The sequence below is a fragment of the Schistocerca gregaria genome, chromosome 7 (assembly GCF_023897955.1).
Source record: "Schistocerca gregaria isolate iqSchGreg1 chromosome 7, iqSchGreg1.2, whole genome shotgun sequence".
Taxonomy (NCBI): Eukaryota; Metazoa; Arthropoda; class Insecta; order Orthoptera; family Acrididae; genus Schistocerca; species Schistocerca gregaria.
Window position 1 is genome coordinate 149,988,186 of NC_064926.1, and position 288,358 is coordinate 150,276,543.

Consider the following 288,358-nt stretch of genomic DNA (forward strand, 5'->3'; position numbering starts at 1 on the left):
AGCCAATGCCGCCCGCTTTCCATTACGAATTCCATAACGCTGACTGAATGACACAGCGGCCTCACATTGGGGCAACACTTTTGCATGGCGTTGGCATAGAAACGTTAACAAAATCGCATTACATGGTTGGTTGTGGTAGATACGCCAAACAATTGCTTAACATATTATGTAGCTGTAAAGGATTGTTTCTTTCGCTGCGTCTACAGAAACTATCCAACTAGTGTAAATCACCAAGAAAACCATGCTAATATATGGTGCCTCTTGAACTCTAAATGTGTTAACCACTATTTGGCATGCCAGTCTCATACCAGCAGACTGACGAGAGCTCGCTTAGGCAACTGTTCAAATATGCAGACGTGGTTGTGGCAGAGTATAAATATTGCCTTCCATCTGTGAATGTGAATTAATTATGAGCAGGCAGCAGTCAGATGGAGAGGTTAGCGACGTTTTTTGAATGGACGTTGCTAAGCAACAGATATAGGCCTATGTCTGTGCTCTTTGGACGCTATAGATCTGTTAAGAAACGAATTTGCCAATGACTTTCATGAGAATGTGAACAGACTCACAAGAAATCGCGAAAGACTGTCGTGGAAAAGGCTGACATCAGTCACTGTTGTGAGTATATCTAAATCTGAGCTTCTTGCGCTGCGTGGTTTTACTAAGCGAAGGCAACATCAGTTCCTCGTTAAGCTGGCAGTATATTGTGTATTGGCTATCTGAGGCGCATAGCGAGCAATGATGTAACCATTTAACCTTTATATTCGTTAATACACAAAATGTGTTTTTCTGCTGTGATAGCGCTATTTTTCACAAGCAAATTTCGCATTTTGTATGAAAGGTGTCAGTATTGCGTGTTCTGCAGCTGTACGTTATTTTGGTTTTACATATATTACTCATAGTTTTGGAACGATGCATGTCATAATTGTTTTACCCATGTTAATTAGTATTTGCAGCTAGTTTTTGCCAGTCGTGACGATTTCTGGGCTCTTGTGTGGTGACTAACTAAAAGACGCATTTCCTCTGCACTATAACAATTCGATAGACATTCGTGCCGAAGTTTTCCGTTTCGTTTATCTTCCAGATGATCTGACAATCGATTAGGATCTTTAAGATAAGAAATGTGGCAGTTTAAATGAAAAACTTTTTATTTAACCAGCACCATTTATCTTCTTAGTCAGTAGAAGTGATGTCATCACTGCCGTTTTGTTCTATTTCTTCCTTCCTGTTTGTGTGTTTAGTGAGAGTGTAAGCGTATAGCGTACATTGTGAGTATGTGTTTTTGTTTGTGTGCCTTAAACTGTAGAATGGATATAAGAAACTACAAACCAAAAGTAATAGTGGAAATGTTACAGGAGAAAGGCTTTATCCTGTTCAGGAATCACAATGTCCCTGCACATATTTCCTACGATGACAAAAGCACAATAGACCTCATATTCATAAGAAGAGCAATTGTGAACAATGTAACACCTCTCTGGACAGTAAAACAAACTCCACTTCGAGAACATATCCCATTGGATATAAGCTTCGAGGAGAAAGGCAAAAAAAGCAAGAAAAAGAGGTACAAGTACTGTCAAGAAAGATATACATCGGGAAAATTGTAGCAAAATCAGTCGAGATAAAACTAATTGAAACGCTAATATACAATGCACAGTTAGAGGGAGCAAGTGTGAGATTGTAACCGAACCATCGACATACCTCTATGGAAGTCACAAAGATATATATCAGATGACCTTACCGATAAACAGATCACTACCCATAGGATCACAAGAATTTATTTACAGTTGCTGCACATCGGATAACTTAATTACAGTTGCTGCACATCGGATAACTTAATTAATTTAATTTTTTTTAAAAAACAGGTGTGACCATAGAATAGTAAAATCTTTTCCTTGGTCCCTCGTCGTACACTCGCCTTTAATTGGTATGTTCTCACCTACATTGTCTCCTCTTCCTTCTCAGGTGCGTTCAATAGCACAGCAACAAATTCTCTCAAATCAAAAGTATGAAACGCAGGACTGATATTGTCTACTACACTGCATCCAACTTGTTCCATCTGTCTATCCTCAGATTCGCTGTCTTCCCATTGTTCGCCATCCTCACGTTCTTCTTCATTATCCATCTCACTTGTCTCTGTCGCTGAATATGGAATTAGATTCGTAGCTGTATCGTGTTCTTGCACAATTACTCCTTTTCCTGACTGCCCCCTCGCCACATTAGTCCCTTATGTGTTCTGGGTTGGTTCCTACTGATGATTCTTTCTTCTCGTCATCGGTGGCAGTAAGATGTAGTGTATCAAACCTTCCTTCTCGTGACTCTTCCACATCATCCTTTAACTTTGTTTCTCATCGTTCAGACGCACCATACCAAACCTTTCCCTCAAGTGCAAATTGACTCCGTAATAAAGTGCTGATATCAGTTTTACTATTACAGTGTGTATGACTGCAAAGTTGGCACTGAACGCGTGTGTTGGCAGCCAGACTGTGCTCTTACTTTTTTTTATGTCTGTGAACTTGCCGTTTACCAGGTCATGTAATTTCATGCCATGAATTTTGAATATTGGCCATTTCTTCTCTCTGTCCTACGTTTCATACGTTTGTTTATCTACAGTATCATTAACACCTGACTCCCTAAGGTCAGTGCTCATGGTATCACGTTACTGATCACTCTTACTTGTATGAAGGGCATTCACTAAGTAAGGTAACACTTTTTTTCTGAAAGCAGACAGGTTGGTTTAGGATTCCAGTAAGCCATATTACTCCCCACTGTTTTGGCTACGAAACCCAATTTTCCAACATAATTTCCATTCAATTGGCAGTCTTTTGTCACCTTACTAGGAGGGCTTGTATGCCTGCACGTTAACTTTCCACTCGTCGATGTCAGAGTCAACATCTTCCTGCATCATAAACTCCCCGTCATCCATGTACTGATTCCTGCAGAACTTCGTTCGAGCAAACAGGTGGAAGCCAGGTGCTGGAAGGTGGCTGAGGAAGAACAGTCCAATGAAATGTTTTGAGCTCCACTCCTGTGCGCAACTTGTGTGATGCCCAGAGTTGTCATGTAGAAGAAGAAGTTCGTTTGAATTTAAGTGGTGCCGAACATGCTGATGTCATTTCTTCAGATTTCTGAAGGTATCACAGCACACTTCACATCTTCTGGTCCAGACTGTATACCGATTAGGTTTCTTTCGGAGTATGCTGATGCATTAGCTCCATACTTAACAATCATACACAACCATTCGCTCGACGAAATATCCATATACAAAGACTGGAAAGTTGCACAGGTCACACCAATATTCAAGAAAGGTAGTAGGAGTAATACACTAAATTACAAGCTCACGTCGTCGATGTGCAGCACGATTTTCAAACATATATTGTGTTCGAACATTATGAATTACCTCGAAGAAAACGGTCAACATGGGTTTAGAAAACATCTTTCCTATGAAACACAACTAGCTATTTATTCAGATGAAGTATTTCTATTGACAAGGGATTTCAGATCTATTCCGTATTTATGGACTTCCGGAAGGCTTTTGACACTGTACCACACAAGCGGCTCGTAGTGAAATTTTGTGCTTATGGAATATCGTCTCAGTTTTGTGACTGGATTTGTTATTTCCTGTCAGAGAGGTCACAGTTCGTAGTAACTGACGGAAAGTCATCGAGTAAAACTGAAGTGATTTCTGCTGTTTCTCAAGGTAGTATTATAGGCCGTTTGCTGTTCTTATCTATATAAACGATTTGGGAGACAATCTGAGCAGCCGTCTCGGGTGTTTGTAGATGACGCTGTCGTTTATCGAGTAATAAAGTCATCATAAGATCAAAACAAACTGCAATACCATTTAGAAAAGAAATCTGAATGGTCCTAAAAGTGGCAGTTGACCCTAAATAACGAAAAGTGTGAGGTCATACACATGAGTACTAAAAGGAACTGGTTAAACTTCTGTTACACTATAAATCAGTCTAAGCTGAAAGCCGTAAATTCAACTAAATACTTAAGGTATGGTCAAAGCCGTAAATTCAACTAAATACTTAAGGTATGGTCCGCAGCTCGTGGTCTCGCGGTAGCGTTCTCGCTTCCCGAGCACGGGGTCCCGGGTTCGATTCCCGGCGGGGTCAGGGATTTTTCACCTGCCTCGTGATGACTGGGTGTTTGTGTCGTCTTCATCATCATCATCAATCATCCCCATTACGGTCGGAGGAAGGCAATGGCAAACCACCTCCACTAGGACCTTGCCTAGTATGGCGGCGCGGGTCTCCCGCGTCGCTCCCCTACGCTCGGTAAACGGAGTATGGGACTCATCATCATCATCACTTAAGGTATTACAATTACGAACAACTTAAATTGGAAGGAACCCATGGAAAATGTTGTGGAGAAGGCTAAACAATGACTGCGTTTTATTGGCAGGACACTTAGAAAATGTAACAGACCTACACTACGCTTGTCCGTCCTCTTTTAGAATACTGCTGCGCAGTGTGGGATCCTTACCAAATAGGACTGACGGAGTACATCGAATAGTTCAAAGAAAGGCAGGGCGTTTTGTTTTATCGCAAAATATGGGAAAGAGTGTCACAGAAATGAGACAGCATTTGGGATGGAAATCATTAAAAAAAAGGCGTTTCTCGTTGCTACGGAATCTTCTCACGAAGTAACAATCACCAACTATCTCCTCCGAATGGGAAAATATTTTGATGGCACCTACATAGGGAGCCGCCCCCCATGAACCATGGACCTTGCCGTTGGTGGGGAGGCTTGCGTGCCTCAGCGATACAGATGGCCGTACCGTAGGTGCTACCACAACGGAGGGGTATCTGTTGAGAGGCCAAACAAACGTGTGGTTCCTGAAGAGGGGCAGCAGCCTTTTCAGTAGTTGCAGGGGCAACAGTCTGGATGATTGACTGATCTGGCCTTGCAACATTAACCAAAACGGCCTTGCTGTGCTGGTACTGCGAACGGCTGAAAGCAAGGGGAAACTACAGCCGTAATTTTTCCCGAGGGCATGCAGCTTTACTGTATGATTAAATGATGATGGCATCCTCTTGGGTAAAATATTCCGGAGGTAAAATAGTCCCCCATTCGGATCTCCGGGTGGGGACTACTCAGGAGGCTGTCGTTATCAGGAGAAAGAAAACTGGCGTTCTACGGATCGGAGCGTGGAATGTCAGATCCCTTAATCGGGCAGGTAGGTTAGAAAATTTAAAAAGGGAAATGGATAGGTTAAAGTGAGATATAGTGGGAATTAGTGAAGTTCGGTGGCAGGAGGAACAAGACTTCTGGTCAGGTGACTACAGGGTTATAAACACAAAATCAAATAGGGGTAATGCAGGAGTAGGTTTAATAATGAATAGGAAAATAGGAATGCGGGTAAGCTACTACAAACAGCATAGTGAACGCATTATTGTGGCCAAGATAGATAGGAAAATAGGAATGCGGGTAAGCAACTACAAACAGCATAGTGAACGCATTATTGTGGCCAAGATAGATACGAAGCCCACACCTACTACAGTAGTACAAGTTTATATGCCAACTAGCTCTGCAGATGATGAAGAAATTGAAGAAATGTACGATGAAATAAAAGAAATTATTCAGATAGTGAAGGGAGACGAAAATTTAATAGTAATGGGTGACTGGAATTCGAGTGTAGGAAAAGGGAGAGAAGGAATATGGATTGGGGCTAAGAAATGCAAGAGAAAGCTGCCTGGTAGAATTTTGCACAGAGCACAACTTAATCATAGCTAACACTTGGTTTAAGAATCATGAAAGAAGGTTGTATACGTGGAAGAACCCTGGAGATACTAAAAGGTATCAGATAGATTATATAATGGTAAGACAGAGATTTAGGAACCAGGTTTTAAGTTGTAAGACATTTCCAGGGGCAGATGTGGACTCTGACCACAATCTATTGGTTATGACCTGTAGATTAAAACTGAAAAAACTGCAAAAATGTGGGAAATTAAGGAGATGGGACCTGGATAAACGGAAAGAACCAGAGGTTGTACAGAGTTTCAGGGAGAGCATAAGGGAACAATTGACAGGAATAGGGGAAAAAAATACAGTAGAAGAAGAATGGGTAGCTCTGAGGGATGTAGTAGTGAAGGCAGCAGAGGATAAAGTAGGTACAAAGACGAGGGCTGCTAGAAATCCTTGGGTAACAGAAGAAATATTGAATTTAATTGATGAAAGGAAAAATATAAAAATGCAGTAAATGAAGCAGGCAAAAAGGAATACAAACGTCTCAAAAATGAGATCGACAGGAAGTGCAAAATGGCTAAACAGGGATGGCTAGAGGACAAATGTAAAGATGTAGAAGCTTATCTCACTAGGGGTAAGATAGATACTGCCTACAGGAAAATTAAAGAGACCTTTGGAGAGAAGAGAACCACGTGTATGAATATCAAGAGCTCAGATGGCAGCCCAGTTCTAAGCAAAGAAGGGAAGGCAGAAAGGTGGAAGGAGTATATAGAAGGTTTATACAAGGGCGATGTACTTGAGGACAATATTATGGAAATGGAAGAGGATGTAGATGAAGACGAAATGGGAGATACGATACTGCGTGAAGAGTTTGACAGAGCACTGAAAGACCTGAGTCGAAACAAGGCCCCCGGAGTAGACAACATTCCATTAGAACTACTGACAGTCATGACAAAACTCTACCAGCTGGTGAGAAAGATGTATGAGACATGCGAAATACCCTCAGACTTCAAGAAGAATATAATAATTCCAATCCCAAAGAAAGCAGGTGCTGACAGATGTGAAAATTACCGAACTATCAGTTTAATAAGTCACAGCTGCAAAATACTAACGCGAATTCTTTACAGACGAATGGAAAAACTGGTAGATGCGGACCTCGGGGAGGATCAGTTTGGATTCCGTAGAAATGTTGGAACACGTGAGGCAATACTGACCTTACGACTTATCTTAGAAGAAAGATTAAGAAAAGGCAAACCTACGTTTCTAGCATTTGTAGACTTAGAGAAAGCTTTTGACAATGTTGACTGGAATACTCTTTTTCAAATTCTAAAGGTGGCAGGGGTAAAATACAGGGAGCGAAAGGCTATTTATAATTTGTACAGAAACCAGATGGCAGTCATAAGAGTCGAGGGGCATGAAAGGGAAGCAGTGGTTGGGAAAGGAGTGAGACAGGGTTGTAGCCTCTCCCCGATGTTATTCAATCTGTATATTGAGCAAGCAGTAAAGGAAACAAAAGAAAAATTTGGAGTAGGTATTAAAATTCATGGAGACGAAGTAAAAACTTTGAGGTTCGCCGATGACATTGTAATTCTGTCAGAGACGGCAAAGGACTTGGAAGAGCAGTTGAACGGAATGGACAGTGTCTTGAAAGGAGGATATAAGATGAACATTAAGAAAAGCAAAACGAGGATAATGGAATGTAGTCAAATTAAATCGGGTGATGCTGAGGAAATTAGATTAGGAAATGAGACACTTAAAGTAGTAAAGGAGTTTTGCTATTTAGGAAGTAAAATAACTGATGATGGTCGAAGTAGAGAGGATATAAAATGTAGACTGGCAATGGCAAGGAAAGCGTTTCTGAAGAAGAGAAATTTGTTAACATCGAATATAGATTTATGTATCAGGAAGTCGTTTCTGAAAGTATTTGTTTGGAGTGTAGCCATGTATGGAAGTGAAACATGGACGATAACTAGTTTGGACAAGAAGAGAATAGAAGCTTTCGAAATGTGGTGCTACAGAAGAATACTGAAGATAAGGTGGATAGAGCACGTAACTAATGAGGAGGTATTGAATAGGATTGGGGAGAAGAGAAGTTTGTGGCACAACTTGACTAGAAGAAGGGATCGGTTGGTAGGACATGTTTTGAGGCATCAAGGGATCACAAATTTAGCATTGGAGGGCAGCGTGGAGGGTAAAAATCGTAGAGGGAGACCGAGAGATGAGTACACTAAGCAGATTCAGAAGGATGTAGGTTGCAGTAGGTACTGGGAGATGAAGCAGCTTGCACAGGATAGAGTAGCATGGAGAGCTGCATCAAACCAGTCTCAGGACTGAAGACAACAACAACAACATACATAAGGAGGAACGATCACCACGATAAAATAAGGGAAATCGGAGATCGTACGGAAAGATATAGGTGTTCATTCTTTCCGGGTGCTATACGAGATTGGAATAACAGAGTATTGTGTAGGTGGTTCGATGAACCCCCTGCCAGGCACTTGAATGTGATTTGCAGAGTATCCATTTAGATGTAGATGTAACAGAGTAAACCCTTCAGAGTTCCAGAAGATCGTCTCCATGAGTGTACAGGCCGAGGTTGCGGCTTTCAACGGCTTCTTCGGGGGAGAGGCAGTGTGGCGCCACTCTGCGGGTTGCTGTTTTGTTTTCGGTTCGAAGTGATGAACCCAAGTGTCACTGTGTGTAACGATGTTCGACAATTAGGTGTCACTGTCAGCCTTGTAACGCGCAAGCAGGCCCGCGCAGATAGTCCTTCGTTGCTCTTTACGGTGTTCTGCTAGGAGGCGAGGAACGCAGCAGACACCCATCTTTGAGTACCCCAACTGGTGTATGAGTATGTCAACACTGCCAACGGAAGCGTCAAGTCGTGCAACGAGGTATTGTGATCGTTCTGTCACCTCCAATGAGTGTCTACTCACTTTCCAGCATTGAAGAAGTCAGAGCTGTGTGAGGACGGCAGGCACAGAGGATATCGGATAGGTTTGCACGACCTTGTTACGATGATGACAGGCACTTCGCACAATGACTCACAGTGCTTTTATTCACTGCCAGATCTCCATACACATTCTGCAAGCGCTTATGAATATTTTCAATGCTCTGGTTTTCTTCCAAAACAAACCCATAGACAGCTCTCTGCTTGGAACGCATCTCCATTGCATACGCCATTTTCAAAGCTATGTGTAGTGCCGCTACCTATCTGAAACTATAAGAGCTGAAGCGGGAATTTTTCACGATGTCATACAACAAAGTCTGCATTCTTTCAACTGAAACTGAGCGAGAAGAAAATTCGTTGCATTATTTATTGAACGCCCCTCGTATTATCGAGTATACAGTATCCTTCGTCCTGTTGGCGAATTTATTAACTCCTCGTGAAAATGTTTCCTTTACGTCCTCATAGTTCGCAACGAAGCTCCTAGTAAACATACACTATTGGCCATTAAAATTGCTACACCAAGGAGAAATGCAGATGATAAACGGGCATTAATTGAAGACATATATAGTACTGGAACTGCCATGTGGTTAGATTTTCACGCAATTTGGGTGCATAGATCATGAGAAATCAGTATCCAGAACAACCACCTCTGCCCCTAATAACGGCCTTGATACGCCTGGGCATTGAATCAAACAGAGCTTGGATGGCGCGTACAGGTACAGCTGCCCATGCAGCTTCAACACGATAACACAGTTCATAAATAGTAGTGACTGGCGTATTGTGACGCCCACCATTGACCAGACGTTTTCAGTTGGTGAGAGATCTGGAGAATGTGCTGGCCATGGTAGCAGTCGAACATTTTCTGTATCCAGACAGGCACGTACAGGACCTGCAACATGCGGTCGGGCATTATCTGGCTGAAATGTAGGGTTTCGCGGGGATCGAATGAAGAGTTGAGCCACGGGTCGTAAGATATCTGAAATGTAACTTCCTCTGTTCAAAGTGCCGTCAAGGCGAACAAGAGGTGACCGAGACGTGTAACCAATGCCACCCCATACCATCAAGCCGGGTGATACGCCAATGTGGCGATGACGAATACACGCTTCCAATGTGCGTTCACCTCGATGTCGCCAAAAATGGATGCGACCATCATGATGCTGTAAACAGAACCTGGATTCATCCGAAAAAAATGACGTTTTCCCATTCTGCACCTAGGTTCGTCGCTGAGTACACAATCGCAGGCGATCCTGTCTGTGATGCAGAGTCTGGGGTAACCGCAGCCATGGTCTCCAAGCTGATAGTCCATGCTGCTGCAAACGTCGTCGAACTGTTTGTGCAGTGGTTGTTGTCTCGCAAACGTCCATATCTGTTGACTCAGGGATCGAGACGTGGCTGCACGATCCGTTGCAGCCATGCGGATAAGATGCCTGTCATCTCGACTGCTAGAGATACGAGGCCGTTGGGATCCAGAACGGCGTTCCGTATTACCCTCCTGAACCGACGGATTCCATATTCATTGGATCTATACCAACGCGAGCAGCAATGTCGCGTTACGATAAACCGCAATCGCGATAGGCTACAATCCGAGCTTCATCAAAGTGGGAAACGTGATAGTACGCCTTTCCCCTCCTTACACGAGGCATTACAACAACGTTTCACCAGGCAACGCCGGTCAGCTGCTGTTTGTGTATGAGAAATCGGTTGGAAACTCTCCTCATGTCAGCACGTTGTAGGTGTCGCCACCGGCGCCAACCTTGTGTGAATGCTCTGAAAAGCTAATCATTTGCATATCACAGCATCTTCTTCCTGTGGGTTAAATTTCGCGTCTGTAGCACGTTATCTTCGTGGTGTAACAATTTTAATGGCCAGTAGTGTATTTCTAACGGCGGACTCGGAGCCTCAGCCATCAGTCAAATTCTTTGAAAATTTCTTTGTTCGACATTCCGCTGATTGATTCCAGAGTTTGGATTGCGAATATCTACTATTTCAGCTCTCTCTGTATGGTGTTCGTCTCTTCTCCCTCCAATTACTTCGTCGTTTATCCAGCCTATATTGTAGTCACCACTGTCCATGATGGTTCTGACGGTTCCACCGATTTCCGTTTCTTCAAGGTGGAAGTCTCGCTCTTCAACTTTGATGATCTTGTAAATATCTCTTTGGTTCGAAGTGAGTCTGTACAAGGTTCACTAGCTTCTTCGCACCTGCACCATGGTCTTATGCAAGCGCCTGAAGTAAGTCCTGGAATGGTCTCACGTCTTGTGTATTTACGCCTAATTTCACAACCTCTCTTTATAGTCAACAGCGAAACTTCGTGAAACAGATCATAGTCAGCTCTGTCGACTCTTAAGGTGCTTCTAGAAATTGATGGCGGCTAATCATTTTTTTTTTAAATATTGGATCCGATCTTGTCATCTGGAATCTACGATTGCTTCTAGCATAATAATACTTAAGTTTAGATCTTGGTTTTCAATCAGTGTTCGGTCAAGAATGCATCCTTGAAACATTCATAAGTTTTAGATTCGCACACGATTACTCACTCCTCGACGAAAACAGGTACAAATAAAATTTATTCTTAATGCATACGACCGTGACATCAGCAGTCACTTCTGAAACTAATTTATCCAAAATTTGGGATGGAAGCTGTTTGAAGGATCTCGGAACAAGGGGTATTTTTGTACTGAAATGAATGGTTTCGAATTTCATTCTGGTCAGCATCCTGATATACTGTTTCTAGCGTTGCAGCTGGAGGCGTATGTGTGGGAATGCCTGTAACACGACAATGTCTCTCTGCGTTACGTCTCGTAGTTCTTCCTCTTCTCGCCCCTTCTTTGCTTCGCTCATGCTATCATTGTCCTTTCCAATGTTTTGAGTTGCTGCTCCTATCCTTTTCCTTTTGTAATGCAACCAACGCTTCGCACTTCCACTGATTAACATGTGCCTGTGGTTTTATAAATGGCTGGAAGTTGTTCTCGAAGGTTCTATCATACAACAGACCACTACGCAAAGACATCTCTCCCACGGCTGTGGTCAAAACTTCGACTCGTTCATTTGCTTCCTTTATTGCCGCTTTCTGTGACTTGATACTTTCTTTAACTACCTTTACTTCTTCCACGACTTATCCTTTCCACGCACTGATTGTTTCAATATTCTTCCCATTAACAACACAATCTTTTCTTAAATTTTTGGTGGTTTCTTTCATATTTAGTGTTAGTGTCTCTAATGTATTATCAGTCCCGCACAAATGTTCGTTACATTCTGCGTTAACTGATCTTGCATCTGCTTCACTTGATCCTGAAGACTCTTATTTCACTTATGATTCCTCTTTGATCCTTCTTTGCTCTTCCTCTCTCTCTTTGAAAGTGTTCGTAACCATTCTTTTATATTTCGAACTGTGGTATCAGAAAGATTTGCCACAGTCTGTGCCACGGTTTCATAACCGGTGGCTTCGGATGCTTCCGTCGCCTGTAAAATTATCACATTATTCTCGCCCATGAATTATATATATAAGGCGTCCCCCTATTCTGTGTAATAATGTGATCACATTGTGAACTCAACCGGATGAATGCTTTCGTGTTCAATCTCCATGTCCAGGCCACTACCTACTGATCTTAATTACTGGTCGTCTCTCTCGCGACCTTGCTCATTTTTGCGAGACTTCTCGCTCGGCATGCATTTATTTCGCCATACTCCGATAAAACAAATCTTTTATGTTCCTAAACACTTTAACACACCTCACAAGATCTCGACCAAACACGATAAACCTGCGTACACAATACAATACAACCCTCTAAAATACACAAAATCCGTCCAGATGTTCAATGATGTTTTTCAAACTGTTAAACGACTGAGTGCTACAAACCACCTCTTCTTGCTGAAATAAATACTTTGATTAACAGTGCACCAGAAACTTAATAATATTTTAGATTCATTAGTTTAATAATTCTTAAGACTGCAGCAGTGATTCTTTCTTCTTACTACTGACTGTTAAGCAATAGGCAAAGTTTTAATAGCTGAAACAGGATATCGCAAGTAATTGAAATACTGCGCAGGCGTCGCCAATTATATCACGTTATGACTGAGCCATCAACCTACCTCTATCAAAGTTAAAGATCTGAACGGGATGACCTTCTTGGTAAATAGATCACTACCCATACGACCACGTGAATTTAAATACACAGGTTACACAACAGATAACTTAAAAATTGAATTTATTTACAGGGACCCCTAGCCTTCATGAATCATGGGCGCTGTAGCTCACAAGATGATAAATATGAGTTTGTCAAAAAACTGAATGAAAATATAGTCACTATTCTTAGAGTTCATTGTAAACGTCAAGTGAAACCCAAGTACACAATGACAGGAAACTGCTACGTTCATTAAGTCTTAATACAGGTTACAACTAGATTAATACACTATGGGCCATTAAAATTGCTACACCAAAAAGAAATGCAGATGATAAACGGATATTCATTGGACAAATATATTATACTACAACTAACATGTGATTACATTTTCAAGCAATTTGGGTGCATAGATCCTGAGAAATCAGTACCCAGAACAACCACCTCTGGCTGTAATAACGGCCTTGACACGCCTGGTCATTGAGTCAAACAGAGCTTGGATGGCGTGTACAGGTACAGCTGCCAATGCAGTTTCAACACGATACCACAGTTCTTCAAGAGTAGAGACTGGCGTATTGTGACGAGCCAGTTGCTCGGCCACCACTGACCCGACGTTTTCAATTGGGGAGAGATCTGGAGAATGTGCTGGTCAGGGCAGCAGTCGAACATTTTCTGTATCTAGAAAGACCTGTACGGGAACTGCATCATGCGGTCGTGCATTATCCTGCTGAAATGTAGGGTTTCGCAGGGATCGAATGAAGGGTAGCGCCACGGGTCGTCCACTGTTCAAAGTGCCGTCAATGCGAACAAGAGGTGACCGAGACATGTAATCAATGGCACCCCCTACCACCACGCCGGGTCATACGCCAGTATGGCGATGACGAATACACACTTCCAATGTGCGTTCAAGCGGTGTCGCCAAACATGGATCCGACCATAATGTGCTGTAAACAGAACCTGGATTCATCCGAAAAAATAACCTTTGCCATTCGTGCACCCAAGTTCGTCGATGAGTACACCATCGCAGGTGCTCCTGTCTGTGATGCACCGTCGAGGGTAACCTCAGCCATGGTATCCGAGCTGATAGTCCACGCTGCTGCAAACGTCGTCGAACTGTTCGTGCAGATGGTTGTTGTCTTGCGAACGTCTCCATCTGTTGACTCAGGGATCGAGACGTGGCTGCACGATCCGCCATGCGGATAAGATGCCTGTCATCTCGACTGCTAGTGATACTAGGCCGTTGGGATACAGCATGGCGTTCCGTATCACCGACCTGAACCCACCGATTCCATATTCTGCTAATCGTCATTGGATCTCGACCAACGCGAGCAGCAATGTCACGATACTGGAAACCGCAATCGCGATAGGCTACAATCCGACCTTTACCGAAGTCGGAAACGTGATGGTACGCATTTCTCCTCCTTAGACGAGGCATCATAACAACGTTTCACCAGGCAGCGCCAGTCAACTGCTGTTTGTGTATGAGAAATCGGTTGGAAACTTTCCTCATTTCAGCTTGTTGTAGGTGTCGCCACCAGCGCCACCCATGTGTGAATGCTCTGAAAAGCTAATCATTTGCATATCACAGCATCTTCTTCTTGTGGGTTAAATTTCGCGTCTGTAGTACGTCATCTTCGTGGTGTAACAATTTTAATGGCCAGTACTGTATATCAGCACATTGACAGAGATCGGATATTGAGCTTGAAGCGAATACGGTAAAGTCAACACAACTTTTGGGGAAATAACTAAGTTCGCTAGTGACAGTAATCGCCGAATGTTAATCAGAAGGGAAAGAAAGAATTACTTAAAGAGTCATACGGGCATCCCCTATCTTGATGAAACAGATGTTCAGCTCGGGATCACTGCTGTACGCACTTGAATCAGAACTTTGAAAATACTAATGTCAATGTGAAGTCTTCACTTACAGACTGTAACTTCGTTTGTGAATACTGCAGTTGGTCACGGTAGTCGACGTTACCGCTGCGCACGAACGGCAACGGTGGTGGCTGAAGATTCTTTCATCTGACGTGGACCAGACTAAGCTCTTCCTCATAACTGGAAAGCAAAGACCGACCGTCTCTCGGATGAAGCGTCCCCTGGCGAATCTCATGTGGAAGTAAGTTCTCGGAGCACTCTCAGTAAGAGGCAGGAATTTTACTCTGCCTTTTTGAGAGTGTGGCTTGAGTCTGTTCTTGATCACCAATGACAGTGATTTTTCAGGTACCAACCAAACCGTTCCGTTCTAACAATCCAAACAATTTGCCTCCGATACTCAATTTCAGTATACGCATAATTAACCAACAGTGGAAGTTTTTAGTGCTGGAGTTCAGAAACAGGCAATTTCTGACTCCCACAATATGTCATATTTCGCGTTTCACCCGTCCAAGCCTTTTCCGTGTACACACTAGCTAGTTCGATTCCCCACACCAGAATTTATGTATATTGTCCTCGGTAGCTGCTTTACTTATACGCACTTAGCACATTCAACAAAAAATCTGTTAACTGTGCATTTAGCATAAAAAAATGTCTCTTCTCTCATTCCACTTGACATATCCTTGCACCGTCCTGGGCCTAGCAGTCCCCACAATACAGACTTCCTACATGGCACAGGGCATCACAATACTGTGCTCTACGTCTTTGTTAGCTCGGGATGCGGCTCCTTGGCGATAGCAGACTCCCCACGTTAAAAAAAAAAACACACAAAACAGCTCTATGTCGCTTAGGACGCAAAAACGGATGGCACCTCTCCAGCGGAATTGCGTCCTCACGCAATGTACTGGTCCCAGATCTTACGTGGCTTCTCCTTCCCGTTTCGTAAGGGTGGTGAAAGAGAACTGCGGCCCCTCTTAATGGCCGTATGGGGACTCGTTCGCCTCTGTTGCGTTGGCTGATGTTCGGCGTGTCGTCAGTAGGATTCCTAATTACACATTCAAACAATCTCCCAGAATAAGAAATTACTATAGAAATTTGATAGTTAAGTTTGGCAATCACAGGCGTTAAGCTTAACGATGCTTATAGTCACACTTTTAGCTGAGAATTAATTTAGATTGGTTGGGTTTATGCTTTTAATGGAGATTCATTATGTTATGTGGCAATTATGGCAAAAAGGTCGGTAACACGAGACAAGTATGGAGAGGTGTCCTAAGATGAGCCGCCAACTCCAGGAACAGAAGAAAAGCAACGCAATGATTCCACATGGAGTGCTACAGACTGAGAGAAGAGGTATAATAAAGCCTACGCCAACTAAGACCGTGTGTAGAAAAGCTACACTTCCCACAGATTAACGCAGAAAATGACATAACTGCAATAAAAAAACTAAAAGGAGAGCAGAGAACATTCTGGATAGAAGAAGAAAAGAGACAAGCAGGAGGAGCCACAAAAAACCCATACGTCGTGCTACCTGCCATCAAACAAGACTAAACACATTACGTCGACATCAAATAATGGGAAATAATGGGAAACAGACAAACTGGAGACAGTGCCGCAAAAAATTTGGGAGTTATGGGCCCTATTGACCTTACAGGGGTAAAAGATGTCATTAACAGGATAAAATGGTTCAAATGGCTCTAGCATTATGGGACGTAACATCTGAGGTCATAAGTCCCCTAGATATAAAACTACTTAAACCTAACTTGCCTAAGGACATCACACACAACCATGCCCGAGGCAGGACTCAAACTTGCGACCGTAGCGGTAGCGCGGTTCCGGACTGAAGCCATTAACAGCACCAAGAAACAAAAATCCGAAAGGTCTGACACACTGTACAACGAATATGTAAGACAGATACCTCAAATGCTAACATCAGTGTGGACACAACTTCACAATAAGTCCATAGAAACAACCTCCATTCCCGAACAGTGGAGACAATCAACACTAAAAATACTACATAAATGGAAAGGATAACATACGGGCTACAGCAACTACAGAGGCATAGCATCAGGAAACTTAACTTCCAAAATTATTACAAAAATAATAACGGAAAGAACAAAAGAGACACTCCATGATCGGTTTCCTGAAAACCAAATAGCATTCAATAGAAGATCAGATCTGAATGCAATGACACTCCCGATAAAGAACACATGGGAAGGCGCTGAAGGGAAGAAAAATTTTACATAGTATTTACAGACTTCATAAAACCCTTTTACCTTGTGCTGTGGCAACGCGGTAGTTTTCACAGCCTTCAGAGATTCCTTTTAGTGGAATGTCGCACTGGAGCGGCGATAGGAGGGACACTTGAGCGCTACGAGTGCTGCAGTGGCCGAGGTAATCGCAAGCGTGGGCGGTGGTAGGGTCAGTCAGCTGTGATAAGTCGGACCAGCAGCGTCTTCCGGGATGAAGATGTTTGGTTTGTGGGATGCTCAACTGCGCGGTCATCAGCACCCGTACGACGTCGCAATCTTTAGACATTCCAGTTTTAGCCACGTTTACAAATGATAACGATGAAATGCTAGGAATAGCACAAACAACCAGACCCCCGGTAAAGAAAATCCTCAACTCGGCCAGAATCGAACCCGAGACCCTGTGATTCAGAGGCAGCAACGCTAGCCACTAGACCACGAGCTGCCCACAGGATCTTCCGGGAACCTGAGCCTTCACTGCGGTGGACAACCCTACAGTGTGTCACTGGCGTGGCGGCCACGGTGTGTATAACGGTAGGCTGGGCCTGAAGGTGTTGCAGGCAGTCACTGCCCGGAGACCATCAAGCGGCTTCTGGGCACAGCCGTGGGCGAGGGGCTCGAGAATCTGGTGTGCTGCGCTTCTGTAAACCAGACGCCACTACTGTCCAGGATGCGGCCGTCGTGTGGGCACAGTAGCCTGGTGGAGCGGTGTATTTCTTCCCCGCCGGAAAGACAGCGATCCCAATGGAGGCAGGGAAAAGGACTCCTGCTTATCAAGAGGTGCACTACTTGAGCGAATTTGCTCTGGTGGTTATATAGTTGATGCTGTTTGTAGTGTGGTATTCGAATGGTGGTCTCAGAGTGTTTGCTAGGGAGAAATTCTGCGTGGGAATCTGTAGTTGTTATGTGACACGTTGTGTTGTTTATTGATGTCACACAGAAAGGCGGGTGTGTGCACTGTGATCGAGAGAAGTTCAGTTCGTTAAAACACACTGTAAGAACGGTTAACAGTATTCATCCTAAAGCGTTTTGTTTCAACTGCACCATGAGTGTGACTCAGTTATTGACAACAGTCTGCTGAGAATTCATCTTGTTACATGTTCATCGTGAGTGATCAGTTGTTTGTGTTATAGTATAAGAATTTATTGAGATGTATGTGTAGGTAGTTTGGTACAGGGTTGTGTGTAGTTTGTTGTGGTAGCTATCTGGCGACAGTAGTAGTTATAGTAGACCAACAGTTGTGTTATAAGCCTAGTTAAATCTAAAACTCGTTTTGCCTTCTTACATTTTACCGCCGAAGTTTTCTCAGATATGAAGATTGGTTATGGCCGAGGGCCATGCATTTTAAATTTTTAGTGTTGTTGAACGATTATGTATAATAGGACAGAGGTTGAATTTCATTCTTTTATTTAATCGAAAAAATTTTTTAAGTTGATTCGGTTGAGCCCTTTGATTAGGTTACAACAGAGACATCTGGCAAATTTCAGGCTTATTTCTATTTCTCTCCATCTGAGTCAACCGATATACTGCTTCCTCCTGTGTACATATTGTGAAATGACCGTAAAGCTAAAAATGATAGAGAACAGGGCTCACACGAAAGGTTACCAACAATCGTTCTTATCTCAAATCATTCGCAGCTAAAATTTGCAGCTAACAGAAAAACAGACAAGAAGTCTACCTAATAAAACTATTGGCAATGTATTTCTGTTATGTTAATGTTAAATAAAATACCTGTTAAATTGCGCCCCATTTCCACATAACCCCCAATCCGAACACTACTCCACCTAAATTCTACGCTAAACCTTATAAACATAACGCTAGTGACATAAAAACTATAGAGAATCCTAACCATAAACAACATGAACCGTCAATGAAACACCGCGATGGAACGAAAAAGAATCTCAGGCAGCCTCTTCCTATCAGAGCTGGTACTCCAATAAAGACGGAGTACTTCAGAGATACCTACTAGGTTTATTGCCTATCCTAGCAGCGAAAGAAATCATAATAATACACGAAAGGGAATGTGCTCCAATACGCATATGCGGACGACACCGTAATAGTCTCAAAAGACATTACAAAGATATGAGAAACAATAAACGATATGAAAGATCGATGCGTCAAGCACGACTTCGAAATAAATGCGGCAAAAACAGAAATGAAGGTTCACACAAAGTAGGATTGTCCGCAGATGTCTTCACAGGACGGAGAAAACTAAATATCATATTTCTGTTACCCGGGCGTCACGATACAAACACGTGCAAAATATATCACAAAAAGTAGTACAGAGAAAGTAATGCAAGCAAAGTAGCTATTCATGAAACAGAACACATCAGATTCCTCAGCTTAGAGACGGCAGTGGGACTGTTCAGAGCCAGGATCTCATCACTGCTCTTGTATGCCATAGAAATCTTCGGACAACATCTCACAGTGAAAAAAGTAGCGAGAGCAGGAAGAGTAAAAGCGAGGTACGAAAAGAAAGCGGTGGGGGTATCTGAAACTACGTGATCCGTACTTGAACACGTCCTGGCGAGGGAATCCTTCCTCACCGAGACCTACAACTAAGCCTGATGCTACCCAAAAACAGCGCTTTGGGAAGACAATTACAAACATGACGGGAAGAAAAGGGAAGACATTCCTCTATAATTTTATGGCACAGAGGTCATAAATCACCGAACACGGACGAATGAAGACTTCGAAATGATACAGATGATTATGGGAACGGCAGTCTATGGTTCCTACCACCTAATCTGCAACAACACATCATGAACCAAACGCATCCACCATTATCAACTGTGCAACCACAAATGCGAATGTTACCTTACAGAACTCCACACTGAAAGGTTCAGACGGCTCTAAGCACTATGCGACTTAACTTCTGAGGTCATCAGTCGCCTAGAACTTAGAACTAATTAAACCTAACTAACCTAAGGAAATCACACACATCCATGCCCGAGGCAGGATTCGAACCTGCGACAGTAAAGGTCGTTCGGTTCCAGACTGTAGTGCCCAGAACCGCACGGCCACGCCGGCCGGCACACTGAAAGGACTTGTTCATTTAGCGTCTTTGTAAATCACTATGTGTAAAATTTCTCGTGCCTAAACTTTAATGGCTATTTGACTGTACTAAATGTATTATTATATTAGTGTATCGTACTGGTTTAGGCAACGGCCTTGCCGCAGTTGATACACCGGTTCACGTGAGATCACCGAAGTTACGCGCTGTTGGGGGTGGTCGGCACTTGTATGGATGACCATCCAGGCCACCATGCGCCGTTGCCATTTTTTGGGGTGCACTCAGCCTCGTGATGTCAATTGAGGAGCTACTCGACCGAATAGTAGCGGCTTCGGTCAAGAATACCATCTTATGACCGGGAGAGCGGTGTATGACCCCACGCCCCTCCTAACCGCATCTTCCACCGAGGATGACACGGCGGTCGGATGGTCCCGATACACCACTCGTGGTCTGAAGACGGAGTTCTATGGTACTGGTACAAAGTACTACTGACGTACCGCCCTGATAGATCTGTGTTACTGGGTGACTGAGTCTTGTATTCGTACCTCGTCGACTCTATAGCTGTTCTGCGTGTCAGACCTCGCTCATGTCGTTGGAGAGAATCAAACGACATTGATCAAGGTTCAATTAAAGGTGTTCGCCTTCCGACTTTCGATCACCACAGTGCTGGGGATTATATGCTGCGGTTCGCTATCGATGCCTAGAAGTCAAACTGATCGACTGGATACTATTTTTGACCGTCTACATCGATATATCGTTTCTGCCTCCAAAAACGCAATGCACAGATCCGTTGCATTTGTTTTGGGTACGTACGAGTCATTATTTATAGATATCGGTAATTAGGTCGTGTTACTGATCCCAGCCCAGTACTATGAGGAAAATCTTTAATACACTGTGTTTCACGACGGCACTTGAATTTTCCAAATCCTTTATGCCGTAAAGTGACAATGCGGTCATGGTGTTTAACATCATCCTTCGAGACCTGTTGATAGACTGAACAGCTTTCGTAAGCCGAACTGTTTCATTCATGATTATAGACACAGCGCTATCGATTGGTTTACGTTGAAAATTCAGTTTAGTTTTAAGCTCCATTACACAGCTGACTTTTTTTTTTTTAGCGATTATGTGTGATCAAAATAGTATCGAGGAAGATATTTCTCAAAAAAAGGAGAAAAGGAGTGATTTATAAAATTAGAAGCCGAGACTGGTTAATGTGAAATTGTACTCGTCAAGCCCCCAATATTATAAACTACAACATTAGATATCCCCAACAACATGTGCAAAAGGAGACTGTTTTAGACGTACTGGAAGTCTTCAGGGTTTCACTGTACTTGCGGTGTCGACGCTGTGCTGACCGATGTACGCGGCAGGTCGCGTGCCGCTCACGTTTCCGCAGGTGTTCACGGTGAGCCGCTATTACTGGGGGCTCGCTCTAAGCATCCTGGTGGTGAAACTTCCTGGCAGATTAAAACTGTGTGCCGGACCGAGACTCGAACTCGGGACCTTTGCCTTTCGCGGGCAAGTGCTCTACCATCCTGGTGGTACCAGGTACCACCAGAGGATCCAGAATTCGCATCACCTCACTACATGGTGTTGTGATTGGACCGCACGTCTTTTTAAAGCCGCCCGTCTCAGAGCTCCACCTCGGATTATCCTCAGATTATTCTCAGATCAAGCCGAGCTTACCGAAGACGTGCAGTGAGACCCTTACGAACCAAGCACGATGCTGTTGCTACTCCAACTTCTTGTTTGCACTAGTGGAAACAAGAGAGAGACTGCAGAGAGACTCAATGCTCCTAACTTACATACTCTTATTAATACAGTATTTATTGTACCGAAGTACATTCACGTTTTAATTATTCTATAGTGTTTTGTGTATTCTGCAGGGTTCATTCCCCTCGTTACGCTGACAGGCAGAACAGTATTCATCCTGACTTCCTTATCCACGCAGGACCTGAAGCAGAAAAAGTCTGGCTCAGTTCTAGACAAGCTTGCTGTTAACGGAAAATCGTCAAACGTTAATGTTATCCTGAAAACCGGCAAATCAAGTGACCATCAAGATAGCTGTACATCTAATGAGACCGACATCTCTTAAGCTTTTTTGGAGATTTAATCATAACAGAAAATACAGTTTCATCCGTGAGCAGGTGCCAATAATCAGCCTTTAGTTACTATCGCAGCTGCAGTGGTCAAGTACCGTCTCTCACAAAACCAACACAGAGCGCCAGGGAAGATTGAATGTAAGATGATGATGATGATGATGATAATGATGATGATGTTTGGTTTGTGGGGCGCTCATCTGCGCGATTATCAGCGCCCGTACAAATTCCCAACCTTTTGTCAGTCGGATCTCGTCACGTGCATGAATGATGACGAAATGATGAGGAAAACACGAACACCCAGTCATCTCGAGGCAGTTGCAAATCCCTGACCCCGCCGGGTATCAAACCCGGAACCCCGTGCAAGGGAGGCGAGAACGCGATTGCGAAACCACGAGCTGCGGACCTTGAATGAAATAGAAACTCTACTAAATCTCGTTGTGTTTTAGGCACAGTTTGGAGCGAAGACGTGTTTCATAAACTCCTAAAAGTGAATCCGAAACAAAACTCAGAGAAGTCACAAATCTCAAATGCTAAAGCTATTCGCAAAATTAAAAAACTAGTTACCGGCAACTCTGCTGTTTAACCTTACATATCCAAGGTACCAGAGATATAATGGAAACATTTTATTGAGCTAATGACATAGCCATAGAGAGTCTCGTTAAATAATGTTTGGTGAAACTGTCAAGGGAAATTCCCCATCGCACCCCATCAAAAACTGAATGCAGATAAAGCATGAAAACGGGAATAAGGTGTACAGAACTGTGGAAAAAAAAATGGTTCAAATGGCTCTGAGCACTATGGGACTTAACATCTGAGGTCATCAGTCCCCTAGAACTTAGAACTACTTAAACCTATCTAACCTAAGGACATCACACACGTCCATTCCCGCGGCAGGATTCGAACCTGCGACGGTGGCGATTGCGCGGTTCCAGACTGAAGCGCCTAGAACCACTTGGCCACAGCGGCCGGCTGCAGAAAAAAGAAGCAAAATAGAAACAGTGAACGGCCCAGGTTCAACATATGCAACAGCAAGTGGCTGTTACTGACAATGGTGTCGTGGTTATGTGGTTATGGTGTTGGACTGCGAAGGGGGAGAACCGGGTTCAGATCTCCCTTATGCACCACTTTTCTTTTTTGTTTCACAAATTTATGAACTGTCAGTACGGTTATTGACGTGTCTGCTCTCTCTATTCAAATTTGTGTCTGTATTGTAGTGTAATATCCACCTGTTAGGTTAGCCGAGAGCGCTAATGCTGTGCTTCCCGGGCACGGGTAGGCGCGCTGGCCCAATGATCGAATCCGCCTAGCGGATTAACGACGAGGGCCAGTGTACCAACCATCCTGGATGTGGTTTTTAGGCGGTTTTCCACACCCTCCTAGGTGAATAATGGGCTGGTCCCAACGTTCCGCCTCAGTTACACGACGCGCGAGCATTTGAAACACACTCGCACTATTCCATGCTTTACACTACTCATTCCGTCCTGGGGGGTATGGGATGGCGGCTGGAAGGGCATCCAACCACCCCTTATCATTACCCTTGCCAAATTCGTACTTAACACTGCCGACCCTGCGCGTGATGCGGGATAACGACAGTAGCGAAAGAGGAAGAAGAAGATCGTGCTGTAACATCCATTTGCAACAGCGACGTATAACGAAGGGCCCTCCAGACATAGGTATATCCTACTTGTTCTGCACAATTACCACATGCTATCCTTTTTTCAGTCCATTTTCAGAGTATTGACTCTTGAATTCCTTCTTTGTAGTATAATTTACCCCCGTTTATTTGTTGTTTTCCTTTCAACTCGGCAATTGGCTCTACAGTTGACGGTCAGCATTGGAATGCGCCTGCGATGATCTGGACTCTCGGATATTCAAAGAGGTGCTCAGGATGGGTTCCACGAATGCTCATAGAGGACCACAAGATTTAAAGAAAGGCCATTTAATCTGAATAGTTGGAGCGTTTGAGACTGACGGAGAGCCATTTCTGTCATGGATCGATACGGGGGACAAAATCAATGTGCGCCACGTTGCGCCGGAAGCAAAAAGGCAGTCCATGGATTGGCATCATCCTCATTAAACACAAAAGAAGAAATTCCAGACAACCCCCTCTGCTGGGAACGTCATGGTGACAGTCTTCTAGGACTGTGATGGCATCATTCTCGTGGATGTGATGGCATCATTCTCATGGATGTGATGCCAACCGTCAATTCAGAGGAATACGTGAAGACTCTGAAACCGTGTTCGATCGGACAAGAATTCAGCAAAAATCTTGATCCAACACGATAATGCACGCCCACACACAAGTCTGAGAACCAGGGAACACATCGCCAAATTGGGCTGGACATGATTGCCTCATTCATCCTGCAGTCCAGACCTCTCATCCTCGAACTTCCATCTCTTTGACCACTAAGATTCTCTACGGTAACACATTTCGAAGATGACGAGAGTATCAGTCATGTAGTGAAAACATGGCTACGACTACAGGACAAAAGCTTTTACCAGCAGGGAATACATGCTCTTCCACAACTTTGGCGTACGGCCATATAACGTGAAGGAGACTGCGTAGAAAAATAGGACATGGACAAGATGTATATTGTCACCAAATTCTAACTCTTAACAATGAGTATGTTCTGAGAAAAAAAATTGGAGCAATAACTATTGAACGACCCTCATACACCAGGTACTTACAAAGATAGCGAGCTTCAAAGAACGGCAAATTACTTAAAGCATCAAAAAGCTGCAAAAAGTGCCATTTTCAGCACATGAAACCTACTGAAAACTTCATAACAGCTAAGAGGGTGTAGGAATGGAACCTGCACGTCGAATATACACTCCTGGAAATGGAAAAAAAGAACACATTGACACCGGTGTGTCAGACCCACCATACTTGCTCCAGACACTGCGAGAGGGCTGTACAAGCAATGATCACACGCACGGCACAGCGGACACACCAGGAACCGCGGTGTTGGCCGTCGAATGGCGCTAGCTGCGCAGCATTTGTGCACCGCCGCCGTCAGTGTCAGCCAGTTTGCCGTGGCATACGGAGCTCCATCGCAGTCTTTAACACTGGTAGCATGCCGCGACAGCGTGGACGTGAACCGTATGTGCAGTTGACGGACTTTGAGCGAGGGCGTATAGTGGGCATGCGGGAGGCCGGGTGGACGTACCGCCGAATTGCTCAACACGTGGGGCGTGAGGTCTCCACAGTACATCGATGTTGTCGCCAGTGGTCGGCGGAAGGTGCACGTGCCCGTCGACCTGGGACCGGACCGCAGCGACGCACGGATGCACGCCAAGACCGTAGGATCCTACGCAGTGCCGTAGGGGACCGCACCGCCACTTCCCAGCAAATTAGGGACACTGTTGCTCCTGGGGTATCGGCGAGGACCATTCGCAACCGTCTCCATGAAGCTGGACTACGGTCCCGCACACCGTTATGCCGTCTTCCGCTCACGCCCCAACATCGTGCAGCCCGCCTCCAGTGGTGTCGCGACAGGCGTGAATGGAGGGACGAATGGAGACGTGTCGTCTTCAGCGATGAGAGTCGCTTCTGCCTTGGTGCCAATGATGGTCGTATGCGTGTTTGGCGCCGTGCAGGTGAGCGGCACAATCAGGACTGCATACGACCGAGGCACACAGGGCCAACACCCGGCATTCCTAGACCGGCAAGGGAACTTGCTGTTCCAACAGGACAATGCACGTCCGCATGTATCCCGTGCCACCCAACGTGCTCTAGAAGGTGTAAGGCAACTACCCTGGCCAGCAAGATCTCCGCATCTGTCCCCCATTGAGCATGTTTGGGACTGGATGAAGCGTCGTCTCACGCGGTCTGCACGTCCAGCACGAACGCTGGTCCAACTGAGGCGCCAGGTGGAAATGGCATGGCAAGCCGTTCCAGAGGACTATATCCAGCATCTCCACGATCGTCTCCATGGGAGAATAGCAGCCTGCATTGCTGCGAAAGGTGGATATATACTGTACTAGTGCCGACATTGTGCATGCTCTGTTGCCTGTGTCTATGTGCCTGTGGTTCTGTCAGTGTGATCATGTGATGTATCTGACCCCAGGAATGTGTCAATAAAGTTTCCCCTTTCCGGGACAATGAATTCACGGTGTTCTTATTTCAATTTCCAGGAGTGTATAAAAGAAATGATTCCCTGCTTCCGTGCAGCAGGTTATATGACCTAAACAAAGATTGCACGTCTCCTTTACTATTCGTGGTATTAAAATTTCTGGTCAAGCATCTGGTCAGACATGACCACAGAGCAGGTCCTAAAGGCGACGATGAAGAGCTATGGAGGGGCATCTTCTGATCGCTGAATAACAGCTAGCCTGCTGCCTCAGTTGTCGTTAGCATCACACATGAAGATGTAGGTACCCTGGTTCTGATGATAATGTTAATCTCATCTCAAAATAACATCCGTTTATAGAGGAGTTGGAGGGACAGTTCCCTCAAAGTCCTGTGCTCATCAACATCATGCATATTCAACCCACAGGATATTCTTTCCCATCATGCAGAAAGCGGATATGACACTGTTTCCCCTGTGGACAAAGGTAGAAGAAAGTCAGCACCACTTACGGACACAACCCTTCCCTGCCAGACGCAACAGCACGTAAAATTTCTGAAGCAGGGAGAACATTTCCTTTGGTATTGTGCTATGGAGACATGAACAGAGACACACTATACGACCTTAACCATTGACAGTTTTCTAAATCTGCGAAAAAACAAATTGCAACTCATGAGACTATTGCCTGAGCGTAAGTAGCATCCTTTCCGTACCTGCCTACAACTATAGACATGGCTGGGTGGCGAAGTCATTCCATCAGTTTGGGGCTGGACGCTGTGATACCTGTCTTAAACCCTCCAAGGCGTCTCTTCGCTGAGATACAACACGGATGAATTCTCGCTTCCATGACCGCAACAATATTTTTTATGCATGAAGAGGGTTGATTCCCATAATAACGAAAAAATCAGCTCCAGACTCCTATCTGAAAGATATTTCTTGGAAATGTGAGAAAGATATAACACATGGACCTGCGACTTCAAAGAAGCAAGGCGTCCGCAGTCGGTTTTTGGAAAACTTTGTTGCGGTCATGCAAGCGAGAATTCACCCGTGTTGGATCTCAGCGAACAGATTTCTCGGAAGGATTACGACGATGGAGAGACCAGAACCTACGACATCATTGCTGAGGAGAAAGAAGAAGCTGATGCCCAATTTGTCTCGCCATATGGACCAAAGTGGTCAAGGCGCCAACTTTTTTGTGTGATCATGTATTCTGTAACATTTTTTTCGTACTAATTTACATTTTTCTGAATTTACATTTAGCTGGTAAGAAATGGCATTGTATTAGGAAGGTAAGGGTGTCCTTGATCTTGCTGAACTTTGACAAATAGAAGCACCTACCTTGAAATACTCGTTTTTTGCCATTTTTCCTTAGGGTTAGCAGAAATGAGCATCAGATTGCGGGTAAGGGGCGAGAGAACGCAATTCATGATGTTTTCTAGGTGCTAAGCGTTGATAATTAGAGGCACGTACCAATATCCTTTTAAAGTGTGGTGCAACATTGTAACAGTGTTTTTACAGAAGTGTAACGCTAAAAACTGCCTTTTTTGCAAGTTTTTGTTAGTTTGAGAATCTGGCCGTTCATTCAATCTCTGTACCTTAGCATGATGCAAAAGTACGTTTAACCAGTGCAAATCGAGGATAAATATAGACTCGAGGGGAAAGGGCTGGATGTTTTCTGTCATAAGCTGTGAGGTACAAAATAGTTATTTCCGGCAGTTTCAAAAAGATTCATCAGCTTTCAGAAGAACAAAGCTTCTAAATAAAAATTGAGATAAATCTGGGACTACAAATCTTTTATTTCTAGAAGAACAATTGAATTTTAGAATGTTACGTCTTTTACACGTATGAACAAACAAGTTTTAGGTATTTCTTTCCGTTTATGGTCAGAGTTTTCGTGTAGGCTAAATCCGGGAGAGTTGGACCACTTTTTCTTCTTCAGCATAAACTTTGTGTATTTTCCAATTTCGGGCAACATGGTTTTATAGAACGTCATACAAGCTCAACTACATTATATTATTCAGGCAATGTCCCTTAAAATACAAGAGATATGATAAAATGAAAATATACGTCTGTGGGCCATCTCGCCCATACATGTATGCGTTAGGTGGACTGAGAGAGATGGACCATATAAAATGGCTATACACGAAGAAAAGAGTCAACTCAAATCATATATATTAATTTCGAATATATTTTATTGAACAGCATAAATTATTTTAGTCCAAAAGAATATCAGCTTATTAGTCTCAACGTAGGTTCGAGTCCTCCCTCGGGCATGTGTGTGTGTGTTTGTCCTTAGGATAATTTAGGTTATGTAGTGTGTGAGTTTAGAGACTGATGACTTTAGCAGTTAAGTCCCATAAGATTTCACACACATGTGAACAATATCAGTTTATTATAAATCTTGAGTGAACATTGGTTTTTCTAATGAGTTGTTGGTTTCTTTAAGCAGTAGCCTGTATTTCTCTCACCACAGCAGTTACACTTATTACCAAATGTTGAACAACGTTCATCTGACCATCGCGATTAGGAGACACGCTGACTCCAATCGCGAATTTTATTACTTTCGTAATACACTGGTGTCCAAAATTAAAACAACAAACGAAATTTTGCTAGATTACGTTTATTTTCCCACAAAACAGTATAAACAGGTGACTGCAAAGTACAAACAATGTAAAGAAAACAGATTGTAAACAACTGTAACACGCAGAAGAGTGGACGAAAATGTTTTTCGTTTTTTCCAACTTAACAGATTTGCACACACGTTACGACAATTGGTTAATGTGCTCACTATGGAGTGTGAACGCCTCCGGCAGCAATACAAACCTGACAACGACGGGGAATGCTCTGACTAACGTTATCAAAATCATGTCGAGGCAATAACGCCCATTTTTCCTGCGGAGCTCCTCGCATGTCTTGGAAAGTGGTTGGTGGATGCTGACGTGATGCAAGCCTTCTCCCACGTGCATCCCAAACATACTCAATGGGATTCAAATCGAGAGAGCGTGCAGTATCTTCCGTTTCCAAGGAAACATCAACCACTCGTGCTTTACGAGGTCGAGCTTTATCGTCAATCAATACGAAGTCTGGACGCACAGCACCTCGCAACAACAATACATGAGACCTCGTCACTCTAACTGACAGCAGTTAAACCTTTCCGATTCACCTGCACAATTTCATAACGAAGTGTTGGAGTGGTCAAACCCTGACCACACCATTAGCGATCCATCTTGATATCGGTCTCTTTTCACAATGTTGGGGTCTCGAAATCGTGTTCCACATTCCTTTCAGATAGGAATCCGCCGAGACTCACTCTCCAGACCAAATCGGGACTCATCTGTGAAAAGAACATTGGCCCACTGTTCGACCGTCCAGGTGCCATGTTGACGACTCCACTCTAGACGTTTCCTCTGTGAAGACGGATCTGAGGCACACATAAAGCAGGTCTCCGACAATAAAGGCCACTCTGTAGAAGCCTTATCTCCACCGTTTGCCTCCATACAACACGTCCAGTGGATCCTGTGACGTTCGATACCAGCTGCTACGCTGTACTAGGCGGTACCATTGTGCCTTTAAAGACAAATAATGGCCCTCTCTTTCTGATGTCACACGTGTTCGGCCCTGCTCTGGTATCCGTGATACAGTTTCACTCCCTATAAACAGTCGCCGGATCCGAGAAACAGCAGAACAAATAACGTTAAGCCATCAGACCACACGAGTTTGTGACTGTCCTGCTTCCATTCTTCCTATGGCCCTCCAACGCAAAGAGTCTGGTAGGAGTCTTCTTTGTGCCATACTGTACCGTCTCTGACTGTGTCCTCAGCGATTGTGGAGGTGGGACTACCCGACAAACACTACTCCATTTGATAGACGCGAGGACGGCAGCGTTGGTATGGTTTTCCGTTGAGCGAAATGTCGTCTTCCGTGCAGAACACTATCGCAAGGACATCTGCACAGTTGGCATGATTATATCGTGCATTAAACGCAGGACGTGGAACAGTGGTTTGTTTCTTTAATTTTGAACACTAGTGTAGATTCCAGAATACATGCCAGGGTAGCCGAGAGCGCTAATGAGCTGCTCCATGGATATGGGTAGTTGCCTGGATCGAATCAGTCTGGCGGATTAACGACGAGGGCCGATCTGCGGCGAGCCTGGATGTGGTTTTTAGGCGGTTTTCCACGTACTGCTAAGTGATACTGGGCTGGTCCCCGCGTTCCGCTTCAGTTACACGATTCGCAGACATTTGACAAAACTTTCGTACTATTCCATGGCTTACAGTAGATGCAGGCAGCTGGGGTACACTAATTCCGTCCTGGGGGGTTTGGGGTGGCTGCAGCAAGAGCATCCGGTCACCCTCTGCAACCAACACTGCCAAATCAAACCAACACGGCCGACCGCGCGTTGATGTGGGACAAAGGCCCCAAGAAAGAAAGTGTAGATTCTAGGAAACACCCAATACATTCATCTTCATCCACTCATCAAAGTTATTTTCGCAATCTTCTACAATGTCTACCTCTAAAGAACAATGTGAGCTATATGCTGTACGTTTTGTTTTTAGCTTTTTCAGTCCGTTTTTATCTCTACTAGTAGTTCCCTTTGATGATCTTCTTTTGCCTTTTTAGATTTCCTTTGCTTTCTTATCCACCTTTTTCTTTATAGTTTCAATGTTTTGAGTAGGTTTTAGCCATCTGAACACAGTTGCTGCCTTCATCTTAAAATTCGTGGTTTTACCAATAGAAGGAAGATGTTATATTGTTGGGTTAGGAGTAGTCAGTTTCCAAGTGGTAATTTTGAAAGTTTAAGTTTGATAGGGGTGGAGTCCGAAGCAGTATCAGTGAAGGAACTCTGCTTGTGCAGATAACTCTTTTGATGTGCTTGGGAACATAAGGATTTTTTTTTGAGCTTTGAGTTGGTTCGATGGCCTGTGCGTGACACTTTACACTTCCATTTGTTGGTAGAGACATGTGTTCCGACAAATAAGTGTAGTCTGGTATTGTGACCATATTCAGTGGGATTATAGGCCATGCTTTGAAGCTAAATTTAATTGCGCTCCATCTCGGCCACATTACACAAGCGGACCATCACTCGCAATAACACTGGTCCATCTCTCCCGATTGCCTGGGGGAGAATGGTTCAAATGGCTCTGAGCACTATGGGACTTAACTGCTGTGGTTATCAGTTTCCAAGAACTTAGAACTACTTCAACCTAACTAACCTAAGGACGTCATACGCATCCATGCCCAAGGCAGGATTCGAACCTGCGACCGCAGCGGTCGCGCGGTTCCAGACTGAAGCGCCTAGAACAGCTCTGCCACTCCGGCTGGCCTGGGGGAGAAGACCCAAGACCCACCGCGACTTCTATCTGTAAGTAGCGAACTCGATGGTCATAGTTTCATGTCCACACATCTGTCAAGCTAGCTGTAAAGAAACTGCATCAACATTGTACAAACTAAGCCTAACTACCAAGATTGTGTAACCAAACGAAAAAACTTCCCGGCATATCACAACAATTTTTGTTCAGAACTAACATGAAAATAAGAGCAACATTTTGTCACCGTCCAGCCGTTGTGGCCGAGTGGGTCTAGGCGCTTCAGTCCGGAACAACGCGACCGCTACGGTCGCAGGTTCGAATCCTTCCCTGGACATGGATGTGTGTGATGCCCTTAGGTTAGTTCGGTTTAAGTAGTTCTAAGTTCTGATGACCGCAGATGTTAAGTCCCATAGTGCTCAGAGCCATTTGGAACATTTAACCATTTGAAACATTTTTGGCACCATGTTTGTTCACGAAAGAGCTACCTCACAAGTAGCAGAAGCTGCTATTTAGCTGCCCGTTTCTGAACGACGCCACTGATCACTTTCACCTAGTGGTCCAACTCTCTCGAACATAACATACCTTTCACAAATGTTCAGTGTGCCCTCAATCGGACACACGACAACTAGAGATCCCGAGAGGTCTTTTATGGTGTATACGACATTATGGTAGCTGATAGTGAAGAAACACTCTGACCTCCATGTTCTCCCAACTGTGGGAGAATCGAGATATACGATACATCTAGCCAGTTACATGAATCCCATTACCGAGCGGCCGAGTGAGGTGCGGCCCTACTGGCAACCACATGAACCGGGAACCCGGAGCTGGCGCCAACGTGCGGCTTTGAGGTGTAAATTAAAATTCACTCTCGCTTCTATCTTCATTCATGTACACTACCTGATCATTAGTATCAGAACACCCACTAGTGGACATTAATAGGGGTGTGTCCACCATTAGCGTTTATTGCGGCTTGAACTCTCCTGGAGACGTTTTCAGTATGCTGTCTGAATGTCTGTGTAGGAATGACACTCTTTTCTTCTTCAAGAGCCGAAACAAGAAATGCTTGTGGTACTGAGCGCTGTCTGGTCTGGAGGAGTCGACAATCTAACTTATTCATAAGGTGTTCAATTGGGTTCATGTAGGGGTTTTTGCGAAGGCTAGCACATTTCATAAGTGCTACTGCCCACAGTCCGTTATCTCACAGATGTTGCATTGTGACAGGGTGCATTGCCATGCTGATTTGCCTCCGAAACGATTCTCTATTGTATACAGAACACAATTCTGCAAAAGTCTTCATATCCTTCCGCACTTAGCGTTTTCTAAAGCGCAATAGGGAGTCCAAGTCCTGTCCAGGCATTCACCAAACCCAAACACTTCCATCGGATTGCCATAGAGTATAGAACGACTCATCACTCAAAATCATTCGTTTCCAATCATCCACTGTCCAGTGACGTTCCTCTTTACACCAACCCAAGCGTCGCTTTTCATTGACCACACAGATATGAAAAGTGTGACTTATGAGTAGCTGCTCGATCACTGTACACCATTCCTTTGAACTCTGCACGCAAATTCATTGTTCTAATTGGTCTGCTGGTAGCACGTCGGAACTCACGAGTCACTCCTTCTGCTGATTTTATACACGTTTTACAACCACACTCCACGATGTTCCATGGTCCCTGTCAGTCAGAACATAAGATCTTGGTTTAGTTGTGATTGTTCACATTTCCACTTCATAATAACATTACTGATATTCGACCCGGGTAGCTTTAGAAGGGTCGAAATGTTCCTGATGGATTTCTTACCGAGGTGACACCCAATATCTAGTCCACGTTCCAAGTCACTGAGGTCTCCTGGCCGACCCATTCTATACTTGCTGCTTCCCTACTGACAACACAATACTCTCCGCCACGTTTTATTCTGGCGGGTCCCCCTCTCGTGACTTCAAGTAACCAATACCTCATTACATAGGGGTGTCCAGATTCTTCTGTTAACATAGAATAAAACATACAGTCCAGTTAAGGGGGTCAATGTTTCTGAAACAACATGTACGTTGTTTGGGATCAAATGTTTCAAGTGGCTCTGAGCACTATGGGACTTAACATCTGAGGTCATCACTCCCCTAGAACATGACCTAGTTAAACCTAACTAACCTAAGGACATCACACCCATCCATGCCCGAGGGAGGATTCGAAACTGCGACCGTTGCAGTCGCGCGGTCCCGGATGGAAGCGCCTACAACCGCTCGGCCACCGCGGCCGGCTGTTTAGGATTTCGCTCCTTCTATATCATTATGAACACCCTTCATACACGGTGATATTCCTTCTGCGTTTTCATTTGTTGGGAGCCGAAATTCCCGCGTCTATCTTTTTGTATTCTTTCAAGGAAAAGCTAGAGGCAGCTCAGCGCATAGCATTGTATATTCCCCGCGCTACGAAGTTTGAAGTGATGCTAATTGTGACAGACTTTTGGAGACGTGGAAGATGGAAGGGAGCAGGAGAACATCTGTGGTGTGACGGGCGTCCATTAGGGAGGGTAGCGAATAGCAGGGAGCGTATCGCTGTAGCCCCAGCAGGCTGTCTGCTTTGGCCAACCTCTGTATTTTGTGTGCCGAGTCCGTTATTTCTGGAGTTGCAGAAAGAATTACAGGCTAACTGTTTTTCCTAGCTGGATGAAATTACATTCTGCATTATAATATCTATGGTACCTCTAACTTTCTTGAGTGCACCAGTAATCGCATTCATTGCAGATGTGAAATTCATTCCTGACATTACATCCTGTCATTTATTCGGGTATTTTTGAACTATTTATCTGTACTATTGAACTCATATTGTGGTTACCCAGTCATCTAATCCCAATTGCAGGTTGCCTGTCTAAGCTTCCAGAGACAACAAAATTTTTAGTTTCCAGTATTTCGTATAATCATTGACAGAAGTGAAATATCTTCAATCCTGTCACAATCCTATCATAAAGAGGTGTTATCTTACGATATAGGTCTAACACAATAATGTAACTATTACAGATTCAAACTGGGTACAGTAGTGGAAATCAGTATAAAGTATTTTAAGAAAATCAACGTTGTCGGCTGGAATAGGAGTCGTTGTGTGCAGTGTATATGGAATAGTAAGAGATCCAGTACACCGACAAACGCAGTCTAATGGTATCGCAGTTGACGGCAGTAGTACAATGTATAATAACACGATTCATGTGTTAAGGGTGGAACTCAATATAAAGGCTCTGATTGTGATACTGTCGTGCAGAAAACAATTATCACGTGATCAAAAAGCTAAAATTCGTGCATACGAGGAAATGGGACTGTTTCAACGTTAAATCATCAGGACGTTGAACAGTTCAACAGCGGTTACTGAATATTTCGTTAGATTGGGCGCACGGTATGCTCAGAAAAGAAAATATGGACAAAGTGCAAAATTATCTGACGCATCAGAGAGTTTCCTTTTGCGCAAAACAAGATCCGCAAAAGGTTATTCTTCCCAACCTGCTGATTTGCAGTTGCCAGTAGCCGTCAGACGCGTACGGCAAATTATGTCTCATAAGAAATATCTTGCATTCAGGAAACGACTGCAGAAACCAAACAGAAACAGGCTGGATTGGAGTTTGCTGGAAAACGTATGTCATGGACTTCAGTACGGGATAAAGTGATCTTCAGCGATGATATTGGCATGATCTAAGAAGACAGCAGCAGGTAAGAATGAGCAGAAACTTCTGCAATAAAGATAAAAAAACGTAATGCTTGGCTCAACACTAGGATGAACTCTAACATGTACACTGAGGCGCTAGAGACGGACTTGATTAGAATGTATGAAGTCCAAGGGGACGTGAGTCTAATGTTGCAACAAGATAATGCAACTGTGGATGTTTCTGCTACAAGCAAAAAGTCGCTTGAAGAAAAACATATCGATGTCTAGCCTTGGTCTGCCCGTAGCCAGGATATGAACCCAATGGAAGACCTTTGGGGAATACTCGCAAGGCGCGTTTATCGCAATGGAAAACAATTTGAGGCCGCATGTTAGCTGGAAAGAGCGATACGAGAACAGTGAGCGACAATTTCACTGGAAGAATTACAAAACTTAACTACATCAGTGCTGAAGGGAATTTTTAAGATAATTAGAAAGAACGGAGGTTGTACAAAGTACTAAAAGTGCAATAACGCAACAGGACCTGAGTGCCTTTACACCAATAAATCCAGCAAAGGCAAACGCCTTAATTTGTTACTCGTATTATGAAAGAAACTATTAATTTCGTCATGATTGTTTGTCACTTATATGTGTCTATTATTTTTATAATAATTCCATACATGTATCCTTTAGACATCACACTTTTACTTTCGTAGGAACCCTGCTTTTATACCAGTTTTCACTACTGTTATGAATTGAGGTTTCGTAATTCACGGTGCACAAATTATTTTGACTATATTGATACAGTATCTGAGAATGGGAGCATTTAGCCACTTCCAAAAATCCTTACACATAATTTCAGACGAAATTTTTTCTCGCTGACGCCCCCCCCCCCCCCCCGCACACACACACACACATAATACCGAAAGATATGTTAATGGCTTTCGCTGTCCATGCTGTAAAACGTCAGCATCAGTAATCACGTTTTAAATTATTCCATCTTTACGCAGTTTGTGGTGTCTAATTCTACTACGGACTGTACGTACCTGCAAAATTATACCGTTGTATGACACTTACTTCACGAGATATGGTTTCATAAACACTGAGAATAGTGAAAAATTAGCTTTTCTTAAAACGGGGCACAGATTACTCATGCTACACTCATCCAGTTTTAGTTTTGACATTTTCATTAGTGTGTGGCTGAATAATCCGAAATTAATAAAACCAACATAATTATGGTTTTGCGTCTTCAACCATACAGATTTACCATGTGTAACGTCAAATATTTAACACACTGACTGATTAATAAAGTGATAAGACATTTGAAGCTGCATTATACGCGCGAGTTCGATTCTTCAAACAATCGAGGTTGGAAAGAGGAGGCTGTCACTGGTGTGTCTCTGACTCATAAAACAAAGCTTTGCTACCTGGCTGCTAGAAGTGGCAACTGAATCTGAAGTGGAGGTTTGTAACGAAGCAGCTACATTCATAATGTAGAATCTATTTTTCTAATGATTGCGGTTTCTCTGTAATTAAGTTACATACAATAGTGCATTTCTTCTTCTTCTTCTTGAGGCTTCACAACCGCACGTGGGGTTTCCCATTCTGCGTTCTCGTTTACTTTTATTCTCCAACTTCTGATTCCTAGGGCGCTCATGGTTTCTTTCACGTCGTCCATCCATCGCTTACGTGCTCTTCCTTTTAATCTCCTTCCTGTCGATATCCATTGGAAGACCTCCTTTGTAATTCTTGTGTCCTCCGTCCTTAGGACATCTCCCAGCCAGACTATTCTTTTACTTTCATTAACGTTACAATATCAGCTCCATGTATGAGATAATCGAACTCATAACTAATCCTTGCTCTCCAGGTATCACCATTGCTTCGGATCCCTTCATAAATTTTCCGAAGTATTTTCCTTTCACATAGACTACTCTGGGTTGTTGTTTGTCAGTGCTGCTAAGCGTCCATGCTTCACATGACCTCAGATATAGTCATTACGAACTGTCGGTTTACCATCCTAGATGTCATTAGCGTTTTAAATCTATTACCACATAAGATGCGGGCTCTTATTTCAGTGGTTAAGGAATTTTCTATATTAATATTAGCTCATAGGCATTCAAATTCCTCTAAATACTGAAAATTAAATCCGATGCTGACAGGTTATGCATGTTATTGTCCTCTGTTGAATGGAATTTCGTATATTTAGTTTTGGATTCGCTAATTTCTAGTACCCTATGCAGTGCAGCTTCTGTCAGTTCTACTACTGCTCTCTCCAGCGACATCCTTCGGCTGCTAATAGCTGAAATGTCCTCCGCATTACGCAGCCAACTGTGCGGTTCTTATACCTATGTACCCTCATATTTGCAGTCTCCGTATAATTGCTTCTAAGGTCAAATTGAACTGCAGAAAGGGCATCACCTTGTCTGACTGCTTTATTGATCTTAACACAGTTGGTTAGTTCCTCATTTACTGTCACCACTGTTTTGAAACCTAGGAATGTTGTCTTAATAACCGAAATACATTTGGATGATATGCCAAGCAGTTTTGTATATTCTAACATCTCTTCCCTAAGTAGACAGCCAAAGGACTACTCGAAGCCACGGAGATAGTGCTGAGTTCTGTATAATATTCATATCCTTTTTCCAGTATTTGTCTCTGGATAAATGCGTGGTCCACACTTGATCTATTAGACCTAAAGCCACAATTTATATCTTCCACAATTGGAATAATCTATTGGATAGGATTCCGGATAAAACCTTATATGCCGCATTCAGCAGAGTGATACGTCAGTAATTAGAGCAATATGTCTTTTCATCTTTCTTTCAATTGTACATTTATTTGTATAAAAGTGAACTATAGTTTTTTAGCAATAGATAACAAACAGAATGCCGTATCTATCGAATTTAAATCGTTATTCTGCAGATGTTTGGAAGAGGAACCAAGTCAGTTACGTAACCTTATAAAGGACGCAAACAAATCCATACCAGACACAGCCAGGAAAATAATCAAGCAGGCTGACAATTGATTCACAGCAAAAGGTTTATCCTTGATTCAGCAAAGACTCATATTACGCAACTGAAATCGAGTAAACATGACTGACAGTTATCAGAAGCTAAAGTTAATGTTCACGTACTGCATGAGGCTACATGTCTAATTTCGTAGGCATCCACATAGACAATACATTCAGCTGTCACCAACACATGGATATGTTAACTAGAGTGATTACTTCTGCCTGCTTTGCAAGTAGACATATATCCCACTGCATTGACCTATAGATGGGATTGTATACTTGCAGTCAATAGCGATCTGTGGCATAATAATTTGTGTGGCTGAGGCTGAGGTAAAGAAGAATTTATTCTACAGACACGTTCAGTGAGTATATGATGTTAAGTCTATAACCAAACGTCTTTCTGGAGACTCTTCAGGGACCTTGTAATTCTTGTAATCACATTCATACACATCCATCATCTATAGACAATTGTCGTTTATAATAATAGTGTACTTACGGTGTGCTGTGGAATTTACTTTGCACAACTAAAAGCTAGAATAATTTCTATATAGACGGCTAATCGTTGTCTAGGAGAGATAATGAAAATTTTTATTCTAGTACAAAAGTCCACAACAGGTGGTTGGCAGATACCAGAACGGAAATTCCTCTTCTATAATCTAGCAGAATATTTTTTAAATTAGGTTAATAATAATACTTGCGTTAAAAAGGTTTTTGATGCTTCCAACATACTGTATGTAAGTAGGAGGTAATAAGACGACTAACTAGTGTAGGAGAAGCAGCAGTGGCTTTCTCAAAGTAAGATAGTTGATTGGGAAGCTATCGGCCTGATACTGAAAATGAGGATTAGTGTGCTCGTCATAACCTCTTGAACATTTCTAAATTTCATTCGTTGCTGTTCCACTGACATTATTTCACCTCTCTGGAGTTTCTGTGGTAGTGCAGTACAACACTTGTCTACAGCTGAAAATGTTTTTTAGTTGTACGAAAATTGCTGACCTCTCAGGAGGACCTATGGTTTTGGGTGGAGTTGTATGTTTGAGGAAGCCAAAGCTGGCTAATACATGGTTGTTCCAATGCAACATAGCGCACATCCATGGTTTTCCTATTGCCTAGACACCTGATCAAAATGACTTTTTTCTGCAAGTCAGGTCTCTTTTCTCCAATGTTTGTATCAGATACGTTAGAAAGATAGAATAATTTTTCCCAGTTCTTGTACTACATTCTAGAAGGTAGTTGGTGGTCGTAATTGTTTCCGAGAGCAAAAACACCGAAGCCATGACTTTCCCTAGTAATGACAATGTCTTCGCCTTCTTTAGAGATAAAGAACTGATATCTGCATATGTGTAATGCTGAATCTATGTTTCAACCATTGTCCCATACCGGTGCAGAAAATCAGTCTGTGTTTTTACGGAAACATGTCAAACATTGCACCGTCCACTGGGAGAAAACCACGCACCTATTGCTGCGATCCATGGGTGAAATCAGGATCTTTCCGGAACACCCTCCTAAACTGCTTTTCTTCTAATTCACATATGCACTTAGAATCCAGAACTGTACCTACTGAAAGGTGTCTGGTCCTCCTTCGGAAAGTACTACAGCAGGGATTATCTGTGGTATGGCTTCCACAAGCGGTTGGTAAGTTCCAGAAGGAAAGTAACACCAGATGTGTACGCACAGGTCGTGCAGTTCCTGTAAATCACGGACCGGTCGTTCCAAGCATGAAGAAATGCAGGTGGTTCGAAAAAAATTTCACGTAATCCACAGCTGTCATATTTATTACTCAGGTCTCTTGTAAGTCCAAATAAATGTTTGGCATTACATTATACTACCCTCATCAACTCGCGATTCTGGCCTGGTGCATATTTCGAGGACTCTTACGGCTGGATGTTGAAATATCCGGACACGACCTTCAACTTGTTGTATCAGTAAACGTGACTCGTCTGACCATGCCATACGTTTCAGTCGATCCACAGTCCAACCTCCGTGACCTCGAGCGCACTGCACTGCTAACTGACTACCCTGTTGAACCAAAATGGGTACACACAGCGGACGACTGCTACGCAGGCCCTTGCTCGACCAAGTGCGCCAAAGGATGCGCTCTCTTGTGCATGCACCAGCATTCTATTCTGTCTCCAGATCTGAGCAGATCGTGCAACCATCCTACACCAGGTCCTGTGATGAGCAGTGGACTTCCATCCCTTTATCACCTATTCGTGGCTTCAGCATTCTTCTACTGTTTGTTGCCGCTGAGCAGCGCACGCTCGTGGCCACACTTACAGAAGCGACATATCTCTCAGGTAGATCCTCGCCAATGAGCAGAACCTTAGATTTGGAAATTTGAGGGAACTGCCCGATGCCTCCTCATATGCTGCCACCCAAGTCAGAGCCGCGCGAACTTCGACTTCATTGCAGAGGTAGAGGACTAGATCGTCAGCATAGGCTGTACAACAGAAGCGGTGTCCATGCAATGTCAAGCCCTCCAGACCCTGGAGTAGGGGCGCAAAATGGTTCCAATTACTCTGAGTACTATGGGACTTAACTTCTATGGTCATCAGTCCCCTAGAACTTAGAACTAATTAAACCTAACTAACCTAAGGACATGACACATATCCATTCCCGAGGCAGGATTCGAACCTGCGACCGTAGCGGTCGCGCGGTTAGAGACTGTAGCTCTAATTCCAAAGGATACAGTATCGTGGAAAGTGGGCAACTCTGTCGGACAAAACACTGGACCGCTAGAGGTGCGGTGAGGCGACCATTACAGAGTATTCTTGAAGTCACGCCACTTAAGAGCCTCATTACCACTGTTCCTATACGAGCCGGAAAACCCATGTGTTGGACAGATTTCAGAAAGGTATGGTCGACACGGTCGAATTCCTTAGTCAAGCGATGCTAATGCGCCAGATAATGCTGTGACCGCGCGAGCGCGATCATTTCCCCTGTGAAGGCAAAGGGCCGTATGGATGTAGTTGTCACTGCACAGCGAAGTCTGATCTTGCTGCCTTCTCGAGTCGGGAGGCCAACAAACGGGTAAAAATTTTCATGTCACTGTTGAGTAGAGCGATGGACCAGTAACCACAGATCCGTGATCGCCCATGTGGCTTAGGGACCAGGTTGCTGACCCCATCAAGGAAGGTGGTTGGGATCGTCACTGTGGGTGACATCAGTTCAGGACACATGGAAATCCAAGTAGGTACCAAAAGATAGCTAAAACATTTGAAAAATTCGAGAGGGAGGCCGTCAGGTCCACAGAACTTGTTAGGAGCTCCCACTTTGTTAGATTCTAGGACTGCATTGGGGGGTCACTTATTCCTGAAGTTCTTGAGCCACGTCCTCAGACACGGTGTTGACAGTCAATTATCAATGGCGCACTGCATAGTGTATCGTCGTCCTTCTTTTTCGGTGAGGTCATCGATGTGAGCTCGACGACGACTTCGGCGTTCAGTGAGGAGGTGGTACATCGGTGACGTTTCGTGAGGCATATGGTCAAGAGTGCAGGTTTTGAAAAGGGTCCCTTCCAAGCATCGTCGCATGACTGAAGTTATCTGCGCTTTAGCACGATGCTCTATCGTCTGACCGACAGCAGAGACTGCCATTGAAGTGAACTCACGAAGCACTGCATAATAAAAGTCCCTGGTGCTCGCTTGCCAAGCTTTGAAGTCTTTGCCATATGCCATCAATGCCCTGCGTAGAGCTGGTTCCTCGCAGTATAGGCACTAGGGTAAGATGAATGTGTATGCGGGGCGACGTTGGCAACAGAGGGCCCATGCATCCTCAAAAACCCGTGGGCAGCGAGGGATAGCCAGGTGAGAAACGTTTTATTTCCACAGGCCGCGACTGTGCCACGCCTGTTGGCGGGCGAGGAAAACATTACAGATGAAGGCTTCGTGGTCAGAGAAAGCCAGACGCATGTCGAGTGTCGGCAGCAAGGCAACGTGTAAGATACACTCCTGGAAATGGAAAAAAGAACACATTGACACCGGTGTGTCAGACCCACCATACTTGCTCCGGACACTGCGAGAGGGCTGTACAAGCAATGATCACACGCACGGCACAGCGGACACACCAGGAACCGCGGTCTTGGCCGTCGAATGGCGCTAGCTGCGCAGCATTTGTGCACCGCCGCCGTCAGTGTCAGCCAGTTTGCCGTGGCATACGGAGCTCCATCGCAGTCTTTAACAGTGGTAGCATGCCGCGACAGCGAGGACGTGAACCGTATGTGCAGTTGACGGACTTTGAGCGAGGGCGTATAGTGGCCATGCGGGAGGCCGGGTGGACGTACAGCCGAATTGCTCAACACGTGGGGCGTGAGGTCTCCACAGTACATCGATGTTGTCGCCAGTGGTCGGCGGAAGGTGCACGTGCCCGTCGACCTGGGACCGGACCACATCGACGCACGGATGCACGCCAAGACCGTAGGATCCTACGCAGTGCCGTAGGGGACCGCACCGCCACTTCCCAGCAAATTAGGGACACTGTTGCTCCTGGGGTATCGGCGGAGACCATTTGCAACCGTCTCCATGAAGCTGGGCTACGGTCCCGCACACCGTTAGGCCGTCTTCCGCTCACGCCCCAACATCGTGCAGCCCGCCTCCAGTGGTGTCGCGACAGGCGTGAATGGAGGGACGAATGGAGACGTGTCGTCTTCAGCGATGAGAGTCGCTTCTGCCTTGGTGCCAATGATGGTCGTATGCGTGTTTGGCGCCGTGCAGGTGAGCGCCACAATCAGGACTGCATACGACCGAGGCACACAGGGCCAACACCCGGCATCATGGTGTGGGGAGCGGTCTCCTGCACTGGCCGTACACCTCTGGTGATCGTCGAGGGGACACTGAATAGTGCACGGTACATCCAAACCGTCATCGAACCCATCGTTCTACCATTCCTAGACCGGCAAGGGAACTTGCTGTTCCAACAGGACAATGCACGCCCGCATGTATCCCGTGCCACCCAACGTGCTCTAGAAGGTGTAAGTCAACTACCCTGGCCAGCAAGATCTCCGGATCTGTCCCCCATTGAGCATGTTTGGGACTGGATGGAGCGTCGTCTCACGCGGTCTGCACGTCCAGCACGAACTTGGTCCAACTGAGGCGCCATGTGGAAATGGCATGGCAAGCCGTTCCACAGGACTACATCCAGCATCTCTACGATCGTCTCCATGGGAGAATAGCAGCCTGAATTGCTGCGAAAGGTGGATATACACTGTACTAGTGCCGACATTGTGCATGCTCTATTGCCTGTGTCTATGTGCCTGTGGTTCTGTCAGTGTGATCATGTGATGTATCTGACCCCAGGAATGTGTCAATAAAGTTTCCCCTTCCTGGGACAATGAATTCACGGTGTTCTTATTTCAATTTCCAGGGGTGTATATAAGGACAAGGCAACTGGACCAATGGGCCGTATAGTAACTGAAACCTGCGCAAGTGCCATGAACCTTAGGCCACGTGTCAACAAGCTGACGTCTGTCTATGATGACGAAGAGGGCTGCACACGGAGAATGACAGGCCCTCGTGTGGTGCTGAAATCGCCACCTAGGACCATTTCATCCAGGGGACCCTCTAAAAGCGGCGTTATCTCGTCAGCAAAGAAGATGTGTGGGCCTAGACGATGACTGGAGCCAGACAGCCCATGTAAATTGAGGATGCAGACGCCTAACAGGGTGAGAGTCATACCTGTAGCATTAGGAAGGTACACTATATCTTCATCAGGGAGTCCAGAGCGGAGGAGGATGGCGACTCCACTCCCCATTGGTCAGAAGCATAGGAGTTGTGTGCCGTGTAGCCATTGGAAGTGCAGAAATCATCGACTATCACTTCTTGGAGGAGGTCTATGTCGACATCAGCAGCATAAACGGCCTCTCGGAACATTGCCAGTTTGTGTGAAGCACGAGTGGTGGCCAGATTCATAGTCGCGATGCGAAAGTGTTGTCGGCGTGATCCCACCATTGGCACAGATGTTCTGGCAGAGATGTGCGGCTGGCACGTAAGATCTGGCGCAGTCATGTCAGCCGCAATCACGGGGTGGAAGGTGGGTCAGGCACCTCCAGGGGCACTGTCTTTAAGGAGAGCCATCATGTCGATCTGATCCATCTTCGACATCATCAGCCCAGGAGACTGGAACAGGTGGCAAGCGACTGTCGCACTCATGCGGGCGAGGTGTTGTGACGCTGCTGTGGCGGGATTTAGGGAATCTCCCTCTGTGGGACACATCCTTGTCGGGTGTGATCGTTCCTCAGATGGGACATCAGGTCCGACCACTCCTGTCGTCAGGGCGCTCGAAGGGAGATCACTGTCTTGTATCCACTACAATGCCTGTGATGCCACATAAAGCAGTATGTCGTCGGATGGCGTTTGACTTCTCTTCTTCCGTTCTGGGGGCGACTGCTGCTTTGGAGATGCTGTTCTGTGTCATAATGTGGACGTTCAATGTCCGAGGTCGCTCCCGTCTGAAGAAAAGCAGAGGTAGGCACCACATTCGCATCGAAGTCCATCGCAGTGGGCGGGGTGGTCATCAAGCCCACTCATTTCTAGTGGGGAGGGGGGGGGGGGGGAGAACAGGCGCTTCCTGAAGTGACGCATCAGGGCATCGTACAGCTATGGCATAGCTGTCTGGTAAAAAGGTGATCGTCGCTTTGAGAACTGAGTCACTGGTCGGGACCTGGAGCATACATCGACGGAGAAAACCTGACCGAACATGGTCCTTTTGTCCGCAACCGGCAACGTCTGCGTCTAGCCATCGTCCATAACGATGGCTCGCACTCCACCTATCAGCAGATAGGATGGTACATGGTATGGAGAGTTTGATCTTGGTTTGGCGGACACCATTAAACACGTGGTATGCCGTAAATGTCTGCCATTTTTCCGCGATATGGCCCACAATATTGCCGTAGGGGCGGCCACTTCTTGGGGCATTTAGAAAGGAAGCTCAAAGACCCGAATCAGCGTGATCTACAGTTATCTCACCAATATGCCCTTCAGAATGCTTAAACTTGTGTCCGTGTGCGTGTTGTTGGACTACCTTATCACATGCTTCCTCCGTAGTTATTTTAATACAGACGATACTGCCAGTAACAGAGAAGTGAATACCTATCACTTCCAGGGGGTCCAGACGTAGCTCTTCACGAGTGAACTTTTCAATTTCACAAGCACGTGGTCGTGAATGTTCGACTTGGACTGTTACTTTAAGTGTCGTTCGGCGGTAACAGTGCGATACGAGGTGCAGTAGTAACAGACGCTACAACATACGAGATACCGCGACGCGGAAGTAAACAACTGTGGTGTGATGTACAGCGCCCGGAGCCGGTCCTCACGCTACCACGGTCCAAAGCCGACTGAATCTTCTTGGCAGATTAAAACTGTATACTGGACCGAGACTCGAACTCGGTACCCTTGCCTCTCGCGGGCAAGTGCTCCACCAACTGAGTTACCCAAGCACGACTCAGGACCCGTCCCCAGAGCTTCAATTATGCTAGTACCTAGCCTTCTACCTCAGAAACTTCACAGTAGCTCTCCTGCGAAACTTGCAGAACAAGCGTTCCTGGAAGGAATGACATCGCGGGACATGACTTTGCTGCAGCCTGGGGAATGTTTCCAGAGCGAAATTTTCACTCTGCAGGGGAGTGTGCGCTGATTTGGAAAAGTCTGGAAAGTGAGAGGCGAGCTACTGTGGGGGCGGTCCGTGAGTCGTTCTTGGGCAGCTCAGTTCGCCTTCAGCAGCGGTGGGGCGAGGACGTACCCTGCGCCCCGCCGTGCGCGACTGTGAGCGCTTGCTTGTGTTTACCTTCTCACGGCGCGAGTTGTATTAGTTCCAAGTTCAGTGCGACTATGGCACACACGTGGCGCCACGATACGATCAAAATTACTTTCCAACCAGACTCACGCGCGTGCTCGAGCCTATAGAACAGCTCATACGCGATGATCTACGTTTAGATCTGGCGACTGTCATCGGAAAACAATTTTCTATAACGGCGAGCGTGGTTTATGTTAAAATGACCAGTGCAGAGGTCTGCGTGACAGTGTGTCTAAATATGCTAACTCCCCCAGATTTAAACATTGTGGCGTGCATATCGGTGCAGTGACAGTGGATCATGAAGGCATGGGCCTAAGGACTTTAAGGGATTTTGAGCTCCCCTTCGTGGTCCCAGAGGAAGTTGTCAAGGACGTCTTCCGACCATATGGCAAAGTCATCAGCCAAGTTGTACAAAATTGACAATCTTTTTCTACGGATAAAGTCTACAATGGTGTGCGCCAAATTAAACTTGACCTCAAGAAACGTGTGCCGTCCTATTTGAACATCGGTGGCTGTCGTGCAATCATAATGTACGACGGTCAACCGCATATCTGTTCCGGATGTGGGCAGAAAGGATATGTTCGTTCGGGCTGCTTACAACGTAGACTTACGCAGACACCAGTGGGAGACTCAGTTTCTCCGACGGGGACGACAATCCTGCCCCTCACGTACACTCAGACGACGACGCGCACCATAGATGAGGAAGAAACGGGCGGTCGGGCACATCCGTCGACGTCAGAAGGACCAAGGGAGGAAGAGGAAGGACCCACAAGGCCCACCCAGATGTCGCTGCTTCCACAGCAACAACAGCAGCAACAGTCCCGGGAGGAATCCATACGCAACGTAACATTCAGAACGTGCCAAGCACTTAAATGTGAATTGCAGAGTAGTCATGTAGATGTAGATGGACGTGGACGCGAACATTGTCCCGACCGCGGCATTCCTAGCTGAAGGTGATACGGCGCTGGTTTGCCTCCCATATTCGGTTATCGATGTCCACGTTCGAAAGCAACGTTCGCCTCGACGACGCAAGCTACGTCGGCGGACTCTTTCTGACGATTGCCTCCTACACACGGCCGGTCAAGAAGGTGACACCTCGTCAGACGGCATGGATGCTGCGCCTGCTGAAGTTCTAAGTGGTGTAGACGGTTCGCTTGCCCATACCACACGTGCCCAGTTACTTCTTGCACCACAGATGCAGCAGGTCGCGTCGATGGATGGCGCTCCGTCCACCTCTTCCAAAGACGACGTGGGTGAAAGAAATTTAAGTGCCGATCAGCTACAGAGCATCGTGTTGCACCTACAGTGTCGGACGTTGTTGAGGAACTTTCTGGAGTCGGCACGGGCGACAGGGAAGTGGTTGGCCACTCCAAGCGTGAAAGACGGTAACGGTGTAACGGGTTCGGTGGGTCCGGCATCTCTTGCAGTTATCTTCGACTGCCATGGCGTCTACCCTAGGTGAAGAGGCTGGGCAGCACACCTTTCACCTTGCTACAATCAATGTCAATGCGATAAGGGTGCAACACAAACTGACAATGCTACAACGCATGCTCGACTTAGCGGACATCGACGTGTCACTATTGCAGTAAGTATGCGTCGCTAGTTTCCCAGACTTCTACGGATATACCGCCCACATCGCCCACGCCTCTTCTACCGATTGTGATGTGCCTGTCCTGCTACGGGAAGGCTTGGTGGCTACGGACGTACTGTACCTACAGAGTGCAAGAGCCATGGCCGGAACTGTCAACGGTGAACGACTCATCAATGTATATGCCCCTTCAGGATCAGGGAGACGGAGAGATCGAGCACGCTTTTTTTCGGAAGATATTACGCGTCTCTGTATGAGCCGCATAGACGATATGGTGATCGGAGGCGATTTTAACTGTACTTTATCTCCGTCTGATCAGCAGCCACATCACGTCCCGTGTGCGGAATTGGAAATGCTAGTACGTGACCTCCACCTGGTCGACACGTGGCGCCACATCCATGGCCCAGCTCCTGCGTACACCCATTATACAATTCATTCGTCAAGTCGGCTAGACAAGATTTACGGCACAAGCACCCTTTCGACGGCGACGGGAGGAGCAGAGCTCTGGCCTACTGCATTCACCGACCACACAGCCTATATTTGCACCATTTCCCACCAACCTGCACGTGTGTGGCGCAGTAGGCCCCCTTCGAAACTGAACGTCACCCATCTGGATGAGCCGGCATGAAACGGTGCTATCGAAGAGTCGTGGAACGCGTCCTTACAGCTTCGTGATCGTCACACATCGACCCTCAGTTGGTGGATTGAATGTGTGCATCTTCATGATTTACGGCTGGGAAGCGGCGGCATGGAGGAGGAACACGTAAAACTTTTATTACACCATCCTAAGGGAATGTCTTGCTATGGAGCCCTCACCTGACAGGCAGATCATTGTCAATCGCGCGAAAGCGGAGCTCGTCTCCTTAGCACGCCATCATTTACAGGGCATTGTTATACGGTCGCGTGCTCCAGACATGACACAATCAGAAAGAACATCTATGCACCACGTGCTTTTAGGGTGCAACTGGTAGCGTAGGGCGGTGATTACCGACATGGTAACGGACGACGGTAGACACATGGTAAAATAAGCAGATATAGCAGAAGCCTTCTATGGGCATTACGCTCACCTTTATCCAGCAGTGCTCCCTGATTTGGCGACGGTGGACACCGTTTCTACACGTGTCTACAGTACATTTCCAGACATGGTACCGACTTCACTAAGAGAAATGACAGAAGAGGAAGTGCTTGACGCCATTCATGAAGGTGCTCCCCATAAATCACCAGGAATCGACGTACTACGATTAGAGTTGTACATAGAGTTCTATAGAGCCTTTAAACAACTGTTGGTACCGTGTTGGGTTGAAATGTGTCAGGAATTGATGTCCCCAGGTATACCGTTGTCTGCACCCTTCTTGGAAAGACTGATAGCACCCATCCATAAGCCGAAGGGGCGGAATTATGTCCGCGGTTATTGAACAGCGACTTCAAGATCTTTTCGAGGCACACTATTGCACGTCCTGTCCAGAAATCATACGTCCTTGGGGGGGGGGGGGGAGGAGCAACAATATCAGAACTGCGTTATGTCGTTACAGAGATCTAATCTCACTTGCACAGGTGAGACGTTTGCCGGCAGCCCTGGCGTCTACCGACTTTAGCCAGGCTTTTGACAGTGTGGGCCACACTTTCCTCACGGCCGTTCTACACGGCATGCAACACCCCGACCCCTTTATCACAGTGTTGATCCGCCTTCTGCATGGTGGTAATTCTCGAGTTCTTGTTAATGGAAGAATGACAGCATCCATGCCTATCAGTACGACAGGGATGTCCATTACCTATTTGCATTGGCCTTTGAACCTTTGTTGTGTGGTCTCCGAGACAGGCTCACTGTGATACAGTTTGGCGGCTCCATCTATCGCTGCACCGCATATGCAAATGATTTGATGATCGTCATACGTGGAACTGCCGATATGGCTGTGGCTTTGGACTGCATTGCAACCTACGGTACAGCTTCTGGTAGCCAAACCAACGTTGACAAGTCCGTCGCCTTGAGCATCGTGATCGGGCTACCGCCGGAACACATTTCCCCCTTATGCTTCAGTGATACTGTCTGCTGCTTGGGCTTAGATTTCATGAAAGACATGCGAGGCTAGACGACGCTTTATTATCGACGCCTTCTTAACCAAATTCGGGCCGGAATTGCAAATCAGCGCTTGCTGTCCCTCAACATCTTTCAGAGGGCGCATTATGCCAATGTATACCTTGCGTCCCGCATACCGCATGTCGCCCAAACGCTACCCATTCCGAACCCCTTGGTGCGTAGCATTATGGCAGTGCTGGGATACTTCTTCAGCGCTGGTATGTAACTGAAGATCAGGTACGTATCTCTCACCCTCCCCAAGGAAAACGGTGGTCTCGGCCTAGTTAATGTATATGACAGGGATGTTGACCTCTATTTCTGCTGCGCCGTTGTCCTGCAAGCCTCACGAGTTTGCTTCTGACGGCGCTGTGACCTGCTTCACTAACAGCGCCGGTGCCGCTACAGGACATCCCAGCACCCCTCTGTTACATAGGACGTTTCTCTTTAGAACAAAGTTATTCCAGCTCAGCGCTCACGACACCATGAATGGCCACTCGACGCCTATATCACGACATACTGCAACGCCACCCCTTAATGTGGTCGAACTGAAATATCCTGATGTACGGTGGCGCGTGGTGTGGAAGACTGTACACGATGCCATGCTTGATTCCGATGGTGTTTCCCAATGGTACGAAGTCGCTAATGGGAAGCTGGTGGCACAAGAAAGTCTCTACAATATCCACATGGCAGAATCTCCCAATTGTGTGGGTTGTACTACAGTAGATTCTGACGAGCACCGCCTTAGATGTGTTTGGCACCTAGTGCGGCAGATGCTGGCTAATCTCTTGCGAGTTACGCCGGAGTATTTATCTGCACGCACGTTATTGCTTCCGGATGAGACAATTTAGCCCACGTCTCGGACCAACTCCGTCACATGTAAACGTGGACATGCGGTCCATTACCTCTATCGTGACGGACACAAGAATTTTCTTGACATCTGGATCTATTTGCAAGAAAGACATCATGCTATTGCCGGGCATACCGGATATCGACGATGTTTCGCAAACTATCTATTGAGTGCCTTTCACAGCCCGCCGTGTAGTTGGAATGTTCCAAGCAGTGGTAGATCAGGTCAGAACGAACTGCAAACGATGATATATTGAACAATCTTTATCAGTGGGCGCAATTGCTGGGAAGCCTGACTACGAAGTGGTAGCTTTATTTTCATGTTATTTATGTTTACTGTCTTCGATGGTCTCTTTATTCTGTTTTAGTTTACTAGGCTTGACTCTCCATGACTGTTCGCACATTGATATCTATATGTCCGTACTGTACGTAACCAAAAAATGTTGATAGGTCACTTTCGTGCGAAAAGCAAAAGTCCCGAGTTCGAGTCTCGGTCCGGCATACAGTTTTAATCTACCAGGAAGTTTCAAATAAGCGCACACTCCGCTGCAGAGTGAAAATTTCATACTGAAAACAGCCCTGAATTTGGCAGAAGATAACACCAAGACCGGCACCAGATTACAAAGGAACTGGAAAAAGAAAACACAGAGGTTGACCACAAAAAAAAGTTTTGTCCTGTCCCTATCAATGAGTGACTCCAGCTGGTTCTGGCGTAACTGAAGAACCTTGTAATCTCTCTTCCTCGCCTTATCGAGACCATTTAATTAGAGTTATAGACAGTGTTACGCCGTATTAGCCTGATTCATCACAGGAGGGGAGAATAAAATTTTTGGCCGGTGTGCTTATAATATTAATCATTCTACAGCTTGTAGCTGTTTTCCATAAAGACACAAAATAAATTACTACATACAGCATAGATGTGTTCATATTCATGTCGCAATATTTATTGCATCTGTTGCTAAAAATTAAAATTTGCGATTTTTATTCAATCGTTGGCGCACAGCATTAGTTTCAATGCGGAAAACCCAATTATCTTTGCTCTGGAATATGCTATGATGCGTACTAATGAAGAAAATCACCTGTAATTGCCGGGCTATCAAATATATTACAAAAATTAATGTTTTAATGCATCCCATGCATAGCTGCTGTTCGTCGTTGAAGTTATAAGACTCGTGTACTCATATCCAATATAATTTATACGCACAATCATTGAAAACAAAATTAAAATGTAGCAAGTTATGCGTATGCCACTACTGCGGTTTCCTGCTAAAGACATAAAGAAATCGCTTCAAGGGAAAATTGGGTAAAAATGTATTCTTTAATTCTGCATCATTGTATTGCCCCTTCTTCCAAAGGAATGATCAAATATGATTGGTTTGCACTGAAGTTGATCGAAGACAGATCTTTTTAAATTGAACCGAACTGTGTTTACCGATATCGCTTCTGGGAAATCAGTGTGCCTGCAACGCAGAAGCTTTCATTAGGTGTGCTTGGTACTCTACAAGTTTGTGTGTCCGTTGCTTCTTATTCAAGAATCATCTGGAATTCTGTTATAGCACAGCAAGGGATGCAAGTGATATCGAATAAATGATTCTATAATCTAATCTGTAACAAACGAAGTAAAGATTTGAAGAAGTGCACTGTAATTATTGATTTATTAATGGAATTACCACGGTGAAACTCAGTATTTTTTAATTATTTTGCATGACCTATGCTAATTAACGATATTCAGTAAATAAATGTCGTGTGACTAGGACCTCCCGGCGGTTACATCGATCGCCGGGTGCAAGTCTTTCGATTTGACGCCACTTCGGCGACTTCCGTGTCGATGGCGATGAAACGACGATTATTAGGACAACACAACACCCAGTCCATAAGCGGAGAAAATCTTCGACCCAGCCAGGAATCGAACCCGAGCCCTTATGATTGACATACTGTCGCACTGACAACTCAGCTACCGACTGGTCATAAAAATTGCTACACGACGAAGATGACGTACTACAGACGCGAAATTAAACGACATGAAGAAGATGCTGTGATATGCAAAAGATTAGCTTTTCAAAGCATTCACACAAAATTGGCGCCGGTGGCAACACCTACAACGTTCTGACACGAGGAAAGTTTCCAACCGATTTCTCATACACAAACAGCAGTTGACCGGCGTTGTCAGGTGAAACGTTGTTGTAATTCCTCGTGTAAGGAGGAGACATGCCTACTATCACGTTTCCGACTTTGATAAAGATCGGATTGTAGCCTATCGCGATTGCGGTTTATCGTATCGCGACATTGCTGCTCGCGTTGGTCGAGATCCAATGCAGAATATGGAATCGGTGGGTAATACGGAACGCCGTACTGGATCCCAAAGGCCTCGTATCACTAACAGTCGAGATGACAGGCATCTTATCCGCATGGCAGTAACGGATCGTGTAGCCACGTCTCAATCCCTGAGTCAACAGATGGGGACGGTTGAAAGACAAAAACCATCTGCACGGACAGTTGGACGAAGATTGCAGCAGCATGGAGTAACAGCTCGGAGACCATGGCTGTGGTTAACCTTCACGCTGCATTACAGAGCGCCTGCGATGTTGTACTCAACGACGATCCTGGGTGCACGAATGGCAAAACTTCATAGTTTCGGATGAATTCAGGTTTTCTTTACAGCATCATGATGGTCGCATCCGTGTTTGGTGACATCGCGGTGAACGCACATTGGAAGCATGTATTCGTCATCTCCAAACTGGCGTATCACCCGGCGTGATGGGATGGGGTGCCATTGGTTCACGTCTCGGTCACCTCTTGTTCGCATTGACGGCACTTTGAACAGTGGATGTTACATATCAGATGTTTTAAGACCCGTGGCTCTGCCCTTCATTTGATCCCCGCGAAACCTTATATTTCAGCAGGATAATGCATATGTAAGGTGTCAGGCAAATCCAACACCTTCCATGAAAACCCTGACGTGATAAGCAAATCCAGTAGTATGTCACATAGCTCCGAATAAATCGTGACATTAAATTAACCGAAGTAATACAAGTAACGAGTGAGCAAATGGATTACCACAGACTAACACAAGAATGCCTAAATGCATGTCGTACCTTCCCACCGTGAGACCGACGCAGTTCCGAGGGGAGAAACGAAAAACAGAAGCAGAGAGCAGAACCGTGTTAAGCTAGAAGGCCCTACGATAAGGGACGGACTGGACACCCACGTCGCCGGCTACCCCACTAGGGCACACCACCCGCAGTTATAGCGTGAGACTTTTTCGCGTCTCTGTTACATCAAGGACCACCCCCCAGCCCATGTTAAAAGCTAGAGCCCTCCAGAAAAACAGTATAGATCTTACGATACCACAAAAAGGGCCACTACCACCCGCAAGTTTTAGCGTGAGGCCTTTTCGCGTGTCTGTTACATTAGGACCACTCCCAGCCCATGTTAAAAGATAGACCCCTCCAGAAGAACAGTATAGATCTTACAATAACGCTGAAAGGACCACACCAGCTGCAGGTTTTAGCGTGAGACTTTTTCGCGTCTCTGTTACGTTGCAAACTTTAAAAACATTGCCCCACCACGAAAAGTATAACTTTTCTCATTGGATAGACAGAATTTTTGTAGGCGGAGCTTAAGGTTAACATTGAGACCCTGATTGGTCAGATTAAAACACAGCCAGATAGTTTTTTTTAAAACCAACTTCGGTAAATTGTAGTAAGGAGAAGTCAGAGAGAGTTGCTTCCGAGATGGCGAGGTGAGTGGAGCTGTGCTGCCCGCGGTTGCCCTGACGCTGCCTAAACACCGACAAGGTAATGATCGCACGCGATGCCGCATTTTTGAGCGCATAAGGCTTCACTCAGAACTGTAGAAGTCTCATCTGTTACACCACCTTTTTTTGCGTAATACTAGTGTCGATCGTTAATTAAAACTCATGGTGTTCACATTTGCCACTTGAAGAACAGATCTGAAACGCGATGATTTTTCTTTTATATAGTTATTGAGAAGCCACATCAGCCACTGTAATTTACGACAAGTTAGATAAGTAATTAAAGATAATTGAGGGTCACTGCAGATCATTTTGATAGTTTTCTCTTTTGTGAAACTTAAATTAAACCTAAATTATAGATGTGATATGGCAAAGGTCATCCTTCGATCCATTGTAGAACTTGGAAACCCATTCAGGGAATATACGTTCACATTTATGTTGAACGCAGTTCGTTTTTACCATCCTCTATTAAAACATTTCCTTTTATCAATATTGCAATTTATAAACAATGTTTTGTGAGTAGAATAAAATTTCCAGTGGTAAACTTAACTGCTTTTTCGACGTAATTTTAAAAAATAGGAAAGCCTTGAACCCCTTCCTCTAAATTTAGTTAGTATTAAGGTTCTTTTACAGGGAGTGCAGTGGAGCTGACGCTGAGATCATTAAGTATTTGGTTATATCATGTCTAGTCTCACTGAACTTTTCTGAATTCTACATGTCATGTGTGGTCTGGCGTCTCCTTACCAGCAACAGGTCCCAGGTTCAAACTAGTCAATTCCCGAAAAAACACGATCAGAGTGTCGTTGCGTGAAAGTGGTAGGGAGACACGATATAGAACAAACAGACACCACCATGAATGTTTAGAAGTGGATGTTACATATCAGATGTGTTAAGACGCGTGGCTCTGCCCTTCATTCGATCCCCGCGAAACCTTATATTTCAGCAGGATAATGCACGACCGCATCTTGCAGGTCCTTTACGGGCCTTTCAGGATACAGAAAATGCTCGGCTGCTGCCCTGGCAAGCACATTCTCCACATATCTCACCAATTGAAAATGTCTGGTCAATGGTGGCCGAACAACCGGCTCTTCACAATACGCTAGTCACTACTCTTGATGAACTGTAGTATCGTGTTGAAGCTTCATGGGTAGCTGTACCTGTACACACCATCCAAGCTCTGTCTTAGTCAATACCCAGGCGTATCAAGGACGTCATTACGGCCAGAGGTGGTTGTTCTGGGTACTGATTTCTCAGGATCTATGCACCCAAATTGCGTGAAAATGTAATCACATGTCAGTTCTAGTATTATATATTTGTCCAATGAATACCCGTTTATCACCTGCATGTCTTCTTGATGTATCAATTTTAATGGGCAATAGTGTATTTAACGTTAAAGAGGATACATTAGTTACGAATAACACGTCAACGTCGATTTTCTCTGATGCTTGGGGCCGTCACATGAGCAGCCACTAGCCAGTTATTCACGGGAAGTTCCTCTAGAACGTACCTAAAATTCATCAAAATCCATCATCAACAGGTTAGTCATAAACATATAAATTCGTATAATGTTGCGGTAACGTCCAATATTTTCTGGGTTTTTTTTCGGATGGCACTAATGCTGAGCACATCGCATACGAGTTCAATGTGATTGAGGTCGTGGCTTTTAGAACATTTTTCTCGAAGCGTCATTCTTCCGACGAGTGACAAGATAATAGGTTAACCAAAAGTATCACAGACTATGTTATCTCGATAGAGCGTTTCACTTAACTGAGAAACATTAAGTGCAGACGGATTAACTTCAGAATTCACTTAATTCGACAGTCACGCAAATTTTCATTGCTTAATTATGCAGTCACGCGAAGTGTGGGAATTATCAGGTAGAAAATCTGTTCAGCTTGCGTTCGACAGCACATGCAGGGGCGGTGAAATGCCACCTTGCGGCAGGGCGGGTTTGCTCTCTCACTATCTTTTAAACAATCAGTCTACCTACCTGGATAGGTTTCAGGTTGTCTGCTCTTCACTATGCGATGGTAGATACTTGTTTTTCCGATAAAAGCAACCTTAACGAAAAATCAGCTAAATACCTACCACCGAAAGGCCATGAAACTCCAGTCCATGGGTAGCCTCTGAAAGTTAGTTGAACTATCGGGCGTTCGAGACCCTTGCATGAAAATCTCTAACATTTCCTGTAAGCTGGTTTATTGTCTTTGAAACACAGACAATGGCTAACAAGTCCTTATTTAATATTCCGACACTAATTATGCAATGTTAGTGACTGTTTCTGTAACAAGCTGACACCCAAAAGCAGACAGATGATATATAGTCCGACCCGATATTTTAAACGTCCTAAACAGTCTCTGACTGACGACAGCTTGCGAGTTAACACAATCAGTCGTTCAATAGTCCTCTTCCACAGACGTTCTCGGCGCAGTCTTTCGTAATTTCAACAAAACACGCTATGTGCAGTTTACTTTTGACTTTACGTCTCCTAAAATAAATCACTAATAAAGCTCAAACTTTCTCAAAATCCTCAGCACTGTACTCCCTTTTGATCAGTTACACAGAAACCAATCAACGCGCGGAGTTCTTCATTTTGCTGCAAATTTGATCACACCGATACAAAATAAATGTTAGGCTAGGCGGAAATTGAGACGCGTATAGCGCATGTGCCGCGACGCAGCGTAGCGCAGCGTGCGTTTTTGTAACATCACAGGTTCAAATGGGACCGCGTAAATTGCGACGCGACGCGACTGGGACGCGACACGCGCCTGCGCCAGGTCCCGCGGCGTTGTGGTTGAGGCACAGTTTCTCCCGCCACGCGTCGCGCTTGCCTCTGTAGTACCGTGGGAAATTTGAGGCGGGGAGCGGAAAAGTAGCCCGGCCATATGCTCACATCGGAACGGCGCATATCAGCAGTGGTAGTATTGCCAATACGAAAAATTTTGCCTTACTGTGCACCGAATTTTATTGCCTTTGGGTAGTGTTTCGTTTTTCGCCATTTAAACGCTCCAGCTTTCTCCATTAGCACGTTATACTTTTCTGTTATTTATATCTGCATAGTTTTGTTTTGTTTTTCTTCTGTCAAGAAAAATGTATACTTCAGTAACTGATGAGCCATTGGCCGCTGGAATTGCACCACGTGCGTCCGCCATGTTTTCAGATCGCAAGAAGGGACAGAGTGTAGTGAAAGAGGGAGCAAGGGATGTTATAAAATCATGTGATTAAGAATCAAGGCAGCAAAGTAAAGCAAGGTTATATTCTCGCTGGCTAGTAAGCTAGCGTATCTGTACGATCTGTTACAAAAATTTAGAAAGGGATAATCTGCAGAGGTGTGATCGCTTTGTGCTTGTGGTAAAAAGCGCCCAAGGTCCGAAGTCTAGAAGTTTCACTGTGGTTTCTCTGATATGGATGTAATAATGTAATACGACACACTGTACAACATGCATGTGAACGTCACATTTCCACTACAAGCTAGAAACAGTCGAAAAGCAGTCGCAAATAACAATGATTTGATTGGTTCGCCTTGATGAGAAAAAGCATTTCAATTGTTGCATGGACATTATCAGCATCAATAAACTAATTATACAACAACAGGCTACACAAATGAAGAAAATGGTCGGTATTATTACGAAAGTAGGAGTATCCTAAAAGAGTGTTATGATTAGATATATTTAATTTGTTGAAATGTGCTGCTGACAAAGGCAGATCTACTTTCATGACAATGTTTTTCGAACTCCATCTCACAAGGCACACATGGCTAGCTTATGCATTCCTGTCGCGCGCATTATCCTTCGCTGCTGACAATACACTGACCATTGTTTTGCGCGAATGATCAAGTGTTTATTTTTCTCAATAACAACTATTTTATTCGCGATCACGCATTGTCAGTTTGGCAAGCCCTCGGTGAGTGAACAGTATCTGTCATGTGCCTATCATTCTGCCTGAAGTAACGCTCTTCATTATTTTAATACTGCTCAGATCAAGAGAAGGAATAAAATCGTTTGGTAAATTTCAATTCCAGTCGCTCAGTGTTAAAAATACGATGGGTTACGGGGATTCCACCAAAATTCCAACAGAATTGCCAATCTGTTTTTGTGTGAGTTGTTAATCTTTTCTCATTCGAAGAAGCATCACCATTTATGAGTAAAGGCCACATTTCTCTTGGTGACTGGTTTAATTGTACTTCCTTTGTCACAGTGTAATTTGCCAAACTCATCTCAGAGGGCCTCGTTAAACAAGTAATTGGCAATCACAGGGCTCAATAGCTTACGAGAAACCTAATAGTATCGGTTTGCAGTAACATAAAATAAGAAATTTCATGTTTATTTTCATACTAGGAAGCTCTTGTTTCACTAGCTGTCGATAACTCTAAAAAAAATTACGGTCACTGGAGTGAAATAAATAAAAAAAGAAGTATAAGTAGTGATATATCGCCATAGATAAGAAAGTTACGTGTGTTTGATAATTGGCAAAACACTCGCCTCCTTGTGTGCTATCATTCGCCAAACTTTCGTTTCTCTGTCTCGAGCGGTTTAGGAGTTACGAGAGATGTTGCGAGTATTTCATTTTCGCGGGCGTGAGATCGGAAGTGAGCGCGCTACATGGGATCCATGTTCTCGAGATCGGAGGCAAATAGAGATCTCCTCCCAAGTCTAAACAAAAATTCAGCATATTAGCTAAATTTCGTACGCAGCAACATATGGTGTAATACGCACCAAACGCAAAATCATAGCGACCACTAATTTTCGTTGCAAACTTCTGAAGTTTTCCGTAGGGTCTTACTAAAATGTGTACATCACAATAAGAATGGTCATTAGCGAGGTGATGGGCACTTCGTCACGAAGTTGACATATAACGCTATAAGTAAGACAAAAATCATATATTTTCAGAGAATAGTTTCTGTAAAATCGTTTGAGAAACATAAGAGGTTGCGCGCGCTTCGGTTCAGTCAGCGCAGAGCGTCGCCAGTCGCCGCGTGCGAAGTATGGTGTACGCGTCGCAATATGCGCTGCACCCGCGCGATCCGTGCGGCACGTGCGTGTCGCGCTGTAGTGTCGTGTCACGTCACACGTGCTATACGCTTCTCAATTTGCGCCTCGCCTTAACAAGTGACGGCTCCCGAGCGACCACTCATAGTGGTTTTCTAAGCTTACCTTATGATTTTTAGTTTCCCCGATTTTGAGTTTCGCTCCCACTGCTACTGATTTCCAGTTTTTTTTTTTTTTTACCTTTCCCTAAGCCACAGACAGAGTGCTAATGGCCGTAGCAGTTTTGCGCACTAAAACCATAACAATAAAAAATCCCTATTCAAACGTGCGGTAAACGCTGAACTCCTATTGCTTAGTATGTTAAGCAGCCAATAAAATCATCTCGAGCACTAGTGTACTCGAGGTATTTCTAATGTCGGCCAATCAGATTGCCACATCTCAATTAGACTAGAAATCTCGTAATTCTGAAACCAGATAAAATTTAGGGAAAACAAAGTACTATACCTTTCCAGAAAATAAATTACTAATAAATTTAATACCCAACGCTCCTTCTAGCTGCCTCTTACGATATCAATCTCACTCGGACGTACGTCACATATTCCTCTATTACACAACACCTTTCTCTCGCTTACATTTATATTTGTAATTAAATCTCATAGCCGTCCGCGGTGGTCTCGCGGTTCTAGGCGCGTAGTCCGGAACCGTGCGACTGCTACTGCCGCAGGTTCGAATCCTGCCTCGGGCATGGATGTGTGTGATGGCCTTAGGTTAGTTAGGTTTAAGTAGTTCTAAGTTCTAGGGGACTAATGACCACAGCAGTTGAGTCCCATAGTGCTCAGAACCATTTGAACCAACTATTTTAAATCTCACATTCTCACTCTACGTATGTTCTCCATTCACTCTTTCAGCCTATCCGAAACACTCATACAACCAAAAAAGAATGAAATAATAATTTTATAATGCACTATTAATTATGTCAAGAAGCTGTGGCAATGAAACTAAAGTAAATTGCAAAAAATTGGATTATATAAGCCTACCCTCGTGGTTGTAGTTTCAGTTAATACTATAGATGAATACATTACTGTAACTAACGCGATTTCGCAATGCCAGAACGGTTATTGTGTGTTTTAGGTAAAGCTTTTTATCTCCGAAAGTAGTGAAGTTAGTGATTTGAAATTTTTACGCTTTGGTTATGTTATCCATAGAATTTGGAATATAAAGTATGAAAAAGATCGATTAATATTTAATAGTACTTCTTCAGATTGACAGAGAGTGTGTGTAACGTATTGAAAGCAGCATTAGTCATTTACACCTCTCGCCCGGCGTAGTAGCCGGCGTCAGGTGTGCGAGAGTGAGAACCAACGCCTCTTCTCCTCCCGACTCCATGGCAAGCTGTTTTCAACGCAAGGTGACAACTAGTAATAATTTTCTACGTTACAACCTATCGACGAAACAAATGTAAGAAATCAGTTATTTAAAATTTTTCATAACCATTGTAAGGCCATTATGTTATCTTGATATAATAGTGAGACAGATCATAGGAGAAAAGAGCGATAATTTATTTGCTCATTCTAAGAACGATAGCCATAAATTATCCGCAGTTTCGTTCAGAGGAATCTTATCAGAACACGTTATCAATTGCAACTGTCTCCTCTGCAATTCAATTCTCACCTGAACATAAATTTCTCGCCCTTCCCTAATTCTTTCCCTGCGTAAAGCCACACCCCCCTCCCCCCCTCCCCCCTCCCGCCCAAATCCTCCACCGCCCACCAACCTCCACTTCAGTCGTCAAGGGAGTGAATCTCGAGATCATGGCGGAAATAAATTCTACCCATATCTACACTGCCATCCGTGTCTGCAATATTTACTGCGCTTTTTACTTTGTCCACCTGTTTATGGAATTCCGATTCATCATCAACCACTTCATCAATAATGGAGCACCATAAAGCTGAATCCTCTAAATGCGAGATCCAAGTCATCCCATGGCTCCGCTACATCCGACTGACTGAACTCAAAATTCACCGACCTATCCTGACTGCAAGTCTCTCCATAAAACAACACACATCATCATCATCTAATCAAGCATTTCACATTTATCTACCAAAAGTTTTGCATACACTGCTAAAAAGCGGCACGTTGGAACAGTTCATGCCATTGTAAGACATCGTGGTCTCCTGACCTTCATTGCTTACATATTCCGCCCTCACAATCATATTCCGCACGTCAAGATGCTTCATTTGAACCCAAACTCGATAAGATAAAGTCACTGTTGTATGAATTCATGTAAACGATGTGCAAATAACAAAGAAATCTCTAGTGCGCACAGAGAGTGAAATACTCGAGGCTGGCGTACACACACACACATTCAAGACACGACAGTCACAAAAGCTTTTACTTCAGGAGAGGCAAACTGCACGCCAGGAGGCCGGTCCCTTCAGACGATGAGTCAACCTATCTACATCGGCCGGCGACCGCCCATAGATCAGACAGCGTTTCTCCGAGTGAAAGGGAGAACGACTCCGTGTTCGGCTTAGAAGCAAATTCCGCTACATTGTGTGGGAGTGCCCAGCCTACTCATTCTTTACAAACATAGCACGCAGTTTCAGAGGTTTTTACAGGGAGACAGCAAACGCCGAACGCCAATGCTACAGATTTCTGGATTGGTCGCCTTAAAGGAAACGTCATTCTCCCATTTTAGAAGAGCAATGCTGATTGGCAGACGATATTCCTGACGCCTTGAGCTGAAGGAGTAATGGAAGAGACCGAAAGATATAGCCCTTCACGTCTGGCGTGGAGAGGGGCTGTTCCGTTGTCGTTCTTGGAGCAATAACACGTAACGAAGGCGTGTGCTCTCGTACGTATACTCAAAGAGCGAGGAACAAGTCTCATCACTAGGAGAGCACTTCTGCCGAGTGCGAATCGGAGTACGGCTCTATATTGAGTCCTTGCAATTAAGTGTTGTTCACTGTGTTGGCCACCGCACTTATTGTGTGGTGTGAACGGACGGACAGAGTTATAGTTAAACGCCTGCGAGCAAATTTTTGAGTGGCATCGCCGAGGACTGGTTATCTGACTGGTGTACCACACCAATAGTTAGACTAGGGGCGAATAGGAGTCCTTGACTTCATCAAGGTGTAGGGAGAGTTTGATTGGTGAAGGTCAATCCAGATAGAACGAGAGTTATCTTATTTGTGAGCATCGAGCGGGGCAAACAACAGTTATCGCAGCTTACACTATTGTGCGCTACAGCTCTTGCGAGCCCCATATTTCCTCCACAACAGTACACTTCACTGCATTTCACACGCGACAGCCTCGACCGTTCCTAGCAACATTCTAACGGATAATTATTCAAGTTGAGTAGGCGTGGTTCAAATGGTTCAAATGGCTCTGAGCACTATGGGACTCAACTTCTGTGGTCATTAGTCCCCTAGAACTTAGAACTACTTAAACCTAACTAACCTAAGGACATCACACACATCCATGCCCGAGGCAGGATTCGAACCTGCGACCGTAGCAGTCGCACGGTTCCGGACTGCGCGCCTAGAACCGCGAGACCACCGCGGCCGGCGAGTAGGCGTGGCTCTCAGCCATTCTGTCAAGTCAATAACAATCTTAAATTTGTATAGAAATTTCATTAGCGAATGCTATCCTTAAGAGGTAACTTCACATTCCGAAAAGAACCCGGAAATAACGTGTTCAGTTCATAACTAAAAGTGCCATTATGATTTCTCAGAATTTTTGCAAAAAATAATATTTTTCGTTAGTTTAATGTTTTTCTTACACTAACACTACTCCAGTAACCACGTATCCCACTAGTTACATAACAAATTTTGTGAATTTTTGTGTCATTTCCTTACAGCGGATGATTCCAGAAGATATTTATTGCTGAAAGTATTTCAGGCATTTCTCTTCAGAACGTTAGGAGCGTCTGTCTGACATCTGTAGTAGCGCGGGGGTGGAAATTGCATCTTGCAGGGGCCACAGGGTAAAGAGTACATCTCAGATTAATCCGTTGCGCAGAATGACAGAATAGCGCCCACACACTCACACCAAACATGGCAGAGAGGGACGACGGTATTGAATAACAATCAAGAGAAAAAACAGTTGTTCCGTCCAAAAATCAGCACGGATTTAGACAATACCACTTGTGCGAAACTCATCTGCCCTTCTCTCACAGAATATCCTGCGAACCGCCGTTAGAGGCCAACAGGCAGATCCCATATTCCTAGTTTTGCGGGAAGCGTTTGACAGGGTGCCGCAATTCAGACTGTTAATTAAGGCCCGAGTGTACGGAATACGTTCTCAGATATGTGAGTGGCTCGAACACTTCTTAAGTATTATGACTCAGTACGTTGTCCTGGAGGGCGAGTGTTGATAAGTGACAAGGTTGGATGGTTGGTCTGTGGGGGTTGAAAGGACTAGACTACAAAGGCCATCGGTGCCTAAGAAAGAACGCTACGGTAGGAGTGTCCCTCGGAAGTGTAATAGAATCACTCTTGTTCTCTGTATTCACAAATGATCTCACCGAAAGTGTGAGAAGAAACCTGCGACTGTTCGCTGATGACACTGTAGTTTACTGGAAAGGGTCATCGTTGAGTGACTGCAGGAATGTACACGGTGTCTTAGAATTTCTATTTAGCGAGAAGAATGTTAGGTTAAATGTAAGCAAAGGCCTCTGCGTCCGATGTCACAGTCAATAAACTTCTTCTTGGTTTGTGACCGCATTGTCAACGTGTAAAATTCTCCGGCGTTTCGGGCACTTTTGAAAGTGGCCTTCATCAGAGTTTTTTCATCAAAAACACACTAAGGAAGGCAGTCTGCAACAGTGGGAAAAACCACGGAGAATTTTACACGTTGACAATGTGCTCACATACTCTGAAGAATTTTATTGAGAATAATAGATTGCCCCAGCCATAGAAAAATGTAAGTTTATGCAGATGATTAGGAAAAAGAATCTCGTAATGATCGAATACAGCATTAGCGGTGTGCTGTCTGACACAGCCACGAAGATTAATTATCTATGTTTAGCATGTTGGGGAAATCTATATTCTCAATAAAATTCTTCAGAGTATGTGAGCGCACTGTCAACGTGTAAAATTCTCCGACGTTTCTCCCCTGTTGCTGATGGCTTTCCTCAGGGCGTTTTTGCGGAAAAGAAACCCTGATGAAGGCCACTTTCAACAGTGCACGACACGTCGGAGAATTTTACACGTTGACGCGTGCTGCTAGATTTGTTACTTGTAGATTCGATCGACACGCGGGTATTACGTAGGTGCTTCGTGAACCCAAATGGCAATCCCTTGAAAGAAGACGACGTTCTTTTCTCCAAATTCTGTTGAGAAAATTGAAAACAAAAGAGCTGACAGAAATTCCAGAAAGATTCATCTGACCCATTTCCCTTAAGGATGGCGAAGTAAAGATAAGACAAATTAGGGCTCGTATAGTGACATATAGATATCGTTTTTCCCTCGCTACATTTGCGAGTGGAAAAGGAAAGAGACTGACGAATAATGGTACGAGATACCCTCCGCCAGGCGTCATATGTTGTCTTGTGGCCTTTGTATGTAGGTTAAATCAGGTACTCAGACTACGGAAATTGAATGTACGACACTCACGAACAGTTACACAAACATACATAACACAAACATACATTACACATATTAGGCCTTATTGTTTTTGGCTGGGATATGTTGTCCCAGAAATACAGGGTTATTCTAAATGATTGATCCATTTAAAAACTTCGTATTTATTTAAGCACAAATCCAAAAGGAACAAGTTTTATACCGTTGAAAAGAGGAAATTTCAAAGTTTTTTTGATAATGTTTGATATCAATTTAATAAATGCAATAATTTGTAATTAATTACTTTTAAATAATTATTTAATAATTAGAAATGTGATAAATGTTACAAATGTTCAATGTGGCCACCGATGGCTGCACGGCAAACATCGAGGCGGTAGTCAAACTCGTCCCACACAAGCTAAAGTGTGGTTCTACTGATCGTTCAGGCGGGACGTAAACTGCTTTCTTCACATTACCCCATAAGAAATATTCGCAGGGTGTGACATCAGGAGATCTAAGTGGCCATCAGTGCAGAGCCAGGCCCTCAAGTCACCTGTGACCGACCCAGTGGTGAGGTAGTGAGTCATTCAAAACGTCTCATACATCACGGTGCCAATGGGGTTGAGCTCCATCCTGCTGGAAAATGATATCCTGGAAGTCTTACATAATTTGAGGGAACAGGCATTGTTCCAACATGTCCTGGTACGCGATTCCCGTTACAGTTCTTTCCGCAAAGAAAAATGGTCCATAAACCTTTGTACGGGATACGGCACAGAACGCGTTGATCTTCGGTGAGTCTCTTTCGTGTGCAGTGGTGAATGTGGATTTTCCAAACCCCATTTGCGGACATTGTGTCTGTTGACTTTTCCACTATGGCGGAACGTGGCTTTATCGCTATAAATTACACGCTGTAGAAATGCGTCATCATCCATCTTTGCCGACACATAACGACAAAATGCGACATGCTTCTCTTTGTCATTGAGGTTGAGAGCCTGCACAAGTTGTAATCGGTATGGCTTGTACAGCAAACGCCGTCTCAGAACTTTCAATATAGTTTGTTGGGGTACTCCGAGTTCCCAACTGTCTCTATTGGTAGACTTACTGAGACTGCGAACAAAACTTTCTTGAATTCGTCGGGCATCATCCTCTGACACACACGGTCGCCCTGTGGTTTTTCCTTTGCACACACTTCCAATCTGTTTAAATTGCTTACACCAACGGCTAATGCTTTTGCAAGTTGGTGGCTGAACACTGAATTTGGTACGAAAAGCCCGCTGTACTGCAATTTGCGACTCACTTTTCGCGAACTCAATAACGCAGAAAACCTTGTGCTTCACAGTCGCCATCTCACTCACAACTGACAGTGAAACGGAATTACGGCCCTATTGCCGCGCGAACTCTACCGGCCTCTTCTGAAACAATCACCACCCGGCCACCGTTGCCCGCCAAAAACTTTGAAACTTCCTCTTTTATTGGTATAAAGTTTGTTCATTTTGGATTTGCACTTGAATACATACGAATTTTTGAAAATGGGTCCATCGTTTAGAATAGCCCTGTATATTAAAATCAATTTCAACCTCTCGGTGTGACCACAGTTACGGGAGGTTTCCCATGGTCCTGAAGAACACGCCCTAACAGAAAACCTCCTCCTAAATGTTGTAGATTGATACCTCGTCTTCCCCACGACCAGCTCGCGTGATCTTTGGTTGAAAATATTTGGGCTCTAGAATGGATCGAACCGTGAACAACGCACTCTGACCTGCTTGGTGGGAAAAAGAAAAATGACACATCCTTTACAAGGTAGAAATTAATCAGTTATGGAGATTGTTGATCGGTGTTTGTTTTATAACCGATGGATGTGGCTAATGCGCTCAATAAAGAATTTTCCGTGCCGCAGGCCTTACAACGAACTTGAGTTGGCAACATGAGGTCACTTACATTACACCGTCTGTCCAGAAAGTCCGGAACCTGATTTTATTTTTGGCGTGTAAGCGACGTCAGCCCAGGAACTGCTGTGCATCTTCAGTTAACAACTATAAACAACAGATGTGCTTTCGACCAGTCAGTTGTGAGCAGGTAATGTTAAGTAGTGGGCATGCGGCCGTAATAGTCAAAGATGTTGAGTCACAAATCGAAATGGTGCAACATCTCTAAATCAGGTGAGAAGAGAAAAGTGCGTCCAAAGTTTGCCGCGCACGTACCTTGACGGTCAGTCAAAACCAACTACGCGTTGACGCCCACCGCGATTTAATTATAAAAAAATCATCACGGTTGACGAGACTTGGTGTTATCAGTACGAACCTATCACAAAACGACGAATTGCAGAAAGTAATGTGAAGGGTCAGCACTTTGACGGCATAAACGACTTTCGAGCCAATATGATTCGCAAGTTGAACAACGTTTCACATGATCTGAGCATTTTTCTCAAGTGTGGGGTGGAGGTGGTGGGGGAGGGGGAGAAGGGCCCTGACCTCAAGCATTAAAACCATCTCTTACGTTTTCTCTATTTTTTAATAATTCAGTATCGAAGTATTTCGAACAGATTGAATTATGAGAGGACGAGTACTCCTGCCGGTCAAAGTCAAAGTTATTAATGCTACTAACGTTAGCTAGGGTAGTTTCATGAGGATATGTACACTGATTAATACATGAATAACTGCAAGGAAAGGTAGTACTCAGTGTAAAATAGTATCCAGTGTAAAACTGTACTGAATTTACAACTGGAAGGAAGGTAGATTACAGTTTAACTTTCCGTCGATAGCGAAGTGAATTAGGAGCGGTTTATAGCTGGCAACGTAAACATATTCGTTCGATTTCCTAGTTATTTCAGTTTGCACACGGTGTACAAAATGGTTTTCATGTTGGCTGCACTTACCACTTAAGAGATTCTGTCTTTGTTTTGTTTGCATTACAATGCTCAAATCCAATGAAAAAATACTGGAAAAAAGAAAGTTAAATCAGAATTAATTATGTACATAGGGAGTTGAAACCGGGAAAAGTGCAACAACAGAGGAAAGAAGGAATATTGGGGTTTAATATTCCGTTGATGTCTACATCATTAGAGAAGGAATACATATTCTGATTTTGAGGAGTATGGGGAATGCAATTAGCTGTATAATGTCCAAAGGAATCACTCCATATTTCACGTTACGCAATTCAGGCAAACTATGGAAAACCTAGATCGAAGGTAAGTGCAGACAAAACCTCCTGATATACCACGACCCACAGCAGAGTTGTGATGTCATCGTCAGAAGGCAACGGGATATGTGGCAGTGGTAATTTTATTTCCCCGCCCACACTCATTATCGGCTCTATACTACGAAATTAAGGAAGTTTAAAGACGAAATTATGTAACGGACTTGAAAATATGCTGCGGAACATCTCCGCTTCATTGATACAGTCAGCATAGATATCAGCAATGCAATTTGATTGAAGGGCTACCCCTGGGATCTGGAATAATAGACTCGTCCACGACCTTGAAGTTGCAGGAGACACAAAATTGTATGTCACTGTATTCTGTGGGCTGGCCGGGCTGGCTGAGCGGTTCTAGGCGCTTCAGTCCGGAACCGCGCGACTGCTACGGTCGCCGATTCGAATCCTGCCGCAGGCATGGATGTGTGTGATGTCCTTAAGTCAACTAGGTTTAAGTAGTTCTAAGTTCTAGGGGACTGATGACCTCTGATGTTAAGTCCCGTAGGGCTCAGAGCCATTCGAACCATTTTGTATTATGTGGAAGAGAATAGTAAAATTCCCGTAATAATTGATGCGAGTGAAAATAAGGATTTATCGCAGTCTGTACTCACAAATACATTTAGATTATGTTAACTAAGAAAATTGGCTTACCTGACAAGGCCGACAGGAAAGTTGGTGATGGCAGATGAACGAGAGCAGTTTACATCACCGGTGACGCTCGAACAGCAGAGTAACAAACTGAATTAGTACTTCAATTGATATTGCCAAGTGAAACATACAAAACCGCAATGTACGTGACATTGAATGGTGAACAAATGCTTTATATTTAATAGTGACAATAACTACAGACAATGATGAACGAAGCTTACACCGCGCCACTGCGTCATAGCTCGATACTGCAACTGCAAGTAGTGATATGTAGCCATCATGCTGCATGATATTGTGTATGTTGTTCGGATAACCACGGACGGCCTTACGGTCGCGACTGACAAGGGAATGGTCCCTTCCGTCATTTCCAAACATAACATAAAATTTTTCACAAAGGAAGAATAGACCGAAAGAAGTGCACTGTCAAAATTTTAGCTGCTATCATGCACTGCAAGTATTTTAAAATGTAAAAGTTACTCGTTTTAGCTGCACAAAGAACAGCTTGTAATAGCAGTTTCTACGGTACTTCCTGCCTGGCGATCGAATCGTCTAATTATGAGATGCAGGTGGTTGTGGTTAGTGTTTAACGTCCGTCGACAACGAGGTCATTAGAGACGGAGCGCAAGCTCGGGTTAGGGAAGAATTGGGAAGGAAATCGGCCGTGCCCTTTCAAAGGAACCATCCCGGCATTTCCCTGAAACGATTTAGGGAAATCACGGAAAACCTAAATCAGGATGGCTGGAGACGGGATTGAACCGTCGTCCTTCCGAATGCGAGTCCAGTGTGCTAACCACTGCGCCACCTCGCTCGGTAAATTATGAGATTCAGCCGTGACAAGAGGTAATAGCGACGCGTAACGCGAAATGTGAAGTGCAAACACGCGAATTTCAAACCATATCGAAAATGTCTCAGATCTTAATTTTTGAATAAATTTCAGTTGATGACAGTTAGACTTGAGAGTCCGCCCAGGATACGATGACCGATGCACAGTGACCAATTTTAGTCCACAGAGCTGGGCGAGTTCATTTGTGTGTTCAGAAGTGAACGCCGCCAGCGTTTGCCACCTTTTCGCCCGTCAGCGACGACAGAATCGAGCAGTCTTTCTCAAACAATTTTATGGAAAGCGACCGGGAAAAAATGTCATTTCTGCGTTACTTATAACTTTATACGTCGGGTTCATAACGATGTGACCATCCACTCGTTAATGGTCATAGTTACTGTGATAGTTACATGGAAGTAAGACACTGCGAGAAGCCGGCCTGGGTGGCAGAGCGGTTCTAGGCGCTACAGTCTGGAACCGAGCTACCACTACGGTCGCAGGTACGAATCCTGCCTCTGGAATGGATGTGTGTTATGTCCTTAGTCCCATAGTGCTCAGAGCCATTTGAACCACACTGTGAGAAATTCGAGAAAGTTTGCAGTGAAAAATAGGGGTCGCTATGATTTTCCGTTTGGTGCATAATACATAATATGTCGCTGCCTATGAATTGTATCTGTTGTTGTTGTGGTCCTCAGTATAGCTGGTTTGATTCAGCTCTCCATGCTACCCTATCCTGTGCAAGTTTCTTCATCTCCAAGTCCCTACTGCAACCTACATCCTTCTGAATCTGCTTGGTGTATTCATCTCTTGGTCTCCCTCTACGATTTTTACCCTCCACGCTGTCCTCCAATACTAAACTGGTGATCCCTTCATGCCTCAGAATGCGCCCTACCAACCGATCTCTTCTTCTAGTCTGGTTGTGTCACAAATTTCTCTTCTCTCCAATTCTATTCAGTACCTCCTCATTAGTTACGTGATCTACCCATCTAATCTTCAGCATTCTTCTGTAGCACCACATTTCGAAAGCTTTTATTCTCTTCTTATCCAAACTATTTATCGTCCATGTTTCACTTCCACACATAGCTACACTTCATACAAATACTTTCAGAAACGACATCCTGACACTTAAATCAATACTCGATGTTAACAAATTTCTCTTCTTCACAAACGCTTTCCTTGTCGTTGCCAGTTTACATTTTATATCCTCTCTACTTCGACCATCATCAGTTATTTTGCTCCCCAAATAGCAAAACTCCTTTACTACTTTAAGTGTCTCATTTCCTAATCTCATTCTCTCTGCATCACCCGACTTAATTCGACTACATTCCATTATCCTCGTTTTGCTTTTGTTGATGTCCATCTTATACCCTCCGTTCAAGACTCTGTCCATTCCGTTCAACTGCTCTTCCAAGTCCTGACAGAATTACAATGTTATCGGCGAACCTCAAAGTTTTTATTTCTTCTCCATGGATTTTAATGCCTAATCCAAACTTTTCGTTTGTTTCCTTTACTGCTTGCTCAATATACAGATTGAATAGCATCGGGGAGAAGCTACAACCATGTCTCACTCCATTCCCAACCACTGCTTCCCTTACGCGTCCCTCGACTCTTATAACTGCCATCTGGTTTCTGTAGAAATTGTAAATAGCGTTTCGCTCCCTGTATTTTACCCCTGCCACCTTCAGAATTTGAAAGAGAGTATTCCAGTCAACATTGTCAAAAGCTTTCTCTAAGTCTACAAATGCTAGAAACGTAGATTTGCCTTTCTTTAATCTTTCTTCTAAGATAAGTCGTGGGGTCAGTATTGCCTCACGTGTTCCAACATTTCTCCGGAATCCAAACTGATCTCCTCAGAGGTCGGCTTCCACCAGTTTTTTCCATTCGTCTGAAAAGAATTCGTGTCAGTATTTTGCAGCCATGGCTTATTAAACTTACAGTTCGGTAATTTTCACATCTGTCAACACCTGCTTTCTTTGGGATTGGAATTATTATATTCTTGTTGAAGTCGGAGGGTATTTCGTCTGTCTCAGACATCTTGCTCACCAGATGATAGAGTTTTGTTAGGCCTGGCTCTCCCAAGGCGGTCAATATAGTGGAATGTTGTCAACTCCAGGGGCCTTGTTTCGACTTAGGTCTTTCGGTGCTCTGTCAAACTCTTCCCGCAGTATCATATCTCCTATTTCATCTTCATCTACATTCTCTTCCATTTCTGAAGAACATCGCCCTTTTATAGACCCTCTATATACTCCTTCCACCTTTCTGCTTTCTCTTCTTTGCTTAGAACTGGGTTTCCATCTGATTTCTTGATATTCATACAAGTGGTTCTCTTTTCTCCGCAGGTCTGTTTAATTTTCCTGTAGGCAGTATCTATCTTACTCCTAGTGGTGTGTGCCTCTACATTCTTACATTTGTTCTGTAGCAATCCCTGCTTAGCCATTTTGCACTTCCCGTCGATCTCATTTTTGAGACGTTTGTATTCCTTTTTACCTCCCTCTATCGTATCGAATTATTTTCCAGACTTGGGTGGAGGTCTCAGTCTATCACCAATCTCGAGAAATTTGATCTGAGGTAGCACACTCACTTGCGGTCGCTCCGCGCCAACGATAAAGCAAGAGCGAAATATCCACAACATTCTTCATATTTCATAAAAGATTTGAGATATCGAAAGGAGATTTTGGCAAATAACAGCACGCAAAGAGTATTTTGCCATATGTTTATTATTCATAGCTTTGTTGTCTACAGTGTTATTCCACCGACTATGGGCTTTTTTAATGAAAGAATTTAATTCTTAAGGGCCATCGATAGCTGGTGAAACAACAGATGTAGTGGGTTTGGGAATAACATAACCGAAGATATTACACGTTTATTTTGTATCCAGGAAGTGCTTTTCATAAGGTACTGACCTTACTTTTCCTCAGTTCCTCATTTAATGAACTAATAAAACAGTGTTTCAGAATTCTCTCGCAGTTATGTCTGCAGAACATGTTAGTGAGACGACATTTTGCAAACTCCGCTGTGTTTTGTTAAAAGAATCAAATTTAAACATGGCAACAAGAGGAACGTGTTGGTTGTACTCAAAATTTGCCACTCACGACGCTTCTCTGAATATTAGTAATGGTTAATAAGCCAAGAGAGAATAAATCGCTGCGTTCTCAGCAGAATTCGTTTTAGTTACTAACCAAAGCAAAGGTGATAGATCTTTTTAAATGATCACTGAACAAGTTGTAAGAGGTCTATGACTATGGAATTTATTGCTAGCGCACTCGGGCAGATCTCATTTCGATGGAATGCTCACGCTCTGCCTGCGGTATGTAAACTACAGTAGAATCGCAGACCAGAGAGCTGTGTCAGTAATTGCAGTAGTAATAGACCGCTGTCGGGCGGTTGGGTCGGATCGCTCGTGGAGAGCAGCAGTCGAGTTGTATAGCTCAGTACTTGTGTCCTGTTACTGGGGCCGGTAGTGGAGAGCGATGGCGGTGCCTCAGCGATGGGGTATAAGGTAAAAGCAAAGAAAGATTTTTTTAAATATTTATTGCCGCACGAATATGTGATTTGTAGCAACTGATTTTGTACTAGTGTTATTTCAAGTCCCAAGTAAAAGTTTTTTAGTAAACCTTTTAATAATAACCTTTCATATATAAATAACTTTTGAAAATCATTCATCTGAATTTAAAGATTTTACTAATTTCTCCTATCCATGGTCATACCGATTATCGTAAAAAAATCAGTTTATTCTTTTTATACATGACAAATCTAGCGGCCAGCATTGCAGTGTGATGTGCCAGAAAAATTTCTTATAGGATCAGATATATACGCCTTATCCGGCGACTTCATTGAGGTAAGAATTTGCAATTTATCCAGAATGATTTTTCTGGGCCATGACGCAGCATTGCTGACGTCCAGATTTACCAGTTTAGGTTCACAGCCAGTTAATTATTGAAAGGTTATACTTGAGTCACAATTTTATTGAGGGGTTAGTCACCGATTTATTCCAAAGTTGCGGAAATAAAAGACTGTTCAGAAGTTACAAAGTGTGGGCATAGAATGGTTCCACTTAATGTTTACAAAAACTGTGAGCTTCAGTTTGGAACACCACTTCCCCTCCAGCACTCGGCATTTCCCCTACAGCAACTGCCTGTAACACCCACCACTACCGTGCCCATATGCGCCCTGCCGACTGCGTATCTACCGGCCACGATATACACTACTCGCCACTAAAATTGCTACACCAAGAAGAAATGCAGATGATAAACGGGTATTCACTGGACAAATATATTATACTAGAACTGACATTTCATTACATTTTCATGCAATTTGGGTGCATAGATCCTGAGAAATCAGTACCGAGAACAACCACCTCTGGCCGTAATAACGGCCTTGATACGCCTGGGCATTGAGTCAAACAGAGCTTGGATGGCGTGTACAGGTACAGCTGCCCATGCAGCTTCAACACGGTACCACAGTTCATCAAGTGTAATGACTGGCGTATAGTGACGAGCCAGTTGCTCGGCCACCATTGACCAGACGTTTTCAATTGGTGAAAGATCTGGAGAATGCGCTGGCCAGGGCAGCAGTCGAACTTTTTCTGTATACAGAAAGGCCCGTACACCACTTGCAACATGCGGTCGTGCATTATCCTGCTGAAATGTAGGGTTCCGCAAGGATCGAGTGATGGGTATAGCCACGGGTCGTAACACATCTGAAATGTAACGTCCACTGTTCAAAGTGCCGTCAGTGCGAACAAGAGGTGACCGAGACGTGTAACAAATTGCACCCCATACCACCACGCCGGGTGATACGCCAGTACGGCGATGACGAATACACGCTTCCAATGTGCGTTCACCGTGATGTCGCCAAACACGGATGCGACCATCACAATGCTGTAAACATAACCAGGATTCATCCGAAAAAATTACGTTTTGCCATTCGTGCACCCAGATTCGTCGTTGAGTACACCATCACAAGCGTTCCTGTCTCTGATACAGCGTCGAGGGTAACCACAGCCATGGTCTCCGAACTAATAGTCCATGCTGCTCCAAACGAACTGTTCGTCCAGATGGTTGTTGTCTTGCAAACATCCTCATCTGTTGACTCAGGGATCGAGAAGTGGCTGCACGATCCGTTACAACCATGCTGATAAAATGCCTGTCATCTCGACTGCTAGTGATATGAGGCCTTTGGGATCCAGCACGGCGTTCCGTATTACCCTCCTGAACCCACCGATTCCATATACTGCTAACAGTCATTGGATCTCGACCAACGCGAGCAGCAATGTCGCGATACGAGAAATCGCAATGGCGATAGCCTGCAATCCAACTTTTATCAAAGTCGGAAACGTTATGGTACGCATTTCTCCTCCTTACACGAGGCATCACAACAACGTTTCACCAGGCAATGCTGGTCAACTGTTGTTTGTGTATGAGAAATCAGTTGGGAACTTTCCTCATGTCAGCACGTTGTAGGTGTCGCCACCGGCGACAACCTTTTGGGAATGCCCTGAAAAGCTAATAATTTTCATGTCACAGCACCTTCTTTCTATCGGTTAAATTTCGCGTCTGTAGCACGTCATCTTCTTGGTGTAGCAATTTTAATGGCCAGTAATGTATTTTACGTGGACTCTACTCAAGCGACTAGCAGGGGAATGAAAATCGATGTAGCGTAGAATGTTACATTGCTGGCAACATTCATAAATCAGGACATTAATTTTTAACGAAATGTCGACATCATTGGATTTAACGACCAAGAAATTAATTAATAAATAACAGATATATAGATCTTTAGGCGAACTATTTGATTTCGATTGCTTGTAACGTTCTTCGTATTCTTCTTTGCAAGACTGAACACACTGACTGGATTCAACTTTACTGTCAAACTCCAAAAATGTGTGTGAATTTCTAATGGACCAAACTGCATAGGTCATCGGTCCCTAGACTTACACACTACTTAAACTAAGCTAAACTAACGTATGCTAAGAACAACACACACACACATCCATGCCCGAGGGAGGACTCGAACCTCCGCCGGGAGTGGCTGCGCAGCCCGTGACAGGACGCCTCAAACCGCACGGCCACTCCGTGCGGCTGTCAAACTCCGGAACTTGAACAAAGATGGTGCTATTAGCGAGCATACACCTTGAAATAACAAAGAAAATTAATTTCATTTTATCTCTCTAATTAACACTTAGCGATACCGCAAAGGCAACTGCTAATTATTGTGGATATTAAATAAATTACAAATTTGAGCGAATGGAAATTGTGAACGATTGTGTTATAGAAGCTACCGATGGAAAATGGAATTGGCTTTACAGACTATGGTCATGTTTCGCCTTGTTATTTTTTTTACCGCCATGCCGTCGAGCATGGATGTGTGCCTTATGTGTTGCGCATGCACTCTCTGCTACAGCTATAACAGGGACGTACATATCTCTATCTGCCTGGCGAGCTCAGAATTTGGCAATTTTCAGCATTTTTAAAAATACTTGCAGTATGACTTACCAGCCAAAGTATTGACATTGTGTTCCTTTCGGTGTACTCTTCTGGATAAAAATTTCATGGTAGGTTGCAAGTTGTCGGGCTGGACCATTCCTTTGTGAATGAGTGAATGTGGTAATCCCAGTGGGGAACCGTTGTTGAATTGGTGCGAAATAGTATTTCAACATACGGGCGATTAGTGAAGTTCCACGCGGCAGGCTATTATAACAGGCGTCGTTAACACTGCCTGATTAGCGCTCGCTTGTGTGTTTATTTCCCATGGGTGTTACAAATTGGTAGAGCGAACGCTGTGAAGACAATTACGGTCAATTAGAGGCCTCCGTGAAGGCTATTTGAATTCCGGTGTTACACGCATACCGATATGATTCGAAATACCACACATACACCAACTTAACTGGGGGACACATGTCCTCAACAATATAATTTATTGTCATCAGACGAGTATAGTATTTATTTTTTGGCCAGTCAATTCCTACGCGGCTTATTCTTTTGTTCAGAGAACACGTAAATGTGTCACCAGAGCGTGTGCAAAGCCGGAAAGCCGGGGGAACTCGTGCAGGAGCATTTTTCAGCTTACTGTTTCGATAGCTCAGATGCATAGGCAAAGAAGCATTGCTCTCACGTTTTGCAGTGAACATGCTGATCGACAGCGAGAATATACAGTTATGTCCTGAGAGTCTAAATGAGTGACACTCATTCACAACAGTCCTCGCAAACGTGACGTCATTTTACGTCACGCGCAACATCGACAACCACAGGAACTGCTGTCGACTTTCGTTGGCGTTCGATGCAGGTGTATCAAAAGAGTTCACGCATAGGTAACGGAGATTTATAAAAACCCGTCATCCCTGGAATAATCTGTTATAATTATTTTTATAATTAAATATCACATAATGATTTATCAACGATTAATGTCCTCATATAAGATCTCTCTCTCAGGAGTGAGTTGTTTACGTCATTAATTTATAAGTTAAGGATGAAACACTCTTGTATTATGATTTTCAGTATTCCGTTTCAAGGCAACGGAGCACTGAAAATTTATCAGAAACACGTCACCATAGTCATTAAATGTCACATGATAACGCATCGACGATACAAGCCTTCAAGAGATAATATGATAACCAAGACAGTAGACAAATACCATATGACTAAATGTCAGTCTGCTTCAGCTACGACTTGGCGAGGACGCTTGCTGCGTCCCACCTGGAGGGCTGTGCGCGAGTACTTTCTGTTTACTTCCTCGTCGCTAATGGGATAGTTTTGTTCTTATGTTCAGCGCGCTATGGCACATTCCTACAGGCAGGTCACGATAGAAATCACTTTTCTCTCAGACCACAACCTACCACGTGCTTGTGAAGTTGAGCAGTTCTTCAATTCAGACTGGATTTAGCACTCATGGTGAGAATGTATTTTTTTTCAATAACTGCCAGAATTTTTACGTAAAGATATTTGCAGCCACGTGCACTGATGTGTTCAATAAGTATTCAGACGCCCCTGCGTTAGAACACTCCAGTTTACACATTGGAGCAGTCACGGGAGACCACGCAGGACTTGGCCAGCGGATGCTTCCGTTAGAGGTGCCGGAAGATGTTATCAAGTCACCATCGTACGAGGTGCATTCAAGTTCTAAGGCCTCCGATTTTTTTTCTCCGGACTGGAAAGAGATAGAAACATGCGCATTGTTTTAAAATGAGGCCGCGTTCATTGTCAATACATCCCAGAGATGGCAGCACCGTACGGCAGATAGAATTTTACCGCCAGCGGCCAGAATGAGAACTGTTTTAAATACTTAAAAAAGCGACGTTTTCCTTACTTGAAAAGCGTGCAATCATTCGTTTGCTGAATTTTCGTGGTGTGAAACCAATTGAAATTCATCGACAGTTGAAGGAGACATGTGGTGATGGAGTTATGGATGTGTCGAAAGTGCATTCGTGGGTGTGACAGTTTAATGAAGGCAGAACATCGTGTGACAACAAACCGAAACAACCTCGGGCTCGCACAATCCGGTCTGACGACATGATCGAGAAAGTGGAGAGAATTGTTTTGGGGGATCGCCGAATGACTGTTGAACAGATCGGCTCCAGGGTTTGCATTTCTGTGGGTTCTGTGCACACAATCCAGCATGACGACCTGAAAATGCGAAAAGTGTCAACCAGGTGGGTGCCACGAATGCTGGCGGACGGCCACATGGCTGGACTTTCTTTTTGTCGGTTGTGACAATGGATGAGACGTGGATGCCGCTTTTCAATCCATAAACAAAGCGTCAGTCAGCTCAATGGAAGCACACAGATTCACCGCCACCAAAAAAATTTCGGGTAACCGCCAGTGCTGAATAAAAGATGGTGTCCATGTTCTGGGACAGCGAGGGCGTAATCCTTACCCATTGCGTTCCAAAGGGCACTACGGTAACAGGTGCATCCTACGAAAATGTTTTGAAGAACAAATTCCTTCCTGCACTGCAACAAAAACGTCCGGGAAGGGCTGCGCGTGTGCTGTTTCACCAAGACAACGCACCCGCACATCGAGCTAACGTTACGCAACAGTTTCTTCGTGATAACAACTTTGAAGTGATTCCTCATGCTCCCTACTCACCTGACATGGCTCCTAGTGACTTTTGGCTTTTTCCAACAATGAAAGACACTCTCCTTGGCCGCACATTCACCAGCCGTGCTGCTATGGCCTCAGCGATTTTGCAGTGGTCAAAACAGACTCCTAAAAAAGCCTTCGCCGCTGCCATGGAATCATGGCGTCAGCGTTGTGAAAAATGTGTGCGTCTGCAGGGCGATTACGTCGAGAAGTAAAGCCAGTTTCATCGATTTCGGGCGAGTAGTTAATTAGAAAAAAAAATCGGAGGCCTTAGAACTTGAAAGCACCTCGTATATGATACCGGTTCGCCAGGCGTAGACTGATGGAGACTTTCCATCTGCTCATATTGTGACTGGCAAACTGTAGAGTAGCGCCGATTTTGGGATGGTCACGCAGAGACAATTTACGCCCTTGTTGCCGCGAATCCACAAGACTGCATTCGTCCGAGACCTGAGGTAGAACGTTTCATCTGGTAGAAGAGTGATGTGTGCGCCGATATGGTGCGGCGTTACATGTAGGATATACACTAAAATCTGGCGTATAAGATACCACACCTCTCCTGCGAACCCACACCTGATACCCTTTTTGTCGGTGTCCGCCTCGTGGCACGTAGGGCAAGTGGGTGAAGTGGTCAAGTGGAGGCATTCGTGTGTAATGTTGACAGCTACATGCCACACAGCTTGGGCGAGAGAGTCAAGTAAGGATTGGTGTACCGTTCTTCACACCACTCTCGACCGTGTGTTTGGATATTTGAATTCGATCACATTAGGCTGGCAACACCGCTGTAGTTCAGCGTTGAGCCGTTTCTCCGTCTCCAAAAGTGTGGACTGGATCGCTTAGCGGAGACCATTGTGGTCCAAACAGAAACGCCTTAGATGACTGAAGGGAGCCGGGAGGTCTCGTAACATAATCGAAGGACCGAGAGAAGCCGGTTCAATAGCGATCAGTAACGAGCTCGTAAGGCTCAACGTGCATCAACGCCGCAGCTTTAGGTGGGCTCTGATAAAGAGGGCCACCACCGTATCATAGACGTTGATGAGCCCGCGCCTCCCCCCCCCCCCCCCCCCCCCCCCCGTCTTTGTCCTCGGGCAGGATGAAGGAGACATATCTAAACGGCCATAATGCTACGAGCCGATGAGTGCGTGATGGGTAGAGTTTGTGCGACATGTGGACGCCGAGATGCTACGCACACAATGACAATGTGCCCGTTGTACAATATCGAGGAGCTGTAAACGCTGATCCACACGCAGGCCCCTTTCTGCTGCAATAAGCGCATGTTTTTCAATGTTATCCAGCGCCAGTTGTCGGCTCTGAAGTCCAGTCCGAAGCATCGTAGCGTCTCAATAAGCCGAAAAGGAGCAACGTACTCTCGAGACAATCCTTACCATATAGGCTGTTCGAGCTGCTTGTTGATGTTGAGTTTACTACCTGATGCGCTCCGTATGTTGCAGTCCAGTACATGGCCTCAGTCATGTCATCGGTTCCGCTGACGACGATCATCACATCATCGGCGTACATCGTGCCTTCGTAAGCTCGACCGACGAATTGGAGTCCAGTTAATAGATGACGCTAGCCACGCAGCATAGGTTCCAAGGTCAAAGCATAAAGCACTGTAGATAAAGTACAACCCTGGTGCAGTGAATGGTTGGTGTCGAGGGCTCCTTCCAAGGGGCCATTGACTAGTGTCCTTGGCGGCTCCCCATGTAGGAGGCGCATGATCGCATCATTAAAGGTATGCGGGTATGTTGAATGTAGTCAATTACCGTAATTGGAAAAGGAATGGACAAGGTACAGGGACACAGTACTAGAAGTGGCTAAAGAATGTCTTGGAACAGTAGTGTGTAAAAGTAGGATGAAGCGAACAGCTTGGTGGAATGACACAGTCAAGGCGGCCTGTAAAAGGAAAAAGAATGCGTATCAAAAATGGCTACATACTAGAACTCAGGTAGACAGAGAAAGTTATGTTGAAGAAAGAAGCAAAGCCAAACAGATAATTACAGCATCCAAGAAGAATTCTTGGGAAGACTTTGGAAACCGGATGGAGACTATGGGTCAAGGTGCTGGAAAAACAATCTGGAGTGTAATTAGCAGTCTTCGAAAGGGAGGTAAGAAGGAAATGACAAGTATTTTGGACAGGTCAGGAAAACTGCTGGTGAATCCTGTGGATGCATTGGGCAGATGGAGGGAATATTTTGAAGAGTTGCTCAATGTAGGTGAAAATACGATCAGTAATGTTTCAGATTTCGAGGTAGAATGGGATAGGAATGGTGATGGAAATAGGATCACATTTGAGGAAGTGGAGAAAATGGTCAGTAGATAGAAGTGCAATAAAGCAGCTGGGGTGGATGAAATTAAGTCGGAACTCATCAAATACAGTGGAATGTCAGGTCTTAAATGGCTACACAGGATAACTGAAATGGTGTGGGAGTCGGGACAGGTTCCATCAAACTCGACAAAAGCAGTAATCACACCAATCTTTAAACATGGAAACAGAAGAGATTGTAACAACTACAGAGGTATCCCTCTAATTAGCGTTGTGGGTAAAATCTTCTCAGGTATTGCTGAAAGGAAAGTGCGAGTATTAGTTGAGGACCAATTGGATGAAAAGCAGTGTGGGTTTAGGCCTCTTAGAGGTTGTCAGGACCAGATCTTTAGCTTACGGCAAATATGGAGAAGTGTTATGAGTGGAACAGGGAATTGTATGTATGCTTTATAGATCTAGAAAAGGCATACGCCCGGGTTCCTAGGAGAAAGTTGTTGTCAGTTCTACGAGATTATGGAATAGGAGGCAAACTTTTGCAAGCAATTAAAGGTCTTTACATGGATAGTCATGCAGCAGTTTGAGTTGACGGTAAATTGAGTTCATGGTTCAGAGTAGTTTCAGGGGTAAGACAAGGCTGCAACCTGTCTCCACTGTTGTTCATATTATTTATGGATCATATGTTGAAAACAACAGACTGGCTGGGTGAAATTAAGATAGGTGAACACAATATAAGCAGTCTCGCATATGCGGATGACTTAGTTGTGATGGCAGATTCGATTGAAAGTTTGCAAAGTAGTATTTCAGAGCTAGATCAGAAATGTAAGGACTATGGTACGACGATTAGCATCTCCAAAACGAAAGTAATGTCAGTGGGAAAGAAATATAAACGGATTGAGTGCCAAATAGGAGGAACAAAGTTAGAACAGGTGGACGGTTTCAAGTACTTATGATGCATATTCTCACAGGATGGCAGCATAGTGAAAGAACTGGAAGGGAGGCGTAGCAAAGCTAATGCAGTGAGCGCTCAGCTACGATCTACTCTCTTCTGCAAGAAGGAAGTCAGTACCAAGACTAAGTTATCTGTGCACCGTTCAATCTTTCGACCAACTTTGTTGTATGGGGGCGAAAGTCGGGTGGATTCAGGTTACATTATGAACAAGGTTGAAGTTACGGATATGAAAGTAGCTAGGATGATTGCAGGTACTAGTAGATGGGAACAATGGCAGGAGGGTGTCCACAATGAGGAAATCAAAGAAAAACTGGGAATGAACTCTGTAGATGTAGCAGTCAGGGAGAACAGGCTTAGATGGTGAGGTCATGTTACACACATCGGAGAAGCATGGTTACCCAAGAGACTCATGGGTTCAGCAGTAGAGCGTAGGTGGAGTCGGGGCAGACCAAGCAGAAGGTACCTAGATTCGAATAAGAATGATTTTGAAGTAATTGGTTTAACATCAGAAGAGGCACCAATGTTAGCACTGAATAGGGGATCATGGAGGAATTTTATAAGGGGGGCTATGCTCTAGACTGAACGCTGAAAGGCATAATCTGTCTTAAATGATGATGATGGGTATCGCCTATTGTGAAGCACTCCAGTGAGATAGGAGTGGTCGATACCACTGAATGCCTGACTAAAATTCACCGCATGGGAGGCACTGGATCCAAGATGGGGAGATTTGTATTGGTACAGTGCAAACCTCATATTGTATGGACCTCCTAGCGGAGTTTGGTACTTGAAGATGATGTGACGGATTGAACATCGAATAAGGTTTTCCAGCAGCCGTGTGAAAATTTTTAGTGACTATTAGTCATTGTCAAAGGTCAGTAGTTCACCATTCGGTACCCACCTTTAGATTGGTGTGTATTGGCACTATCAGGGCTTCCACGGACAGTAAATCTCCACAAATCTCAGTCTTACACATATCAACAGCCGCTGGAAACTCCTGTAAAACTGTAATGGAAGCCCATCGCATCCTGGCGATTTGTCAGCCGTAGCTTTACAGGTAACGTCATGAATTCCATCTTTCATCACGTGCTGCAAAAGTATGTTCCAATGTCCGGTGGAACTGTACCATGGACTAATCCAGAAACTGTCTACCGTCACAGGAATTATGCGCTCGGACGCGTAGAGGAGCGAGTAAAGTGCTTGGAAGTCTCCAACAATGTCCCGTTGCACCACTACAAGTTGGCCGTCAGTAGCAACTAAGTTATGCACCAGTGCTCTCGTGTGCTTTTTAGGCTCCAAATTAACGTGGTACGTCTAAGATCCCTTCATGTGCTCGCGCCCTTACAGCTGAAACCATGTATCTGAAAGCACACCAGAGCGGTAATCTTAGCTTTAGCGCGATTGATCAGTCTCTAGCGATGCAGTTAGGGTGGCGTAGTAGGATATCCTCGTAGGATAGTATAATAAAAGTCGACTGTGTGTCGTCTCCATTTTGCTGCTTCCTTGCCATACGCCTTCAGTGTCCGCCAGATAACAGGGTTCGAACATTTGATCCACCAAGTTAAAGCCGATCCGAATAGAGCGCGACAGCCGACGGATTGATGCCTCGTGGTCTCCACTGCGTGACGCGAGATGGCCGATTTTCATCTTCCAAGAGGGTCGACTCCTCCACACGCCGAGGAGACTAGAACAGATCGTTAAAAACTGTCCAAAAGCCAAGACCACACAAATGGTTCTTCTATCTCAAGCACAATATGTAAAGTGGATAAAACTCCACTTGACATCTTGTGCAGTAGGCCAGCATAAAATGAACACGTTTAACTGCAAAGAAAAATGTTTCAGACCTGAAGATGACAGCGAAGACAGTTGAAACGGCTTGTCTTGAATGAAAAATAATTTGGGCGGTGTTGGCTTTTGAATGTTTTTCAACAATTGAAACGTATCCCCTTCAATATTCTCATAACGAGAAAGTTCAATCAATAGCACAGATATATGCCATGTGGTCGTTGAAGGCGTAGGCCACACTTCCATACAACTTATCGCCTCCATTAGCGTACGTGTAACGTAAAACCAATCTATCCTGCTCAACAAGGTATAGCTATGACCAATGAATCATTGGACGTCATCATCAGTATGCCGCCATGTGTTGTTCAGATGAAGATCCCATATTATCGAGTTCCGGACGAGGTGAATGGTGTGGCAGATGGTCGGTAGTCGCCTATCACCACGTTGCCTCCAAGAAGAAACACGAGCGTTATCTGTTCTCTCCATAGTTCGGAGCCAGAAGGAGTGTAGATGTTAACAAACTACATAGTGTTGACCATAGCGTCCATGCCCTTTGCATTCAGGAAGTACTGCACATCAGTGACTGTCAAACCTTCACTGCGAAGGATGGCAACCCCACCGTTTAGGGGTATGCATGGGAGATACAAGTCACATATCCAGAGGAGTGGGCGAAGCGTGCTGCACGTACTTCTTGCAAGAAAAAGACGTCAGCATCTCCTACAGTGAACATTTGTGATAACAGGGATAGATTACGTCACGTCCGTATTGTATTGATGCTAGTAGTGGCTAGATGGAAAGTCTGTTGTCTAAGCCCACCGGCTGGAGGTGATGTCGAAGGAGGCAATTGAGAGAGAGAAAATCCCTGAAAGTTAGAGCCCACAACCACGGTTAATGGGGCTGGTGGTTAGAGGTGGCACGTAATATGCCACGTTCCTCCACCTCCCCCATCGCCACATCATCGGCACCCTCAAAGTCATCAGCCCACAGGGCAGGAGCTGCTCTTAGTCTGAGGAATGACTCATCATTCCCTTCATAGCAGACTGCTGTGTCATTGGGCAGTGCTGCAATATCGTCGTCCTGACGGTCCGATGCTGGTGTCTGGCTGAGGAGTGAATTGACACCAATATCGTGACTGAGGTGGGAACCAATCGTCTAGTATCATCATCACACATATCTTCCAAATCACCATCAGTAGTCTAGTCCTCTTCCAGACCAGCTGTACAGAGCAGGCGTTCGTCAGAAGAAGCCCACCGCCGTTTCTTGCGACATCGAAGTTGTTAACAGACGTGGACGCCCGTATTGGTGTGCGGTGGATGTTCTATTGGCACGCCAAGGTTATAACCACTGGTGGCTGGTGGTCTATGGTAGCAGTAGATGTCATGCCGATTGTCGAAAGCTCTGGCGCTGTAGCGTCCCGCCCTCTTACGGCTACTGTTTCCTACAGCACATCTCCACTTTAGTTGCCCAATAAGAACAGTGTGGGAGGCATGAAATAGTGGAGGGGGAGATGCAGTCTCCTTGGGTACAACAACACCCTGTATTGGAGACTGCGTAAGATCACGCTCAACACCCACCTATCTGACAAGGCATTCCTGTCCGCAGGCGGAACACTTACGAGGTCGGTCATCATACATGGTGATGGCACATCATTCACCTATGCTCATGTATGATAGGACACGTTATGAGAGTTCGAGGGTCACATTTTCCCTCATACGGTGCGTCACTTCCACCGTGAGTGTTACTACTTTGTCTTTCATTTTTCTTCTCAGTGTCCATCACACGCTAGAAGCATCATTTACTTCTCCTCCTCCGACTTAGCACAGCGTATCATAGGTCTTCCTCTTCGCTTCTATGACTGTAGATTACGATATTTGTCTTTTTTGTTTGTTTGTTTGTTTGTTTGTTTGTCGCATACCTCCCTTCTCTTCTTTTCCTCAAGGCGTGACGGGGAAACCGTGGGCAGGCCTCGGGTATGTGACCCCTACGCATTCTGTCCCCTGCACACACCCCCTTTCATACACAAGTTTTCTGCAATATACGATGGTATTTATATTTCCGTCTAATTAGAGGTCAAAGGATGAAACAAGTGTGAGCGATTTCAGAGTCTGTGGTTAGGCTGGAACCTAAGTGGACAGCTTAAATTGCTGCAACTGAAACGAGCAACAATGAAATTCATATCGTTCCACTTCGCAAATACTTTGATTCTAGTTTCCGAATATGTGGCGATTTCTGAGTGTATGGTTATGCAGGAACCTAAAAGCACTCCGTCTTCAGGCCACAAGTGACCCATCGGGACCATCCGATCCCCGTATCATCCTCAACTGAGGACGCAGATAGGGGGGGGGGGGGGGGTCAACACACCGTTCTCCCATTCGTTATGATGGTGTTCTTTGTCCGGAGCCGCTACTATTCGGTCGAGTAGCTCCTCAATTGGCATCACGAGGCTGAGTGCACCCCAAAAAATGGCAAAGTGCATGGCGGGCCGGGTGGTCACCCATCCAAGTGCCGCCCACGCCCGACAGCACTAAACGTCGGTGATCTGACGGGAACCGGCGTAACCATTACGGCAAGGCCATTGCCCGGGAACCTAAGAGGGCAGCTTAAATTGCTGTGAATGAGTCGAGGAGTAATAACATTCACATTCTTCTTTTTTTGCAAAAACAGACATAATGTCTTATGCGACAACAGCAATCAGTGAAATTATAATGTTGCTTAAAAACCGTCTTGATTGCAAATATTTTTATTCATATGACCGGTTTCGGTTCATTCAGAACCATCTTCCGATCTGATATTTCAGTTACAGGAGTAACCCGTCCAAATCCAGCAGTTTTCACATGCTACGTCACATAAAAAACAAGTGACGTAGCATGTGAAAATTGCTGGATTTGGAAGGGTTACTCCTGTAAGTGAAATATCAGATCTGAAGATGGTTCTGAATGAACCGAAACCGGTCATATGAATAAAAATATTTGCAATCAAGACGGTTTTTAAGCAACATTATTCTTCTTTGTCACAAATATTTCGCTGTTTATTTACGAATGTGTGGCGATTACCGAGTGTGCGGTTAGGCCAGGACCTATAAGGACAGCTATAATTGCTGCGTATAAGAGAGCAACCTTTAATTCCTATTCTTCCTTCTCACAAACATTTGGCTCTTAATTTCCCAATATGTGGTGATTTCCGAGTGTGCGGTTAGGCAGCTTAAATTGCTGTGAGTAAATAGAGGAGCAATAACATTCATATTCTTCCTTCTCATAAATTCGATAGCAGATAATGCGGTCGTCGATATTGCATGAGACGTCAAAATGACGTAACTGTTGCAGTGGTATGAAAGTTATCCAATCTAAGGCCTTCCTCACACGGGACGAGGCAGCTAACGTTGACGCGAACACAGTCGGGAAGTCCAACGTCACGATACAGCTCCCGCGACACAAGGAACTTGGACGTGCAGGTAAATGTGTTTCGTGAATGCATCGCTCCCCAGCGGCAGCTGTCGGCTGCATCTGGCTCGCAAACCTCACAGTTTGTTAACGAAAATGGACTCGCGTAAAGTTCCTACGTTAGTTATGCTAAAACGCACAATTGCTGGCTGGTCTACAAGCTAGTCATGTCGTCCTACTGGTGGCCGAACAGCACAATAACCCTGGGTTCGGTGTGGGGCGGCGGCGGGGTGGGTGGTCTGCCGTGGCCTGTTGTGGGGTTGTCAGCCACTGAAGACTACGGCGGGACGAAGCCTCTCCGTCGTTCATAGGTCCCCAGTTCAATACACATCACACCAATGACGTACAATTCATTACGCTGCGAGAAAGGAAAACTAGAAGTTCCCAATTCAGAGTTCATATTTCGCATATTTCGTCTTGAGGAAAACATTATTACGAAATGTTTTTAATTCTCGTGTTATTGCGCCTTTGCATTAGCTTGCTCTCCCTACCGACGTTCTACTCAGGTTGCATTTTCCTTTAATAGTTTGTTCAGAAAATGGCTCTGAGCACTATGGGACTCAACTGCTGTGGTCATTAGTCCCCTAGAACTTGGAACTACTTAAACCTAACTAACCTAAGGACATCACACACATCCATGCCCGAGGCAGGATTCGAACCTGCGACCGTAGCAGTCGCACGGTTCCGGACTGCGCGCCTAGAACCGCGAGACCACCGCGGCCGGCAATAGTTTGTCTAGAGATTTCAGGCCACTAATAATTGTTTTAAACTTGTATCAATACGCTAAGTCTAGATGTAAAACAAAAATAGGTTGCACCTTACATTGCATGTATGAATTTAAAACTGATATCTTTCAGAAAGAACTCGTGCTGTTCTTCTAGGCTACACTACACTTTTTAGCTTGTACATTTTCTGCTGTTTCATAAGCCGTCTGCATTTCTTGATAAGTAATTAACACGTAGGCGATCACTGCAGCCTAAATTTACCTCATACCTTACTACATTTTTAACGACGTCTCTGTGAAGCAACGATAAATTTGGTAATATAACACGACAAACCGCTAAGGATTTATCGCACAAATGTTTAATTTTCCTGTCAAAATAGAAAGATCCTTATCTTCACTTAACAATAGATCATAAAATAGGAAAAATGCATATTTTATAAACGTTTCATTACAAAATGTGTAACGGAACTGAGAAAGAGGGAGCATATCTCGTGGCAATCACAGTCCTACAAGTAACACTTTTGACAGCGCTGAAATTTGACTTATCTCGTTACTTTTCGATCACCCGGTAGCGCTGCTCGTGGGTCGTGGAAAAGACGGCGGCGACCCCCGGTGTGCTAAATAAGGCACGAGGCCGCAATCGCGCAGAAAGTGCATTCCGCGGTAGGTGCGGCTTTCGATCGATACCGCTGGCGGATACGGCGCTCCTAGGCAGCTGCGGCCGGTGTTCCCTCATAGCACGAGCAAGGGACAAGGGCGGCTCAGAGCCTTTTGCTTTATATCTCTGTGAGCAGATTTTCTCTCTTGTCCTCTTCAACGTCCACTGAAAAAAAGCCACCTCTCTCTCTCTCTCTCTCTGACACACACACACACACACACACACACACACACACACACAAACATACACACACACACAAACACACACACTGCACTGTGTGTGTGTGTGTGTGTGTCTGTGTGTGTGAAAGAGAGAGAGAGAGAGAGAGAGAGAGAGAGAGAGAGAGAGAGAGAGAGTAATGGATGAGAGAAAAAGAAAGAGAGAGAGAGGAAGAGAGTACTGAAACTGGATGACAGGTGTAGGATAATGAGTCCCCGTCTTACGCAAAAGGCAAAAGGCGTTTGACAATTAAAGCAGGAAGTTGGTCCGGATTACAAAGCGCCCGCTAAACAAACATCGTTTCTGTCCTTTTGTCTGTCAAGTCTTTCTTTTGCCGTTTTCTTTTGTCTAAAAACATTAGACACCTGCAGCTCCTCCTGCAAAATTACTTAATTTGTCTATAGTAGCGAACGGAACGGATCACAGCATCTTAGCTGCCAGCTTGTAGGATTCCACTGGCATCCTAATTCGACAGTAAATTCATGTCAATCAACAACAAACACTGCTCCGCCTACTCGAAACATTTTGACATTAGACGTATATTCCCCTAGGGAGTTAACTTTTGAAAGGAAGATTGAGTGTCTCGTACTCTACTGGACCGAAATATCAGAAGGAATACAAAACAAAAATAGTATTTTACAATGAGCACAGTAATCACAACTGGACCGAAATACCAAAAGGAATTTTTAAAAAAAATGTCTTAAAACGAGCTCTGAGATTACAACAATCTTAATGGAGACACCTGTTAATAAATTGTATAAATAGAGTAAAAATTTCTGATAATGAAAATTCAATACCTGCAATCCAAATAACAAAATTAAATTACAGGTCAAACCCATATTACAAAATCTCTGGGGTAATAGTTTCTCAAAACCCTCACATAAGTGTACAGAACGGAAGCAATAACACTAGAGGATTTAAATTATACAAAACAATCTAAGTCTCAGGGGCAGGTTGTAATGGCACTTGAATTACGCAACCATTACGGCACCTCACCTGAACCTCTCGATACCAGTAATATTCTACTGTGTTTCTGCAAAGTAGTTGACATATTTCTGAGACAACATCCAGATTTAATTTCATTTGTGATACATCGATATGTTTATATTGCAATGATATTATTCTTATGTGTATTCTTTCTTTTGTCACTATGATCTTTGACGTACCTGTAACTCTGATTTTTGGGCGCGTAAGCGACAGTTAGTTGTTAACTTGATAGAGTCGGACCTTCAGAAAGTCAAGTCTGGGACGTCATGTAGGAAAGACGCGTATTGTAGTCCGCTTATAAAATGTGAACTTTAATAGTGACTGTGAGAGAGATGTTTTCAAGTACGTTTTGTATTGTGAAGTGATGTTTTGTGTTTACGTGATATTGCAATTAAAAGGAAGTGTAACTTAAATTCGGAGTGCTGATTGCATTTTTAACATCACCATTGTCCTGCAAAAGTGTAATCTTCAAGAATGGTTTGAGAAGCGCATCTACAAAACTTTTGAATATAGCAGAATAGAACCTAGACCTCTTTGTATCCGAGCTTGGAATCATAATCACCTAGATTTTCAACGATTGAGCCAGGATAATACGAGAGCAGCGTGGGTAACACATAAAGATGATGGCCTAGTTTTTTGATTATTACATGAAATGACTTTATTAACTGTGCTCTAATAACACCTGCCATATAATATGACTGTTGTTGCCCTATAATGCAGTATTTAGGAGCGTGAGCAACACCACAATCGTTATTAAAATTTTGACATTTGTTGTGGTAGGGTTGTTAGAAGATGCATAACAAAGCACAGACGCACTAATTGCTGGACCAAAATCTCTTTCAAGAAATTCATGAAATTATGCTAGGCAAGAGGTTCATAATAAAAGTCCTACTCACAAAATCAGTCAAGGGTATGGTAATCCTTCTTGTTAGCAGTCGGCCATATAGATGGGAAACCTATAAACAAACTCGCACTGGTCCCTTGGGAGCGCTGTGCACAGGGCACACAGTACAAGAAGCCACTAATCTTCATGAAATCAAGTAACAGACTTCTCGGATACCGAGACATTACCAGTCGGCTCGTCGTCTTCCCATTCGGCATCGCAATTGATGTGTTGTCAGCCATCAGCCAACAATTGTCTCCAAAGCGCACGTCCAAATCTATGGAACTACGACCACAACCATAGATGGAAACGTAGCAGAGCCAAAGACATACTTGCAAGGACCTAACATCTATGGCCAAGTATACGCAAACACAACGGTACAGGTGAGTCCCTGTTGGTCAGCCACCTCACTGGATATCCAGTTGGAACACACGTGCGGAAAAACTGGCACCACGCAGGGAAGCCGTACCGTAAACTACATGCAGACAAGCTATACACCCCCCCCCCCTCCAAATACAGTGAGATGATCTATGGCCGATCTCCCACTAATATATAACGATCCTGATTGTTCCAGGAATGCAGCGGCTGCAGAAAACCGGGATACATCGCCATCGCCTACCACGGTAATGATGCATGATACCCACACTAGCAAACCCAACCTTGTATGAACTATCGCAGCTAGTAAGCGACTACTGCTCTTACTACCCATCCCACTGTCGCAGAGGTTTTTTTCCCTCGACACGAGCCTTGGTACTTTTTTTTCCCCTCTGCTCTTCAAATGGCTACCCTCATTCGCGTTTCGTCCACTATCTATCACCTGATGGACCGTGTTAATGCGTATTCTTACCCAGACGCACGGATAACATCACAGCCCAGCATCCTGTGATCCACCTACTAGATAACTAACATGGTGACTGAGGTGACAGTAGAACTTTTGATTTGGTCACCATGCTGGTGCGGGCGTGGAGGGGCGCCATCTAAATAAAAAAAAGCGCACCCACTCCGCACATGCCTGACAGATAGTCCAGGGTTGCTGTGGTCGCTTGTATGTTGACATGGCTGGCGCCGGCTTGAGCACCTTCGTTGATCCTCGGCTTGAGACATCCGTTGATCCTCGGCTTGAGCACCGCCGTTGATCTTCACGCCCTCTAGCCCTTGGCGCCACCTCCTGACCGGGGACAGACTGTGAGGTGTCACCGCCAGGCACCACACTTGCTAGGTGGTAGCCTTTAAATCGGCCGCGGTCCGTTAGTATACGTCGGACCCGCGTGTCGCCACTATCAGTGATTGCAGACCACACGGCAGGTCAAGTCTAGAGAGACTCCCTAGCACTCGCCCCAGTTGTACACCCGACTTTGCTAGCGATGGTTCACTGACTACATACATTCTCATTAGCAGAGACGACAGTATAGCATAGTCTTCAGCTACGTCATTTGCTACTACCTAGCAAGGCGCCATATTCAGTTTGATATTGATATTGTGAATCATGTACCTTCAAGAGCGACGTTGATCATTAATGGATTAAAGTTAAGTATCAAACCAGCTACTTCCACTTTCTGAATTCTAATTCCTTGTCATGTTCCAGACCTCACGTCAGTATAGTTCTTCCCTCCTCGCGCCGGCCTGCGTGAGCTAAAACGTGTGCATTTCGGTCTCCCCTAGTAACACGGTGTTGGCTCTTCTGCCAACACAACAGACTGTATCACCGAATCACAGCACAATGAATATTGTGGAAAACCTAAATGATGATGGCCTGGCGGGTATCTGAGCCAGAGTATTCTATGCCGTAATCAGCATAAGATTATGGCCAACATTACTTGATAGCCAGCCGGAAAATCCTGAAAAAAAAGCTTAAAGCACCAACTAAGGTAAGTGTTTCACTTATGTAGGTTAACAAATCTTGTTGTTCTTGTACTCTTATTTTTCCCTCAATATACTTCAGAAGAGTTAAGAACAATTTGGGGTTTTTACATGAAAAAAGAAAGAAATATTTCTTTTTAACGTCTCGTCAGCGACTAAAGCATCGAAGATGTAGATGTAGAACAAGCGTAGACTGTGCAGTTAACAGGATGTAAATTATCCGTCTTTAATGGTACCGTCAAGACATTAGTTTAGATTTTTGGTAACATGACAAACATAAACAAGGACGTCAGGGTTGGGTCTTCTAAAGAGCTGCACCCAAATGGGCCTAGTGCTTCCAGAAATCGTTTTATTGTCTGGCATCAGCCCATGGGAGAAATCGTTTTATTGATTTAAGAATTAACTGACTGTTATTACATGTGTTCCATTACTTACTGGTTCAAATGGCTCTGAGCACTATGGGACTCAACATCTATCGTCATAAGTCCCCTAGAACTTAGAACTACTTAAACCTAACTAACCTAAGGACATTACACAACACCCAGTCATCACGAGGTCCATTACTTACTTTTGATGTACATATTGTATACAGGATAGAATGGAAAGTATTATACTATAAACTCATTGACAAAGAATCAAACTGTGGGATATGTTGACTAAAATTTCATCCTTTTGTGGCCTTATTTTGAGCACCAAAAACAGGTGAAGAATGAGGGTCTTCATAATTGCTGTTGGGTTTGTATAACGATAATAGAACTTCTAATTTGAAGAACACAATTCAACAAGCCCAGAGGGCCCACGTATACAGCTTATCACCATACTGTCTTTTTTGCGAAAGTTCGAATCATGACAGCATCCTATCGCCAGAGTGTGTAGTAGTGCTGTTGTATTCAACAAATATACTCCATACTTGTCATCGAACATATGCACCGAATGTAATTGCTGATGTCAGATAACTTTCTTGCACACAATAGCTGTACAGTCTTGCTACTATGACAGAGAAGATGGGGCAGCAGCTATAGCAGAATTGTGGCAATACAGATTAGCAACAACTTACAATAATTTTCTAACATAAACCAAACGAATACCTAACTGTATTGTGAAGATGGTGCATGTCACTAGATTAGTGTTCATTTACACTGATCTGTCTTTAACTCAGACCTAATACTGAATCCAGTGAATGGTTAGAATATCCATCTCAGCTCTCCTAGGCATCACATCCGTGATGCTGTCTTGAGGTTCTCTTTATAGTCTGCTGATATTGCTGGAACTGGCTGATGAGTGGAGCTATGTACCTGCTTAGATCTGCATTTGGTGGATGAATGCCCAATTGAGCGTTTTGAGTAACGTAAGGCAGCAAATAAAAGCAAGTCTTTAGTAGTACATTTTTAGCCACTTCAATGGCGTTGAAAACTGCCATTGGGCTGATTCCCTATAGCTCTGCTACCCATGAGATAAAAAAACCACCTATTCCTAATTAATGACATCATCATTACATGAGAAGCAGACAGGAAATTCAAAAATTCAGGATGATGGCAAGTTAAAAAATTTAAAAAAATCAAAAATTCAAAAACGTGCTGGAGAGTAAAAGATTAATTCTGGAAACATCCCCCACGCCTGAAGCCATGTCTCCGCTGTGTCCTTTCTTCCAGGAGTGTTCGTCACCCAATGTTTGGAGGAGAACTTCTGTGAAGATTGCAAGGCAGGAGATGTAATGGCAGAAGTAGGGCTGTGAAACAGGTGGCGAGTCGTGCTTGGGTTTGCTCTGTTAGTAGAGCACTTGCCAGCGAAAGACAAAGGTCTTATCTTCCAGGAAGTTTCTTAGCCTTGTTGTGCTTTATACAGTCTATACATAATGAGTGTTGATATTTTAATCTGAGGTTATGTTATTCGTGATTCAAAAGAACAAAAATTCGTCACCTACCAGTACAAGTGTAGTAGGATCGTTACACTCCATCTTAATACCAAGCATTAAAATAATCAAAAGACATAAAAATTGATTCTGTAACATCGAAAAACACACATGACTACTGCTGATCTAAGCTAGGACTAAGTAATGTTTTCTCAAAACGTTGACGTTGACATCATCTTGTGCTCGCTAGAAGCGGTTTCAAAAAGTTCACTATTCATTAATTGATCTTCGCAAGCTCGGAATAAAGTTAATCAGAATGACTACTACCATCAAATGCTTTTTCTTCATCGTCAAAAGGCAATTGTCCATATCATTAACGAAAGCCTGTGGGAAGGTAGAAATGTTGAAACATGTTTCCTCCGGTATCAATATGTCTTGGCTCAATTCGTAACATAGAAAGAATCTTGTTCAGGTGAGTAGGTTCATCATTATTTATCTAAGCACTTCTTTCTCTAGATAATATTTAAGTGAAACAGCATGTTGGACAGTAGTAAGAAAAATTCGTATATGTGTGAAACAAGGGTTTCTGTGCTTTCAGAGACACTAAAACCTAATAGCAACTGCAACCTAGTGTATTAACTTTATCTTGCAGTACAAAATGTTTGCTATCTTCTGTTGATAATGCTGACATTTGTTGTCACACAGTAGAGACTATGTGACCCTTCTTGAGCATCGTAAAATTAAACCGACTCTAATGACCTTGATGCTAATGGCATGTTGAATTCTAGTCAAGGTCATGATGGCTACAGAGCGGTGCAGCAATTGTCGTGGTAGGGAAGCTAGACAGGAGCAGAAATGATTAGCGAACAAGTAAATGCAGTGAACAGAAGATTTCCTTAACTTGTATTTCTCCAAGCATACGAAGATTCATTGCAAACACTGTAGCAAGAAACATAGTCCAACTATTACAATAGCAACAAGGACAATGGTCTTTGGACTAAGCATGAATGACAGAGTAGCAGTCGCGACTAGGCGGTGCCTGCATGGGATCATGGAGCCTCAGTGGGCTTTTTGACTGCCAGTGGCTGTCCTATGTGTATACTGCGGCGGCAGAGGGCATTCGTAGTCCACAGCTGTAAGGTGTCAGGCAAATCCAACACCTTCCATGAAAACTCTGACATGATAAGCAAATCCACTAGTATGTCACATAGCTCCGAATAAATCGTGACATTAAATTAACCAAAGTAATACGAGCAACGAGTGAGTAAATGGAATACCACAGACTAACACAAGAATGCCTAAATGCATACCTTCCCACCGTGAGGCAGACGCAGTTCCGAGGGAAGAAACGAGAACAGAAGCCGAGAGCAGAACAGTGTTAAGCTAGAAGGCCCTACGATAAGGGACGGACTGGACACCCACGTCGCCAGCTAACCACTAGGACAACGCCAGCTGCAAGTTTTAGCGTGAGACTTTTTTGTGTCTCTGTTACGTCAAGGACCACCCCCCAGCCCATGTTAAAAGCTACAGCCCTCCAGAAAAACAGTATAGACCTTACGATAACACAAAAAGGACCACACCAGCTGCAAGTTTTAGCGTGAGACTTTTTCGCGTCTCTGTTACTTTGCAAACTTTAAAAACATTGCCCCACCACGAAAACTATAACGTTTCTCATTGGATAGACAGAATTTGTGTAGGCGAAGCTTAAGGTTAACATTGAGACCCTGATTGGTCAGATGAAAACACAGCCAGATAGTTTTTTTTAAACCAACTTCGGTAAATGGTAGTAAGGAGAAGTTAGGAGGAGTTAGTTAGTTCCGAGACGACGAGCTGGATGGCTGCTGCGCCGGCCGCTGCCCCCCTGAAGCTGCCTAACCAACGACAAGGTAATGAACACACGCGATGCCGCATAACAGCGCATAAAGCTTCACTCAGAACCGCAGAAGTCTCATCTGTTACACACCCTTTTTGCGTAATACTAGTGTCGATCGTCAATTAAAGCTCATGGTGTTCACATTGGTGATAGTTTTCTCTTTTGTGAAACTTAATTTAAACCTTGGTTATAGATGTGATATTGCATAGGTTATCTTTCGATCCATTGTAGAACTTGGAAACCCATTCAGGGAATATTCGTTCACATTCTTTGTTGAACGCAGTTGCTTTTTACCATCATGTATTAAAATATTTCCTTTTATCAATAGTGCAATTTATAAACAATGTTTTGTGAGTAGAATATAATTTCCAATGGTAAACTTTACTCCTTTTTTTGACGTTATTTTTACCAGCTAACTAAAAATAGGAAAGCGTTGGACCCCGTCCAGTAAATTTAGTTAGTATTAAGATTCTTTTACAGGGAGTGCAGTGGAGCTGTCGCTGAAATCATTAAGTATTTGGTTATATCATCACTATCACTGAACTATTCTGAATTCTACATGTCATGTGTGGTCTGGCGTCTCCTTACCAGCAACAGGTCCCAGATTCAAACTAGTCAATTCCCTAAAAAACACGCTCAGAGCGTCGTTGCGCGAAAGTGGTAGGGAGACACGATATAGAACAAACAGACACCACCCAGAATGTTAGACAGCCACTGAAGGCTTGGCTCTGCTGGGTCTGCTGCATCCGGCATGAGTGCTATCAGTGTCTGATGAAAACTTGCAGTTCCATTACCGACTGTATGATGCCCATGGGGTGGTATTGATGTATAATACCACAGACCCCTCCAAAGCTTTCTCACCATCGTGGCGTAGTGTAGACGAGCGAACAAGGATGGAGGGGGGGGGGGGGGGAGGGAGAGCTGGGTGCAGTTGGCAATGAGGAGACGTGAGCCAAAACTGAGGCCGGTGCCGAGCTCCTGCCCGCATCCCAGCATACAGCCTGAGACTGCCCTCTAACACCAACCAAAAAACTGGACAGTGGGTGTTATACAGGAGTGAAGGTAGCTCCTGAGGGCCGGCAACCCACATTACATCACAGAGGACGTGGTTGTCTATGCCCAAGGCGTATCAAAAAAACTATGGTAAATGCCGGCTATTTACATACGAGATAATGGAAACAGTCATTCCGAGCACTACTTCCGGCAGGGGGAGCCCAACACACGGCCTGCAGGAAGTGTCACTACACCAAAACCTGAGTGGCTGGAGACAGCTATTTATGGGCTAGAACCAGCCCCAAAGTTTAGTTCATGACGGATGCCGACCTCGTGAACTGCGACCGTTGAAGATTACGTCTTCGTCTCTGAATTGGACCGTTACTAGTGTGTGTGTGTGTGTGTGAGTTACCACGAACCTTTGTGGAAAATTAGAAGTGAACTTTTCTTTGCCTAAATTAGAAGACTTGTGTCATTGTTACCTTTCGGCTGTCGGGGTTGCAGAGCGGTTCTAGGCGCTTCAGTCTGGAACCGCGTGACCACTACGGTCGCAGGTTCGAATACTGTCTCGCGCATGGATGTGTGTGATGTCCTTTGGTTAGTTAGGTTTAAGTAGTTCTAAGTTCTAGAGGAATGATGACCTCAGAAGTTAAGTCCCATACGTTCAGAGCCATTTGAACCACTTCGTTACCTTTCGTTTGTTGTTCAGCCATCAACCTTGTGAACTTACATCGATAAATGTTGTATTTGTCAAAAATTTCGAACTGTCAGTCACAACAGTGGGCATCCACCCGGTCCGAGAGGCAGAGCAGCAAACGAAGATGGAGACATCTCAAAGACTGCAGAGGGACTGAAGCCACATGTGGGACAGCCACCAAAAAGAGGGGCCCATCCCAGACGATAGTGGCTGTTGAGACGGTGATGACAGTGAAAGAGCGTCGACTTCCATCTGCTGTGGGGCCGGTGCAGACATCACGGTTTCTGCAAGAGCTGGATGCATCAAAGTCTGCTCTGTCCAAGTAGGCATGGAATCTGAACCACAAAGCCCGCAGCAGGATCATGCAGTTCACATGCTCGAATTTTATTCTAGTAGCGACTCTGCAATGCTCTCAGTAACTGCAGAAGAAACATCGAATGTCCACCATACAATCTCTAAAAGAGCAAATCGTTACTGTGATACTTTGTCTGTCTGGGCGGAGTGTGTAACAACACCACCAGCGATGGTCCGTTGCGTGGCTGGGAGCAATAGGAAGACAAAAAGAGCGCCAGAACTTGCTTCCAAGTGTGGGAGGCATGAAACCTCTCCATCTGTTTTTTAAATGTTCGTACAAAGCTTTCAGTTTCGCCGTTGAACTGTGGGTGGAACGGTGCACTTGTGCTGAGGTTGATGGTGGAGGCAGTTCAAAACTACTGTAACTCGGCGGCAGTAAATTGAGATCTGCTACCAGCCACATTCTGTTGAGGCAATTCCTCTACACAAAAGATCGACGACCAAGCCTCGATTGTGGAACGAGCCATAGTAGAGTGCACAGGAACCAAGAAGTGAAACTTACCGAAAGTGTCAACAATGACGGGCTATGTGTATCCCAGCAAGGACCCACGAAATCCAAGAGTAAAAGTTGCCAAGCTGTTTGAGGTTTGGGCCAAGCAAGGAACCGGTGAGATGGGGTTGGCTGATGTTCAGCACAGGCTTGGCACTGACAAGTCAAATATTCCATTTGTGCATCCAGACGGTGCCAAGTGCAATTACATCACACCAACAGCTTTGCGTGAACGATGTCCCAGTGACCTTGGTGTAGTGAACGAAGCACATGTGGCTGGAGAGCCTGGGGAATCACAATATATGACTGGTCATCACTGGTGAGAAGCAGAATGACACCGCAGTGAACCGCAAGGGAGTGCGTACGGGAAAAATATTGGTCAACAACAGCGTTACGAATCTGTATGGCTGAACGTGGCCAACCAGAGCAGATGTAGTGCAACCGAATCAATGAATTATGATCCGCTGCTGTGGCCTGGGCAATTTTCCGGTGATTAAACTGAGAGCTATGCAAAGTATCTATATCTTGTGCATCAAGGTAGCAACAAGAAGCAGAGCACATGTCGAATGCGGAATCTGGAGCGACAGGGAGGTGTGACAGGGCATTTGTGTTGGCTTGCTTAGAAATGGGCAAGACACAATCTCATGGTAGTAATTTGATAAAATAAAAGCCCAACATTACAGCTTCTGCACTGTGTGAGTTAGAACTGACTGAGAAACGCTAAACAAAGAGATTCGTTGTGAGGCACCAAGCAAATTTACTGCAAAAAAAATAAATACTGGTGAAACTTTGTGACACCACAGGGAATGGCTACAGCAAAAAATGGTTCAAATGGCTTTACGCACCACGGTACTTAATATCTGAGTCATCAGTCCCCTGGACTTAGAACTACTTAAAACTAATTAACCTAAGGACAGCACACACATCCATGCCCCAGGCAAGATTCGAACCTGCTACGGTAGCAGAACCATGAACCATGGACCTTGCCGTTGGTGGGGAGGCTTGCGTGCCTCAGAGATACAGATAGCCGTACCGTAAGTGCAACCACAACGGAGGGGTATCTGTTGAGAGGCCAGACAAACGTGTGGTTCTTGAAGAGGGGCAGCAGCCTTTTCAGTAGTTGCAAGGGCAACAGTCTGGATGACTGACTGATCTGGCCTTGTAACAATAACCAAAACGGCCTTGCTGTGCTGGTACTGCGAACGGCTGAAAGCAAGGGGAAACTACGGCCGTGATTTTCCCAGAGGGCATGCATCTTCACTGTATGATTAAATGATGATGGCGTCCTCTTGGGTAAAATATTCCGGAGGTAAAATAGTCCCCCATTCGGATCTGCGGGCGGGGACCACTCAAAAGGATGTCGTTATCAGGAGAAAGAAAACTGGCGTTCTACGGAAAGGAGCGTGGAATGTCAGATCCCTTAATCGGGCAGATAGGTTAGAAAATTTAAAAAGGGAAATGGACAGATTAAAGTTAGATATAGTGTGAATTAGTGAAGTGCGGTGGCAGGAGGAATAAGACTTCTGGTCAGGTGACTCCAGGGTTATAAACACAAAAATCAAATAGGGATAATGCAGGAGTAGGTTTAATAATGAATAAAAAAAAGTAGGAATGCGGGTAAGCTACTACAAACAGCATAGTGAACGCGTTATTGTGGCCAAGATAGATACGAAGCCCACACCTTCTACAGTAGTACAAGTTTATATGCCAACTAGCTCTGCAGATGACGAAGAAATTGAAGAAATGTATGGTGACATAAAAGAAATTACTCAGATAGTGAAGGCTGATGAAAATTTAATAGTCATAAGTGACTGGAATTCGGTAGTAGGAAAGGGAGAGAAGGAAACGTAGTAGTTGAATATGGATTGGGGCTAAGAAATGCAAGAGAAAGCTGCCTGGTAGAATTTTGCACAGAACAAAACTTAATCATAGCTAACACATGGTTTAAGAATCAGGAAGGAAGGTTGTATGCATGGAACAACCCTGGAGATATTAAAAGGTGTCAGATAGATTATATAATGGTAAGACAGAGATTTAGGAACCAGGGTTTAAATTGTAAGACATTTCCAGGGGCAGATGTGGACTCTGACCACAATCTGTTGGTTATGGCCTGTAGATTAAAACTGAAGAAACTGCAAAAAGGTGGGAATTTAAGGAGATGGGACCTGGATAAACTGAAAGAACCAGAGGTTGTACTGAGTTTCAGGGAGAGCATAAGGGAACAATTGACAGGAATGGGGGAAAGAAATACAGTAGAAGAAGAATGGGTAGCTTTGAGGGATGAAGTAGTGAAGGCAGCAGAGGATCAAGTAGGTAAAAAGACGAGGGCTAGTATAAATCCTTGGGTAGCAGAAGAAATATTGAATTTAATTGATGAAAGGAGAAAATATAAAAATGCAGTAAATGCAGCAGGCAAAAAGGAATGCAAACGTCTCAGAAATGAGATCGACAGGTAGTGCATAAGGGTTAAGCAGGGATGGCTAGAGGATAAATGTAAGGATATAGAGGCTTATCTCACTAGGGGTAAGATAGACACTGCCTATAGGAAAATTAAAGAGACCTTTGGAGATAGGAGAACCACTTGCATGAACATCAAGAGCTCAGATGGAAACCCAGTTCTAAGCAAAGAAAGGAAAGCAGAAAGGTGGAAGGAGTATATAGTCTATACAAGGGCGATGTATTTGAGGACAATATTATGGAAATGGAAGAGGTTGTAGATGAAGATGAAATGAGAGATACGATACTGCGTGAAGAGTTTGACAGAGCACTAAAGACCTGAGTCGAAACAAGGCCCCGGAGTAGACAACATTCCATTGGAACTACTAACGGCCTTGGGAGAGCCAGTCCTGACAAAACTCTACCATCTGGTGAGCAAGATGTATGAAACTGGGGAAATTCCCTCAGACTTCAAAGAAGAATATAATAATTCCAATTCGGAAGAAAGCAGGCGTTGACAGATGTGAAAATTACCGAACAATCAGTTTAATAAGCCACAGCTGCAAAACACTAACACGAATTCTTTACAGACGAATGGAAAAACTAGTAGAAGCCGACCTCGGGGAAGATCAGTTTGGATTCCGTAGAAATACTGGAACACGTGAGGCAATACTGACCATACGACTTATCTTACAAGAAAGATTAAGGAAAGGCAAACCTACGTTTCTAACATTTGTAGACTTAGAGAAAGCTTTTGACAATGTTGACTGGAATACTCCCTTTCAAATTCTAAAGGTGGCAGGGATAAAATACAGGGAGCGAAAGGCTATTTACAATTTGTACAGAAACGAGATGGCAGTTATAAAAGTCGAGGGGCGTGAAAGGGAAGCAGTGGTTGGGAAAGGAGTAAGACAGGGTTGTAGCCTCTCCCCGATGTTATTCAATCTGTATATTGAGCAAGCAGTAAAGGAAACAAAAGAAAAATTCGGAGTAGGAGTTAAAATCCATGGAGAAGAAATAAAAACTTTGAGGTTCGCCGATGACATAGTAATTCTGTCAGAGACAGCAAAGGACCTAGAAGAGCAGTTGAACGGAATAGACAGTGTCTTGAAAGTAGGATATAAGATGAACATCAACAAAATCAAAACGACGGTAATGGAATGTAGTCGAATTAAGTCGCGTGATGCTGAGGGAATTAGATTAGGAAATGAGATATTTAAAGTAGTAAAGGAGTTTTGCTATTTGGGGAGCAAAATAACTGATGATGGTCGAAGTACAGACGATATAAAATGTCGACTGACAATGGCAAGGAAAGCGTTTCTGAAGAAGAGAAATTTTTTAACATTTAGTATAGATTTAAGCGTCAGGAAGTCATTTCTGAAAGTATTTGTATGGAGTGTAGCCATGTATGGAAGTGAATCGTGGACGATAAATAGTTTAAGCAACAAGAGAATAGAAGCTTTCGAAATGTGGTGCTACAGAAGAACGCTAAAGATTAGATGGGTAGATCACATAACTAATGAGGAAGTATTGAATAGGATTGGGGAGAAAATAAGTTTGTGGCACAACTTGACCAGATGAAGGGATCGGTTGGTAGTACATGTTCGGAGGCATCAAGGGATCACCAATTTAGTATTGGAGGGCAGCGTGGAGGGTAAAAATCATAGAGGGAGATCAAGAGATGAATTCATTAAGCAGATTCAGAAGGATGTAGTTTGCAGTAGGTACTGGGAGATGAAGAAGCTTGCACAGGATAGAGTAGAATGGAGAGCTGCATCAAACCAGTCTCAGGACTGTAGACCACATCAACAAAAACCGTAGCAGAAGCGCGGTTCCGGACTGAAGCGCGTAGAACCGCTCGGCCACAGTGGCCGGCAATGGCTAAAGCCTTCTTTTAAATTTGTGAATAATTACATTGAGCTTTGTTCAAAAACTTCGAATCAAAGGCAATCGGCCTTTCAAAAGAACCAAAATCATGTGAGAAAACTGCATCGATGCCGTTAGGGGAATCATCCACAGGTTTGGCTGGATCAAAATGAACAAGCATCGATCACTAAGCAACGCATCTTTCAACTTCTGGAAAAACAGACTGATACTCTTGCGAGCAAACAAAAGAAATATTTCCCCTGCACAAGCGACGCAAGGGAGCTGTGATCTGAATGGCCTTAGGAATAAATGGGATTTATTATGTAAGTTTCCCTAACACAGACTGCAATTCTCGCACATCGTGTGGGAGTGGAAGGTCACGGATAGCAATCAAATGTGACAGCAACGGTTGAAGACTATGGGTATTAATGACGTTTCCTAAGTACTCAAGTTCAGTCTGAAAAAACACACATTTGCCTCTCTTCTATTTGAGACGAGCTGCGGACGACACTTGAAACAAAGTACGAACATTGCTAATGAGTTCTTCAATAGTGTGACCTGAGATGACAATGTCATATAAATAATCCCAGAAAATAGGAACTTTTGCAGTCAGCTGCTCCAAAAAGTGCCGAAGTATGATAGGTGCAGAAGCACTACCAGACACCAGACTCAGAAATTTGAAGAGACGCAAATTAATGGCAAATTAATGTTAATGACAAAGACTTGCTTCGACTGCTCATCCAGAGGGATTTGCAAGTAAGCGTCAAGCACAACAACTTTTGAAAAGTAACGACGAGCACACAATTTATACAACAGTTCTTCCAGGTACAGCAAAAGATAATTGTCAATAACTATTTGAGGATTCACATTTTTCTTAAGATCGGTGAACAGTGGGAACCTGCGGGATGGCTTCTTTAGAATAACAACAGGAGATGCCCACTGACCGGCAATATTGTGTGCTACGATTCCATTGTCTTGCGAAAGCTGTAAGTTCCTGAGCCACCTGTTGTCGACGAGCATCAGGAACAGGACGAGCTGCGCATTGTCCCTCATTATGACAAGGTCAACGAAATTATTGGCTTCTCCTAAACCCTCAGAAAACAAATCCTGAAATTCTACACATAACTTAACAATAGTGTCCCAAGGATGAAAGGAAGAAACAAAAAGTGCATTATCGTGAATGCTTAACCCAAAGAAATCAAAAGAGTCGAGACCAAAATTATTAGCACTGTCTCGGGAAGAAACGATTGTAAATGACACAGCCTTCGTCAAATTTTAAAAATTTGAAAGAAGGCTGCAAGTAGCGAAGACAGGAATGTATACCATCAGTGTAAGGTGCGATGTGCACAACTTAGGTTTGCTAAGCAGTTAGTAAGTTCTACGGCTGAGCAAATTCACTGAAGCCCCAGTGACAAGTTGCAAACGGACTGATTGTCCAGAAACAGCAAGAGACACAAAAAATTTGTTGTCCTCATGTAGCATTGCAGATGAGTTGGGAGCCTAGCCGGAAACCGCTGTGGCCGAGCGGCTCTAGACGCTTCAGTCTGGAACCGCGCTGCTGCTCCTGTCGCAGATTCGAATCCGGCCTCGGGCATGGATGTGTGTGCTGTCGTTAGGTTAGTTAGGTTTAAGTATTTCTAAGTTGTAGGGGACTGATGACCTCAGATGATAAGTCCCATAGGGCTCAGAGCCATTTGAACCATTTTGATCGTATGTCTGTCCTTGTTGGTTACGCAACCGAAAGAATTTGTAAATGGTATCCGCCACTTTTACCCTATCCTCATAATACTTTGTAAGTGCCTGCAATAGGTCCACATATTGTACTAGATTAGGGCAGGGCGTGGAAAATAACTTGCCACAGAGCCATAAATAGTAGCTCCCATACGAATGCTTCTTAGTACGTTGTATGTGATGCACTGCGATGTGCACATTGAACTGTCCAGTCTTCCTTCGCCTCGTCAAACTCACGAAATACCGGCACGTACGCAGGCGCTGCAGATGATGTCGCTGCCGTTGGATTCGTTGTCTTGCGTGAAGTCATCTGCCCCATCAAGAAGTGATTGGTCACTTGAAGCAGTTGCGCGATTTTTTGACTCTGAAACTGAATTAACTAAGCTGGATCAACTGAAGGCGGCGCACCAGGTGATTACGCCTTAGCGGCCGTAGTAACTAAGCAATGCACAAAATAAAATAAAAAATAAGCGAAGAAAAAGCAAAAGTGGGTGCAAAAGCAGCAACTGTGGAACCTAGAACATAAAGAGTAAGAGCAAGGAAACACTGGGGACACAGAAATAAGCAAGAGCAATAAAAATTAGTCAAAAGACGACAGAATACGAAGGAGTGACCTTGAAGACTTGAAGGTGGCCACACATAGGTATATTGTGTACATCCTTGTACACAATGGTAAGGAGCTGTGGGCTACAGTGTCGTGTGGCGACTAGAGTCGTAGCAAAATATTTACAGGAGCAGAAAAGATTAGCAAACAGGTTAATACAGTAAACAGAAAATTTCCTTAACTTGCATTTCTCAAAGAGTACGATGACTCATTACAAATAAATGCTCAAGAAACAGAGTCTAGCTATTATAATAACAACCACGATGAGGTTCTTTGGACTAAACATGAACGATGGTGTCAGGGTCACAACTAGCATAGCATCACATAGCGAAGTGGCTCCATGCACGAGTGGACTATACGTCTGCCGCCAGCCATCCTATATTGTGGCGGCAGAGAGCTCTCGTAGTCAGGAGCCAAGCACGAGTGGACTATGTGTCTGCCGCCAGCGGTCCTACACTACTGGCCATTAAAATTGCTACAACACGAAGATGACGTGCTACAGAAGCGAAATTTAACCGACAGGAAGAAGATGCTGTGATATGCACATGATTAGCTTTTCAGAGCATTCACACAAGTTTGGCGCCGGTGGCGACATCTACAACGTGCTGCCGCGAGGAAAGTTTCCAACCGATTTCTCATACACAAACAGCAGTTGACCGGCATTGCCAGGTGAAACGTGGTTGTGATTCCTCGTGTAAGGAGGAGAAATGCGTACCATCACGTTTCCGACTTTGATAAAGGTCGGATTGTAGCCTATTGCGATAGTGGTTTATCGTATCGCGACATTGTGCTCACTTTGGTCGAGATCCAATGACTGTTAGCAGAATATGGACCGGTTGGTTAAGGAGGGTAATACTGAATGCCGTGCTGGATCCCAACGGCCTCGTATCACTAGCCGGATGAATCCAGGTTCTGTTTACAACAACATGATGGTCTCATCGGTGTTTGGCGACATCGCGGTGAACGCACATTGGAAGCGTGTATTCGCCATCGCCATACTGGCGTATCACCCGGCGTGATGGTCTGGGGTGCCATTGGTTACAGGTCTCGGTCACTTCTTGACGGAACTTCGAACAGTGGACGCTACATTTCCGATGTGTTACGACCTGTGGCTCTACCCTTCATTGGATCCCTGCGAAACCTGACATTTCAGCAGGATAATGGACGGCCGCATGTTGCAGGTCCTGTAGGGGCCTTTCTGGAAATAGAAAATGTTCGACTGGTGCCCTGGCCAGCACATTCTCCAGATCTCTCACCAACTGAATACCTCTGGTCAATGGTGGCCGAGCAACTGGGTCGTCACAAGACGCCAGTCACTCTTGATGAACTGTGGTACCATGCTGAAGCTGCATGGGCAGCTGTACCTGTACACGCCATCCAAGCTCTGTTTGAGTCAATGCCCAGACGTATCAAGGCCGTTATTACGGTCAGAGGTGGTTGTTCTGGCTACTGATTTCTCAGGATCTATGCACCCAAATTGCGTGAAAATGTAATCACATGTCAGTTCTAGTATAATATATTTTTCCAATGAATACCTGTTCATCATCTTCCTTTCTTCTTGGTGTAGGAATTTTAATGGCCAGTAGTGTATATTGTAGCGGCAGAGAACGCTCGCAGTCCGTGTGGTCAGCAGGTGTACAGCATTGAATCTGCCGTATTCCAGACGACCACTGTCGACGTCTGATGGAAACTTGGTATTCCTTTGCCACGTTATTATACCCTTGCGCGATATTGATACATGGTACCAAAATTACAGAATCATGTGTTTTACTATCAACCACTTTGAAGTTAAGAAGAAAACTAAATGCTTCATCAGTTACTTGGTTGATTCTAGTGGAAACATTCGTTACCTCCTGGAGATTGGTCGGACACTGTCTGCCAATAGGGAATGTGTGACTGACTTTGGAAGTGGGTAGCTGAAAGCATAACAACTATCACTTCTTGCGTATATGTTTGTGTATTATTACTGTTCAGTATGCTGTTTCACTAAAGTATTCCTTAGGGAAATGATCTTCTTAAATAAATAATGATGAGCTTACTCAACCAACACTGTGTGAGATGATGATATTGGGGGAAACATGTTTCAACAGTTCCACCATCTCAGAGGCTTTTGTTATTGTTAAGGACAAACCCATTCGACATATCAACAAAAAGTTTTTGATGGTGGTAGGGATTCTGATTACATTCTTATGATAACTGCAATTCAAGCATGGAAAAACATATGGAGGCATTGTGATCTATCTGAAATTATTTCTGGGGAGCATAGGAGTTTGACATTGCCTATGCCATAACACTGTTTACTTTGGTAACATCTGTCAACAAGTGCATTTCGAGCCGCACATCAGACCAGCAGCAGTGCCCATGTGTGCTTTGCAATTTAATGTAACAATTGTTTGTGTATTTGTGGATTTAATTCGAGATATTGACATATGGTACAAAAAGAGTGTGTTACTATTATCAACAGTAAATGAGAAACGTTTTGTAATGCAACATACTGTTAATACTACAGCATGCAGTTGCTTCAGTACATGGCAGAATTTGAAAGTATGTGAAATCTTGGTTCTTAGATATACATGCGTGTATTACTGCTGGTCAGTACACTGTTTAATGAAAGTGTCCGGTAGTTTCCATTGTGTGACAGTATGAGATGACAACCATGGTATAGAGTCACTATAATGTGTGGATTACTTTGATATTTGTTTTAGAGATAAGACTGTGATGAATTTAGATGTAGGAATGATATTGTTTACTTCAGTAATTCTCAGCGATAATTGTTATTCAAGCTATAAGTTAGAACTGCAGCAGTACTCATGTGTGTTTTACCATATTACAGAAACAGTTATTTTTATTTTTATTATTTTTGTACGTGGTATTTATGCTTGGTGTAAAGATCCAACTACACTGTCTACAAAGCAATAATTTTGAAAATGGCAGGTGATGACATGCTCTGTGAACCACCAATAGCAGATCCTCAGGTTGAAATGCCAACACGTTTTACGTACTGTAAACGTAGAGATACCATTGTAACACTCGACAATCACGATAGAATAATTTAGACATGGAAATATTTAATTTTAAGCTTCATTCCCTCTCAAAAGTGTAATTAATTGCATTCTCCCATTATATGGCAGTACTTAATGCTGCCTAGTTGTTCATGTACATGATTGTTTAGGGCAGTATTGTAGCCAACGGGTATAGGCTAGCTGAAGTTAGTTTTGCTACATCATATCTTTAAACCCTGACTTGAAGCAGCTGTCTATTAAGCATGTTATTATTTAACCAGTTGTGTTTAAGCATGGAGTAACATTGTAACACTTAATTACACAGTTCACAATCATGTTTTAGGCAACAGTTTGACATATACATACGAGAATGTGTGTGGAAATAACATTGTGACAGAAACTTCCTGGCAGATTAAAACTGTGTGCCGGACAGAAACTCGAACTCAGGACCTTTGCCTTTCGCGGGCAAGTGCTCTGCCAACTGAGCTACCCAAGCACGACTCACGCCCCGTCCTCACAGCTTTACTTCCGCCAGTACCTCGCCTCTTGGGAACATTGTGACACTTCATATAAACACTGCATTTTTGTATTGAGGGAGTATTTGCAAAGATATACTGTCCACCAAAATTAAAGTAACCAGTGAAGCAGAAACAAAGTAAGGAACACAGAACGTAAACAACTACAAATTGCATAATGGTAGACAAAAATGTTCTTCGTTTTCTTCCAATTTAACTGTTTTGCGCAGACATTCCGGCAACTTGGTTAATGTGCTCAGCATGAGGTGTGACAACCTCTGGCAGCAATACAGGCCTGGTAACTTCGGGACATGCTGTATGTGATGTCATCAGTCTCTTGTTGAGGCAATAACGCTCATTCTTCCTGCAGAGTTGCTCTCAAGTCTTGGAGAGTGGTTGGTGGATGCTGACGTGATGCAGACTACCTCCCTAGTGCATTACAAACATGCTCTAGGGGATTAAGATCTGGAGAGCGAGCAGGCCACGCCATGCATGCAGTATCTTCAATTGCCAAAAAATATCAACCATCCATGCTCTATGAGGTCTAGCATTATTGTCCATCAATACGAAGTCTGGGTCCATACCACCTCGCAATAACAGAACCTGAGGTCCGAAGATTTCGTCGTGATACATGACAGCAGCTAAACCTTGCCGATTCACACGAACAATTTCATGAAGAGGAGTTAGAATGGTCGACATGGTCTCTGCTCGCGCTGTTTAGGATTCTCTTCGATATCGATCTGTTTTCACAATGTCTGGATTCCGAAACTCTGTTCCACGTTTCCTCCAGATGCGAATGCGTCGAGAGTTACTCGCCAGACCTTATCGGGACTCAGCTGAAAGAATAACATTGGCCCGCTGATCGACCGTCCGTGTAGTATTTTGACGACTCCACTCTAGACGTTCCCTTTTGTGAACGCGCATAAGAGGTACACATATAGAAGGTTTCCGATAATGATGGCCCCTCTGACGATGCCTTCTGTACACCGTTTGTGTCAATATAACGCGTCCAGTGGATGCTGCGAGGTCAGATCCCATTTGCAGCGCAGTACTAAGGCAGTGTATCCTTACGATCAAATAACGGTCCTTTCTTTTTGATATCACACATGGTCGGCCCTGCTCTGGTTTTCGGGATACTGTTTCGATCTACATAAATTGTTGCCATGCCCGAGAAACAACAGAAAGATTCACATTTATTTTTCGGGCCACATCACTTTGCAACTGTCCTGCTTCCATTGTTCTTATGACCCTCCATTGCAGAGAGTCTGGTAGGCCTCTTCCTTGTACCATACTGTTCCGTCTGTGACTGTATACACAGCGTTGTGGATGTGGGACTACCTGGCAAATACCACTCCGTTTGATAGGTGCCCTGATGTCATCGTTGAAATGGTTGTTCGTTAACTGAAAGCCGTCTTCCGTGCAGAACAGGATTGCACGGACAACCGTTGACATTTTGTATGATTATACCGTGAATTATTCGCAAGGCGGATAAATACCGGTTTGTTGCTTTAATTTTGCACACCAGTGTATTTTAGACTCTGAACTACATCATGACGTTTTACAAGCCTCACAGAGCAATACTGACATGTAAAAGAATTAATTTTAGAGTCTGTTCTGCCTTAAATCTTGAATGGTACAGAGATAGAACTCAGATATTAGGTCCCATAGTGCTCAGAGCCATTTGAACCATTTAGAAGGGGGAAGAAAAAGTGATGTCTCATGAAAACAGCACTAACAGTTGCAAAAATTCAGTGACGTGGCTCATGCGATCGAAGGACGAGGCACGCTTCGGCAGTGAACAGCAGCACATGATGAAAACAGAAGAAAATTATTAGCAAAAAGTGCTTCAGCATGTAGTAGAAGCAATTAAAAATTGGCTATACGGGGACTTGTTTTTCATGGCGATAAAGAAATTTTTGGAGCTCCAAATAATTGTAACTCTTGCGGTTTCCCTCAATTAATTGCTCATTGTACCCATTTTTGAAACATTATTCCAAGAGCGTGGTTCTAAATGTCTTGGTCGTCTTTCATATTTGTCCAATACTATGAGTAAAGAATTTATCGGCCTTACGGGGAAACAATGTACTGGGCAACATAGTTGGCGAAATTCAAACAGAAATATAGTACAGTCTAGATGGTAGGACATTACATGAAAATCCACTACCCGTTGTAGTTAGGTGTTGTTTCGAGAGAAGAGTTCACAAAAGATTTTTGTGTTTTGTTCCCATAGGCAGTCACAGAGGAAAAAGTCTTAGGAAGGTTATTGTGGTGTCACCGCCAGACACCACACTTGCTAGGTGGTAGCCTTTAAATCGGCCGCGGTCCGGTAGTATACGTCGGACCCGCGTGTCGCCACTATCAGTGACTGCAGACCGAGCGCCGCCACACGGCAGGTCTAGTCTAGAGAGACTCCCTAGCACCTGCCCAGTTGTACAGCCGAGTTTGCTAGCGATGGTTCACTGTCTACATACGCTCTTATTTGCAGAGACGACAGTTTTGCATAGCCTTCAGCTACGTCATTTGGTACGACCTAGCAAGGCGCAATATTCAGTTACTATAATTACTTCAAGAATGTATTCTGAACAGATAATATTGTGAATATGTACCGTCAAGATCGACGATTAAAGTTAAGTATCAAACTAATCACGTCCACTTTCTGAATAGTCATTCCTTGCCATGTCCCAGACTCACGTCAGTATAGTTCTTCCCTCCTCACGCCAGCCTGCATGAGCTAAAACGCGTGCATTTCGGCCTCCACTCGTTACAGGGTGTTGGCTCTTCTGCTAACACAAAAGTTGTACTAGAACTCTTGGGAAAATAAAATATTAGGATACAAAACTGTCGTTCGCAATAGTATGACCATGTTAGTAACATGAGTGGGAGATACTAAGGTTTAAGTGCAACGCTAAAGAAATTGAATTCAATAGCTTTTCATGTGTCCTGTGTTGCGCACTAGTTATATCTTGTGGTCCAAAACAGTGTAGAGGAATCGTTAGAATCACTTGGTTTGTTTTTAAGTTTTACAACGACCTTATGATTTTTTTTGTAGTGTCCACTTATCGTTGGTACATTCTTGTGAAGAACAAATAACGACTTAAGACATTTTCCCATACCAGATGGTCGTGTCGTGAGGAAGCAATATCGGCTGTTCTACAGAGTTTCGATGTCGTTTACGTGTCACTCGAAGAAATTATCGAGATCAAAGAAGAAAAGGCAGCGATAAGTAATGAAGCAGAGTCGCTTCGGAAAAAAAAAAAAAAAAAAAAAAAAAAAAAAAAAAAAAAAAAAAAAAAACTATAAAAACTGTAGACAGCAATACTGGCTATTTCCTGCAATGATATGTTGTTTCGAATGGATAAAACTAAGAAATATTTGCAAAATCCTGGACTGGACTGAATTAGCAGGGGTCAAATATAGCGATCATTTATTCCGTTTTTCAGCCGCGTTAGGGAAAACCAGGTTAGAAGCTTAAGTGAGCATGCGTATCAGGAATATAGCGACGCAAGGAAACGCATAAGAAGAAGATTCCATGATGGAGAAAAATCAGAAAAAATGAGTGGATATGATAAATTTCGTGTGCAAGTACTGCAGTTATTGATAAACTACAAGCAGAACAAAAAGCCACAAGAAGAGTATTGCGAATTAGTTAATCATTTCATTCTTTTAACAAACAACGTAGTAAAGCAAAAAGCCGAAGAAATCTTTAACAGAAACGTAAAAACTTTGTCAAAAATACCAAGGTTATCTCTATGAAGAAAATTTTGTTACGAAATTATCCATTTTAGTAAATATTTGAAGTAGTACCTCAAAGAAAAGGCTGATAAAATTTCATTAGTGTAATTATATGAGTTAATGGTTGAAAATGATCTCGGTGATGTTTTTTCAAATGTGGTGATAGCTTACCGAATCTTCCTCTCAATACAAATTGCGAATTGTAAAGCTGAGAGAGGATTCTCCAAACTAAGCCTTACCAAGAAAAAAATACGAGCTACAATGGAAGAAGCACACATTTCCACTCTCATCTTGTTATCAGTTGAGCATGAGGTGACCAGTTCTCTCAACTTCCAGGAGCTTGAGGTGTAGACTGCTGTGAAAGAGCACGCTGCGGTTGGTAAAATTCACGTTAAAGATTCCTAATCCCAATGCTGCGAAATGCTCGGTGTATGCATGTAGCTGTCTAGAAAGTGATGACTACTGTGTTGGCTACTGTCCAGATCCACTTTCGAGCCCCGATCCAAATTGATCTCTCCTCGTTCGCGGCCACCGTCCGAATCTATTCACCAACGCTCCTCTCTCCTTCACGGCCACCGTGTGAAATCAGCCTACTCTTACTCCACCCAATTCCATAAAACACTTCACTTGGAGTATCAGCCAAAATGCTAAAAATCACCAATCAGAAACAGTAGCGTTTTCATGAGTCATTCGACCATACCTCTGCATGCTGTACAGCCTTCCTCCACCAGATGGGCAAAGACCCTTCCCAAAACATCTCATGTAATTGAACAGACATTCACCACCACACTTTCTGACGTAAGAGCTGGTGTCCCAATTAAAATACTGTTATACTGTCCGTATAGGAAGCCGTGCGGCTGAGGGTGTCTACGCGACCCTGAAAAGATGCGACAGGTCACTGTTGACGTAGTGTCAGACGTACTACAGTACTGGCCCGTTTCGGCCACGGAGACAAAATGTTTTCACAAGTCTAATAGATGTGGATCCCACAGGAAGCGTGAGAACACCTGCAGAATCGGAGGAATGCACCTTCCTCAGCTAAGATCTGTTTTCCGGGCACCAGCCCATCACGAGTTGGTGAAAGGAGCTCCCTATGTCCTCTCCTCTGCCTTTTCGTCTTGGACTCCCTGCGGTTCCGGCCTTGTCCTCCCCCTTGCATTCCTTTGCGTGAAAGAGCTAGCCCAAGCCTCACTTGGGTCGGCCGATATACCTACTGCCGTGTCGCTCCTGCTTCTCTGAACTGGCACAAACAAAGTGTCCCAGCAGCAGCTGTGACTGTCCGACAACACATGCACTCTGTTCCTCTCACCTCATGCAACTAGCTGTTATTGAACTCAGTATGACAATCACTTTCAACCCTCTCCAAGGAGCATCATTAAGGACACAGCCTTCCTAATGAAAATGCCCTCATTATGCTTTACCACATGGATAAATAAATAAAGTGGAAGTAGTCCAAAGACTTGCCATTTTCACAACCATCCACTCGCATTACATTTTTATACGAGGCATTATGCACTTAAATCATGATAGTGGGGTATGCATAAGCAAAATTTAGAACTTCATGACTACCTCCACATCAATTAATCAGAAGAAAAGAGGAAGGGGACAACTTTGCCAGCCATAAGGAAAACGAAGCATAATGAACCAATACCCATATGAGACTATATGATCTCTGGAAGCATTTCAGTTATAAACAGTTAATATAAATGGAGCGTATCGAGCCTGACAAAAACCCTAGCTTTTTACTAAGTCCAGAGTAGAAATATCCAAAGCAATTTACAATATAACTAAATAATTTTTGTGCCTTCACAATACATGCCCTCCCTGAGGGATGTGGATGTCCGGGGCTAGAAAAAAATGTATGACTCCTGCTTACTTCATGTTGACCTAATACATTTCTGCGTAAGGGTATTCATGTAATTCGAAGACATCAACCAAGGCATGCATTGGGAGATATTATACTTAACGGAACTTCGCAAAATACAAAGTTACTCTGTTATATAAATACAATAAATAAAAAAGGAGTATCTGGAAAACGTATTTTACATATATGCCTCCTAGTGATAGTTTAACAACTCATGCATCCAAGTTCCTGACAACACTAATATACAAAAGTATGGAAAAGAAAGCTGAGAATCAGTTAAATGAGGATAAATTTAGCTTTAGGAATGGTAAAGACAGTTCTGGCGTTCCCCTTGATAATGGAACCAAGACTGAAGAAAAATAAAGATATTCTTATAAAATTTGTCGACCTAGAAGAAACGCCTGCATCTCGTGGTAGTGCGGTAGCGTTCTCGCTTCCCACGCTCGGGTTCTCGGGTTCGATTCCCGGCGGGGTCAGGGATTTTCTCTGCCTCGTTATGGCTGGGTGTTGTGTGCTGTCCTTAGGGTAGTTAGGTTTAAGTAGTTCTAAGTTCTAGGGGACTGATGACCTAAGATGTTAAGTCCCATAGTGCTCAGAGCCATTTTTTTTAGAAGAAACGTTAGACAATGTAGACAGATTCAGTATGTTAGAAAATATGAGAAAAACATTAGTAAGCAATAGTAAAGGCGGGTAACATGTACAAAACCCGTCTGCCTGCTTAGCTGGGTGGTAATGTGTTTGCCTCCCATGCAAGAGGGCCCAGGTTCGATTCCCGGCCGGATTGGAGATTTCCTCCACTCGTTGGCTGGGTGCTGCGTTGCCCTCATCATCATTTCATCCTCATCCCCGGCAGACAAGTCGCCCAATGTGGCATCGAATGAAATAAGACTTGCACTTGGAGGCCGAACTTCCCCGAATGGAGCCTCCCGGCCAACGATGCCGTATGCGAATTTCCATCTTTTTTGTTGTTGTACAAAAACCTACAACGAGATAAGAAGACCAAGAACGAAGTCCTAGGATTAGAAAGGCCGTAACAGAGGGCCTAGAGACGAAGCCAGCTTTCGCCAGTGATGAGGCAAGCACGCCTTGTATCGCCTGTCGAGCTGCCTCTGAGCGAGCACGCGTTTGTTTACTTCCATACAGCTGCTTGTCTTCGTGTCCGAATTCACAGACCGTCATAGCGTTTCCCTATCGCCAGGCCACAATTAAATTTACGTTTCCTTTAGATCACGAACGACCCAAACCGTATGCAGTTGAACGATTTATACAGGACAAAATGCGTCTCCCACAGTAAGATATTCTCGGGATTCATTTTTCGATGAACTGTTATGTACATAACTCTGCTGAATGAAGAGCTGTGCGCCGACGTTGTGCTGACCATCCTAAGTTACGATACTCTGACCATGTAGGAGTTGTCGTGATTGATCCGTCGGTTTTTGCCGCCGAAGATGCGAGTTTTCGAATAACCGTGTGAGGTGGCGTAGGACGTTGTCGTGGCCGCCTTTAAACCTTACAGCAATATCGTCAGTCACGTTGCTGGAACTGGAATACGTTCGAAACATACCGTGCCCTCATTGATATCGGCAGATAAAAATTGAACTGAGGCAGCACGTGCCTTCCCACCTAGTAATTTAGGCTGCAGTGCTGTCGTCATGTACGATGGTCAGCCGCGCATTTGTTCAGGTTTTGGCCAGGAAGGGCGTTCCTTTCCGTACGAGCTCTGGTTTCCCTTATTTCATCGTGGTGATTGTTCCTCCTATGTAGGTCGGTGTCAATAAAATATGTTCACATCAGGAGGAGAAAGTTGGTGATTGGGATTTCGTGCGAAGATTCCGTCGCAACGAAGAACGCCTTTCTTTTAATGACTTCCAGCCCAAATCCTGTATCATTTCTGTGAAACTCTCTCCCATATTTCGCGATAATACAAAACGTGCTGCCGTTCTCTGTACTCCGTCAGTCCTCTCTGCTAAGGATCCCACACCGCGCAAAAGTATTCCAAAAGAAGACGGACAAGCATAGGCGGCCGGGGTGGCCGTGCGGTTCTAGGCGCTACAGTCTAGAACCGCGCGTCCCCCTATGGTCGCAGGTTCGAATCCTGCCTCGGGAATGGGTGTGTGTGATGTCCTTAGGTTATTTAGGTTTAAGTAGTTCTAAGTTCTAGGGGACTGATGACCTCAGAAGTTAAGTCCCATACTGCTCAGAGCCATTTGAACCGTTTTGAACGGACAAGCATAGTGTAGGCACTCTTCTTAGTGGGTCTGTTACGTTTTCTAAGTGTTCTGCCAATGAAACGCAGCCTTCGGCTAGCCTTCCCCACAAAATTTTCTATGTGTTCTTTCCAATTTAAGTTGTTCGTAATTGCAATACCTAGGTATTTAGTTGAATTTACGGCTTTCAGATTAGACTGATTTATCGTGTAACCGAAGTTTAACGAGTTCCTTTTAGCTCTCATGTGGATTATCTCACACTTTTCGTTATTTAGGTTCAACTGCCATTTTTCGCGCTATCCAGATATTTTCTCTAAATCGTTTAGCAATTTTTTTTAATCTTCTGATGACTTTATTAGTCAATAAACGACAGCGTCATCTGCAAACAACCGAAGACGGCTGCTCAGATTTATCTCCCAAATCGTTTACATAGATAAGGAACAGCAAAGGGCCTATAACAGTACCTTGGGGAACGACATAAATCACTTCTGTTTTACTCGATGACTTTCCGTCAATTACTACGAACTGTGACCTCCCTAACAGGAAATCGTCATCTGCAGACACAAGCTGTCCGTGCCGAACCCATGGCTGCCGATCCTGGAGGCGCACTTACCTCCGCTTTACTGCCGCCTGACCACATGTCAGACGATTGCTGCCTGCCCTGGGACACGGAACAACATGTTAGGAAGCAACGGTCGCCGAGGGAACGGAAGAGATAACGCCGTACCCCTTCTGATGACTGCCTCCATAGGATGTGTGCACAGGGTGGAGACCGTCCTATTGATGATGCACTGGTGCCCTAGCACCTGAAGACGTGCCATGTTTTCCCACTCTGTCTCCAGTCGGTATCCACCTGCGGACACCGACCGTTCCCACCTGGCTTTGATGTGCACGTTGCAATCGTTTGTGCTCCCCGTGGTTTTACGTCTCCCATGCTTCACTTATTGCTAGTGGGGTGACGATCATCCTCCGTGACAGTATCATGATCCCTTTATCCCTGATGACAGACGCGTGGCTCTGACGTCGAGTGGCATCACAGTCATCAACGTCTATGTGCCATCAGGTTCGCGTCGCCGCCGCGAAAGTTCCACTTTCTTCACCGAGACAATCACCCCTCTTTTCCTGGGTTGGCAGGATACATTGATCATGGGAGACGATTTCAACTTCGCCCAGGCACCCAAAAACCAACTACCACGTCACTCACTAGCGGCAATTCTCCAGCACCTAAACTTTGTGAATTCTTGGAAGCATGTTCATGGTTGATACGCCCAGCTTAACCCGCTTGACGGGACAGGTAGTTTAAATTGTGGAAAGCGGCTAAAGTAAGTGGCTGTCAGTTACACTCGAATATACAACTTTATTATCTGATCAAACATTACAAGCCCCCCCCCCCCCCAAAAAAAAAAACATTTTTTCTGTAACACACGGCCTTAATGTTTAGGACTTAATTACCATCTGAAAGCCACATTAATTTAAAAACGGCTGTAGGCTAATAACTTAAAACGCAAGCATAATCAGAAATTTAACAGGAAAGCCTTATCTTACAACAGTTCTTTAATTTACTCTGAAGGCCTTAAGAGCAAAATAACTCAAAATCGCCTAAAGGCCCAACCCTTAAAATTCATCAACATTAAAACCTTTAAAATTGCAAAGGTCTTACATGAAATAGTTATTTAAATTAGGCTGAAAGCCTAAAGAATATTACACCTTTCGCAACCTTAATTTTAAAAAAAGCGGCTAGAAGCCACATAAATACAAACAGCGAGAACGAATTAAAAAAAAAAAATAAGTACACCCAAGGGCACTCAGAAGTTCCGAGGGTCGGCCTCGATTTCAAACACTAACGCTCGCTTAGGGGAAACAGGTAGTCGGGCCAATTATTCACGATCCTGCGACAACACCACCGGCCTACAGTCTACGGGCCTACCTACAAGATAACTTCCACTTCATCCGACCAGGGCACAACAGGGAGTTCAACGGAACAACGTAGATGATATTGGCGCCCACAACCAATCATACATGGAGCTGTCAAACCACACACCATGCTGGACAGCAACAACATGATGAGGAAACTACACTGCCTGAAATTTACGTCAATGGCCAGGGCAGGTAATCGGAACGTTGACGGCCACAAGGCAGAAGATTCCGCTAGTGTACGTCAATTCAAATAACTAAACACAGTGAAAATCCACTGGAGGGTGGCTAGAATTTTCCAACTTGAAAACCACGTTGTTGCTCGCGGGAATATCCCAACAGCCGACAACGAACTCCAAACGACACAATGTGAAGTCTTGACTTGCTGGTAGATTGAATCAAAAGTCAACTTTCGTGTCCAGTGTCGGTGAGCCACGGACCTCGTAGCAATGGGAACAGCCCCACACACTCCGACACTGCGTAGAGACCGCCAGCGGCCCCGGCCAAGCAACGTCTAGCGGAGAATTCCTCGCTGCTCCACGCCAACCGACTGAGTGCCCAGGCCCGGAAATGGTGAAAGGACCAAATATACGTCGGCCGATGAGACGACCAACCAACGGTCGTCCCGCTCCAATCTCCGCCCATCGGACAGTTCACGTGTGTCAGCAGTGGTCGGCGAGCACTGGCTGTCGGCGCCTCACTAGCGCTCCGTCCCCGACTTCACTGCTGCTGCGTCCCGCCTGCACTGCTGGTCCGTCCCAAACTGACTGCCAGACACACGACTACCTGGAAATACTATCGCTCGCTCCAGAGATGGCATGACAGTGCACTTATCGATACGCGCTGCTTCTGCCGCTTACGAGCTAGTAAGGCAGGAAGTTACGCCAATAAATGGAATAAGAAAACCAGTCGGCAGTACCGTAATAGAAATGACAAACAATAAATGGGATAAACGCGAGCCGTTACGGCTCAGTGGTGATTGTCTGGGGTTCACACATTTCAGTAGCCGTTCTTCTAGCCACCTCGATCGTGTCTACATCTCCCTAAATATTGTCAGTAGGGTGCAGGTTGCTGAAGTCTGGCCCATTGCGGTTCTCTGACTATGACACGTACATCTGTACTATGGACATCTGCCACCAGAGGGTATGGCCCGGCCATGGACCATGGAAACTAAAGACGATCCATTTTACTTCATAGAACTGTGACAGCGCATCGATACCACGTGTACAGCTTGTCATCGACGTCACGTTGTGAATCAGTCTGCCCTCTTACGGTGGATGCTCAACGCATAGCCTGCAAGACCTTGATTGGCCGGCCGCGGTGGTCTCGCGGTTCTAGGCGCGCAGTCCGGAACCATGCGACTGCTACGGTCGCAGGTTCGAATCCTGCCTCGGGTATGGATGTGTGTGATGTCCTTAGGTTAGTTAGGTTTAAGTAGTTCTAAGTTCTAGGGGACTAATGACCACAGCAGTTGAGTCCCATAGTGCTCAGAGCCATTTGAACCATTTTTTTTTAACCTTGATTGGTTACAGAAGGGAAGTCGCAGCATGGTGGCGACGGACCCATGGTTTCTGTTTCACCTTTCCCCGGGAATGAACTATGATGCAGTATTCGCCAGGGCCGCAGTTTGTAGGGAATCGTGCCAAGTCACAGCTCACACCCCTCTCTCGCTCTCACCTTGAAGGAGCTTCCTGTGGACAGCGCTGCTCCATTGTGTGTAGTTGTTACTCTCTGATGTTTAGGACTCGATTTTGCAACTGATCATCGGCACACGATTGCTCTCAACTGCTGGCGCCTACTGACCCAACTACGAGCTAGACTCCTAGATCATCGTTTATGAGCCCTTGATCTTCTGCAGCGGACACAGTATATAAATGTATATCTGGCATCATGTATGCCCCACGTGGACAGACACTTCCTATTCCACCATGAAAGGCCAGTTGTAGCAGCTTTGGGTCCATATGTTTACCACAGCTTGCTGTTCAGATGGTTCAAATGGCTCTGAGCAGTATGGGACTTAACTTCTAAGGTCATCAGTCCCCTAGAACTTAGAACTACTTAAACCTAACTAACCTAAGGATATCACACACACCCATCCCGAGGCAGGATTCGAACCTGCGACCATAGCGGTCGCGCGGTTCCAGACTGTAGCGCCTAGAACCGCTCGGCCTCCCCGGCTCTTCAAGATAAGATACGACATCGTCAGCTTCCCACGGTGCAGGGGTGATTTACGTCTCATCTTGTGCCTCACAGAGTGATAGCCTTTATCGTCAGCTTTCACATGGCGCTGTGGCGCTGTTGCTCTAAGCACCTTACCAGCCTATTGCTGGAGGCCCTTGCACCGTAGTCTCTCTGAACACCTATCTAACTTTTGGACGTCCCACCGCCCTTCTTTTACTTCCGCCCCTTTTCCCTGAGCTACTTTTGCATTGCGATACTGAAAACGCGCTTGACATCCACGAAGGCAACCTATGACTTTCTTTAGCAGCAAAGTAACCGAATGTGGTTGAGGGGAAGCGTCATCATTTCGACTGGCGTGCCGTTGGTGATCGGTGTGCTCTCCTTACCTTGACACTGGCGTCCATTCTGCCTGGTACCTTACTGTCAACGGGAAGAAACTATGGCGGTCATGCCTTCTCGGGATTCACTCCACAGGCACTCTGTTGTGTCGCCTGTGATGTTTTGGACATGGACAAGCATTACCTGGAGCGCGAAACGGTGGGAGGTATCTGGTTCCTGGTGCGACGGATGCTGGGCCTAATTTCCCATACGACTTCTATCAGATGCCTACTCATCTGCTCCTCTTTCCGAGCGCGGGATATTTGCTGCAAGAAAGACCAATTGTGCGAAGTGCGTTAGAGGACACACTTGCTGATGGCGAAAAAATAGCCTCCACTGTTGGCACTTCCTTAATGAACGCCGCTGAACAGTTTTCCGAAATCCCAAATACAGGCAATTTTTCTCCAGTATCCTTTTTAGTGTCCTTCTTAACTCACTCCATAGCTGTGGTGTTTCTGCATGAGGAGTTGATCCATGCCTTTTCCTCTCTTAGAAGCGGTTAGTCCCTGTTGATCGGAATGTTCTTCCCCACAAACATGAATAAGTCATTGATGTTCTTTGTACCTCTACTCCACGTTCCCTACACTTTTCTTGTTTCCTGGGTGGAGGGAAAGGGACTGGCCTCGGGCTATTACTGCTGCCCACATTGTCGCTCTCCCCTCCCGCACCCGGAAGGTAAGACTGCTTTAAAAAAGCGAAAGGCCTTCTCAAACAGGGCGGAGGAGCGGACAAAGGTCCAGGACCATCTTATATCCTCGGGTGGAAAACTGCCCTTAAAGACGGAAGAACCAGCGATGATAAACGGCATGAGGCTACAGAAGGCAATGGAAACCAATGCATTAAAGTCACATAGTGCGTATCCACGGGACATATGGTTGGTAATTTAAAACGTATCATGACGATCTCTCCATTGGAAAAGGTCCTGGTATAGTCCCACATTCAGATCTCTGGGGGTATGGGGGAGGGGGCGCTTGCCAAGGGGCTGCTGACCAAGGAAAGAATAACGTTCTATAAATTGGGGCGTGGAATGTCAGAAGTTTGAACGTGGCAGGGAGACTAGAAAATCTGAAAAGGAAAATGCAGAGGCTCGTTCTAGATATAGTGGAATGGAAAGAAGGCAAAGGTTCCAAGTCAGAGGAGTATATGTAATATCAACAGTAGCAGAAAATGTTATAGCAGGCGTAGGATTCGTTATGAGTAGGAGGGTAGGGCAGAAAGTGTGTTACTGAGGATAGTTAAGTGATAGGGTTGTTCTCATCAAAATCGCAGCAAATCAACACCGACGATAGTCCGGGTACACATGCCGGAGTCACAAGCTGAAGATAAAGAGATAAAGTATATTAGGATACTGAATGGAAAATTCAGTACGTTATGGGTGATGGAAATCTAGTAGTCATGGGGGACTGGAATGTGGTGATAGGGAAGGTGTAGAGGAAAGAGTTATGGTACCATGAATGAGAGAGGAGTAAGACGAATTCCGTTCTGCAATAAATTTCAGCTAGTAATATTGAATACTCTGTTCAAGAATCGCAAGAGGAGGAGGTATACTTGGAAAAGGCCAGGAGATACGGGCAGATTTTAGTTAGATTGCATCACGATCAGGCAGAGTGTTCGAAATCAGATTCTGGGCTGTAAGGAGTATCCTGGTGCAAATGTAGACTCAGATCACAATTTACTAGTGATGAAGAGTAGACTGGGAATTTAAGAGACTAATCAGGATGAATCAATACGCAAAGATGTGTGATATGGTAGTGCTAAGTGATGAAGAAATACATTTGAAAGCCCCAAGGCTAGAACTACAGCTAAAAGGAATAACAGAGTAGGCAACTCAGTTGAAGAGGAATGGGTATGTCTAAAAAGGGGAGTCACAGAAGATGGAAAAAAACGTGAGTACAAAGAAAATAACTGAGAAGAAACGATGGGCAACAGAAGAAATACTTCAGTTGGTCGATAAAAGCAGGAAATACGAAAATGTTCAGCGAAATTTAGGAACACAGAAATAGCGGTCCTTTAGGAATGAAACAAATAGGAAGAGCAGGGAAGCTAAGGCGAAATGACTGCATGAAAAAAGTGAAGAAATCGAAAAGCAAATGATTCTCGGAAGGGATAACTCAGAGTAAAGAAAAGTCAAAACAGCCTTCGGTGAAATTAAAAGCAACGGTGATAACATTACGAGGGTAATGGAAATTACACTGTTAAGTGCAGGGGAGGGAGTGAATTGTTGGAGAGAGCACATTGAAGGCCTCTGTGATGTGAAGACTTGACTGATGTAACAGAAGAAGAAACAAGAAACGACAGGTACGAGATAGGGGATCCAGTATTACAATCAGAATTTAAAAGAGCTTCGCAAGAGTTCAGATAAAGTAATGTGGAAGGGATAGATAAGAGCCCTTCAGAATTCTTAAAGTATTGTGGGAAGCGGCAACTGAACGATTATTGACATCGGTGTGTAGAATGTATGAGACTGGCGATACACCATCTGACTTTCGGAAAAAGATCAGCCACACAATTCCGAAGACTGCAAGCGATGACAAGTGCTGGAATTATTGCACAATCCACTTAACAGCTTATACATCCTAACTGCTGACAAGAATAATATACAGGAGAATGGAAAAGAAAACTTGATGATGTGTTAGATGAAGACCAGTTTTGCTTTAGGTAACGTTAATAACGGAAGCACGACTAAAGAAAAATCAAGATGTGTTCATAGGATTGCTCGACCTGGATAAAGCAATCGGCAATGTCAAATAGTGCAAGATGTTCCAAATTCTGACGAAAATATAAACCACAGGGAGAGACGGGTAATATATAACATGTACAAAAAACAAGACGGAATAAGAAGAATGGAAGACCAAGAACGAAGTGCTCGTATTATAAATGGTGTAAGGCAAGGATGTACGAAGCAGTCTTTCGGACCTACTGTTCAATCTATACATCAAAGAATCAATTATGGAAATAAAAAAGAAAGGTTCAAGAGTGGAATCAAAATTCATCGTGGAAGGATATCACTAGTAAGATTCGGTAATGACATTACTATCCTTAGTGTAACTAAAGAAGAATTATAGGATATGTAAAATGGAATGAACAGTCTAGTGAGACAGAGTCCGGACTAAGAGTAAACCGAAAAAGACATAGTAATGAGATTTAGGGGAACTGAGAACAGCGAGATACTTAACATCATTCTGGGGCATCACGAAGTAGATGATGTCAAGGAATTCTACTACCTTGGCAGCTAAATAACACATGACGGTAGAGGTAAAAGAAAGCTTAGAATATGTCTGTTATTGGTGCAGAGAAATTTACTGGTCTGATACATCGGACTTAATGTGAGGAATAAATTTATAATAAAGAACATTTAGAGTCCAACATTAGATGGTAGTTTATCATAGAATGTGTGAAAACAGAAACAGGAAAATACGACAATCGAAGCATTTGACATGTGATGGTATAGAAAGATGTTAAAAATTAGGTAGACTGAAAGCGTAAGGAATGAGGAGGTTCTCCGCAGAATCAGCAGAGAAAAGATCACTTGGTAAACACTGACAAGAAGAAGCCACAGGATGAGAGGACATATGTTATGACGTCAGGGAAGGATATCCGTGGTACAAGAGAGAGTTGCAGAGTGTAAAAGCTATAGCGGAAGATATAGATTGAAATATATCTGTGTGTGTACCTCAGATTAATAATAAAAAACATTTGTCATAGAATCTGTGAGACATTGCAACGAATTGGTTTAAAGTTGGCAGCTATTTGTTTATTTTTTTTTATAAAACGGTATATACGGTAAAAACATTCATTTCAGTCATTCAAGTTCAAGTTGGAATAAAGTTATAGGAGGCAGAATTAATAGATTTTTCCTCTGAATCGTTTTAGACTGTATTGCTTAGTACAATTATTTGGTTCTTTTATTTTATGGAAATTTGGTGAGCAGTTGTACCGAATCATATTCAAAGTGATTTTCCCTGTTATTATCATAAATACGTAATTTTATTTCGTTTCTGTTGTCCTTCGGAACTGTCTGATTTATTTCAGAACTGAAAGGCTTGCGGTTACACGTTCATCGTGATTTACAGAAAAGGGCTGTGGTGATGTTACAAGAAGAAGCAGATTTTTTAAGTTTGCAATAATTGCTTTATATTCATAGGTGCAACTCCGGCGGCTAATCGAGTTATATTGTGTGGGAGCAGTTTTCTGGTAGCCCCACAGTGTTTATGGTGTGTGTTCGAGGCTGGACTACAAGTCTGACGAACGCAGTTGGACGTCATCCAAACTCGCCTGTGTCAGCTATCGGAGCCGCGCCACCGCGGTAAGCACCGGACCCTCCTATGCCCTCCGTGTTGTGTGTTTCGGCCCTTTTTGTAAGCTGCTGTCCACCGGACTCTCAAAGCCCTCGAGCGTAAAACCGAGCCATGCAGCGCGAACGGCGATATAACCGCAGCACATAAAATCCGACGCCGCACAACGAATCTCTCATATTGATCTCTCCCCTCCAAAGTGGCACTCTGCCAATGGTGCGTTAGTGCTGACGTACATCCCCGGCAGTGTGTTTATACGCGTACGTGTGTGGGCGGTGCGTGCTTGTGTGTCAGTGAGAGAAAAAATGGGTTAAGTCTTAGCACAAACGCAGTACCGCGCCAGAAATATTCCACAGGCCTCTATAACGTTTTCTAACTAGTATCTGGCTGCAGTATGTAACCGCTTTTTGCATCAAACCATTTCACCAACATTAAACGTTTACAAAAAGGTTAAATTAGTACTTTTATAAAAACAGAATGGTACATTAAAACTTTTAACCAGTATTGATGTGGCACGCTGCCACTGTAATGAACAAAGGATTTCACGAATCTGGCGTTTTGCGAAAGTCACTCCAAAAGAAATAGACAACGTTTTTTCAAAAATCCAAATTTTGTTCTCGGAGGTCGCAGAAACAGGAGTTCGGCTTATATTCAAATTAATTCAAACTGTTTCTGCCAGTCACGCAACCAATGCACTCTGTCAAAATGGCTGCTGCATTTGTTACAACGTGCTTTCATAGAGCTTCTGTTTTGCGAGAATGAGACTGTGAACAGTTATTCACAAGAGGTTGAAGAGGATGCACGGTGATGACGGTGTTGATCATATTACTCTTACTCGTTGGGCAAGCTGGTTATCTGGTGAAACAAGACCTCTCCCACACCGGCAGACCGAGCACTGCACAACTCTTGACAATATAGAGAGTATTCCTCACAACCTTTTCAAATGCGAGTGTGGATAAAAAAAAATTCTCTGCTTCAACGAAAATTGGTTGAAATTTAACTAAGTTACACGCTTTAAATACTTGAAGCCCGGTACCTGCGGCAATGTTTGTGTAGCCCTGTGTAGTCGACATAGCTGGAAAATATGAACAATGTTTTCCAAAGTGGTATCTGTATCAAGATAAATCTCACTGATGCAAGTAACTGTAAGTAATATCATCAAATCGACATTGTGCTGTGAAAAAATTCTAGACATTTTGTCACGTTCAGTTGTTACTTATTTCAACCTTTTTTGTTTTATCACAACTACACTACGACCCCCTCAGTGAAATAGAGACTAACAACTGTGTACGGTGTCATGAGGAGTCGCTAGGCGGCTTGGAATCGACAACTGCAAAATAAAATAGTTCTTTCTCCAGAACATGCTTCTGTTTGCAACCTTTTCTGAAAAGCAGATTCTAAAACTAGAAACTTCACCGACATAGGAAAGGCACAAATATTTTTTATTATTGCTCTTCTTCTTCTACTTGCGTTAAAAACCCTCTACGGACTACGTTCCTATTTCAATTCTTAATACTCTGTTGTTCTTTCCTTTCCCTTCGAGTATCCCATCTTTGTTCCATTAATTTGCATTTTTCTGTCTTCAGACCACTTTGTGCCTGTTTTTTTTTTTTCCCCCCCTCCTTACAATACTTCCCGTTATTCAACTTTCTCCCTAATAATCTCTCTCTCCAACACTTCTTCTTGTCCTACGTTATTCCTTTCCAAGTTTTTCCTAATCTCACGAAAGAAGGTGGTTGTTAACTCCATTCCTCTAAGATATTGAAGATCTGCTTGGTGAGTCTGTTGCTATCCATTCTGTAAATACGTATAATAAATAATAACTTTCCCTTCTTTATTTTTTTGACACTTTTTCTGTGTTCCAATAAATATTATCGTTACTTAATAATTGTCTTCTTGAAGACCTAATACTTTCCTTACAATTCTTCCTTCTACTATTTATAATTTATCAAGTTTATAGTTTAATATTAAACCTTCGCTAGCATACAGGCACTCTAGTTTCACTACTGTGCTGTAGTGCTTCATTTTAAGTTTTTTACATAGTCGCTCTTTGCTGTACGGACCCCGCAACTCGTGGTCGTGCGGTAGAGTTCTCGCTTCCCACGCCGGGGTTCTCGGGTTCGATTCCCGGCGAGGTCAGGGATTTTTTCTGCCTCGTGATGGCTGGGTGTTGTGTGCTGTCCTTAGGTTAGTTAGGTTTAAGTAGTTCTAAGTTCTAGGGAACTGATGACCATAGATGTTAAGTCCCATAGTGCTCAGAGCCATTTGAACCATTTTGATGTACGTATTCTTAGGTATGCAATAAATTTTCTGCATTCCGCGTACCCTTTCCCCTAAAACAGATATTTCTAAACAATTTTGTTGAACAGTCTTCCCCAAATACTCGATTTCCTTTTATCTTTCCTAGTTGCCATGTAACTGTTATTAAATTTTTCGAAGCGTTTTTCATAATTTAGGTTTTTTTTCAGTGATACTTAAGCCTGTCATTCTGGCTCAATGTTTCACAAAATAATCTTGCATCTGTCAGTGTACCAAAATCATCCACAAGCACTGGGCTGTTTATTGCAGGACTTCCTTAAAATTGTACTTCTAGCCTTCAGGTCACACAAGTGGCATCATTACCGATTTCCAGTTATTGCCATCTCATCATCGAATTATCTGTTTGAAATGAAAAAATTGGTATTGAAATACTAGGAAGCTATATTCATACATAGTATAAAATGGATGTATGTGTGTTTGTACGTATGTACACCCATAAGTCAAAACTGCATGACCACTGTCCATCGCGACGTTGGGTGTAGTCTGGTGTCGTTGCGGGCACGTGACGCGGTAGCAAAAGTATGTAAAAGAAGCTGACATGGACGGAAGATCACCATAGCGAAGATGTGGGCTGCAAATGGGGAAATCCATTGAGATAAGCGACTTTGACAAAGGACAGATTATTATTACGCAGAGCCTGTGGACGAGTATCTCGAGAAGCTGGTAGAATGTTCACGTGCTACTGTGGTGAGCATCTACGGAAAGAGGTAGAAAAACAGTGAAACTACCGCCAAACGTTAAAGATTGGTTGGTCACCAATCTTCACAGGACGTGGGTATCAGAGGCTTTTCTGATACATGCAGTAGGACTGATGCGATCTGTGGCATCTCTACTGGCAGAGCACAATGCTGGTCAACACACAAGGGTTTCGGAGCACGTTGTTCATCGTACATTGTTGAATGTGCAGTTCCGCAGCCGACCACCCCAAAGTGTTCACATGTTGACAAAACATCATCGTCAATTACGATTGCAATGGGCACGAGACCATCGGAATTCGACAGTCGATCAATGGAAACGTGTTGGCTCTTCGGGTGAATCGCATTTTTGCGTAGGTCAACGGTGGTCTCCCACAAACGCTGTCATCGAGGTGAAGGGCGGCTCGAAAAGTGCAGCGCGCTACGGACGCAGGCTGGTAGGAACAGAATTGTGCTATGGAAGAGATTCTCGTGCGCTGGCGTGCGACCTGTGGTAGTAATCGAGGACGCGATGAGAACTGCGAACCACCTGCATCCCTTCATGCGTGATGTCTTCTCCGACGGCGTTGTCGTCTTTCAGCAGGATAACTGTCCGTGTGTCACAGCCAGAACCATGCCAAAGTGGTTTATAGTGAACTCACATTGATGTTTCGGTGACCAATTCGCCTGATATAAATCGCTATCGGGCGCCGTCACCGCTTACGCAAATTAGCAGCCCGTTATTTAAGCGAATTTCATGGTGTATCCGTAGACATCGAACGTCACATACCTCCACAATACTATCAACAAACTGTCGAATTCCTTATAGGCAGAATCCAGTGATTTAATTCTTTCCAAAGATGGACCAACAAGCTATTAAGCAGGTTGGTTGGTTGTTTTGGGGAAGGAGACCAGACAGCGAGGTCATCGGTCTCATCGGATTAGGGAAGGACAGGGAAGGAAGTCGGCCGTGCCCTTTGAAAGGAACCAACCCGGCATTTGCCTGGAGCGATTTAGGGAAATCACGGAAAACCTAAATCAGGATGGCCGAACGCGGGATTGAACCGTCGTCCTCCCGAATGCGAGTCCAGTGTCTAACCACTGCGCCACCTCGCTAGGTATTAAGCAGGTGGTCACGTAGTTGTGGCTCATCAGTGTTTGTTCCACATCTCCTCCTAAACCAGTGCACAGATTTCAACCAAACTTGCAATACGTATCCCCTAATGTCAGGCAACAAGCTCTATGGGCGTAAGAGCCACCTACCTATCATAAGTCAAGAGATATGACATTATAAACAATGAAATGTATGAAATACTGACGCATCATGCATAACATTTAAATATATTACTTCCGTACTATTAACTATTTACGCAATACATTTCGCAGACAGTATCCACATACAATGCTATACGCGCGTACAAAAGTAGACCAAGGTACCACACATAACCCAAGAGTTATGACGTCATAAACATTGAGATGCGTGAAAAAATGCGGCATTATACGTCATGTTTTAACACATTTATCTTTTACTACAATCGAGTCCATTTAAGAAAATCAGTGACACGTGGCAAAGCTTTTTACATCTTTCAACTGCAAAGTGCAAAAGGCTGCCGACCGGAGTGGCCGAGTGGTTCTAGGTGCTACAGTCTGGAACCGCGCCACCGCTACGGTCGCAGGTCCGAATCCTGCCTCGGGCATGGATGTGTGTGATGTCCTTAGGATAGTTACGTTTAAGTAGTTCTAGGTTCTAGGTGACTGATGACATCAGCAATTAAGTCCCATAAAGCTCAGAAACATTTGAACCATTTTTTGCAAACGGCTGCAGGCGATAACTATAGCTGTCCATAGAGGCATAATAAAGAGACACTCCCATAAAAATGTTTAGACAGTCGCGTTTAGACACCTGAAGGACCTGTGCCCGGCGTATAGAGACTGTCCGGGCCATGTTTCTTAATTTACATTCTGTACTTATACATTTGTACATTATGTATATTCCTTTGTACGAATGTTTCGTAATTTAAAATGTGTTTTCACCAAGACATAGCAATAAAATTTTCCCAATACTTCACTACAATCATAGTTCATTTTTTTGTTTTCTTTTCTATAGTAAATTGGCAAAATGAATATTACCCGAGCAATTCCGGCTATTTCAGCTGGTTACAAATAAAACTAATCCGTACACTCAACTACACCTATCTGAATTCATTACAAAGCGACTCTGCCAAGTGGGCCTAGAGAGGTGCTCAAAATGTAAACTTGTCTATGCTATGATTTTAGTCTTGGGAAAGATAATGATTTACGTAAAAGTTAAGGACGAGATAGTTATAAAGTAACATAGCATATCAAGCACTCGGTGAAAAAAATGATCATGCTACAGCCAGAGGTCTCCCACAGAAAGCCGGATGCCACATAGCGTGAGGTCAGCGTAACCGTACAGTTAAATGGGGCTGGCTCTGCAACAAGAGGCAGCTCAAGGAACAGGAAAAGACCATGTGTGTCAATAATCGAGTAGTTACGGTCCACTGTGATGGTGGTGTTCATCACAACACGGCCTGGAGACAGCATTTGGATGACATCATACGGAGAAGAATCATCTTGAAACTGGAAGGACGAAATGTGACGACTGTGGCTCAGGAGTTCGGTGTTCCTGAAAGTATTGTTTCACGTACCTGGGAAGCTCTCCGAACCGTAAGTAAGTGCAGCCCGAAGTAGAGGCAGTGGTCGGCTATTTCTCCATTGACCTTTATTTGACAATTACCATTGCCAACTTTGGCCCATATAAAAAGATATTCGTCGGAATCGAGCTTTTTCTTTCTTCTTGTAGACAAAGTAAATGGCTTATCTACAACAAGCGTACCGTAGGGAACTTTAGCGAGTAATCCTGTAGTCTCTGCTATACTGCAAGTCTTCCAAGCCGATATGTTAGCATCAGTGAAAGCTTCAAGGCCTCCATCATCAACATGATTACTACTAACAACTGCCAACGTCAACCATGTACTGCCTCCAAAAATAGCTTGTATATCACAGGTGAACTCCATTCGTAGTCCACGAAAAACAGTAGGACCACCCATAAGCTGCTGTTTATTAAATTGTCCAGTGAAATCTATATCTGTTGCTGAGGCAAAGGCGTTGCTGAGGCACGTATCATCATCGATGGCGGCGCAGTGCTCCAGTGTATAAGACACTGGGAGCAATAGACACTGATTTGAAGCCGGCCGTGGCGGCCGTGCGGTTCTAGGCGCTGCAGTCCGGAACCGTGGGACTGCTACGGTCGCAGGTTAGAATCCTACCTCAGGCATGGATGTGTGTGATGTCCTTAGGTTAGTTAGGTTTCAGTAGTTCTAAGTTATAGCGGACTGATGACCTAAGATGTTAAGTCCCATAGTGCTCAGAGCCATTTGAACCATTTGAACTATTGATTTGACTAGAGAATTTAAGATACATATGCGTGGTCCTACTGTTTTTCGTGGACTACGAATGGAGTTCACCTGTGATACACAAGCTGTTTTTGGAGGCAGTACATGGTTGACGTTGGCCGTTGTTATGGATAATCATGCTGATTATGGAGGCCTTAAAGTTTTCCCTGATGCTAACATGTTGGCTTGGAAGCAGAGTGTAGCAGAGACTACAGGATTACTTGCTAAAATTTCCTACGGTACGCTTGTTTCAGATAAGCCATTTACTTTGTCTACAAGAAGAAAGAAGAAGCTCAATTCCGACGAATATCTTTTCATATGGGCCAAAGTTGGCAATAGTAATTGTAAAATAAAGGTCAATGGAGACTGAATGTTCTATTTCAGACAGTAAATTTCCTTTTCCAGCCGGCCGGAGTGGCCCAGTGGTTGTAGGCGCTTCAGTCTGGAACCTCGCGACCGCTACGGTCGCAGGTTCGAATCCTACCTCGGGCATGGATGTGTGTGATGTCCTTAGGTTAGTTAGGTTTCAGTAGTTCTAAGTTATAGCGGACTGATGACCTAAGATGTTAAGTCCCATAGTGCTCAGAGCCATTTGAACCATTTGAACTATTGATTTGACTAGAGAATTTAAGATACATATGCGTGGTCCTACTGTTTTTCGTGGACTACGAATGGAGTTCACCTGTGATACACAAGCTGTTTTTGGAGGCAGTACATGGTTGACGTTGGCCGTTGTTATGGATAATCATGCTGATTATGGAGGCCTTAAAGTTTTCCCTGATGCTAACATGTTGGCTTGGAAGCAGAGTGTAGCAGAGACTACAGGATTACTTGCTAAAGTTTCCTACGGTACGCTTGTTTCAGATAAGCCATTTACTTTGTCTACAAGAAGAAAGAAGAAGCTCAATTCCGACGAATATCTTTTCATATGGGCCAAAGTTGGCAATAGTAATTGTAAAATAAAGGTCAATGGAGACTGAATGTTCTATTACAGACAGTAAATTTCCTTTTCCAGCCGGCCGGAGTAGCCCAGTGGTTGTAGGCGCTTCAGTCTGGAACCTCGCGACCGCTACGGTCGCAGGTTCGAATCCTACCTCGGGCATGGATGTGTGTGGTGTCCTTAGGTTAGTTAGGTTCAAGTAGTTCTAAGTTCTATGCAACTGATGACCTCAGATGTTAAGCCCCATAGTGCTCAGAGCCACTTGAACCATATTTTTTTTCCTTTTCCTACTCCTTAATCCTCCCTTTCTCGAAAAAAATCTTATACATCTTTATTACACGTAGTTCTGTCGCCTTGCTTTGGCGCTTGTTCAACTGCAGCAGCAGATTGCCTCTACAGTGTGCAACAGGCAAGAAGGGACCCAAATCAAACAGCGGGTGCAATTGCAACCATATTCAACAGAACAGCGAGGCACGCAGTCTCAAGATCCACAACGAAGCGGTGACCACAATGGGGTGGTATCTTTGCCCGATGATCCGTACGCTGTGTTCCGTTGACACTTGCACATAAGTGGCATCGTTTGCTAGGTCCAAAGAGCATAAGACCTCGACCAACGAGTAGTTTGGTCGTCTGCTCTTCTCGAATTAGGGCAGATGCAGTCTGAGTAGCGGTTCTGAGCGTGCCCTTTTATGGCGAGAGATGAGAACACAGTGCATCCAGGAACGTTGTGGAACATGGCCATATAGTTGATCCAGGTTTTATGGTGTGGAAAGGCATGACGTTACATGGGTGTGCTGACTTTCAGATTTTTGAAGACGGTGAACTCACCGGTCCCACTACTGTGATAATTTACTCTTTCTCAAGGTGCGTGTTTTAAAAATTCCTTCGGTCTTGACTTCATTTTTATGGATAACAATCGGCGACCGCATCGAGTAACTCAAATGAGGGAGCTCTTGGAATAAGCAGCTACTCGGCGAGTGGATTGGTTCGGCAGTTCCTCCAATGAAAGTCCCATGGAGCATGTGTGGGATGCGCTGGGAACACGTACTGCAACCCTTTTACATGCGCCAACGACCATTCAGCAGTGTCAACCACCCTGACGGAGGATTGGAACCCCTAATCCTAAAACTCCAACCTTGTGTCCAGCATGGGAGCACGTTGCAGAGCATACAGTATTGTCTGTGGTGATCATACACAGTACTAAAAACCATGTCCTGCCTTTTGTAACGTTCAGGGACCATCATGCGCCTCTGAGACAACGGTGTAATTATTGTCTTTGTATAAGGATATTATTATTGTCCTCTCCGTTGCGTAGCCGCGCGGGATTAGCGAAGCGGTCTGGGGGCGCTGCAGTCATGGACTGTGCGCCTAGTCCCGGCGGAGGTTCGAGTTCTCCCTCAGGTATGGGTGTGTGTATTTGTCCTTAGGATACTTTAGGTTAAGTAGTGTGTAAGCTCAGGGACTGATGACCTTAGCAGTTAAGTCCCATCTGACTTCACACACGTTTTTTTTTGTTTTTTTTTCCCATTACGTATTTCTTTCCATTACCTTCTGTGCTACACTGCAGCACGTCTTTATAGGTATGGTTCATGTTTTAGCGAGCTATATTACTTGGCAGCTACACATAATGTGAAAATTATTTTTGTTCTGAAATTTTGCACACCTTTTTAGGTTTACTGAGCAACGTAGTTGTTGTTGTGGTCTTCAGTCCTGAGACTGGTTTGATACAGCTCTCCATGCTACCCTATCCTGTGCAAGCTTCTTCATCTCCCAGTACTTACTGCAACCCACATCCTTCTGAATCTGCTTAGTGTAGTCATCTCTTGGTCTCCCTCTACGATTTTTACCCACCACGCTCATAGCGATATATCCAGTCCTCGCACATGACGATTATTTGGCTCAAGAAGTCACATGGATTAGCCTAACACAACTGCAACATCTATGCTCTTGCCTCAGTTCGGCAGGACTGCCGAATCAGTGCCAGCAATCGCAGAACGCAGCTGGTGGTTACCCTTGCTGTGTTCCAAAAATTGATCTACCATTGATTTTTCAATTTTTCCGCTGTCGATTCGATTGGGACAGGCCCTCAGCCTCTCTAGGCAATTCTGTTTTTTCAGTGTCTGCCACTTCTTTCTTCAACATTAAAACTTGGATGACTACGCTTTTAGTATCTGCGTCACCTAAGCAGTGTGTCATATGGTAGGACACTGTTGCTGTATACGTCCACAAACGAAACATGGACGGTTCCAGCGGTGTTCGCCTTCAAATGCAGAAAACGAATTACCGCACATTCTTTCATCCGACCAATGAACTGTGCCATTTTCCTTTGACTCCTCTGCCAGCGTGTTAGACTCACGTAGTACTGAGATCTGGATGCGTACCAGTTGTAATATTTCTGGTTATGGGAGCCAGAAGATTCATCCCGAAGTTTCATGTCTCAGCTGAGCGAAGATGCATTAGCCGTTGCATGACCCCACGAAATGGAATGAAGTACGAAAAAGGAATGGTAGTACGATTACGCCTACCGTGAGAAATAGCGATTACTCAGCAGTCTTGTAATGTGATTAGTTGCTGTACTAGAAGAGAGTGGGATTACCATCCTACCAGAGTTCCAAACCTTATATTTAAATTTCTTAACAATTACTAAAGTGTAATTCAAAAAATGGTTCAAATGGCTCTGGGCACTATGGGACATAACTTCTGAGGTTATCAGTCCCCTAGAACTTAGAACTACTTAAACCTAACTAACCTAAGGACATCACAAACATCAATGCCCGAGGCAGGATTCGAACCTGCGACCGTAGCGGTCGCGCTGTTCCAGTCTGTTGCGCCTAGAACCGCTCGGCCACTCTGGCCGGCACTGGTTTAACGTCTGAATCATATAGGGGAACATTATTTTTAGCTTTACACAAAGTTTCTGTGATCAGTTTACGCCTTTATCTGATGAAATGAGAAGTAAAAAGATGGATGGTGTCTCGAAAATTTCTGGATTTTGAAACATCCTCTTTGAAAAATTAATGAATTACTGTGCTGGTAAACGTTATTTGATTTTCAAAGAGCTGAGCAGGACTGAGCGTACTCAGACATTTCTCTCTTTACTTATTATGATCAACACTAAACGGACACGCAAAATTTTTAGCGCAACGCGATCTGACTTTCAAAAATCCCTACAAAATAATGACCCTGACTAATAATAACCTATGCCTTTCATGAATCACTTACCTCACAAAAATCTCCGTTGCTCGAACTATTGCAATACAGCGAGCGCCAAAGCTGCCATCTAAATAAAAGATTGTAACCACTCAAGGCACTAACTACTGATAGGCATAGTCAGCAAATGAAAGATTTTGATATAGACCAAACTTTGTATTTACATTAATAATGTTCAAAAGTCATCATATATATCAGTTCATGATATACAGTATTACAAATTTACTCTTTCTGATGGACACACATCCAGATAGTCCGCTCTCAAAATTCTCCCATCCCTCTCCCCACATCCACCACTGCTGGCGGCTAACGTCCAACTGCGCAACGCTACGCGCTGTTCACATCCAACTGCCCAACACTGCAAAAGCGAATATTCCAACAATGCTAACCGGCCACAGACTGAACACAGCACAGTCAGTGATTTTCATACAGAGCGCTACGTGGCGTTACCAACATAAAAACCTAAACAGCCTACTTACAATTTAAATTTCAGTAGCAATGAGCATTAGCTAGTTTATAAGTACTTATTTTACAGCCTCACAGTGAGGACAGCGGACTCATGTTTAGCGCTGTACCTCTGCGCTGGGATGTGAACATCACTTAAAGATGTAATAAAGTGGAACATCTTCAGCCCTCTTTTCGATGTTAGGTAGCTATATAACACTGGTAGCTATATAATAAAGAAGCCAACGGCCTTGCCGCAGTGGTAGCACAGTTTTTCGTCAGATCACCGAAGTTAAGTGCTGTCAGGCTTTACTACCGCTTGCATGGGTGACTGTCCGGTTTTCCGGCCGCTGTTGGCAAGCGGGGTGCACTCAGCCCTTGTGAGACGAACTGAGGAGGTACTTTATTGAAAAGTAGTGTCTCCAGTCTCAAAAACTGACAATAGCTGGGAGGACAGTGTGTTGACCACACGCCCCTCAATATCCGCTTGTGGGCAAGGATGACACGGCGGTCGGTCTGTACCTTTGGGCCTTCAAGGCCTGTTCGGACGGACATTAGTTCAGATAACAAATAACATCGAAAGGACGGCTGCAGGTGCTTCCATTTTATTACATAAGTGAATGGCCGAAGTACCGTACGTTCCAGCATGTGTTTATCAGCCAGGCTAGGGATGATGCGATTCTGTAACATTTCGGCGTACCTCTCACCCGTCACGGTAGCAGTTAGAAAAGCAGAATCACGCATTTCCTCGCAGAAAAAAGTCCAAATAAAGGTAGATGTGGTAAATCCAACCCATACCGTGACTTTCTCGTCGAGCAATGGATTTTTCACGACAGTTCTACGATTTTCGGTAGCCGAAATTCTGTAGATGTGGGAGTTGACAGACTCTCGGAGCGTGAAATGAGCTTCGTCGGTCCACAACACGTTACTCAACCAATCGTCATCTTCGGCCATCTTTTGAAACGCCCACATCGCAAATGCCCCCCGCTTCACTAAATCGCCAGGTAACAGTTCATGATGCCGATGGATTTTGTACGGATGGCATCGTAATGTGGGCCTAAATGCCAACCAAGCAGTAGTGTATGGAATGTCGGTGCGGCATGGACTGCACTTCCCCGTGCATGGACCAACCCACTACAGTCTCTATTTCTTCCTGAATTGTCTCAGCAGCATTACGCCTTGTGCTCGGTCGGCCACTACGGAGTGTATCGTCCAAAAAAACAATCCGTGGCTTCGAACTTCGAAATCATTCTCGCCACAACTGCATTTGTCAACGGACCTTTACCGTTCGAATCCCCTTCCTACGGCGATACGATCGTAGCGCTGAACTAGCACATTCCCCATTCTGATAATACAGCTTCACTAAAAGCGCCTTTTCAGGTAACGTGAAGATGCTGCGACTGCTGTCACATCTGATTCTCTCTCCCTTTTTTTCCTTTATTGTAATTTTAAAACCTGTACATCAGGCAGGCTGTCAGCAGCGTTCTATGCTGCTCTTCAGCCACAGGATACAAAATGAGAAAAAAACAGAAAGATTACACATAGGTTACAGAATGGTGTGCAAGAAAACAGTTGACACAGAAAGGCAAACACGGAGCCGTTCACACACGACGATATTCCACATTTGAAACTGTTGACACGACCCACAAACACGGAACACGGCGATGGCACAGGTGAACGATGGAGTGTGACGGTGAACACTGAACACTAAACACGACGGCACACACGAGACACTGATGGCTATGATCTCTGGCGCGCGAAAGTCCACGTAGCGTGTGCGAGTCTGGGGACCTGCCAAGAGGGGAAGAAGAGCGATGGGCGGAGGGGGGGGGGTAAGAGGGGAGAACAAAGACACCAATGGCTGAGGAGATGGGAGGAGGAGTAGAGGGACAGGGGAGGGGAAGCCCGGGGAGGAGTGGAGAGAAAGGGATGAGGGAGGGAGGGTGCCCAAAGGAACAGAGGCAGGAAGAGGGAAGGAGGATCAAAGTTGGTAGGAGGGGTATATGGAGGGAAGGAGGAAATCATCAGGGAGGGGGAGCTGGTGGAAGCCACCTTGGGAGAGGGTAAGGAGGGTAGAGAGATGGAGACCAGGTGGGACGTGGGAATACAGGCGCGGCAGCGGGCTGGGGCGGGAGAGGATGGGCGAGACAAGCGGGTGAGGAGGATCGAGTTTGCAGGAGGTGTACTGGATCCGTATCCTCTCAAGGGAAAGGAGGAGGTGGGGGAATGGAGTGAGATCGTACAGGATCCGTGTGGGAGAGGGGAGACGGATGCGATAGGCGAGGCGGAGAGCATGGCGTTCAAGAATTTGGAGGGATTTGTAAAAGGTAGCAGGGGCGGAGATCCAGGCCGGATGGGTGTAACAAAGGGTAGGGCGGATGAGGGATTTATAGGTGAGGAGTATGGTGGAGGGGTCCAGACCCCACGTACGACCGGAAAGGAGCTTGAGGAGATGGAGACGGGAGTGTGCCTCGGCTTGGATTGTCCGGAGATGTGGGGTCCAGGAGAGTCGACGGTCGAGGGTGACGCCAAGGTATTTGAGGGTGGGGGTGAGGGCGATAGGACGGCCATAGATGGTGAGATAGAAACCAAGGAGGTGGAAGGAAGGGGTGGTTTGACCTACAATGATCGCCTGGGTTTTGGAGGGATTGACCTTGAGCAACCACTGGTTGCACCAAGCGGTGAACCGGTCAAGATGGGATTGGAGAAGGTGTTGGGAGCGCTGCAGGGTGGGGGCAAGGGCAAGGAAGGCGGTGTCATCGGCAAACTGGAGAAGGTGGACGGGGGGTGACGGCGGCGGCATGTCCGCCGTATACAAAAGGTATAGAAGGGGGGAGAGGACGGAGCCTTGGGGCACACTGGCAGAGGGAAAAAAGGTGTAGGAATCTGTGTTATGGATGGTGACGTAGGAAGGACGGCGGGAGAGAAAGGAGCCGATCAGACGGACGTAATTAATGGGAAGAGCGAAGGTTTGGAGCTTGAAGAGGAGACCGGAATGCCATACGCAGTCGTAAGCATGTTCGAGGTCCTGGGAGAGGAAGATTGCAGAGCGACGGGAAATAAGCTGTTCAGAAAGGAGATGAGTGAGGTGAAGGAGAAGGTTCTCAGAAGAGAAGGATGGCCGAAAGCCATACTGGGTGATGGGAAGAAGGAGGCGGTGCTGGCGAAGATGCTGGTGTATGCGGTGGGTGAGGATAGATTCCAGGACCATGCTGAAGACCGAGGTAAGGCTGATGGGACGGTAGGAGACGGCGGATGGCAGTTTACCAGGTTTAAGGAACATCAGGATACATGAGGTTTTCCACAGGTCGGGGTACTAACCGGTAGACAGGACTACCTTGTAGAGCCTGGCCAGGGTGGAGAGGAAAGAGACAGGAGCTTCACGAAGGTGACGGTAGGTGACACGATTGTGTCCAGGAGCGGTGTTGCGTTTGGTGCGGAGTGTAGCAATGAGATCCTGTGTAGTGATAGGGGCATTGAGTTCTGTGTGTGCAATGTTGTCCAAGTACTGGAAACCAGGCGCTAGGGGAGGGACAGAGGTGTCAGTTCGATCGCGGACATCGGGGAAGAGGGAGTAATCGAACTGGGGATCGTCGGGGATGGAAAATACATCGGAGAGGTAGGAGGCAAAGTGATTGGCCTTACTAAGGGCGTCAGGGAATGGGTGATCATTATGGAGGAGAGGATAGTAGGGGGAGGGTTTAGTTCCGGTAAGGCAACGGAAGGCTGACCAGAACTTGGATGAGTTGATAGGTAGGGTAGCATTCAAATGGGTGCATGTCTGTCGCCAGTACCGGCGTTTCTTGGCCGCGAGCAAATTACGAATGTGTCACTGGAGTTGCCGGTGGCGTCGTAGCGTGTCCGGGTCACGCGTGTGGAGGAAGGCACGGTAGAGACGACGGGATTCACGGGGGAGGAGGACGGCCTGTGGGAGTAAGGTAGGACAGTGGGGGTGGATGGCGACAGTAGAGACGTGGGCCTCCACGGCTTCAGACAAGGTGTGCTAGAGAAAGGAGACGGCATAGGTTACATCGTCGTGGTGGCGGTAGGTGAAGGGGTGGCTATCGACCTGGGTGGAGAGGGTATCCCGGTAAGCATTCCAGTTGGCACAGGAATAGTCATGGATATACTTTGGGGGAGGGTCATTACGAGGGTCGGGGTGGCGGCGACGACCGTCGGAAACGGAGAGGAGGACAGGGAGATGGTCACTACCAATAGGCTCCAGGACATCCACCATTATGCGGCCAAGGAGGTTAGGGGAGGAAAGGATAACATCGGGAGTGGAGTTGGATTCGGGACGGGTGTGCTGAGGGATGGGGATGAGGTCCCCTTGAAGGGAGGAGAGGAACCGATGCCACCGCCGTAACTGGGCGGCGGAACGACTATTGATGTTGAGGTCGGTGGCGATCATGTAGGAGGAGAAGGTACGGTCAATGTGGGAAAGGAAGTCGAAGAGAATAGGGACGTTAGGGTGGACATAGATGGTGGCGCAGGTGACGGTAAGGCCAGGGAAGAAGAGGCTAAGGATCAGGTGTTCGGTGGGGTCGGGAAGGAGACATTGGAGCCGTACTGGGATCTGGCAGTGGTGACCAATGGCAACTCCGCCACGCGCAATCGGGAGGGGATTATCAGAGCAGTGAAGGAGGTACGGCGACGTGTGGATGGTGTGGTGGGGTTGGAGGAAAGTTTCATTGAGGAGGAAGGCATCCACGTGGTGGGTGGCAAGGGTGTGCAGGAAGAGGTTCTTGTTGGCGAGAAGGGAGCGGATGTTGTTGAAAAGGATACGGTGCTGTCGCGCCATGACAGGGATTTAGACGGGAGAAGGTGAAATGGGCCTGGTTGTTGGAGTAGGTGGCATACATTTTCAAGTGGAAAATGGAACGGGCGGCGAGGGAGACCTGTTGAAGGGTCTGAGGGAGCTGGAAAGGGTGGACGTTTTGTAAGACAATGATGAGGAACCTGATGATGTTCTCAGTGGTGGGGGGGGGGGGTGGACGAAGGGAATTGCCAGGAGGGGTGGGAGCGTCCAGAGGACGGACAGGTACAGTGAGTTCAGGAGTGGTCAGAGGGGGTCGGGCTTTACACTTTTGGGAGTAGGTGGGATGGGGCAGATTGCAGGTATTGCAGGAGGGAGGGGATTGTAGGTTAGGGCACTGCCTGAGGAAGTGTGTTTGTTTACAATGCGGGCAGGTGGGGGCCTCGCGGCACTCAGCTGTGGGGTGTGCGTTATAGTGCAGACACCTCTGGCAGCACAGGGATTGAGGAGGGGAACGGGAGGGGTCGACCTTATAGCGCTGGTGGAAGAGGAGGGCACCCTCCTTCAATAGACGGTCAATGGAGGGGACGTCCTCGGAGAAAACCCGCATAAGGCGGGTGGGGCCGGACGAGTTGAAAATGCGGCGGACCGCCCGCAGCTCCAGCGTGGGATGCGCCTTGAGCTCTGCCAACACCTCCTCCTCCGTGATCGTCAGACTGAGCCGAGTGATCACAGCGGTGAGAGTCGGCGGGCGACATGGGGGTTGGGGTTGGCGGGTTGGAGATGGAGAAGGAGCAGAGGTGAGGGAAGCGTTGGGGCCAAAACGGGTGATGGGGAGGCGGGAGAGGATGTCAGTATGGAGGGTAGGGCTGGGGGAGGAGATGAGAACGGAATCCCGTCTGGGAGTGAGGAGAGAGACCGGGGCACCAGGGACGTGTTGACGGAGGAGGAAGGAGAGATTCCGGGCCTCGAGAAGGGAAGGATCCGGACAGGAGAGGAGGTATTTGTATAAAGAAGGGGGGGGGAGGAGGAGCAAGAAGCGGAGGGAGTAGAGGCAGGTGGGGAGACATCCATGGCATGCTGGGAGGGGGAAGGAGGATGGGGTGGGGCCTTTTTGGGAGCAGACGAGGTGGCGGTGCCACTAGGGAGTTTAATGGCGGCAGAAGGGTGGGTGGTGACATGAGGGATGGGAGCTATAGGTTGGTGGCGGGAAGGGGCAGGTCCCGGCGTGGACGCAGCAGACGGCGCCGGAGATGGTGACGGTGATGGCGACGGTGGTGGCGGTGATGGCGAAGGCGATGGGGAGAGTTGGGCGTGGCAGTGGCCCGACGGGCCACCACCCTAGCTGGAGCTGCAGTAACAGGCTGGGGGAGTGGGGGGAAAGGATCAGAGAGAGAGGAGCGGGAGGAAGAAGCTGGAGAGGGGGCGACAAAGAGCGAAGGCGAAGGGAGTGTGAGAAGAGGAGGGATGGAAAGAGGGGGGTGTGACTGGGCACACCATGTAATGGTGGTGGTGGCGGCAGAGGGAGACGTGTAGACTATGGCTTTGGTAGTAGTGGTCGTAGTGGTGGTGGGGGCTGACATGATGACAAGGATATAGAAAAGTACACAGGACAAAAAGGAAATAGGAAGAAGAAGAAGAAGAAGAAAACTGTGGACAGACGAAGACGGACGACGACGAAGACGGACGAAGACGAAGACGGACGACGACCAGAGTCCCACGCTGCTGGGTCGGAAGCTGAAGCTGACGCCGACTGGCAGGAATGCCGCAGCTGGCGCTCTACCAACACCTCCTGCTGCTCGGCTGTACCGCTGGTTGGCTGGCTGGCTGGCTGGCTGGCACCTGCAAAACTAGTGCTTCGATTAGTGCTGGAATGGCACAACCGAAGGGCGGTAACCTTGCGGAGCACCGCCGGAGAGAGTTTACGGGTTCTCTCTCTCATTACAGCTCCTTTTATACACGATAGTCATGCGCAGTCACTGACGTTATGCTTTCCAGCGCCATCTGTCGGACGTTTCGTAAACTTTGCTTCTTTGGTTCTAATGAAACCCCATGTCATTCCAGACATGTGTGTCAATTTTTAAATCTCTATCTACATTATTCCATGGTATATTAAGTTTTCAAATTTATACTGACTTTTTGATGACCCGGTACCTTAAAAAAATAAAGATGCCAGACTGGTCGATATTTTCAGAATAACAATGTTTTTCTTTGCGGCAAGACACAACTATGCCCCCTAAACGTTCTGCCAATCCAGTATACAGTTACGCGCCATCTATTGTAGCACAGAGAAGGGAACCGCAAGCCAATTCGCTATCAAGATTGATCTGCGTCATATTCAATAGCGACGATTGCGTATATTAATAACGCATTCAAACAGCTGCGGATCGCCGTACGGGGATACAAATTTATACCTACAAACAAACAAAAAATTAATTACGTAACCTTTTTTCAGGCGATAGCTAAAACTTCATGGCAAACCCTCTTAAAGCGCAGGTATTCTATCTGAAACTCCCGGCATATCGAGATTAAATGATTAGAGTATGGTCGGACAGTACCAAATCATACGAAAGACTGGCAACCGACGAGAAACGAAAACTAAAAGGAACGTTAATTGGAAGGGTATCCCGCGACCTGGCCGAGCCGCTCGTGTGGCAGCTGAAACGCTGTGAAAGGGCGATTTGCGGCGCTACGCCGGCTGCTCGTTACGGAGGGCCGTGGAGCAGAATAACTCGGCGCTGTTTGAGCGCAATTAGCGGGCCGGCGCTCGTGGCTCGGGCCCCGCATTACGCACAGTATGGAGGGATGACTCTGTCTTGCTCCACACGCTTCGTCCCTGCTTTCCCTGGCTGGAGTCGTCTCCTCCTCCACACCGCCCCACCGCCCGCGCCCCCACCCACACTCCCGTGCGTCGTGTTGTTACACCAGACAGTAGCCAGGCGCGCCCCCAGCTTCCAGCAACGCTGAGCTGACAGCCGTCTGCGGGCGGGAGGTCACGTGCTCAGGTTGGCGCAGTTCGTGTTTCGTCTTTCTGGGAATTTCAGCACGTAAGCCTCATCTCTGAGAGTGTCTACAAAACGACGCAGCACGTGCACTAAATACAGAATGACGCGCGTAAGAAACAGAAAACAGGAATAACACAGCCCCTTATAGTGATAAAAATGCTTCACACAAAATTCAGGGCTGCGAAAAACAATCTGGTCCAGAAAATATTGATGCATCTTAAGATAGGCAATTTAACTTAATACGTGTAAATGATTTAAATTGGGTTGCGTATCTTCAGGTGGATATAATATACTGCGCAATACAACTGCTTGGTTGATTGGTTGGTTGATGTTGGGGGGAGGACCAAAAAGCTAGGTCGTTGGTCGCATTGGATTGGGGAAGGATGGGGAAGGAAATCGGCCTTGCTCTATGGTAGGAACCATCCCGGCATTTGCTTGAAGCGATTTAGGGAAAATACGGAAAATCTAAATCCAGATAGCAGGACGCGGTTTTGAACCGTGGCGTCGCCCTCTCCGTCGCGAGTCCACCTTGCTATCCACTGCGCCACCTCGCTCGGAGGCATATCAAGTCACTTTCTCGAAACCCCATAATTGGCTCCCGCTGCCACGAAGATTGTAATTTGGCTCAGTGATGATATGATCGTGTGGCATTGATGGCCAGGAGCCCCAACCTGGAGAAGTTCGGCCGCCGAGTGTTAATCTTTTTAGGTGACGCCACACTGAGTGATTTGGGTGTCACTGTTGGTGAATCACCATGAGGACAACACAACACCCACTCCCCGACCGTCCGACCCGGTCGGGAATCGAACCCGCGTCCGCAGCATGGCAGCAACATGCGCTGACCACACAGCTGAGTAGGTGGACGGCTGAATGATAGACACCTTTTTCTGTAACGATGCATAATCGTGGCGCCTTGAGACGTGACGTTCGGGCTCTGCGACGCTTCAAACACAAAGGTGTCGACATATGTGGGGAAAGAAAAGGCCAGCGCTCTTCATGATAGGTGTGAGGTGGGTTAAGCCCGCCCGGTTAGCCGAGCGGTCGAACGCACAGCTTTCCGGAGAAACGGAGTGCCTGGTCCCCGGCACGAATCCGTCTGGCGGACTTATGTCCAGGTCCGATGAGCCGGCCAGTGTGGATGGTTTTTAGGCGGTTTTCCATGTGCCTTGGCGAATGCGGGCTGCTTCCTCTTATTCCGCCTCAGCTATACTATGTCGGCGATTGCTGAGCAAACAAGTTCTCCACGAACACGTACACCACCATTACTCTACCAGGCAAACTTAGGGGTTACACTCGTCTGGAGTGAGACGTTTCCCGGGGGGAAGGGGGGGGGGGGGAGGAGGATCCACCGGGGGCCGAACGGCACAATAACCATGGGTTCGGTGTGGGGTGGCAGAGGGGTGAAGTGGACTGCGGTAGTCGTCGTGGGATTGTGGACCACTGCGGCTGCGGCGGGGACGGCGCCTCTCCGTCGTTTTTAGGTCCCCGGTTAACATACAACATACATACAAGGTGGGTTAATGAAGTCGCATTGGCACTAAAATTCTCCATATTCTGTACAACGCCACCGCGTATATGTAACAAGGTGGGAAATGCCTTACTCCACCTCTCCCCCACGTATCAACCTTTCGTTTATCGCCTATGGGATGGAGGTCATAACCGCCAAGTCCAGCGTAGAAATCACGAGGTTTTGTTATGGGTGGCAGAGAAAAACATTTAAGACACACCGACGCTCAGAATCGACATGAAAATGCCTGACAGGGTGGATAAAGAGAGTAAATGAAACCACCTCTTCCCTCGGAGCGTTGATTCCCACAAATTTCTCGGTCGGAAACGACGGTTCAGAGTGCGATGAGCGACAAGACTACATTCTTGGAAACCTTTGACACTGCTGATACACCCTAGATAACTCAGCCCTTCTCTAAGGGCACCGTGAGCCTGCAACGGTCGCGCAGTGTAGCCGCGTGATCTAAGGGTGCCTTGCCACGGTTCGCGTGGCTTCCCCGGTCGGAGGTTCGGGTCCTCTCTCGGGCATGGGTGTATGTGTTGTCCTCAGCGTAAGTTAGTTTAAGTTAGATTAAGTAGTGTGTAAGCCTAGGAACCGATGACCTCAGCAGTTTGGTCCCAACTTACAACAAATTTCCAAATTTCCAAGCCTGCAACGTAACTGAATGTGATCGCACCCCTCTGGAGTGTAGCGCAACCAGCTGTTTTCTCTGTTATGCAGAATGGAAGCACGAGAGACCGTTGAACGTGATCAGAAGCAGCAAGGAGCGTGTGTTTTTCCAACTATACTGTTCCCTACTTCTGTGCTGTCGTCACGTAGGGGTGCGACACTGAAACATGCGTAAATAAAACGGCATTAGTTCCCTCTAAGACCACGCAATACGGCAACACCTTTGGTGCGGCATGCGCATCTGTAATGACCACTTTAAAAATGTATCTGTACGTAGATAGCCAGTCACTGATTACTATGCGCTGTTGTGGCAGGCAAACATTTCGACACCCCTGACCTAAGTGTCTTTACGCTGCCGTATTAGCACCTGCTTGCCTAATACCAAATCTACTAAACTCCAAAGGTGTGCGCTCACGTACAGTAGCGATGCAGGCTCGTGATGACCTTAGAGAAGGGCTGAATCACCCTAGGGCGTCAGCAGTGTCCAAGGTTGTCAATAACATCGGCCTAGTGCTCATCGCTCTGTGAATTATAGTTTTTGAGCTCGAAATCAGTTCGTGAAGGGAAGGGGTGGTTTCATTGACGCCCTTCATGCCATCTCCTGAGGCCATTCCTTGTAGATTCTGACGTGGGTATGTCTGAAACATTTTCCTCTAGCACCCACAAGGAAACTGCGCCATCTCCAAGCTAGTAAGCGAGGTTCTGACCTTCGTCGCAGTGGCGTCAAAAGAATGGGTGAAATAAGTGTAGAAGGTTGATCTTCCCGTTGTGTGACGCGACCACGGTGGTGTTAGATTGAATTGTGGTGAATTTTGGTGCCAATCTGATATAATTAACTCACCTTTCACCTCACATGAACTTCTGAGCAATGACCTTTTTGTCTGCATGTGTCGACACCTTGATTTTTAAGGGGGCGTAGGACGTCAATCGAACCGACTTGGAGCAAGACATTTTAATTTCCACTGTCTATACTTTTACAAATAAATTCATAAAACTTTGTCAGCATGACCAGAAAGCCGGCCGGAGTGGCCGTGGGCTTCTAGGCGCTACAATCTGGAACCGAGCGACCGCTACGGTCGCAGGTTCGAATCCTGCCTCGGGCACGGATGTGTGTGATGTCCTTAGGTTAGTTAGGTTTAATTAGTTCTAAGTTCTAGGCGACTGATGACCTCAGAAGTTAAGTCGCATAGTGCTCGGAGCCATTTGAACCATTTTTGAACCGTGACCAGAAAGGATTCAGGATTCACACTCAGAAATTTTTTTTCATGTGAAATCTCATCATTTTTTCGGTTACTATTGCTGAATTTGTTGCTGTAAGTACACTTTCTTTATACGTAAGCGAGATTCTTCGATGATCTTTGCACAGGATACAAACGACACTGACAGCTGTATGAAACTCTAGAATTTTCCAAATATATTAAAAACTGTGTTAAAAACTCAGGTAATTAACTATAAAATTTGAGTTTTTGCTAAACATGAAGTATGAAGTTTAAAATGTAACAGTTCATTCATTTTTTCCTGAATTAAATAAATTCTAGAGTTTCATACACCTGTAAGTATGGTTTGCATTATGTGCAAAATTCACCGAAGAATCTATCTTACTTATGAAGGAAAGGGTACCTACAAATGCAGGCAACAGTAAGTGATAAAAAAGACGAAATTTCACATATTAAAAAAATTTGTTTTTTATTGTTTTGAAGTTCCTCTACTATTAGTGTGATTTCTGAATACTTCCTGGTCATGCTAACAAAGTTTTATGACTTTATTTGTAGAAGTATAGACAGTGGAATTTAAAATGTCCTGTAGTATCTCTCCAGCGCCAAGCCGGTCCGTTTGACCTCCTCCCCCCCCCCCCTCCCCCCCCCTTAAAGCGTCGCCAAACTAGAGGGTGACATCGCAGGGAAACACGCATTTGCACTGTTACAGAAGAAAGTTGTAGGCACCGTGAGCCAAATTTCAAACTTCTGCGTCGCAACGGAAGATAATTATGGGGTTTCCACAAAGTGTCCCTTTAACTGAGATGCGTGTTTTAGTTACTGGGCCAGTTTAATTATGCCCATCCTGTATAAGCCCACCACACAAAAACATTAGTCACTTGTGGGAGACATCAGGCTAATACCGGCGAACACCGCCCGCAAGCTTTGATAATGGCAAAGAAACCAAGTCATAAGTTTATTTATGTAAGATACATGAAGCTGCAGTCAGTCGCTGATGACTAGCAGAGCTACTACATTAAATGGATGTAGAGTTTTGCGTTTCATCCGCTGTTCCAAATAGTTCAATTGGGATTAACATCAGAGGATTTAGCGAGTCAGCAGAGGTGGAGTAGGGCGGTTGAGTTTTCGTGAAACCGAGAAAATATGGGAACAGCCCTGTGAACACGTTGTTGATGACAGGAGTATCCACAGCTTATTAATCACAAAGATGTGTTAAAAGGGCACCCGTTGCTCAGAAATAAGCGTTTCAGTCCGCAACCGCACTGCTGCTACGGTCGCAGGTTCGTATCCTGCATCGGGCATGGCTGTGTGTGATGTCCTTAGGTTAGTTAGGTTTAAGTACTTCTAAGTGTAGGGGAGATACGATACAGCGTGAAGAGTTTGACAGAGCACTGCAAGACCTGAGTCGAAACAAGGTTCCGGGAGTAGACAACATTCCATTAGAACTACTGACGGCTTTGGGAGAACCAGTCATGACAAAACTCTACCATCTGGTAAACAAGATGTATGAGACAGGCGAAATACCCTCAGACGTCAAGAAGAATATAATAATTCCAATCCCAAAGAAAGCAGGTGTGAAAATTACCGAACAATCAGTTTAATAAGCCACGGCTGCAAAATACTAACACGAATTCTATACAGACGAATGGAAAAACTGATAGAAGCCGACATCGGGGAAGATTAGTTTGGATTCCGTAGAAATATTGGAACACGTGAGGCAATACTGACCTAACGCCTTATCTTAGAAGAAAGATTAAGGAAAGTCAAACCTACGTTTCTAGCATTTGTGGACTTAGAGAAACTTTTGACAATGTTGACTGAAATACTCTCTTTCAAATTCTGAAGGTGGCAGGGGTAAAATATAGGGAGCGAAAGACTATTTACAATTTGTACAGAAACCAGATGGCAGTTATAAGAGTTGAGGGACATGAAAGGGAAGCAGTGTTTGGGAAGGGAGTGAGACAGGGTTGCAGTCTCTACCCGATGTTATTCAATCTGTATATATTGAGCAAGCAGTAAAGGAAACAAAAGAAAAATTCGGAGTAGGTATTAAAATCCATGGAGAAGAAATAAAAATGTTGAGGTTCATCGATGACATCGTAATTCTGTCAGAGACAGCAAAGGACTTGGAAGAGCAGTTGAACGGAATGGATAGTGTCTTGAAAGGAGGATATAAGATAAACATCAACAAAAGCAAAACGAGAATAAGGTAATGTAGTCTAATTAAGTCGGGTGATGCTGAGGGAATTAGATTGGGAAATGAGACACTTAAAGTAGTAAAGGAGTTTTGCTATTTGGGGAGCAAAATAACTGATGATGGTCGAAGTAGAGAGGATATAAAATGTAGACTGTCAATGGCAAGCAAAGCGTTTCTGAAGAAGAGAAATTTGTTAACATCGAGTATAGATTTAAGTGTCAGCAAGTCGTTTCTGAAAGTATTTGTATGGAGTGAAACATGGACAATAAATAGTTTGGACAATAAGAGAATAGAAGCTTTCGAAATGTGGTGCTACAGAAGAATGCTAAAGATTAGATGAGTAGATCACATAACTAATGAGGAGGTATTGAATAGAATTGGGGAGAAGAGGAGTTTGTGGCACAAGTTGACTAGAAGAAGGGATCGGTTGGTAGTGCACGCTCTGAGGCATCAAAGGATCACAAATTTATCATTGGAGGGCAGCGTGGTGGGTAAAAATCGTTGAGGGACATCAGGAGATGAGTACACTAAGCAGATTCACAAGGATGTGGGTTGAAGTAAGTACTGGGAAATGAATAAGCTAGCACAGGATAGAGTAGCATGGAGAGCTGCATCAAACCAGTCTCAGGACTGAAGACCACAACAAGAACAACAAGTGTAGGGGACTGATGACCTCAGCTGTTGAGTCCCATGAGGCTCAAAGCCAGAGCCATTTGAACCATTTTGAGCAACGCAGATCGACTTCCGTCCTGAAGAACGCCCTCCACGCACTGCGGATTAAACGCCTTATGAACTTATCCTGTGCTATTGGGATTTATTCAGTACTGTTACGAAGTGACGTCGATGGTTGTGTTAAACAGTGCCACGTCCGGAGGAACCTCATAAAAAAATAAGGGTAGCTGTGTGTAATTGTCCTTTTGTTAACTTATTAATCGCTTTGTTATGAAAGTTTTCCAGTATTTAGTTACCACCGACCCACAGCTAAGCAAATTAAAGTTCAAGAATAACATTTAAATCGCCGTGAGTCCGACCAAAGAACATACATATTCTTGTTCTCTTCACTGCAAGGATAGAAGGCTCTGATCGAATAATATTACGTTATCTATATTTTTCACTTAAGTGAAAGGGCTCCTACACTATTACTGATATCTGGAGTTTAAAATTATACCACTTTCCACTAAGTGAAAAGAGTAATTAATATTCTCATTTAAAAATGTCGTAGTAATTTCAGTCTCCTTTTTCATATGACGCGATAAAATTAGCGTTAAGCACATGAGAAATGAGCACCTCAGCTTCATCCATAGGCATCTCAGGGTCGTTAATTCTTATGAAATTAATTCTTATGAATTATTAATTCTTAATTAATCCTTATGAATTATTAATTAATTCTTATGACATCATTAATTATTTTGAAAGAATGAAACGAATTCCTTTGCATATATATGTTTTTTCACTTTAAATGTATCATTACTTACAAGACAAGTCATCTAGAGAAGATGTACAAACGCAAATACGTACAAGACACTTCTAAGTTATGATATATACAGGGTGTAAATTTTAAGTTGACATATGAGAATACCTCTAAAAATAAGCTCCACACATTTAAATGTGTAGAATCCAAAGTTGATTATTTTCGAGGGGGATATCTGCTGGTGCTACAATTAGCCCGCCACCCCAGCCACCAGGGGGTGGGGCGGCAGACAACTCTAAAATTTCAAACGGGAACCCCTATTTTTGATTGCATGATCAGATTCTACATAAAAAATTACTTACATTTTGTCTTAAACATTTGGTTTGATTCTTGGTAGTTGGCGCTGTAATTCAAGAAAATCCATGTTCTCATTTTTGCATGGAAAATGGTTACAGAAAAGTAAAAAAATACTTATTTACTTCGTAAATTTTGAGTTGCTAGAACGAAAACTCTCCCTCTCTCCACATAGGGTGGGGTTTGAGAGAGAGAAATTAGAGTTTTACAAATGTTGACCCAAATATTATCCGAATATTCGAAAAAAATTAATATTTGGGTCAAAATTGTAAAATTCTAATTTCTCCCTCAAACCTCGCCTTATGGGAAGAGAGGGAGATTTTTAGTTTTAGCGAATCAAAATTTACGAAGTAAATAAATATTTTTTATTCATCCATATTTTCCACGCAAAAATGAGAACATGGATTTTCTTGAATTACAGCGCCAACTACCAAAAATCAAAACAAATTTTTAAGACAAAATGTAAGATTGTAAGTAGTTTTTTATGTAGAATCTGATTATGCTATAAAAATCGGGGTTTCCATTTGAAATTTTAAAGTTGCCTCCTGTCCCACCACCAGGGGGCTGGGTGGCTAATTATTGCACCAGCAGATGTCGACACCCCTCGAAAATAATACACGTTTTTTCGTGTGGAGCTTATTTTTCAAGTTATTCTGGTCTGTCAACTTAAAATTTACAATAATCATCTTGGGGTTGATGCTCTTTTCTTCCATGTTTGCTTGAACAATATGTATTTTTCTGGATAGCGTCGGCCTTTAGCAAAACACATTTTTTGTTTTTTAAACCCAAACATGTTTCACTGCAGTTGCAACATCTTCAGTGGGCTTTTATTTTCCATCTGTTAAATATAAAGAGTGTTCTTTGCTGTTTGTATACATGCAGCTATTAGTTTTGACATCGTAATTACAGATATTTGAAAAAACACATAAATTACGACTTCATACCTTTTTACTACATAGTGTAGTTTTTCTGATTTGTTGTGTATCAACAGTGACCGTTTTTAGCACAGTTTGTCATCTGCAAGCACTTATATCTTAAAGTAAATAAATTGTTTAAGCCAAAGTTACTACTTGAAAAACTTGTTATTTCTATGTCTGAAATCATTTAATTCTATGTGTATGTCTATTTACATAATGTTTCACTTACAGTTTCCTGTCACTGTCACTGTCACTGTAACTGTTTCACTGTTTTACCAGCTGTAAAAACAAATATGGCGGGCAGTGGAACAATTAAAAGTGTAAAAACAAGATGGCTGACAGTGGAACAGTTGAAGGCGTTACTGGCATTGTTCTGAATCTTTCAGAGGTGTTTGTGTGTTTTTTTTCCTCTTTGTGTGTGTGTGTGTGTGTGTGTGTGTGTGTGTGTGTGTGTGTGTGTTTCTGTGTGTGAGGGAGGGGCATGGTGGGGGAGGGGGGTGAGGGTTTTATTGGTTGGTCTTGTCTAATAATTCCTTAGGGCAGAGAATCTCAATCACATTGAAAATAAAGTATTCGAAACAATAGCAAGACCCAAACAGTACTGGATAATATATTGGTACCGTTATGAAGATGACATTATATGCCTTATAGATGAAACACCAAGTTGCATTCAACAACTTCACAGTAATATAAACGAAGTACACCCAAAAATAAAATTCATCATAGAAATAGAACAGGCCGAAACATGCGTTATCAATCGAAGCAGCTCTGAAGTGGCTATTAGTGTGCCTGAATTTCAGTCCCTGACTGAAACGTTGCATAACATTAGCACTGCTTCTTCAGTCTGCAGTTTGATGTACATAAAATTTGTTCAGAGATGTATGCTTTTTAAAAAATAATTTATTTTCAGCTGTTCTACATTAATTATCTGGTTTGTTTCGCCCATTTTGCATCATGGGTGACTTACTCAGTACGTCTTCTTGCTTTCCAATACTCCTTCCCTCTCTAGCTCCTACTAGGTTCTCTGTGCTGCTATGATCATACCTTAATTATGGTATCAGTTCACCATCCACTGTATTCCTGAGCTGCGTCTATTGTAAGTGTTATGTATACATTCTTTCACGTATTCCAATAGTTTTCCAATCCATCCTGACGTCTTTTATCCAGTTGTTCCCTGTTAAGCATGTTGTGTTCCATATCGCCTTGCTCAATTAATTGTCCTCCATCCTCATGATATACAAACCAAATCTCAGTCTTTTCTTCTGCAGCATGTTTGAAATTAATTCAACACTCCCGCACACTTCGTGCCTTGAGCTACGTATATAGACTTCACCTTGCTTTTTCGTTCCCCAGATATTTCTCAAGATCTCGATTTTCTCCTTCTCCAGTTGGATGCAAGCTTTCTTGCCGAAAATCGTTGTCTCCATTGCGTTCGCTCAAGTTGGAGTTATTCGTGGAGCACATCTGCTTTAAACATATTGAAATTTCGTAATTCTAAATTTTGTTGAAAATGTAAAAAATCCAACAGAATAGTGGTTTTAGCCACTGGCTGCTTCCTTCCCCAACCTTAAGCGTATTGAAACAGCAATAAAGGAAAAAATCAACCGTGTACCGAGGCGTGCAGCCAGTCCTCAGAAAAATTTTTCGGCAAATAAGACTGGAACATGGACTGGAAGATTCTGTAAGAATACTGATAATGTATACAAATTAACTTTCGTATTTGGTATAGGGGAGATATCGTTGAGTATATTAATCACAGAGTTTTCATGAACTCAAATGTTCCGATTACAGTTATTAGTGACTCTTTAGATATCATTTGGTCATGTGACGAACATTCTTCACTAAACAAGCAATAATTTTTTTCCATCTCAAAGATTGTGCACACAACATTACTCAGGAGTATTTGCCACGATCATCCACATGTTACAGGTACACACTTCATTGCTAGATTAAAGAAAGGTGTTGGTAAACCAGTTCCACAAGAATACAGCTGACATGAGAAAATGTCCGCTCTCCTGAAGATCTCTATCCAGTATCAGTCTCATTTGTATCTTTACTATTTTATATAACTTAAATATGTAGAACAATTACTTGACTAATTCATTATATCAGCATCAGCAATCAGACTAAAATCCTTATATATATAATACACAATGAATCCACGTATGTACATATGCATGTATATCTAGCGTCCCTTCCTGAAGCACAGGATTAATTGCAGCCGAATTTGGCAAGTATCTTGCTTTCTGTGGGACAGTCAGCACTATGGGATTAGAACCTCCTAATTCACATAGGACTGGAGATCTGGCCAAAAGACGTGTTTGTCAAACCCTATAGTGTACGCTGCCCTGCACAACAGGGTTTTTGTGTGGATGGAATATGGATAGTAAGGGAAAGGCTGATGTGAGCAGAGAAAGAGGGGGAGGAAGAGATGACGGTCATAAAGGGATGAAAGAGGAGGTGATGGGAGAAAGGGAGCAGAAGAGGATGGATGGAGAGAGAGAGAGAGGATGAGATGGACAGATAGAGCGAGGAGGAGGACCTGGACAGAGAGAAGCAGGAGGAGTATTTGGGCACAGGTAGGGTGAGAAAGATATGTCGAAGAGAGACAGTGGACGAAGTGGACCAAGAGAGGAGAGGAGGAGTGACTGAGAGAGAGGAGAGGAGAGGAACAAATAGGAGGATGAAGTGGACAGACAGACGGGGGGAGACAGAGATGAATACAAAGAGGAGGAAGGAGGCGATTTCTACAACATATGTGTCGAACGCGTACACCAGCGAAGCTGCTGGCAGAAGTTTAATGTTAACAATATGTGTAAAAGATATAGTGGATGACTTTGAAAGCCCTGTTTGTAGATCACGCTGCTGCCTACTGGTAGGTTTCATCACCGGAAGATTGGAGTGAAATATAGAACTACCTATGGAGCATCATTGATTGGTGCAGAGATGGGCAGTTTGCCCAGAACGAAAATAAATTTAAAGTGCTGCGATAAATAGATAGAGAGCTCCCATACTGTTCAATTAAACTATTGGTGGTATATCATCGTATAACATAAAAACAGAAGAAATCTAGGACAAAAATGTGAAATCATCACATAAACTACGCTTCAAGAAAAGCGAATGGCAGGGTTAAGATTCGTTAGAAGAGTCACAAGGAAATTTAATTCAAGCACGAAAGAAACTCATTCAACCGATTCTTGCGCATTGTCTGGTAGTCTCGGATGCTTACTAGGTACAATAAACCGAGATGCAGAAGACGCACGACGAAGAAAATCAGGGAAATTAGAGCTAATGCTGAATATGAGGTTTTCGACAATCATACTTCCCATGCTGCGTTCGGAAATGGGACAATTGACGGAGGGATTGACAGCGGGGCAAATGTACCCCATGCTACACACCGAAACACTGCTGGTGTAACTGTACATTACAGCTGTGCCGAAAAAAATTGTTTTTGTTGCGAATAACTTCATATACGTTCTTAAGCTTTGATTGCGTGAGAGTATTAATAATTGCCATTAACCACGAGAAAGTAAGATTACGTTTAAATTCTCAAGAGCCTCGTTCATTGGGTTAATGGGGTTTAGCTTAAAATAGCTCAGACACGAGAGGTGATTAGCATGGATACACAAATCTCAAATCCCTAACAGGCTTGTAATCTTAAGATGTCATGAGTTTTCAAAACGGTGCACACTCTGAAGTGACTAATATATTTCAAGAACACCAATAGTCTCAACAAAATTTTTAACGCTTTGTTGCAGTAATAACGATCGTTAGTAAGTTCCAACTACACAATTTGGTGGCTTCTAGTGGGAATCAAATTAAATTTTCATCGGAACTCATGTCTCACAGTTTTCGAATTATGAGAGCAAACACGTAAAATAATACATTCCTCTGAGCCACGTCTGCTAGCTGAACAAATACAGTAATTTACAGCGGCTATTGTAATTGTATTTGTGCAAAGCGACAAACGGAAACCAAAGTATCCGAGTGTGACGTAACACAGCCTGTGTCTCTCCGCAGACCGATGATAAGCATCCTTCTCCATCATGAACAAGTATTCACTACAGTGCTTTGTTCCCAGGTTAATACGTTACAAACACAACAATTAAATCACAGTAAATTACTCTCACACAAACGGCAGAGTGAAACATATTGTGTTTCATATTTCCCGTCCTAGTTGAAAACAATCGTCCCGGATACGAGGTCGTATTCAAAAGATATGTTCTCAGCCGTAAATAGAATCCACGTGTGTTTGTAACATAAACTTAGAAATACATGCGTATATTGTGAGTGTGAACTCTGCTGATGGACATTCGCCCTACTCTCTGTAATGCTGGATGAACATTGGTATAATTAACTCATAATCTAGAGTTTCTCGTGCGGGAATTCGGTAACAAAGAATACATGGAACTATATTGAGAATTACAGGTTGTATTGATGAGCTTACACATAGAATAATAACAGAGTACGTTACACCAAAGCGTGCAACAACGTACAATACAGCAAACAGTAAAAGCAAGACAACGGGATATATAAATATTCATGCTTCTTCATTGATTGTATTAGTGATCAAAAGTCGATATTGATTTCATCAATCTATGACGTACATTTGCTACCGTACAATTTCATTTTTCATGAGTATGAATAGAGGCGTTTACAAAACTCTTTTGTGATTATGGCAGTCCACATTCTAAACAGTTATAAAAAAGGCATTTTTGTACAGTAAGAAAATAAGTATTGTTAAGTATGGCGAGAGAGGTCTAGTTGTTTTTCTTGATAGTTATTACATTATTTATTTAACTATCCTGGCGAAATTAGCGCCGTAAAGACATCTCTTACATCCAGTTGAGCTTTATGTTTTACATTACATTCATTATGACATGCATATTACAGGAGATGTAACATTTTTTATGGAATGTAACCTTGTTCTGAAAAAAGTAATACAACAGTTACAGATGCAGTATATTAGAAAACATACAGTTTACAGACCAAAATAACAAAGATAATTTACCGTCAGTTAGACCATAAGAACAGAAGATGCGAAAAAATAAATTGGAGAAGCAGAGAAAGGGGAACGAACAGCGTGATATATCATGAAGCCAGAAGAAAAAATATACGACCTTAACAAAAAAACGAAAAGGGAGAGAAATGTAACAAAGAGGAGGAATGAGTAATTGCTCCACTGTAGTTTCTTAGTTAGTTAAGTAGCTGGTTACCCAATTTCACCTAAGATATGCCAAATAATACAAGAATAAAATATAATTACAGGTATCAGTTATGGAAACATACTACTACTTTAACAAGTCATAGTTACAAAATATTAACACGAATTATTTACGAAGAATAGAAAAGGTGGTAGAAGCTGACCTCAGGGTAGGTCAGATTGGGTTCCGAAGAAATGTAGGAACATATGAGGCAATACTGACGCTAAGACAGGCTAAAGACAGGCTAAAGAAAGCTATACCGACAAACCAACAGTATTTGTTGGTCTAGAGAAAGCTTTTGTAAATATTGACTAGACTACACTCTATCTGAAGGTAGCAGGGGCAAAACATACTGGAAGTGGCAGTCGCGTTTCGGTATTTGAGCAGTGAAATAACTAATTATGGTCCGAGTAAAGAGGGTTTAAAATTCAGAGCGGCACTAGCAAGAAACGCATTGTCAGAAACTAGGAATTTTTATTATGTAACATTAAGTCAAATGTAAAGAAGTCTTTCTGAAGGTATTTGTGTGGTGTGTAGCCTTATATGGATATTAAAAGTGTATGATATGCAGGCCAGACAAGAATAAAAGATTTTTATATGTGGTGGTAAAGAAGAATGGTGGAGATTTGTAGGGTAGATCAAATAACAAATTCAGAGGCACTAAATTCAGCTGGACAAAAAAGAAATTTATTGTACAACTTGATTAAAAGAAGAGAACAGTTGACGGCAAACACACCAAGGCATCAAGAAGCTTTCAGTAGAATACTGGTGGGAAGTATTGAGGGAGGAGAGGGGGGGGGGGCGGTGGTAATTGCATAGAAACACTGACTCTCTAATACAGTAAGCATGATCAAATGTATGCACACTGTGTGATTAAAAGTATGTGGAGACCCCCAAAAACATACGTTTATCATATTACGTACATTGTGCTGCCAGGTACTCCATATCAGCTATCTCAGCAGTCATTAGACATCGTGAGAGAGGAGAATGGGACGCTCTGCGGAACTCAGGCGACTTCGAACGTGGTTTGGTGATTGGGTATCACATGTGTCATACGTCTGTACGTGAAATTTACACACTTCTAAACATCCCTAGTTCCACTGGGATGTGACAGTGAAGTGGAAACGTAAAAGGGCCCCATCCACACAAAAGCGTACAGGCCGACCTTGTCTATTGACTGATAGAGACCGCCGAGAGTTGAAGAGGGTTGTAATATGTAATAGACAGACATCTATTCAGACTATCACACAGGAATTCAAAACTGCGTCAGGATCCACTGCAGGGACGATTTCATAGTCTAGTGGCTGCTCCAGTAAAACCCAAACGACGCCTCGCTTGCTGTATGAGAGTAAAAACTAGATGATTGAACAGTGGAAAAACATTGTGTGGAGTGACGAATCATGACACACAATGTGGCGATCTGATGGTAGGGTGTGGGTATCGCGAATGACTGGTGAACGTAATCTGTGTTGTGTACATAGTTCCGCATAGTCAGCGCGTACACAACTTTCCCACTAAAGCGCACCCCGCTAAGCACAACAGCGCAGGCGCAGCGCTCGTCCATCTCTGCACTACGAGATGGCGCTGCCTTAGAGATGGACTAAATTCTGCTTCCTCCGATCCACATATTAATATGTAACGCAGCCAATGAGATTGGTGCTAATGTAGAACCTTTTCTCCTCGTGCAGTGATACCTGAATGCGCGAGGTATTATAACGAGTGTACAGACCTCCGATCAGTCAGTCTGCATTTTTCTGCATTTGTCTATAGTCAAGTTTCAGTCTGCGCCTAATAAGATTGTCATATTTTGTACTTCGCCATGAAGATAAATGTATAGACACTTTGTCAAGTATCAGAGATATGTGAGAATAAGATTAACTTACCAAGACCAAAGGAACTTCCGATTGTCAATTGTAAATAGCATCCAGAATCAAGTTACGTAATGTGGACTCCACTGCTGAGCAAAGGTTCACTCACGAAGGGAAGCTCTCTGTGGTGAGAACCTTTATACCTGTAGCTCCGGCTTACAGCGAATTTCCCGCGGTGTTTTACGCCCTCAAGGGTTTATTGTTTCGGATTGTAGCAGGAGTCCTTCAATTGGTGCATGGAGCACAGTCTCGCCGATTAGTGGTTCACAATGACTGCCACTTTAGACAGATAGCGTTAATGTTCAAACTCGGAGAGGGCAGCGTTGTGTAGAGAATCCCAATCCTTCACTCCAACATTGACAATCGACCATTGGTACTTATTTGGAGATGAATTTTTGTGTTGTTGTTCTGGAACAACATACGTCATGCACATTTATTTTGCAATAAATTAATGTTATCGATGAACAACCTTTTTCATTTCGATTAAGAATGTACATCGGGAATATACCATTTGAGACTATATCTTCTTTATTTAATAATTTATTGGTCTTTTTCTGTGACGTATTTGATATTATTTGTTATTTTAGCACATATGTGAGGAGTCATATATGCAGCAGAAATTAATCACAAGAAATTCCCACATTATTATACCACCATGTCATCATACCACCATGGCACGTAAATGACAAAAAATTTTATCGACCCTTCTCCTTTTATCAAATTTTACTTTCCGGTATTTAAGTAATCCTTTTCTAAATAGTTTGTATTTCCCAAAGCCTTTTGATACCATTACTCACAAGAGATTTCTAGTCAAATTGCGTGCCTATGGAGTATACTCTCACTGGTGCGACTGGATTCGCAACTTACTGCGGGAAAAGTCACACCTTGTAGTAACTGATGGAAAGCCATCTAGTAAAACTAAAGTCCCCATTAGAGGTGTTACAGGCCTTCTGCTGCTTCTAATCTGTACATACGATTTGGAAGGCAGTCTGAGCAGCCATCTTAGTTGTTTGCAGATGATGGTGTCATTGTCCGTCTAGAAAAGTCATCAGAATATCAAAACCGGTTGCAAAAGGATTTATATGAGATATCAGTATGATACAAAAAGAGGCCGTTGATCCTAAATATTTAGACGTTTGAGGTCATCCACATGAATATTAAAAGGAACCCGTTAAATAACGGTTACACGATAAATCACACAAACCTAAAAGCTGTTAATTCATCTAAATACCTAGGGATAAGAATTACGAACAATTAAAAATGAAACGATCATTTAAATAATGTGGTGAATAAGGTGAATCAAAGTCTGAGTTTTATTGGTGGAATACTTAGGTGATGCAATAAGTGCATAAAAGTGACTGCCTACATTACGCTTGTGCGTCCTTTGCTAGCATATTGTTGTGCGGTGTGAGATCATTACCAGATAGGATTTAGGAAGACATCGAAAAAGTTCAAAGAAGGGTAGCTCGTGTTATATTATCGATAAATAGGGGAGAGAACGTCACGGATACAATACGTGAGTGGCGGTGGCAGTCATTAAAAAAAATTGTTTTCATTTGCAGCAGACATTTTCACGAAATTACAATCTTGAGCTTTCTCCTTCGAATGCTCAAATATCTTTTTCATGGCCACCTATATAAGGAGAATTGATCATTGTAATAAACATGAGAGAAATTAGAGGTCGTACGGAAAGATTCAGGTGCCCTTGTTCCCGCGCGTTTATCGAGAGCTGAACTATAGAGGAATATAATGAAAGTGGTTCGATAAACTCTCTGCCAGCCACTGAAGTTTGAATTGAAGAGTAGTCATGTAGCTGTCGATGCAGATGTCTTATTTGAGATGTATGCTGAAACTACATTTCTTAAACATATTTATTTTAGGTATCTCTTTCGTTTCCTTGGTGAATATGTTGTACAGATTGATTGGCTCATAGGTCATACCCATTTGATCTAATTCTTTAAGTTTTCTTCGTACGTTACGTCTATCTTCCCCACGATTACTGTTATAGTAGGTGTTATACTGATTACGTTTACAGATAGTGTTTCTTGAAGTAGACAATGGATTGACAGATAGAAATGATTCTACATGTTATTTTTTGGTAAAATTGTAACGAGGACAAACTAAAGCGTTTTGGCGGTCTCGTAAAGCAGTTAGGCATTGATTATTGGTTAGGAGTGCAATTTATTCCAGAGGCTGACAGCAGCAATTGACAAATGGTTGGAGAAAGTTCATGTTTTCCGTTGGGTACAGTTGTGGTACGAGGAAAGTGAGACATAGTGCAGCGATTATGGTCACGTTGCAAGTAGTTAACCTGCGGTTCGAAGTACGTGTAGGTGACGTGAGTGCAAACTGAGAAACTGACTCACTAAATAATGCGTAGGTGAGTCATGTATCTTGAGTGGTTAGTTTATTGGGCAAAAAATTAGTGATATAAAAAAAAATCTTTACAAGTATCATTTAATACCGTATAATTCCGCTCCTCGGCTTGAAAACCGTCTGGATTCGATTAGGAAGCGAGATATCAAGTTTGTGCAGGTCGTATCCAGGTTAAGCCACTATATGAAAATTTGATCGCGCAGTTCCACAAAATTGTATTTTTTTTTTTTAAATAGCTGTAAGAGTACTCTTTCTCATGAACTGGAAGGTACGCAACACACTTGCACTTTTTACTTAATCTGTTAATTAATACATGTGGCCAATTTCGTCATTCGTAAACCAGATGGTAACACGACTCTTACAAATATTTTCATTCAGACTGGTTGATTTACATTGAAATATCTACTACTACAATATACGATCAGTACCTATAGGTTAAATTTTCTTTGCCATCGATGCCGTGTGTGTGGAAGCCTGTGTAGACTGCGCGCTTCAATAAATTACCATGATACCACTATACACGTATACCTCAAGCAACACATTATTCCCCACGCAATATTCCTGCTACCCCATCTGTACCAACAAATGGAACTGTGAATTCTGGGCTGTGAAAAATAACAGTGGGCATGATATCCTTAATATAACACAGTTATCGAGTGTTATATGTTATCTCATTCACGTAAAAAATGACTTCATTTTTCTACTGCCCTGAGACAGGAACAAATATCGTCAAACTAGACAGAGCGCTCCAGTAGTTATGGCATATAGAAAATGGAAATGAGAAACTGGGATAGAAATATATTGAGGACCAAGAAATGCAAAAAGTACTAATCAAAGAAAAAATACAGATAATGAAACGACAACGAAGTTTCAGTGAATTAATAAAGTATAAACATTTTGAAACAAAACAAGAAAAGTATAAAATAATGCAGTAAACAATGAAGGAGAAAAATGTGTACACAGTATTTCTGCTGCGACCACGGTGGAAAATAAAAGACAACACTAACTGAATTAACTTCATGAGTATTATGCTACTGAACTATCTTCAGTCTGTTCTGTTGAAACAAAAAAGTACACAAATGACCAACAAAGCCAGCCGGAGTGGCTGTGCCGGTCTAGGCGCTACAGTCTGGAGCCACGTGACCGCTACGGTTGCAGGTTCGAATCCCGTCTCGGGCATTGATGTGTGTGATGCCCTTAGGTTAGTTAGGTTTAAGTAGTTCTAAGTTCTAGGGGACTGATGACCACAGCAGTTAAGTCCCATAGTGCTCAGAGCCATTTGAACCAATTTGCCCAACAAATGGTTCAAATGGCTCTGAGCACTATGGGACATCACACACATCCATGCCCAAGGCAGGATTCGAACATGCGACCGCAGCGGTCGCGTGGTTCCTGTCTGTAGCGCCTAGAACCGCTCGGCCACTCCTGCGGGCGAAAATGACCAAGTGACCATACAAAAGCAATAACAAATGCTCAACACGTCAGCTTCCATTCATCAACAAGATCTGTCGACAGGAGACAATGTTGTGAACAGCAATGTACAGCATTTCAGTAGGTATGGTGAGAAATTGCCGTCGGATGTCTTTTAGCATTCTTAATGAGGTCGAACGATCGCAGTGGACATGCGACTTCAGGTAGCCTCACAACCAAGAGTCGCACGGAGTCTCGGGAGTTGGGATGCCAAGTATGACGGGCGTGGTGACTCAGCACGTGATTCTCACCAAACGATGTGCGCTAGAGATCTTTCTCACGTGTAGGACTATGGGATGGAGCGCCATCCTGGATAAAATTTGCGCCTTCCGACAGGTGTTTATCAGCCTTGACTCCCTCTGTTAACTACAGTCATTTTATGCACGATTCCCATGCGGCGTCACTGACGTGTTGTTGTCCAGAGCCATATGTTGGGCAGTTTTTGCCCTCTTCTTCGGTTTCAATAAAACCTCATGTCATTTCGGGCGTGTGCGTCAATTCTTACCTCTCCACCTACATTATTACCCGATTTAGTGCATTGCCAAATGTTAACGTAGTTTTAAGTCACCCTGTATACAAACACAAGGGAAAAACTATCTCGGTATTGACTTCGATAACAGGCTTTCTATTTGCAACCGATAAACAAGGCGGTTTCAAATGAAGTATGGCATGTCGTACCATGGTCTTCCCTCTTTTGAAAGCATTGCATTTTCACATTCTTCTTTTGCAGAGTAAGAATTTTTACACAGCTATTTGAGATTGATCAGTATGGGATACTTCGAGCATACTGCGTTTGGAGATCTTACACGCCTTCATTGAAAAAAGTTTCAGCAACATTTTCCAAATGAAAAAGCTAAGTTGTATGTATTTGAATTACATGGAACGGGTGCATAACTTCAGGTGATTCAACACTTGTGTGTGAATCTTGCGGAACAATAGTTTTGCTTACCTCTGTAATTGCAAAAATCTCTGTCCCAGCTTAAAAAGGAAAACTCACAAAAAATTTGTGTGTTACCTCTTCAAAGCATCCCAAGCCTCATGGAGCAGACCTTGATGCACGCCGCTTGGCACTCCACTGGGTAACACTACTTGGCACACAAACCATGCGCCATCTACTAATGAATGTTTGAAATATTTTTTCTCCATGATTTGTCACTTATAAGAAATCAAGGAACGTTTTCCATTTACGTTCTTCCGTTCATTTATTATAATAAACATTTGCAACTGAACATTATATATAACTGAATACTGTAATTAACTGTAAATTTCAAAAGAATGTGTCGTATATAACGATTTTGACAATAACATGTTTGATAAGCTGTAAATAACATTTTGCAGAATTCATTGCCCGTGTCATGTATAGGGATGACTGACAGTAGAAAGAAACCTACAAAATGTTGATTTGGCGTGATGTATACCCTTTTCAAAGTAACTTGGAAGAGTATGTTGGACAACAAATCAGGTAAAAGGTAGATTGTGCCTGAACATCTCTCTTTGATTATTATATTTCGTTGCTCTATTTTCTGCAACAGAGTTGTACAGGTGGGAGACAGAACACGGCAGATGTAGAATAAGACCATAAGCTCTCTCTATGTGAACATATTACTGTCTTAGAAAGTGAATTCCTTTTTCCTTGTGACATGGGGAAGTGTAATAAACAAACATGAAAACTGCTTACGAATGGAAAACAGTAACAGAGAATGTTCTAGTGAGGTTGCTGCAACTACAGACTAGTTTAAGTAATTGCAGGACAAGTGTACAGACAATGTGTACAAACAGTTTGTAAGTAGGCTGTTTAGGTTTTTGTGTTGGTAACGCCACGTAGCGCTGTGTATCAAAATCGATGACTCAATCTGTGGCTGATTGTACTCATTGTTAGATTATTCGTTAGTGTAGTGCTGGGCAGTTGGATGTGAACAGCGCGTAGCGTTGGAAGTTGGAGGTGAGCCGCCAGCAGCAGTGGAAGTGAGGAGAGAGATGCCAGAGTTTTGAGATGTAACTATGAGCGGACGATATGGACGTGTGTCTGTCAGAAAAAGGAAATTTGTTTAATCATGTGTCACAGAAGTATATATATATATATATTATGACTTTCGAACGGTATTAAGGTAAATACATTGTTTGTTCTCTATCAAAATCTTTCATTTGCTAACTATGCCTATCAGTAGTTAGAAAATTTTATTTAGCTGGCGATATTGGTGGGCACTGTATTGCAGCAGTTGATCGAGTAACGAAGATTTTGGTGAGGTAAGTTATTCATGAAGGACAGGCTACTTTTAGTTAGACCTATTCTTTTGTAGGGATTATTAAGTCAGATTGCGTTGCGCTAAAATATTGTGTGTCAGTTGAGAAATGATCAGAATAAGCAAAGATAAAACTGTCTGAGTATTTGAGTTTTTCTCAGCTGCCTGAAAAATCAAATAACGTAAGAGTTTTTTCAGCACTGTCATTCTTTACAAACAAAGGGGAAGTTTCAAGTAGTCACTTATCGTAGTGAGAGACAGACCAACAAAGGCGAAAATTATTTTAAAAATCTGGTATTTGCTCAACGAGCAATAAAGGTACACATATTGAGAATTACTAAGAGAGGCAGGAATACATCACAAACGTATCAGTAAATGAAGTGTAGTGGAAGACGTGATTACATGTGTAGTAAAGCTGAAATGGAGGTTGTTAAGACGAGCAAGCACACGAATGGTTGACAGTGGATCCCCAGACGTTTGAAAATGCCCAGCGAAAGTCTTTTAGGTGATACTAGAAAACATCTTTGAGGCTCTGCAAATCTTGTCATCTTCAGGTGAAAAAGACACAGCGATTTAAAAATTTACTAAAAGTTTTCAGTCTTAATTAAAAGTAGATAATAACTGTTTTGAGACAGAAATACCTTCTGGTTTTAAGAAAAAAGTAAAAATGCCAAGTACAAGGCAAGAAGTTGCTGTCAGTTGTGAATAATAAATCGTGTGATTAATAAATCGAGGTTGCAAAATAATAATACCAATTCTTTACAGAAGAATGGAAAAACTGGTAAAAGACAGTACAGGAACACGCAAGGCAATACTGACCCTGTGGCGTAGCTTTGAATATGGGTTCAAGAAAGACAGACGTAAGTTTACAGCATTTGTAGTCTTGGACAACGCTTTTGACAGTGTTGAGCGGAATAGTCTCTTCTAAATTCTGAAGACAGCAGGGATAAAATATAGGGAGCGAAAGGTTGTTTACATATTGTACACAAACCAAACAGCAGTTGTAAGAGTGAAGGGGCATCATGGGGAGGCAGCGGTTGTGAAGAGAGTAAGACAGGGTTGTAGCTTATCCCTAACGTTATTGAATCTATACACTGAACAAGCAGTAGAGGAAACCCAAGAAAAAATTGGCATAGGAATTAAAATTTGGGAGAATAAATTAAAACTTCGAAGTTTGCTGATGACATTGTAAGTCTGTATGAGACAACAATGGACTTGGATGAGCAGTTGAACGGAATGGACGCTGTCTTGGGATGAGGATATAAGGTGAACATCAACAAAAGCAAAACAAGGATAATGGAATGTAGTCGAATTAAAGCATGTGATGCTGAGCGAGTTAGATACGGAAACGAGACACTGAAAGTAGTAGATGAATTTTGGTATTAGGGCAGCAAAATAATTTATGGTGGCTGAAGTAGAGAGGATATAAAATGTAGACTGTCAATGGCAAGAATAACATTTCTGAAGAAGAGAAATTTGATAACATCGAATATAAATTTAGGTGTTAGGAAATATTTTTTCAAGGTATTTGTCTGGAGTGCAGTAAGGCATGGACGATAACCAGTTTAGACAAGGAGAGAGCAGAAGCTTTTGAAATGTGGTGCTACAGAAGAATGCTGAAGATTAGATGATTAAATAACGTAAGGAATGTGGAGCTACTGAATAGAATTGAGAAGAAAAGAAATTTGTGCCCCAATCCGACTAGAAGATCGGATCAGTTGATAGGACACATTCTGAGACATCAAAGGATTACCAGTTTAGAACTGGTGGAAGGGGAGAGGGGTTGAGTGCAAAAATCGTAGAGGGTGGAAAGGAGATGAATACAGTAAGCAGATTTAGATGTGTGATGTAGACTGCATTAGTTATATGGAGATGAAGACGCTTACAAAGGATAGAGTAGCATGGAGATCTGCATCAAACAAGCCTTAGGACTGAAGACGACAACAACAACAAGCAGAAATATGGAGTAGGTCTTTATTCAGTTAACAGATAACAGATGACAGAAGCTAGGTGGCTAACGATTATCGTGAATATGACACTACGCTGCGTGACAATAAAAACGAAGCAATCACGAGATATAATCGGACGTTAATCTAACTTCGTACATATCCACACCATCGACTGATATTTAAATGGTTACAGGTAGAAGGGCCACCAGAATGCATTAGTGTTGTTCATGTTTAGTGTTGTTCCGAGGCCTGGATAGATGTTGAGTGGTCACTGTGAAGAACATGAAGATGCCGTTGAAGATGCCGTGTACACGTGTGTGTCAGCGTTACAAGCACTGTCAGAGTTTGAAACAGGAATCATTGTTGATCTTCGTTTGGCTGGCTTGTTGACTTGTGCACTGTACGTGTTTGTGGCGCATACGAATGTGACGGTGGCTTGATTCTGCACTGCATGGGAACGTGAGGCCACACATACTCGTCATGGCTCCGGTCGACCACATCTCACCACCACAATGGAGGACTGTCGTATTGTGCTCAAAGCATATCGTAACCCCTTCACATCTGCGCTTACCATCCGAGAACAAGTAATGGACTTCCTGTGTCATCCTGCACCAATCGCCATAGACTAACAGCTACCGAACTAGGAAATTACCGTCCGATGTATACGGCTGCGTTTGTACTGGTACTGTGACCGGAAGCATGGAGTGCTAACGAATGACGTCGCATTGTGTTCGACGCTGAATCGCGCATATGCACTACGTTGGTTCAAAATGGTTCAAATGGCTCTGAGCACTATGGGACTTAACATCTGAGGTCATCAGTCCCCTAGAACTTAGAACTACTTAAACCTAACTAACCTAAACATAGCACACATCCACGCTCAAGGCAGGATTCGAACCTGCGACTGTAGCAGTCGCGCGGTTTCAGACTGAAGCGCCAAGAACCGCTCGGCCACAACGGCCGGCTGTACGACGCTAGATCACCACTGTCGGCGACTGTGGCGGCGACCTGAAGAGTGATTTGTGAAAGTCACAGTGATGTTGCTGTAGAAGTCGTGGTGTGGGGAGCCATCGGGTATGACATCAGATCACAACTGGTAGTCATGGAGGGGGCATCGGGTATGATGTCAGGTCACAACTGGTAGTGATGGAGGGAAATATGACGGCGCAACGGCATGTCACGGATATTCTGCATCTACATCTACATGGTTACTCTGCAATTCACACTTAAGTGCCTGGCAGAGGATTCATCGAACCATTTCCAACCTACTTCTCAACCATTCCACTGTCGAATGGCGCATGGGAAAAAGGGGCACCAAAATCTTTCGTTCAGGCTCTGATTTCTCTTATTTTATTACGATGATCATTTCTCCCTAAGTAGGAGAGTGTCAACAAAATATTTTCGCATTCGGAAGAGAAAGGTGCTGAACGAAATTACGTAAATAGAACCCGCCGCAAATAAAACCGACTTTCAGTGACTGCCACCGCAACTCGCGGATCATATCAGTGACCGTCTCACACCTATTGCGCGAAAACACGAAACGAGCTGCCCTTCTTTGCACTTTTTCGATGTCCTCCGTCAATCCTACCTGGTAAAGCTGGCTCTGGGCTCTATGGGACTTAACATCTATGGTCATCAGTCCCCTAGAACTTGGAACTACTTAAACCTAACTAACCTAAGGACATCACACAATACCCAACCATCACAAGACTTACCTGGTAAGGATCCCACAATGCGCAGCAATATTCCAGCAGAGGACAGACAAGTGTAATGTAGACTGTATCTTTAGTTGGTTTGTCGCATCTTCTAAGTGTTCTGCCAACAAAGTGCAGTCTTTGTTTCGCCTTCCCCACAATATTATCTATGGGGTTTTTCCAATTTAAGTTGTTCGTAATTGTAATTCCTAGGTATTTAGTCGAATTGGCACCCATTAGATTTGTGTGATTTATCATATACCCAAAATTTATCAGATTTGTTTTAGTACTCATGTGGATGACCTCGCACTTTTCTTTGTTTAGTGCCAGTTGCCACTTTTGCATCATACAGAAATTCTCTCTAGATCATTTTATAATTGGAATTGATCGTCTGATGATTTTACTAGACGGTAAATTGCGGCGTCATCTGCAAACAATCTAAGGGGGTTGCTCAAATTATCACCTACATTATTTATGTAAATCAGGAACAGCAGAGGGCGTATGACACTACCTTGCGGAACGCCAGATGTTACTTCTCTTCTACTCGATGATTTACCGTCTATCACTACGAACTGTGACCTCTCTCAGAGGAAATCACGAATCCAGTCACACAACTGAGACGATCCATATGCACGCAATTTGATTAATAATCGTTTGTGAGGAAAAGTACCAAAAGCCTTCTGGCAATCTAGGAATATGGAATCGATCTGAGATCCCTTGTCGACAGCACTCATTACTTCATGGGAGCAAGAACGATATTTTCTGAATCCGTGTAGGTTATATACCAATAAGTCATTTTCTTCTAGGTGATTCATAATGTTTGAGTACAGTGTAAGCTCCAAAATCCTATTGCAAACTGAGGTCAGCAATATGTGTCTGAAATTCAATGGGTTACTCCTATTTCCTTTTTTGAATATTGTTGTGACCTGTGCTACTTTCTAGTCTTCAGGAACATACCTTTCGTCAAGTTAACGGTTGTATATGTTTGTAAGAAAGGCGCTATTGTGTCTGCATACTCGGAAAGGAACCTGATTGGTATACCGTCTGGACCGGAAGACTTGCCTTTATTAAGTGATTTGAATTGTTTAGCAATACCTAAGATATCTGCTTTTATGTCCCTCATGCTAACAGCTGCTCTGGTTTCGAATTCTGAAATATTTACTTTGTCTTCTTCCATGAAGGAATTACGGTAAACTGTATTTAGTAACTCCGCATTCGTGACACCATTACCGGTAACATTTCCAACGCTATCCCGCAGTGACGGTATTGACTGTTTTTTGCCAGTGATGTACTTTACATACGACCAGGATCTCTTAGGGTTTTTTTATCGTATTTTGTGACAATGTTTCGTTGTGGAAACTATTAAAAGCATCTCTCATTGATGTCCGCACTAAGTTTTAGGCTTCCGTGAAACTTAGTCACTCTTGGGGATTTTGCGTTGTTCTGAATTTGGTATACTTTTTTCGTTGCTTCTGCAACAGTGTTCCGACGTGTTTTGTGTGCCATGATGGATCAGCCCCGTCTCTTATTTACTTATGCGGTATGAATCTATCTATTGCTGTTGATACTGTATCTTTGAATTTGAGCCATATCTGGTCTACACTTGCATAATTGGCTAGGAAGGACTAGAGACTCTCTCTTAGGAAAGCCCAAGCGAATTTTTATCTGCTGTTTTAAATAGATATATTTTGCGTTTAATTTTAGGGGATTTGGTTGATATGGTTTTGAGCCTCGCTACGGTGACCTCGTGCTCACTAATCCCTGTATCCGTCATGACGCTCTCTATTAGATCAGGATTGTTTGTGGCTAAGAGGTCAAGTGTGTTTTCGCAACCATTTACAATTCGTGTGGGCTCATGAACTAATTGTTCAAAGTAATTCTCAGAGAAAGCACTTAGTACAATTTCGGAAGATGTTTTCTGTATACCACCGTCTTTGAACACGTATTTTCGCCAACAAATCCAGGGTGGATTGAAGTCTCTGCCAACTATGCGTCATCATGTGTTACTTCTACAACTATAAGAACATATAATCCGAAAGCCACCGAATGGTGTGGGGCGGAGGGTACCCCGTACCGCTACTAATGATTTCCTTTCCTGTTACACACGAAAACAGAGCGAGGGAGAAACCAGTGCGTATATGCTTCCTTATGAGCCCTAATTTCTCGTATAATCTTCGCGGTCCTAACGCTCAATGTGTGTTGGCGGTAGCAGAATAGTTTGGCAGTCACCTTCAAATGCCAGTTCTCTATATTTTCTCAACAGTATTCCTCGAAAATAATGTCACTGTTCCTTCATTGATTCTCATCTGAGTTCCTGAAGCATCTCCGCAACACTTATGTGTTGTTAGAACTTCTCGGTAACAAATCCAGCAGCCCGCCTCCGAACTGCTTCAGTGTCTTCCTTCAATCCGACCTGATACAGCTCCCAGAAAATGTCGCACCAGCGCCCTACATGCGGTCTCCTTTACAGGTAAACCACCCTTTCCTAGAATTCTCCCAATAAACGGAAGTCGACCTTCCTACCGCATTCCCCACATTATCGTTCCATTTCATATCGCTTTACAACGTTATTTCCGGATATTTAGACGACTTGACTGTGTCTTGAAGGATACTAGTAATATTGTATCCGAATATTACAGGTTTGTTCTTCCTACTCATCTGCATTAACTTACATTTTTCCTCATTTAGCTCTACCTGTCATTCCTTACATCAACTAGAAATTTTGTCTAAATCTTTTTATATCTTCCTACAGTGACTCAACTTCGATGCCTTACCATACACCACAACACCATCAGGAAACAACCTCAAGTTGCTGCCCACTTGTCCACAAATTCGTTCATGTATACAGAGAATAACAGCGGACCTACCACATTTCCGTGGAGTGCTTATTACGATACCCTCGTCTCTGATGAACTCTCACCGTCGATGACGTACTGGGTTCTTCTCTTTGGGAAGTCTTCAAGCGGTGTAGTTCAAATGGTTCAAATAGCTCTAAGTACTATGGGACTTAACATCTGAAGTCATCAGTCCCCTAGAACTTAGAACTACTTAAACCTAACTAACCTAAGGACATCACACACATCCATGCCCGAGGCAGAATTCGAACCTGCGACTGTGGCAGCAGCACGGTTCCGTACTGAAGCGCCTACAATCGGTGTGAAATTATTCCATGTGATCGTACCTTCGTTAATAGCATGTAACTGGGAACCATGCCAAACGCCTTCATGAAATCTAGAAAGGTGGCATCTGCCTGTTTCCCTTCATCCATAGTTCGCAGCATACCATGTGAGAAAAGTGAAGGCTAAGCGATACTTTATAAAACCATGCTGATTCGTGGATATGAGCTACTGAGTCACAAAAAAGTTTATTACATTCGAACAGTTGATACGTTCAAGGGTTCTGCAGCAAACGGAAGTTAGGGATATTTGTCTGTCATGATACTGGTCCGTTGTTCTCCACTTCTTATATATAGGGGTCACCTACACTTTTTTCCAGTCGCTTGGGACTTCCTGCAGGGAGCGAGATTCACGATAAATGCAAGTTAGGTAAGGGGCCAGTGCTGTAAAGTGATGGTGACGAAGTCCCATACTCCGAGGACTGTAGGGAGACCAGCACCGCCGATTAGGCAAGGTCCTAGCGGAGGTGGTTTGCCGTTGCCTTCCTCCCACCGTAATGGGGATGAATGATGACGATGAAGACAACACAATAACACCCGGTCATCTCTATGTAGGGAAAGTCCCTGACCCCGACGGGAATCGAACCCGAGACCTCGTGCGTGGGAAGCGAGGACGCTACTGCAAGACCACCGCAAAACCGCATTGGGAGTCTCTATTGTGGTGCCATTTTTCAAAAACGACAGCGCCTGCCCGCGTATGGAACAGGTCTCTATGAAGAGTCTGCGTACCTTGAGGTACTCCCGTGGCCAAGAGGATTCCCAGATCTGCCTCAGCCAGATGACATATGGAACTGTCTCAGATATCAACTCTGTCCCAATGCCAGAGTCCAGGATATCAAGGACCAGTAACAACAGCTCCGTGGCAGCTTGACTCAGGCGAGGGTACAACGGCTTCATAACACGCTCCCAACAGCATTAGTGCATGCATCCAAACCAGGAACGGTAATCACTGATAAGTGCGTTCATGCTGCCAAGTACTTGCAAATTCAACTAGATTTTGGAATCACTGAAATAACGTTACATACTTCAACCGTGTAGATTCATTTAGTTTCTTCTTCCCCTTCTGAGTGCTTCACTTTTTTTCAGGCAATGTATAAATCCGGCCTATTCCACTATCGTGGTTCTTTTTAACCTATCACATTGCAGACTTCGGCGTCGGACACAACTGCAATCAGTTGGAAAAATTCTTCATAGAACCGTGGCCCTATTAGGAATTTGTTTCCCACACCTTTTACAAAAATGTATTATCTTAGAATGTCTCTCCCTCAAACATTTGATAACATAATCCCAAAATCTGCGCCAGTTTTTTGTTATGTTAAGAGTACGACAAAGCTGCTACAAGAATCATGTTTTCGAACAGTCATGCCGCTTAACAAAATTTCCCGCTATTTCATAGAGGTTACGAAACTTGCCTAACCATCCTAACAACAATACAGGGTGCCCATAAAATCTGGGTACATAGGGTATTCTAATAGGCATCAGTAAAGCACCTTTCAGTCACTTTAATGTTAATAAATAATATTTTCAACATGATCTCTGTGCTTCTCTAAGCATAATTTGATGCACTTTACAAGATAAAGGTCATGAACTCGATGAAACAGGTCTGAATTGCCGTCAATGTCAGCACACTGACTGGTAATGCGTTCTGCAGACGGTTTAAGTACGTAATCTTCATCCCTTTCTCTTTCAACACACTACATAAAAAGATATCATGGGTAGAAAGGTCTGGCGAAGGAGGGGACCATTCCGCATGCCCTCTTCTCCGAATCCAGTGAACAAAATTGTCATTCAACCAATCTCCAACAGCTGCAAAAAAATGAGCATTGGCCGCATCCTGCTGAAACAAGTCTGGAATCTCTCACCCAGACGCTCAATTTGAGGCATCAATTTGTCTCTCAGTCTGTTCAGATATGTCTCACCCATTACATATTCATCAAAGAAGAAAGGACGTTGCACATGAGCTTTCCGCAAACCACACCACACCACCACGTTTTGGCAGCCGTGTTGTTTGGATAGACTCATCTAATGTGGATTGCATTGAGGCCATATCAAAGATTTTGTCTGTTCACTTCATCTCTGACATAAAGCAAGGTTTCATCACTGAACAACACACAGTCTTTCGTAAAATGGGTATTTTCTCCCAGTTTATCTGCAAACCATTCATAGATGTGCAAGCGTCTATCGAGGTCACTTTCATTTAAGTGATACAATACGTACAACTCGCACGGATGAAACCTCACCTCTGCCAGGATTTTGTGGATGGTTGATCTTGGAACACGTAACTATGTGGATGTACGACGAAGCGATTTCTTCGGACTAGTGTAAACATTGCAGAACACAGCCCCTTTCATTTCATCCGAAGCCTTTGGTCGTCCAGAGCGGGGTTTGTCCAAAACAGTGCCTTCATTTTTCAAAAATCTGTGATTAATTTCCCCGACGGCAGTAAAACAAATATGACGGTGTCGAAAGTTAAATTCTTCCGCAATTTTGCAATACGATCATCCTTCTCGTCCACTTAAGAGTATAAACTCCACACGTTCTTCTTTAGACAGAGCCACCAATCAATCTGAAAAAAAAAATTATTAGAATTATTAGAATTTATCCTATTATCATTTGCTTATTACTATTTATTAATGTTTGTAGAATATAGAATATTTATTAGTATTTATTAGAATCCCCTGTGTACCCAAACGTTGTGGAGAATCTGCGTATTTGTTTACGTTCCATCTTCTGCAGCAGCTGCTATAACCTATCATTGCTGATTTTTGTGTAGTAAACTTACTGCAAAACTGAAAGAAAACCGCAACTTAAGTATACGCCAAGACGTTCTGAGAACACCCGGAATGTTGTTGCTAGGCATTTGAAATTGTCATTTAAATAGACACTGACGATACGCCAGAAATCAGCGTGTTGCTGCAAGCTTCGTAACTTACCCGTGAAGTAAGAATTACGTACGCAGTCCACTGGCTGAGACATTTTCGTTTCCAAAAACAATTACGATTTGCGTCACGTGAATTTAAAGTTCTATTTAATTGCTGTCGCTTGTCGCCGCGCCCTAATTACAAACAGTTCGAAAATGTGTTCCATTCGGCCTGATTACTTTTTAATTACAACTCCCGTGAATGTGTAAATAGTTGCTCGAGCAAACTTCGCAAAACAGTAAATTGCCAATTGCCCATGTTTAGTTACACTGAAAGCCCGATGTTGGTAATGAAACATGGAAAACCTGCAATAGCTCGTCAACAAGATGGTGGTACCTCCTGTCACTGTGTCACAGACGTCCTTCTTGTCCTTGCTTCAATTCTCCTTTATTCTGGTTGTGCCAAATTTGATTTTACAGGTTTGTGTGATTACCCTGCTATAGCACTATGCACTATCACGCTATCACTTAAATAATTTGATTTTTATCATTGCTAGTTGGTATGTTTCCTCCTGCTTTTCGTGGCTATTCGTCATTAGCTTCAATTAACATTCATCAACGTCGTGCTGCGGTACTCGATGTCCACTCGTATTACAAAAATCTATGGTAAAATAATTCCAGTTTGTTTTTCATAGTTACACTACAGATTTAAAATGGACCCTGGCCTTGTATAACAATTATTTTAATCAAATTCTATTTTACTTCCCACCGATGCTGTTTGTCCTTAATCTAACCAAGTTCCTTCAACTTCTTAGAGAAAGTCAATGCATAGAACAATGGTGATCTACGTTGAAAACGTTAGTTATCACACGCAGTTAGTATTTATTTTCTTGGATTCCGAAACTCGTTAGTCTTTTTGTACAAAGAAAGATAAGAATTAGACAAAAATGTGTTTTTTTTTTGCCGTCATTCTTGTTTGTTCTGTGTACTCTCTTTTCTAATGTTGCCTCCTGCAACTTAAACTCTAGTACCAGAATAGTCCCCCATACTTATTTACTCACATATATTCATCAAATTATCTCAACAATATAGTACCAAATTATTCGAATACTTATACTATTACTTTACCTCTAAGACATCTATATGGTCTCATTTATCTTTCATTTCTCATCACCTTTCCGGATGAGAAAGTAAGCTAATATATAGGCAATAGTTTTCAGTCCTCCTCTATTACTTCAAAGATTGTTTCTCTTTTTGTACACCTGTAATTTGGATTACTGGTGACCTGCAAATGAAAACTCTGTTAGTACCATATAAATTAGAACATTACTAATATGCCTTTTCTCAGGCATTCTTTTGAACTTTATATCTCACAATATATCCTTCGTATGCTTTTTAAATGGGCTACATGGTGCATCCCCAATGACTCTCCTGTTTTTTCCTTGTACTTACGCTTGATCCCTGAAACCTCCGGATCCTGACCGCCAATTGAACATTTAACCTTTCGCGTCTTCAACACCGGAATTTCACCTTCAGAGTTGCATTGATCGAGCATATCCTCCGAACTGGCTGTCATCTCACACCAGCAGTCAATTGCTGCATTTATAATTGTATCTCCAATTTGTGCCCTAATTTCTGGGTGTGGTAAATTTCGTTCATCCTCTTTCATAACCACTTCATCAGTCGTGTTATACACAAGTCTATTAATCTTTGTATTCCTAAGCGTCAAACTTTTTGGTGGAGCTACAGCGATTATTTCACCTCCTTTTTTCTGGATGGTTTTCCCAGTCTTTGGTGGTATAATTTCGCCATACTGCTCGCACTGTCGTGTTATAATCCCCTGAATTGTATATAACGGATTTACTATCAGGCTGTACTCCAGCTTGGGCTTCGCCCGACTGCTCTTTATCCTCTTGAACTGTAAACACTCATTCTCTGTATCAAACATTTCGTGTAAATATTGTAATGTTTCATCATCCTCCGTTTGTATTACTTCGATATTACCTCATTATATTCGAATTCGATTAGTTCTGATTATGTGGCTAAAACCAATTTGGTCTATTGACACCAGTTCGCTAGTTCCCATTTCTATTAATATTGTTTCGGTGAAATCGACAGTTTTAGCTGTTACTGTTTCGACCTGATTGCAACTTCCTTCATTTTGTCCATTACTTCCGCCTGAATTCTGCCTTGACCCGTTACTATCGCCATTGTTCCCATTTCCTGTCCTCACCTTGTCACCATTAATATCTTGTTGCTTTCTTTGCTTTCGTGCATCATCCTCGCTGAATATAGAGCTAACCACGAACGATTCCCTTGAAAGCCTGCCCATGATCTCCTCCTCACCTCTACTAATGATTGTTGGTATCTTAATGGGAGTTTCGTCGTAAATAATCGGATTAGGTCTCCATCACTGTATGGATTACTTAAGCACTGATTATTCTTTACCATGTTCTCCAAGATGTTAGGTGGACTCTTTTCTTTCGAATTCTCACACAGTGTCTTCTGAAGAAATTGATATTTGGTTCTATTTTGTGCTTCAGGCGACCAATATCGTGACAGAAATTACAATTTAAAATCTTCACACGATCGACAAGTTGGAACTATCTTTTGCATCGCTTCTGCAATCGCATCGTCAACGTGTGCACTAATAAAATCTAACTTGTGTAATAATGGCCAACATTCTGGTAAACCTATCTGAAACTGACAGATAAAGGTCCTTGAATGCAAGGACTTTCCGTCTTCTTTGTAATGCTGAAATTTCCTTACAGTGAGAAAGTGGTCATTGTCAAATTTAGTGTTGGCACCATGTGGTGTTTGTTACAAACGACCGCTCCTCCCTCTAATCATACCTCTGTCATTCACCTCTGTGCGTTGTACTGCTATTGGGTATTGCACCGTTCCGCTAACCTCTACGTGTGTATTAAACCGTTGTAACGGTACACAGTTATTCGTCTCAAGTTGCGCCACACCTCCTATATTCTCTGTCATCGTTACTGATAGTCGATTTTGGGACATGCTATCCATAACAGGATCGGTATCCATTCTTGCCGGTGGCATCAGACTCTGATAGGGTCGGTACTGTTTCATATAGCAACTTGTTATAACCTGATCTACTTGTTGCGCTGCTGCATTCCGCTCTCGTGAACGTTGGTCAACGAACGGTACATTTTGCATTAGTATCGGATTTTGTTGTGCTCCCCGAAATTCTGTCTCTACATGAGGTATCCTCTGCCTGTGGTCAATTGGTACGTTCATTTTTAGCTTGCCAGTAGCCACTGTACTCATCGGCAGCTCGCGTTTTCCCTTGTTTTTTTCCTTTGCAGAATTGTGCTCTCAGATATGCAGCTGCGTTCGCGTCTCTCCACATTTCCGCGATCTTTTTACGTCTCGTTGTCACCTGTAGATGACTTTGTTACTACCTTTACAGTGTCTCTATTTGAATTTACAGTGGATTCAGACGTCATAATCGACTCTGAACACACGCTGTCGTTGTAACGTCGACATTTTATATTTCGAAATAAATCCATTCTGAGTTTTAGGTGTTACTCCTTGTTTTTTGACTCGATCTTGAAAATAAAATTATCATTTTTTTTTCAAAGCTGCTTTGGTAACCCTTCTGTGAACTGTTGTCTCTTCGATGATCTGTTGTGCCTTACGAGTTATTTTCTTTGCAAAGATATCTACCCGTTGCTTGACCTTTTTAACACTGTTGAGTCTCGTCACGCAACTTGGTCATATCATTCTGCACATCGTCAACATCTGTTCTCATTTGTTTACGACCTACCATAAGTGCTTCAGTCTCGTCTCGTGATTCTTTTACATCTTTTCGAATTGGATCTAACTGACGATTGAGATCAGCTTCCCCTTGTTCTAAATTTCGTATGCCTGTATTAGTCTGGGTAAACCCCTTTGGATTTGACGTCTTTACGTAACCAAACTCTCTTGCACACTTTGCATTTGACATCCTTATGTCAACAACTTTTGCACACTTTGCATGGTTTGCCCCAAATATTGCAACATTGCAAACATATTGTTGGGTACGTTTTTATCTTTCCCGATGGTCATTTGAAGCGATATTTCTATCTTTTGTCTCTCCTGTACAGTTTCCTTAAGTCCTGAAGCGATATTTCTCTCTTTTGTCTCTCCTGTATAGTTTCCTTAAGTCCTGAATAGAGTGTAGGTGCACTGACACTCATTCGTTCCCTCTGTCACGTGACAATTAGTTCATTACGACTACGCTTGGTTCAAGATACTCCAGCCCAGCATAATCTGAATTTATGTCTCTGTCACGATATCTCTCTTCTCCGCTTTCACTATCAACCTCTTGATGTGAAGAACTTGGACCTTTCTCAGTTTCATGATGTATCATTGTCTTTGCTAACTCGCGCTGTTCATGCAGCTGTCTTTGCTGTAATACACGCTCTACACGCTCTGCCAACAGCCTTAGATCTGGCCTGTGTCATTCTATCATTTCCGATCATTCTAACAATCGCACCGTTTACGTGCCTGATTGGTGTCAATATGCCGTCATATGGCTTAACACGCCTCCAAAACAACATACATAGTCCTTCATAAATACTAGAACGCGACGCAAAATTTCTTCAAATGTTGAAATTCTGTCAACGATGGTTGGAGCGTAATCCACCAACATAATAGCGATGTGACACCCATCTGTGCGCGAGCAAACACAAATAAATGTTATTAAGAATACTAACTACTGAATTAAAAAAAAAACTGAGTTAAAAACTTTTCATTACAAAAACTTAACCTAATTCAAAAGAGAGTCACACATGTATTTTCAATTTCACTCCCAGACCTAGCAAAAGTTTGAAACTATACTGCTTTGCTTCCAATATGATAACGCAACACCTTGTAAGCGCTGAAAATTCACACTCTATTGGTCAATTAATGATGCCAAAATACTGTTCGTAACACTGAAATGTTAACAAAATTTTTAAATCACTTCAACAGGACAACACACCCGATCTACAAATCATCAATAGTATCACTTTCTATCTCAAATTACCACTTGACAGTCTCGTATTCTAAACATAAATATGTTCTGACAGTCTCACAATCTAAAAACGCATCCTTGCAGGGTCACCATGATCTAACATACTTGCCTTGTTTGGTATGACCTGTCCTTATCGCTTACCACGCAGGAATAGCTCTGACAAGTATTAAGTGCCTGTGAACCCAGGCCCTTGCTGGTAAGGGGATCCCAGACACAGTGATGTTTAGATGTCACAAAAACAGCCGTTATAAATTACCTAAAATATGTCAATGAGAAAGTGGTAAGCTCTACTTTAGATCAAAAAAACGAACTATTACCTGTACTAAATATTTTTACTCTCATAATTACTACACACTGTGCATTCAGGTGGCGTATTTGATGATGAAGGAAAAATTACTTAAGAAAATCTTAATGAGCCTAACTTCAAGCAAGGGATACACTTGAAAATGTACCAGGGCATTCCTTTCATTAGCGTAATCTCAAGAGAAAAATAAATACTAACCTAACTTCAAGTACACTGACACACGAAAATGTATCCCAAAAATATTACACTGACAGTGTTATAAAATCACAGAATTGACTGTGCATCGCCTCGTGTGTTGTACCTGCCAATATGTTCTATCTGCCTAATGCCTTCCTCGAAATAAGCCCCAAGAACAGAAGCGCAATATGTGGTTAACATGGACATAATGGACTGAGAAAAGCGACACACATCAGCTCCAGTATAAAGCAGATCTGAAGTGAACACACTCTTGTGACTCTCACACTTAGCGCCTGAGCAATACGGTGTTTACATTGTACAGACTGCGGTGATAAGGGCGGCCGTTTACGGCTGTGGCATGTGTCAACAGTGATCGGTTCGACGTTTTGCGAACCTGTTGACCTTACAATTCTACTCTGGCATTGACTGGATATGCAGTCATAAACTGCCCCAAGTTTTTGTAAGGTGGAAAACTATGTTTTTCACTGGCTAATTCGACAAGCTGTGTGCACTCGCTAAGGCTGAGTGACACGTACACTGTTGCCCTCAAATGTTCGCAGAACTTAACCAGCACACCTCATAGCTCGTAAGGTCCAGTCCAGAGACATTACGAGGTATCTGGTCCTCGTTAACCCACATAGGCGTTCACAACAAAATTCCCCTTCCGGAGCCGGGGCAGAGCAGGATACACTCTGTCCAGCACACGGGCGTTCTAGGAAGAGAGTCACCCCCTGAATTACTTACTCATAATTCCCTGTATTGTTGCAGCCCTCCCCCACCGTATTGCAGGTTCACCTTTTGCCACATCTAGTGTGAGCCGATGAGAGCTCTTACTGCAACTTTCGTCGTTTCTTTGCCCACTGGGGTTTCAACAACGAACTGGAGAGTACGGTAGTTTCATCTGGTCGAATGAGCATTCGCCCTTTTTCATTCAGTAATAAGCTCCACCCAAAGAGAAGCTGATAAAGTGAACATCATGCATCGTCCTCCACGGTATCACACGATTTTCGAATATTTACCAAAACATCAGTCACACACACCGTTGGCCTCCGTTCTGCGTCTCAAAAATGGCCTCCCACTTTGTTCCTCAGTGCTTTCTTAAGAGAAAAGGCTTTCATAGACCAGGCATGGGTATCACGCCATATACATGTGAGTGTTACCCGAATTTTGTTTAGGTCAAGCTGATGAAGCACTTTCTGCGTTCTTAACGTTTCTGGGTAAATGGAAGGACTGTATTCTCCTTTGAGAGCACCCCAAATGAATCCTTTGCTCTGTTAAAGTGTTTTCTTTAGTACAAGTGTGAGTCAGAAGTCTCGTCCAACGTTGACTCATTGTTGTGCTGTTATCTGTGGCTAAACTGCCAGGTATGGTCCGTGCGACAATCCCTAATTGATCTCCCACTGGTTCATGGCTTTCCTAAGGTGAGTGCTATGTCATTGTGCCTTCGTCGGTTTGGAAGCCTCGCTTACACTTCAGTTCACTGCTAGAGAAATGCTACTTGTCTGTCAGCTTGCAAATTACGTGGATTTTGTTAGTATCTAGTTCATGTGAGCCACGGACGAATTAATTACTCTCTGTACTATGCAAATAACATGGTTCTAAGTAAAGTATGAGTTGTGGAGTATCAAATTTATCTGCTTCATGCGATCGATTTCTTGACATAAAAATTATGCTGCTAAAAATTACCCTGCTACCTTACCCATCAAAGAAACGTCGACAGAAATAAAAGAAATTGTTCAAACGTGGGATTACAACTCGAGGTGAAAAGATATCAATAATAAGATTCACTGCTAACATTGCTATCCTCAGTAAAAGTGAAAAGTGAAAAGAAGTACAGAAAGTATTAAAAGAAGTGAACAGTGTAATAGGTACAAAATGTGGAGTGAGAGTAAAACGTAGAAAGACAAATGTAATTAGATGTAACAGTAATGAGATTAGTGGTAAACGTAACATCAAATCTGGGATCCATGAGGTAGATGAAGCTTATCGATTATGCTATTCTGGAAGCAAAGTAACCCATGACAGGTGAGGCAAGATGAAAGTAAAAATAATCAGATTGGCACAGGAAAGGGGGTATACATCTACATCTACATGACTACTCAGCAATTCACCTTTAAGTGCTTGGCAGAGGGTTCATCGAACCACAATCATACTATCCCTCTACTATTCCACTCCCGAACAGCGAGCGGGAAAAACGAACACCTAAACCTTTATGTTTGAGCTCTGATTTCTCTTATTTTATGTTGATGATCATTCCTACCTATGTAGGTTGGGCTCAACAAAATATTTTGGCATTCGGAAGAGAAAGTTGGTGGCTGAAATTTCGTAAAAAGGTCTCGCCGCGACGAAAAACGTCTATGCTGTAATGACTTCCATCCCAACTCGTGTATCATATCTGCCACACTCTCTCCCCTATTACGTGATAATACAAAACGAGCTGCCCTTTTTGCACCCTTTCGATGTCCTCCGTCAATCCCACCTGGTAAGGATCCCACACCGCGCAGCAATATTCTAACAGAGAACGAACGAGTGTAGTGTAAGCTGCCTCTTTAGTGGACTTGTTGCATCTTCTAAGTGTCCTGCCAATGAAACGCAACCTCTAGCTCGCCTTCCCGACAATATTATCTATGTGGTCCTTCCAACTGAAGTTGTTCGTAATTTTAACACCCAGGTACTTAGTAGAATTGACAGCTTTGAGAATTGTACTATTTATCGAGTAATCGAATTCCAACGGATTTCTTTTGGAACTCATGTGGATCATCTCACACTTTTCGTTATTTAGCGTCAACTGCCACCTGACACACCATACAGCAATCTTTTCTAAATCGCTTTGCAACTGATACTGGTCTTCGGATGACCTTACTAGACGGTAAATTACAGCATCATCTGCGAACAATCTAAGAGAACTGCTCAGATTGTCACCCAGGTCATTTATATAGATCAGGAACAGCAAAGGTCCCAGGACGCTTCCCTGGGGAACACCTGATATCACTTCAGTTTTACCCCATAGGTACGCAGCTTGATTAGAAGTCGCTTGTGAGAAACGGTGTCAAAAGCTTTCCGGAAATCTAGAAATACGGAATCAACTTGAGATCCCCTGTCGATAGCGGCCATTACTTCGTACGAATAAAGAGCTAGCTGTGTTGCACAAGAGCGATGTTTTCTGAAGCCATGCTGATTACGTGTCAATAGATCGTTTCCTTCGAGGTGATTCATAATGTTTGAATACAGTATATGCTCCAAAACCCTACTGCAAATCGACGTCAATGATATAGGTCTGTAGTTAAATGGATTACTCCTACTACCCTTCTTGAACACTGGTGCGACCTGCGCAATTTTCCGATCTGTAGGTACAGATCTATCGGTGAGCGAGCGGTTAAATATGAGTGCTAAGTAGGGAGCTATAGTATCAGCGTAATCTGAAAGGAACCTAATCGGTATACAATCTGGACCTGAAGACTTGCCCGTATCAAGCGATTTGAGTTGCTTCGCAACCCCTAAAGTATCTACTTCTAAGAAACTCATGCTAGCAGATGTTCGTGTTTCAAATTCTGGAATATTCCATTCGTCTTCCCTGGTGAAGGAATTTCGGAAAACTGCGTTCAATACCTCCGCTTTAGCGGCACAGTCGTCGGTAACAGTACCATCGGCACTGCGCAGCGAAGGTATTGACTGCGTCTTGCCGCTTGTGTACTTTACATACGACCAGAATTTCTTCGGATTTTCTACCAAATTTCGAGACAATGTTTCGTTGTGGAACCTATTAAAGGCATCTCGCATCGAAGTACGTGCCAAATTTCGCGCGTCTGTAAATTTTAGCCCATCTTCGGGATTTCGCGTTCTTCTGAACTTCGCATGCTTTTTCCGTTGCCTGTGCAACAGCGTTCGGACCTTTTTTGTGTACCACGGGGGATCCGTTCCATCTCTTACCAATTTATGAGGTATGAATATCTCAATTGCTGTTGCTACTATATCTTTGAATTTGAGCCACATCTCGTCTACATTCGCATAGTCAGTTGGGAAGGAATGGAAATTGTCTTTTAGGAAGGCTTCTAGTGACACTTTATCCGCTTTTTTAAATAAAATTATTTTGCGTTTGTTTCTGATGGATTTGGAAGAAATGGTATTGAGCCTAGCTACAACGACCTTGTGATCACTAATCCCTGTATCAGTCATAATGCTCTCTATCAGCTCTGGATTGTTTGTGGCTCAGAGGTCAAGTGTGTTTTCGCAACCATTTACAATTCGCGTGGGTTCGTCGACTAACTGCTCGAAATAATTTTCGGAGAAAGCATTTAGGACAATCTCGGAAGACGTTTTCTGCCTACCACCGGTTTTGAACAAGTATTTTTGCCAACATACCGAGGGTAGGTTGAAGTCCCACCAACTATAACCGTATGAGTGGGGTATTTATTTGTTACGAGACTCAAACTTTCTCTGAACTGTTCCGCAACTGTATCATCGGAGTCTGGGGGTCGGTAGAAGGAGCCAATTATTAACTTAATTCAGCTGTTAAGTATAACCTCCACCCATACCAATTCGCACGGAGTATGTACTTCGACTTCACTACAAGATAAACCACTTCTGACAGACACAAACACTCCACCACCAATTCTGCCTAATCTATCTTTCCTGAACACCGTCTGAGACTTCGTAAAAATTTCTGCAGAACTTATTTCAGGCTTTAGCCAGCTTTCTGTACCTATAACTATATCAGCTTCTGTGCTTTCTATTAGCGCTTGAAGCTCAGTCACTTTCCCAGCGCAACTACAACAATTTAAAACTATAATTCCGACTGTTCCTTGATCCAAGCACGTCCTGTAATTGCCATGCACCGTTTGACATTGCAGCCCACCCCGTACTTTCCCGAGGCCTTCTAAACTAAAAAACCGCCCAGTCCACGCCACACAGCCTCCGCTACCCGTGTAGCCGCCACCTGAGTGTAGTGAACTCCTGACCTATTCATCGGAACCCCAAACCCCACCACCCTATGGCGCAAGTCAAGGAATCTGCAGCCAACACGGTCGCAAAACCGTCTGAGCCTCTTATTCAGACCCTCCACCCGGCTCTGCACCAAAGGTCCGCAGTCGGTTCTGTCAACGATGCTGCAGATGGTGAGCTCTGCCTTCATCTCGTAAGCAAGACCGGCAGCCTTCACCAAATCAGATAGCCGCTGGAATCCAGAGAGAATTTCCTCAGATCCAAAGCGACACACGTCATTAGTGCCGACATGTGCCACCACCTGCAGCTGGCTGCACCCTGTGCTCTTCATGGCATCCGGAAGGACCCTTTCCACATCAGGAATGACTCCTCCCGGAATGCACACGGAGTGCACACTGGATTTCTTCCCCTCCTTAGCCGCCGTATCCCTAAGGGGCCCCATTACGCGCCTAACATTGGAGCTCCCAACTACCAGTAAGCCCACCCTCTGCGATTGCCCGGACCTTGAAGGCTGAGAATGATCCTCTGAAACAGGGCAGGCAGCTGCATCTGGCTCAGCCAGAGACAGTGCCTGAAACCGGTTTGTCAGACGCACCGCGGAGGCTTTCTGATCAGCCTCCGGGTATACATGGGTATGAGATGTCTGCTAGTATCAAATGTCCTTAAACTGAGGAAGAAATTTATAATACACATTTGCAGCACAACAGTGTATGGTAGTGAAACATAGACTGTGGAAAAATTGGAAAAGTTGTCAATCGAGGCGTTTGAAATGTAGTGCTATGGAATATGTTGTGAACTGTGCGAACTTTACGGATAATAAATGAGGAATCAACAAAGAAAGGATAGTATTGAAAACACTGACAAGGAGAAGGCAGCACAAGACGACAGGACGGGATAAGACATCACGGAATAATTTCCATGATACTAGGGGAGCTGTAGAGGGTAAAAACTGTATTGGAGCGCAGGGACTGGAATACATTGACGAGGTAAGATGCAAATGGTATTCTCAGCTAAAGAGGTTGGCACAGAGCAGTAATTCGTGGCGGGCCACATCGAACCTATCAGAAGACTTCTTCTATTTCTTACTTTTTTCCTCACACATCGATACGGCGTCAGCAGGGTAGTTAACCAATGTGGTGTGGTTCGTTTTAAGGTGGCTGGATGCCCTTCCTGTTCGTTATCCACAGGATGGAATTTAGAAATTTGTGGTAAGATATTATTGGACCAAACTCCTGAGCTCATCGTTCCCTAAGCTTACACACTACTTAATCTAACTTACGCTAAGGACAACACACACAACCATGCCCGAGGCAGGACTCGGACGCCCGACGGAGGGAGCCGCTCGGACCGTGACAAGACGCCTGAGACCGCGCGGCGGAAGTGAGCGGAAGTTTTTCAAATGTTTGTGGATCATGTAACTGAAGTGACAATTGGGTACCAACCCAGCATTCACCCAGGGAGGGGGGAGAGGGGCTGGAGGGTGGGTAGGGGGGGGGGGAAGAGGGAAAACCGCATAAAAACTGCATACAGGCTGGCGGGCACTCTAACTCTCGTCGTTAGTCCGCTGGGCGGATTAGATGCGGCCCGGAGCACCTCTCCGTTCTGGAAGTGCCGCTTAAATTGCCGTCCTAAGGGCCCGGATTCGATTCCCGGCTGGGTCTGGGATTTTCTCCGCTCAGAGACTGGGTGCTGTGCTGTCTTCATCATTTCATCCCCATCCGGCGCGCAGGTCGCCCAGTGTGGCGTCGGATGTAATAAGACCTATACCGAGGCGGCCGGACATACCCCACAAAGGGCCTCCCGGCCGATGACACCAAATGCCTGTTTCCAATACACACGTCTGACTGAGCGAGAAGTCAGAGTACTGATGACTCCACAAAAAAGAAAATTTGGTGAAATTGATATTTTAAACCTTAGTTTTGGGGATCTCATATTTTAGATACAAACAACTTTCTGGGGAGGCCAATCACAGCTCAGAGACAATGCATATAACAATAAGAAACACTCAATAAACTTTCAGATTATCAGAAGAATTATGATGTATGAAGGTGCGTTATTCGCAGCTGTTGGTTTCACGCATCTGCAGATCTTATCTGCCAACAGTACAAATCACTACGTGAAATTTATGAAATGGTAGAAAGACAGAACCATAGAGAGTGTTGGTATTCAACAAAAAACAATTACAAGTTCTGAAATGGTTATATTTTCATAATGTAGACTGAAGATGAACAATAACGGTGTCCTAGCATTCGGGAAGTTATCTATGCTAAGAGTCACATTGGTGGGTTGTAATAAAATCGTGTACACCCAAAAGATATTCTTCAAAAATTTGCAACGAATAACTGCTGAATTAGCCAGGCCTAGAAAAATGTGTGGAAAAAGTTAATAATAAATGGGACGCTTACTTGAACGCAGATAAAACACCAGAAGAGAACTAAGGTCTAGGGAAAGTAGTAAATGCACACGGCAAGATAGCATCCAAAAATTAGTATTATAGTGTGGAACCGAAACGTCGAGAGTGGAAGAAATACGAAAAAAGCTTACAGGGCAACACTCCATAGGTTATGTCGCAGGATTCGGTAGACACCAGCTGTAACACTTAAAATCCTGAATGATGTGCGCACATTATCCTTACAATACCTACGGTTCTATATTTCTACCATTTCATAAATTTCACGCATTGTTTTCTATTATTGGAAGACAAAACACGAAAATCCGTATATACTGACGTGAAACCGGCAGTTGCGAGTAAAGAATCTTCATACAGCTATACGGCTTTTGGGAACACATCATTCTCCTTCAGTTTTTAGTTTTTGTAATGTTTATGAAACTCTGAATGTTTATCGACTGTTAAATGTTTTTTACTGTCGTATTTTAGAGTCGTCGACTAAATACTGTACAATGAGGTAACAAAAGCCATGGGATCGGGATATCCACATATACAGATCGCGCTAGTATCGCGTACAAAAGGTATAAAAGGCAGAGCATTGGCGGTATGTCATTTATACCCAGGTGATGCATGTGAAAAGGTTTCCGACGTTATTATGGTCCCAGACTTTGAAAGCGGAATGGTAGAGGGACATCCTATTTCAGAAACGAGTGTGTTCAGTATTTCGAAATCTTCAGTGTCAAGAGTGTGCAGAGAATACCAAATTTCAGGCATTATCTCTCAGCATGGACAATGGAGTGGCCCCCGGAATTCACTTAACAACAGAGAGGAGCAGCATTTGTGTAGAGTTTCAGTGTTAATAGACAAGCAACACTACGTGAAATAACTACAGAAATCAGTGTGGGACTTACGACGAACGTATCCGTTAGGAGTGTGAGGCGTAATATGGCGTTAATGAGCTATGGTAGCGGACAACCGACGTGAGTGCCTTTGCTAACAGCAGGACGTCGCCTGCAGCGTCTCTTCTGAGCTCATCACCATATACGGCTAGAAAAGAGTGGCCTGGGTCAGATGAGTCCCGATTTCAGTTAAGTGCTGATGGTAGGTTTAGAGTCTGCGTATACCCCACGAAGTCTATGAACAAAGCACTGTGCAAGGTGGTGATGGCTCCATAATGCTGTGTTTACGCTGAATGGCTAGCTCCTGTGGTCCAACTGAAAAGATCATTGACTAGAAAGGTTTGAGTTCGGCTACCTAGAGACCATTTGCAGCCGTTCATAGACTTCATGTTCCTAAACGACGATGAAATCTCTGGGGATGACAACCCACCATGTCACTGAGCCAAAATTGTTCGCGATTACTTTCGTCTACATCTACATCTACATGGTTACTCTGCAATTCACATTTAAGTGCCTGGCAGAGGGTTCATCGAACCATTTTCATACTACTTCTCTACCATTCTACTCTCGGATGGTGCGTGAGAAAAAGAAACACCTAACTCCGTTCGAGCTCTGATTTCTCTTATTTTATTATTATGATTATTTCTCCCCACGTAGGTGGTGTCAACAAAACATTTTCGCATTCGGAAGAGAAAGTTGGTGATTAAAATTTCGTAAATAGATGTCGCCGCAAAGAAAACTTCCGTTTCAGTGGCTGCCACTCCAACTCGCGTATCATATCATTGACACTCTCAGCGCTATTGTGCGATAACACGAAACGAGCTGCCTTTCTTTGCATTTTTGGGTGCCTCCCGTCAATCCTACCTGGTAAGGATCCCATATTCCAGCAGAGGACGGACAAGTGCAATGTAGGCTATCTCTTTAGTTGGTTTGTCGCATCTTGTAAGTGTTCTGCCAAGAAAGCGCAGTCTTCGTTTCGCCTTCCCCACAATATTATCTATGTGGTCTTTACAATTTAATTTGCTAGTAATTGTAATTCCTAGATATTTAGTCGGATTGACGGCCCTTAGATTTGTGCGATTTATCGTACACCCAGAATTTATCGGATTTCTTTTAGTACCCATGTGGATGACCTCGCACTTTTCTTTCTTTAGTGCCGATTGCCACTCTTCGCACCACACCGAAATTATCTCTAGATCATTTTGATTTTGAAATTGGAGTTGATCGTCTGATGATATTACTAGACGGTAAATTACAGCGTCATCTGCAAACAAACTAAGGGGGCTGCTCAGATTATCACCTAGACATTCATGTAAATCATTCTGAACAAGAGCGATTTGTTCCGCCACACTGATTATCCGACATAAATCTAATCGAACATTTATGGAACATAGTAAAATGTCACTTAGAGCACCAAATTCTGAACCGGCAACACCCTCGCAATTGCGGACGCCTGTAGAGGCAGCGTGGTCCAGTATTTCAGAAGGTGACTTCTAACGACGAGTTCACTCTAAGCTACGCCGAGTTGCTGCACTATTCCAGGCAAAAGGAGGTACGCTACGACATTAGGAGGAGTCCCACGACATTTGACTCCTCAGTATAGTTTCTTATTATCTAATACCACAGGACTATTACTTTAAGTGCCTTAGTTGCGTGAGCTGTACCCGCCAGATTAGCCGAGACTGCTAATGCGCCTCTTCCTGGACTCCCCGGATCTAATGCGCCCGGCCGATTAACGACGAGGGTCGGTGTACTGGTCAGTCTGGATGTGGTTTTTAGGTGGTTTTTCACATCCCTCTAGATGAATACCGGACTGGCCTCCACGTCCCGCCTCAGTTACACGCCGCGGAGACGTTTGAAACATGTTCGCACTGTTTCATGATATACACTAGACACAGCTGAGGTACACTAATTCCGTCCAAGGGAGTACGAGGTGGTGGCAGAAAGAGCATCCGGCCACCCCTTCCAATTAACGTTGCCCAGTCCGATAGTAACCACACCGACTCTGCGAAAACTGTGGGACAAAGGCATAAGCAAAAGAGGAGGGAGGAGAAGGAGGAGGAGAAGTTGCGTGAGCTGTATTAGAGCTTCATTGTACTGGGTTGTAGCCTGTTTTTGTCATTTCTATCGCTTCAGGCGAGTGATTCCCCATGCACGACACATATAGACGTATGACGGGCTCCTGCCAAGAAGGGTGTGCCCCGGCGGTCGACCTTCGGCGCCGCCTGCGTCTTCGCCTACGCCTTGGAGCGAGTGGCTTAATCGGCGTCGGGGGCGTGCTGTGCTGTCGCGACGGCGAAGCGTCACTCCGTCTGCATAAAACATGGCGGCGTAAACCGCTTAGGGTCGCGGCTTGATGGGTCTTCAGGCGTGTGACGGCCGGGGCCAAAGGCGTTGCCCTCGCGTCGGCTTGTTGCTGAGGCGAGGGTAACAACACTCTGCTGCCAAGTCTGCAGGCACCCCGCCCAGCGAGTAGTGCTGCGTACCTCAGAACATGTTTTACTCGGCAAGACGAACTGCTAACCTGGCTGTAACAGGAAAGATCTTTGTCACCTGACGAGATACAGTCTGCCTCTATCTCATTACAGTCCAAGGCAGTGGGCGAAGAAAAGTTATCGCCTACTTTGGCGAGAAGACTGAAGAAATTGACGTTAACGCCATTAATTTTACAGATAAAGAGAACTAGAAAGTTGTGAGGGTATTGCCAGAAAAGGAGGCGGAAAATGAAAGTAAGTGTTGACAAGTGAAAGTTACGTAATTCAGTGGTGTGCAAACTACGGAAGAAGAGACACAGAGCCGAGGGATATATAGTTCAAATATTTGCCAAAAAGCACAACAAGTAAAATCCACACTATAAATATGTCACTGATGTAGGTAAACATATTATTAGACACTAATTTCTGCTGTATTATGAACAATTCAAGAAAGTACCATCTTTTTAAAAATTTCGCACAGATCTGCACTTTCGGGATAACAAAGAAACTGAGGGGCTAGCAGATCCAGCTATGGGATCTGATTTGAGAAGTTGCCGAAATCAAAAAGTCATTATTGGAAGACGAGTGAACGTACTTGCAAAAAGAGCACAGTACACTATCAAAAATGGACCCTCAGGACCGAAGTAGCCAGCGGTTTATTTGTTATTCACACACACTGCACTGTGAGTAAATGTCTCAAAGTGACAATGTCTAATGAATATCTAATAACTGCGCAAGATAACGTCTCACTGTGGTTAATGCATAGTTTTATTCCGTAGTCGCTTCGATGACCATAACAGAAAAGCTTCAGAATGTCATGTAGAAAATAACAGAAAAAATAAAAATACGCAGAGATGAGGAAAGCTGAACTTTTGGCATTGGTTGATGGGCAACAATCTTCTCCTGTTTATTCCACCAGCCGGCTGCGATAGCCGAGTGGTTCTAGGCGCTTCAGCCCGGAATCACGCGTCTGCAATGGTCGCAATTTCGAATCCTGTCTCTGGCATGGATCTGTGTGATGTCCTTAGGTTAGTTTAACTAGTTCTAAGTCTAGGGGTCTGATGACCTCAGATGTTAAGGCCCATAGTGCTTAGAGCCATTTGAACCCTTTTTTTTTATTCCACTGACAAACTTGTCCCTTTCTACTGCCGCCATACGATCTACAGCTAAATTTTATTCAACTGGCCTAGAGCCTTGCAAAGAAAAGCTCCTTAGTCGTACCGCGCCAAGCATCTTACTCTGTAACCTGAGGAAATAATGGCTGATGCTTTCGCTGCGAATAAGTAAAGGTCACGTGCGACCTTGCCTGGGTGTAGCCTTTTCACGTACGGCTACTTCGGTGATTTAAGGCGTCAATTTAGCTGCTTTTAGCTTTACAATTGGCCTTTTAACGCTGAGTGTATCATCTTCCAGACCTATCCACGAGGGAACGATGTTTTGAAGTGGTCGCCAGGAATGAAACCCGGGTGTTCGACGTTGTTAGCCAAAAACACTAAACACTACTCTCTGCCGTCAGACTGCTATTGTTGTGATATTAGATTACAGTATTGTGATGTTAGGCGGCTTTTTGGTAACCATCACGCAAAAAATGTGTCTCACGTCTAGTGAAGGAGACATACTATGAACATCTAGGAAGATGAAATTATAACAAAATCATTCGACGTAGATTCGAACAAAAAGATGGCAGTATCATCAGCGACTGAAACAGCCGAAGACCAGTTATCAGCTGCTATTGTGTAAAACAGCGAAATTACCTGTGAAGGGAGTTTAACGAAGTGCCAGCAAAAGTGAGAAACAGTGCATTTTTTATGTCTGTTCTTGTTTTAAATGGAAACTTCATTCGATGGCGCACGAAGAAGGGTAGCGTGTTAGAGTGCTCCACTTGCAAGAGTTCTGGAGAGTACATTCCCTGCTTCTCGGCCTTACACACGATGGTGTTGCCACCCTGGACTTGCACCGTTTCCTTTTGCTGGGTAATACTGGCGCAGTTTGTCAATACAACGGATGTGTGTTCATCTCACAATTAGCCTGTTGAACAAAAGAATGGAATCCCTGCCTGAGGTACTTTCCCAAAAAGATGAATGTGATTTTAGGATTGAACAGTCTTACAGTGAGAATATATATCCACATACGTTGTCGTCGTGGTTTTCATTGTGAAGACTGATCTGACCTTGCGCAAACCTCTTCGTCTCTACACAACTACTGCAAAGTATACCTACTTAAATGGACTCTGTTCAGTGCTTGGTCTGTTTCCACGGTTTTTCTTCCCTTCTTCAATCCCCCTGCGCCCCCCCCCCCCACCACACACATACACATACACGCTGCCTGCTGAAGTGGTGGGGCAGATACACCCACACAAGCACACAAGAATGTACCCAGGATCTGAGTCAGGGACGGCCAAGAACACGGCTTGAGTGTGGCCCTCGTGCATGCGTGCCCGTCTCTCTCGCCTGTGTGCACTCTTCCCCCTCTACTACATCAAACTGTCTGAGCTGGACGAGCGGGAAGAGGGCGGGTACTGCATGCAGCTATTTCTCAACTTTAGTGTTCAAAACAAGTGACGATTACTTGGAGAGTTGGTAGTACTCATCGAAACAAGAAAATTAAGGCCAATAAACATCGGTCCGGAAATGAATACTTTCTAGGATAAACACGTGTTTACGGGAGATGTCAATTCATGAAAATGCACCCTTCTTCCCTCCGACGTAGGAAATGACGCACACTTTGAAGTATAACCAGTTGTTGTACCTGCCAGCACGCATTGAAGAAGCGACGCTTTAGAGACCGCACATCGTTGATTAGCGTGGTGTAGACAATTCCTTCAAGTGTCCCCATAACCAAAAGTCTAGGGGATTAAGCTCTGGGGAACGAGCACGCCAAGGTATAGGGCCGTCTCGACCAATCCAGCGGTCATGAAATGTCTGCAACAGATGTTCAAGCACATTGGGACGAAAGTGTTCTGTTGCGCCATCTCGCGTGAACCACATTTGTATTCCTCCAGCAAGGTAGACAATGCGCTAGTGATGAAATCTAAGTGAAGTATCGCAGTTACCCTTTGTGGTAGCATGTTGTTGTTGTTGTTGTCTTCAGTCCTGAGACTGGTTTGATGCAGCTCTCCATGCTACTCTATCCTGTGCAAGCTGCTTCATCTCCCAGTACCTACTGCAACCTACATCCTTCTGAATCTGCTTAGTGTACTCATCTCTCGGTCTCCCTCTACGATTTTTACCCTCCACGCTGCCCTCCAATGCTAAATTTGTGATCCCTTGATGCCTCAAAACATGTCCTACCAACCGATCCCTTCTTCTAGTCAAGTTGTGCCACAAACTTCTCTTCTCCCCAATCCTATTCAATACCTCCTCATTAGTTACGTGATCTATCCACCTTATCTTCAGTATTCTTCTGTAGCACCACATTTCGAAAGCTTCTATTCTCTTCTTGTCCAAACTAGTAATCGTCCATGTTTCACTTCCATAAATGACTACACTCCAAACAAATACTTTCAGAAACGACTTCCTGATACATAAATCTATATTCGATGTTAACAATTTTCTCTTCTTCAGAAACGCTTTCCTTGCCATTGCCAGTCTACATTTTATATCCTCTCTACTTCGACCATCATCAGTTATTTTACTTCCTAAATAGCAAAACTCCTTTACTACTTTAAGTGTCTCATTTCCTAATCTAATTCCCTCAGCATCACCCGATTTAATTTGACTACATTCCATTATCCTCGTTTTGCTTTTGTTAATGTTCATCTTATATCCTCCTTTCAAGACACTGTCCATTCCGTTCAACTGCTCTTCCAAGTAGCATGTATGGACCTATTAATCTATTACCAAGTACACCTGATCATACATTGATTGAGAACTGGTGCTGATGCCCTCTTTCTTGAGTTGAGTGGGTGTTTACAATTGTCCATTCATGCTAGTTACAGAAATCCACATATTCATATCTTGTAAACCCTGCCTCACCAGTAAATAAAATCTTGGATTATAACAGTTGATCCGAGACACACTCCTGCAACATCTATTGACAGAACCGCCGTCTGCCATGATGATCCTACGGCCTTAGGGCCTGAACGTGCTGTAGATGACACGAGCATAGCAATTGCTCATGAAGTACCTCCCAGATAGGAGAGTAAGACACGCCTTCTGCTGCTGCTAATCGTCACACACTAGTCCCATAGGTTTCTTCCACCGAACGTAGCACGCGCTTCTCCAGGTCAAGCGTACAGACTGTGTGGGGCCTTCCACCGAAAGTATTCTGAGATGTAAGGATATCTGCGTCCCTTAGACGCTGCAACAGTCTGTCGAACAGCTTATCGGAGAGCATACTGCACTGTGGATATTTTTCAGCATAGAGGGGATAGGCACGCATATCCACTGAGGATATCATATCCTCATAGTAGGCTTCCATTGTTAAGAGGTGGCGGAAGAGAGAAAATGTAAACGTACTACACCATTTGTACGTACAAACAGCATGCCCGCCCGGCTAACCGCGCGGTCTAAGGCTCTGCTTCGCGAGCAGGAAAGCGTGCTGGCCCTGGACACGAATCCGCCCTGCTGAATAGTGTCGAGGTCCGGTGCGCCGACCAGCCATGGTGGTTTTTTCCATCTGCCTCGGCGAATGCGGACTGGTTCCCCTTATTCCGCCTCAGTTACACTATGTCGCCGACTGCTGTGCAGACACTGTCTCCACATACGCGTACACCATAATTACTCTACTACGCAAACATTTGGGGTTACACTCGTCTGGTGTGAGACGTTTCCCGAGGCGGTACACTGGAGGCCTGTTATGGGGTTGTTCAAAATGGCTCTGAGCACTATGGGACTCAACTGCTGTGGTCATTAGTCCCCTAGAACTTAGAACTACGTAAACCTAACTAACCTAAGGACATCACACACATCCATGCCCGAGGCAGGATTCGAACCTGCGACCGTAGCAGTCGCACGGTTCCGGACTGCGCGCCTAGAACCGCGAGACCACCGCGGCCGGCTATGGGGTTGTACGGCGGGACGAAGCCTCTCCGTCGTTTCTAGGTCCCCACTTCAATACACGCACAGGCAGAAACAGTGCAAACACAGTAAACACATAAGTGAATACGCATTTGCAAGAGAGTAAAAAACACCATGATACGTATCCAGTGCTGGCAGTACTGTACGATAAGGCACACAAGCATGACGGAAACTAATGTAGCCTACAACGCAACTGACTATATACCACCTAATGGTAGGTTGACTACTGTGAAAAATGACATCATAATACCCTTCAGACACATTTAACGGAGCGCCAATGCAACGACTGTGCTAATATTCCCAACAAGCATTTCGGAGTCGTTCCTATGAACACACGTTTATCTCGGAAGAAATGCGCTTCCAGACCCACGTTTCCTGCAATTATTGTTCTTGTTTCGAAGAGTCTGCCACTTCTCACAATACTCCACACTAATATACGTACCCTGTATGTATACTATATTATTTGATTATATTTGACACAGTGACGAAGTGATAAAATTTATAGCTGTCACAAGCACTCGGCATACGGACAGACACAGACAGTTTTTCACATTTTCGTCCCTCAGGTTCCCACGTAACAGTGACTTATTTAGTCTCACAATCGAAAAAAGTCTTTCAAAAGTGTGTGTTGATCTAAACTCTGATATTACGTTTGCAACCTCAGTACAGAGAGATGGAAATTCTTCCCAAGAAAAACAATGTAGATATCCTGGAGAGCTTTAACGTACATGAATTTGTCTTAAACGGGAATAACACTGCATATCGACAAATTCCAACAGCAGATGCACAAGGGCGCTTTCAAATGAAATGAGCGATGATCTCGAAAACAGCTCAAAAACAAAGAGTGGCAGTGTCCTCAAAACTTTAGATACGTTTTCCTGTGATATTTATAAAACCATAGTGGATTGTTCCAAATCCGTATTTTCTTTACCGCCATTGAGGTTAGGTTAATGGAGTGATGGAGGTGCTCCTTGTCAGAAGCTGTCCCTTCTACAAAACGATCACAATACGATTTTATTTTTAAATGCATCCACTTTCGCCATTAAATCAGATAAAATTTGCTTTCTCACCTGGCAGTGTGTTACTGAGGACTGTCTGCAGCTCACTCTGTCTAAAACACAAGACCTGGAATCCATTCCGCAGCTCATTCTTGCGTTCCTTTTTACTTCAGAAATTCAGCAATAGAGGAATCTTAAATCGGAAACTCGTCCCCGGCATGTCGTTTTATTTAACCGTCGTTCTTCTTACTATTACATAACGTCTCCACACTTTTCATTCAGTTCCATTGCAACTGACGATGTAATAATGCGTGCGACTTCAGAAAATTTACTATTTGCACCACCAATTCCATCACGTGTTCCACACCTGCATATTTCCCATAAGGTACTTCCTGATGCACTGAACAATGAACCCCGTACAAATCGTGTGCCGACCGTTATAATTATTAGCTAACTACATCTTTAAATTCTTTCTGCTTGGAGTTGTAGTGACATTGCACAAAAAATTGTGGATTATGTGCCTTAATAAAATATACTTTTATGCCTTCTACTCTGTGATTTTCATTCATTTTTAAAGGTTTGCGACGATAGATTGGTAGGCTGCATCTTTTTGAACAAACAGCCACTGGATCATTGAACTTTCTTTGTGTCACGAACAAACAGCTTAGGTTAAACACCGCTTACGTCACGATTATGCCACTCGGGGTAGCCGCGTCGTCTCAGGCGCCTTGCCACGGTTCGCGTGGCTCCCTCCGTCGGAGGTTTCAGTCCTCCCTCGGGCATGGGTGTGTGTGTTGTCCTTAACGTAAGATAGTTTAAGTTAGAGTAAGTAGAGTGTAAGCCTAGGGGCCGATGACATCAGCAGTTTGGTCTCATAGAACTTAGCACAAATTTCCAAAATTTTCACGATTCTGCCGAATTGAGGAATGTCGTGCATACCAAAATGAGTGATATTATATGATGGAAGAGAGTACCGCATCGCACTACTAAGTGAAATTTCACGCTGAGAGAAGCCAAGCCTCGGACCACACGCGGGCAGCACAGTGTGCAAGCATGACATTTGGACGCCGCGGCCGTCCTCCGTCCAAGGTGTGCAGGGATGAGGAGAGTCGGGGGAAGCTCTGAGGTATTTACTCGCACGCAAGAGCGTCCCAAGTATCTACCGAACGTAGCAGCAGAGGAGGGGGCTGGAGGAAGGGCGAAAGGGCGACTGTTATTACGTTCGCAGTGAATCAAAAATATTTCTAGCTTTGTTCAAATTGATACCGGATCCATATGCGTGCCTGTCTGGCGGTGCAGGTTGCGATTTCGGTATGCGGATTCTTTTTGCTATCGTGAGGCGGGGTGGTGTGGGGGTAACTGCCCTTCTTTGCTCTCCGTACTTTGGTGGGCTCACCCTTTTGTTCAAACATGACGAGCTGGTAGGTTCGCGGACGAGATCGATTTTGCAAGTACTGAGCCCTATTGTGGCGCAGTGATAAGACATGGCAACAAGGTGATTCAAATCCCTATCCCTTCCCTTGTAAGTGATTCCGGGGTAAACGGTTTCACTAGAAGAGAATCTACCTACAGCTACAGTTCCTAAAGTAAGAAGTCACTACGAATTCAGCGTTTGAGCTTCATTGCATTTAATAGCGCAGAGAAATACAACGTAGCATTTGCTATTTAAATGAATAAATCAAATCAATTGGTTCAAATGGCTCTGAGCACTATGGGTCGTAACATCTGAGGTCATCAGTCCCCTAGAACTTAGAACTACTTAAACCTATCTGACCTAAGGACACCACACACAACCAAGCACAAGGCAGGATTCGAACCTGTGATCGTAGCGGTCGCGCAGTTCCAGACTGAAGAGCCTAGAACCGCGTGGCCACAGCGGCCGGCAATAAATCAAATAAATTTAGTTATTTTTAATGGAATTACAAAGATAGGTATCAATGAAAATGTTAATCTTGTTCACAGTGTTCAAGTTAACAAGTTAACTGTTGGGTTCCTCCCTCTGGTGTTCAAGAGTTAGAGCATAAACCGTAAAAAAAAGCTATATGTATTGCCTTAGTTATTTTGTTAACTCGACTACAGTTGAATCCTGCCTAGTTGTCGAATATGGGGTGTCTAGCAAAACCTACTTTTCAGATCGCTAGACAACAATTCAAGCAAATCTTACTAATGAGCTTTACTACGAAAAGTAAATGATAATGCTTAGCTTTGAGAAATACATAAGTGTGTCGGAAGCAAAGGGCGATATGCAAAATAATTATGTTCTTCATTGTAACAATTCCAAGATTGAGCTACATAGAATGTACAAGGAAAGTAATGAGCTTTGACGCTAGTTGCTAGTCTTCAAGCTGCTGTAGAACTAGGCCGCGACCAGTCAGCGCGTCGCTTATTTCCTCATCGCATAGAGGCCGTTGCTGTTGCGTTGTTGTCCTGGAGAGCGGTCGGTCAGCGTGCAATTGGCTGTCGTCGACTCAAAGCCCTCTCTGCTCTAACGTTACCGACTGCCGTGCCGGCGCTTCATTGTACACTGTAACCATTACTGTACTATTCACAATTCATAAACAGCAGCTTGTGTCCTTTATAGAATTCTTACTAGCTTTAACTGTGTCCATTCTGAGAACGGAGCTGAAAAATATAAAAAGAAAGATGGACAGAGGTAGAGGGAATGGGGGAGGGGGGCGGAACGGCCCCTTGTAAATATGTACAGTATATTCACGTAGCAATAACACTGTTCTACGTAGGCCATCGTCCCCCGATGCGGGTTTCCGCACGAACGTCTCATTTACACAGCTTTTGTGCAGGCACTGTTCGCAAATATGTAGCGGATTGCGTCCGACGCGGTAGTTACGGAACACTACAGAGGGTGTTCCGTACGTCAGTCACCACACAGCTCGGCACTCTGTGGGGTACTGCCACACAGTATACGCCACGTCAAATGCGGAAGTCCATCGTTACTGCTTTCTACGCTTAGCTGGATTTCCCTGTAAGGCCCTCCATACAGTGATCAAATCAACTGAATGACTTTGACGACGCGAATCGGTATCTAGTCGCCTGCGAATCGTTTCCTGTGTGGTTGAACAGGATTCTGCAGATGGCGCGATTCCAGAGCGAGTCAAGTGACTCAGCTGTACATCGTTCCCCACCTGTTACCAACCAGTTGCCAGCGACCTGGCTTCGAGTTACCATGTGATATAAGGTGCATCGCCTCGTCGAACACAGGTATGTATTGTGTTATTATTATAACAAACAGGCAGGTTTTGAACATAAGATTTGTACAGGAAGTGGAAAACATTCAATTTTGTACAAATATAAGCTCCCAGGTTTCTGCAGAAAGGATTTGTCATAGAAAGCAGTTTTCTGAATCTGGAAAAGAAGTTCAAATAACAGGTGCGTACATAGGACTTCATGAAATAAGTTACACATGTTATCCAATGTTCACACAACTGCGCAACAAGTGGTTTATTCTCAGAACAGAGCAAATGATCCAGATTTCCCCCAGAGACAGTTCTGCCTCAGTAGCGATAACAGGCATATCACAGTGCCCGACTCTAATGGATCGGCTACACTGGAGTATGCGAAACAGTTTACTAATGACGTTGTTGTAGCGGTATTTAGTCCAAAGACTGGATAAACGTACTCTTTTTGTTACTGTGCCGTCTGCAAACCTACTAATCCCCAAATAACTCCGGTAATCAACATCCTCCTGAATGAGCATATTGTGTTCACCTCCCTGTCTTCCTCTACGATCCCTTCCCCTCCTTTCCCCCACTTCCGTGCACACACCCTTTCATCCAGTATTAAATTGGTGATCCCTTCATCTAATCACGTCGTACCACAAATTATTTCTCACTAATTCTATTCAGTACCTCCTCATTAGTTATTTGATCTAACGATCTAATCTTCTGCGTTGTTCTGTAGCACCACATTTCAAAACCTATTCTCTCCTTGTTACTGCGTAAAGTCAGTGCTTGCACCACATTCGGGAACGACAGAGAGAGAAGGCTGTGAGAAGAGATCAGCCACTCACTGACCGACATCTGTCCAGGACGACAACGCAACAGCAGCGGCCCCTTCGTGAAGACTACATAAGCCCCGCGTGCAACTGGTGGCGGCCCCCTTCTATAGCAACTTCAACGTTAGCCACTTCCTTAGCCAACTCATCGTAGCCTCTTCATTAGCGATCTATGTGTAGCACAGTTATGAGATCAGCAGTCACTGCAGCTCAGTTGGCAGACTTTTGTTAGAAGCGGTGGCTGTGACAAGAAGTGTTACTTTGTCTGTTCTGAAGAAGACTGATTATTTTGTATGTCGCCCTTTACTTACCACACATCCGTCTAATTGCACTAAATTACTACAAGGATTCTCAGACCCAAGTTAAGTATTTGTACTTGGCTTGTTGTAGTAAAAATCATGAATACTAGTTGTCTGAGTGATTGTCTAGCGAACCGAGTATGCAGGATTCCTAGACACAACACTTCTTGCCTAAGCTTTTTATTGTCCATTCTTCGCTTCCATACATGGCTACACTCCGCACAAATAATTTCAGAAAAGTTGTCTTAACACTGTATTCAATGCTGATAGATTTCTCTCATTCGGATAAAATTTTCTTGCCATTACTACTCTATATTTTATATCCTGTCTATTTCGACGCCCATCAGTTAGTTTGCTGCCCTACTAGTAAAACTCGTCTACTAATTTAAGTGCCTCCATACGTAATCTAATTCCCTCAGCACCGCCTGATTTAATTCTTCTACATTTCTTTATCCCTGTTTTGCTTTTGTTGATGCTCATCGTACATCCTCATTTCAAGACATGGCCCATTCCGTTCAGCCGCGCTTTAAACTCCTTTGCTTTCTCTGAAAGAATTACAATGTCATCGGCAAACCTCAAAGTTTTCATTTCTTCTCCCTAAGCTTTTTCTTTGGTTTCCTTTACTACTTGCTCAGTGTACAGAATGAATAACATCGGGGACTGGCTAAACCCTCTCTCACACCCTTCCCAACCACGGCTTTGCTTTCATGCCTCTCCACTGTTATAACTGCCGTCTGGTTTCTGCACAAGTTGTAAACAACCTTCCCGTCTCTGTATCCTGCTCCTTCCACCTTCAGAATTTCAAAGTTGACGTTGCCAGAAGCTTCCTCTAAGTCTACAAATGCTGCAAGCTGGTTTGCCTTTCCCTAATCTGTCTTCTAAGATTAGTCGTAGTGCAAACTTGGATAAGGCTTCCGCGGCCGCTTGCTGACATACTGCCTGTAGGTTTCTCTCTCGGTTTCCCCGGCAGACGTTTGTTTGATGATCATCACAAAACGTCGGCCGAAGATACCGAGACAGAACCGAAGAGGCAGTTTGTCATAAGTCATAGTGTCAGTATTGCCTCGCGTGTTCGTACATTTCTCCGGAATGCATACTGATCTTCCACGAGGTCGTCTTCTACCAGTTTTTCCATTCTTCTATAAAGAATTCGTTTTAGCGTTTTGCAAACATGATTTAATAATAGTTCGGTCTGTCAGTTCTTGCTTTATTTGGAATCGGAATTATATTCTTCTAAGAGTATGAGGATATTTCTTCTGCATAGTACTTGCAGCACATGAAATGGAAATGATTTTTCATGGATGGCTCTCCCAAGACAGTCAGCAGTTGCGACACAATCTCGTCTGATCTGCATTTTTTCGACCTACGTCTTTCAGTCCTCTGCTAAATTCTTCCTGCAATATCATACCTCGCATCTCATGTTTGTCTATGTCTTCTTCCATTTTTATAATATTGCCGTCAAGTGCATCCCCCTTGTATAGACCATCAATATACTCATTTCATCTTTCAGCTCCGTCTTCTTTGATTAAGACTGGTTTTCCATCTGAGCTCTTGATATTTATACTACTTTTTATTTTTCTTCCAAAGACTTCCTAAATTTTTCTGTAGCCGGTATCGAACTCTCCCCTAGTGATATATCGTCCTCTGGCCATTCCTGATTAGCCATTTTTTAGACGTTTGTATTTCCTTTCACCTAATTCATTTACGGCATTTTTATATTTTCCGCCTTCATCAATGAAATTCAATACTAGGAGGTATGTATCGTCTATGCAACCAAATGAAGGCACTTTGTTTGTTGCCATAAGCGTTTTGCTTCATTTGCCTTCAATTGGTTGCAGTCCGCCCCTGGTAGCTGAGTGGTCAGCGCGATGGAATGTCGTACCTAACGGCCCGCGTTCGATTCCCGGCTGGGTCGGACATTGTCTCCGCTTAGGGACTGGGTGTTGTGTTGTCCTGATCATCATTTCATTCCCATCGACACGCAAGTCACCGAAGTGGCGTCAACTCGAAAGATTTGCACCAGGCGAACGGTCTAGCCGACGGGAGGCCATAGCCAGAAGGCATTTCCAATTGGTTTCATAGACTGTACAAACCTCCAAGAATTTAAAGCAACTAAGGGAAAGACGGAAAACAGAAAAAAATGTCGATAAATTCAATACCTCTACTGATTTCTACTATGCCTGTCTTTTTACCTATTTGATCCTCTCCTTCCTTCACTATTTGCAACACAAGTGTCGTTACGTAAACGTCGAAATTAAACAAAGATTCTCCATGAAATTCTGGCAATGTGTCGGCAACTCGTGGTCTTGTGGTAGCGTTCTCGCTTCCCGCGCACGGGGTCCCGGGTTCGATTTCCGACGGGGTCAGGGATTTTCAAGTCTCGAGATGACTTGGTGTTGTGTGTCCTTCATCATTATTGACTCGCAAGTCGCCGAAGTGGCGTCAACTAAAAAGGACATGCAATACGGCGGCCGAAGGCCCCCTAGATGGGGCCTCCCGGTCAACAATGCTATCCTATCATTTCATTGCTATCAATATAGTGACCATATGCAATGTCCCGTCCAGCCAAGATAATATGGTGCCAATAATTTGACCAAGGCCGCACAAGCGTGCGTGGTGCTACTCAGGAAGTTCACAACTTGGAACATGTGATTTCCATCTTTTCGGGAAACTGAAAGAACAGCTTGAGGGCGTTCAAGCAGCATGGCTCCGCGACCAAGCAGCGGACTTCTGTCGTCGAGGAACTGAATGACGGGTACAACGTTCCGACCGTTTACACAGATTTATTAAGTACGCTGAAAAATAGTCAGGTATCTCTGTCACCTTGAAATGCATTAGAGCATTCGATAAACGTTACTTGGGGTGATACAATAATGTGTAACTAACTTTTTGAAGTTCTCTCCTAGTATACTGCACACCTGTTGTTTGAAGAGAAGAATTGCTTGAATGGATGTAAATATACGAAGGAAAGGAAATCATACCAGAAGTAGACTGTTATGTGGCTAATAGCGCCCGTGTCGTTATGTAAAATTACATTATCGCGGGTAAACAGTAAAAACGTTGGGAAAATTCGAGAGGAGACACTAATCTTCGACAAGGGTAGAAATAATGGCGTTCGCGTACAAATCGTCATGTAAAAACCAGTCAGTCTGTTCAAGCTCCTTGGTCCTACACACAGTCTGCAGTTTGTCTTTCTGGATGTACTGAGGAACAGATAATTTCCTTCGTTTTGTCATTTATGTGTATCAATTGACTGGCACATGTTCCTCTGAGTTTGCATTTGTACTCAACGTACCGAGTGTAACACGTTTTCTCATTTATGTGTATTAATTGAGTGGCAGATGTTCCTCTGAGTTTGCATTTGTACTCAACGTACCTAGTGTAACAGAACGATACTGGAGTACTGCTGTTGCATATTGTGTGTACTCGGTACTGTTTAACGCATATACCAAGACACTAGAAGTGCCGTTTATTTGCTCCCTGAAACGTTTCGTTATTCGCCTTCCCAGCATGCAGTTCGTGCCAACTTGACAGTTCATGTTCTCAGCGGGCCAGGTACCGAATACGTCACTGGCCACGTTTTCTTTCCCGCATGCAGCTCGTGTCTCACTCGGGCCGAGTCGGTAGCATTCGTAAGCCTCCAAATCCTTCCCTTCCGCCGTCCGGCAGATCGCCGGCTTTTCGATCCCCCACGTCGTCAAATGCGGGTCTTCACACGCTGCGGCGAGTGCCCGGCACACAGCAACTGCCAACCCGCGACCTTACGTCGTCCTGCCCCTCTCACTGCAGAGTTATCCACTGTACAGGCGGTCGTTTCAGTCTGACCACCCGACACCCGATCACCCACTACTTCATCCAACAAACTGTGCCAAAGGAGGCGCTGTCGTGCCAACTAGGACTGCTGATTTTTTAAAAACATCGGCAATTAGATATATCAATATTTTAAAACATTTAATTATGGGCTCTCGATATATCTAAAACGCAATCAATATATCGATATGTCGACGAAGAAAATATTAACATACCGAGCAACAAAAATATCGGCTGCATATTGTAAATATACCGTCAATTTTAGAGGTATATACTTAAGTACTGATTTATTATTAGATATTCTGTACATCAACAAGCCAGCATTCCGCCTATCCCACCTAGAGCAAGAATTGAAAGGAAAACGTTGCACGTTCACGCTTGGCGATAACCACTCTGCTATCAATGGTAATAACTACATGTAAGCGGCACAACAAATGATATTCGATGGGTCTGTCACATATCGAATTCTTCCGGAAAACTTCATGTCGACTTCCCTGTTTTATTCATTTCTGTCAACACCAGCGAGCTAGCAGTAGCAGTGTTAAAATTGCATGGTGGAGCTAAACGTTGCAGCTTCTGTTGCAAACAACGAGCGCCGACTACGTCAGTATTTCTTCACAAGTCTCCGTCCACAGCAAACCAATACTGTTGTCGATGAAGGATGCACAAACCATTTAAATGCTTGCTATTTATCTTCATTGAACGCTGGGCTACGTTTCTCGCAAAACACAAATGGTTGTGCTCAGCAGAAGCCCGCAGTCGTTCAGCAGCTGTCGTTGCTCACGACCTACACTATGCGATCAAAAGTATCCGGACACCTGGCTCAAAATGACTTACAAGTTCGTGGCGCCCTCCATCGGTAATGCTGCAATTCAGCATGGTGTTGGCGCACACTTAGCCTTCATGACAGCTTCCACTCTCGCAGGCATACGTTCTATCAGCTGCTGCAAGGTTTGATGTGGAATGGCAGCCCATTCTCCATGGAGTGCTGCGCTGAGGAGAGTTATCGATGTCGGTCGGTGAGGCCTGGCACGAAGTCGGCGTTCCAAAAGATTCCAAAGGTGTTCTATAGGATTTAGGTCAGGATATGTGCACGCCAGTCCATTACAGAGATGTTATTGTCGTGTAACCACTCCGCCACAGGCCGTGCATTGTGAACAGATGCTCGATCATGTTGAAAGATGCAATCGCCATCCACGAATTGCTCTTCAACAGTGGGAAGCAAGAAGGGGCCTAAAACATCAATGTAGGCCTTTGCTGATATATTGTCACTCAAAACAACAAGGGGGACTATCACTTTCTATGAAAACCACGACCACACCATAACACCACCGCCTCCGAATTTTACTGTTGCCACTACAAACGCTGCAGATGACGTTCACCGGGCATTCGCCATACCCACTCACTGCCATTGGATCACCACATTGTGTATCGTGATTCGTCACTCCAGACAACGTTTTTCCACTGTTCAGTCGTCCAACGTTTACGCTCCTTACACCACGCGAGGCGTCGTTCGGCATTGGCAAGCATGATGTGTGGCTTATGAACAGCCGATCGACCATGAAATCTTTCTCACCTCCTGCCTAACTGTCATAGCACTTGCAGTGGATCCTGATGCAGTTTGGAATTCCTGTGTGATGGTTTGGACAGATGTCTCACTATTACACATTACGACCCTCTTCAACTGTAGGCGGTCTCTGTCAGTCAACGGATGAGATCCGCCTGTCCGCTTTTGTGCTGTACGTGTCCTTTCACGTTTCCACTTCACTTTAACATTGGAAACAGTGGACGTAGGGATGTTTAGGAGTGTGGAAATCTCGCGTACTGACGTATGACACATATGACACCTAATCAGATTCCGTGGAGCGCAACATTCTGCTCTATCACGATGTCTAACGACTACTGAGGTCACTGATACGGAGCACATGGCAGTACATGGCAGCACAATGCACTTAATATGAAAAAAGTATGTTTTTAAGGGTGTCCCGAACTTTTGATTACGTTGTGTATGATAGCGCATGGCAATAAATGATTTTACATCACAAACAGAGATCAGTATCAGTATCTTTCCAGGAGTAAACTGTTTTTCAAACAGCAGGTACATTTCATACGCTGTAATGTATTGTACACAATGTAAGAAACAGCAAAAGTTAATCATATTTTACATTACAACGTTCGTGGACCTAGTGCGCAAGGTTGACTAATAGTGAGATTTCACAAAAACCGTTGTAGACAATGTTGAGATAAGTTTTACTTTTCAGCCTTGCGAGGTAGCGCGCAGAGCGTTAAGCAGGACGAGTAGGTAGCGTTTAAGCTGGTTTAATACCACTGAGTCAGAAAACCCCTCTCGAGCGACAGATGCCGTGAATCACGTACGCTGAAACTTTATGTCGTCGAAACAAATTTTTTTCGATCTACTTCCGTTTCTTAGAAAGTTTGAACTGGGGGAGAGAACGAGTTGGTATGTGGGGAGTGCTGATGGATCATCTCACCAGAAATAACATTTATTTCAAAGCAAAACTTTATTTTCCAAGATACTCTATCTACCTGTTCACATTCAGAAGTAAGAGTACTCACAATATCAACTACATTAAGAGAATAAGCAAATTTTCAACGTACTTTGTTACTTGCGTAATTCGCAGTAGCAATTATTGAATATTTAAGCACTGAAACTCAATAAAAACATTAAACCCTTAAATCATGATAAAAACATTAAAGCGCTAAGATTATAAACAATTAGCATTCTTTGAAATTTCACTGAAAGAGATTTAATCTGAAACTTTCAGCTTAACGATATTCACTTAACATATGAAGCAACTAAGAGCACTGTTGTATCTTTCAATAACTATGAACTTCCTGATTATACTTTTGAGAACTTTCGTCTTGTGACAGAAACTTAAATGCTGTAGTATAAGAGATACAATGATTGTTATCAGAATATCGAATCGCTGGGTTCATGAGGGTAATACGGAACGCCGTGCTGGATCCCAGCGGCCTCGTATCACTAACAGTCGAGATGACAGGCACCTCATCCGCATGGCTGTAACGGATCGCGCAGCCCCGTCACGATCCCTGAGTCAACAGACGGGAACGTTTGCAAGACAACAACCATCTGCACGAACAGTTCGACGACGTTTGTAGCAGCATGGACTATCAGCTCGGAGACCATGGCTGCGGTTACTCTTGACGCTGCATCACAGACAGGAGCGCCTGCGATGGTGTACTCAACGACGAACCTGGGTGTACGAATGACAAAATGTCATTTTTTCGGATGAATCCAGGTTCTGTTTACAGTATAATGATGGTCGCATCTGTGTTGAGCGACATCGCGGTGAACGCACACTGGAAGCGTGTATTAGTCATCGCCATACTGGCGTATCACCCGACGTGATGGTACGGGACGCCATTGGTTACAAGTCTGGGTCACCTCTTGTTCGCTTTGACGGCACTTTCAACAGTGGACGTTACATTTCAGATGTGTTACGACCTGTGACTCTTCCCCTCTTTCGATCCCTGCGAAATCCTACATTTCAGCAGGATAATGCACGACCGCATGTTGCAGGTCCTGTACGGGCCTTTCTGGATACAGAAAATGTTCGACAGCTGCCCTGGCCATCACATTCTCCAGATCTCTCACCAATTGAAAACGTCTGGTCAATTGTGGACGAGTAACTGGCTCGTCGCAATACGCCAGTCACTACTCGTGATGAACAGTGGTAACATGTTGATGCTGCATGGGCAGCTGTACCTGTACACGTCATCCAAGCTCTGTTTGACTGAATGCCCAGGCGGATCAAGGCCGTTATTATGGCCAGAGGTGGTTGTTCCGGGTACTGATTTCTCAGGATCTATGCACCCTAAATGCGTGAAAATGTAATCACATGTGAGTTCTAGTATAATATTTTTGTCCAATGAATACCCGTTTATCGTCTGCATTTCTTCTTGGTGTAGCAATTTTAATGGCCAGTAGTGTAGTAAAATGTGTGACAGTCAAAATGTGACATAGTCGTAACAGTTAGATAGATGGCTGTGCTCTCATAAACCTCATAGTCTACCTTGAGTTTGCTACCTGGTATTGATGTTCAGGTAATAATGTTAGTTGCCTGACTTCTTTTGCGAACCGTTGTATGAACGTTATTCTCACTTCCCTTAAGTGTAATCTTTTAATCCCCCATTTGTAATTGTTCGTCGTTGTGTTTAACAATTCGTTGATTTTGAATTTTAGTCTCATGTAATTCAGTCCATCCGTGGGTCTGTGTCATCTCCCCAGTTAACCTGCGAGAGCTTAGGGTTGGTTTCGGCTGCCCTGATCGGCCAGGGGTCTGGCTGAGGTCTCTCAGAGACCGACCGACCGAACGACCCATATGCCGGTGATAGAAAAAAAAACCAGCCGTCTCATGTCGGTCTGCTGGCTGTTAGAGGCCGGAGTTATTTGTAAAACAGTAATAACGTTATAGTATGATTCTTGCTTTCATAAATACATCTGCCTTTATACTTATGGGTGTCTACATTTAAATTCAGAGCTAACTTCGCATTGACCTGTTGATACTTAATTAATTATTAATTGAAAGCTGTGGCGCGTTTAGCTCTTAAATCTCTTGTAACCTGCCTGCTATTAGTTAAACGCTTAGTGAGCGCTGTGCCGTATGTTTCTTAATTGCAGTTGTTAATTCTAAGGTTACTAACAGAGTTCGGTACGTGCCAGGTGCGAGTTTTTCTAAAATTGCAATTATTATTCATATTGTTTCAAAAGATAAATTGTTATTGACAATGGTTTAGTAAGTGTTAGGCGCACATTTTTCTAAAATTTAAAAAGAGTTACACTATTATTGACAGACTGCTTAGTAAGCGCTAGGCACAAATTTTCTTAAATCTAAAATTTGTTGAAATTAGTACTTAACTAAGTGTTGTGACGTATTTTTCTCAACTTCGAAATGTTTACTATGTAATCAGCATTTCATTCGAGTATTTCTTACAGGAAGAAGTTTACTTAACTGTGTCCATGCACAGACTGGCTAAACTCTGAATGATGTTGCTGATGCTGGGCTAACCCTCTCACTCCACAACCTTCTGTGCTGACCCTTGTGACCTATCCCTATGACCGCCATTCCAATGCAGATTTAGAGCGTCGTTGTTTTGTTCTGCGTGACAGTTTTCTTAGCGTGTTATTGTTAAGTAAATACATTTACGTTTCTTGCCAACTGTTCAGTCATTATGTTACAGGAAACTGGAATTATGCCCACTGACGTACGAAGGTGTCTGGGAGAAGGAAGGAAAAGCTTGTGTATGAGTCGCAAGTAAGACGGCAACCAACTGAAGATAAGGTGGCGGAGCTTGGCGCACGGTTACTCAGTGTGTTGGAAAATCCGTTACGGTGGACTCCAGACAGCGTTGGGGGAGTGAAGTCCAACCTTATCATATTGTGATGCACTTCTTTGTCGTATGCGTGATAGTATTAAAATTTTGCAAGATAGCAGACCTCCACATACTCTGGTTAATAGAATTTAGGCCATGATTAACCATTGCTTCATGATTTAAAACAGCTTGATATCAGTTAGGAGCCGGTCTTTGTGGCTGAGTGGTTCTAGGCGCTTCAGTCCCGAACTGCGATGCTGCAACGGTCGCAGGTTCGAAACTTGCCTTGGGCATGGATGTGTGTGATGTCCTTAGGTTAGTTAGGTTTAAGTAGTTCTAAGTCCAGGGGACTGGTGAACTCAGATGTTAAGTCCCACAGTGCTCAGAGCCGTTTGAACCATCAGTGAGGGACACGCGCTCAGCCTTGAAAAGCACCTAGGTCAGGCTATGGACTGAATCTTAATGACAGGAAGAACGCACGCTGTCTGAACAATCTAACTCTGCTGGTGATCCAAGTGGTTGTATACTGAAGCACCAAAGAATAATGGCAGGTTATCGAGAATTAAGTGAGGTTCAACGTGGTGTTATAGTCGGCACACGAGCGATGGGGCACAGCATCTCCGAGGCAGCGACGAAGTGGGGATTTTCCACTATGACCATTTCACGAGTGTACTGTGAAAATCAGGAATCCGGTAAAATATCAAATCTCCGACATGACTGCTGCCGGGAAAAGGTCCTGCAAGAACGGGACCAACGACGACTGAAGAGAATCGTTCAGCGTGACGTGAGGGCAGCCCTCCCGCAAATTGCTACAGATTTCAATGCTGGGCGGTCAACAAGTGTTATCTTGCGGAACATTCAACGAAACATCATGCATATGGGCTTTCGGAGCCAAAGGGCCACTCGTGTACCGTTGATGAATGCACGACGCACAGCTTTACTCCTCGCCTCGGCCCGTCAACACCGACATTGGAGTGTTGAAGACTGGAAACATGTTGCCTAGTCGGACGTGTCCCATTTCAAAATTGTATCGAGTGGATGGACGCATATGGGAATGGAGACAACCTCTCCAATCCATGGACCCTGCATGTTAGCAAGGGACTGTGCAAGCTGGTGGAGGTTCTGTAATGGTGTGGGGCGCATGCAGTTGGAGTGATATGGGACCCCTGACACGTCTAAATACGACTCTGACAGGTGACACGTACGTAGGCATCCTGTCTGATCACCTGCATTCACTCATGCCCATTGTGCATTCCTACAGACTTGGGCAATTCCAGCAGGACATGGCGACAGCCTACACGTCCAGAATTGCTACAGAGTGGCGCTAGTAACGCTCTTCTGAGTTTAAACACTTCCGCTGGCCACCAAACTTCCCAGACAAGAACATTATTGAGAATATCTGGGATGCCTGTCTATGTGCTGTTCAGAAGAGATCACCACCTCCCCTTCCTACTCTTACGGGTTTATGGACAGCCCTCCAGGATTCGCGATGTCAGTTCTCTCCAGCGCTACTTCAGTCATTAGTCGTGTCCAGGTGAAGTCGTGTTCCGCCTACACGATATTAGGCAGGTGTACCAGTTTCTTTGGCTCTTCCGTATAGTTCCCCTATCAGGAACCGAGAAAAGGAGCAACCAGTATCAGAACTCTTTGCTAAACTACCTGAGCCGATTATCTGCTTACTCGAGGGCTCGTGTTTCCTACAGATTAAATAAGTACTGCGGCTTTTAGTTCGTTTAGAGAAAAGGCTGAAGTCCTAGGGACCACACACCGACTTATTCTTGAATTAGCATATCGTTGGACGAAAGGACAATTAAGTTCTAATCTTGTGAAGGTATTACAGGATCAAGGAACTCTGGACGATATGAGGAAGACCATTGTTAGGGATAAAATGTCTCAACATATCAAAAATGTATTGACTAGCAGGAACTACTTCGCGTTGCAGGAATCTATAGAAGGGGTATGATTCTCCATTATTGCTTTAGAGCTTGATGAGAGTTAGAAAGAGGCGATTGAAAGTATTCGGAATAGGTAAAGCCCGGAGATCTATCGTGCTTGATGTTATGTAATTTGCTGGTAACTTTTGCTGAAATAGAAAGATTAGTGCTTAAGACTGACTGTATTCGTTTTGCCATTAGTAAGTGGGAAGGTGAGAGGAGCTTGTCAGAACAACCGACTGTGAGGCAGGGAGAGGAGAACAGTCGGGGTGGCGGTTTGATTAAGACCAAGCGTTGTTTTCGAAGCGACAATTACGGGTGTTCCGCACCGTGTATCTCGCGTCCCGCTAACTAACGCCAGATGTGAGCGGGATAATTGCAATTTATGTCTCCTATTAAACGCTGTCACCGCGTTAGAGCTTCTGCCAATTCATTTTTACCCCGTGTTTGTGCGATACTAAATCATTATCCTGTATGTGCCTTAATTGATTCACGCAGTAGCGTTTCATTGGTTGATTATGATTGGTATATTCACAGTCGTACTATCAATAGGCAGGTGTTGCCTCTGATTGGTCGCTGTAAGGTGAGTATTTCTCTACAAAAGTTCTCTTAGCCTGTTCAGTTCCCCATTGTTAAGCAACCTTGCGTTTAGGCTCTTTTAGGCTGCGATTGGATAGTGTACTGGTATGATCTTGAGTTATTTGGACCGGCGTTTTCTTTTAAATTTTACTCCGGAAAAAATTCGTATTGTGTCAGTGTATTTCGGAACAGGGAATAACGCTTGTACTGTGCATGTCGATAAATCTAAGGTAGGTTATCTTGGTGATTTTGGGATGAGGCGATGTCGTGCCTGCCCGGATGTCTTAACCGACAAGATAGGTGTTACCAACGGGGTACAATATAGGATCCGCCTTACTGGCGACGTTCCGGTGCGTGGGCTCCCTGTAGTTCTTTTTTAATTTATTTATTTATTTATTGTTCCGTGGGACCAAATTAAGGAGAAGTCTCCATGGTCATGGAACGAGTCAATACATGAAATTATAACACGATAGTAGAAACAGATAAAATGAAATACACTCCTGGAAATGGAAAAAAAAACACATTGACACCGGTGTGTCAGACCCACCATACTTGCTCCGGACACTGCGAGAGGGCTGTACAACCAATGATCACACGCACGGCACAGCGGACACACCAGGAACCGCGGTGTTGGCCGTCGAATGGTGCTAGCTGCGCAGCATTTGCGCACCGCCGCCGTCAGTGTCAGCCAGTTTGCCGTGGCATACGGAGCTCCATCGCAGTCTTTAACACTGGTAGCATGTCGCGAAAGCATGGACGTGAACCGTATGTGCAGTTGACGGACTTTGAGCGAGGGTGTATAGTGGGCATGCGGGAGGCCGGGTGGACGTACCGCCGAATTGCTCAACACGTGGGGCGTGAGGTCTCCACAGTACATCGATGTTATCGCCAGTGGTCGGCGGAAGGTGCACGTGCCCGTCGACCTGGGACCGGACCGCAGCGACGCAGGGATGCACGCCAAGACCGTAGGATCCTACGCAGTGCCGTAGGGGACCGCACCGCCACTTCCCAGCAAATTAGGGACCCTGTTGCTCCTGGGGTATCGGCGAGGACCATTCGCAACCGTCTCCATGAAGCTGGGCTACGGTCCCGCACACCGTTAGGCCGTCTTCCGCTCACGCCCCAACATCGTGCAGCCCGCCTCCAGTGGTGTCGCGACAGGCGTGAATGGAGGGACGAATGGAGACGTGCCGTCTTCAGCGATGAGAGTCGCTTTTGCCTTGGTGCCAATGATGGTCGTATGCGTGTTTGGCGCCTTGCAGGTGAACGCCACAATCAGAACTGCATACGACCGAGGCACACAGGGCCAACACCCGACATCATGGTGTGGGGAGCGATCTCCTACACTGGCCGTACACCTCTAGTGATCGTCAAGGGGGCACTGAATAGTGCACGGTACATCCAAACCGTCATCGAACCCATCGTTCTACCATTCCTAGACCGGCAAGGGAACTTGCTGTTCCAACAGGACAATGCACGTCCGCATGTATCCCGTGCCACCCAAAGTGCTCTAGAAGGTGTAAGTCAACTACCCTGGCCAGCAAGATCTCCGGATCTGTCCCCCATTGAGCATGTTTGGGACTGGATGAAGCGTCGTCTCACGCGGTCTGCACGTCCAGCACGAACGCTGGTCCAACTGAGGCGCCAGGTGGAAATGGCATGGCAAGCCGTTCCACAGGACTACATCCAGCATCTCTACGATCGCCTCCATGGGAGAATAGCAGCCTGCATTGCTGCGAAAGGTGGATATACACTGTACTAGTGCCGACATTGTACATGATCTGTTGCCTGTGTCTATGTGCCTGTGGTTCTGTCATTGTGATCATGTGATGTATCTGACCCCAGGAATGTGTCAATAAAGTTTCCCCTTCCTGGGACAATGAATTCACGGTGTTCTTATTTCAATTTCCAGGAGTGTATAAGAAACATATTCAGGCAATAAGACGTAAGTTTAAATAAAGAAAATCAACAATGTAACACTGGAATATGCTTAATTTTTCAGCTTTTCCAGGAGCTCCTAGACAGAATAGAAGGAGTGAGCCATGAGGAAACTCTTCAGTTTAGACTTAAAAGTGTTTGGGCTACTGCTAAGATTTATGAGATCTTGTGGTAGCTTATTGAAAATGGATGCAGCAGAATACTGCATTCCTTTCTGCACGAGAGTCAAGGAAGTGCTTTCCACATGCAGATGTAATTTCTGCCTAGTATTAACTGAGTGAATGCTGCTAACTCTTGGGAATAAACTAATATTGCTAACAACAAACGACATTAAAGAAAATATACTGTGAGGGCAGTGTCACAATTCCCAGACTGTTGAATAGTGGTCGACAAGAGGTTTTCGAACTTACACCACATATAGCTCAAACAGCCCATTTTTGAGCCAAAAATACCTTTTTTGAATCAGAAGAATTTCCCCAAAAAATAATACCATACGACATAAGCGTATGAAAATACGCGAAGTAGATTACTTTTCGTGTTGAACTGTCACTTACTTCAGATACTGTTCTACTGCCCGTATCTCGTGGTCGTGCGGTAGCATTCCCCCTTCCCACGCCCGGGTTCCCGGGTTCGATTCCCGGCGAGGTCAGGGATTTTCTCTGCCTCGTGATGGCTGGGTGTTGTGTGATGTGCTTAGTTAGGTTTAAGTAGTTCTAAGTTCTAGGGGACTTATGACCACAGCAGTTGAGTTCCATAGTGCTCAGAGCCATTTGAACCATTTGAACTGTTCTAATGGTAAATAAAGCAGCATTTAGTTTCTGAACAAGATCCTGAACATAGGCTTTCCACAACAACTTACTATCTATCCGAAGGCCTAGAAACTTGATCTGTTCCGTCTCGCTTATAATATGCCCATTCTGTCTAATCAACAAATCGGTCGTTGTTGAATTGTGAGTTAGAAACTGTAAAAACTGAGTCTTACTGTGATTTAGCATCAAATTATTTTCCACAAGCCACGAACTTAGTTCATGAACTACATTATTTGATACTGTTTCAATATTACACACAAGATCCTTCACTACCAAGCTGGTGTCATCAGCAAACAGAAATATTTTTGAATCACCTGTAATACTCGAAGGCATATCATTTATATAAGTAAGAAACAGCAGTGGCCCCAGCACCGAACCTTGGGGAACGCCCCACTTAACAGTGCCCCATTGGGACTGAACATCAATACCACTCTCTATATTGCGGAGAATTACCTTCCTCTTTCTGTTCTTAAAGTAAGAGGCGAACTAATTGTAAGCTACTCCCCTTATTCCATAATGGTCAACAGTCAAAAGCCTTCGTTGATTAAAGAAAACACCTAACGTTCGCAACCTTTTATTTCATCCGTCCAAAACCTCACAGAGAAAAGAGAATATAGATAGCATATTCCGCTGTTGAACCATTTCTAAAACCAAACTGTACAGATGACAGCAAATTATGTGAATTTAAATGCTCCAGTAACCTTGTATACACAACCTTCTCGATAACTTTAGCAAACACTGATAGCATAGAAATAGGTCTAAAATTGTCAATATTATCCCTGTCTCCGTTTTTATAAAGTGGCTTCGCTACTGAGTACTTTAATCGGCCACGAAACCAACCAGTCCTAAAGGAAAAGTTACAGATATGGCTAAGTACTGGGCTAACATATTTAGAACAATACTTCAGTATTCTGCTAGATAGCCCGTCGTATCCATGAGAGTTCTTGGTCTTTAGTGATTTAATTATTAACTCAATCTCCCTCTTGTCAGTGTCATGGAGGAGCATTTCAGGTAACAGTCTCGGAACACTTTTTGTAAGAGCGCTATATGATTCCCTGTTGGGACTAGGTTTCTATTTAGTTCACCTGCTATATTCAGAAAGTCATTATTAAATACTGTACATATATGCGACTTAACAGTAACACGGACATTCCCACTACGCACTGATTCTATATCCTCGACCTGTCTTTGCAGACCAGCCACTTCCTTTACGACTGACCATATGATTTTAATTTTATCCTGAGACTTAGCTATTATATCTGCATACCACATACATTTTGCCTTCCTAATAACATTTTTAAGCACCTTACAATACTGTTTGTAATTGGATGCTGCATTTAGATTTTGACTGTTTTTAACGTTTTGATATAATTGCCACTTTGTTCTACAAGATATTCTTATCCCTCTAGTCAGCTACTCAGGCTGCCTCTATGTGCTAGTACCCTGTTTTGAACGTTCTTACGGAAAGCAATGTTCAAAGGGCACAAGAAAAGTCTTGAGGAAAGCTCTATATTTATCGTCTACTGTATCAGCACTACAAACATCTTGCCACTCTTGTTCCTTGATAAGGTTTACAAAAGTCTCTACAGCAACTGGATCAGCTTTCCTAAACAGTTGATAACTATATTTAACATGTGTTGCAGCACAAAAATCTTTTAGAGTTAAAATTTGTGCATCATGATGTGAAAGGCCACCACCCAAAATGAAAATCTTCCGACAGTGTGTGGAGCAGAGACTCCACGAGGAGGTTACTAGGCCTTCTACATCTCTCTATGCCTCTCCCATCTTTTGAGTTTCGATGGCTCAGGGATCTGAGTATTGACCAATGGTTGATTATAGACTATTAAATAATTGTTCTTGAGTCATTTGCATCACCGTTTCACTTTGTTTTCAGGTGCTTGTTTTCTTTTCTATGCCGACCGCGGTGGCCGAGCGGTTCTAGGCGCTACAGTCTGGAACCGCGCGACTGTTACGATCGCAGGTTCCAGTCCTGCCTCTGGCATGGTTTTGTGTAATGTCCTTAGGTTAGTTAGGTCTAAGTAATTCTAAGTTCTAGGGGACTGATGATCTCAGATGTTAAAGTCCTATAGTGCTCAGAGCCATTTGAACCATTTACTTTTCTATTCCCGATCTTAATCATGTGTACCACCAGATTCCTTTGCGCAAAGATGCTAGACAAGTGATGACGTTCTGTGCTCATTGGAATTTATTCGAATTTAACCACGTACCATTTGGATTATCAACTGGGGCTGCTCTTGTCTCCTGACTTCTGGATGACGTTAGGGAGATATAAAATTTAAATCAATTTTCCATTACTTAGATGACGGGATAGTTTTCAGTGCGATTTTCGAACAACATTTGCAATACCTGGAGGAGGCTTTGAGGTGCTTTCGTGTCGCTGATCTTACTACGAAACCTTCCAAAATTAATTTAGCTGAGCAGGAGATTTTTCTTCAGTTGGTTTCTGCTGGCGAGATCCGAGTATATCAGGAGAGGACCAAGGACTTAAAGAAATTTCGCCCTCCTAAGACCAAGAAAGGTGTGGGCAGGTTCATTGGGATGGCGAACTTCTTTCGGAAGTTCGTCCCCAATCGTTCCCAGGTAGCTCCCCTTTGAACCAGTTACCTAAGAAGAATCAGACACTTGAATGGGGAGAGTCACAGCAATACGCATTTTCGGCCATTAAAACGGTGTCGACTAACCCTACAATGCTAGACGCTCCACTTGTCTATTTGTCGTTAAAACTGCTTAGATTCGGTTATCGCTGCAGTACCCTTGCAGGAAGATCAGGGAGAAATTAGGGAGAACGTAGACCAGCTGTGTATACTTCGACGTCCTTTTCACCAGCGGAACTGGAGGTCCTGGCGGTAATGGCCGCGCTCGAAAAGTTTAATTTCTACCTCCAGCACCGGAAATTTTGTATTGAAACAGATAACAGAGCCACGAGTTGGGTCCTAGGTAGATGAGTAGGACAGAGCGAATTTCCAGTCGGCCATGCACGTTTCTACGGTTTACCGTCAGGCACAGTCGGGAAACCGACAACACCGTGTTAGACGCAATGAGTCGAGTGTTCGAGCAGAATTGCACTCATTACAGAGAGGAATAGGAAATAGAGGATCCAGATATTTCTGAGTTGTTAAAAGAGGTCCTTGAGTTGTTTAATAATTGAAAATCAAACCAAGTCCCTGCTCTCTGTAAGAGCAAACTAGATTTATTAAGCGGTAAATCATTGTCGCGATATGACAGTTTTTGCCCTCTACAGCTCCCTTTAGTATCATGGAAATCATTCCATGATGTCTTAACGGATCATCCAGCCATTTCTCCTTATCAGTGTTTTCCACATATTCCTGTCCTCTCCCATTCTGCACAGAACCTCCTCATTCCTTACCTAATTTTCAACATTCTTCTGTAGCACCACATCTGAAATGCTTCGGTTCTCTTCTGTTCTGGTTTTCCGAAAGTCCATGTTTCACATCCATAGAATGCTGTCTTCCAAACGTACATTCTCTGCAATTTCTTTCTCAAATCAAGGCCTATGTTTGATACTAGTAGACTTTTCTTGGCCAGGAATTTCGTTTTTGCCAATGTCCTCCTTCCTCCGTCCGTCATTGGCTATTTTACTGCCCTTTTTGCCAATACTAGTCTGCTTTTGATGCCCTCCTTTCTCCATCCATCATTGGTTATTTTACTGCTTACGTATTGGAATTCCTTAACTTCCTCTACTTCGTGGCCATCAATCTTCATGTTAATTGTCTCACTGTTCTCATTTCCACTACTTCTCATTACTTTCGTCTTTCTGCGATTTACTTTCAATCCACATTCTGTACTCTTACACCATTTTATTCAGGTGATCATGTAATTCTTCTTTCACTCAGGATAACCATGTCATCATAGAATCGTATCATTGATATCCTTTCATCTTGAAATTTAATTCCACTTTTACATCTTTCTTTTATTTCCATCATTGCTTTTTCGATGTACATATTTAACAGTAGGGGCGAAAGACTGCATCCCTGTTTTATACCCTTTTTAATCTGAGCGCTCCGTTCTTGGTCGTCCACTCTTCTTATTCCCTCTTGGCTCTTGTACATATTGTATATTACCCGTCTCTTCCTATAGCTACCCCTATTTTTCTCATAATTTCGAACATCTTGCAGATTTTTACATTGTCGAACTTTTTTCCAGGTCAACAAATCATAGAAATGTCTCTTTTCTTAAGAATTGCTTCCATTCTCAACTACAACGTCAGCATCTCCTCTCTCGTGCCCTTACCTTTCCTAAAGCCAAACTGATCGTCCTCTGACACATTCTCCATTTTCATTTCCATTCTTCTGTATATTATTCTTATAAATTACTTTGATGCATGAGCTGTTAAGCTGATTGTGCGATAATTCGCGCACTTGTCAGCTCTTATAGTCTGCGGAACTGTACGGATGATTTTTTTTCGAAAGTCAGACGGTATGTCGCCAGACTCATATATTCTACACACCAACGTGAATAGTCGTTTTGTTGCCACTTCCCCCAATGATTTTAGAATTTCTGATGGATTGTTAACTATCCTTTCTGCTTTATTTGATCTTAAGCCCTCCAACACTCCCCTAAATTCTAGTTCTAATACTGGATCCCTATCTCGTCTAAATCGACTACTACTTTTTCGTCTTGTATTGCGTCGGACAGATCTTTCCCTTCATACAGGCCCCCAATGTATTGTTTTCACCTATCCGCTCTCTCCTCTGCATTTTCCAGCGGAATTCCGTTCCACTCTTCATGTTACCACCATTGCTTTTAATTTTACTATATGCTCTGTCAGTCCTTCGCCAGTTTCTTCACATTTTTCATGTAGCCATTTCGTCTTAGCTTCCCTGCACTTCCAATGTACTTCGTTCCTCAGCGACTTGTGTTTTTGTATTGCTGAATTTCCGTGAATATTTTTGTACTTTTTTTCTCATAGATCAGCTGAAGTATTTCTTCTATTACCCAAGGTTTCTTCTGTGTAACCGTGTTTTTCTTTCCAGCTTCTGTGATTGCTCTTTTTAAGAAGTCCATTCCTCTTCAACTGTATTGCCTACTGAGCTATTCCTTATTGCGTTATCTCCAGTCTTAGAGACCTCAAGCGTATCGCGTCCTTCCTTAGTACTTTCGTATCCCACTTCTTTGCGTACCGGTTCTTCTTGACTAATCTCTTAAACTTCAGCCTACTCCTCATCACCACAGTATTGTGATCAGTGTATATATCTGCTTCTTGGTACCCCTTACAATCCAGTATCTAGTTTCGGAATCTCTGTCTGACCATAATGTAATCTATCTGAAATTTTCCCGTATTACCCGGCCTTTTGCAAGTACACCTCCTCCTCTTGTGATTCTTGAACAGAGTATTGGCTATTGCCACCTGAAATTTATTATAGAACTCAATTAGTCTTTCTCCTCTCTCATTCCTTGTCTCAAGCCCATATTCTCCTGTAACATTTTCTTCTGCTCTTCCCCCTGCAACTGCATTTTAGTCCCCCATGACTATTAGATTTTCATCTCCCCATACATACTGTATTAGTCTTTTCATATATTCGATTACCTTCTCTATCTCTTCATCTTCAGCTGACGATGTCAGCATGTATATCTGAACTATCGTTGTCGGTGTTGGTTTGCTGACTGAACTGCTGAGCTGCTCACAGTAACACACTCTCTGCGCAATCTTCCTATTCGTAACGAATCCTACTCCCGTTATAGTATACTGCTGCAGGTGGTATTACCCTATACTCATCTGACCAGAAATCCTTGTCCTCTTTCCATTTCACTTCATTAAGCCCTATTATATCTAGATTGAGCTTTTCTAGCTCCCCTATCACGTTCAAGCTTCTGAAATTCCACGCCCTGACTCGCAGAATGTTAGCCTTTCGTTGGTTATTGAATCTTTTTCTCATGGTCACCTCCCCCTTGGCTGTCCCCTCCCGGAGATCCGCCTGGGGGACAATTTTGGAATCTTTTGCCAATGGAGAGATCATCATGACACATTTTCAATTAAAGGCCTCATGTTCTGTAGATAGTAGCCTGTGTCTTTAATGCAGTGGTTTCCGTTGCCTTCTGCATCCTCATGGCGTTGATCGTTGCTGATGCTTTGGCCTTTAAGGACAAGAGAGTGCCCTGAACCTGTGTCCACTCCGTAGCCCTCTTTGACAAGGCCGTTGGCAGAATGAGGCTGACTTCTTATGCCGGAAGTCTTCGGCCGCCAATGCTGACTATTAATCAAAATTTAAGCAATGAGGGTTTTCGAACACGGCACTGAAGACATTTTGAATAGTAATCAAAGACGCTACCCCTAGGCCATAGGGAGTAAGGCTAATGTTTGTGTTCCAGGAGGCTTGGTTCCGTCCATTTTCCATTTTCTGTGGTTGGTGGGCACTTAGGAGTCAGTTAGGAAATTTCTTACTTGCATAAATATATATACGGAGTTTAGTGGGGGAGTGCTATGAATGTAAAGCCGCTAATTCCAATTTAAATGTTTCTAAAGGAATTTTTAAAATCTTCAAGAGAGCACTTTCCCGTGGATAAGGTCTTTGTCGATTATGTACGCGTAACGGCAACCGTTACATGCTGGTAATGGTAGTTTCCTTCTCCAGTTTTGTCTGGTTAGTATCCATTGGTGGGGTGACCGCATGGCTAACTGTTCGTTATTTGTCGGTAATATTTTCCGTATTAGGCCTTCCCCTACCACATTCAAAGCTGACGTTCCTGCCATCCTCTCACAGCAGTTTCAAAGATTCCGCTTCGACAACGCGATAATTCACTCTATAACTGTACAATACTACCCGCAATCTTCATTTGCGGATAGAGTGGACTGCAGTCTGAAGGCAGCCTTAAATACTTCTCATTCTTATTCTCGATGCAGGTGGGATACTTCAGTTCCATGGCTTACTTTGGCGTTTAATTCCTCCTTAAACTAGCCCCACTTCCTTGATATTTGGTCATCGTCTCAACTCCCACTTGGTCTACTTGCAGTCAGTTAATAACCTCCTCCTTCATAAGATGGCATCTGGATTCAGTAGAGCTGGAGACGAGCACGATGAAATATTAGTATATACAGCAGAGGCAGGCGCGCCGTTAAATCAGTTGCGAAGCGTGTTTAAGGTTCAGATTGGTGATAAGGTTTTCGTCCAAATTATCGTTGCTGGGGATCAAAGCAAGGAACTAATTTTTGACAAATTGGTACCCTGCTTTGTAGGACCTTTTGAGGTTATCCAGGTTCTTAACCCAGTCAGCCTACTGGCACGTAGCTTTAGTCTGGAATGTTTTCAAGAGTATATGTCTCCCAGGTCAAGGGATGGAGCCAAATTTTCCGTTACTTGTTTGGCAAAAACTGGCCGTCGGGCCGGGTTGAGTTTGTAGAGGGAGAGGATGAACCAGGACGCCCGATTCGATGTATAACTGGCTCGTCAGCTATCCTTGTGTGCAGAATTGGCTGGCTGGTGTCATGGGGAAAGTCCAAGAGAGGGTGTGAGTGGTATGGCGGCAACGAGTGAGGCTGCAGGATAGAGGGAGGGGTCCTGTGCTGCTTAGAGGGGAGACAATTAGGAGCTTGGAGTGGATGCAGTGAGTGGCGTCGGTGGAGCCGAGGAGAGGGACCGTGTCCTGGTCGGTGGGGTTGCTATCTTATTGTTCGGATGTGTGGTGTTTGGACAATGATATCACAGCTGGGAGATACTGATTTCCATACAGGACTCCTAGGCAGCATGTATAATCATGACCGTTGGACAGATCACTGTGCCCCTTCTAAGCCTAATATTCTACCTTGAGTTTGGTTCCTGTTATTGATGTTCCGGAAACAATATTAACTGCCTACTTGTGCTTGAGTTCCCAGTCTCTTTTAGCTTAAATTCAAAGCCATTACTAACGTGTCAGACACTGTGCGGACCTCTCACTTCCCTTAAGTAGAATCGGTTTGTTCCCGTGTTTGTAATCTTTCGTCCTTGTGTTTAACAGTTTGTTGATTTAGAATTTTAGCCTGTTGTAGTTCAATCCACCTCTGGGCCTGTGTCACCTCCCCAGTTAACGGGGGAGAGCTTAGGGCAGGTTTCGGCTGCTCTGGTCGGCCAGGTGTGTGGCGCTGCTCTTTCAGCGACCGACTGGCCGACGCGCCGGTCTTAAGAAAGGCCGAGCCGTGTCATGTCGGTCTGCTGACGTTCGAGGTCGAAGCTGTAACTCGGTAACAACTTTACTGTACGTATCTTACTTTCTTAAATACGTCTGGCTTTATTTTGATGGCTGTTAACATTTCGGTTCGGAGCTTCAGTTGTTTGATCTTAAATACCTTATAACCCAAATTGCTATAAGTTTACGGTTTTGTGAGCGCTGTGGTGCATGTTTCTTTATTATAACTGGAGCTGGAAGGCTATTAATAGAGTTAAGTACCAGGCGCGCATTTTTCTAAAATTGCAAAATTATTAAAATTATTTTAAAAGATAAATTGTTATTCACACACGGTTTAGCAAGCGCCGGATACGCATTCTTTTAAAATTGCAAATTTCCGTTAGATTGTTTCGAACAGGTAAATTGTTATTGACAGACAGTTTAGTAAGCGTAGGCGCTTGTTTCCTTAAAAATAACTTATTTAAATTCTTGCTTTACTGAGTACTGTGCCGTATTGTTCTTAATGACTAGTTGTTTACTGTGTAATCAGTATTTTAAAAAAAAATGGCTCTGAGCACTATGAGACTCAACTTCTGAGGTCTTTAGTCCCCTAGAACTTAGAACTACTTAAACCTAACTAACCTAATGACATCACACACATCCATGCCCGAGGCTGATTCGAACCTGCGACCGCAGCGGTCTCGCGGTTCCAGACTGCAGCGCCTAGAACCGCACGGACACTTCGGCCGGCAATCAGTATTTCATTCGAGTACTTCATACACGAAGAAATTTACGTAATTGTGTCCTAGATAAACCTGTAAAAATAAACTAGCATCATGCAAACTGTGAATGATGATACAATGTTGCTTATAATCCATCTTGATTGCAAAAATGTTTATTCACATGACCGGTTTCGGTTCCTCTAGAACCATCTTCAGATCTGAAATTTCAGTTACAGGAGTAACCCGTCCACACACAGCAACCTTCACATACTTCATATGTGACACATAACGCTGCTGTATTTGCTACGAAAAGTTGTCAGTGTATTAGTAAACATGAAACGTCCCCTTAGAAAAATTGTACAAGACTGTGCTTAAACTGACACACAATATTTTTGACGCAACGCAATCTGACTTTCAAAAATCCCTACGAAAGAATGGCCCTAACTAACATTAACCTACACCTTTCACAAATCACTTTCCTCACCAAAAATCTTCGTTACTCGAACTACTGCAATACAGCGAGCGCCACTACTGCCAGGTAAATAAAAGATTCAAACTACGGAAGGCACTAACTCCTGACAGGTATAGTTAGCAAATGAAAGATTTTAATAGAGAACAAACAATGTATTTACCTTAGAAGTCATAATATATATAGCAGTTCATGACATCCATTCCTACAAATTTCAAAACTCCGCCATCTCTCTCCCCACATCCTCCACTGCTGGCGACTCACCTCCAACTGCCCAACGCTACAATGGCGAGTATTACAACAATGCCAACCAGCCACTGACTGCACACAGCACAGCCACTGATTTTCATACAGAGGTGGTGTTACAAATAAAAAAACCTAAACAGCCTGCTAACAAACATCACCACTCAAACGCGAGAAGGACTGTTATAACAGACATATCCCCTCCAACTCCCGTCCCCCGTCCACCGTCCCATACACTTAAGGCAATCCAAACCTTGTACATCAGCGAAACACATTTAGCGACCAAATAAATAATCGTGTAATCCTAGGACCATTCGCAACCGTCTCCATGAAGCTGGGCTACGGTCCCGCACACCGTTAGGCCGTCTTCCGCTCACGCCCCAACATCGTGCAGCCCGCCTCCAGTGGTGTCTCGACAGGCGTGAATGGAGGGACGAATGGAGATGTGTCGTCTTCAGCGATGAGAGTCGCTTCTGCCTTGGTGCCAATGATGGTCGTATGCGTGTTTGGCGCCGTGCAGGTGAGCGCCACAATCAGGACTGCATACGACCGAGGCACACAGGGCCAACACCCGGCATCATGGTGTGGGGAGCGATCTCCTACACTGGCCGTACACCTCTGGTGATCGTCGAGGGGACACTGAATAGTGCACGGTACATCCAAACCGTCATCGAAACCATCGTTCTACCATTCCTAGACCGGCAAGGGAACTTGCTGTTCCAACAGGACAATGCACGTCCGCATGTATCCCGTGCCACCCAACGTGCTCTAGAAGGTGTAAGTCAACTGCCCTGGCCAGCAAGATCTCCAGATCTGTCCCCCATTGAGCATGTTTGGGACTGGATGAAGCGTCGTCTCACGCGGTCTGCACGTCCAGCACGAACGCTGGTCCAACTGAGGCGCCAGGTGGAAATGGCATGGCAAGCCGTTCCACAGGACTACATCCAGCATCTCTACGATCGTCTCCATGGGAGAATAGCAGCCTGCATTGCTGCGAAAGGTGGATATACACTGTAATAGTGCCGACATTGTGCATGCTCTGTTGCCTGTGTCTATGTGCCTGTGGTTCTGTCAGTGTGATCATGTGATGTATCTGACCCCAGCAATGTGTCAATAAAGTTTCCCCTTCCTGGGACAATGAATTCACGGTGTTCTTATTTCAATTTCCAGGAGTGTATATTGATCAGACAGGACATTATAACCACCGACCTAATATTGATATAAACCCGTTCAGGCGAGGAATGACTGATTGTCAGACACACACACTGTGCAATTTACAATGATAAGCCAAAAAATTATGACCACTTACCACCACGACGTTGGATGCCGCCTACATAGGGAGAATGGATCATGGTAGTAAAATAAGGGAAATAAGAACTCCCAAGGAAGGATATAGGTGTTTCTTTCGCGCGCTGTGCGGGACTGGAATAATAGAGAATTAATGTGAAGTAGGTTCGACGAACCCTCTGCTTGGTACTTAAATGTGATTTTCAGAGTATCCATGCAGATGTAGATAACGTAGAGTGTAACAGTTCGTTATATACAAATAGACACAACATCTCCCTATGCTCAAGAGTACCTCCAGTTTTAAAATTAGAAAATTGCGGAAAATATGTAAAATTGGGTAAACTAAGAAAACTATGTAAAAATGAGAGTACTTATATATCTGTCTGATTGAGGTCTCTGCTGATGTCATGTAATATTGGTTTTAACAGAACTCAAGTGATGTGACTTAATATAACTTGTCATTAACGAATAGACCCATCGTCTCCCTGTGCTGCCCAGCTGTAGGGTAACCGCTTCCACACTAACGTCTCATTTATAAAAGACAAATTTGTGGTGCACAGTGGAGGGGGTTCCCGCTATTTTTATGGCACATGACCTTGAATATATGTAGCACAATTGCCTGGGTGATTCCCCTTGGTGACCTTGATCAGTTCCCAGTGGTTCCCTGGTAGAGAGGGATTTAATGCTATGGTGGTGTAGTGGTTAACATTTCTGCATAATGAGCGAGAAGATCCGCGTTCGAGTGCCGGCCAGCACGGGTATTAATCCTTTCTTTCTGCTTCAGTCATTATCGTAGATAGAGAAAAGACTTAAATGTCTCAGGGAAAAACGTAAGATTATCTGATTTGAACGCAACACGTCATTGCATGTCATTCCCAATGAAGAGAAGTCTTCCGAAGTAAGAGTGATTTCAGGTGTGCCGCAGGGGAGTGTCGTAGGACCGTTGCTACTCACAATATACATAAATCACCTTGTGGATAACATCGGAACTTCACTGAGACTTTTTGCGGATGATGCTGTAGTATATCGAGAGTTTGTAACAATGGAAAATTGTACTGAAATGCAGGAGGATCTGCAACAAATTGATGCATGGTGCAATGAATGACAATTGAATCTCAATGTATACAAGTGTAAGGTGCTGCGAATACATAGAAAGAAAGATCCTTTGTCATTTAGCTACAATAGAGCAGGGCACCAAATGGAAGCAGTTAATCCCATAAATTATCTGGGAGTAGACATTAAGAGTAATTTAAAAGGGAATGACCATATAAAGTTGATCGTCGGTAAAACAGATGCCAGACTGAGATTCATTGGAAGAATCCTAAAGAAATGCAATCTGAAAACAAAGGAAGTAGGTTACAGTACACTTGTTCACCCATTGCTTGAATATTGCTCACCAGTGTGGGATCTGTACCAGATACGGTTGATAGAAGAGATAGAGAAAATCCAAGGGTGAGCAGCGAGCTTCGTTACAAGATCATTTAGTTATTCTGAAAGCGTTACGGAGATGACAGGTAAACTCCAGTGGACCACTCTGCAGGAGAGACGCTCAGTAGCTCAGTACAGGCTTTTGTTGAAGTTTCGAGAATATACCTTCACCGAAGAGTCAAGCAGTATATTGCTCCCTCCTAAGTATATCTCGCGAAGACACAATGAGAATAAAATCAGAGAGATTAGAGCCCACGCAGAGGCATATAGACAGTCATTCTTTCCACGAACAATACGAGACTGGAATAGAAGGGAGAACCGATAGAAGTACTGAAAGTACCCTCCGCCACACACCGTCAGGTGGCTGGCGGAGTATGGATGTAGATGTAGAGTGCGGGAAGCAAGGTGCCCAAGTGTGTAGCCGCACACCAGAAGTGTAACACGAGACCAGATACGATAAGATCGTTATCTATCTTTGAACACGCCCTGGTATCCCACCCCCATTCAGTAATGATACATCACCTGCCGGTTCAGTTCCTTTCGAATCGCTCCGTGTCAGGTCGCCGTAAGGCGGTATGTAAGTGGTAGGTATCGGGTAGGCGGCAGGGAGCATTAGTAGGTGAGCGGCGATTACGTATGCGGCAGCGGGCGATTAGGCTAATTGTCCCGCCAGCGCAGGCCTACAGCCCGTGCATCACGAGCCCAATTTCCGCCTGGCGCAGCCGGAATCGCCAATTAAAACGCCGCCTCATCTCTGCACTTCCTTTTGTGTAAATTGAAACTCCAGGTCTGCCCTTCTAGCCCTAATATGTTTGCCTGCATGTCGTAACTTCATAATGCGCAGCACCGGAGGAGCCACGAGTTCTGCTAATGCCAAAAAAATTAGATCAGTAACGTAACGGAGTGGACGAGCGTAATAAATGAGATGAAGTTAACGTGTGCGTCGTCTGCTAAATGAGTATGGCCGTTCTACCCACTCTCCAAATCCCTTTACTGCATCATCACGGATACTTTCTAATAATGTGTGGGATGCCGGTTGTGCTACTTAGCATTCTCTAGGATGCTATAATCGTATCTCTGACGATCTTCAGAGAATGGAAGCACTTCGTATGACCACGCAAATTAATTTTAAGAAAATAATGATGTCACGGAAATGGACTCGTCTTCCTGGAATGATAAGTAACAGGCGTGACTCAGCCAAGCATCGGAAAATGGGTCACATAACACGTACATATGAGTAGATATATTTACAAGAGAAGCGATCATCTGTGTATAACACAAACAAGTGCTTACTATGACAATCAGCTTTATTATAATAAAACAATAATCGTCGGAAGAAGTACTCGGTAATATAACTTAAGGAACATGCAATAACTGGATTTTTTTCTGTTTCTATTTCAGTTATCTGTGGACTGTTTTAAAGAAAGCGTTGTAAGAATTTTTTTTAGAGAGACTCCTAACCTCCATCTTCTTGTGTTCATAACAAACTTCCTCCCATTGTTAGTGTGGTAAATACTCTATGAATGGTTTAGCTCAGCTAGCATTTATGAAGACTCATAGTCGAAATATCTCTGTTCGAAAGCTAAACATTACAGATGGGTATGCTCTATTGCTATCTTGTGACCATCGTAGACAAACCATTTACTATTGATTTCACACATTTTTCATGAAATAAAAGTTGAATTTGAATAAAGGATCAATCACTTTTGCACTATGTCCATTTACAGTTGGAAGAATTACTGCGGGGAAGAAACAAGCGTTAGACAAAAGTTTCCTCCGCCAGTAATTTTAGTACCATTAGCATTAAAGAATTACTGTGGGGAAGAAACAAGCCTTAGACAACAGTTTCCTCCTCCAGTAATTTTAGTACCATTAGCATTATTTGAGACAAAATTAATATTGAAATTTCCAAAGACGATGACTTGCTAATTATTTTTACTAACTATTATTAGTGCTCTAATTGCCTGTATAAATCCAGAAAAGGTCTGTTGCATGCTTCTAGACTATCGGAACTAAAATAACTTAAATGCAGTACTTATTTACGAGTATGGCGTGGGAGCTATGAGAAGCTCATTTTTACTATGTGTCATGCTCGTTATGTTTTCATGAAAAAGTGCTAATATATTTCACTTAGGCGTTCTACAAAGTTAAGAGTGAGCACAGTTTTATTTTGCTGAAATTTGCAGTGTAATTTGTGCAAAACTTCCTTTAGTTGGCAGTGCGCCTAACAATGAAATGTGTGTCAGTTTTTCTGATTAACTCACCTGTCAGCATATACAGTGTTTGCTCATAGTTGAATTGGAAATTACTGGGTTTTATGTCGTATACATAGATTAAGTAATTCTGTTCTAGTACTAGTTTATCTTGGGAGAGTTACAATAATTTATGTAGTTACTTCTTGATTCTCATTTATTGGATACTGGTGACTAATTATGTAGTTATTTCTTGATCATTATTCATAGGATGCTGGGCACAAACTAGAATTTTTGCATGGTGCAGGATGTGTGTTTAGTGATTGTTAGCAACATTTGTGTGTCTGGTACTCAAGAAATAAAATATTTAGTATCTATTTTAATTACGTTCTGATGAAAAGGAATACATTTGTTTCCACAGTGAGTATCTTGCTCTTTATTGCTGTGTGTGTTACTTATACGCCCCTATCTACCTTTTCGTCATAGTTTACTGATTCTTATTATCGTAACACTTTTCCGAGATGAAGAATAAATTTACCTTCACTCTGTAGTTTTTGCTTTTCATTACTACCAGATTTTTGAATTTCTAAGATTTTTATTTCAAAGAGCAACAGAATCAATTTAGACAATTATACTATTATCTACAGAACCATTTTGGTCTTTTATACAAAAATAGCTATTTCCAAAATAATTTTGGATTCAAATTGTCTTCGAAACTTGTTTTAATGAATTTAGTGTTTCATAGATAAGCAGTATGGGAAGAGGAACGATAAGGTGAGGGGATTATGATGAATTAACAACATAGCAAAAAGAATCTTCAGTCAAGTATAAAAAAAACACACCAATTTCCTTGTGTAACTTTCCTATAGGCTTGTAAAATCAGGGAAATAAAATTTCTTTGTGGTGTTTTTAGTTAGCTAGTTTCATCTCAGTTCCGATTTAATTAACATTGTCGCAGGAGACGCTCTATTCCGTCAAATAATATGGATTTCTTGTGCAAGCAGCACATTTTGAACAGTAAGTGGAGAAGGAAATGGACCACAGAAATATAGAAACTAAGAAAATAAATTCTGACAATGTGGAAGAGGCCTGGTGATTTCAGAAGGGAAACGTCTGTTTCTTGTTGTACATGACTGTTTTTTTAATGCAAGAATCGTAAATCCCCGAAGTGAGAGACAAAGAGCCAACGGCCTTGCCGCAGTGGTAACACTGGTTCCCGTCAGATTACCGAAGTTAAGCGCTGTCGGGCTGGGCTAGCACTTGGATGGGTGACCACCGGGTCTGCCGAACGCTGTTAGCAAGCGAGGTGCACTCAGCCCATTTGAGGCAAACTGAGAAGCTGCTTGATTGAGAAGTAGCAGTTCCGGTCTCGTAAACTGACGTACGGCCGGGAGAGCAGCGTGCTCACCACATGCCCCTCCATATCCGCATACAGTTACGCCTGTGGGATGAGGATGACACGGCGGCCGGTCGGTACAGTTGCGCCTTCCAAGGTCTGTTCGGACGAAGTTTAGTATAGTAGAGAGAGAGAAAGAAAGAATGTAAAATTGCAGTTTGTCTTCAGATCTACATATGGGTATTTGCAACAGACTGCCAAAACAATTTCACACGCTCAAAAATCGTAGAACAGTGTTGTCCAGCTGTTTTACGTAATGGTACGGAATAAGTTTCCTTAGTTTTATTGCAATGCTAAGTAGGAAAAGAAAGCAGAAAACCGATGCAGTTTCAGATCTAAATTCTTAAAGTCTGTATATCTGCAGCGTATATTACGGTGCAGCCCCGACCCAGACATGGACATGAGTATGTGACGTTATCACGGTGCGCGTAGACCCATAGTCCGTGCGGTGTTGTGCCACCCGCCACGCCCTGCCACGTTCGTGCGGTGCTTCTATCCATATTGAGACACGCATGTGCCAATGAGACAAGTGAATTCCGCATCTAATTAAAGAACGTTAAGTGGATGACAATAACTCGAATCTGAGAAGAACCATCAAGAACTAAAGATGTTTTGTCTAAAAAAAACGTAAAGTTGGACAAAGGTAAATTCTTCTATCAGAGGCGAAGTTTCACGACATTCGTGCAACAAGAAAAAGACATCACTTTCTTTAAGAAGCCTTTAGTACACGAACACGGACAGCTATTTCAAATCACAGTGTAGTGAAGAATTTTATCCGGAATTACTGCAATTGGCAGAATATTGCTTCGCCATTCCAGGTCATAATGCCAGCGCTGAAAGGGCATTCTGTTCCATTAACACCCAATGGTCAAAGGAACATAGTAAACACTTCGACGAAACAATTCCCAAGAAAAATAACGTTCTTGATACAGTGGGTTTAAATGAGAAATGTTAATAATGGACTACAGATTATTGGTATTTCATTATAATTGTAGTTAAAGTGAAACTCTTACTGAAAATCTTTTCCTTTCCTGTCCCCAAGAACAGGTAATGGTTTATTTTGTTTAATGAATAAATTTTGAGTTATTTTGCCATAAGGTTATTGTACCAAGAACGCTTAACCACTGAGAAGACTGAGCACTTAGATCCTGTAACTGCCAAATCATAGGGCTGTTTACTGCTTGTCTTTGATTTTTTTAGGCGATTGAGCGCTTTTCCGGGAGATATCGCAAAAAAGTGACTGCAACAGGTTATTGATAAACAACTGAAGATAGCTAAATGACTCTTTTTCTATTTGAAATAGCTCGTCCGGTTTTAGCGCGAGATGTCCGGCTAAATATAACGCTGCCCAAGTTTCTCTATTTTTGGGTCTGGTAATCCTATCTGTGAAGAAAATCACGTACGTTATAATAGCGTGACGAATTCTGGAAGAGTGTTCCAGTATTGGGAGTCCCTTTCAAGTAGGCATGACAAAAGCCACGTAACAAATTCATACACACTCTGTGAGACGCACGAAAGCGTAACAGAAATGATAGGGGAACTTAAAAGAAGATCCTTGGAAGAAAGGCGAAACAGTTGTCGCTCAAAGATATTAGAGAAGCTATACCTGAAGATGATTGTGCGACCATCACGCTGCCACCAACATGAATCTCGCTTAGGGACAATGAGGGAAAGATAAGAGGAGTTTAAGAGGCGTAGAGGGGAATATAGATATCAATTTTCCCCGCGTTAAAAAGACGCGAGTAGAAAAGAGAAAAGATAATATTGGTACTGTGTACAATCCACCATACAGTGTACACTACTGGCCATTAAAATTGCTACAGCACGAAGATGACGAGCTACAGACGCGAAATTTAACCGATAGGAAGAGGATGCTGTGATATGCAAATGATTAGCTTTTCCGAGCATTCACACAATGTTGGCGCCGGTGGCGACACTTACAACGTGCTGACATGAGGAAAGTTTCCAACCGATTTCTCATACACAAACAGTAGTTGACCGGCGCTAAATGGTGAAAAGTAGTTGTGATACCCCGTGTAAGGAGGAGATATGCGTACCATCACGTTTCCGACTTTGATAAGCGTTGGATTGTAGCCTATCGAAACCGCGGTTTATCGTATCGCGACATTGCTGCTCGCGTTGGTCGAGATCCAATGCCTGTTAGCAGAATATGAAATCGGTGGGTGCAGTAGGGTAATACGGAACCCCGTGCTCGAACCCAACGGCCTCGTATCACTAGCAATCGAGATTACAGGAATCTTATCCGCTTGGCTGTAACGGATCGTGCAGCGACGTCTCGATCCCTGGGGCAACAGATGGGGACGTTTGCAAGACAACAACCATCTGCACGAACAGATCGACGACGTTTCCACCAGCATGATTATCAGCTCGGATACGATGGCAGCGGTTACCCTTGACGCTGTATCACAGACAGGAGCGCGTGCAATGGTCTACTCAATGACGAACCTGGGAGCACGAATGGCAAAACGTCATTTTTTCTGATGAATCCAGGTTCTGTTAACAGCATCATGACGGTCGCATCCGTGTTTGGCGACATCTCGGTGAACGCACATTGGAAGTGGGTATTCGTCATCGCCATACTGGCGTATCACCCGGCGTGATGGTATGGGGTGCCACTGGTTACACTTGTCGGTCACCTCTTGTTCTCACTAACGACACTTTGGGCAATGGACGTTACATTTCAGATGTGTTACGACCCATGGCTCTACCCTTCATTCGATCTCTGCAAAACCCTATATTTCAGCAGGATAATGCACGAGCATGTTGTAGGTCGTGTACAGGGCTTTCTAGATACAGAACATGTTCGACTGCTGCCCTGGCCAGCACATTCTCCAGATCTATTACCAATTGAAAACGTCTGGTCAATGGTGGCAGAGCAACTGGCTCGTCACAGTAGGCCAGTCACTACTTTACTCTCTATCACCTGTGGTATCGTGTTGAAGTTGCATGGGCAAGTGCACCTCTACATGCCATCCAAGCTCTGTTTGACCCAATGCCCAGGCGTATCAAGGCCGTTATTACGCCCAGAGTGATTTTTCTGGATACTGATTTCTCAGGATCTATGCACCAAATTGCGTGAAAATTGTAATGACATGTCAGTCCTAGTATAATATATTTATTCAATAAATACCCGTTTATCATCTGCATTTCTTCTTCTTGCAGCAATTTTAATGGCCAGTAGTGTAGATAATATTGGTACTTTGTACACTCCATCATGCAATGTATATTGGCTTGTGGCGTATTTATGTTGATATGTGGCTGCAACATACAGGGACCGACTGTCTCATGGTCTGAAGCTTGTCTAAGCAGTGGCCCCGCACGCCACACCACGTGTTAGAGCAGAGAGCGGCTCACACTGGACTTTCCCCCTCCAGAGAGCCTCACGCTGTGACACGGGTCAGTTGCCTGCGCAGAACGCCGCCCTCGTAGCCCACTTAACCGCCCCGGACGGCCGGTCGATAGCAATTTTTCGCGACGTATCGATAGGTCCCTCCCGCCGCCTGCGCCGATGCGAGTTTTAACACATGACGTCGGCCTATTACGCATGCGCGGCACACGTCTGTCTGCCTTCGCAGCGCCGCAGCAATCTCATTTGCAGCGACTGGCCCTAATGAAGCTCTCCTCTTGTACCGGCGATATGGCCCACAGCAGTCGCGGCCCCGGCTAGCTACTCAATTACTTAGCGGTAATTTCGTTTCTGTTTTGTTCCAGGAGAAAAGGGCTTCCGCTCCTTCCCTATGCCGCGCTGCAGGCACGTGAGCATATTTCTGCTCCCGGTAACTGTATAACGTATTTACGTCAAACATAAGAGTAATTTTTTCCAGCCCTAGCGCAGTCTATTTCCGTATTTGCCAGCCACGCGGTTATTTCACCTGAACAAACAGTACGATGTTTAATCTAGTCATCTCTGTTCCTGCTACCCCTTTTCACATAATATGGCCACCTCTCGTCTGCAAAATGTAGCGTACGTGTACAAACGAATACTTTCTGTTAGGCCAGGAAAATAGGATCTTTAATGCAATTCTCTAGCGTAACCTCGTTTCTCAAGCTGCTGCACTATAATATTTTAGATAACCTTTCAGTTAACGGTATTCTTCAAAAAAAATAGTCTTGTGTAAAATCTTTTTTCATTGCAAAAGTGAAGTTTGCTACGAGTGATATGCGCCCTGAAAAGTTAGTTCCAGGAGTACCATGAGCGGCGTTGCGACGTCACTTATAAATTGAAAACATAATTTGGTAAAAATGTTAATTAAATTGCTTTTTAATTAAAGGGAAGATGGTCAATGTTTACCGCTACTCTACGTTGAGGTTGAGAATGTGTGGAATCGATCGTGCTCTTGTTGAAGGAACCGTCGTGCGAAATGTGTTTCGAACTCCTCAGGCAATCAACGTTATATGCAATCAGCTTCCTGCAGAAAACAAGGCTATGGACTGTGACAAAAATTCGTATTTGTAATCTGTCTATGGTTCAAATGGCTCTAAGCACTATGAGACTTAACAGCTGAGCTCATCAGCCCCCTAAACTTACAACTACTTAAACATAACTAACCTAAGGACACCACACACATCCATGCCCGAGGCAGGATTCGAATCTGCGACCGTAGCGCTCGCGCGGTTCCAGGCTGTAGCGCCTGGAACTATTCGGCCACCGTGGCCGGCTAATCTGTTTGTACGGTTAATAATTTGGAGACTACGATTTAATTTCTTGAGCCCAAAGCTCTCAGCATTCGACGGTCGATAGCCACCACACGATTGATATCTGCTCCATTACTACTGGCGAAAAGATCTTTGGTTCTTTAGCCCAGACTTTTACGTTTTAAATCGTTCATTCTAATGTGACATACACGTGCGACTACAACATAAACTTGTCTGATATTTTATGTTTCATTTTGTACTAATCGTTTTACATACATCTTTAAACGATTCAAATTTTCCATTATTATATTCCTTTTTGGAAATTATAGCTAACGTTGCAAACATTTACTGACAGCCATGGGGATGATCAGTTTTATGTGAATTAGCTCACTTGGGCTAATCCCAACAAACAAGATGCGGTAGCACTTGACACCTTGTTTCAGATGCTTTTTAGAAACAGCCCATTACGGTAATAGCGCCATCTATAACAAAGTAGGAGATCTTTCAGAGAACTAGTTCGGTACACAAGATGATATTTTAGTTAATGTGAGTATGAAGTGAAACTCGATCCTAGTCAGCCTTACCAGGTTCTTAGACATGTACGTGCCGTTTACAAAGCCAAAGACGCCAAGTAGTTAAGGATCTATTATCTTCCGTAAAGAATCTGTACCCATTCGTTACAATTAACATAACTGTCAACTTCTGTTTTTGATACTGATTTAATTTCACTGTAAATTTTACGCGCAAATTACTTCCAGTAAATTTAAAGAGTAAGCGGACACTAATAGGCAGATCCCTTGCATACTGGGGAGCAGCACTCTGCTCCACGAGTCTGAATTCTGAAGTGATCATTTTGAGACAATTTATTTCCTGAAAATCTCGAATACCATAGAATCCGCAAAAAAATCTGAACAGCTCCTTCCTCATCAAGAAGGTGCTGAGATATGAAACGAGAATGTGCTTGTGTGGGTAGGCGCAAAGGCAGGTGGAACCTATGTGAACCGAAACCATTGTCTTCATTCTGTGACGCCAACTGCTCTTCCCTGCGGTTGGTATGTGACCTATTATTTTGAGGTGGGAAAGCTTACTAAAGTGCGCTCACTTTGAGGTCATAGAACTCTTGTGCACAGATGAACACAGTATTATGTTCCCAAATCCTACTCCAAATCGACGTCAGTGGTATGAGTCTATAATTTAGCTCCTTTTTTGAGTATTGGTGTGACCTGTGCTACAGCTAAAAATCTGACCAGAGGCTACTGACAGAGATCCGTAGTGATCAGACTGCTGTAAGGTGGGCTGAGATCCTCAGCTGGTATAGGTTGTTACTGCTCACACTACAACAATCCAACACAAACTTGCTTGGTGTAGAGATTGAGTCATCTGTGACACTAACTTTCTGTGGTGTTTAGCGATGAGTCTCGCTTCTGCTTATGGAGATGAGGTCCACGCCAACGTGTTCACAGAAACTTGGTGAGAGGTCACAGAAAGCAGTGATTCTCGAAAACCACACCTCTCCTACTCTTGAGAGGCATGGTGTGAAGAGCTGTCTGATATATCCATAGTTGTGATTTGGTCTGATTTCAATGCAGGTTGAATGCCCGTCTGTATGTGATAGAGATGACAAATTCTGTTGTCAAAACCTCCTTGATCAGAGAACCAAATGGTATTAGAGCGGAGTAGTGCAATATTCATAAACGTCTTGACAAATTTATGGATCCTTGACTGGTCTGTTAGGTCCTCTGATTTGCACCCCATAGAGAATTTCATGGATGCGATGGGACAGCATATACTTCGATGGCAGCCTTCATCCAGCATTCTTCATGAACTTACACAGAATGTATTTCAGTCATAGTTATTCCTGATGATATGCTGAGGTTGATTGCTTCCATATCACAAAGACAACGAGACACTAATCATGCCCTGGAGTCAGATGTCACACTGATATTGACAACAGACATTAGTTCGGATAGAGTGAAAAACTGATATTTCAGCACTCGTTATCTGATGAACATCTCCACAGACTTTCATCAATATATGACTGGAGCTTCATTGTGTAACACTCTCCATGATTCTATTATTCAGTCACAAACACTTTTTGCCTATTTCGGCTATCGTTAGTTGACAGCTGAATGTCATAACCCCACATAGAATGACATGTGAATTAGAGATATTAGTTTATTAGTGAATTAGAGATATTAGTTTATGGAACTGAGCGTTTGGCGTCATTGGCCGGGAGTCCCCTTGAGGGCAGGTCCGGCCGCCGTCGTGCATGCCTTATTACATTCGACGCCACATTGGGCGACCTGTGCGCCGGATGGGGATGAAATGTTGATGAAGACAACATAACACACAGTCCCTGAGTGGAGAAAATTCCCCGACCCAACTGGGAATCGAACACGGGTCCGCAGGATGGCAATCAAGATTGAAGACGAACTCCTCTGGAGTTACAAACCGTGCAGGAAGTTCAGCTATGTGTCCACTCTTAAAGAATGCATATACAATTATATTGGTGTAACAGGGTGATGTGAACTGAATGTGATGGCGTGCATCCCAATGCAAAACAGAGGATCGTGGACCTTATAGTGAACCTGGATATACTGTAAGGAGCAGCCGAAGATAGTGTGATAATATGTTTAAAGGGGGGAAAAAAGACGTCATCTAGAGGCTGAATTTGTCATGTGGTTCTAGTTGGTATGAATTGCAATGTTACACACTTTTCAGGAGGGATAGTTTGCTCTATAGGATCAGGGTTTTTATACGTAGGAATCATGCAAAAGCAAGTTATTTTGACAAGCTATTGACCAAAAGCAGTGATCGGAGCATGCCCTTTTGCGACCTCCAACTCAAGCGCTTCCTTGTCAGTAACCAGCTCATTTTTTGCTGCCTTCAGGAGATTCATCACGAGAAGAGGTAAACCTACTCAGATGGAAATGGAATTGATAGTATGGCGACAGTGGCCGGGAGATCCCAGGAGGTAAGTTCGGCCGCCAAGTGCAGGTCTTACTGAGTACGATGCCACATTGGGCGAATTTCGCGTCGACAATGGGGATGAGATGATATGAGAACAGCACAACACCCAGTCTCTGAGGGGAGAAAATCTTCTCCCCAAAATGGGAACCAAACCCGGGCCCCCGTTCGTGGCATTCCAAAGCGCTGACCGTTCAGCTAATGGGGGTGGACTCCTACTCACATGAACAGTGATAATGGCACTGCATCTGCAGGTGTACATGGAGAACTTAAACGTATTTTCTATGACGATGCTAAAGTTGAAACGTGGTAAACATTTCGACCTTAGAGGATATTAATTGGTATTCTTCCTCAATTTGCCCGTCACTTTGGCGGGCTATGGGAAGCAGGAAACAAATGTATGAATTCACGTCTCAAGAGTGCCATTGACAATAGAGTATTGGAGAGTCTTGTACCTTCTACACATTCAGACTTTCGCATCGCCTAGCCCTGGAATAGAAATTTAATATATTTTCATATTTCATTTTAAGTGATAACATTCAATTTTTATCTGCTGCAGTGTTTTTCTGACATAACGAAAATACTGAAGAAAATAAAGGTTTCCCCAACGTGAAATCATGTTCCAAAGAATAACTTGATTATGTACCTAGGAACAAATATTCAACTGGAATTTAAAAGTGTTGCGTCGATAACATCTTGTCAATAGTAGATTTAATAATTTCCACTACTGGACATTAAATTGCTACACCAAGAAGAAATGCATATGATAAACAGGTATTCATTGGACAAATATGTTAAACTACAACTGACATGTGATTACATTTTCACGCAATTTGGGAGCATAGATCCTGAGAAATCAGTACCCAGAACAACCACCTCTGGCCGTAATAACGGTCTTGGTACGCCTGCGCATTGAGTCAAACAGAGCTTGGATAGCGTGTACAGGTACAGCTGTCCATGCAGCTTCAACACGATACCACAGTTCATCAAGAGTAGTGACTGGCCTATTGTGACGAGCCAGTTGCTCTGCCACCATTAACCAGACGTTTTCAATTGGTGAGAGATCTGGAGAAAGTGCTGCCCAGGGCAGCAGTCGAACATTTTCTGTATCCAGAAAGGCCCTTACAAGACCTGCAACACGCGGTCATGCATTATCCTGCTGAAATGTAGGGTTTCGCAGGGATCCACGGGTCCACGGGTCGTAACAAATCTGAAAGGTAACGTTCACTGTTCAAAGTGCCGTGAATGCGAACAAGAGGTGACCGAGACGTGTAACCAATGGCACCCCATACCATCACGCTCGGTGATACGCCAGTATGGCGATGACGAATACACGCTTCCAATGTGCGTTCACCGCGATGTCGTCAAACAAGGATGCAACCATCATGATACTGTAAACAGAACCTGGATTCATAAAAAAACGAAGTTTTGTCATTCGTGCACCTAGGTTCGTCGTTGAGTACACCTTCACAGGAGCTCCTGTCTGTGACGCAGCGTCAAGGGAAACCACAGCCATGGTCTCTGAGCTGATAGTCCATGCTGCTGCAAACGTCGTCAAATTGTTCGTGCAGATGGTTGTTATCTTGCGAACGTCCCCATCTGTTGACTCAGCGATTGAGACGTGGCTGCACGATGCCATGCGAATTAGATGCCTGTCATCTCGACTGCTAGTGATACGAGGCCGTTGGGATCCAGCACGGCGTTCCGTATTACCCTCCTGAAGTCACCAATTCCATATTCTGATAATAGTCATAGGATTTCGATCAACGCGAGCACTAATGTCGCGATACGATAAACCGAAATCGTGATAGGCTACAATCCGACCTTTCTCAAAGTCGGAAACGTGATGGTACGCATTTCTCCTCCTTACACGAGGCATCACAACAACGTTTCACAAGGCAACGCCGGTCAACTGCTGTTTGTGTATGAGAAATCGGTTGGAAACTTTCCTCATGTCATTACGTTGTAGGTGTCGCCACCGGCGCCAGCCTTGTGTGAATGCTCTGAAAAGCTAATCATTTGCATATCACAGCATCTTCTTCCTGGCGGTTAAATTTCGCGTCTGTAGCACGTCATCTTAGTGGCGTAGCAATTTTAATGGCCGGTAGTGTATTACGTCATTACTTACGACACACCAACGATCAGTATGTGAAATAAAATCAAGCAGAAGTATTATCCAAAAGTAGTTAGGAGTTAAATACATTTCTGGATAGAAGCTACTCATCACTAACACAAATTTCCATTTTCAAGACTGGTATAAACGTTAAGGCATTAAAGAAACTCAGATCATTTGCAAGTGCCACATGGTCCATGGTAACAGACATTCTTTGTCGTTGCTACCTTAGAAAATTTTATCACGTTTAATTACATGTCAGGTCATAAAGAGAAGAGTCCCAGTTAAGCCGACTCGAGTACGTGACAGATGAAAGACGTTCAGGTTATCGGGAGAAGATAACGTTTTCCGAAACAGCTGGACACCATTTGTTCCTAAGAGGCTGGTCAGACACACCAGTAGGCATTACAACTGACACCTCGGTAAAGGAGCTCAGGGTCGAGGTCAGTGGAACAAGAGGAAACGTTCCCACGCGCATCAGCCAGACTGGAATTTAGAACTATAATCAATCATTAAGGCGAGCACATGTCGAGGGAAGGCTCCAAGGGAATGTCCCAGGCAGATACTGAACAGGGGCGTGTGCACCCAGAATCAATGAACAGCGACACAGAAGGCCACCCAGGAGCTGGTTAGGGAGTCAATATTCAGAATCAGGGAAGCTCCGCAGAAATGACCTCAAGCTAAGTAACATTTCATAGTATTCATTGCAATAGGTCTAAACAGAGACTGCCCGCCTGTGCCTCAAAGGGTTGGAATGCGAGAATTTCAGAGAATAGCAGGAATATGTAAGTGCCTCGGCCTAGTGGCCCTTGAGTACTAGTGAACTAGTTCGTTATTTCAAAGTGCTAATGGCTAACTAGTTAGGACACGTGACCAGTAGTCAGCAGACCGAGTGGCAGTGAAAGGATACTTTCTAGTAGTTATTAAAAGCTTGTAACATTCTGATAAGGAGTTTTGGTCCGATACCTTAGTAAACGAATGTGTTTTCAGAATAATAAATTGGTTAAGGAAAGAGTAATTACTTGTTTCCTCAGCAAACTGTTCTTGCCAACTCCACAAGGGTTACCAACCTTCTGTGACGTAATCCGATCCAACCAAGGAGATTTAGTCACTGCCATCTCCGCTGTAAGGATTGATAAGGGACGCGACATGTGTTTCAAGAAAAGAGGTGGTGCACGACCGATGATGTATGGGTTAACGGTGCACTATGAAACGCCCCTTGGAAAAAATGTACAAGACTGTGCTTAAACAGACACACAATATTTTTAGCGCAAAGCAATCTGACTTTCAAAAATCCCTACAAAAAAAATGTCCCTGACTAACATTAACCTATACCTTTCACAAATCACTTACCTCACCAAAAATCTTCGTTACTCGAACTACTGCAATACAGCGAGCGCCACTACTGCCAGCTAAATAAAAGATTCAAACTACGGAAGGCACTAACTACTGATAGGCATACTTAGCAAATGAAAGGTTTTAATAAAGAACAAACAATGTATTTACCTTAATAGTCATTATATATATATATATATATATATATATATATATATATATATCAGTTCATGACATCCATTCTTACAAATTTCAAAACTCCGCCATTTCTCTCCTCACATCCACCACTGCTGGCGGCTCGCCTCAAACTGCGCAACGCTACGCGCCGCTAACAGCCAGCTGCCGCTGTCCAACAATACAATGGCAGACAACAATGCAAACCAGCCACAAACTGCACACAGCACAGCCAGCGATTTTCATACAGAGCGCTATGTGGCGTTACCAATAAGAAAACCTAAACAGCCTACTTACATAGCCCCTATGCTCCCCACAAAAAATTTTACAAATTGTTTTGGGCAGTGGCCAATACAGATTTGAAAAAATTTTTCATAATTACTGTAAGAAATATATCAAATGCACACACTTATTAATACAATGTGGTCAAAAGCTAATATGTTTTCACAGTCCCATAAAGACAGTCATGATCATTCATCGCAGTAAAATTACACTGTTTCTTTTTTTTTCAATGTCTGAGTAGTAAAAGAGAATGCACACGGAAGTAGTGGATTTCTAAGCAGTCTTGAAGAAGTAGTGTTGTCCTTCCAACGGGAAGACAGTGCTGACACTTGACATGCAGACAGGTAATGGACCACAACAGAGCAAACCCACAGCAGAGTCAGTCGAAGTTGAAGACTATTGTTAGGTAGGTCATCACAGAGCAGACCCACTGTCGTCCTGGTAGAGATTATGGTAGTGGTGGGTCATCACAGGTGCAGACCCACTGCAGAAATAATGCTATTGGTGGTCCATCGAAGGTGCAGACGCACTTCAGTCCTTGTAGAGATGGCCAGCAGCCATCTGTTGCGACTGTGCTGGTGCACAATCACCATCGAAGAGTCTTGTGGACAATATAGCAAGTCCATAAACCACCACTTGTGCACTCACAATTTTTTTTGGAAATGTCCTTAGAATGAGCAATGCTGTTAACCAGTCCCTTGCCGAATTATTAACACACGTGCAAACACTAACAGTCCCTACTTCTCACATATTGTCCATATACTATGACCAACAGAAACGTGTGCAGTGAAATGTAACTTACAAATTACTTCATTTGATCAACTGGTGTCAATTATAATTTTATAACATAAGAATACAATAACAAAGGTACAGAATACATCATTAAAGAACATAACAATACAAATAACATTTGTAGTAATATTGGCTTTACAAAAGAATCGAAATAACAAATAAATCAGTGTTACAAAAATTATGACATAAGTACATACATAAAAGATCAGAAAGCTTTTGAAACACCAACTTCACACATGAGCATTAGAACAAAACAGAATAAGTAATGTGTAAACATCTTTACTAAGTAAATAACATGTTATTAATGCAAATTATATTTGAGGATAACAGTATTCCTCATCATAGTGAGTGTAGCATAGTATTAGAAGAGAAAAAATTCTGTGAACAGTACACAGAGACAGGAAGAAAACAAATACACAAGGGTACACAAACACATAGTGGGATAACACAAGAGGAAAGGGCAGGGTTTGTTTTCAGTGTAACATTTGGTACTGCAGTCCAACCCAAAACTTCATTCCATAGATCTTTCGTCTTATTTCAACATTTGTTTCCACCAAAAAAATCCTATCCAAGCATGCTATCTGTATTTATATGTTCACATATTTCTTACCTCATCATTTATTTTCCAGTATCTTACCTCATTTATTCCCAAGAGAATCCTACCTATACCTGCTTTCTGTACATTTTTCGTATAACCTCTCAGTGCATTTCTTCCAATTCATCACAGCTCATTCTTTTATATTGGCTACCCCCTCTTAAGCTAACTTAAATCGACTGATCTCAGATGCTAAACTAAGGGACGAGGCAATGCAGCAACACAAAACAATTAACACAAACAGCAATGATAACAAAAGTGGAAATTGGCAAAAAAAAGGCAGCAATATTACAACTAATATAAGGCAATGCGCAGCAAACAAGAAAAAATAAATCCGTAGTAAAACTGGCTTAAAAGAGTAATACAAAGTCAAATTCAGTAACATTATGCCTGGTAAACAGCAGCAGCAAATGCAACAGCTTATAACTAAACATGACAAAGCTCAAGCAGAACAAATATTACAGTAAAGACAACAATGCAGAAAAGGAAAATGTCTATTCACATATTAATATCTATGTCATTAAAGTGGTGCACCACATGAAGTTATTCTACTATAAAAATTATCAAGTACTTGAAAAGAAAATTATGTATGCAGTTCCTGTGAAGGGAAGTCTTTTTGTGCTCCTTCGTTTTTTTTAAGTACATCATTAAGTTATTATTTACTGGATCTGTAGGCATAAAATATCTATATTAGTACATCCATTAAATTTTATTGTAACCAATGCTGCAGTGCAGCTAGTAACTAGCTATTAAACAAAATAGGCAAAGCAAGGCGTGAAACGTCATTCGCTAGCCATAAGTCATTTCATAATGCAGTAAACAATCTTCCAACTAGCAAGACAATAGACATGAAATGTTTCTCATCATTTCATTTCAGTAAATATCATAAATTAAGAACTCCAAAGTGTAATCATATGTGGAAGTTTGGGCGTGTCGTATTTGCGATGCTTTCTACAAAGAAATGTCAATAGCGAGGATAATGGCCTTTTTCTTCTTGTGCCTCTGAGAGGCACACACTAATGGCTTGTTTCCAGGTGGATGTAGCGCAGCTGGGTGCCCACGACGCATTATGTGCAGGTGGTCACTTAACTTTCTTACCGAAATATTTACGACACCAATTTTCGCTACAGTGGCAGTCTCATATAAAAAATTTCACAGGTCAAGAATTTGCGTTACAAATGTGTAGAAAATAAAATCCTATGAATATAATAGTGTCCAAAAAATTTTCGTCGGCATTGTAATACATTCACGCATTTACATACATTTCATAAATCTTAAAGTACGATTCTCGGTTTCCAACATCGTTTTTCACAAACCAGAGTCCATAAGTACTACTCATTATTCCTTACCTTATTACACATATACGTACTCGTCGACACTTCTTCAATATTTCATTATAACAGATTTGTAGCATAAGAAAATAACTCATATATCATCAGCTTTAACATACCTCAGCAGCATAATTCACATCGTCGTCGTAATAAAAACATCATAACACCTCAGTCAAATCTCAAAAACGTCATAGCTTTCTGAAATAATTTCAATACCTAAAAAAATTCTCTGCTCATGTCAAAAGTGTCATCTACCTCAAACGTACTTTAAAAATCATGATCCCATACCAAATACATCATTCAAAGCTCTCATAGTATCACAATGGTTCCGAAAAATATATGAACAGTTCACAAAGTACAGATAAAATACCATTTCGTAAGTGTGAAGTTATCCAACAGTGTAATTACATAAACATGTGTCACTGATGTAGTAAAAAGATGTTGGTTTCTCTGTTAAATAATCAGATCGCTGTGTAATTTTTGTGTTAGAGAAATATGGTACCGATGTGTAAAGTTGTATAAGCAAATACCATATTAGCTAGGGCTCCTTGTGCTTGCCACACACATGGTACACAAAGTACGCTTGTACCCCCCTGAGGATTAATGTAATTATATCCTCAGGTGTTACAGATTACAGCAATGGAATGAAATGTATCACGGAAAACCTTTGTATCATTGTAGTTCAAATATCTTGAAAAATAAATGTTTTAAGTACAAAATTAATCACTCAAATACGTGTACTGTAGCGTTAAACTGTGTGTCATGTTGTAAGATAATCTCTGTGGAAGTGTCGTAGTTATCGTCCCCCGAAAGCTAAGTTGAGCGCAAGTCAATGTACTTACCTCATGATAAACAAAAGTAAAATCTTAGTTATTACGCTTATTGCCGTGATGAAGAACTTACTGTGCTGTAACGTATTGTTGTGCTACGGAAAAGGCTGTCTCATTGTAGCTATACCACAAAGTTACTACTGAAACATGTTTTCCTTTCCAGAATAATACAGAAAAACTGTTCAGATATAAAACAGATACAGTGCAAAAGCCACATTGTAAATTGTCACTCATTAGTACTGTCGTGATAAAATCGTGTAGGTGTCACATAAACTAACCACTGTGTCATCTGGTATCTCACAGAAAGTACTTTAAATCCAGAATTTATTTTCAAGTAAACAAAAATGTTGCATTAAAATCTCATTAACAGTACTGGTAAATGTTCTAAGTATGTCAGCCTTATAGTCGTTACGTAATCGTGCAACTAACAAGAATGTACACGCACAATAACACTGTGACGTCTGTTCACTATAACAATGCATTCGTAATTTCTGTTTAAATAAGTTCTCTTAGTTCTTAACTGGATATTTAACTTCAAACATTGTTGCATGTTAACAGACTCTATGTCTGACAAATTGTACTAGTAGCGTGAAGTGAAAAATTTAATGGCAAAGACAAAGTTAAAAAGAAGATTATCTTTCAATAAACGGTTTTACATGTGAAATGTGGTGTAAACCTTTAATCTTCCTACTACGCAGAGTTTCAACTTCAACGCAATTATCATGTGGTATACGTCAAATTCTGTAAGGTCCATTGTAAACTAGAAAGAATTTGTGACTCAAGTGTTTCTTCTTATGTGACAATGAATGAGCTTTAATGAGAACTTTCTGACCAATATATAATTTCTTTGCATTTGCTTTACCGTGTAATTTTCTCCTTTTCTTTGCAGCAGAATTTATATTTTTAATAGCCAAATCAATTATGTCTTTGTGTCGAAGTTTACGTGCATTCGGAAAAGGTACAAGCTCTCTGATTCTGTTCGGTGGTTCTTTATTCTTCAGTACAAGGACAGGTGGTAAAGCAGTGGAGTCATGAGGCATTTCATTCAGCACGTTTTGAAATAAGTGTAAATATCTATCCCAATGCTGATGCTTTCTGTGACAATAAAGTCTGCAAAGCTTATTGATTTCTTTCATAATCCGTTCAGACGGGTTACAATGTGGTGAGTACAATGAAATAAAAACAGATTTGATTTTATGGTTACGAAGCATGCGTGACCAAACAGCAGATCTGAATTGCAGTCCGTTATCTGAAATTACTTTACTAACGTGTCCAACTTCACGTAAGAAATTTTTAACAATGGCGTTGGATATAGACCGTCCAGTGGCTTTACGTAATGGAGTGAAAGAAACAAATTTTGAAGTAAGTTCAACAGCGACTAGAACGTACGAAAATCCATTAGATGTTCTAACAAGCTGTCCCAAGAGATTAACAGCAGCATATTCTTTTAATTTAGAAGGAATGATAGGAAACAATGGAGCACGATGCGAGACAGTAGATGGTTTCGCCTTTTGACAAAGTTTACAAATAGACAAGACTCTTCGAATTCTCTTTTCCATATTGTTAAAATAACAAGTCGTTCGAAGAATATGATAACATTTTCGTGGACCAAAATGTGCATAGCTGAAATGAATGTACCAAATGAGCTTATTAACGAAATCGTCTGGAATGCAAAGTACCCATAGCTTGTCATCAACAGTGCAGCGTTTGAACAGTATGTTGTTCCTAACCAGATAATAATGCCGAATCTGTGTGTGTGTCTTTTCATGCCATTTACTTTTGATGTCTTTCCAAATCGGATCTTTATCTTGTTCATGAGCAATGTCCTTTAAAGATGTGGTGATGAAGTTTTCAAAGGCGACTTTCTGTATGTAAAGAATACTGAAATTTTTATCGAGGTTGCTTTCTGAGTTACTTTTCTCCAGCCCAGCCAGTGCGCGTGACAGTGCGTCCGCAACAATGTTCTTCTTGCCAGGAATGTAGACTATTGTGAAGTGGAATTCTTGCAGAAGCAATGCCCAACGTTTTAACCTGTCATGATTTAAGTTTGAAGACATAAGAAATTGTAATGCACGATGGTCACTGTATACTTTTACGTGCTTACCATAAAGAAAGAAACGGAATTTGTTAAATGCCGAAACGATAGCTAAAGCTTCTAATTCAGTAACGGAATAATTTTTTTCAGATTTTGTTAGCACTCGGCTAGCATAAGCAATGGTTTTCTAAACAGTAATGTCATTTTCTGTGGCTTCTTGAAATAAATGGGCACCAAGACCGACTTTAGAAGAATCCGTGCTAAGGCAAAAATCTTGTGAGATCTGGATGAGCTAGTATTGGCGCGTTAAGTAGTGATTCCTTCAAAGAATTGACTTCCAACTGTGCTTGTTCGTCCCAGTTCCAAATAGTATTTTTTCCAGTGAGTGAACAAAGTTTTGGTGTAACTAGAATTTGCATATTCAGAAAACGACGGTAAAAATTTACGAGGCCTAGAAAACTGCGGACTTGTTTTTTTGTGGATGGAACTGTAATGGCTCTCATTGCTTCTAACTTTTCAGGATCCGGCTGAATGCCTTCAGAAGAAATAATATGTCCCAAAAACTTCCCCTTTGTCCTACCAAATTCAGACTTTTCCAAGTTAACTGTAATTCCAGATTCTGCAAAAATATGTAACATCCTGTTGAGGATGCGATTATGTTGTTCCCATGAGGCTTCTGCTATCAGAATATCGTCCACATATAAGGTGATGTGACGTTTTAAGAACTCAGGTAATATGGAATTTAGCCCTCGAATGAATGCTGCCGAAGAAATGTTCAAACCAAAAGGAAGTTTCCGAAACTGATAACAAACGTCGAAACAAAGGAAAGCTGTGTATTTTCTACATTCTGGGTGAAGTTCGATCTGATAAAAGCTGGATCTGAGACCAATGTAAGGCAGCACTTTTACACCATTAAAATTTTGAAGTAGTTCTTTCAACGTTTGCGGCCTGTCTGTTTCAGGAATAATGATAGTATTGATTTGTCTCGAATCTAAGACAAGCCTGATCGATCCATTTTTCTTCTCAACAACATGTAATGGATTGTTGTATGAGCTTACTGCAGGCTCAATAATGCCCTCGTCAAACATAGATTGTATTTCTATTCTAACACGGTCCCTATAATGTGCTGGAATTACGTATGGTCTAACACAAAATTTAGTATGCTCACGAACACGAAATTGGTACTGAAATCCCTTGATTGTTCCTGTATTGTGTGTAAAAACTGTGGAATGTGCTTGTAAAATCTCAAAAAGGTCCTGCCTATCAGTGTCATTACAACTCTCAACTGTTTGAATTTTATTCTGAATTAACTCATTTGTTTCAAATATGCCGTCGATATCATCCCTGTCAGTACTTGCAGAGTGATTGTTAGTGTCTAGTTCCGTAGAAAATTCCGAACTGTTGTCTAACAGAAGGTAAAGCCGATTAATTTCCTCGTCATGGTTTGAGAGCCAATCTTCAAATTTCAAAGCTGTTGACTTACCTTCTTCCTCTAAATTTATTTCAGCATCGTGAAAGTTTAAGATTGCTTTGTATTCATTCAAAAAGTCTACTCCCAGTATAATTTCCGTCGACAATAATGGAACAATAAGAAAGTTCATAAAGAAGCTGTGGCTTTGACAAAAGAATTCTAAGTTGGTTTGTTGACGTATATCTACACTTTTTCCAATGACTGCACCTTGTAATTTAATCTTGCGTAACAGAAGCGTGGGGCAATCGTTCTATTTGTTGCATTTGCTAAAACCTGTTTCACTAATTACTGAAATGGGACTGCCTGAGTCAAGTACTGCCGTAAATTTTACGTCATTTACAGTAATGTGAATCACAGGATATGCAATGTTGTTATGTTTTACGTCGTGTTCCTGGAGTAAGATGTCCCTAATGTCTTCCATTTTTACGTAATTACTAGCTACGGCAGCTGAGTCGTCAGTTTCATGCGTACGTTTTGTGGCTGCCAGCGCTATGAGTCATTGCCTATTGTGTCTTTGTTGGCGCGCGTCGTTATTGGGATTTGGAGACCTAACTTCTACAAATTCACCTTGTCGAGAGGGCCCTGCTCTGTTTGAATCCCGCCAGTTCTGCTGCAATTCAGGTCTGTCGTTACGATCATATCGTCTGTCGTCGTGTCGGTAGATTCCATAGTTTCTTTCTTGTCGGTCACGTGGTGGAGAATTTCTCCCTGAATCGTAACTGCGCGCTGGACCGTTGCGTCTCAAGTTATTCTGTCTCCCTTGATAATAATTATTTTGGTTTCCATATAGTCTGTGTCTCTGATTGTCTCTGTGGTAGTCATTACTACGGAAATGCGATCTTTCTCTGTAACTATTATTACTCCGCCAGTGGTTGTCATATGGGTGATGTCTGTTTTGGTCACGATTTGCGTTGTAAGAATAGACTTTTCGTGTCCAGTTATTGTTTCTGTCGTCACGGAATTGTGACGGATGTGAACTGTAGTGATTGTTTTCCTGTTTTCGCATCCCGCGACTGTCTGTGTCAATTTATAATTCTTGTAAGCGTCCCTGAAAAACTTCAATGTCGTCTTTGCAAGGCCCTGCCAAAATAATATTCCTTAAATGTTCAGGCAATTTCATTATGAAAATGCGGATGAGTTCTGAAGGGTTATATGGGTTTGAAAGATATTGATTCTTATGCAACATGTCTTCAAAATATTTGACAAGAATGGAAAATTCAGATTGTTCAAAGTGTTTCATCATCATGATTCTATGTTTTACTCGGTCTTGTGTAGCTTGAGACCAATATGCTGAGAGGAAGGCATGATAAAATTCCCCTTCACTGTGACAATCGTGAATGACCGATCGCATTCTTACAGCTGGTTCATTCTCCAAGTAGCCACACATAAATTCTAATCTGTGCTCTAATGACCAGTTGGGAGGAAAACAATGAGAAAATTGATGGAGCCACACTTGTGGATGAATGTCGTTGCCAGAATTCTTAAATGTTTTGAATTTACGTGCAGTAATGAACAGCTTATAGTCAAAATCATCGTGTCGGTGAGTAGCATATCGGTCATTGTTACGTCGTGTCGGCGATTCCATCTCAAAATTCGGTGCACCTTGTCAATTTCTTTCATGATTTCCGAAATGCCCTGTGTTATTATTTTCTGGCTTTTCCGTATTTCTAAGTTCCTCTTCCCGTGTTGGAGCGCGAGTGTCCTCTGAAATACGTAATTTTTGTATTACCTGCGTCAACTGATCTTGTACTTGCCGGATTTCTCTTTTGTATTACGTATTAATTTGATTCTGATTTTGTTTGAATTTCTTAATTTGTTCATACTCTTCTGTGTCAGTGATGGCTACTGGTCTTGTGCCATTCAGATCATCATCTACCTTTGCAGATAAATTAGTAACCTCATCCGAAAGTTCGGCTACTTTCTCCGATAGTGAACACATTTCCTCAGTGTTTTTTTCTGAACCAAGTTTCAGAGTGTCCATTTGTGTTGAAATCGAATCTACTGTGTCCTTTGAGTTTTCCTGAGTTCTTGCAAGTTGCGTAACCGAATCGGTGGATGCAACTGAGTCCATTTTAGCTTGCAAGGTGTCGTGATTTTCACGATCAATAGTTTGCAATTCTTTTATGGCTGCTTCGTGATTCTGTAATGCGTTTTCATGCCGCGAAAAAATAGGTTGAAAATGCTCACAAATTTGTGTTTTTACGTCATTACAGATTTTTTGACATTTCGATTCAATGTTATGTAACTCAGTAGTTAAATCTTCACGCGTTTGTTCAAGAGTGGTGTCTAACTTCCGAAGATTTTGTTCCATTGTGTCTAACTTTTGAAGATTATGTTCCATTGTGTCCAACTGTTGCTGTGTTTGTCTCTGGTGTTGTTCCATTGTGTCTAACTTTCGAAGATTTTGTTCCATTGTTTCTAATTTTTGAAGCTTTTGCTGTGTTTGTCTCTGATTTTGTTCCATTGTGTCTAACTTTCGAAGCTTTTGTCACATTTGTTGCATTAATTGTAATAACAATGCACTGGTGTCTGAAACATGTTCCTTAGTGCTATTCGGCAATGCATTTGAACCGGCAATATTCGCAGTTTCAAAAACAGAAAATGTGTCTTGACTTATTTGAGAAAACGGTGAGGACGCAAAACCTGAATCTACAGTATTTGCAAGATTGTGTCCTGTCATTTCGGAATCCTGAGGCGAGCTGTTGCCGACCGATCGATCGATAATGCTTCCCTGTTCACTAATTGTTTCACTGCCTACACCATTATTTGCTGCCCACTCCATTTCCCTATGCACTATTACCAAATTACTACTTTGAACATTACTTAATTCATTACATGGTGGCGCTAACACACTGCTTTCGTCTTCACTGTCATTTCTCAGTTTACTTTGGAGCCTAGTATTACGTTTTTCACATGCCATTATTGTCACAATATTTCACACGATAACACAGAAAAGCACACTTTGAAGAGCAAAAATAAGAGAACACATTAACGTAGCACTGAAAATAATATCTAGTTAATTGCAAGAACAGCTGCGAAATACTTCGTGCAAAACTACATGCATGCCACAACTATTTTACTGTACAACAGTGAAAGACTGCAACTACAAAGGAAATTCTCTTTATGATTACACGCTAGCAATAAACAAAAGCTACACTAATTACACAAACTACAAGAAAAAATCAGAAGATTCCAGTGAGGTACCTTAGAAAAACTGTACAAGACTGTGCTTAAACAGACACACAATATTTTTAGCGCAACGCAATCTGACTTTCAAAAATCCCTATAAAAAAAATGTCCCTGACTAACATTAACCTACACCTTTCACAAATCACTTACCTCACAGAAATCTTCGTTACTCAAGCTACTGCAATACAGCGAGCGCCACTATTGCCAGCTATATAAAAGATTCAAACTACTGAAGGCACTAACTACTAATAGGCATAGTTAGCGAATGAAAGATTTTAATAGAGAAGAAACAATGTATTTACCTTAATAGTCATAATATATATATCAGTTCATGACATCCATTCTTACAAATTTCAAAACTCCGCCATTTCTCTCCTCACATCCACCACTGCTGGCGGCTCGCCTCCAACTGCGCAACGCTACGCACCGCTAACAGCCAACTGCCGCTGTCCAAAACCACAATGGCAGACAACAATGCAAACCATCCACAGACTGCACACAGCACAGCCAGCGATTTTCATACAGAGCGCTACGTGGCGTTACCAATAAGAAAACCTAAACAGCCTACTTACAAACGGTGCACATGTTGTACAAATAGTCGTACAAGCATATAGCACTTTATTCACTAAAAAATTCTGTACCTGAAGAATTAACAACAGATTCCAAATAGCCGTAATATATTACAATGCACTTAAATATGAAGAACGCGAAATATTTACAGATGAGATGTAGAAAAATTTTCGCTGCCTGTCACAAAATAGATTATTTATTCGTCACACTACCGTTTTCGGGCTTGTGACCGTCCTCAGGTGATGTACATGTTTATATTGCTGGAGATGACTGTTTAGTCACCAGAAAATAATTTCCTTTGTATAAACAGTGATATCCAGAAATACAAACGTGTACACGAATGTATACACACCTGTGCATAGGCACAAGCCCGAAACCGGTCGTGTGACGAATAAATAATCTTTTATTGTCACTGGTAGCGGAAATTTTTCTACACAATATAAATGAACAGCCACTGAGTTCATCAGCATCCAACATGGATAAAATTTATTTACAGATGATGTCAAGAACACAATATCATTCCTAATAACAACAAAAACTGTGGAAAACAGTGTGACTTAGGAAGTCCCGATGAGGGATACACTTAGCACGGAAGGTCAAGGCCCCTACTATGTCACCCCTTAACACAACAACTAGCAAATCATTTATTAACAATTTATTCAAAACAAGATTTTATAAAACAGATTAGAGGCAATCAACAAGTGGCAATTCTTAAGACAATATCAAAATATACAGTTACTTAAAAGATGAGCCACGGATATTTCAAGGCTTAAGGAGATTTTAAAGGTGGCACAGATAGTTTTTTTGTTTTTAAGGCAATAATCTACCATGTGGACGTGATTTACAACACACGCCATTTCGTTACGAACCCAAATAACACTAGGAGCACAACAAGTTAATTAATACAATTGATTTCCAAGCAAATCAAAAACTTCCTTTTTTTACATATACACAAAATAGGTTCAATAACTACCAAATGGCCAGTGTCGCCAGGCTGCCCTGCGCAAAAGGTGACTTAACTTAAAATTCCAGAAGCAGCGTACCAGCTGTCCAAAACAACACCTAAATGCCGGGGCCCGACCGGGAGTCTCTTCCCATTAGACGGCACGTCACAGCTTCTGTGCACCGAAGCAGAACGTGGCGCCGCTTTTACACATCCCAACTCGCAGAAAACTGGAACACAAACAGACCGCAGAAAACACGGCAAACACCAAGCAGACATCAATTAATATAAGTTAAGAGATCAATAAACAACAATATAAATGAAGAACCAATAAATGCTTTCAATAGAAGTGACTGAAGTTAACCAATAAACGCTTTCAGTAGAAGTGACTGAAGTTTTACAGCAATATCAGTGCTGTAAAACATTTAAACTAAGAACTGCACACAAATCCAATGCTGAAAATATAGTATCAGACTTTTACTCTCTCATAGTTTGTCAAACAATATTTCCACACATGATTAAGGCCGACAATGTATACAAAGACGAAATGGATATAATTTCAATACAATATCACGTTATTCAAATGCACAACTTCACAACGACACTAGGTTTTGTGCACTTTAATTTCGTAGCATAGGTCTGCGAAGCAGCCGCCAATTGTGTAAACTTGGCTTGCAGAAAATTACAACTAGACTATCATCTACTATCTTGAATACTTTACAGCTGCTACTTCTTTTGAGAACACTGATGTTTTAAAGGAGACAGTGACTGCTGGACACCATGTGGTCACATACCTTGCCGGCTGCTCTTACTTCAGCAACACGTACATTACGACAACGAACCTACAAGTCCACTCGCTAGAACGCAAATCGTTCAACGAAACGAAGGAACCAAAACCACTTACACCTTCGATGGAGAGCGCTGTTCGAAATGATCTTGAGGGATGGGTCGCTCCGAGAAAATAGACACCGAAGCAATGCGACCAGCAACGCCCGGATTTGACATCAGGCAGGTCCCCCACGAACGCGCGCCCGTCTTGTGAGGTAGACCGAGGCCGCGTGTTTTCCTCCTCCGTCTCCGAGAGCACGCCGCCTCGTAGCGAGTCCGGCTCCAACTCTCAGACCGTCAAAACAGCCGCCAGATCACAACAGGGGCAAAGAACGTAGTACAGTCGGGTAATCGATAGTCACGTGCCAAAGAGCTGGTGTGCCAGAAAAGGCGCACGAGGGCTCAAACGGGAAGTGGTGGAAACTGCTTATAGCTATCTCCTGTGCTTATCCTTTCAAGGATTCGAAAATAAGTCATGAAACTGAAGTACCGACCAAACATATTCCTGGGCACGCAGTCATATAGGTACAACAGTCTCCCCTACTGACATCTGAAGAACTGAGAACGTGTCAGACGGCAACATGTTTAAATTCAAGGCGGTTGTGTGGTCTCTTTGACGACTTTCATCCTGTATTTGATCTCACACCTCGGCATTTTGTCTTTGGACAGTTCATTCGTGCCTGTCCTGAACCCTCTGTATTTGAGATTACATCTAACAGCTTACACAGGTGGCAACTTGGGCAGCAGCTGGATCAGTCCTATTCGAAGAGGAAATTTACTGATTACGTACAGCAACGCAATAAGTCGACGTCGGAAAGGGAATGGTAGCGTCACATCGACGACCATTTACTGAGCAGGATGGGTAACTTGCCTGCTTCGGCGTGGAGGCTGCGTCTCGTTGATCAGCTGACTTCTGGTCCTGAAAAGCAAGTTCGTGTAGCAATTGTTTACTTGCAGGCTCCTGGTTCCTTCATTAGTTTACTTAATCTCTGACTGTACAATTCGACAAGTCTCACTGCCCTCCCCTTGCTTCTACTCAAACGATAAAAGAAAAATGAAGGTCTTCGACACATTAACCACCTTTGCTGTAACAACTAAAAACAACGCATTCCGCTCACTGCGGAGCTTGCTTGAGTAAGCACCCCTTCACTGAGGTGTATTGGGCAGAGCGGTCTAAAGCGCTGCAGTCGTGGACTCTGCGGCTGGTCCCGGCGGAGGTTCGAGTCCTCCCTCGGGCCAATGGGTGTGTGTGCTTGTCCTTAGGATAATTTAGGTTCAGTAGTGTGTAAGCTTAACTTAGCAGCTAAGTCCCATGAGATTTCACACACATTTCATTTTGAGGTGTCTCGGAACCAGCTGCTGACCCTGAACGGAGGGACCAGATGCTCCAGGCAGGCACAATCAAATTCAGCTCAGCTAAGAAAATTACCACAGGTAGCAGGCTCTACTCGATAGGCTGATGTGCCCAGTTCCAAAGGCTACGTTAGGTGCAACTACAAATGATAAAAGTGAGTGAGAGAACTCAACACTCACACTTACTAAAATATCCTGCGATGGCATAATAGCCCAAAAAATTTTAACAAATCTGGAAACACTTTTTTTACAGTTAACGTGTTGGGTTCCCCTCTCAGACCCACGCTATCTGAAATTTTCGCGGATGAGTTTGAACAAATTGTGAAATTAAAAAATATTCTGACAACATTTAAAATCTCAACATAAACAAATTCATCATTAACACAAAAGTATTATTGTCTCATTTTCCGCAAATGATTTTTCTAGATTATTATTTCTATTATTATTATTATTATTATTATTATCATTATTATTAAAACGATTATCATTATTAGTAGTATTATTAGAACATGGCGCCCATTTTCCTGCAAGTGTACGTAACAAACACAGCCTCTTCCACATGTCAGTACAAAACGCAATGTGCTAAGTACGAGAGAGAAAGAGCGGAAATGATAGATGCGTCCTGACCAGTACATGATCGTCGATGTACGGCTCCCACGCTCGTTCCGATGTCCATTTACTGCACTGCTGCGGTTCATGTAGGTAGTATACTACGTCTTCCAAAAGGACTGTTTCACCTGCTGCACAAGTTGCCGCTTCCGGAAGCTGTTGGGAGTAATCTCAAAAATAGAGAGTTCAGGATGGGCACAAAGGGGCTGTGCAATGAGAGAATGCCCAGGATTGAGACTAAATGCAGGATGTATGTCGTCACAGCAGGCCACAACGGCATCGAATTTAAATGTGGTTCAACGTAACAAGATAAGCTAAACGTTTACCTACCACTTCACAAATCAAATTTAGTAAATCGATGATTTTTTACGACGTAAAATCGAACTAACCGAGGTGATGAACCTTATGAGATACCTCCTAATATTGTACCTGACCCCCTTTTACTGGCACCGTGCGGCAACCCAACGTGGCATGCACTCAACAAGTCTTTGGAAGGCCCCTACAGATATGTTGAGCCATGCTGCCTCTATAGACACCCATAATTGCGAATGTGTTGCCAGTGCAGGATTTTGTGCACCAGCTGACCTCTCGATTATATTCCATAAATGTTCGATGTAATTCATGTTGGGCGATCTGGGCGGCCAAATCATCTGCTCGAACGGTCCAGCGTGTTCTTCAAACCAATAGCGAATAATTGTGACCCGGCGACATGGCACATTGCCATCCATAAAAATTCCATCATTGTTTGCGAATATGAGGTCAATGAAGGGCAGCAAATGGTCTCCCAGTAGCCGAACATAACCATTCCCGATCAGTGATCGGTTCAACAGGACTAGAGGGCCCCACCACATTCAGTGTAAACACAGATTATATGACTATAGAGGCACCACCTACTTGCACAATGCCTTGTTGCCACCTTGGGTCCACAGTTTCGTGGTGTCGGCGTCACACTCGAATGCGACTTACACCATCAGCTCTTACCATTTGAAATCGGGTCTCATCTGACAAGGTCGCGGTTTTCCTATCGACCAATCGATATTGTCAGGAGCCCAGGAGAAGCGGTAGAGGCGATGTAGTATTGGTAGCAAAGGCACTCACGTCTGTCGTCTGCTGCCGTAGACCACTAACGCCAAATTTCGCTGCACTGTCCTGACAGGTACGTTCGTCGTACTTCCCACATTGATTTCTGAGATTGTTTAACACGATGTTGTTTGCCTGTTAGCACTGACAACTCTGCGCAGACGCAGCTCATTTGTCGTTACGTGTAGTCTGTTGGCCATTGCATTGTTCGTGGTGAGAGGTAATCCCTGAAATTTGGTATTCAGGACACACTGTTGAACTCTGAATCTCGGAATATTAAATTCACTAACGGGTTCCTAAGTGGAACGTCCAATGCGACATATACAGGGTGTTTCAAAAATGACCGGTATATTTGAAACGGCAATACAAACTAAACGAGCAGCGACAGAAATACACCGTTTGTTGCAACATGCTTGGGACAACAGTACATTTTCAGGCAGACAAACTTTCGAAATTACAGTAGTTACAATTTTCAACAACAGATGGCGCTGCAAGTGATGTGAAAGATATAGAAGACAACGCAGTCTGTGGATGCGCCATTCTGTACGTCGTCTTTCTGCTGTAAGCGTGTGCTGTTCACAACGTGCAAGTGTGCTATGGACAACATGGTTTATTCCTTAGAAGATAGGATTTTTCTGGTGTTGGAATTCCACCGCCTAGAACACAGTGTTGTTGCAACAAGACGAAGTTTTTAACGGAGATTTAATGTAACCAAAGGACCGAAAAGCGATACAATAAAGGATCTGATTGAAAAATTTCAACGCACTGGGAACTTGACAGATGAACGTGCTGGAAAGGTAGGGCGACCGCGTAAGGCAACCACAGAGGGCAACGCGCAGCTAGTGCAGCAGGTGATCCAACAGCGGCCTCGGGTTTCCGTTCGCCGTGTTGCAGCTGCGGTCCAAATGACGCCAACGTCCACGTATCGTCTCATGCGCCAGAGTTTACACCTCTATCCATACAAAATTCAAACCTGGCAACCCCTCAGCGCCGCTACCATTGCTGCACGAGAGACATTCGCTAACGATATAGTGCACAGGATTGATGACGGCGATATGCATGTGGGCAGCATTTGGTTTACTGACGAAGCTTATTTTTACCTGGACGGCTTCGTCAATAAACAGAATTGGCGCATATGGGGAACCGAAAAGCTCCATGTTGCAGTCCCATCGTCCCTGCATCCTCAAAAAGTACTGGTCTGGGCCGCCATTTCTTCCAAAGGAATCATTGGCCCATTCTTCAGATCCGAAACGATTACTGCGTCACGCTATCTGGACATTCTTCGTGAATTTGTGGCGGTACAAACTGCCTTAGACGACACTGCGAGCACCTCGTGGTTTATGCAAGATGGTGCCCGGCCACATCGCACGGCCGACGTCTTTAATTTCCTGAATGAATATTTCGATGATTGTGTGATTGCTTTGGGCTATCCGAAACATACAGGAGGCGGCCTGGATTGGCCTCCCTATTCGCCAGACATGAACCCCTGTGACTTCTTTCTGTGGGGACACTTGAAAGACCAGGTGTACCGCCAGAATCCAGAAACAATTGAACAGCTGAAGCAGTACATCTCGTCTGCATGTGAAGCCATTCCGCCAGACACGTTGTCAAAGGTTTCGGGTAATTTCATTCAGAGACTACGCATGGTGGATATGTGGAAAATATCGTACTATAGAGTTTCCCAGACCGCAGCGCCATCTGTTGTTGACAATTGTAACTACTGTAATTTCGAAAGTTTGTCCGCCTGAAAATGTACTGTTGTCCCAAGCATGTTGCAACAAACGGTGTACTTCTATCGCTGCTCGTTTAGTTTGTATTGCCGTTTCAAATATACAGGTCACTTTTGAAACACCCTGTACCGACTACCATTCAGCGTTCAAAATCCGTTAATACCAGTCGAGCGGCCATAAGCAAATCTGATACCTGAGTACAAATGACAGCTTCGCCATTGCACTGCCTTTTATACCTTGTGCACGCAATAATACCTCCATGTGTATAAATGCCTATCGGTAGCTCATGACTTGTCACCTCAGAATATAGAGACTGTATCATAAAAAAGGCTTAAACGCATACAAGTGAGAGCAACAGCTAGAACGAAAATAATCGTAGCAAACATAGGCTCTAAAGCGTTTGTACCTGAAGAGCTATGAGCAATTCTTTAACTTTGGTACTGTGAAACATATCTCTTCTCCTGAACAACTGCACATAGCGCTTAAGATATACGTTTTAGAGCCCACGTTTACCGAGACAATTTTACTTCTAGTATCGTGTACTTTATACACTCTGCGTTTTTTCCGCCATTAATTATGATACACCATGGATATAGACTATGTGATCAACAGTATGCGGACACCTGGCTGAAAATGATTTATAAGGTCGTGGCGCCCTCCATCGGTGATACTGCAATTCAGTATGGTGTTGGCCCAGCCATAGCCTTGATGAGAGCTTCCACTTTGGCATGCATACGTTCACTCTGTTGCTGAAAGGTTTCTTCGGGAATGGCAGACCATTCTTCATGAAGTACTGCACTGAGGAGAGGTATTGATGTCGGTCGGTGAGGTCTGGCACGAAGTCGGAGTTCTAAAACATCCCAAAGGTGTTCTATAGGATTCAGGCCAGTCCATTACTGGGAAGTTATTGTCGTGTAACCATTCCGCCACAGGCCGTGCATTACAAACAGGTATCCGATCCTGTTCAAAGATGCAATCGCCATCCCCTAATTGCTCTTCAACAGTGGGAAGCAAGAAGGTGCTTAAGACACCAATGTAGGCCTGTTCTGTGATACTGCCACGCAAAACAGAAAGTGGTGCAAGCTCCATCCATGAAAAACACAACACCATAACATCACCGCCTCCGAATTTTACTGTGGGCACTACACAAACTGGCAGATGACGTTCACCGGGCATTTTCCATACGCAAATCCTGCCATCGGATCGTCACATTGTGTACCGTCACTCCACACAACATTTCTCCATTGGTAAATCGTCCAGTGTTTACTCTCCTTACACCAAGCGAGGCGTCGTTTGACATTTACCGACGTGATGTGTTGCTTATGAGCAGCCGCTTGACCATGAAATCCAAGTTTTTTCATCTCCCGCCTAACTGTCATAGTTCCTGCAGTGCATCCTGATGCAGTTGGAATTCCTGTTGATGGTCCGGATAGATTTCTGCCTGTTACACATCACAACCCTCTTCAACTGTCAGTCAACAGACGAGGTCGGCCTGTACGGTTTTGTGCTGTAAGTGTCCCTTTACGTTTCCACTTCACTATCACGTCAGAAACAGTAAACTTAGGGATATTAGGACTGTGGAAATATCTTGTACTGACTTACGAGACAAGTGACACCCAATGACCACGCGGAGCGCTCCAATTTGCTCTCTCACGATGTCTCATGGCTACTGAGGTCGTTTATATGGGGTACCTGGCAGTCGGTGACAGTACAATGCACCCAATATGAAAAACGTATGTTTTGGGGGTGTCCGGAAACTTTTGATCACATAGTGTACATCCGCATGACGGCTGCGAGATTCGGTCCCTTAAATCCTCCTTGACATACCGCCATAGAAAGAAGTCGATTGGTGTGATGTCAGGTGACCTAGGAGGCCAGGTCTAGAACATCTCGTACAATCGCTCCCAGTGTGGCCGGCACCGTGTTGCTGGAAATATAAACAGCTCCACCATATCATGTAATTATGGAATTAATTATTTTTGAGAAAAATGGTTCACAGTTGAAGCGTAAAATTATTATTGGTTCACCAAAGGTTATTAATCACAATTAATACACAAAATGTAAAGTGGAATTAGGTGCCAAGGAATAACTGGTGAAATTACACACAATTTTCAGTAACACGTTTTATTCAAATCTGGTGCAAGACTTAACGATATTTTTAAAAAACCAACAATCATTTAACGAATAAGTCACAATTTACGATAGGAAAGGACTTTTAAATTATTCAATTATTATAAAAAATTTACGCCAGTAAAAGGCAAGTACGGAGCAACCAATTTAACGTATACAACGCGACCCTGTATAATATTTAAAGCTCAGCTAAATTATAGGTCGATTTCACTTCATACATTAAATGGCGCAGAATCTAACTTGTCTGCAACATATAAAGACAATCCTGTTTGCAAAACTTCTCAATCTAGAAAAACCAAAACGCACGGGACATGCACATGAGGGGGGGCACTCACAGTTAATAACATTAACATTCAAAAAATATATAAAAAAACTTCTACAAATTTCTGCCAGTTAACTTACGGCAAACACACACCGTCGCAAGGTAGGACTTGCGATCTTCTACAACGTTCTCCTTTCAAGGCAACAATTTCTACCTGGACATTAACAACCTTGCTTGATTATAGCGAAATATAAACACAGATTTACGTAAGGTACAGCTTCCAGATGAACAGCTGACTTTTTCTTAGCACGAGGCAAAAGGAATTTTTCTTCTTTCCTAGAGTACCTTTTACAGGGGAGTCTAGTAATACTAGTTATGGCAGGCGAGAGAATGGATCAGGTCTTAGTGCCTTGCATTTTAAATAGTACAGCCATTGGTGCCTTAGACTTACACAGACACGGCAGAGTCTAACAGTCGAATAACCCGTAGGTAAGCTGGGAGGGGAGAGAAGCTATCCGAACCACAGATTTACTATGATCCCCCTCCCCCCCTCCCCCGCTCCACTTTCGTCCTCAAAAGGAGACCAATGGACGACCCTTTCTAATATTACCACCTTCCCGCGCGTGGGCAGACGAGAATAAATGGCGGGAAACCCCCCCCCCCCCCCCCCCCCAAAATATACGGCTGGTATAATTAATAAAAATAAGTCAATTGAATTCAATTGAACTTCATAAAATCTGTTAACAATCAATACTCAGCTTTTGGTGCGTTACGACTCCCAGGACTGAACCAACGCAGCACCTCCAACTGCTCTGCCGAGCTGCCCGCTGCCAGCCGTTTCAACGGACTCAGGAAGGCGCGTCGATTTTCAGAACCTCCTCGCCGGTCGACAGCATACGGCCGAACTGCAGATTAGGCCCCTTGCGGACCCACGCTGAAGAAGATTCCTTTCGCGACGAGCAGTTAACGCCCCATACCACGGAGCCGCTGCTCGCGTCGCTTACGCTGATGCCACTGTCTGCGTGCTGTCCCTCTAGCACCGGCTTCTTGATGCCCCGGCTGCCAACTCTCCACGAGAGTCCATACAGCCACTTCTTAAACCCACGCGAACAGCCCACTTTTCCCCTTTCCCACTAGAGGGGACACAACGGCTTCACCGCCACTTTCATGTTCTCACGAACCTCTTCCGTCACAGTATGCGGATTACTTGTGCTCCATATTCGAACATTATGTTTGTTACTTCCAAGGTTCTCGGGTGTACTGTCGGATGCAATTGCCAAAGGTCCACGATGTTTCGGAGAATAAATGTTCCACCATCATCAGATGGTGCTGATGATCAGTATCATGTAATGATGGCGTGACAGTTACTCGCTGAAGTATCGTGGACCTTGGATCCGGTAGCACACCCGAAACCTTGAAAGCAGCGTATACGCCGGGATGGCCTCAGATCACATATTGTGTTTGTCTACCTTACCACGCATGCAGAACTTTGCTTCGTGAGAAAATGCAAGGTTTTTTAGAAAATTTTCTATCTTTCACTAACGGCGAACAACTTTCACAGCAAGCGCATACGTTGTGGCTTGTCGCCTGGTTTCAATGCGTGAAACATTTGCAATCGGTATGGGTACGTCTGTAAACGAGTCCAAAGGGCAACCCGTGAATTTATAGAACCTGCGACGTCCCCCGAACAGACTCCTGCGGTGAACGTTGAAAAGCCAATCGTGTCGGTTGTGCAACAGCTTCGCTTGTTCCAGGTCGTCCAGTGCAGTGTTTCACATCAACGGTTTCTGTCTGCACAAAAATTTCTGCACCACCAACGTATCGAACTTCGCAAGGGTGGGTGCTTGCTATACCATGTTTGGATGTTTCTTTGAATCTGCGTGTCCGATTTGATCTGAATAAACCATTCCACACACTGAGCCTTTTTTGGAACCGTTGTCACTATGTATCACTCACGACGACTTGGAATACTCATAAATAAAACTTGTTGAGTTTCTCAGTCACGTAAGTCAAACATGTTGGTATAATTTTAAGTATTTTTTATGCTATAGCAGTGAAGTTGTAGCGTACCTTTTGAGACAGCATCTACTCATATAACTCTTAAGTTCAAGTTATTCAAAATATAACTAACTAGTATAGTGATGACCCTGCAGAAAGTTTAAAATTGTTTCCCTTTTAAGGTAACACATCTTACGAGCACACTACGTCGTTCCACAGGTTTGATGTTAGAATTGTTCTCAAGACCGGTAACACACTTGGTTAGTTACTTACACATAATATTAAAACTAAAAACAGTAAGTTTGCAACTGGAGGTAAATATGAAATACGCTGTACTGACTGTAAAGCTTTTTACATGTGCCAAACGGGATGAAATTTCATAAACAGTTACAAGGAACACACAGAAATTGCAAAAAACGAGAAAACTCAGGAGATAAATGTACCTTTGCTTCACACCTCATTATGGAAGGACACAATGTTGGTAATATTTACAATAATATGACGATTTTGCACAAGAGTAACCGTAAGTATATTCTCGAAGAGATGGAAATTTGTAACTTATGCACCACAATAGGAAAAAGAACTCTTAATGTACTTGAATACTTAAGAAACATTATTTTTCTTGACTCTCATTAGAACGTGTTGAATATGTTGCAATGTAAAGAATCTAGCACCATCACTCTTCGTTGTACACTACACGTGCCTCACGCATTGGAACCAACAGACCACGCTCAGTACTTCAGACTTCGAATCGTGTAAACATCTTTTTTCGTACAGAGTTGCATTTAGTGATTCAATATTTTTGCTATTACCGATTTTTCCAAGCGCGAAACTTCTTTCGTCAAAATTCTCAGAGCGTGAACTGTTGTCTTTACTTTTTTCGCATTATTTCTTTCTGCGATGCTTTCTCTTATGTCTCTAAGTGTATCTCTTAAATGCCGTGTATTTCTGTATCTTATTTTGCTTTTAAAGCATTTAACTTATCTTTTGATAACTATTTGCTACCCGCTGTCTACCTTCCCCTTTCCCTCCAAGCCCTTCCTGTAACCCGACTTTCCCACTTTTAAGCAGCCTGTTTCCCAAGACGACACTAGACTCGTAAGTTCATTCTGTACAGATTACTTTCTTAAATTTAGGTTCAGTTACTAAAGAACATGATTTATGTTATGACTACTTTTTGATTATTTTTTTCAGATTTCTTTTTAGTATGATTTACTCCATTTGCACCTTTTTTAGATGTTATTCAGACAATCTCTTGAATACTGCCTTGATGGCTGAAACTAGTCGTGTCAGTACAAAACAAAACTAGAAATGCTACTGCTATTTCTTTTCAATTAAACTTTTGTGGCAGTTGTGTTTCTGTATTCGGTTAGAAATCGTTAACGCTTCTGGTGGCGTTTAACCACATCTTCACGCTAACTAATCTCTTACCCACTAAATAAGATAATTAAGTCTGAAATAGCTATAAGTGATGGTGCAAATATATGACCTTTCTTTTTCGCAACAACTTACTTAACTTACTTATGGAATTGCGACTGCATCAAGCGAAGACTGAGTGGTAGAAATGGGCGGCGAAGCCAATGTATCCTACGGTCTAGCAGTATGACGTGGCCAATACCTAGTACTGAAGGTAAAAAGGTGCATAAGTAACAAAATTGAACACTAGCAAAGATGTTTATTGGTAAAGATCACATCTTGCTTCATGAAAGTAGGAATTTATTCACCGTACTGTGTATAACGACGTTCACATGTATCCTCGAGACCACAAAACAAAGAAAGAACTTGAATAATACAAGACTACCTACAACCGAAAACAAGATATTCAATTTTGACTGAAATCCTTCACGTTGTGATTACTTGTAATGCTATTGAAACAATATGAGTCACAGGATGATCGCACATACCACATCAGGGTCCATCAGGTTCCTCAAGAGTATGAAACTAACAGAAATCATTCAAAATACATTTCCCTATAAAAATAGAAAGTATATCATAAAATTTGAACATACGGAATTTTTGCATAATGGTTAATTTGGACATGATATGAATAAGGATCGTAAGGAGATTCTTTCTCACAAAGCCCTGTGCCTGTGCACAATCGTTTCCAATAAAGGAAAGTCTCGTTAATTAAAAGAATAATTGACTGAAGACTCTTAAGAAGAATGTAATCGATAATACAGCCTCATATTTACCAACAAGTGAAGTAAAATGGAGTTAGTCTTTGGCATGAGTAATCCTCAAGCACGCCATGCACATGTCAAAGGCATGTAACAAATGAGAGGCACTTTAAAACACGAATAAGCTCTTGCCAGTTTTTGGACACATATATACACGATCCTGAATAATGTTGCACCACAGTTCGGCATTCCATAGCAAACGGCTCTTGAATCAGCGTCATAGGTTGTGGGGAGGGGGGGAGAATTGTACGGCAACTCACCTCAGCATCCTGTTTCAAGAACACCCATTCAGCATGAAAGAACAAGAATTCAGTGAGCCAACAACGCAGAATAGAGCGTCCAGCGCCTCTGAATCGAGGTACCGTACTATAGTATCGATATGGCTTCTGGAGACGGGAAAGCTGGGGAAAATTATCTCATGACTGTCCAACGATTATGCCAGCCACCTCAGAACTATTATGGGACACGCAGGAGTGGTGCTATTTCAGAAACACTGTCCGACCTCGCTTGTATACATGCTGTCAAAATTCAGACACTCTCAGTTATCCAGTCAGTTCCAACCACTAGTCATGAGAAGAGGTCTACGCCATTCTGTCACCTGCGATGAACCACCAAGCTGTCACTGTAAGACTCTACCGTCAACAACTGAAAGCCGCTGCGTGTGCTGAGCCCGAATGCTGCCAAGTTGACACCATCACACCGACAGGTCACGCTCTAGGTGACTACCTTCAGCTGACGAGGGCCGTCCTAGTGAGCCACGGTCCTTGGTCACCTAGTTCCCCAGATATCACTGCCGTAGTGGGAAAACACGGTGGCCGAACATTGCCCTGTGCGAGCGTACGCTGTCACCCTCTGCCATCGCACAGCGCGACAGCGCGCAATCAATGATGGAGGTCAATGTTTGATCCCGCCCGGCCTGATACACGTCGCGCTGAGCAGTTGGGGCGGGTCAGCTGCTTCAGGCCACGCACTGTGCGCCACGTGACAACACCGCGTTGGCGCTGTCATGTTGATACCATGCCTGCTGCCGACACGCCTAGTGGAACATTTAGCGCGCCGTCCTTCTGGTGCTCTACTGCTAACATCGGCGCCCTTCACCTGCTGTGGCTGCCCAAGTCACCGAAGTTATTGATCGTCTCTCCAGCTCCGTCTCACTGCTGTAATTGTCTGGAAAACAATGACTAATTTAACTAGCATTGTTTCCATTACGGCCCACTGCTCGAAGCCTGCCAGCCTGCCACAGCAACAATGCCCTGGTAGCTGAACTAACATGCATACTGACCTGTCACAGTCAGCTTCCACTGACATCGTGTATGTCGCGCAACCTGTCCTCTATAACAGGAAAAAAATTCGTAAAAACAAGAAAGCTACGCTTGCACCTCTCTGACCTTATGCAGAGCTCGAGGATAACCTTGCCTCAAGGTACCGAGTTCCGCCCCATTTGGATAATTCCTCTTAGTGCGTCTTTTTTATTATAGTGTAATAGTCGTTTTTTTAAGTTTATTAAAGAGGGGACGAGAGTTTCAGTCGCACCACGACATAACTAGTAAAATTAAACAAAACCTTCACCTGTACAGCGCGAACATCGGCACAAACATTATGGTCTGCCAAAATCATTCCTCATAATCCTCACTATGACGAAGTTGTACGCTCATCTTCCTGTTTTTGGTGGAGTTTTCTCATAACCATTCGTAATATTTAACCTCATTAATGAACATTTGTCATCGTATAATCTTCAAATTGTCTCATTGTACACTGAGACAAGTACTCTCCAGATATATTTAATATTTAAAGACAAATGTCACAATTCTTTTCCATCCTTTCTCCAATTTTAGCATTGTTAGAGTCTCGTTTTGATCCATTTTGTCAACTGGTCTTAGATATCTCCAATTCGCTTTAATATATCCAGTACTCGGTCCAGCTGATACTCGTACCGCTATTATGTTAGGCAATAATATACCAATACATCTCTCTGAAACCCATTTCAGCATAATTTTCAGAAGTGTAAACGTATCTGTTTTCCTTCGTCTATTTCTGACTTAAATTAATCTTCTCACATAATCTACTTAACCTTGGTGTAAAAGTCATACATATAACATTCGCTCTGAATGTGAAATATGAATATTATAATCACAGTATCTTCTTAAACTTGTTTTCTTTGGCTGTGGAATCTTCGTTGATAGATATAATCGGTAGGTTCAGTCAGTGTCGGATACAATATTCTTCAATTCTCTTAGCAAACTGCTTGGTATGTCGTCCTTATTTCTAACTAGTTCCTTTCATATTTTCTTAATTGTTTTTATCCCGTTGCTTTGTAACATTTTATGTGTTCTTTCCTCCTTGTCTATTCCCTCTTCCACTCCTAATGATTTTTTGTGATACCGGTATTAAGTTTTACTGACGTAGAAATACTGATAAAAGTTTTTGCACACTATAATCTACAGTGGTGTTACTCGATATTAGATGTAAATACAGTTGAAAAAATTAAAAATATTGTAAAAAAGTTGCTGTTGTTACACTGTTAATTTAACTGAAAGGCTCAAAAGCAACGATGATAAATGAAATCTGACAAATGTCATACGAAACGCAGGGCAAGTAAGAGATTGTACGCTATACTACGGTGGACGATCACCAGGATGCCATTTAAAATTATATATTCATTCAACCTGTACTAGTAAACAGACGATAAAAGATGTAGAACTAACAGTTAAACTTATCTTTGATACAAGCGGGCAAAATCTCTGTTCGTATCTTTAGATCAATGTGACAGCCATCACAGGAGATTAGTTACGGCTTACGAAAATTATCTCGCCCTAGATTGAACCATAAGCACTGCTTACTGATTAACGCCTGTCAGCCATCAATTATCAGGCGCCATGAAAACCTGCAAAAATTACGTGGAGAGCTGTGGGGAAAAATAAATTTGGAATCTCTACGACATTAAAAATCAATACCGATTTCACTAACAATTTTTAGAAGCAGAAGAGGGAGTAGACGAAGAGAAAACAGGATACAAAACGTAAAAGAGCAACGTGATACAAGCAATTAAGAAAACGCGAAAGGAACAAGCTACAAATGATGATACCAGAAATTTTTCTGAGGGAATCAAGAGGTACTGGATTAGACACTGATTCCATTTACCCATAATATAAATCAAAGCGACAAACAAGCAAATGATCTTTTTAGATGTATGATAGATTACGACGCCAAAGAAAACAAGTTAAGGGACACGATGTGATTATAATACACTCCTGGAAATTGAAATAAGACCACCGTGAATTCATTGTCCCAGGAAGGGGAAACTTTATTGACACATTCCTGGGGTCAGATACATCACATGATCACACTGACAGAACCACAGGCACATAGACACAGGCAACAGACCATGCACAATGTCGCCACTAGTACAGTGTATATCCACCTTTCGCAGCAATGCAGGCCGCTATTCTCCCATGGAGACGATTGTAGAGATGCTGGATGTAGTCCTGTGGAACGGCTTGCCATGCCATTTCCACCTGGCGCCTCAGTTAGACCAGCGTTCGTGCTGCACGTGCAGAGCGCGTGAGACGACGCTTCATCCAGTCCCAAACATGCTCAATGGGGGACAGATCCGGAGATCTTGCTGGCCAGGGTAGTTGGCTTACACCTTCTAGAGCACGTTGGGTGGCACGGGATACATGCGGACGTACCTTGTCCTGTTGGAACAGCAAGTTCCCTTGCCGGTCTAGGAATGGTAGAACGATGGGTTCGATGACGGTTTGAATGTACCGTGCACTATTCAGTGTCCCCTCGACGATCACCAGAGGCACACGGGGCCAACACCCGGGGAGCGATCTCCTACACTGGCCGCAGTGTAGGAGATCGCTCCCCGGGTGTTGGCCCCGTGTGCCTCGGTCATATGCAGTCCTGATTGTGGCGCTCACCTGCACGGCGCCAAATAAGCATATGACCATCATTGGCACCAAGGCAGAAGCGACTCTCATCGCTGAAGACGACACGTCTCCATTCGTCCCTCCATTCACGCCTGTCGCGACGCCACTGGAGGCGGGATGCACGATGTTGGGGCGTGAGCGGAAGATGGCCTAACGGTGTGCGGGACCGTAGCCCAGCTTCATGGAGACGGTTGCGAATGGTCCTCGCCGATACCCCAGGAGCAACAGTGTCCCTAATTTGCTGGGAAGTGGCGGTGCGGTCCCCTACGGCACTGCGTAGTATCCTACGGTCTTGGCGTGCCTCCGTGCGTCGCTGCGGTCCGGTCCCAGGTCGACGGGCACGTGCACCTTCCGCCGACCACTGGCGACAACATCGATGTACTGTGGAGACCTCACGCCCCACGTGTTGAGCAATTCGGCGGTACGTCCACCCGGCCTCCCGCATGCCCACTATACGCCCTCGCTCAAAGTCCGTCAACTACACATACGGTTCACGTCCACGCTGTCGCGGCATGCTACCAGTGTTAAAGACTGCGATGGAGCTCCGTGTGCCACGGCAAACTGGCTGACACTGACGGCGGCGGTGCACAAATGCTGCGCAGCTAGCGCCATTCGACGGCCAACACCGCGGTTCCTGGTGTGCCCGCTGTGCCGTGCGTGTGATCATTGCTTGTACAGCCCTCTCGCAGTGTCCGGAGCAAGTATGGTGGGTCTGACACACCGGTGTCAATGTGTTCTTTTTTCCATTTCCAGGAGTGTATATTCAAGTATATTTCATATACGATAAAAATATCGTATGTGTAACATTAGCAAGAAGGTTAAGTAGATTAAGTGAGAATATCAATTTGAATTTATAAATGGAAAAAGGAAAACATACACGTTTACACTTATAAAAATGACATTGAAATAGGTTTCAGTGAGACGCTGAGTACTGGAAGTACGACTATTAAAGCAAATTGGAGTATACGGGAGATAGATGCGGCACAGCCCTCAAATTACATCCCACTGTGACAGGAGACGCCTGAAATTCATATGTGGTGCTTGTCCTAAACATGACTCACCCACCTACCAGCTGAAGTTGTGGTGCTGCGAGCCTGAGTCGTTCACTGAAACCTGGGTGGCTCCACGCTCTTGTATGGCCATCAGGCGTCAGACTAACCGTACAGTCGTCGTTGAAGAATATCCGACGCCATTTATTCGGGCTCCATTCCAGTTGTTACCCCATGCTTTCGTTCTCCGTTCACTATAGGAAACACTTTGAGTTCTATTCATCTGCAAAAGACCGTTGGTTTGATGTTACCTTCACTACAGAGGTGGTTGTATTAGCGATTTCTTATGGCTAAAACAGTTTTACGAAATAGGCTTCTCGACAAAAAGGTAGAAACTATGCAAGTCACGAAGGGTGGTAAGGACCATTTTTGAACGGACAGCTAGGTGTTTCACACTAAATAAGTTGTTTCGTTTTGCTTCTCAAAAAATAACCATTCACTGATCAGCCAGAACATTATGACCATCACCCTAATAGCAGGTGTTTCCACGACACGGAAATAGTAGCGGACACGCGTCGTGGCGTGGACGTAATGAGGACATTGTAGGTCGCTGGAGGGAGTTGGTACCACATAAGCACGCACAAGTTATCTAATTCCTGTTAATTCCGGGGAAGGGGTTGGATGACATCTGATGGCACGTTCCATTGCATTCCAGATCGAGTTTAGATCTGGCGAGCTAGCACATCATTTGGAAATCACCACTGTGTTCCTCGAACCAATTTAAAAAAAAATGGCTCTGAGCACTATGGGACTCGACTGCTGTGGTCATCAGTCCCCTAGAACTTAGAACTACTTAAACCTAACAAACCTAAGGACATCACATACATCCATGCCCGAGGTAGGATTGGAACCTGCGACCGTAGCAGTCGCACGGTTCCGGACTGCGCACCTAGAACCGCGAGACCACCGCGGCCGGCTCGAACCAATCCATCACACTCCCGGCCTTTGGGCTTGGTGCGTTATCTTGTTAAAAATATCATTGCCGTTGGGAAAATTATCGTCATGAACGGCTGTACGTGCTCTGCAACCAATTTACGATACTCCTTGGCCGCGTGGTGCCTTGCACGAGCTCCATTGAACCCATGGATGCTCACGTGAACGTTCTATAGAGCATAACTGAGCCACCGCTACTTGTCTCCGTCCCGCAGTACAGGTGTCAAGGAGCTGTTCCTTGGAAGGCGACGCATTCGCGCCCTGCCATCGACATGAAGAAGGTATCGGGATTCATCAGACCATTCAGCACAGTGCGCCAACGTCCAGTACCAAGGGTCACGTGCCCATTTCTGTCGTACTTGCCGATGTTATGGTGGTAACATTGGCACATGCATGGGTCGTCGGCTACGGACGCCCATTGTCCGTGAATTGCCCAACATTAAGGCCTGATGTTAGTACCTAAACAGTTCGCCGGCTATCCTGTTTTACCGTTATGTCCAGCCTACGACGTCCCATATTTAATGAAGGGTGCCCACTAAACGCCACTGACGTCTGGACGTGGCTTTAACACGTGTTGAAGACGCTCACCATAGCCCTCTTAGAACACACGACAAGTCTGTAGTTTCCGAAATGCTCGTGCTGAGCGTCCGGGCCATCACAATCTGCCCTCGATCAAAATCAGGTGGATCGCGCAGTTCCCCATCCTACAGACGGTTATCAAGCTCACCGTTATTACATGCACCGTGCGTGTGTTTGACTATCAGTCATTCCTCGCCAGGTGACGATGCTACTGCTTACAACGGTTTATATCGATAGTAGGTTGGTGGTCACAATGTTCTGGGTGATCAGTGTTGGATTGTGATAAGGAAACTAAAACTTTTCATGACAAAAAAATTACAACATTTATCTGTATCAGTCACTTTTTATTTATAGCCCCACGAAGAGTTCCGCGGGCTTGAAGCCTGATCTTCAGTGGATCTGTTGATTACATTATATTTTTGTTTCCTAGGTGTAGCCAATTGCCTGTTTTAGATTAATTTCGCTACAAATAAGGAATAATCAGCAACTGTTAAATTGACACTAGGATTACAAATTTTAAACAGTACAAAACTGCGTATAATCGTTCCAGCAGGAAGAACCATGAGGTTAGTCTAAAACATAAACTTTCGTCTTTAGATCTCATTTAAACACGAACCAATAACATAAACAGTCCAGAGATTGTCGGATGCAGATATACAGTGTTTTGTAAGTCAAAAAACGCATGACAAAAAACACATAATTTCTTAACTTCTTACAATCTTTCTGCTTACGAATAGTACATTGAATAAAATAAAATGCGACAAATAGAAAGATCTTATAAACCTAATTTCTGCTTCTTTATTTTTAATGTGTCAGTTTGATGATTTGAGAACTCTCTTATGATTTAGGTGACTCAAAAATAGATAACAGCAAAAGTTATGGTGTACCATAAAATAAGTTTGAGAATTACCTAGAGAAGTTCATTGCCGGTGTATTAGCTTTGTCACTGACATATTGTAACCTTTTTTCTTAATGAATAAATATTTCAAGGTTTTCGTAGGCTTTCAGTTTGTGGCGTTTGTGTTGTTATTATCTATGTTGTCAAAAGTACGTTCTGTGTCGTTATCGAAATGAAACACAAAACAAACTGCTAGATACACCCATAAAACAAAAATGTAATATAATCCACTGATCTAACTGAATACGATGGCGTACGGCTTTGAGAGGCATCGTGGAAGTAAATAAAAAGTGACTGATATCGATAATTGTTTTAATTTATCTGGTATTTTCCAGAAATGCATTACATTTTACCATTTTTTACAGCACTCTGTTAAACAATAACATTTCATAAGAGCTACAAAATGTTTTACTGTATCCAAAAAATAACCGAGAACTTTTGTTTCAGAAAATATTGTGCATCCTTAAGCAATGTGATGCAGTTGGTACTAATATTATACAGTAACAGCTGTTGCCATAAACAGTAAAATAATATCTTAAAATTCAGAAGTAATAATTGCACGTCTACCATTTCAGTATCTCATTTACCTATGAATCAACGTGAAGAAAAGATCGACGTACTCACGGATAGCTCACCAGCATTTTGCAGGTAACACAGAGCGTACGAGTATACCAATGTGTAGCCGAATATATCTTCATAGTAGAAAATACAGTGATGTGACAAAAGTCATAGGATACCTCTTCACATCGTTTCGGACCCTTTTGCTCGGCGTGGCATGGACTCAACAAGTCGTTAGAAGTCCCCTGCAGAAATACTGAGTGGTGCTGCCTCTGCAGCTGTTCATAATCGCGGAGATGTTGCTGGTGCAGGATGTTGTGCACGAACGTACCTCTCGATTATGTCCCATAAACGTTCAGTGGGATTCATGTCGTGCAGTTTGGGTGGCCAAATCATTCTCTGCATTGTCCAGGATATTAATCAAACCAATCGCCAACGATTGTGGCAAGTTGAATGAAATTGTTGTTTGGGAACATGAAGTCTATGAGTGGCTGCAAATGGTGTCCAAGCATCAGAACGTAAGCATTTCCAGTTAATTATCGGTTCACTTGGACCAGAGGATCCAGTCCATCCCATGTAAACACAGTCCACACCATTATGGAGCCACCATCAGATGCACAGTGCCTTTTGACAACAAGCGTCTATGACTTCGTGGGGTCTGCGCCACACTCCAAGCGTACCATCAGCTCTTACCAACTGAAATCTGGGCTCACCTGACGAGGTCACGGTTTTTCCACCGTGTAGGGTCCTACCGATATGGTAAAGAGACCAGGAGAGGCCCTGGAGGCGACGTCGTGCTGTTAGCACAGACACTCTTGTCATTCGGGTGCTGCCATAGCCCACTGACACCACATTTCACCCCACTGTCGTAACGGATTTGTTTGTCGTACGTTCCACATTCAGTTCTGCAATTATTTCACGAATTGTTGCTTGTCTTTAAGCATGGACAACTCTACGCAAAGGTCGCTGCTCTCGGTCGTTGAATGAAGGCCGTCGGCCACTGCATTGACCGTGGCGAGACGTAATGCCTATAATTTGGTATTATCGGCACACTATTACACTATGGGTCGAATGGAATCCCATGCGTCTAGGTCCAATACCCATTCTGCGTTCAATGTTTGTTGATTCCCCTCGTGGGGTCCTAATCATGTCGGAAACCTTCTCACATGAACAACCTGAGTACAAATGAAAGCTCCGTCGATATCCTGAACTTTTATATCTTGTTTACGTGAAACTACCGCCATCTGTATATGTGCATATCGCTGTCCCAAGACTTTCGTCGCCTCACTGTACGTCAGCACAGTTTCAAGATGAAGACCAGTGAATTTCAGTGATAAAGGCCAAATTTTCCATGCTAGAAATGGAACACACTCGTATTAATGTCCACTAACGAGTGTCCGGGTACTTTTGATCAGATAGTATGCGTGTGGACACTGGTATTAATGTCCACTGACGAGTGTCCGGGTACTTTTGATCAGATAGTGTGCGTGTGGATGGTACTCTGGAGTACGCGTCGGTCATGACATATCTAAACTCAGCAGACAAATTATACTCTAACTAAAAAAAGAAAAAGTACGCAATATGCGGGAATTATCCGAACGGGATTTACAACGGTGTATGTGTAATCATGTGTCATCATAGCTAACACTTGCTTCGAGAATAGTAAAAGAAGGTTGTACACATGGAAGAATCCTGGAAATATTAGAAGGTATCAGATAGATTATATAATGGTAAGACAGAGATTTAGGAACCAGGTATTAAATTGTAAGACATTTCCACGGGCAGATGTGGATTCTGACCACAAGCTATTGGTTATGACCTGTAGATTAAAATTGAAGAAACTGCAAAAAGGTGAGAATTTAAGGAGATGGGATCTGGACAAACTGATTGAACCAGAGGTGGTACAGAGTTTCAGGGAGAGCATAAGGGAACAATTGTCACACTTGGGGGAAAGAAATACAGTAGAAGAGGAATGGGTAGCTCTGAGGGATGAAGTAGTGAAGGCAGCAGAGGATCAAGTAGGTAAAAACACGAGGGCTAGTAGAAATCCTTGGATTACAGAAGAAATATTGAATTTAATTGATTAAAGGAGAAAATATAAAAATGCAGTAAATGAAGCACACAAAAAGGAATACAAACGTCACAAAAATGAGATCGACAGGAAGTGCAAAATGGCTAAGCAGGGATGGCTAGAGGACAAATGTAAGGATGTAGAGGCTTATCTCACTAGGGGTAAGATAGATACTGCCTACAAGAAAATTAAAGAGACCTTTGGAGAAAAGAGAACCACTTGTATGAATATCAAGAGCTCAGATGGAAACCCAGTTCTAAGCAAAGAAGGGAAAGCAGAAAGATGGAAGGAAATATAGAGGGCGATGTACTTGAGGACAATGGAAATGGAAGAGAATGTAGATGAAGATAAAATGGGAGATACGATACTGCGTGAAGAGTTTGACAGAGCACCGAAAGACCTAAGCCGAAACAAGGCCCCGGGAGTAGACAACAATCCATTGGAACTACTGATGGCCTTGGGAGAGCCAGTCCTGACAAAACTCTACCATCTGGTGAGGAAAATGTATAAGACAGGCGAAGTACCCTCCGACTTCAGGAAGAATATAATAATTCCAATCCCAAAGAAAACAGGTGTAGACAGATGTGAAAATTACCGAACTGTCAGTTTAATAAGTCACAGCTGCAAAACACTAAGACGAATTCTTTACAGACGAATGGAAAAACTGGTAGAAGCCGACATCGGGGAAGGTCAGTTTGGATTCCGTAGAAATATTGGAAGACGTGAGGCAATACTGACTTTACGACTTATCTTAGAAGAAAGATTAAGGAAAGGCAAACCTACGTTTCTAGCATTTGTAGACTTAGAGAAAGCTTTTGACATTGTTGACTGGAATACTCTCTTCCAAATTCTAAAGATGGCAGGGGTAAAATACAGGGAGCGAAAGGCTATTTACAATTTGTACAGAAACCATATGGCAGTTGTAAGAGTCGAGGGGCATGAAAGGGAAGCAGCGGTTGTGAAGGGAGTGAGACAGGGTTGTAGCTTGTCCCCATTGTTATTCAATCTGTATATTGAGCAAGCAGTAAAGGAAACAAAAGAACAATTTGGAGTAGGTATTAAAATCCATGGAGAAGAAATGAAAACATTGAGGTTCGCCGATGACATTGAAATTTTGTCAGAGACAGCAAAGGACTTGGAAGAGCAGTTGAATGGAATGAACAGTGTCTTGAAAGGAGGGTATAAGATGAACATCAACAAAAGCAAAACGAGGATAATGGAATGTAGTCGAATTAAGTCAGGGAAATAGATTAGGAAATGAGACACTTAAAGTAGTAAAGGAGTTTTGCTATTTGGGGAGCAAAATAACTGATGATAGTCGACGTAGAGAGGATATAAAATGTAGACTGGCAATTTCAAGCAAAGCGTTTCTGAAGAAGAGAAATTTGTTAACATTGAGTATTGATTTAAGTGTCAGAAAGTCGTTTCTGAAAGTATTTGTATGAAGTGTAGCTATGTGTGGAAGTGAAACATGGACGATAAATAGTTTGGATAAGAAGAGAATAAAAGCTTTTGAAATGTGGTGCTACAGAAGAATGCTGAAGATTAGATGGGTAGATCACATAACTAATGAGGAGGTTCTGAACAGAATTGGGGAGAAGAGGAGTTTGTGGCACAACTTGACAAGAAGAAGGGATCGGTTGGTAGAACATGTTCTGAGTCATCAAGGGATCACAAATTTAGCATTCGAGGGCAACGTGGAGGGTAAAAATCGTAGAGGGAGACCAAGAGATGAATACACCAAGCAGATTCAGAAGGATGTAGGTTGCAGTAGGGACTGGGAGATGAAGAATCTTGCACAGGATAGGGTAGCATGGAGAGCTGCATCAAACCAGTCTCATGACTGAAGATCACAACAACATGTGATGTACATGTACAGACAAACCAATGATTACTATTTCAGAAAAATTGGATGATTTATTCAAGACAAAGAGATTCACAAATTGAGCAAGTCAATAACCTGTTGGCCGGCCGCTGTGGCCGAGCGGTTCTACGCGCTTCAGTTCGGAATCTCGCTGCTATTATTGTCGCAGGTTCGAATCCTGCGTCGGGCATGAATGTGTGTGATGTCATGAGGTTAATGGCTTAGAGCCATTTGAACCATCAATTACGTGTTGTTCCACCTCTGGTCCTTACACAAGCGGTTAGTTGGCTTGGCACTGATTGGTAGTTGTCGTGAGGGGCATCGTACCAAATTCGGTTGTGCTGACATGAACAAGATCGTCGACATATCTATGTGCTGCAAGAATGGCATAGATGACGACCAAGGCGGCCTGTTATGAAACGAAGTGGGGCCCCAGTCTATCAGTCCTCATTGTCAGGTCATGTGGCGGATGACTATCAGGTTGGTATCCTAACATTTTATGGGGTATCTTCAGATACGCCTTTGGCCGGAAATGTCATTGACAAACGAATATTGTCTTCAGCGATGAGCTCCGAACCAAAATGAGCCTCAATTACCAACGAAGACGTCTCCAGGCCCCTTGACGATCCTGAGGTAGCAACATGACTGTCGCCTGCTATACAGCCTGACAGGAGATGATATGGGGTGCCATTTCATTGTATAGGAGTGCCCCTGTGGTCGTCATCCGAGGCACCATTAGAGCACAGCAGTACGTCGAGGGTTTTCTACACCCGGTTTTGTCACCCTTCATTGCAAACTATCCTGGGCTTATATTTCAGCAGGATAATGCCCCACCACGCACTCACACTTGGAGAAAGTTTCTGGTGTTTGTCTTGCGAATTACTAGCTTGGCCAGCAAGGCCGCCGTACCTCTCTCCAACTGAGAACGTTTGGAACATTATGGATAGGGTTCTCCAAGTAACTCGGGATTTTGAAGATCGAACACGTTTGACAGAGTTTGGCACGATACCCTGCAGAAGGTCATCTAACAACTCTGTCAATCAGTGTCAAGGAGAACAACTGCTTCCATAATGGCCTGAGGTAAACCAAAGCATTATTGACTTGCTAAATCAGTGAGCTCTATCCCTTGAATAAATCGTCAACTTCTTCTGAATCTGTAATAATTTGCTTGTCTGAACATGTACATAACATTTACCGATTTCCCTCCCATTCGGATAATTCCTTCGAGGTGCGAAGTTTTCTTTTGTCCTAGAGTGTACTTTATCCAATGAGCTTAGATATCATATACCTGAGCTTAGATATCACATACCATCTAGCCTGATTATCATCCTTATGCAGACGTTTCAAAAGTACCCGGACACTTGTTGGTGGACATTAAAATGAGTGTAGCCACCCTCGCCCTTATGACAGCCAGTTTGAGTGAGATGTCTGAACGTCTTTGGAGGAATGGCAGTTCCGTCTTCCTCAAGATCTGAAACCAGAGAAGGTAGGTATGTCGGACGCTAGGGTCTGAAGCGAAGTAGACGTTCTAACTCGTCCCACAGGTGTTTAATTAAGCTGAAGGCGAAATCTTGTGAGGGCCGTCCACTTAAGGAATATTGTTATACACAAACAATTTCCTCACAGATGCTCCTTTATGATAGGGTGCATTACCGTCCTGATACAAAAAATCATCATCACTGGACTGTTCCTTTCCAGTAAACACTACACGACGTCGAAAAATGTATTCATATCCTTCCGCATTTGGTGTTTTATTAAGTGCAATAACTGATCACATCCTAACTACGAAAAATACATCCCTACCGTAACACCACATTTTCCGTAGTACACTGTCGGCACTGAACATAAAATAGGCAACGTTCTCCAGCATTCGACAAACCCATACGCTCCTATCGTATTGCTACAAGGTACAGAATAAGTTATAAGTGAGTCCGAACGTGGTGTTATAGCCGGCACACGAGCGATGGGATAAAGCATCTCCGAGTGTGACGTGAATATCATGAATCCGGTAAAACATCACATCTCCAACACTGCTGCGGTCGGCAAAAGAGCCAGCAAGAACGGAATCACTGAAGAGAACTGTTCAACGTGACAGAAGTGCAACCCTTCCGCAAACTGCTGCAGATTTCAACTCTGGACCAACAATAAGTGTCAGAATGCGAAACATTCAATGAGACATCATCGATATGGGCTTTCGGAGCTAAGGCCCACTCGTGTACCCTTGATGCCAACTCATGTACCCTTGACTACTGCACAACACACAGCTTTACGCCTCGCCAGGGCCCGTCAACGCCGACATTGCACTGTTGATGACTGGAAACACGTTGTTTCAAATTGTATCGAGCTGATGGACGTGTACGGGTATGGAGACAACTCAATAATCCATGGACCCTGCATATCAGCAGGGGACTGTTCAAGATGGTGAGAGCTCTGTAATGGTGTGGGGCTTGTGTAGTTGGAGTCTAGAATTGCTACAGAGGGCTCCAGGAACACTCTTACAGAGTTTAAACACTTACGCCAGCCACCAAACTCCCTAGACGTGACCATTATTGAGCATATATGGGACGCTTCAGAAGAGATCTCCATCACTCGTACTCTTACGGATTTATGGACAGCCCTGCAGGATTGGTGGTGTCAGTTCCCTCCACCACTACTGCAGATATGAACTGAGCTCATGTCACGTCGTATGGTGGCACTTCTGCGTGCTCGCTGGGGTCCTATACGATATTGGACAAGTGTGCCAGTTTCTTTGGCTCATCAGTGTGTTAATGTAGGTTAATTCTAACAAAGAAGAAGACAGCAACCAGCCACTATTAAAACTCTTATTTATTTAGGTAAAAAGCGCCGTAACCGGTTTCGAACTGCAAGTTCATCATCAGACGGCTGTTCTCATGATTTGCAAGATACACTTTACATAGTCGTCAGTTTTATATTTTTTCTTCCACTGTGGCGAATTATTCTTGACGTGTTGGTGCCGTCGAAAATTACGCGCGATTTTGTTGCGAAAATGCAGGATTGTATTTTTCGAATACTCCAAAATACACTCCTGGAAATTGAAATAAGAACACCGTGAATTCAAGGTCCCAGGAAGGGGAAACTTTAGTGACACATTCCTGGGGTCAGATACATCACATGATCACACTGACAGAACCACAGGCACATAGACACAGGCAACAGAGCATGCACAATGTCGGCACTAGTACAGTGTATATCCACCTTTCGCAGCAATGCAGGCTGCTATTCTCCCATGGAGACGATCGTAGAGATGCTGGATGTAGTCCTGTGGAACGGCTTGCCATGCCATTTCCACCTGGCGCCTCAGTTGGACCAGCGTTCGTGCTGGACGTGCAGACCGCGTGAGACGACGCTTCATCCAGTCCCAAACATGCTCAATGGGGGACAGATCCGGAGATCTTGCTGGCCAGGGTAGTTGACTTACACCTTCTAGAGCACGTTGGGTGGCACGGGATACATGCGGACGTGCATTGTCCTGTTGGAACAGCAAGTTCCCTTGCCGGTCTAGGAATGGTAGAACGATGGGTTCGATGACGGTTTGGATGTACCATGCACTATTCAGTGTCCCCTCGACGATCATCAGAGGTGTACGGCCAGAGATCGCTCCCCACACCATGATGCCGGGCGTTGGCCCTGTGTGCCTCGGTCGTATGCAGTCCTGATTGTGGCGCTCACCTGCACGGCGCCAAACACGCATACGACCATCATTGGCACCAAGGCAGAAGCGACTCTCATCGCTGAAGACGACACGTCTCCATTCGTCCCTCCATTCACGCCTGTCGCGACACCACTGGAGGCGGGCTGCACGATGTTGGGGCGTGAGCGGAAGACGGCCTAACGGTGTGCGGGACCGTAGCCCAGCTTCATGGAGACGGTTGCGAATGGTCCTCGCCGATACCCCAGGATCAACAGTGTCCCTAATTTGCTGGGAAGTGGCGGTGCGGTCCCCTACGGCACTGCGTAGGATCCTACGGTCTTGGCGTGCATCCGTGCGTCGCTGCGGTCCGCTCCCAGATCGACGGGGACGTGCACCTTCCGCCGACCACTGGCGACAACGTCGATGTACTGTGGAGACCTCACGCCCCACGTGTTGAGCAATTCGGCAGTACGTCCACCAGGCCTCCCGCATGCCCACTTTACGCCCTCGCTCAAAGTCCGTCAACTGCACATACGGTTCACGTCCACGCTGTCGCGGCATGCTACCAGTGTTAAAGACTGCGATGGAGCTCCGTATGCCACGGCAAACTGGCTGACACTGACAGCGGCGGTGCACAAATGCTGCGCAGCTAGCGCCATTCGACGGCCAACACCGCGGTTCCTGGTGTGTCCGCTGTGCCGTGCGTGTGATCATTGCTTGTACAGCCCTCTCGCAGTGTCCGGAGCAAGTATGGTGGGTCTGACACACCGGTGTCAATGTGTTCTTTTTTCCATTTCCAGGAGTGTATATCCAGCACTTAAGTAATTTGAACATCACCACATTGTGCAAAGCACCAAACACACACACACACACACACACACACACACACACACACACACACACGCACCATATAGCACATTCTTTCTGGTGTGTGTGTGTGTGTGTGTGTGTGTGTTTTTGAGGTGCTTTGCACAATATGGTGATGTACAAATTACATAAGTGCTAGATATATTTTGGAATATTAGTCAACATTATCTTCCTTCAACTGGGCCAACTGGCGGTGAATCGAGGAAGTACAGCACATACTGATGAAACTAAAATGAGGTCTAACGTGGAAATTAAGTGTTTCCGGACAGATGTCCACATAACATATTTTCTTTATTTGTGTGTGAGGAATGTTTCCTGAATGTTTGGCCGTACCTTTTTGTATCACCCTGCATATCCACTTCTACACTTTACACACTGTATTGGTGGGTTCGCCTCTCGTCACATCTAGCTGTCAACTGCTCGCGAGTGTCCGGATGCCTTTGATCAGATAGTGTATTTCACACCAACTGTGCCCAACAGAAGTCTCTCCGAAATGGCGATATTAAGTAGGTTACCCATAAATAACTAATCAGGTCTGCCGTGTGGGGGACAGGTACAGGTTGCTGGGGAACATACGGCGCACACTGCCGCCAACAGTACCTTTGCCGTCCACGGGCAGCTGGGAGGAAGTCCGTCCCCGCGGCCAGCCGGCTGGGAGAGTAACGACCTGGAGCCCGCGCGGAATCAATGCGCCGCCTACCCGCCGTTACTATGGCAACTGTCCAATTGGTGCGCGCGCAGCGGGCCTGCAGATAAATGAGTTATCTCGCCGAGCCGTCCGCGGCGATTTCTTTTTCTGTCTCGTCGCGGGGAGAGGCGGGGCCCTGCAAAACGAGGACCGCACGCCCGCACCATTCTCTCGGCGGACAATCGGCTGGGTCGCGACGGAGAGGAAGCGACGGCTCACAGCGCCGCAGAACCCTGCCGCCCGTCTGCAGAGGAAACTGATCCTATTCAGCCCTACCCCTTCACTCTTTATACCCGCTGCACGTCTGTGTTGCTTGTACTTGCGACTGAACATCTTTTCTTTAGATTGTTGACGTTTATTTCCCGTTCGGATTTACAGAGAAGCGCTCCGAATTTGTCTCCTCGGCGTTGCTTGCTTTTTACGGAGCCGTACCTCGTCTCAGGCTTTCTTAATAAACAGGCCCGCTCACCGCCGGAAAACTGTCAGTTTCGTTCGCAGGAATACAAATTCTGCGCTACTTAACACGACAAATAACTGATGACATTTTCGCCCTCGAGCAAATTTTTCTCCTTTCTCCTCTTGCTGCTGAATTTATCAGTATTAAAAAACCAATACTAGTGATTCCATTACCAGCAACTGCCATTAAACATGGAAAACAGCGGGAAATATTTCTGAACGACCATGTTAATACTCAAAAGACTACTTCAAATAGTTCAAATGGCTCTGAGCACTATGGGACTTAACATCTGAGGTCATCAGTCCCCTAGAACTTAGAACCACTTAAATCTAACTAACCCAAGGACACCACACACATCCAAGCCCGAGGCAGGATTCGAACCTGCGACGGCAGCGGTCGCGCTGCTCCAGACTGTAGCGCCTAGAACCGCTATGCCACCTCGGCCGGCAGACGCCTTCACAAACAACTAATGGCGTGAACACTGAATTTCCGCGCAAAGTACTGCTATGTACAATGAGTACTAAAACAGTATTATCACTTCGAAAAATCCAAGCCTGCGACCATGAAACTTGTTGATACAATACTGTAGTACCTATGGTGCAGTGTTCCTTGGCACATGCATACATATTCGTACGGAACAAGCACTGCGGCGAATACTGCCGTTCTGAAAACTATAAAATGTATTGCCAGTTGCTAATATAACCAACCATAATCTGTGTAATGGAATGACGACAATGAAAGTTTCTGCCGGACCGGAACTCGAACCCAGATTTCTCGCTTATCACGAACGGTCACCTCATCATTAGGCTATCCGAGCTGGCATCACGGCCACACAGAAATGTCATCAACCATGAGTCTACAACCTGCATTCTTACATCCTTTATGTACACTTCAATGGAAAGTCCTTGCTCGGCGTTGGCGGATTAGTACGATTTTTAAGTGCCTGTGTTGTTCATAATCCGGGTTCGAGTCACGGTAAGTTCCACATTTCATATTCGTCATTTCATTATACAGCTAATGAATGTCCAGATTCGAGAACACATTCCTTGTAAACTGTATGATGGTTTCAATCCTTCTCTACACATTCACACTTCAGTGCATTTTCCCCCAACGATGGATGCGTTCATGACCGCTATGGTTCTAGAAGGCTCCATTTCAGCTGTTCAGGAAACGGTGCACCTCGAAAATGATCTTGTTGTTATTCTGGAAAATTCTGCCACGCAGTGGTTTCTTCGTTCGAGGAAACAGGAAGATGACACTGGATGCCTTGTCAGGAGTATCCAGCAGAAAATTTTGACATCCAAAAGTGTTGCTGCCGGCCGCGGTGCAGAGCCGTTCTAGGCGCTTCAGTTCGGAACCGCGCGACTGCTACGGTCGCAGGTTCGAATCCTGCCTCGGGCATGGATGTGTGTGGTGTCCTTAGGTTAGTTAGGTATAAGTAGTTCTAAGTTCGAGGGAACTGATGACCTCAGATGTTAAGTCCCACAGTGCTCTGAGCCATTTGAAACATCTGAAAGTGTTGCGTAAGACTTGGTACGCAACAGTAGGGAGAGGTGGGCTACAGAACGATGCTTCAATTGCTGTAAGAAAACTGGACAGGAACAGAAATGATTTGCGAATAAGTTAATACAACAAACAGAAGATTAACTTAAATTCCATTTCTCCATGAGAACGAATACCCATGTAACGTGGCTACACTGAGTCACAGCGCCAGAAATTGCACCAAAGTCTATTATTCCGCCGCCCCCACTGGTGCAGCAGTAGTTCTGAGGATATCGAGGGCAGTTGTTGTTCTGTTGGTCGAGAGAGTAGATGCTGTCCAGTTGGTGTAATGTATAGATGGAAGAAGTTGCAATTGTCATAGTGTATTTGAGAAAGGAGATGGGCTTTTGATTTATGATGCTGGTGTAAAGGAAAATTTTCGTCAATATACAATGAGGTAAAAAGGTATTACAGTTTTCTTTAATGATAATGCCTCTTGCTCACAGGTACAGTCAACAAAGCATCTGGCTCGTGTTCATTAATTAGACTTGTAATTCTTGTTTCTATGCGCAGTTCTGCTTTTTCAATTAGTTCATTGTAAATGGTGTTTAAAATGTTTTGTCGTATTGAGAAAGAACCGAGCCAGATACATGTACGTTGAGTCACACTGCCACACACAGAACAGTTACACTTGTGCTTTGTTCTTTCGTAGCTTTTATAGTTGCAGGGGACTTAATTAATCAATTAATGGAAATTCCTTGTCATTCTTTATTTTTATTTTATGCAGTCAGATTGCGTACTAATACTAGTCAAGGCCAGCCGGTTAAGAGACTTCGTAACCGGTCACACAGCTACTAAAAGTATTGTATTTATTCATTAATATTTTTACTTAAGCCCCCTTGCACCCATTTCAAATAACGCAGGAAGAAACAGTGTCTGCCATCACAACGTCACTAAGGAAGAGTCCGACAAGGAAGAGTCACGCTGTTCTAAAGAAGAACTGTGGCGTTGCAGCCGCGACTAGACGCCGCCTGCGTAAGGACGGAAACGCGATGGCGTCCAAAAAATGGTTTAAATGGCCCTAAGCACTCTAGGACTTCACATCTGAGGTCATCAGTCCCCTAGACTTAGAACTACTTAAAAACTAACGAACGTAAGGACATCACACACGACCATGTCCGAGGAAGGATTCAAACCTGCGATCGTAGCAGGCGCGCGGTTCCGGACTGAAGCGCCTAGAACCGCTCGGCCACAGAGGCCAGCTCGCTGACGTCAAAAACGGATTCCAGTCGTCGCTGAATGGACAAATGCAGGTGCAGCATGGCTTTCAAAAAATCTTATTCCGATATTCCTGCGATAGCGGTAATGCAACTTGCTGTCGAAATTAGGCCACAAATGCTCGATAATATTGAGATCCGGTGGCTATGGTGGCCAGAGTAGAGGCGATAATTCATCCACGTGTTCACAAAACTATTCCTAGACTGTGAAGCTGTGTAAACAGGAGCCTTGTCGTCTTTGAATATAACATCACCGTTGGAGAATAATCATTGTACCATTGTACCTCATCAGGCAAAGTGGTCACACAATCCTTGACAGTAACGCGAACTTGCAGAGTAACCATAGGGCCTGGGGGATACCATGCTATGGCTGTCCTAATCATTAGTGAACACCACTATCTTTCACTCTTTCGACGTAAAGTTGGCCAGAAGTATGTGTTGCGTACTTGTGTATGTGTGCATTTGGTGCTTAAGGGCGCTCAACGGCGAGGTCATCAGCGCCCTTACACGGGTTAAAAGAAACGAATGTTAAAAATAGTATTAAAATGTGACCATACACACTAAGACAACAGGAAAGAATAAAGGATGCTATACAGGAGACTAAAACACAAGTAAAATGACAAAGGAGCTAAAAGGGAAGACCACATACAAAAAATATGGGCTAGGAAGTCATCTTGTGAGCATATTAAATCCCTCTCTCTAAAATCTAGATAAAAACGTCGGACAATTCACAAAACCTTAAAACTCTAACCAAATTCTTTTGATCATTACCTAAAATAGACTGTACATCCATCGGCAAATCAGTCACGGTCCGCTTGTA